This window comes from Onychomys torridus, chromosome 5 (assembly GCF_903995425.1).
Source record: "Onychomys torridus chromosome 5, mOncTor1.1, whole genome shotgun sequence".
Classification (NCBI taxonomy): Eukaryota; Metazoa; Chordata; class Mammalia; order Rodentia; family Cricetidae; genus Onychomys; species Onychomys torridus.
This window is the reverse complement of record NC_050447.1, coordinates 59029329-59317686: the sequence shown is the minus strand read 5'-3', so window position 1 is coordinate 59317686 and position 288358 is coordinate 59029329. Positions and strand designations below refer to the sequence as shown.

Here is a 288358-nt window from a genome sequence, read left to right as displayed (position 1 = left end):
CTTCTAGACATGGAGCCTTGATGATGAAAGTAGGTCACTAGTGGTAGGTCTTTGAAGGTTTGCCCCTGGTTATGATCTGCTTCCTCTACTTCCTGGCCTATGCCATAAGAACAACCATTGCTACATAACTCAGGCTGCTGTGAGCCTCTCTTGCTCTCCTGCTTCTCCACTAGGATGTACAGAAATTTCTCTGAAATAAGATCCAAAATAAGCCTGTGATGCATTTAGTTGATTCTATCAAATATTTTGCTAACAGCAACACAGGCATTAACTCCTAAAGATTTATATGAGTATTTTATTTCATGGTACATCCAATATTAAATTTCTTATTAAAGTAAGGTTTGAAATTCTGTGGTAGGCAAAAATCTTTAAGTATTATTCCCAAATATTCTGGTGTAATTGACCTTCCAGGGACATAAAGATGCTTCACCTGCTGTATCATCTGCTACAGCCTCATCACTCAATCTCCATATTCCTGGAGCTTCCCATAGAGCAGACACATTCCTGTAGAGTTTTTATTCTTCCATCCAATCCTTCTCAGTTCTCTGGAATATACTTCATTTCATATGGTCTTCTTTCTTTAGATCTCCTAAGCTCTACCATTTAAAAAGGTAATCATTGGTTACACATATTCAAACATGTACATTTTATTCAAAGCCTGTAACATCTGCATATATCCAGCCTACTCAGGATTGATGTTCACATTTTACAGTTCTTTATGTATTCTATATATTTACACCACCACCCCCATCTAATATGTAGTTGCAAATAATTTTCTCTTAGCTATGTCTTCACTCAGGTGATTGCTTCTTTTACCACACAGGAACCATTTAATATCATGTAATCCAATCTGTCAGTTCTTAAGGATATTCCCTGTGCTATTCAAGAGTCCTCTTGAAAATTTTCTCCAAACCCATGTCTTGAAGCATTTCCCCTGAATTTTCTCTAGCAATTTCAGTGTTACATGACTTAAAGTTTTTCATCTATTTTGAGTTGACTTTTATTCTGAGTGAAAGACATGGATCTAATTTCATTTTTCTAAATATGGATATCCATTGCTCTAGCATTATTGGTTGAAGGGTTGTCTTTTTTTCCAATGTCAGTCTCAACAACTTGGTCACAAATTAGGATGCTAGTTATGTGGATTTATTTCTGGTCCTCTCCTCTAGTCTGTTCTTTGATGTGTGCACTTCGGTGTGAGTACCATGCTGTTCTTGTCACTATAGTCTATAGTATAATTTGAGATCAGGTATTGATATACCCCCATCTTTAATTTTTCTGCTTATATGCTTTGACTCATCGCAGATTTTTGTGTTTCCACATGAATTTTAGAATTAGCTTTTGTAGTTTTATGATGAATGTCATTGGAATTTTAGTGGGACTCTGCTAAATCTATAACTCTTTATAGTAATATAGCCATGTTCATGATATTAATTTTGCCAATCCATGAGCTTGGGAGATTTTTCCATTTTCTAGTCTGCAATTTCTTTCTTTTAAGACTTAAATTTTTTGTTGCCTACATCTTTCGTCTCAGGTTTGTATCTAACTGTTTTGTTGCTTTCTAAGCTATTGCAAATGAAATATTTTTCTTATTTCTTAGCAAGTTTATTATTAGTATACAGAAACGCTAATGAGTTTTGTATATTGACTTCATATCCTACTGCTTGCTCAAAGAATCAGATGTAAGAGTTATCTGGTAAAGTGTTTAGTCCCTTACATAGAAAATCATATCATCTGCAAATGGATGTAATTTGTCTTCTTTTCCTGTTCATTTCCAGCATTATATTTAATAAGAATTAAGAGAGCAGGTACCATGTTTCATTTCAGATTTTAGAAGAGATGCTTTGTAGTTTCTCCTCACTTGGTATAATGTTAGCTATAGATTTCTCATATGTAGCTTTGACTATGTTGAAGTACATTCCTCATAGTCATAGCTCCGTTAGGAGAGATGAAGCCAGATTATCACATTTTTGTTTTTGTTTTTTTCTACTTTGAGTCTCTCTTAAATATCATAGAGTCTATTAAAATCCATATAGTTTTCATTTTAAATGTATGACTTCTACCCACCTGGACATACAATTTCATTTTGCCATATTGATAATTATGATAAAGTCCAATTTCATTTTTGCCATATTGATAATTATTCTTCCAGAATTTACTTAACAGTTGATATTTTCCCTCAATATTATAATGCATTTTCATCCATTTACTTTATATTACCAATCTGTTTACCTGTTCATTCTTTTTCTAGCATTTTTCTCTTTTAATGTAGAAACAAATTTTAAATTCAGATTACACAACATGATATTAGAATCACCCATAACCTTAGCTCCTGCGTGTTTCTACCTGTTTTCCACAAATCCATTTCACAACCTGCCATGTTTATGCCATCTTCTAAGCTTTTGCCCCAGTGTATCACCTTCTATTTCACTTGTCTCTCCTGGGTGTTTCCTAAGGAAAGTTTTCACAAACCAGCTGTGTATCAGTAGGGAACATGGACAAGCAGTTCTCACATAGCCTCTTAGATTAATGTAATATCTTCACTCCCTGCCTATTGAAGATACAAGTCTTGACTATGCAAGGCAGGTGCGCAATATGTAGTCCATTAGCTTATGGAAACATCATGCCTGACTTGGGCATAGAAAGGGAATCATGTTGGTCTATTCTTCATTCCCTTAAGTCATTTCCTGATTCATATGAAATTCAGCTAGATGGCTAAATTTTGTCAAGTTGTAGATACTCACAGCACTTTCTGTGCAGATATGAAACATATTTTTGGTTGTGAGCCTAGCCTTTAACGGCTGAGCCATCTCTCCAGCCCCAGATATGAAACAGAAATTTCAGTATCTTCCATGTGTTTTTGTTCCTACTGCTTTCAGAGAAACTAGAAGCTTCATAACTAGGAGACTGGAGAGTCTTTCTTTTTTCCAATTACTTAACAAAGCACTCTCCTCTGAACTCCAAAACTCTGGGAAATCAAAACTTCCATGCCTTATGTTACAGTTGCCTTCACTTTATGAAAGTGGAAAGATCACATAAGTCTGATCTTCCATGAATCTCCTTATAGACATTTTCATACAAGCTTCTGAACACAGTTTACATGTGTGTTTCCTACATCTATGGAGAATATGACTGCTATTCTACCTTGACACTTTAAAAAAAAAAAACCACACACGCATCAAGTTTAGCTTATATATTTGCAATGCTCTTCGTTTCCTCAAATCACAATTAAATTAAGAATGAAACAGAATATTTGAAAATTGAGTAGATTGAAACCTGAGACAATCAAGACCTGGAATTGTTTTTTTCTGTTTTCTGGGAAATAAGAATCCAATTGTTGTTTTTCCATAGGCTTAGCAACTGTACCTGAATCTACGATATTTTAAATATCATCTGCATCACTGCTACCAAATGTAGTTTTTAATTAAGTCTCTATTGTTCTATTTACCAGTGAAGACTCAGAAGTCAGATGTTGGAGTGAAAACCTGTTAGCTCAGAGAGGCTGAGAAGCAACCAACTGACCTTCCTTTTTTTGCCAGAGAACCAGCAAGAGAGCATCCCTCCAGCTGTCCCAAACCAAAAAGACCAAGAAACTCCAAGTGCCTTCCTGCTCCTTCCTGTGTGTCTCTCTATCCATCTTCCTGGCTTCTCTGTCCTCTCTATGGCTAATTCCTGTCCACTGGTTGCTGACTCCACCCCTGATCCAAGGTTGATTTTATTAACACCATCTCAGGTTTCACAATGTGATCAAATATCCCACAACATCCAATTTCATTTTTCCATATTGATAATTGGTTTTTCTCATAATTTAATTTACAATCAATATTCCCCTCAAAATTATAATGTACTACCTTGCTAAGTATGAGCCAGCACTTTCAAGCATATGAATGAATACAAAAAGTATTGGACAAGTACATAAGAAAACAAGTTATCAGACCCACCATGAATCAAGAACTGTAGTAAATGATCTCACATATAATTCTGAACCCACCCTTAGAAATTAAGTGACTATGTAGCTGGACCTCCATATTCTTGTTTGATTTTTGTTTATCCCTATTAGAATTATAATGAAAGCCATTTTCCCTCTCATACCTGAGGGCCAAGTTCATTTGATTATTTGGTTATTAAAATCCCATTTTAGAGATCAAAAATACCTAAAACCCAAAGAAGCTAAATTATTTTCCCAAAATAATCTCAAATATTTGCAGAGCCATGAGCACTCTATTTTTGAACTATTGTAAAGCAATTCCTTCAATACTGTCTAATTTATTTCATGCCTTGCCCAAAGTAGTATCTTACTGACTTGCTTATCCAAAAGTCCATAATTTAATCCCTCACTGAAAGACTTTGGGTAAATCTGGCATATAAAATTATAATTAAACTCTTAGCCACTGACTGTAATTAACTAAGAAGGTTCATTCATGTTTTACAATTAAGTGATTAAACAATGAATTTTCAAATATTTCCCTAATGAAGTCAAGAACTTCAATAAACCAAGTTCTGTAATTAAATTAAGAAAAATGAAACAGAACATTTGAAAATCACATAGGTTGAAACCTTCTAAGAGGGTCATTTCTCTCTGGCTATAAGTCAAGAACTTTCAAAGGTGGAAAAAGAAGAACCTTGGGATAAATACATAGAAAAACAACGTTTTTCAAAATCCATAATGAATGAAACATTATGGTAAATAAGTTCACACATACTAAAATTTTCATTCCCACAAAAACATTGTAGATTACAGTCACTTTTTTTCACACACATACACAAAAGTATGAACACAGACATAGGGAGTTCCAATAAATTTTCCTAAAAAGCATGGCTCTTAGTTGAGAGAAGATGGCATATGAATCCAGGCAGCCCAATGCTACTGTCGCCGTAACATCACTTGCCTCTCATTAATGGCTATATAACCATATAAAAATCCCCTTTTGCTCACTTGTAAAACAGAACAAACAGTAATATCACACATTTATAAAAATTAAACTACAGACAAGAGAAATGGCTCATCTTAAGAGCATGTAGTGCTCTTGGAGAGGACCTGAGTTACATTTCCAGTACCCATGCCAAAAAGCTCACAACAGCCTATAATTCCAGCTCCAGAACATACTATGCAATCTTCTGGACTCTACAATTGCCTACACTCACATGTTTGTGTGTCTACTTATAGATACACACATATATGCATAATTTTTAAAAATAAAAATAAGTCTTTAAAAAAAGATCTAAACCAATTTTTGTTATCTAGGATCCTTAGAAAAGCAGCTGCTGCATTGTAAGTGCCCAATAAAGATGGACCTTTATTTTTTTACAATTGTCATTATATTTGGGTACTAGATAGTTGACAACCTTTTGCCTGTCCTCATTATGATCATCTGAGGTAGTAGTAATAATAATAACAATATTTCCATTTCAGAAATGGTCACTAAGACTCAAAGGAACTTTCCAAAGTAATTATACCCTAAAAGTGGAACATTAGAGACACAGAGACTCATGGTTTTAAACTTTCTGTCCTGTTCTATGAAAACACACACATTACTTTAGTGATCTTTACCTTGCTATCATCAGCCATTCAAGTCACTCTTCTACTGTATTGAATTCCAATTATCAATATGTGGTCAGATTTTGACAAGTCTTGGAGAAAACAGTGGATAAACCTGTTACAAGACAGAACCTTACTAGACAGAGAATAAGCTTTATAAGAAGAGCAAGATTCCATTTTGGACTACAATGCTCCCCCCTCAGACAAAAAAAGGGCCAACAATTTTTTTTCTCATTTTGTCTTTCATTTAAAATACTGAATGACCCATTCTAGAGCTTTGTCAATTATACCTCTTAATTCCCCTTTCTATAAAGCAAACCTTTTATCTCACTCTTAGTAAACTTTCTTTCAGCAAACTAATCAGATTATTGGTGCATAAACCTTTCGCCTGAATCAGACAGATACTGTTCATCCTTCCTTTTCTCAGAACCCTACAGTCTGCATAACTACCACTGAATGTTCTCTTCTACTATTGGTAACTTTTAATTTCCTCAACCAAAGAATAAGATATTTAATAGAATGAACCTATTTTATACTCCTTTTTTTCCTTTTTTAAAATTTATTATATTTGTGTTTTAATTTTACATATCAGCCATGGGTTCCCCTGTCCTCCTCCTCCCGCCCCCCCCCCCACTTTCCCCTCCCCTCCATTCTCATCTCCTCCAGGGCCAAGACTCCCCTGGGGACTCAGTTCAACCAGGTGGATTCAGTACAGGCAGGTCCAGTCCCCTCCTTCCAGACTTGTATTATGTGATGTATTCATGAGTACATACATGTAATGAGTGGATGAATAGCTAGGTAATAGTACTTATATCATCCTGTCCATCATGGTATATTTCTCTATGCCTCCATATTTACTAAAGAAATATTTCATTTCCTGTTTTATATGTAAGTCTCCAGGAATACATAGTTCACGCCTGTCATCCATATTAGTTGGTTGCCTAACTTTTTGGATTGACCTATCACATTTTCTTTAGTTTTGGTTTGTTGTTGTTTTGTTTTGGGCCACTTGGTTGACACAGCTACACCCTTTGCCCATTTCATGCTCTTTCTATTCTTTCCTAGGTCAGAATTCCCTCTGTAGTCCTTCCAATTTTTGCAAGAAACAAAAAAAATGCATTTAAATTTTTCTCTGTTCTGTAATATTAGTATATGAAATATATTATCTGACAGACTTCTTATTAATGTCTAATTTCATAAGTAGTGTGTGCCTTGCTTTGAAGTGGATAGCTATTGGTCTTCGTTATAAAATGTTTGTTGCCAACGGACTGTGAGAGAGCTTGGAGCAGCCACCATTATTTAAACCAACAGAGAAGCTGTCATATAAACACATTTGATTTCCTGGTTTCTGTTTATTGGTTCTATGTGAGGAACTGCATAGTTCCCTCACCCAGGACTGTAGTGTAGCTTTAATATCTAAAATAGGACACATTAATGCATACGAACACAGAGAAAATTTGAAGTTTAGAATAACTGACACCAACAAGTGAGTCCCCAGAGTGATGTTTAGGAGTGGGTCATAGACAAGATGTAACTTGAATGGAATTTGACAAGATGCCAGGAAATGATACTTACCCAGGAGACAAACATTAACACTGCTGTGATCTCTCTGAGAAAACTGAGAGAGGTGGGGGGAAATCAGAGTAACAATAAGCTGTCTATGAGACATTTAACTTTATAGCTTCAACCTAAAAATTATTTGAATATTTTTTTCAATATTGATTAATATTAGTATGTTCAACATTTATTCCATTTGCTTATGAATACTTATTACAAAGTTGATAGATTGACACAAAATAAAAAACAATAAAATAATATATTATGAAAATAAGCAAAAATGATCCTTTCCTGAGTGATCTTGTATGAATAAGAAGTAATATCCACTATGTGGGACAGGTTAAATATAGGGTTCATTTATATAATGTGTGTAAAGGAGTTAGGATAATGATGCCAGCTATCATGATGTTTTTAATTTTAAAAGTCCTCCAAAAATAAGAACCATATGAAAACATTGAATTTATGCATTAACTTTTCTCTGAAAAGTTGCCTCTTCATTGTGAAAGATTGGCCACACAAATACTTCTTTCATTTTGATGTTAGAAAGAATATGTCAAAAGCAATGCAAGTGAAGGAAAAATTGAAAAAGCAGACACAAATATTGCCTTCCCAGAAACAATTTTTTTCAGACAACTTAGCTTATTGGGGAAAAGCAATTTGCTGGAATTTTTCTTTTTCTCTTCTGTCTCCCTTGAAAACAATGTATCATATGCTTTTTAAATTGGATAATAAAATGAAACTAGGGACAGGAATCACTAATCTCCCAGTAACAAATGAAACTAAGTATCTACTACACAGGTGCAAAAGCTGACATCTGGTTTACCTGACAGCTGTACTTAGGAAAGTGATTCAGCTGACACCACCAAGTGAGCTGAAAGCTGGCTTGCCATTGAACCTGTAAAGAAAGTGTAATCACAAGACTCCTGCAGTTTGAAGGCTTTTCCCCCTCTAGGCCTGGCAAACCCTGGTGTGAGATGTGTGCATCGGTTTTATCAGGTCTTTCAATGTCTCATTTGAAGCATGAGAAATATTGAAAAATTAACTTCAATCCTTGTAGTTCATAGGTCCCCAAGGACCTAATCTCTCCATTTTAAACAGCCTGATTTTCTTGTCTCCAACTAATTTCTATCCAACAACAAAAAAAATCATAGAGAAATATTTACAGCTAAAATGAATTCCTATCTACCTTAAATACTGTAATAAACCAACAAAGAACCACATCTATTTTTTTTTTTTTTTTGAGCTGAGGACCGAACCCAGGGCCTTGCGCTTGCTAGGCAAGCGCTCTACCACTAAGCTAAATCCCCAACCCTAAGAACCACGTCTAAAATGGGCTTCAAATAGTTTAGACTGTGAGAAACCAGGAACTCAGATTGAAAATAAAATAGACCCAGGTAGTGGTGGCACATGTCTCTAATCCTATTACTCAGAAGGCAGAGGCAGGCAAATCTGGTCTACAGAGCAAGTTCCAGGACAGACTCCAAAGCTACATGGAGAAACCCTGTCTCAAAAAAAAAAAAAAAAAAAAAAAAAAAGAAAAGAAAAGAAAATAGATAGCGGGTATCATTCATCATCATGGCACTGAAACTGATCCACAAATTGGTAAAGTCTTTGTGAGTTGTGGCTTTAGCAAGCAATCTGCAGCCAGGGTTTATACATTTTAAATATGGTACTCCCCTCCCCAAAGAAAAAAACTAAACCCCATATGAAAATAGTAATGAATATCAAGCAAACACTGGAGAAAAAAAATATGATATAGAATATTAGCTGTGATTAATACTATGAGGTTTACAACAATGAATAACTAACCAGGGTCATTTCACTAATACATGTCCAAGTTCAGTTTGAATTTCAGTCTGTCTCTGTAAACCTGGTTGTGCCCAGTTCATAAACAGTATAAGTTAAATTCGTGGGTAAGCATGCCACGTGGCTAGAGGACCTAAATCCTGATGGATTGCCTCATCCCACTGAAAATACACTGATGTTATATACCAATAGTCCAGAACTTTTATTCTACTGGGACTCTGGTTGGCCACACTGACACCATACCACTCTGCCCCAAAGAGGAAGAAGAGGTGAGGGAGCGACAAGAAGAGAAAGGAGAACCTGTGGAAATCTCAGTTGTCATGAGTCAGGAGGAGAGCATGAATGACATAGAATTATAAATGGCTAAGATATTACATCTCAGATAAAAAATATACATAAGACAGAAAATTTATTTGTAACTAAATAGGATGATTTCAGCTTATTAATTAAAATTACAATAAACATCTTATCTTTGACACACTTTAACCTTTTGTTTGTTTGATTGATTGATTACTAATTCCTACATGTTACATGTCAAATTTTACCCAAAAGTCTTTACTATTTTTAATCTTCCATTTTAAAATTCTGATTTTTCACTGGAAACCCACAATCCCTGTATAAATACTGTTCCTTCCCTCAAAACTTCTCAAAGGGCTTCTTCACTGTGAGGCTTTTCCTAATGCTCAGATACACTTGAACCCCTCCCGTCTGCACACAGCTCTTGCTATTAGTCATTTTCCAATCAGCTTGGATAATTCATCTCTCTCAGCTCAACTTTCTTAAAGGCACAAAACATTTATCTGTGTCTTTTAGGTCAGCTGGTTTACAATTTTTCAGATAAAATTCTCTAATATGTTATTTATAAACCATTGGCTGTGTATCTGTACATTAACACTCTGACAGGAATAGCTTCCAAAGTAGTTTTATACATGTGTGAGCTACAACTGCAATTCTATGAATACATATTATAAATATAGGTAAATTTTATAGATATATATTATTATAAGTATACAAGAACTATAATTGAATATGTAAATTGAAACTATATATAAACTAAAGCTACACTTTGCTATGTGTTATATTGCTATTTCTTTTGAGCTGAAACATTTCCTCCTAAAAGGAAAAAGGAAGATCATAAGACTCAGGAAGGTCCTGAAACTTAGTAAGTTCAGGAAATTTAGAAATCTTCCAGACTCCTGAGGGCCCCCCTCGGAATTATAAAAGTAATAATCAAATGTCTGTGGGGACACAGTTCTATGATGTGGCTTCAAGCTGTGCAGGAGGCTCTAAGAATGTAGTTTTCATGTGTCCATCCCTCATGTTGCTGTGAACTTTTCTCTGAAGCAGCTAGATGCCTTTGAGTTAGCCATGCTCCTGTAAGGAACCCCTCCTCCCTGCTCTCAACAGTAATCCAAATGAACTCACTGATTCAGCAATGTAGACTTGGGTGAAATCATTTCTTTGATCTGTCATTGACACCCTTGCTCAGTAAACAGATATTTGTTCATGTAGCCCCAGTAAAAATCACACAACAGTGTGTCTGTGTATGTGTGTGTGTGAGTGTGTATGTGTGTGTACACATATATACATATCCTCAAGTGTATATACATGTAAAAATTTAGTTATATGTATATGTGCCTGTATGAATGAACATAAGCTATTTCTTGGAACAAATATAAATGAAATATTTTTCTACATACTTTACTAAGACAATAAATACATATTTTAGAGGCAAATGAAAAATAACTGTTACAATATCCTTCATTTTGCCTATTAAAGGTGCTTCTTAAGCTTCAAAGCATCCATTAACACAGCCAATGGCAAACAGTAGACAGGCTCATTCAGGTGAGCAGAATACATCGATTCTTACAATTGTATTTATCTAAATATGTAACCACTACAATTTTCTAATTTTTTATCCAAATAGCATGAGCACAGATATGGTTAGATTAATAGAAAATGCCAAAGAGTAAGAAATATAAGGATTCCTGCATGTCTTTGAGAAAAATATCCTCCTTGAAAGAGATACAGTCAATAATAAATCAAGATGCTTCAGGGTTACACGAAGCAGCTGAATTTTCATCATAGAAAATAAGATCTTTTTATTTAAATGAAATCACTGGTTTAGAGCAAAAATGTAAAATCTGAAATGGCAGTTAGTCACTTCTCCCCAAGGGAAATTTAGATCTATCTGTGTGCATTAACATATTTTAATGTTCTGTTTCCTAAAAGCTTTGCAAGGTAGAAATTTTTATAAAACAAGAATTACATGTTCATGACGCTTTTATTAGTTTTTTAAATGGTGTTTGCAATATCCATGCTACTATAGGGATAGTATTATAGGAAAAGTAAAGGATTCCAGCCCCAGTACTGTCACGCATTATTGTTGTGTTATGGTTTACAAGTAGCTCCCAATGGGAAGCTAGACATAATTACCTTTTAAATGACAGGCTTTACTGGTTTTGATGCATGAGAAATAAACATGATCACTAAAAATCAGTAAAGTGCTTCTTTAAAATGATTTTTTTAAAGGTAAGGAGCTGCTTGGGAGCGAGCAGTTGAAGCTGCAAGGGAAGCCCAGAGATAAAGGACCAAAAAGAGACCAAGCTGGAATGCACAGGTTACAGCCTGCCTCTCCAAAACCAAAAACCCACAACCTAAGGTGCCGGTATCAAGGTTCACATTCTCCCTTTCACACAGCTCCATGTGAACTTGCTAGAGAGGGAAGGATCTGACAACGCTCCCTTTTAACTCAGCACAGCTGTGTCAGCAACTCATTCCAGAAATCTGTGCTGCTTTCAGCCTTGATCAGAGAAGCTTCTTTATGCAGATATTATAGAGACTTGTTATGACTTGTCTAAATGCTAAGAATAAGGGACTATGAGATCTCAGTCCTAATAGGACATCTATAACAACCCTCCACCCACATCCACAGCCCAAGGTTCAGAGAATATAATGGAAGAGGGGGTGGACTAAATGTCAGATCTAGAGAGCTGGGGAAACATCGTGAAGTGCTGTCTCTAGATGTGACACAGTACCACAATCTGGACTTAGGTCCTGTGCACTGGTCTACTTGAACTTCACTCACAGAGGCTCTCATCATTACCACCTCAAGAACAGTCAGCCCAGCATCCTGTTCATTAAGAGGTGGCAGGGAAAGCCCCTTCCAAAGTTTGGAAGGAGGCAAATGACATATATGGGGCTTTCTCGGAAAAATATAGCCTCCCAAACCTCCTTGTCCTCAAAGAAAGAAAACATGGTAAAGCAATCGGACCTTTCTAATTCCACCTTACTTTGGCTCAGTTCTTGTTGGATACTCCCCTGGCCTTGAGTCACTGTTGGTAAAGTGTCCTACTTTGTATTCTTGGGGTCTCCCAGATAGATCCACTGTGTTTTCAATTTCCTGTGAATCTGGATGCCTCATCCACGAAGCTAGGGTATTCCTCATTTGAGAATGGCCCATCAGAAGAAGCTATAACCAATGCAGGGGGTGGTGGGCTTGGAGGAAAGAGCAGTTCTCTCTAATTTATACTAATTACAAAGAGAGAGGGGATAAGTAAAACTTTTTCAAGTCATACTTGATGTGGAATGTTTTAATCACACGTCAGCATGCATGTGGCAGTCAGAGGCCAGCATCAAGTATCAGTCTCCTTCTGCCTTGTCTGAGAAGGGATCTCTTGTTTATTCCTGCATATACCAGGCTGGCTGGCTCATGAACTTCTAACTTCCCCATCTCAGCCTCCCATCACACTATTTGAGCACTAGGATTGTAGTAAATCCACACTACCCTGTCTGGCTGTGCAGGTTCTTGAGATCCGAAACAAGGTCCTCATGTTTGTACATAGCCATCTCCCCAGGCTTGAGGTGGCCTCTAACACTAGCCTCTACCTCCATAACATCTTTGCCATTTTAAAATTTCTCTCATTATCAGATTACTCTGAATCAAATGGGTTAATTCAATACTCAAAATTCCTCTAACATTCATTTTAAGATACTTTTGTTTTCTTCCTGATTACAAACAAAATTTAGTTCACAGTATTATTGAACACTTACACTGACCTGTAGCGTCTGCCCAATATGCACCAAGTTGCCAAGTAATTAAATATTTGCACTTTTGAGGATGTTAATAATTAAGAGTATAATGGTGAAGTTCTGAGATCAAATAGACCATGGCTTGTTCTAGTGGGAAATTTGATTTACTTCCAAATTTACTTTGAATCATTATTGACAGAATTTTAAGTTCTGAAGGAGTAATTTCAATGGAGGGAATGCTATTTCATAAACAAAGCACACCATTGCTGGCCCTTTACATTATCTCTGAATAGTCCAAACTATCATTGTTTTTCCTGCCAGAGATCTCCCCTTTGGTATGATGGGCAGTTCTTTTTGCTTTTAAGAAATTTTTTTATTTATTTTACATGTCAACCACAGATCCCCCCTCTCTTCCCTCCTCCTGCTTGCCAGCCTTCTCCCCCCACACACACACAATACACACACACACCCTGCCCGCCAACACAACCCTTTTCCCTCCTTTGACAAGGTAAGGCCTTCCAAGGAAAGTCAGCAGAGCCTCGTCCATTCAGTAGAGGCAAGTCCAAGCCCCTCCCCCTGCATCAAGGCTATACAAAGTGTCCCACCATAGGTAGTGGGCTCCAAAAAGCCAGCTCATGCACCAGGGATGGATCCTGATCCTACTGCCAGAAGGCTCCTTAAGCAGGTCAAACTACACAGCTGTCTCCATTATGCAGAGGGCCTAGTCCAGTCCCATGGAGGCTCCAAGGCTGTATGTCTAAAGTTCATAAGTTCCCACTAGTTTGATTTGGTTGTCTCTGTATGTTTCCCCATCATGATTTTAATGCCCCTTGTTGGTAGAATCCCTCTTCTGTCTCTTCGATTACACTGCTGGAGCTCAGCCTGGTGCTCGGCTGTGGATCTCTGCATCTGCTTCCACCAGTTACTGGATGAAGGTTCTATGATGACAGTTAGGGTATTCACCGACCTGGCTACTGTTCAGGCACCCTCTCCGCTATTGCTAGTGGTCTAAGCTGGGGTCATCCTTGTGGATTCCTGGGAACTTCTTGTTGCTAGGATAAAATACATAAAGAAGTAACTTAAAAGAAAAAAGACTTTTTTTCTGAAACCTTTTAAGAAGGATACAACCCTTAGTGGCAGGAAGGCACAGTGGAGGAGTGTGAGGTAGAGGTCACATGGCATCCTGAGACACAAACCAATGAAAAATGAGTGGGGGCACTCATAACACCCTTCTTTTCCCCTATTTATTCCATCTAAGATCCCAGCCTATTAGCTGATATTATCCACATTCAGGGTAGACCCTTCCTTGTCACTCAAACCTCTCTGGAAAAAACACCTTCACAGATACACTCAAAGAAATGTCTCCTAGGAGATTCCAATCCAGGCAAGTTGATGGTGAAGTTAAAACAACAAAAGCACTAATTAATATCTGGTTGCCATTGTTAGATGATATGCTTTTGAAAAAAGAATAAAGATTTAGGATTGGACAGACTTGGGATATAACCATGGACTCTTACAGTTATTTCTGAAGGTGATCTTAGTCAAATGGCTTAATCACTCTGCCTTGACTTACAATGTCTGAAAAAAGAACAAGAAACCTTTCTCAAATGGGTTTCTCTCAGCTAAAGATATTGTTCATTTAACTACTATTAATGAAATTACTATGAGGAATCAGACTTTATGCTGATAATGCACAATGAATTCTTGTCAGTACATTATTTAATCATGCCAGTGTACTATTATGAATTGTAATAAACTTCATGAAGGGCAGGAAACAGGTTTCAAAAAGGAAAACCAACCTCACTGAGGTGGGGGTATATCCCAAGTATCTTTTTTTTTTTTTTTTTTTTTAGGAAAATTTTTAGTTACAGGTTTATTTTCTTAGATAATTATGGGACTATTCTGGTTGTTGTTTTTCTGTCCTGAATGAGCTTTTCTAGTTTCTAATTCTCTAGAGATATTTCTTCTGTGTTAGTTTTATGAATGGAAAGCTGTTCAGTTTTCCTTGACCATTGAATGACAGCAGATTCTGTGATGATGACCTGTTTCTGATGTTCATGACTTTTATTTTATTCATTTTATCTTTCTCAATCTTTCCAAGATGCTCTTAATTCTTTCAGGTTTTCTTTGAAGACTAAGTTTTCTTCTGTTGATTTCCTATTTTTATGTTATTAATTTCATCAATTTCTTCTTGAATCTTTATTCCTTCACTTCTGCCTCATTTGGGGTTTTCTTTTCTCTTCCTTGTGATTGGTTGGTTTGATGGTTGGCCTTTTAGTTGGCTGGTTTATTAGTAAGTTAAGTTGGTAGGTTTGTTGGTTGTTTGACTGGTTAGTTGGTTGTTTGACCAGTAAGTTGGTTGGCTGGTTGATTGGTTGAGCAGTTCATTGGTTGATTGGTTGGCTGATTGACAAATTAGTTAGCTGATTTGACAGTTAGTTCAGAAGTTGGCTGGTCAGTTGGTAGGTTAGTTAGTTTTTTTGGCAGATTGGTTTGTTGGTTGGCCAGCTAATTGGTTTGTTTGTTGGCCAGTTGGTTGGTTGATTGATCGGCTGTTGGTTGGTTGGTTGGTTGGTTGGCTAGTTAGTTGATTGGTTGATTGTTTTTGAAGTGCTAAGGCTCACATCCAGAGCTTTACACTTACTAGTGACATAGACAGAGCCATATTCCCAATCCCGCCTTTTCTAGGTTCTAAGAAAAAGAACTTTATTATTGAGTTGATGCTTTCTTTATTTCTAATGTAGAAATTTTAGAGCTCCAAATACATGTAAATACTAAATGTTCTATAAATTTCCCTGTCAGCAGTGCCTTAGCTACATTGCATATATCTCAAAATGCTATGTTTCCATTTCATTCTTTATGTTTTCTTTTAGACCTTTCTTTGATGCATGCACTACAAGCGTGTTCTTTAATTTCTGAATGCTAGGAAACTGTCTTGTCACTTTTCTATTGTTGATTTCTATTTCAAGACCATTGTGGTCAGTTAACACATTCTGTATAATTTCAATTATTTTAAATTTCCTGCAATTTGATGAATAGCCTGGAATATGTTCCACATTAGTGAATGTTCCAAAGAACTTGAAAAATACATGTGTCTGTGAAACTTTTTACATGTCAATTAGCCCCTACTGGTTGATAGTATTTAATTATTCTATTATCGCTAATGAATTTCAATCTAGAAATTGTATAAATCAGTGAGAGTGAAGTGGTTAAGGCCCGAGTGGTAAATGCAGACTTGTTTGTTTTTCATTTTGTGTATGTCAAGTTTTGCTTCATATTTTTTTTATTTCTATTGGTTGATGCATAAATATTCAGGACAGTTATAAGTTTTCAGTGGACTTACTCTTTTATTATTATATAAGCTTCCTCTTTGTTTCAAGGGATTTGCTTTGCTTTGAAACCTATTTTATTTAAAATTGACAGAAGTATTCTTGATTTATTGCTTTTACATGGTATTTCTTTTCACAGAAAGGTGAGTGATGCTACAAAACACTAAGCTAACAAAAGCTGTCTTCACACATGTGCCCAATATCTTTTATCTGTATTCACACAGCATTCTATGTGAGGTAGGCCCAAGTTTATGGACAAATACACAAATAGGTTCTGTTTACAGGGTCATATTTTTCTTTCCGTTCTTTCTTTTTTATTTTTTGGATGGGTTGTTTGTTTATTTGTTTGTGAGTCAGAATTTCCATCTGCATAGCAAACAGTTCAAACCTGAAGTTTCAGTCTATCTTATTTGAAAGCCACTGATGTGCTTTTGGGTAATGAGTCCTTTGTCCTACAGCAGGTTAATGAGAATTCATCAACTACATCACCAGGAGCACCACTGCAGTTTGCAGTCATGATTTAGTGCACCATTTTAATTATGAAATTTATGCAAACATAAACTCTACATAACCCTGTAAGCAGTTAACTAAATTTCTTAATTAAACTTATAAGATAATTATAGATTTACATTGTAAAAAAGTGTCATAGAACTATTACATGTATTCCTGACTCAATTACCCCACCCATGATAACATCCTATGGTACAATATGACCATTAGGACATAGACACTGATACAAGGCACCCATCTTACTTAGATTTTCCTAGCTTTTAAAATTTGAATGTAGGGGTGTGTGTATGTGTGTGTGTGTGTACAGATATTTTGTGGAATTTTGCCACAGGTATAGACTTGTGTAACTATTATCAATGTCAAGAGGTAAAACATTCTATAACCACAAGCATTCTTTATATTGTCTCCAAACAAATAGACCTACTTACTTCCTCTACCGTACCACTCCCAACAATCACTAATCTATTCTCCATTTCTAGTCAATTTTTAAAGATGTATAAAAGAATCATAAATCATGTAAGCTTTTTGGACTGGCTTTTAATCATTAAGCCTCCCTGGAGACTTTCTCTACTATATCACTGTCCACACAAATAGATCATTGCTATTTTCTTGTTGAGTGGTATTCCATGGTGGATATGTAACCGTTTGTTTAACCATTCATTCATTGAAAAACATCTTAGCTAATTTGTTTAGAGCTATTATGAATAAAGATGCTAAGAACATCCATGCACAGGTTTTCACAGACATAAATTTCATTTCCTCAAGGATTTATATACAAGGATATAGTTTCTGGATTGTATGCTAGTTACATGTTTAGTTTCCTAAGGAAGTATTAAGCTGGTTTCCAGAGTGGCTGTACCATTTTACATGCCTACCAACAAAGTAGAAATGACAGGCTCAGGCTCCCTTTGTCTTGCCACCCTTGTATGGTCACTTCTTTTCACTTTAGCCATTCTCCTAGGCGTCTGGTAATACCTCACTGCAGTTTGAATGTCCTCAACAGTTCATGATGCTGGACATCTTTTCCTTATTTACATGTGCTTTGTTATGAGAGAGAGAGAGAGAGAGAGTACATGTATGCAGTTGTCCATGGAAGCCAGATGAGAGTGTCAGAGTCCCTGCAGCTGGAGGTACTGGAAGTTGTGAACTACCTAACATGGGTGCTGGAAAGCAGGGTTCTCTGAGTAAGCAGTAAGTGATCTTAACTCCTGTGTCATCTCACCAGCCCTTGATGCTAATTTGTCATCTATATATCCTCTTCAGTAAAATAACTTGTCTTTTCTATTTTTTTATTAATTTTTATTGATTCTTTATGGTTTTCGCCCCATGCATCCCAGTCCTGCTCATCTCCCTCTCCATGTATCCTCAGCCCTTGCAACCTCCCTCCCAAAGCAAAGCAAAATTTAAAAGAAAAACCAAAAACCAAAACAAACAAAGAGAACAAGAAAGAAGAAAGGGAAAAAAAAAGGAATCTTGTTGTATTGGTTGTGAAAGCTGTGGTGTGGCCCGGTGAGTCACACTCACACATTTCACTTTTCTGTCCTTTCATCTTCATTTGCAAGTGTTCATTGCCATGAATCATCCCTCTGGTTGGAGGCCTCTGTCCTCTGTCACACCATCCACAATGGGCCCTCACTGGGGCTCCCCTAGGGACTTCTCACTATTGCCCTGCGTCATGGAGTTCCTGCAGTTTTAGATCTGTAGGTTTGTCCCCTTCACGTGCTCTAACAGTTCATAGATGAGGTGGATCTGCTGCAGCACCCAGGAAAACAGGCCCTGCATCAGTCAAGCCTGGGCAGTACACTAGAGCTGGCCCTGTTGGCGGTGTCACAGGAGAGCCAATACTGAGGGCATCTGAGTAGGAGAGCTGAGTCTCCCGCCTGTCTCCTTTGCCCTGTGGTGGTATGGAGGAGGGAAAGATGCCTCCCCCAACCCACTACTTGCTACCTGTGGCAGATGAGAGAGCTGATCCAGGGATCACAATCCTGGGAGAACTAGCTCTGCTCTTCACCAGTTGCAGTACACAGGAAGCAGACCCTGCAACCTGCCAGGGCACCGCACTAGAGCTAACCTAGTTGTCAGGGGCACAAATGAGCAGGACCTGGGGGTATGAGAGCAGGAGAGTTGACCACCCACCCCTGTCTGCTCCCTATAGCAGTTCAGAGAGAGGACCTGGCACTTGGCTGAGGCAAGGCAGTGGAGCTGGCCCTGGTGGTGTGAGGGTAGGTGAGCCAGACTGAGGGCCTGAGAGCAGAACAAGCTGCATTGGATGGGCTAGCCAAAGCAGTGCTGGAGCATGGGGAGCAATGAAGTGGGTGGGGGATGGCGGATGAGAGGGAGATGTGGCAACGGAAGAAAACTGGCAGGTTGACCAGTCCAGGACAAGGACCAGGACTGTGACTTGGACCACCCCAACATCCACCTCATCTTTTCCAATTTCTACTTGGACTGCCCCTAACAGCCAAGTTTTGAAAAACTCTTTATACATTTTAGATTTAAGTCCTTTGTCAGAGAGATGGTTTGCAAATATTTTCCCTAGTTTTTACTTTGTTTTACACTCTTGAAATATTTTGCAGTATAAACTTTTTTTGATTTTTATAAGAACTAATTTATGATTCTATGAATTGTGCTCTTGGTGCTATCACTAAGATCCCCAGCACTGTTTTTTGAAAAAACTAACCCTTATTCATCTTTATCAAAAATCAGCTATTATGTGGGTCTATTTATGGGTTATCTGAACTTTAGGTCTCAATCTTAGAGATAAATAATTTAAGATAGCAGCTACTACCTCCTGCTCTAGTTCTGCTCCTCTCCATGTCCCCGCTGTGAACACACTCAAGTTGAACCTGTAATAATATAGTGTTTATTTCCCTCAAGGCAAAACACATGTCTTATTCACCATTGCAGCCCATGGCCTAAGCAAACAGAAATTTCGAAGCAGATGGATGAAGGGCATACATCCAGGGAGCGCTACCTACATTGTGTTCTTCATTCAACACAGTAAGCTCTGGGCCTCACCCATGGGATGCAGAACTGAACATGCACTCCTTTCTTTTTAGACTATGAGGATGACAGCATTGTACAATTTCAAAGAACAGAGCATCCCAGCTTAATGATACAACCACGTTAGAGACACATTGTCCTGTGGTGGTGATGTGGTCACTGTGACACTCTGCTTCCTGGTGCTAGCCAGAAAGCCTAAAATAGCTTTTTTTTTAAAGGCAGAGTCCCTTTTCCAGGTCAGCCCTTAGGTCCATTCTCTATACTGGTTTGTTTTCTCATGTCAGATCAAATATAAAACATAACCACAACCTCTGACAATCCCACACCTGTTCTAAATGACCCGAAGAGAGGAGAAAACTAGAGCATGTCCCAGTGTTTTTGAAGAATGCTTCTCTGTGGAGTTAACCCCCACCAATGAGTCCCACATTGAGTCATTCTCTCTCCCTCCACATTTCCACATTCTCTAACATCTGAGTTATAGTTGGAAGGCAATAGCTTTTGGCAAGGCTTACTATTCGCTAATCTATTCCAGCGTGTGTGTTACATACCCATAATGTCTTCAGAGAGATCAAAACGAATCCAGTTTAGTAAATTCAGGCTACAAATTAACATCCTGACAAGGAGGGGAAATTAGGGGAAGCCTGGAAGCAAAGTTAGTTGGGTTTTTTTGTTGTTTTGTTTTTGTTTTTGTTTTTGGTGTGTGTGTGTGTGTGTGTGTGTGTGTGTGTGTGTGTGTGTGTGTGTGTGTGTATGTGTGTGTGTGTGTGTGTGTTTGAGTTTGGTTTGGCAGTTTGTTTGGTGTGTTGGGGGGTGTTTTGTTTGTTTGTTTGTTTGTTTGTTTGTTTGTTTTTCCAAGACAGGGTTTCTCTGTATAGCCTTGGCTGTCCCGGAATTCTCTCTGTAGACCAGGACATCCTCAAACTCACAGAGATCCACCTTCTTCGGCCTCTTGAGTGCAGGGATTAAATGCATGTGCCACCCCCGCCTGGCGCAAAGTTAGCTTATATTGGCAGACAACATCTAACGGATCAAAAGGATTCTAGCAAAGGGTTACATTTTGTAGAGATCCTGATCTTTCTCTGAGTGATCTAAGAAAGCTGAACACAGAGCTCTCTACACTCTGGATGCCTCACAGAGACCAGCCATATGAGGAACAGATAAAATATGCATAGGAATCTTTGAAATATCAGCTGGCAGCACATTCAGTCTCAGGAATTAGATGTGTCACATATTGTTCAAAAAGTATAGCTATAAACTCAATATAAATAGCCCTTGTTTGGCATTTATAATTGTGTTCTAGGACAAAGACTTGTATCTCCATTCTATGGGAAGATTAAAATCTATTCAAGGATACAAAAACCTAAATAAATGGATTCCATCAAACATAATGTGTTCTCAGAAACAGGTGGTGTATAAAGTTGAAGAGCCATGACTAGAGCAGTCCATCAGGAAATCAAATGAAGCAGACAATGAAATCTCAATTCTTCTTCCTGGAAACCAAGATGTGATGTTCCCTTAGAAAGACTTAAAATATGGAAGAGCAAGGAAGATTCTGTGGTTTCCCTCCATTAATAAAGTGTGTGTGTGTGTGTGTGTGTGTGTGTGTGTGTGTGTGTATGTACATGAACACACACACACACACACACACACACACACACACACACACACACACACATACACACACACACCAGGGCATTAGAAGGAATGAATTTACTGCCCTATTACTGTGATTAGCATTTTCCATGCAGCTGCCAATTTTTTTGAGAGCTTATGGTAACATTTCAGCTAAAAAAAAAAAAAATTACAGTTGATACTTCTTCGAACAGCTGGTGATTTCCTCCACTCATTCCCAGGTGGCCACAGTTCCAATTTGTGGCTAGTCTTGTCTTCAAACATCTCGGGGCAGCCAAAATACGACAGGATGACAGATCGTCCTCTCAATGGATACTGACAAACAAATTAGTGCAAAGATGCTTTTCGTAGCAGACCAGATGTGTTGAGTTCTATCATATGGAACAAGCAATGAGAAACTGTCCATGCCCCATCTGTGCCTTTTATTTTTTATTTATCTCTCTGTGTCTGTCTTTTTCCCCAGTCTTCTAATGCACTATCATGACAAAACACCAAATCTACACATGCATTTAATGAGCACATTGAAAGACTGACTGGCCTCATTGCCACCTCTACAACTTTCCTAGGATGGAATCCAGAAAATGACACCATGAAGCAATAGAACTCTCCAGTAGGATATGAACATAACCTGTAAACACTCCACTAAAAGGCAAATCTTTTTTTTTTTTTCAGAGTTCTTGGTCAGCTATTATAGTCTAATTTCTACTCATACAGTGGAATACAACCGTCTTAGTTACTTTTGTTGCTACTGTGACAAAATACACCAACAAAAGCAACTCAAGGAAGGAAGAATTTATTTTGATTCAGAGTTCAAAATGCAGTCCATTATACTGAAGAAGTCATGGCCATGGTGACAAGAATTAAACTAACTGGTCACATTGCATCTGCAGTAAGAAAGGACGAAGCAATGAATTTTTGTGCTCAGGTAGTGTAGTGGATAGCCATCCCATACCAACCCCCATTTAGTCTTCGGTAATGGTCACGACCACAAGGCAGGGCAGAGAAGGAAGCAGAAGACCGAGGATCAAGAGGAGGTCTCTCTCTTGGTTCCGGGACCCTGGACGATGGAGGTAGACCAAGCAGAGTTCTCCAGAGAACACCGCTGGACTGTGCTATACCTTTGCCAGACCCTGCAACCTACCCCTTCATTTAAGTTACCCCACAAAATAAACCTCCCTTTTAACTACGTGGAGTGGCCTTAATAATTTTACCAATAAGGTAGTTTTCTCCTATCAGTCCAGGACTCTATCTCATAGAATGATGTCCCCCACAGTTAAGGTGGGTCTTCTACTTCAGTTGAGTGAATCTAAATAACCTTTTACAGGCATACCAAGAACATGTCTCCTAGGTGACTCTAGATGCTATTAAATTGGCCATATTAACAATAGGCTGGTAAGTTATGAACGATAGCATTAATTAATTCTCTGTTCTGGAATCTGGGAAGTCAAATATCCAGGGGCTACATATGATAAAAAGCCTTCTTGCTAGGTAATTATCCTAGTTAACATTAGCTGTCAACTTGACACAGTCTAGAATCACTTGAGAAGGGAAGCTCAATTAGATGATTGGCTAAATCAGATTTGCCTTTGTGCATGTCTGTGCAGTTTTGTCTTGATTAATGCAAGAAACACAGCCCAGTATTTCTGTGGGCAGGTGATCCTAGGCTGTGTAAGAAAGCTAGCTAAGCATGAGGCTGTGAATGAGCCAGCCAGTAACATTCCTCCATAATTTCTTCTTACAGCTTCCACTTAGGTTTTTTTCCTTGACTTCTCTCCATGATGGACTGTGATCTGAAAGTGAAGAAATCCTTTGCTCCCCTAAGTTGCTTCTGATCAAAGTGTTTTGTCACAGCAACAGATAGAAAACTAGGCCAATCATAAGAGAACAGAAAGGCAAGCAAATATGCAAGAGACAAGAAACCAGTTCAAGTTCATTCTTGTTGATAGGAATACACTATCTTCGTAATGAACCCAGTCCCTTTTGAATCTATTCATAAAAAGGCCATCTCCTTTTTAAAGGTCCTACCTTTTAATACTTTTACAAAGTCAAATTTGAACATGATTTTTGAAGGGGACATTTAAACTATACCATCAGCATTCACCAAATAGCTGATGGGTGTTATAAGCTAATGACTCCTAGGTGATAGAGGTAGGGCTCATGGAGACTGGAAGATAGTGTCAGGAAATAGCCTGGCTACCACCAGTGGTAAGCTCAGTATCCTGCTGAGGACTCAACTTAGTGAAAAAAACACTGTCCTCACCAATATGTAGCATGATGCTGCCCCACTAAAATGCCCAGATGAGCCCAGATCTTGAGAGCCTCAGGCTGATGCTACTGTCTCCAGAACCATTTGTTGCCATCTGGCTTGAAAGAATGAACATTAGAATCTCTTATCATTCCTGGGCACCCACTCAACTCTAGGACAGCTGTCTGTATCAATAAACTTACAGGATCAGAGCATGAAAAACCTTATGTATGTTTTTAGGATATCTCAGGAAAGGACAACACTGTCAAACAGGTTCTGGACTTGACCTCAGTCCACATATTTTTGATAATTCTTTTCACATGGTCTGTATCCTTATTCTACTACTTCTGGAAACTTTGGATTGTAATTCATAGAAGTCAAGGGCTGAGTCTTTACTTCCAAGGATTTCTTTCATAGAAGTCAATGACCCATAATTGAGCTTTTTGAGTTTGGGTTCCATTGCCAGAGAACGGCTTTCAGATTCAGGGTTTTAAGCCTAAAGCTCCACTATTATAGTACAATATAACAGGGTGCATTTCATACCTTTTCCATTTTTGTTTTTTTTTTTTTGAAAAAAAAAATCTCAAGAAAGTACAATTTGATTTGGGGGGAAAAGGTATTTTATTTCTCTAATTTCAAGTTAGGGACTCTCCAAGCATTTCATCTCAATCTACAGATAGGCAATGGCTTCCATCACATCCCTCAACTAACTTCACAGCAATACATCCCTTCCCAGCAACATGTCTGAAGGGAAGGATTTGCTTTAGACAATGGAGTGAGTCTTATAGTGAAAAAAACAAAGGAAGCAGTCAACATTGCTGGCTTAATGCTAAGATTCCCTAATATTCCACCACCTCATATTAGTATCATGCATCTTAACTCATGATGTGTTTCACATCCTAGCATCTAAATGCATAAAAGCAAGACTTTTGCCATATTTTGTTCAATGCTACCACCCCAGAGCTTAGAGTGACCTGTAATAGATACCAATAGTTACTTTGGGGATTTTCCTTGTAACATTTTGTAATCAGAGAAATTCTAGAGAATTCTTCTATGATTCCCAAACCCCACAGTTTTAAGGAAAAAAAAAATAATTATTATCCAGAAGACTTAACAACTGCTGTGGTGGCACATACCAACAGAACTGGAACTGTACTCAGTAATATGTGAGATCCTCTGTTTTACTTATGTTGCATGTGACCAGTTAATATCCAAAAATGTTACAAGACGTCTAATATGGAGTCAGTACCTTCTACCAATCTGCCCAATTCTACACATCTGCAGAATATAGGTGGGCAAATGTGTACAGTGTTTTACTAGAAGACTTTGCCTGCTCCATTTTAGACCACTCCTTTCTTTAGATTATATCAAGGTAGGTCCAAGGAACTCAACCAAAGCCCATCCCTTCTTCATCCAGTATTCTACCCTTGGGGATTGTCTAGGCTACAATCCTTGACCTCTTACAGTGAGAAGGTTGAGCTACCCCTAGTGGTGAATAGTTTTCCCTAATATGAACAAATGGAGAATGGCAGATGTGCAGTACTGCGAAATCTGATAAAGGAGCTCTAAGAAAAGCAGAACTCACAAAGATTCTTCATTTTCAGCTGGAGTGGTTGCTTTCTCCTCTGCTTGGGGATTTTCTCAGGGTATATCCATAAAGCCAGCTCCTCTGCTTGGGGATTCTCTCAGGATATATTCATAAAACAAGCTCCTTACAGGTCTACATAGATTTTCATGTTGTGCATTCTTCATCCCCATTCCCCTTTTTTACCCCCTTTACTCTTCTGCTAAAACCCTCTATCTCTTCAACAAGTCCCCTCCTACTTCCATGCTACGTGTGGGCACACAGCTGTGTGTGTGTGTTCCACTGAGTTTGGTAAGGGTTGATAGGATGAACATAGAAGAGTGTTTGTTTACTAGAGGTGTTTTTCAGTAGCTACACCACCGAAGAAAATAACACCCTCTCCCCCAGCAACCATTAATTGCCAATAATCCCTCAGCAAGGTATGGAACTTCAAGAGTCCTTCCTCTACCCTGGAATGGAATGGGGGATAGATTCAATTTTGTGCAGTTAGGCACAGCTGCCCTGAGTTCATGAGTCCATGAGTCCATGTCATGTCCATAAGCCTTTTTTTTAACATACTTTCTCATCCTTGCAATTTTTTGGCTTTCTCAATGTTCCTTGAGCCTTGGAGGGGGTGATATCTATGTCCCATTTAGACTCAAACCCCTCATCACCATTATTTTTGGCATTCTGGCTAGTTATGAGATTCTGTGTTAACTGCCACCTGCAGCCCTAAGAAGCCTCTCTTCTGACGAGACAGTGCAGCACGAATCTGTGAATCTAAGCATAACTATTTAAAAGACAGTTTAATAATATAGCCATTTAGCAAAACAGTAGGAGTTGGTGACTCCCACTCATACTGTGTCTTTTAAGATATGTCATAATTTGTTGTTGGTTCTAGGCAGGTGTTAATTGACAGTGTCCTCCAGAGTTACATTTCATGCCTCCTTCTTTATATTTCCAGAGTCTGGATCTTAAGCAGAGCATATGTTTCAGCTGCAAGCTGTTGCTCACACTCTGAGAATGCTGTACTCTGACTATCTATTTTTCAGTCAAGCTATCTCATTTGCTATGCCTTTAATTTTGATTCCTCTTTTCTGAAAGATGAGAACCTGCCATTTGCCATCAGAGATTGTATTCCTCATTGTGAAAAGCTGTAGCCCAGAGGCCATCTTCTATTGGATATAAAGATAAGGAGATCAACTCCCACAGCCAATTTTATAAACCTCTCATAATAAAATCCTCTCAGATGTAAATACAATAACTCAGTAGTTAATTATTCCTAACCACTGGTTACCTGCCCAGGAAAGGCTCTAATTATATTATTTTCAGTGACTTGCTATCCTGACAATCACCCCATCAAGTATCTGTCTGGGCTACTTTTTGTCAACCATATACATAACTGCTGATGTAGAAATTCTTATGAAAGTAACTGCTCAAACATGAAAATCACAAGGCAGGAGCTCATTAAACAAAGAAATGGTATGAGCTCTGCTCTGTACCAGATTAGAACTTTAAATGATCTTTCATGCTAGCAGGTAAGGTATGGGGCCTTTAAATATTATTATTCACATTTAATCATGTGCTGAATACAGCTGCCTAATTGCTAAATGTTTTCTCTTGTGCTTAAGTTTTATGCCACAGATTATTAAAAATTGACTTTACAATATTTATTTTACTTATCTTCTCAAGCCAGACTGGGCTTAGCCCATAGATTTGGTGAATTATTAATTTTTAAAGGCAATTTGTGCTACATTTTACACTTGGATGAGGTCCAGAGAGACCCTGGTCTCTAGTGCAAACCTTACAGAACTGAATCACTTTGATTCATCTTTAATCTAAAGATTCTCAAAGCACATAGCCAGAGATGTAAGAGCTAATGAGCCCTCCGATGTAACGTGAAGAGCTAACACACATTTAGTTAACACTTAGATTCATATGATGAAAGAGGAAAACCACCAATTCCAGCAGGTAATCTGAGCAATAACCTTGGACAATATAACTCATTCAGTTATGTAATAAGAACTGCTTAGAGACATAATGAACCATTAATAAAACCACAGAGCCAACAAACACCTCTACACTACTCATAATTTAGTGCAGATCCTCAAGACAGGCCTTCTGAGATTGCTACACCACTGTTCACCCACTCTATCAGGTAAGACTGTGTCCTCCAAAAGCCTCATCCTTGCTTTGGTTTTCCTACAAATCAGTATACTTGTGTGAGGCCAGAGATAAACTGATAAATACAACCAGCCACCTCTCCCTCCAGGGCCCTATGTATTCCAGGATAACCTCAACATGCTATTTATCTAAGGATAATCTTGAACTTTTGAGCCTCTTTCCTCTACCTTGACAGTGCTGGGATTATAGGCATGCACCACCATGCTTAGTTTAGGAAGTGCTAAAGACTGAACCCAGGACTTTGTACATGCTAGACAAAACTCAACTACTGATTATCTTAAAATAAACATGAACTGGCAAGATCCTCAGAGAGTTCAGAAAGACTTGATGAAAAAGAAGCTTATCCAACATGGTGTAGAGACAAGCTGTTGGTACCAAGGACTGCCTCCCTCCACATGTCTACCAAGACATTCCTCAGTCTGTAGGGCTTAGAATAGGCACAAGATGATGGAAGAAGACTAATAGGTTGTTATCTGTGCAGTTTCATGTCTAGAGACAACTAAGGAAAAGAGACTTAGCTTTCAAACCACAAGGGCTATGATCTCTGTATTTCCAGGTTCTCAGCAATTTTGCCATACTGTCATCTAGACCCAGATCATTCTACTTCCTCTTAAGCACTATAGAGTGTCAATAGCATCCCTGCTTCCTCCCATGTAATGATAGTAGCATCCCACACTCCATAGTCATGACAGTCAAAACTACCTACAGACATCAACAAATGTGCCCAAGGACAAAAACATGCCTTCTTCCTTTCTCATTTCCATTGGCTCAGCATATAGTGAGTATCTAAGTTTGTATGACTCACTGTTACTGGACTAGAATTTCTTTATCCTATTTAACTGAACTTATTTCCAACATTTACTGAATATCACTAAGCATTTCTATCTATTTTGGCAGAGTTGACTGCATAATTGGAAAATCAGCTTTTATTGAAGTTCATATGGATTTTGACAAAAAAAAACAAAAAAAAGATTAATTTGTTCAGTGCTCAGCCTGCAAGCAGCTCAAGGACAAAGTTGAGATGCCAAACAGCAAATGGACACACTCTAGACCACTGGATGGGTGGCAGCCTTGGGAAACTGGGCTTCTCTATGTAGGACCAAGGTTTCTATGCCCCAGGTCCCTGCTCTGCAAGGCAGGACTGATAAGAGGATCCTTCTGATGAGACAGTAGGAAATGAGGAGGGGGCACATAACCATGTAACAACTACTCTAGTGATTTCAGCTATTTTAATTGAAGAAGAAAAACTACCACTGACTGAGTGCATTTTAAGTCCTATAACATCCAAGTGTGAATTTAGGGCCACACATAAGAATGAAAAAATAGAAATACACCTTTTATAAATATATCAACTCTTTGATCATTTCAGGCAATATAGTTTTCATCCATATCCACCCCAACTCATTCCTTTACTCCTCCTAGACCTACCATCACCTCCTTATCATCCAACTTCCTGACCTCTGTTGTTGGTTGTTTTTACTCTTTGCTTTTTACTTTTTGCTCTTTTTGGAGAGTCTGCCACCCAGCTTCCAGATAAATACACATGGAGACTTATTATTGCTTATAAATGTCCAGTCTTAGCTTGGCTTATTTCTAGCCAGCTTTCCTTAACTTAAGTTATCCCTTTTACCTTTTGCTTCTGGGCTTTTTCCTTTTGTTACTTCTGTATATTGTTGGGCCATCCAGTGGAGTGTGATCAACTTACTAGAAGCCTCATCCTTAAAGAAAACTGACCTTCCCTCCTCCAGAAGTTAATTGCCCATTCTTTAGTCAAAGTTATGGGCTCATGAACATCTTCTGACTCTGTGCTAGAATGCTGGTTGGCTTTATCTTGTACAGGTCTACTGCAGGCAGACGAAACTGTTGTGAGTTCCTGAGTGCAGCAGTCCTGTCAAGTCCAGAAGACACAATTTCACTCTGGTTCTCCCCAGCCACTGGCTCCTACAAGCTTGGCATTCCTTTGCCCATGATGGTCTCTGAACCATAGAAAGGGAATGTGACCTGGATGTCACATTTGTGGCTGAGCACTCCACAGTCACTTATGCTTTGCACGTTGACCAGTTGTGAGTTATAAGTGTTGAAGCTACTAGTCTTGTCACTATGACCAAATAACAAGAAGGACCTGACAAAAGAAGTCTATTTGACTGGTTGTTTGAGAGCCATCAATCCATTATAACAGGGAAGGTCTGGTGGGGAACAGCTCTGTAGCAGTGGGGGCAGAGAGTAACTACTTGCTCACATTTCAGCATCCCAGAAAGGAGAAAGAGCATAGGAATATAGATGTCAAGGCCTGCCCATTAGTGACCCACTTCCTCCAAATAGATTATACCTCTAAAAGATCCCACAACATCCCAAAACAATATCACCAACCAGGAACCAAGTGTTCAAAGACATGAGTCTATGAGGGACCCTTCATACTTCAATCAAAAGATTGTTCTAGAACTCATCTACTTAGTTCAAAGAATCCTGTTTCAATGAATAGAAAAGACTGTGTCCATGAAATGACCAATTTTCAGTGATACAGGCATTGGGCCTGGGCTATAAATTGGTGTGAATGCATTTGAATAAGGACTATTTGGAACTAGTAAATCAATGTTTTCACCAGAACATCAGAAGCTCTGGTTGGTCCTCAAATACTTACCAACAAGCCATTACTGTAGTCACCAAAGGTCATGCTCTGTCCAATCAGCTGCTTGAGTTGATTCTAACCCTTTGTGCCCTGCCTGTGACTAGTGTGTTCTAAATGGCTTCCTGATTATTCTACACTATTCATTGCCCAGGTATCCAGTAACCTTTCAAAGTCCCATCTCCTGAGAAGCAACCATATTGAAGTTTCCTCTGGATTCCCCTGTCCATTATGTGTCACCTCATACCAGCCCCACACAAAGCACCAGTCTTGTCCAGTGAAGTGAAGGCAGTAAAAGGAGAAAGAGAGAATCCTGTGGGAGAAAACAAAGATGTGTTTGTCACAGAAACAGGCCCCAGATATGTATAAATGGACTCTCTTACTTGGTATTCACAACAGCTCTATGAAGCAGCTAGTTGTTTTTTGTAGTAAAATTTTTGTAGAGAATTGACACTTTAGACAAGTGGCCTGGCTTACCGAGAACTACGTAACTCTAATGAGAAAGGAGAATACGGTTTGGAGTCATGTCCCCAATATCTGTGAAAACCACATCCACCCACAAAAGGCCTGCACAGAAATGGGTTCAGCTACTGTTAATCAGACTGATGATTTGGTCTACTACTCAGGAATAGCCTATCTACTGCTCTTCAGTTGATTGTATGGGACATTATCTAACTCAATTCTATCAGACATGGGCAGTCCTTTTGTGGTACTGGTTTTAATATAAAAGAAATATTTACTGCTAGTTTGAATTTTTTTTTCTGAGACAAGTTCTCAGTGTGGATAGTCCAAGCTGGCCTAAACCTCCCCTTGTAGCCCAGGATGGCCATGAAATATCGATCCTCCTGCCTCTGCTACCAAAATGCTGAATTACAAGCTTGTATCATTATACCTAGCTATATATTTTTCCTTTATAGGTACAGTAGCTTTCACATAAAACAGTGGTCTATTTTACAAAAATGGCAAAAGTTACAAATCCAGGTAACTGAAGCTCAAATTTAGCAAACATTTATAGGGTTTTTAATAAGTTAATTTATACAAAGAATTTCTTCCATTAAATTGTAGGCTTTTCTTTTCAAGTAATAATTCAGGTTGACACAGTAAACAGGCAAAAGAAGTCTACCTCTTTAAAATAAATCTGAGAATTATTTTAAAGACCTAAGAGTTTTCTTAGAATGAAACTACCCTTGTATCTGCCCCTGAGATCCTAAAAATATGGGCTGAGCCTCTTGTAGGACATGCTGAACTGGTTTGGCATGGCATCTGAGCTGAGGTTCAAGTTGACAAAAGGACCTTGAGATGGTATCAACATCTCAATTGCTTCCTTCCTGCACAGTATATGCCCTAGAGTGATGACAAATTTGTCAGAAAATGATTATCCTCCTCAAAATCCCCAGGAAGTTGACCAAAGAGGAAGGAAAAAGGGAGGGAGGGAAGAAAGGAAAGAAGGAAGGAAGGAAAGAGAAGGAGAGGGAGGGAGAGAAGGAAAAAGGGAGAGTAGGTATTAGGCCAAGTGTATTGGATTGTCAGCATCTGATAGGCCATTACTAAAGGTAATTGCTAAATCAATTATCGTTAAAAGTTGCTTTAAATTGTGATTTATATACAAAAGGAAGTATGCTGGCAGCTATGAGCAGTTTGGCTGCTACCAAATTTCAGTTGAAAATGCAAATAAACAAAGAATAGCTTTTGCTGCAGAATCATCTGTTTTTTCAAGATGGAGTGGTGTTTGTTGTACACCTTAGTGACATCTTGCTAAATTCTCTCAGCAGCCTTGGTAATAGGAGTTCATCTGAGTCTTATAACCAGGCTTGTCTCCTACATTTGGCACTTCTTCATAAAGTTACATTTGCACTGTGGTCAGTCACATAATATTGTAGCCTGAACTTGATGGGTTTACATCTCAGTGAATGCAAAGCCAAAAAAAGAGGTATGGGCAAGAAATAAGAAAGAAGAGAACGATTTATTACCTGCATCAGGTAAGAAGTGCATAAGATTTATTTCCAAAGCAATGTCCTCTCTGCACAAAAGGATGTGGGATTTTTTTAGGGAAGCCATATAGGCTTATAAAGGAAAGCACTCTGGTGGTGGGTACATTCTTCAGCATGCTCAATTTAAGAGACACATCACTGGCTGAGCATGCTCAGCTTAAGGTCAAGAAGAAAGATGGAAGATACATCCCCGGGAATGCTTAGCATGTTCAAAGGGTTTTAAAGGTAGACATGAATACTTCTGGTCATGCTTAGTTTCTTTTTACCAAAAAAGCTTTTAACAACAGTGAAAAGAAAGAACACTTTGAAGATAGGTCAATACAAGAGTTTGCCCCAAAGTCTACCAACTCCACTTAACTCCTAGCAGTATCAATCATCCACCCCCAATTTCCATCTAATGCCACTCCTCATTCAAAAGTCAGCCAAACCTAAGGATATGTCAGAAAGTTACTGGTGAAAGAGAAAAGACAAATTCTTGGCTCTGGATCCACAGTATCTTGGAGGCAGCTGTGATTTAAAAATTAGGAGAATAGTATTTTAGAAAGTCCTAATTTTGCTGATCCACTCTCCCTCACTAGCTTGGGTTCCAACACATGGAGCAGGCCTTAAATCCAATCAGATATTGCTTGGACAAGCTTTGTGCCACTATTTATCAGTGTATTTTGCATTCAGACCACCAATGTAGGTCAAAGCATTAACAGTTGGGTTGGTATTTACCTTTCTCCTTTGATAGCATACAGAATACCTTCCGGTACCATGAACACCAGTCTGTAGGGATGAAGGCTCTAGGCAAGTACCAACTCTACTTCTCGGTGTTCAATGGGTCCTCTAAGTGTTGTCTTCAACAATAGGGCCTTACTGTCAGTTTTTGGAGAGCAACCAATAATAGGGTTTTTAAGGGATTCCTGCGTGTGTGCAAACATATGGTCACTGCATCTATAGGTGTTTCTTTGAGGAGGGGTTTCCTGCCTGTTAGTTTTGTTTGGTTTTGTTTTATCTTATTATATTTTATGTTATTATTGTTTCTTAGATGGCTGGGTTTTTTTCTAAAGAGTGACAGAAAGAGTGTGGATCCAGATGGGAGGGGATGTAGGAAAGAACTGAGAGGACTATAGAAAGTAGCAGTAATCAGAATATAGTGTGTGAAAAAAATCTATTTTCAATAAAAATAGTAACAAAGGAAATAAATTATTTACATTGTGCTTCTTAGACGATTGGTTTGTACACAATATACTTCCTATTTTTAAAATGTTACATGCTTTTTACAATAGTTAGACATTCATTTAGAAGGTGGAATTAGGTTTTGAGACTTTATGCAAATGGCATTGTCTTTCTTATCTCTCACTTAACTGGGAAGGCTATGTCTTTCTGACCATGAGTGCAACCCAAGAACCATCACAAAGAGCAGAACCTGCCAAAGCTGAGGCAGAGACCTCTGAGTAGGAAGAATTCAGGAGAATGTCTGCAGAACCAGGGTAGGGAAGTCGGGTATAGGCACCACCTTCAGGACCATGTTGAACCCTCCCAGAATTTCTATCCCATGTCTGAAACCAGCATTTTAGACTATTGAAACCCTATGAAAACCTTTTCTGATGTTGCTGGTCTAGCACAATACCATAGCAGGAGTAATGGCAACAAGGGTACTTACTTAGGATATAACTAAACAGATATCTCAGGTTGTAGTCTTGGGAAGTGTTGACACATTATCATTAGGTGACTCTCCTGCCCACAAAACTAAGCCTCTGACCTAAATTGAAATAACAAATTCAAAATTTTTCTCAGTAAAGCCCAGCTCTACATAGGGAAGAGCCAGTAAATAAATGAATTGTGAACTCTTCAGAGTCAAAGGGTTAAACCTTGTGTGTATTTGTATGATGGGGGGTAGAGCACACATGCCATGCTGCACATGTGTAGGTCAAAGGACAACTTTCAGGATGTCCTCTCATCTGGCCTGCGTGACAAGCAATTTTACCCATTGGTTCATCTTTTTTAAGGTTCATTTATTTGTTTGTTTGTTTGTTTATTATGTACACAGTGTTTTGCCAGAAGAGAGCATCAGATCTCACTACAGATGGTTGTGGGCCACTATGTGGTTGCTGGGAATTGAACTCAGGACCTCTGGAAGAGCAGCCAGTGCTCTTAACTTCTGAGCCATCTCTCCAGCCCCCTTCCCTCTCCACTGCTACAAGTTCTCATAAGTAGCTGCTGCTCTGCTAGGGAATCCCCCCACTAGAAGTGCCAGGAGACACCATACCTGAGATGCTTGTAGGAGACAGACGACTCTATGTGTGCCATGCTACTACAACCCATCCTCCCATGTTTCCAGGAAGAGAAGAGTAGGAGAGACAATTAAAAGTCAATGATGCTTCCCAGCTAAGCCCAACATCCCTGTTAGAGAAACAGAAAATCAATGTGGAGATCTGCTGGGCTCTGAGCTGGTCTTGTTACCACATCAGGGAGTAAGGGAGCTGTTAACAGGTATTTAGTGGACTCTGTAAGTGCTTGTATAAAATAACACATTTAATTTAATGCATGGTTATAAAAATAAGTGGGTTTTATGGCTGCTACCTTTGTGTAGCAGCAATGCTGAGAAGAAAAGACACTTCCACACAGGGCACAGGGCACTCATGTCTGCTGGCTATGCTGAGGAGAGCTGCCGCTAATTCTGCTATTTTGAGAGATGTCTCCACTTCCTTCTCTCTCCTCTCCCTATCTATCACTTACTAAGTGAGAAAGCCCAGAATCCATCTTTCGGTCCTGGAATGGGGCAGGAGCCAGGGCTGTGGTTCATAGAGACGGGAGTGTTGAGAGATGACAGGACAGCAGTACCCCATACTGCAAACACTTGGCATCCTACTTTAAGCACGTGTCCTCCATGAAAGTCAGGGAGGATGTCAGCATTCTCCTGGCCTGCAACCTTCTTTATATTCCAAGACAAAACATTTTCTCTGCATTTTTCTCCTAAATCCACCAATACTCCACTTTGCTTGTGTCATATGGAGTTGCCCTAAATGTTCACTTTTCAAAAGTTTAAAGGATACAGCAATCCATGGGAGGAACGACCAAGAAACCAACAGTATCCATATAGGGAAGCTGTGGCAAGTAAGAAGGAAGCAAATTCTTGAAGGAGATGACCATCCATAAATTGTCATGACCCAGCCACATCTGTCACTGAGCCAACTTCCATGACTACCTTTCTCAAATATTCAGGACTAAATGGGAACCCATACAATGGTAGGGTATCACTCTGCGCCCTTGACAGGGGATTACCAACATATGTGTCCTGAAAATAAATTGTGGCTTACCACTCTGTGCCTGGACACCTGGGAATAGACTGACATGTAAAAGGAACCAGGACATGTTGCTTAATTAATCTTGCAGTGAGGGCAGCTGGACTATGAGATTCACAGTGTCCTAATGATGGCTGATCACTCAGCATGCTCATTAAGATAAAACAGAGTCTTCCACCACAGAGGCTGCTATGGTTTGAATAAGAAATGTCCCCCAGCATAGGCTCATGTGTTTGAATATTTGGTCACCAGCCAATGGCACTGTTGGGAGGTTGCTGGACCTTTTGGACATGAGAATTCACTGGCAGGTGTAAATGTGAGGGAGAGAGGCTGTAAGTTTACAGTCAGCCCCACTTTCTGTCAAGCTCTTTCTTGATCCACCATGATGGACTACTGTATAGTCTCAAACCACACCCCCAAATAAATCCTTTCTCCTTTAAATTGTTCTGGCAGCTAAAATCCTGTCACAAAGAAATCAAAGTAACTAACACAAATTGAAAGCAACAATTTGTAGCTTAATCTGTAGGCGAAAGGTATAAATGCCACTATTCTCAGAGGTGTCAATATTCATTGGGAATGGATGAGTGTATTATGGTTGAGTCAAAGAACTCTTATATGTAAAGATCTCTTACTATGTGAAAACTCCAGAGTTGGGCAGAATTTGAGATTACTTAATCCCCGCCTGCCTTGACTTCCTCTTGGATAAAAAGGAGAATAATAACTGCTGCTCAGAAGGTTTGCATAAGCATTGATTAATTATATGTAAATGAATGCTTTTTATTTTTCTTGAAACATACTCAACATGCAATAAAACTTACTCATTAGCACCATGCCTGTTAGTACTATCTACACAATAAGGCATGAGGAAAATCATGACTCGAGACATGGGGCTTGCACTTGCCTCTGTCATTAGGTATTGAGCATTTCCCACATAAATTCATAATCTCTGAAAAGTCCTAGAGGTATGGTGGAGGACTTGGGGAATGGTCCCAGCTCCAGCTTGTACACCAGGAATTGTGTATAAGAATCTTCTGAGACTTCATTTAAACAAAGCAGATCATAGTGTTCTGTTGATTAAACACATTACACATTCTTAAATGATCTAAACAATAAAAATTAAAAGAATGGCTGTCAAGGGAGTTCATCCATTATTTTTTCAGGGCATTGAGGAAGGTAGACTTAAGGTATTTTTTCCAGTACTCCTTTTTTTTTAATTTTTATTTTTTAAATCTTTTTCATCATGCTGCATTTGGAGATCTAGTTGGGGTCCTTTAGGGCCATGAATTTCATTGCTAACAAAACTAGAAGAATAAACTCACAAAACTGTGGCCTGAAGCAGTCTGGCTCTTTACCTTCCTTGGAGTTTAAAGTAGTTCAAGAGAGCAGGAGAGGATTGGAGTGTAATGGGTTTGGATCCAGCTCCAGCCCATGCCGTGCACAAGTGCTGTCTCTGCCATCTGCAGAACCCCACCTTGCTGTCATTTAAAATCTAGACTGCCAAGTTACACAGTGATAAAGGCACAGATAAAATAAAGTTGATGCCCTACAACATGTAACCTGTCCTAAATTACTCAAGGTGGTGCTATCCTTGGCTTACAATAAAAATTAAAAAATAATAATAACTTTTAAAAAAACAGCAATGACAGTCCAGCACTGGGCCATGTTGTCCCTGCAGAGTATTCGGCTGAAATGACACTTGGTCAGAAGCTACTCTGGGTGCACACCTCCCTTATGGCTATGGTAGCACATCCCATGAGATAAGCTTGGGAATCCATCCTCGTGAGTTAAACAGACCCAGAAGAGAGGCCATTTAGTGGAGCTCTTAATGTAAATATTTCTAATTTAACTGCCTAGACTCTATGGCCAAAGTTCAAAGGCAGTGACTGGTAAAAAATATTTTTCTCTTGAAGAAATGATCCTCCTTTGGGACCAACTAGCTTTTATTTATTTATTTATTTTGACTTATATGTACATACATGTATGTGTCTGTGTGAATGTCTGTTGTGTGTGCAAATGCTGTCAGTGACCAGAAGAGAGTGTCAGATCTCCTAGAGCTGAAATAATAGGCAGTTACATGTACCTGGAAGTTCTCTCTGGGTCCAGCTAAGGCTCTGCAGTCCTACGACCCACTTATATTAATTATAATTGCTTGGCCATTAGCTCAGGCTTATTACTGACTAGCTCTTACACTTAATTTAACACATAATTCTTATCTATGTTTAGCCATGTGACTTGGTAACTTTTCTCAGTTCTGCTTTGTTATCTTGCTCCCTCTGTGTCCTGCTGGTAACTACTGACTCAGCTCTTCCTCTTCCCAGAATTCTCCTCATCTGCTTATTCTGCCTATACTTCCTGCCTGGCTACTGGCCAATTAGCATTTTATTTATCAACCAATCAGAGCAACACATAGTCACAGCTTACAGAACATCCCACAGCAGTTATGTGCCATCTGATGTGGATGCTGGGAATTGAACTTGCGTCTTCTGGAAGAGCAGTAATGTTCTTAATGACTGAGGAATACCTCCAGCTCAAGCTTATGTTTTAATTAACTAATCCCTGTAGTGCTTGTCATTGAGAAAACAGTGGGTTCCCCTGGATGGAAGTTATTTCTCAACCTAGTCAACACAGAACTCCTAAGATGTGCCAGTGGCAGAGACTCTCCCACCCCCATTGTCTCCCACTGTGTGTGTGTGTGTGTGTGTGTGTGTGTGTGTGTGTGTGTCCTCACTTCTGAGTGTGCATGTAGACATAAAGGTGCATGTGTGTGCCCATGGAAGTAAATGCTAGAGAACAATCTCAGCTGTCATTCCTCAGGTGCTATCCATCTCATTTTTTGTCTTATTTTAGTTTTGAGACAGGGTCTCTCACTTTCCTGAAATTTACCAAATAGTCTAGACAGACTGGCCAGAAAGACCAAGTATGCACCTATCTCCACCCCTCAGCTCTGATATTATAAACATGCACTGCCATTCCTAGCTTTTTTCATATTCTTCTGGGAGTTCAAACAAAGGTCCCTTTGCTTACAAGGCAAGCACTTCACCAATGGAGTATCTCACCAGCTTATAATGAGCCCCCAATACTGGTTCACAATGAACCCAAAGAACAGCCAGTATCCTGGACCTGTGGACCCTTAGAGTTGTGAGACTTCCCCATAGATGTCACAGCTAGTCAGTCAGTATCTGTGGAACAGAAGCCCTGTGACTGGGTCACAGTAATACAAGTGTGATCCTGTGATCCTAATAGTGAGTCGGGAAGCTGAATTCGCTGAAATAGCAGAGAACAATGTGATCATCACATTGATAAAGGTGCTTATATGATAGTCCAAAAGCCTGATGGAGGGATGCCATCTGAAATACTGCATTAAATGAAAGAGTATGGAAAGATTAAAGAGGCAACAGACCTTATAGCACACTGAGTGGATCTCAGGCTGTAACCAGGGAAATGCCAAATCACTAATCTCCAAATGAGCTAAGTTCCTAGGAAGCCATTTTTTCTCTTAGAATATTAAGCCATTGCAGTCCCCCTGTGTTTTTCTAAAGACTCTGCACTTTTCAAACTGACTGCTCATTTTAGCTTGGCCCAAGCAGCAGCCTCAGTCTGTTCATTCTGGCATGAATCAGGTGAGAATGAATGATAATGGCCCCTTACTGACTACAGTAGTAAAAGAGTTCTTTAGAAAATATATTACAATTTGAAGGGTTCCAGCCTACATCTTGCCAATACCAAGCATAGCAATTATTTCTGTATCTCAGTGTGGGGTTCCAACTCTCATCCCAGATAAAGCGAATGCTCAGTTCCATGAAATGTAAGGGGAGGAGAATGATAATGGAGTTGAGGTCCTTTCGATAACCTGAGGAGATATTAGGATTCTCACTTTATCCTCCAAGGACTTGAAGCCAGTGAAAAAGCATTGAAGTTTTGCAATTAGCATTACATAAGTCAGAATAAATTTGGTTGCAAGTTTAGATAACCAGTCTTGGCTCATGAACTGGAGAGTTGAGAGACAGGGCTGGCTCAGATCCCACTGGAATCAGAGTGTAATGATGGATGTAAATCATAGCTCAGGAGCAGGCTGAGCCCAGCCTTCCTCCACCTCCAACACTTCTCTTTTCTGGGTTAAAGACACGTGGTAACTAGGAAGTCTAGTATCCTGGAGTTACATGCTCCAGACTCATCTGGTCACTCCATCCAGTAGGAATGCTTATTAGTCAATCAAGAGCCATTGGTCTGACTCTCATTGGCCTGAGTTCTGTGCCCAGCCAGGAAAGAATCACCAAGTAAGGTATGTAGTTTCTCAGGCATGGGACAAGAGTCACATCCTGCTCAGTAGCACCCCACCCTTAAATTAATGCTTCAGCATCACCATCTTGAAATATCTAATAATTTTTTAACAGGGGCTCCATAGTTTCATTTTGCTACAGACTGAAAATGTTGGAGTCTCTTATGGTCAAGAAGTCAGAGTAGGTTTGATTATCATAGCTCCCTTTAGAGGTGTGAGCCTCGCTCAGCTGGTAACCTACAACTCAGCAGTGGGTGCTCCCAGAGGAAAAGAAGTCTGCCCACTTGCAGGAAAATGAGTGCTAATGAACAAAGACTATCAATGTCCACAAACATGGGGGAATCACACATCAGACTCTTTGCTGCTGTCTTGGTCTTGGAATGACTGACATATTTTGTGATTCCAGTTTGGTGTGGATGGTGAAACTGTACTAGAATAACTTGAGTCATATACACATAAATAAATGTTTTATTTTGCCTGCATTGTTTCTCAGTGGAACGCCCTCTATTTGTTTGCTACCAAATCCCCCACATTGTAGAAAATCACTGTCTCTTAGTGGCTTAACAAAAATAAGAAAGAAAGAAAGAAAGAAAGAAAGAAAGAAAGACAGAAAGATAGAAAGAAACAAGTAAATAAATAAATAAAGCCTACACTGACTCTCGGGAACACTGTTCATAAATAACATTTTAGAATATACCCCCTCTCTGTCTAGACCACCTCTCTACACATGGTGATGACTTCTGTCCATAAAAAGTGAGACTGCGTCCCATTTCTTGCCCCTCAGTCTGGAGCTCAGCAATTCAAAGCCAAATGCAAACTTTCCATTGCATTACTAGGAAATATCTGCAGGGTAGTTTAAATGACACCAGGCTGGGCCTTTTGATGGTCCATGGGTCAGCATTTCTCAAGCTCCTCCTGTGGAACAGAGGTTCCTTGAGATGCTCATGAAAGGCATTCCAAGAAATATTGCATGCTCAGTCCATCTCAGATATTTCAAATGATGTCAGCAAATTGCATATCACTCCAACCCTAAAAAAGCCTTGCCTTAAAGGAGGTGGGAAAGGAGGATAGGTTAGAGGGGGGAAGGCTGCAGGGTGGGAGAAGGGAGGACAGGGGAATCTGAGGTTGATATGTAAAATGAATAGAAAATCTCTTAATAAAAAAAAGCATTCCCAGTAAAGAAGTCTATTTACTTTTATAGACCCCAGCATTCCAAGAGTGCATGTAAAGCACAAGGTGGAAAATAGTCCCCTAGATCTCCCCACAACTTTCTAATAAAAAACAAATCAACTTCTTTGGGTGACATGTATATCTCAGTGAGATGGTAGAGCATGCCAAAAAGATATTGAACTATGGTGTGGTCAGCCCAGGCCAGCCTAGAAATCATTATGAAGTTTCTACATGTAATTGAAAGAGGCAACCTCTGTGGGTTGTCTTCTGACCTCCAGAGGTACACATCTGCACCCCGTCCCTCCCTTCTTCCCCCCCCCCCCCCCCCCCCCTCTCTCTCTCTCTCTCTCTCTCTCACACACACACACACACACACACACACACACACACACACACAATTATTTAATTGGAGACAATAATGCATAGTTTACTACCTAGAATGGTAAGTAGGGTTTTGCTGCACCCCAGTTCCCACAGATCAGTGCTGTCTGTGGTACAGATCTCTGTGTTATGGTTTCAGAGCCTGTGCCTGACCTTTGTGGAGGAGCTGTGATGACTAGAGTAGACCACTAACCAACATCTATCCCACCATCAACAATGCTTGAACTGATGATACCCCCACATAATAACTTTGCAACCCCCAAACCTGGGCCTTCTCTAAGGTGAGAGGAACACATTGGCACTTTAGTGTAACTGAAAATCAGGACTGATGCATAAGCTCCCATTGTTTAATTAGTGGTGTCTGCTAGAAAATGTAGGTGCAATTAAATCCCTGCCTCATTGTTAACTGCGTAACATCACTTCACCTTGACCCCACAGATAGCTCTCCTATAATCTCATCTGCTAGAGATGTGCCCCCATTCAACCCCAGGTACTCACAGGTCATACCACTTTCCTGTTTGTTCTATCTTGTTAGAAAGTTGAAAACAGGACTACAAATACCTAGACCCAGGTTCAGCATCCCTACCAACTCCACTGTGAGCTTCTCTTCTAGTGGGGTTTCTTTATCATCTGTAGTGAGGACCCTGATGTTAGTTCTCACCATGCTTAGAGCTGTGTACACCCCAGATGGTGAAATGGAAAGGCCTCAGGCAGGTGTGTGGTAGCAGGATATAGCAGGATTCTTCCAGATGGCTAAGAGCCCACACCAGGTGTTCTCAGAAGCCTTTGTTCTTTCTCTTTCCAACTTTTTGGTTATTACCAGAACCTCCAAAGGGAGCAACTTCCTGGAGAAGTGATGATATTATGTCCTTCTTTGCCTCTGTTTTCACTGTTGTTTCCAGACCTTTGCTAACTTGGCCCAGCATGGCTACTCTAGCCACACCCTCCAAATACCTTGGTCCCCAAAATAACTACTTTATAGAGTGAGTGAATGATTCCAAAACGAAGAAGGAGAAGGAGAAGAAGAAGAAGAAGAAGAAGAAGAAGAAGAAGAAGAAGAAGAAGAAGAAGAAGAAGAAGAAGAAGAAGAAGAAATACTCAGAAAAATATTTTTAGGATTCTATTTTCCACACTTTAATACCAAACCCTGCAGAATGCAAAGCAAAAGGATGAGAAATGAGGCTCTTCATACCAGGAAGGTGGCAGAGTCGTAGTTTTTGTGGAAGACATTTTATCCCAGCCAGCACACCTTCAGAAAACATGTCATGTTGTTCAATTCTCACCCTGCAGAGGCGCCCGGGAGCTGGTAATAACTCAGGGTATTTTATCACTCTGTGTCCTCAAGCAAGGCATTGCATGAGAAAAACACTCTGGAAACAAAATTAAATAGTTTTAGATCTAATTTTACCAGGCTGAACGAGGCTGCAGATTGATTTTCATGGAATCTAATAGAGAGCAGCACTACGCCGCCCATCTTGTAGAAAATCCATCTCCCGCATTGTGCTCTTTACTTACTTGGCTGTTCACAAGAAGTAATAAGAAACTAATATTTTACAATGCAGTGTGTTTCACTCAGTAAACGGTCTTTCACTTGAAAGCTGCTGTGGATACTTAAGTTCAGCTTCGGGTTTGTCTCTGAAAATGCCTGCTTGGGTTTGATGGGAAAACTGCAGCCAGAGCTTTCCTCTTCTCCTTATGTACATGTGCACACACATTTAGGTGTGTTGCAGGTGTGTGAACAGGTATGTGCACACACATGGATGCCAGAGAATAACCCCTGGCCTCAGCTTCAGGAAGACTACCCACCTCCTTTGACCACAGATTCTCTCAATGACCTAGAGTTCACCAGTAGGCTAGACTAGGTGGCCAGTGAACCTCAGGGGTCCACATGTCTCTCTTTCTCTGTTCCTGGGATTGCAAGAGTGCCATGACAAATTGCATTTTTATGTGGGTTGGAGGATGGAATTCAAGTCCTCATACTGGTAAGGTAAGTATTTTACCAAGTGATCCATCCTTCCAACCAGCAACTCACATTTTCCTCCTTAGCACATAAACAATGTTTTAGATCTTGCCTAGAGGCAAAGTCAAAGGCTTGTGAGTAAAGGAACCTGTACCTATGTGTCCTTTCATACCACCGTCACTATTCTGTTAAAGCTCCACTAAGCCTGGGTCATTCTCCTTTCTCTGTCTCTGTGGTTTTGTTGATTTGAGTGCTGGTAGTGGAACCCAGGGACTGTACACACTAAACCAGAACTCTGCCACGGAGTTCCAGCATTAGTCTTTTTTGTGTTGTTTTTACTTTCTATTTTCAGTTTCCCAGGCTTTCCTTTACTCTCTGTAGCCTCAGCAGCCCTTGAACCCATGATCGGCCTGTATCAACCTCCATGGTAGCTAAGATTGCAGGCCTGCAACACCATGCCTGGCTGTCTGCCTTTCCTCATCCTCAAAGACAGACACAAAGGGTGCAAGCAACACAATCTACGCGTGCTCCAGTGCCCCTTGAAGCACTGGGTGCTTTAAAGTGTGCACAGAATTTGTTGCCTTGTCCTGAGAGCATCCTCCAGCCAAACACCTCCTCTTGGTCACGTCAGCTGAACACCACAGTGCCCTCCTTCCCTGAGTGGGTACCCGGAGGACAGCCAGTTATTGGTTTTTGTTTCTTCCTCTTTTTCATTGCAACCTACAGTCCTAATCACACAACACAGGTAAATCTAATACACATGAGAAAGAGGGGGGAGGAAGGGAGAGAGACCAATTCACCTAGCACACCTTCCAAATACAGTAACTTTGGATAAAGGAAAATGCATATTGACTTCAGTGTTAGGATATGATTATGCACATAGCATAAGGATCGCCTGCAGAATCTTTGTGATCTTCCTTATTCTATCTGAACATTTGTTAGCAAATTCACAGGAAGCTGAGAGGCAGAGAGACCCCAAGCAACAGGGTTGCATGACCTTGAAAATTGACTGGAATTCAAACACAAAGCAGGAAAATGCTGAACTGTAATGAAAACCAGTAGCTAAAAGAAATAATGTTGTTGATTAACATTCTGTTTAAAACCCGTTTTTCCGATACCTGCTGATTCCATAAAAATGGTCCCTGAAGGGCATACTATTACTCTTCTTCATTCATCTAGTTACAAAGAAGTTCCTGAGAGAACAAGATCTTGTGAGGCAGTTTTCCCTTCTATGCCTGACCCATAATCAGTATGCTGTAACTTTACAGCAGGATGGGTGTCACTTTAAACACAGTGATATGGCATCAGTTCACTCACAGACCATGTATAAGAAGAATAATTTTCCTTTATGTATATGATGTTTAGCCTTCATGTATGTCTGTACACCAAATGCACGCAATACCTTCAGAAACCAGAAGGAGGCACTGGATCCCCTGAGAGTGGAGTTACAAATGGTTGTGAGTAGTAGGAATAGAACCCAGATCCTCTGGAAGAGCAGCCAATGCTCTTAATTGCTGAGCCATCGCTCCAGCCCCAGAAATAATGTTCTAGTATTTAGAGGGAGGTTCCCACCTCAGCAACCAATGACTAAGAATCCTCTTAGATGATCTTTAATGTACACTTTCCTTGACTCTCAGTATTTGTCCTGGCATTTAGTGAACATTTCTTGTGGCCTTGATGAAGAGTAAAATCCATACTCTGTTCTAAGCAAGGATTTTGCAAGAAAAACCAAGTGTGTTTGATGAACAAGGTTGCATCCTTGGATTCTCTCTGGAAAATTCCTCTGTGTTTCCCTGATATGCCACAGTCCTTATCAAGTCCCAAGAGACAGAATGGCCAATCTCCCTTTAGCTACAGTCTGTATACTACACTGCCAATGCAAGAAGAGAAAGGTGGTTCTTCCCATATGTAAGCTTGGGCTTTCATAGAAACTGAGGTACTCTAAACAACACAGGGTCAACTGTGTTATCTGAGAATCATAGGAAAGCATTAATACAAAGATTCTACCACATCTATCACAATGTCTGAAATTCCACTACTAAAACTGTGTAACTGTTAATGAATTGTTCCTCAGTCTATTGTAAGTATCTCAAGAGAAAAACAGATTAATATGGTTTGTGCATGCACTGCTCTTGTTCTAGAACTGTGTTCTGAAGATGTTAAGGAATCATGGAAGGTTCATCTGGATGGTGAGCTTGGGAGTATCTAGAAAGGAATCCTGAGCTCTGTAGGGAAAGAGTGCTGAGAACTTCATCCTAGAGAGAAAAGTCAACCCAAAACAGGAGAGGCCAGGAAGGACCAAACAACAGATTTGCTTCATTTATAACCTTGCTTGGATTGACATTTTAACTATCTTGGGCAACACACATATAGTCTGTACTGTTGTGCACAAAGAAACAAGTTTTAACACTAAGCCACAGTAACATAGCAAGACAGATAGGACTCCCTGCCCTTTGAAGACTATACCCTGACTGGGAGAGATTGGCATTCAGTGAACAAATACAACACATAGTGCTAGAGCAGATGGTGAAAACTGTAGACAAAATAAAGCAAAAGCAGGAGTTATGGGCTCCATTATTGGATCCTAGGTATGACGTGTGCCCACCAAGTCTGAGTGGAATAAATGTAAGGTGGAATGAACGAATGCCAGGCTCTTTACACCTTCAGTTCAAATAGCTCAAACTTACCACAGACAGACTTGGCAGGAATACCAAGTGACACAGAGGAGGACTGAGGGAAGGAACGAGGGGCCATTTCCTCTCTGGAGGGCTGTGTTTGTGAATGCCTGTGTTGTATCACGTGTGGCTATTACAGGTCATCATACACACAAGGACAGAGAAAGGCTGCTTTGATCTTATGATTTTGCTCTAGTCAACCCCAGAGAGGAAAATTAGAAGCATAAAAAAAAAACAGTCTATTAAGGAGGTTAAAAATGGTAAATACCATTTTCATACATTAGCTAGAAGTTCAATCAGAGAGAAGTAATTCAATTTAGACCTGCAAATTCGGGTACTAACACTGTGACCTGCTCTCTAAACAATTACTCATGTGATCATTGCTCCACTTACAGTTATTAGAATGTCTAATGCCTGTAAGAGATGAGAAAGTGGCCAAATTTCTAATAGCATTGAAGAAGAGCAGTGTTGACGCCATGGCTAACTGAAGTTAAAGGAAAGCTAGGTGACTTATTAGAATGTTTTGTACTTTAGTTCTAATATTCAGTGAGCTCAATTCAGGACCTTAATAAAATGGAAAGTGAAATAAAAAGAAACACTAGATCCAATTGGCTTCATAAATGCACGTGCTAAAAGTATCTACAGAAAACAAGATAAGAGAGTTTATTTTATTTGTGAAATGCAGTGAGAGGTAACTAGACTTAATAACCATATAAAGCTAATGGCTAGGAACATGTTTTGAGTTTGTGTCATATGCCAGATACCATTTTTCACTGTAGATCCACATCTCAGTTAAGTTGCACAATAGGCTTATTCTGATGCCTGTGGTGATATGGTAAAGGTGGTGGTGGTGGTGGTGGTGGTGGTGGTGGTGGTGGTGGTGGTGGTGATACCAGTGCTGATGGCAATGATGGTGATGGTGATAATGATGTGTTTGACCCTAAATGAGACATAGACATCACCCCCTCTGATGCTGATGGTAGTGGTGATAATTTGTACTGAAATTTAAGGAGGTCAGAATAATTGGGCAAGGTCTCGCAACTTATATGTGTATTGAAACTCAAACTGCCTAAGCAATTCAAAAGCAACCAAGACTTGCCTTAGCCTTTAGGAAGAGACAATCCCACTGGGAGATAGCAAATAGAGGAAGTTGCTTTCTACTGTAGGAACATACAGTAATAATCAAAAGTAAGGTGGGAGGTGTGTTAAAAAAAATCAGAAGGATAAGGTTAAAATCCAGAAAATACCTCAGTGCCTCCCAACCTACATTTGGGGCCATCTTGGACCTCAGATGCAAAACATGTGGGAGAGAGAGTCACTCATTTCTTCACTTGCTAACCACAGTGGAATCTAACATCTAGCTTTTGCATTAGGCTTCATTTCAAAGCAGCATCTTCAACTGTGAGGTTTCTGTATGGTGAGTTTAGAAAATATGGCTTAGGTTTGAAGAATAAAGGGATCTATGTGTAGTATCCCCTCATCCAATTGCAGACTCTCCTCTTAAAAGAGGGGTCCCTTCCATTTGTGTGTGTCCTTACCCATCATAAGAGGCAATTTCTTCATTGACATTGTTCCTTCTCTCTTCAAATTTCATAGACTGATCTTTGTAGGATTCAAACTTCATTGCTACCAGTCTTGTTTCTACCCTGCAATGTTCTATGAACATTTCACTGTCAGTCTCAATATCATTATATGGCAAATAGAACACTGGAGGACATATCTCTGCTCTGCTCATTTCCTCTGCTGCTGCTCACCTTGAACTCCTTTACCCAGCCACATTAACTGACAATACAACTCCAGGGACACCACACTGTCTCCTGTCTTCTGGATGTCTGTGTTGCCTTCACTAGATAAAAATGACTTGGGATACACATTAAATCACAGATATGCATGATATGTAGGAAATCACTGCAAAAAAAAAATGTAGCCATTAAGGTGATGATAGCCTAGTAAACAATTAAGAAATGACTAGAAGATACGCCCATTTATCATATGGAATGATGAAAATAGACAAATAGAAATGAGCCAAAGATTTCTAATTTGAACCTTGAGTAGATAGTATTAAATGTGTCAGAATATGCAAAACATATTCAGTTTGAACAATGGAATCAAGTGCCTATAAAACTACAGATTAAAGTGTCTAGTAGGAAGTAAAGAATTTAGCTTTAAAATCCTAAGAGTCTCAGGGGTTAAATAATACATATAGCACCTCTAGCCACTATCATCAAATGAGAGTCTTCTTCACAAGTAGGGTTTTCCAAACTGGGACAGCTATGAGTTAAGTGATGCTATTAAAGAACAGACTGGAGTGACAGGACAAACTGGGACAGATCAAGACATGCTGGGGCAGGTTTATCCTGTCCCTAGAGTGTGTACTAAGTGAAGTAGGGCAAAGGTGATGTCACTGTGAAGTCATCATCCACAGCCCTGTGAGGCAGTGTGCCTTTTATACAGCAGAGAGGTTGAGCACATTAGCAAAAACTAAAGGTAATACTAGCTACCATGAAAGACAAGGAGTAGTGGGCTCCCACAAGTTCTGGATCTTAAGAAATATGCTCTATTGTGGTACAAGGGATGAGGAATTGGAAAGTCTGTGAAGGGGCCGGCAACAGATGTGTCTTATAATTCTAGTTCCATTTCAGGGATAGCAATACATGGTATACTTCTCAAAAACTCAAATGATGGAGCTGAAGCGATAACTCGGCTGGTAAAGTGCCTGCCTTGCAAGCAAAAGGACCTGAGTTTGATCTTCAGAATTTGTTTTAAAAAGAAAAAAAAAGGAAATATTGGTAGCATATACTTGTTATCTTAGGGCTGGGAAGACAGAGACAGGCAGATCCCTGGGTCTTGCTGGCCAGCCAGCCTAACCTTCTTGGTGAGATCTAGGCCAAAAAAAGAAAAGGAAAAGGAAAAAAGAAAGGTAGATGGCACCTGAGTAATAGCAGCCATGGTTGTCCCCTGGCCTCCACACACACATGTAACTGTACACATAAGAACATGAAAACATCATTCTCTGCCTTTTGGATAAGATCAGGTGTAGTAACATGTACACAAAAGGAAAAAAAAATTTAATGAGCCTCCAACACAAAGACTAGTTGTCTACGAAGCTTCTTCCCCAGGAGCAAATAGTCCCTCAAAAAAATAAATAAATAAAAATAAAAAATAAAAAAATAAAAAAACACTTATGATGGTAGAAATGGACACAAAAAAACTGTAAAGCTATGACACTTAAACTTGGAGAAGGCCTGGGCCCTGTAGAGCATATAGATACTTTACCCCAAGTCTAGCCGAGAAGAAACAAATACATATCACAAAGGAAAAGAACAGCTAGGAAATTGTCTAGAGCAACATAAAATTAGAAGACGGAAAATACATACAGATGTGTATGAATGCCATGAAGGACGCTGGATGCTCATGCCTGTGTGTGTTTTAGTACTTGAATATAAGAGTTAAATAAATAAGCAATACATATTGCTTCCTAATTTAAAAAAAATATACTGTAGTTTGGGGAAAAACTTTCCAAATGGCTAATAATATCAGGATGTGTTTGCTACTATAAACAGATGAGCTGCCCAGACTAATCCTTGGCAAGCTTATGGGTTCAGGAGGCACTTGCTGAAGGAATAGCTTTGCAGAGCCTCCATTCCATTGACTTTACTGGGAGAATAATTTATCATTTGTGCCACTTGCTCTCGAGTCCGGTGTGAGGGTTGGAAATGTTGTGACAACTGAGCTCTGGGTGGCCTTTGTTCCTCATCATACCATTCTGTCGCTGAGGAGGTCCTTTCAGTGTGTGCCCATAGAGGCTAGAATATGACCTGCAGGAGTCAGCTCTCTCCAACTCAGGTCTTTAGGCTTGTGGTAAACACCCTTACCTCTTAAGCCATCTTACCTGGTGTGGTCATTTCAAATATCCCAAGCAGAGAGGGCAGTATGCAACAATGTCAGGCTTGATGCCAGTAGATTAGGCCCTGTAATCCACTTATCTTACATTCATGACCTTCATGTCTGTGGGGCATTTATCCACCAACCCCACAGCTCCCCAGAGTTTTCTTGAGTGTGACCAGCAGGAAATATTAGATAGAAGGATTTAGATTGTGGAGATAAACAGGTAGAAAATACAGGATAGCCTCGGAGAGGGCCTGGAACCGACTGTCTCTGCCCCAGGGTATTTATAGAGATGCCAAGAGGTGGAGCAAAAGACCTCCTCCCCCAGCACAGCCAAGTGCAGACCATCTCAGACACCCGCACTCAGGCCTGTGGCCCTAATCATCCTCTATACGAACCTGCTGGGAAAAGCCACAAGCAACCTGAAAACTGGCTCCCATACAAGTCAGCAGTGGAGCCAAGGAGCCTACAGTGGTACCCAAATGGAAAAGCTGCCTGAGGATGCCAAACTCAAATGTAGAGAATGATGTCATCCTATGTATACATATCTAAAAACATCCATTCCCAGACTGTAAAATGAGGAAATTATTTAGAATATTGCAAAGCCACAGAATGCCTTGGCATATCATTTAGAAAATTTTAAGCCTCCAAGTGAAGTGTGAATATATACCTTGAGAATATTTTCCTAACTTAAATATATTTTCCTGCAGAGATTCACCTTTCCCTGTCAATCATTTGTCAGACCATCTGTATCTTTGCCCATCTTTCACATCTGCTTGTTTGTGTGTAGGCTTTTCCCCCCATTTCTAAAAATAAGCCAAAGTTCATTGGAATGTGCTGTATATATCAAGCCAAGTATATCTGTATAGTTTTGGAAGCTTTTCACAGTATGGCAGTAATTGGTTCAAAACATGGACACATGATTCCATATATACACAAGAAGATGCTGTGAGGGGCAACTGCATAGAGGAGAACAAAATACCTTAGAAATAAAGTAAAATTTTTATACAAAGGCTATATATTTTACCATATAAGAAACCAATAGCTGGGCAGTGGTGGCACATGCCTTTAATCTCAACACTGGGAAGGCAGAGGCAGGCAAATACCTGAGTTTGAGGCCAGCCTGGTCTATGGAGGGAGTTCCAATATGGTCAGGGCTACACAGAGAAATCCAGTTTCAAAGAACCAAAGGAAAAAAAGAAAGGAAAGAAGGAAGAGAGGGAGGGAGGGAGGGAGCGGGGAGGGAGGGAGAGAGGGAGGGAGGGAAAGAGGGAGGGAGGGAAGAAGAAAAGAAACCAATAGCCGTGAATCTAATGTCTATGGATAAGAAGTTGTTTTTATGGGGGCTAGTAATGTAGATAGGCCAATAGGCTACTTGCTTAGTATGCACAAAATAAAGCATCACATAAAACCAGACATGGTGACACATACTTGTAATGTTAGCATTTGAGAGGTAGAGGCCAGAAGACCAGAAATTCCAAGTCACCTCAGCTACATAATAAGAGCAAAACCAGCTTGGGATACATGGGACTCTCTGAAGAACAGAAGTCCAGTTTGTGCATGCATGGCTCCTAAAAGCCCCAGCATGGTCAGCAGCTTACTGCAACTTCCATATAGGATGGGTCCCCACAAGCATTATGCTTTGACTCTTAAATGCACCCTCCTTGACCCAGGCTCACTACCCTTCTTTCTCCCTATCTCCTGGCTCTTACATTCTTCCTACACAATCTCCATCAATGTTCCATTAGCAGTGGGAAGAGTGTTTGAACTGGCAATGGATACACTGTGTCTAGCTGAAGGGAACTAACAGATCACCTATATCTCTTTAATTATGTGTTGTTATCCTTCCTTCTGGACGAGCACAGAGGCAAGTCTGAGGGGCATGAGTCTGAGTAAGAGTCTCTTCTGAGAGGAAAGACTCACAAGACACCCTGTGAGAGTCTGCATTCAAATCCTCTACTACAATGGTTCTCAACCTTCCTAATGTTGTGACCTTTAATACAGTTCTTCATGTTGTGGTGACCCCCAACCATAAAGTTATCTCATTGTTACCTCACAACTGTAATTTTGCTACTATTATGAATTGTAATATAAATATCTAATATGCAGACCATCTGGTATTTGACCCCTGTGGGGGCCATGACCCACATGTTGAAAACTGATGCTCTTAAACTCCAGACATGAGGGCTCAGCTCATCCATTACTTACTAAAAGCTGCCTCCCTGAGTGCATAGGATGCTGTATCATCCTGTCATGTATTTAACTCAGCAATTATTTGCAGGAAATCAATACTTAGTTGAAAAGGTACTGGTAAGCTAAAGCTGTTGTAACAATGCACCACAGTTGGCTTCAACTGGAGAAATTTGTTGCCCCACAATTCTAAAGGCAGAGTCTTGCTTGGATCAAGGTGTTGCCAAGGGACTGGATTCCTCTGAGTATCTCATTGGCTCACAGATATCTACTTCTACTCTGGTGACCTTACATTGCCCCAGTTACCAACTATAGGATCTTAGCTCCAAAGAGTCACATTATGAGGGACTAAGTTTTAGTGAGAACACAGCTGAACCCCCACAGGACTCAGTGTGCTCCAGCACTCCAGGCACTCCAGATTGATCTCCTGTTGAACTGGATGCTCTCAGAGACCAAACACCTGAGTTCTATGCATCTCTGAAGTTGTCAAAAGATATTTCCTCCCTGCAATCACCAAAAAGAACTCAAATCTTCTTGTGTTTTATAAAACTTCGTGTTGATCTAGAGTCTCCTTATAAACTAGAGGACTAGCTGTGTGTGGTTCATGGGACTGGAACTTAAAATCCAGCCCTTGAAAGTATGTAAGATCCGATCCTTCACCCTTTTCCCAAAATGCCACTCCAGTCTCCCACCTGCGTGCAGGTTGATTAGTTTCCTGACTCTGAGGGTAGCCCACGTGTTCATGCTTACTTGAGGTTGTGTTTAGATAGGAGCAGCATGTACTTAAAGACATACCTGCATTCCCTTAGAATATACAGTTATGGAAGAAAATGGGTCAAGCTTGAGGGAGGCCATCTGTCAGAGTGTGTTTTGGCAAAAGAAAACATAAGAACGGAACTTATAAAAGAGGCTAAGGATTGTAGCCCAAGGGTTCCAGCGGAGTTCTGTGGACTCCAACTGTCACCCTTCTTTTCCAGTTACATAATTGTTCAGGATAGCTGTACCGGATGGAAATGTATGTGGCCTACAAGAGGACAAAAACCTCACTTTCAGTTTTTGAAATGAGGACAGAAGTAATGCATTCGCTTGATGTGGTTTGGAAATAGCCCATCCTGTAAAAATGCCTGCCACCTTTTAGAGGCAAATGATAACATCAAGTTCTCAGATATTTTAGCAATTATCACTTTTCATTAAAATTTCTAGTGTTTATGTTATTTCACACAAATGAGTTTTCTAGGTACTTGGCATGTCCATACCGTAAGAGGTTGTGTTTAGTTCATCCTACTTGCTTAAAAAAAAAAGTGTTTTATCAGGGAGTATAGCTCGGTGGGTGGAGTGCTTGCCTACCATCTTGCAGCCTAGGGTACATGAGATCCTGTTTAAAAAACAAAAACAACAGGATTTTCATGCACAAATAGGTTCTAGAAAATAAAATCTTTTGCAGTTCCTGAAATCATCTCTGTGAATAAGCAGAGTCCTCGGTGCTGCAGAGGTGTGAGCAGTCATCATGATGCTGACCTCAGCTTCCAACTTTCTGGCCATCTCTCTTCAGCTCTCTCCAGTGACTTTCCACTTGGTGGTACTTTCATGTTCACACCTTCGCATAACTCTAAGGATGCTTCCAAGACTTTATCTTTGAGGATATATGTTATTGTTCCTTTTCTTACTGTAATGGCAGAGCTTTTTAATATATCTAAGAATTCACAACTGTAAAATAAACAGGTAATAAATTCTAATTTCTGATTAGTGGAGCCATAAGCAGATATATAAATTTAGTCGTCCTAGTTGATAACTTCACTTAACATCTGCCATCCTGACTCTTGTTTATAGGTGAAATAACATGCATCCCAGCCTCTGTTTCCCTTTTCTGGTAAATTGATACTTTGAGGCTTTGGAGCATTTGTTTTCTTGCCCAGTTATGATTTTGTGTTTTAGCATTTTTAACATAGTATGGAAGGTTATAGTTAGTGACACCTGCATACATACACAAAGCCCATAGCTTTAGTATCTCTACCATAACATGTGCATACACACAAAGCCCACAGCCTTAAAATGTGTTTTCATCATACCAGAAATACTCTTCATGACCTCTTTCCAGCCACCCTGCAACCCACCTTAGGGGCTGCCTGATTGCTCTCAGCAAAAGCAGTTAGCAGAAACAGTTACATCACAGGCGATGGATTTTCTTTCACCAAGAAGGTGTTTTCGCCTGCTCTGAAATTTCTAAATGCAATCAAGTGGTACATTCTGTTTTGTGGCTTTTTTTCCCTTTCCATCTAATGCTTCTGAGATGCATCCATATCATAATGTATTTTGACAGTTCGATCCTTTTATTTCATTTTGTTTTGTTTGGTTCTGTGCTACTCCATCATATAAGTGTATTACAATTCATTTGTCTATTTTTCTGTTGATGGGCATTTGAGATAGTTTGAATTTGGAGTCGTAATGGATAAAGTTTCTACAAAAAAACCTTTATACATCCCTTGTAAAGATACCTATTTCATTCATATTATCTTGAGAAAAATCTACAAATAGGGTGGTAGGTCATAGATCAGGTGTATATTAAACAGCTACAGCATGATCCAACAGTCCCTAAAATTCATTTACTAATCCATGCTTTGTGACTATCTCTGCATCTCTTACCACAGTTAGTATTACCAGTCTTTTTGAACATAATTTTCTAAAAGCAGTGCATAATTATCTCACTGTGGTTTTAATTTGCATTTCCCCAAGCTGTAATGTTGTTCAATACAAGTTGGTGAATTCATTGGTGATGCGTTTATTTTCTATTGTGAAGTTTCTGTTCAAGTATCTTGACCATTTCATAAGTGGATTTTAGTGCCTCTGTTAATGAGTTACAAGAATTCTTACACTCTGGGAATAGATATACTCTGTGAATTATAAGCACATAATCCCAGCCTGTGGGTTTCTCTTTGTTTTTAACAGTATGATTAATATTTATTAAATTTTTTGTTTAGTTGAATTTTTATTTATAAACATTTAATTTAATCATATAATCAAAAATAGACCCTTGTGATTTCAGTTCCTTAAAATTTATGAAAACCTGTTTTATTTTTAAACAAATTATGTATCTCAGTGAGTGTACCTTGAGAGAGTGAAATGAAAGCACATACTTCTGTTGGTTGGAATATTATGTGCATGTCACTAAAATCAGGCTAGCTAAGGGTTCTGTTTCAACTTCTTGTTCTGCACACCATCTTTCCTCCCTACTTTCCCTTTAAGTTACTGAGGGAAGAATGTTTAAATCTTGATGATGGTGTGTGGTCTATCCGTCAGCTTAAGTTTGCTAGTTTTTTATTCATGCTGCTTGAAACTCTAAGTTATAATGAACTCTCAGAGTTACCCTTTTAGTGATTTATTGTGATAACATGTTTTTTTAATTCATGGCAATTTTTAGCATGTCAAGATTTACAATATCTGTTGTTAATTTAGCCATCTACCTTTCTTGTTATTAGTACTTCCATGATATAGCTTTTCATACACACTGATTTTCAATGCATTTATGATCTTTACATTTGAAGTTGATTTCTTTCAGACATCAGCCAGGTTGACGTTTTCAATACAATCTAAATCCCTGCATTTTAATTAGAGTACATGGTCCATTTACATTTAATGGAATTATAGTATATTTAGATTTAGGCCTATCAAACTGCTAATTTATTTTCTATGTATCCCAATGTCATTTTCCCTTCCTTGCTTTTTTTTCATAAATCACCCATAGTTTGTTTTACTGTTTATTTTGGAGCTATAATTTGTTTTGTATTATAGAGTTGTTAGTTTTTATTTGTCTGTTGGTTGATTTGAAGGTTTGTTTGGTTTGGGATTTTGATTTGTTTTTTGTTTGTTGTTTATTTGTTTGTTTGTTTTTGGTAGGGCCTCACTCTGTAACCCAAGTAGGCCTAGAATTCACTATGTAGTACAGGATGTCATGGACTGCAACAATCTTGCTGCTTTGGCCTCCCTACTGTGGATCACCAGCATGAGCCATTTAAGCCAGCATCAATCAGTAACACCCAATGCTTTATTTTACCACTTCTTTTGACTTTTTAGCAATGTGTCTATTTTTTTAAGTGACAGGGTTAGTACTTTTAAGTATGTTTGTTTAGCTAATCACTAATCTAACCTATGTTTTGTTTCACATACTACACTTTTTAGCCTCAAGTGTGTCATTTTTATGGTTTTATTTGAAAATTTTATTTCTCTACCAAGATTCCATCTCTTCACTCATTATGTCCACATTTTCTTTAAAATTATTTTTTGTTGTTTTGTTTTGTTGTTTGTTTGATGGCTTGTTGGTTTTTGAGGCAGAATCTCAATATGTATTCCTTGTTGGACCAGAATTTGCTATGTATATCAGGCTTGCCTCAAACTCACAGAGATCTGCCTGCCTCTGCCTCCCAAACTCTGGGATTAAAGGTATATAATACCATGCCTGGAGTCATTAAAATTCTTAAAGGTCTTTATAACTTCCATATAGTGGCATTATGTTACTTTCACCATCATCTTACCTTAGCACTACACCTGAGCTTTTCTTGACTGTGGTCCTGTTTTCTGGCTTCTCATTCATCCACAATATCATTATCACTGCTTCTATCTTCTAGACATCAAAGACACTGTGTTGTTGAGAATCTGGGTATTGTAGTGTCTCTTGACTTTTCTTCTGGGAAGCACTTTGTTACCATCCAATCAGCTTGCTCATTTCAGCTAGGGTATAACCAGTCCTGAGACACAACCTTTCTAAGACCCCTACTAAAGAAACTTTCTCCTCTGCCTGACCAGAGCACCTGCTTCTATTGCTCGGCAACCTCCTGACTCTTCTTTCAGCACTAAGATCCCCTGAGGCTGTTCTCTGCCAGGCTCACAGTCTCCCTTGCTCAGGTAAAGCTATAACAGCGCAGAACTCCAGCCATGTCTAGAGCCTTGTCTCTCTGTCTGGTGCTTCCTTCTGCCCTCAAATTCCACTTTTTTTAATGGCACAAACTTTGTTCTTTGCTTGAATCAACTTGTGGTTATCACTGTGGACATTGTAGGGACTGTCTTTCGACTAGAAAATGATTCCCTTGTCTCAAAGACAGTCTTTGTTCACTACCTGCTATCAAAACTCTGTACACAGTCACTTCATATATTTTGTCTTACTTTTATGTTGATTACAGTGAGACAAGCCATTAAATTCACCATGGCCAGTAACATTTCCCACCCTTGTTAATGACCCTTCCTTCTTGTTCTCTCTAGAACATAGGCATTGGCTTGGAATCCTATAACATGCTCGCAGGTTCTCTGTTCACAAGGAAGGAGATGACAGTTCCTCTACAACTCCCCCTCTTCATCTAAAGTAAAGCAACAAGACTAACTGAGAAATTATTGCACTCTGTTCTTCTCAGTGGTATAACCTATGGCTTCTTTGGGCAGTAAAGGAGGGAATGTCATTCTTTTCTCATATGGGAATATTCCTCGGCATGGTCTGTCACTGAGTTTTAACTAACCATGTTCAATTCTGTTTATGAATACAGTGCAAGTGATTCCTTCTAAAGAAAGCACATATAATTTTTCCTCCTAGATATTAACCTTTAAGTCTTTTAATGATAATATCATTCATCACATGACTCTTTTTCTTTACATGCCTTAAAATCAAGGATAACACTTTTCTCTTGATTTTAAATATATGACAGATGATAAAACACAGTAAAGATAAACTTTGATAAAGAAAATACAAGATCAATTAATCCAAAATTTTGGCAGCAAAGACATTTTCATTCTGGGTGGATGGGATGGAATAAAGAATTCCTTAAACAGACATAACATCTAGATAGGAATGTGGGCAAGTTCACAGCACTGTGGCTTCACCAAGGTGTGTCATTTAGCTATAGAGCCAATGTCTCTGTTTCTTTACCTGGAATAAGTACACCAGAGAAGAAAATCAGGCCATTGCTTATTATATATGATAACTCTTATCCTAACAAAGTGCCTTCAATACATATAGATATTTTGGTTTGGCAAAGAACTATGTTAGTATACATATTTCAATCATGCTTTTTAATGTTCAGTATTTTATAGCTAGTGTTCTTCTGGGAAGGAGTGTTAGAGGAATCAAAAATCCCTGCTACCAAATGAAAATTTGCAGGTCTGTTCACCTGTTATTTTTTTCATGAAAGATAAGCTACAGTTACATGCAAAGATAATGCTCGCCCCAAAATACTGGCAAAATAGAGAGACACTCCAGTACACATGAATTAAATTTTCAAAGATTAATGTTGACAAGAAACAATACATAATCTATTAATCTATTGAGATGTTTTAAGATCTAAACAAGATGAGAAAGATTAAAAAATAGCAACAAGTTAGTTATTCTAATTAGTATATCTTCCAGCCCTATGTCAGCACGGCGGTTTTCCAAATTAGTATAATGTTCATGACATCTTTAGTCCTTTGTCTTGCAAATTCCAGCTCTCTCATGTCATGAAGTTCCAGAATAGTCCTTCCATAAACTGAAAATGTTTCCTCACATGTTCCCAAAAAAATTGGTTCAATAACGGCAAAGCTATTTGTTCTACAAGTAATATGGTTTATAATGCAAATGGTCTAAAACATTTCAAGCAATGCATTTAGAGTATATGTTGGCTAATTCCGAGCTAACCTTTGGTGAAATCCAGTCTTCTCTTCCCCACTAGGGCCATGCCAGGCCTGCTGCAGGCTCTCTGGGTCAGTTTCCAATGGGCTCACATCAAACAGTGTGCCCTTACAAGTCATTCCTTGGAGAGGCACTTGGCCTATCACCAACCATTCAGAGTTTAAAAGGGCAACTAGAAATGAAAGAATTCTTCATAGATCCAAAATGCTTAGAATTGGGTTGAATGAAATATGGCCTCCGTCTTTCATTAGCAATCTGCATGAAATCTGCTTTTTGAAAGATGTCTGTGAAACTTATGAAATGAGCATCAGTTGAGTACTAAAGTCCCATTCACACTGAACCCATTGAATATGATGTCAAATAGACAAGAAGCAGTCAGGAGGAGATAAGGAAAGGCACTGACATCAAATAACTTTGCTCTAGTTTTTCTGTATATTGAAAATGTAATTGTTCACCCTTTTCTGAGAATACTAAAATGATGTGTTAAGTTCTGTCTTAAAAACCATTATTTCTGGAATGAAGATATTTCTCTTGTGTAAAGCAATGCTGGTAGCAGATAATAATTGGCTCTTTAGTTGTGCATGTCTGAGTTCCCTGATTTATTTGGTTGCCTTCATTTGGTTTATATAAGCTGGCCCTTGAGATATAAAATCTACCAGAAAAAATAAAACTTGGTAAGACATTAAGACTACTAGATAAAAATATAGGCTATTTGAGGGATGAAGCAATGACTCAGTGGTTGAGAGCATTTACTGCTCTTGCAGAGGACCCAGGTTCAATTCCCAGTATCCACATGGTGTGGCACTATCATCCATAATTCAAGTTCCAGGGGATTCAGTACTCTCTTTTGAGCTCCAAGGACACTTGGCAGGCATGTGATGCACATACATACAAGGAAAGCTCTCATACACATACATAAATATTATTTTTAGAAATAAATATAAGACACTTAGCTAAGTTTTACTGTCTTTGATGTGGCAATGATTTATTTTAATTTAAAAATATTTAATTGACTCATGAAATCATATATATTTAAAGTATATCATGTTATAATTTAGTAGATGTATACATTGTATAATTATCATAATTAGATTAATATACCCATCACCACTCATAGTTACCATTACATGTGTGTAAGTGTGTATGTGTGTATGTGTGACTATGTGTGTGTATGTGTACTAAGGACATAAAATCTGTTCTCATCGAACTGCAAGTGTTCAGTGCATTGCTGTTACCTATAGCCATGATGCTGTTCACTGGGGAATCAGAACTTTGTCCTCTCATAGGTGAAAGCTTTATGTTCTTTGACTGGCATGGCCCTAGTGGGGAAGAGAAGACTGGATTTCACCAAAGGTTAGCTCGGAATTAGCCAACATATACTCTAAATGCATTGCTTGAAATGTTTTAGACCATTTGCATTATAAACCATATTACTTGTAGAACAAATAGCTTTGCCGTTATTGAACCAATTTTTTGGGAACATGTGAGGAAACATTTTTAGTTTATGGAAGGACTATTCTGGAACCTCATGACATGAGAGAGCTGGAATTTGCAAGACAGGGTACCAAAGATGTCATGAGCATTATACTAATTTGGAAAACCGCTGTGCTGACATAGGGCTGGAAGATATACTTACTAGAATGCCAGTCAAAGAACATAAAGCTTTCACCTATGAGAGGACAAAGTTCTGATTCCCCAATGAACAGCATCATGGCTATAGGTAACAGCAATGCATTGAACACTTGCAGTTCGATGAGAACAGATTTTATGTCCTTAGTACACATACACTCCAATGCCTTAGACTTTTCAGATTGTGCATATAAATGAGATCATATAACATTTGTCTCTTACTATAGAACCCATAATTTCAACCATATAGAGGTAAATTTCATGGTTTGTTTCTTTTGCATGATGAATAAATTCCATGATGAGGGTTTACCACATTTTGTTTATTCATTCATCTGACAGTGGACACTTAACCTTTGTCTCTAGGCTACCATGAAGTGAAACGATGGGAAGGATCGCTGTATCCACAGCAGCACACTGCTTCCCATCATCATCAATGGAGCTCAGGGTTTGCACTTTCCCTATACCTTACCATCCCTCTGTTTCCTGTCTGGTTTACAATAGCTATCCTGTGGGTGTGGTGTGGTGTTTCATTGTGGTTTTTCTTGCACTTGCACTTCCTTAATAACTGCTGACATTCATCATTATGTGCTCATTGGCCAGCAGAAAGTCTTCCTTACAGAAATGTCTATCCATGCCCTTTGCCTTAAACATGAACTTCAGATAAACAATAAGGACTTATCTGAGTTTACACTTGCCTCACACAATATGGAGAATATAGGTACACCAAAATCATTGTTCGTCTCAAATTCGGTTTTAACTGGATGCACTGTTTTAGTTTGATAGACATGGGGGAAAAAACAGCAATGACAAGTGAAGCCTTGGATGGATCTAAAATAGTCTTTATATATTTCACAGTTTTGCTGTGAAATAGTTTGGTATATTTTGTGGGGGTTTTGCTAGTGTTCCTGCTTTATTAAAAAATTATAATTTCATTTCAAGATCCCCCAGACAAAATCATTTGAGCTTCACAGTCTTTGTGCAATGTTATTGGACTCACTTAATGAAATTATAACTCAAGCAAGGTATTTCATTCTGTTGGAATAAATGAGCTTGGGTGATGAGAGCTGAGAGGGAGCAAAGCCTTCGCTACGTTGATCCTTCATGTTTGGTAGAATGAAGGAGGAGCAGGCACTTCATATTAGAGTTATTTATTGTTCTCTTTGTGTGAACACTATATTGGTGCCTGTCTCTACTGGAAACAACAGCTGTTAACAGGCTCTGAGATGAATTTCAATGTGATCTCCCCTGGCCTCTAGAAAGCTTGTCTGAAAAGAAAATAGCATTGGAAGAAAAGAGCAAGTTCCAGCCTAGGTCTGGTTGCCTGAAGGCTAAGGGCAGTTAAAACCACCAGTGAGCATTTTGTGGGTATCTGCACTTAGACCAAGGTATAAGTGCAAATGGGAATAGTGGTGTAAGCAGGACTCCTTTGTAATAACAGGAAGAGATAAGAGGCAGTGTTGAACATGGTGACCCCACTAAATCATCCTGCCCTCAAGTGGGAAAGGCTGTAGAGGAGAAGGAAAGGGCCCTGCACAGCACAGCAACAAAGCCCTTCATGGCCAGCAGCTTAAGAGGAGATCAGAAATGCCTCTAATGCTGTACCACCTCAGACAAGTAATGGTAGCACTTTCATCTGTGGTCCTTTAATAACTATGGTACAGATCCATAGCAAAACAGAGAGGGTTTTGCAGACACAAGCAGAGTGGATTCCGAGAGTCCCTTGCACTGAGTCTCTGGTAGTAGAGAGTACCTGCTGTGTGAACAGGTACTGGCAGCTTCTGCACTATATTCTGTTTGGTGGAAACTTCTAAATAAGGAACTTTGACTCTTTTAATTACCCATTTTAAAATGTGTTTCCCAATAGCACTTCCCACTTAGCATTTCTTCACTTCTCTATTTAATAAAGAAATTGCCAGCTGGGCATGTCATGTAGATGTACACCAGTAATCCTAGTCTCTGGGAGGCTGAGGTAGGAAGATATCAAGTTCAAGGCCAACCTGGGTTACAGAGTAAAATACACGTCAACCACGACAGGAGGGATGCAGAAAGCCAGCTGTTCCTGGGTCCCTGGAATTTCATTAATGTCAATGACATTTGACCATCCCTAAGATGGTTCAGGCCCTCGACCGACTCTTCCCTAACTCTCACCTCTAGTACTCCTACTAATACACCCACTAAGTGAAATGACTATGGATTCAATGAGCCTGTGTGTGTGTGTGTGTGTGTGTGTGTGTGTGTGTGTGTGTGTGTGTGTGTTTCTAGGCTTCTAATTTTTACTTCATGTATATAGTTCAAGAGCTCAGAGCAAATGTTCCACAAGTGCGGGAGTTGAGAGAATCCTTGTCTTTTGGGGGACAAGTCTCTCTTAATTCTGAAGTTGTTTCATTCAACTTTCACTCTAAAAATGTCTTTGATAGGAGTTAGCCTACCTACCTGTAAGCAGATGAAAGGCTATTATCCTGAAGACAAAGTTTTCAAGGATGTGGAACAAGAGCAAAGCAGATGCCAAAATTAAATAAATAAGGGAAGAAAGCTGGAACTCATAATGAATGAATGGAGAGAGGGATTTGATATAATGGTGTCAGAAATTCAGAATGAAGTATCTGCAGCCATGATGATCTTTCCACCTCCCTTGTCCAACCTTTTGGTAATAAGAACATACAAAAGCACTGGGTTTTTCTGAAACTTGATGTCAAAAGTGCATTTCCTCTTCTTTATCTTTCCAGACAAAGTAAGCATATTGTCAACCTTCCTCACTCCCTTCAAGTACCTAAGTCCTGGCACCACAAACACGGAGGATGAAGACAATCTAAGTAAGCAACCCCACTTCTCTTGCAGAGAGGTCCTCACTCATTGTGGGGGGGGGGTTGTCTTTTTGTTTACTTGTAGCCATGGAGAAGGGACTAGCTGATCTTGCCCATTATAGGAGATCCTGTTCGCATCTTCAGTAGACCTGTCTTCTTCTACAGTTACATCCTTACCCATAGTTCCATCCTCACCTGGAGCGCCACACTCTCCATATACCCACTAGGAAACTATCATCAACTGAAGTTTGGAGTCCTTGCCCATAGTATAGTCCTCATCTGAAGTACATCTTCATCTTTGGGACCAAACTCACACAGGTATTTATCCTCACCCATAGTATTCATGGTAGTGTCACCTATACCTTGGATCTTCCCTAATCTTCATTCATCTTCACCTTTAGGACCAAACTGCAGAGTTCTATCCTACCCTGAGTCTCATGTTCCTATGGAATACCATCTTCCCTTGCAGTCCCTCATCCCTGTGGTTGAATCCTCACCAGAAGTTTTGTCCTCACTTGGAATCCCACTCTCACTTGCAGGTCTACCCTTAGCTAGAATCCTGTCTCCCATTGCTGCCCCATCTTTACCAAATACCCGATTCTCATCCACACTTGGTGTATGTGCAGCCTCTTTCCTTTCCAAATCTTCACAACTCACTTACATAGCTGCCATCACCAGGAAATCCATTCTCCTCTGAAGTCCCAGTCTCATCAACATCCTGTCCTCATATGGAATTCTGTCCTTACCTGGAGTCCCATCATCATCTTCAGGATAAGAAAATATCTGTAATGTGTGGCCAAGAGCCCCAGGGAGTGTAGGAAATACACTAGTTTTCTTAGAATATTCACTTTTCTCTTTCCTTCATTCTCCTATTCTAACTACAGGAAAAAAAATTAAATGATTGCAATATCATGGTACCCCAGAGAATAGATTTTACAGTATTTTAACAAGAAAAAAAAGTAACTAAGGGGTTTTATTGAAATAGCTCTAGTGCATGAAGCTAGAGAAGAATTGGGGCAACATCATTAGGTGTCTGATGCTGAAGCTGGGTTAGGCAAGGGGGTCATACCCATCTCTTCTGCTTAGATCAATGAGGAGAGTTCAGAATAGGAAGTAAGGAAGAGAGGAAAGAGAAAGAGGAGGGGAGAGGAGAGGAAACAGTGGAAGAGAGGAGAAGGGAGGGAAGGAGAAGGGAGGAGAATGGAGGAGAGGAAGGGAGGGGAGAGGACAAGAGAGGAGGAGAAGGGAGAGGAGAAGAGAGGGGAGGGAAAGGGAAGGGGAGGGAAAAGGAGGGAAAGGGAAGAGAGGAGAAGATTCTGGAAGTATTTGGCTTGTCCTGTGCTCTCCTCTTACCTGTACCATATTGTCAAGCATTTAAAAGAGAAGGCCAAACATCCCACAAGAACACCTCTGGATCTTAATGTCACCTAACAGATGGGCTTCATTTTCAACTAAAATGAGCTAAGAATGTGCTTGTTGTGGAATGGAAAGGAAGCAAGGTGCTATTGGTAGTTGCTAAGATAATTGGCTGAATCAGGCAAAAACACTGGCAGAGATTTCCGTAAAAATGTTGTCTATGTTGTCATCAGCCTCTAAGAAGGACAACATATCGGTGTGGGCACCCCCTCTCTAGACAATTGTTAATGCTATTAGAAATGGGTATTTCTTCCTGTAATTAGTCACTTTCTCCTTTGCTGTGACAAATGCCAGCAAAAGCAACTTAAGGGAGGGAAGGTTTATTTTGGCTCATGGTTCAAGGGTATCATAGTAGGGAAGTCATGGCCACAGAGCATGATCTGGCTGGTCTCATTGCATCCTCCATAGGGAAGCAGAAAGGGAAGGATGCGAGTGTTCAACTTACTTTTTTCTTTTTACTTCAAGATTTCAACCCATGGGAAGATGCCACCAAATCTAAGGAGGATATTCCCACCCTAAGTTAAGGCAATCTAGGAACCTCCCCACAAATACGCCCAGAGATTTTTCTCTGGGGGATCATGTCTAGATCCTGTCAAGTCAACAATGAATAGTAGGCATCATCTCTGCCTAAAAGTAAAGTTGAGGAGTGCTCAAAGGTCAGAACCGTGCCAGGTAGTCACAATTTTCTACTTGGATTTTTTCATTTCTAGAGAAAGGGAGAGATGGGGAGTGATAGGGGAATTAACTAACTGGGCTAAGACAGGGGTTCTTGATGCTAATCTCTGGGCTCCCCTCTTAGCAAGGCTTTGGTTTGCAGCAAAACCTTGACATATTGTGTATATCCTCTTGTCGTGGTCTGAACTGAAAAGTTTCTGAGTTAGTCAAGTTATGGGTGACTACCTCAGAAACCTTGGAAAGAGACGAGTTAAAAAGCACATTGTATTGCTAAATTTAGTGTGACATGAGAGGAATTTGAATTCTGTTTCCTGCTCTCTCCACCTGGAGCTGCTGGAAGGCTGACAGAATCAGGAGGAGAAAGAAGCAGGGAGTTACCTAGGGAACTTCTGGAGACAGAGAAGCAAATGGACTCTAACTTACAGAGATTCAGGGGTCACTTTTCTGTAGTAATGAAAGGCCTAACTAAGATCTCAAAAAATTCAGGACCTTTGTAAAGTCACTGCTTTGTCCAGAGGACACTGAAAAAGTCACATGTGTGCACACACACACCACACCACCATCACCACCACCACCACCACCACCACCACCACCACCACCACCACCACCACCATTTGACTCCCTTTTGAGGCTGACCAGTTAAGAAAATAGGAGCCTAGTTTGGAGCATGCATTTTTACTCTTGGACTTGTGAGCTTGCAAATGGGGATGGGGAGGTTACCAGCACAGAAAGTCACAGAGTTGAGGAGAGGCAGGGACATTGAACACAAGGAATGTTCAATCAAGGATGGATGATACTTGCAATTATTTTCCTCTGATTTGGTTTACTGGCTAATAGAAAGAAATGTACTGATAAAAATACCTTTTAATTGTTTATTATACATTAAGATGCTTTTGAAGTGCTTGGGGAGCCTCATTTTTTGATTAGTGGATTCATTTGCTTTGTATGTGTATGTGTGTGGTTAGGTATGTGTGGGGTGTATGCATGTGTTTGTAAGTGTCTGTGACTGTGCATACATATGTATGTGGAAGCCAGGTGTGGGTATTGGCTGTCTTCCTCCATCTTTCTCCCTCCATTTTGTTTTGCTTTGTTTTGTGGATTTTGAGGTAGTGTCTTTTCACTGAACCTGATGCTCATGTTTCTATCTGTCCAGTAGCCTCTGGGATCTGCGTTTGTCTACACCCCAGTGTTGGGGTTACAGGCACTCGTGACAGGTCCTGACTTTAATGTGGGAGGTGGGGACCCAAATGCAGGTCCTCTTGTTTATATTATAGCAAGCATTTCACCTACTAAATCATCTCTCAGACCTCACTTCCTCTCCAAATGCTGTAATTCATATAGAAACTATTTTTATACATTTGTATTTGGTATGTATATGTCCAAGATGTGAGTGGTATTCATGTTTATGTACATATGTGTGGCATGGCTGTGCTTTTCATGTATATGTCTGTAGTGTGTGAGAGTGGTATGTGTGGTAAATGTATATGTCTGTGTGCATATGTAGTGTGTGTGTGAACATGTGTGTGGAAGGGTGGGTGGGAAGAAGAAGCACATTTGAACCTACTCTAGTCCCATGCTTCATGCATTTGCATCCTCTGAATCTGTTGTTTCTATACTGCTCTACTGTAAAGACAGTTCATGTCTAACCATTCACGCACTTTCAACTGTTCAAGAATGCTTCTCAGCAGGGATCTAGATCCTGGCAACTTGGAATATAGAAAAGGTATTGCTTAGAGCTGTGAATCTCTCCATTTAAAGGAGTTGTGCAAAGAGACAGAAAAAACATAGTCAGGACACATCCCCTACACACAATGTTCTATAGGCCGAGCCTATAGAACATTGGTAACTAGGAACCAATCAGCAGCAAACTGGATCTGAGCTGGGAGACTAATACAATACCATATTTTGAAGACTTGTCTGCCTTCAGCATTCAGCTCTGAGAAAGCTTCACCTTGCAACAAGGAAAAGCAATGTGTCCCTGTCTACCCTGGCCCCACCCTCTGCTCAGAAGTTGGGATTTGGCCCAGAATCAGTGACAAACAACAGAGACCAAGAGTTTCATCTTGCCTTTGGACTCTGATGGAGGACATCTCCTTACCAACTGTATCTGCTTTTCTCTGAATCCCATGCACACACATCACAGCATCATGGGTTACTCATTACAACCCTTTGAAGAAGGCATCTTCTACCAGCTGTTCAATCTGACAAACTGTTGTACGCACGTATACCAGCAAATACCAAGCTCATTCTGCCTTTGGCACACCTCAGCCTGAACATATCTGTCATGTACCCTACGGTTCAGGTTATCTCCTGTCCCTCTCCACACCAAGCCCTCCCCACTGTCTGGAGGAAGAATTAGGCTGCCTGCCATTCTGTTGTTGTTAAGCCCTGTCATCTGGGAGGAGCTGTTCTGTTTTTAAAACCAGGGCTGCTTGGCAGACGAATAACCTTCACTAGGAACAATATTATCTCTTCAAATGTAGCGTGGCGCACTGGATGGCTGGCTCTCCAGAGCCCTCCTGACCTGCAGACATGACAGTGTCATTACCACTGATGCATACAATCCCAATGATGCCAAGCCATGAGAGGAAGCCGGGTGTACATAATAACTGGGTAGAAGATTCTGGCCTGCAAGGGAGCCAGCAGAGAAGGAGGAGGCACATAAAGAAATCTACAAGCAAGTGTGGCTTCTTAGGGATAATAGGAATATGATCCCATTTAAGACTTGACCACCACCTTGTCTAACAATTCCTGAATGTCATCAGCCCAGGTCATCAAACTTAATAAATTGCAAATAACAGATTTATTTGAAAAATAAATATGTAGCCACAGCTATGACAATATACAATGATTTTTCTTCCTGTTCAAAATGCAATTTCTTCATGCCTTAGACCTTTAAGCTTAGCATTATAATTGTCGACACATTTTGTCAAATGAGATAATGTACTTATAAGGCTCTGGAGAAGAATCCAGGTGTGAGGGAAGCAGAATGGAAATAATTTCATTTTTCATTTTCCTATACAGATGCCTTCCTGACTTAGATATTTTCTTTCAGTGCCTGGCGGTCTCCAAATTGCTCATGATTGTTCTATTACTGTTGCTTATGGTATTTATCTAATGTCGTCTAAAGTTATTTGCTTGCTTTTTCCTCTCTAATTCCCATGGTAGAAAGACACATGTGACTACCTGAAAAGACCTTATGGGAGTCACAGTTCAGAGATGTCTTCTTTTACAGTGTCTTGAAGAATGAGGCAATTTGCCACTGTACCAAGGCAGAAGGACCATGGGCACTGAGGCCATGCATGTGGGAGTGAGTTTCATAGGGAAAGGTGTTTGGAACCCAAATCAGGAGTATTCTAAGGGGGAAAATGTAAGCTGAGACTCTATATGTCAGGTGGAGTTTTGGAAAGCTATTCTGTCACCACAGTTACTGCATCATTCTGCTTCCCTGTCTGCCTCCTCAGCATCCTGAGGTAGGTCTGATACACTCATGAATATGCACTTGTATATATACACACACGTATGTGTCTGTGATAAGATCACCCAAGGTCTAGTCTACTCTCAGCCAATGAGCACATGCTGATTCCACCCCAGGTGGCTCCAGGGCTACTCAGAGGAAGGTCTAATACTCAAAGAAAGTTCCCATTGGGTAGGAAGAACAAGAGCAGGTAAAAAGTCCTCTGGAAGCACATGAATTATGAACAAACGGCTATGGAGCCCCCAGCTGGATCAGGCCCTCTGGATAAGTGAGACAAATGAATAGCTTGAACTGTTTGGGAGGCATCCAGGCTATGGGACCAGGACCTGTCTTTGGTGCATGAGCTGGCTGTTTGGAACCTTGGGCTTGCACAGGGACACTTTGCTCAGCCTGGAAGGAGGGGACTGGACCTGCCTGTACTAAATCCACCAGGTTTGGATGAATCCCCAGGGGAGTCTTGGCCCTGGAGGAGATGGGAATGGAGGGGAGGGGATGGGGAGAGGTGGGGGTGGGGGAGGGTGAGGACAGAGGAACCCATGGCTGATGTGTAAAATTAAAACACAAATATTATAATTATAATAATAATAATAATAATAATAATAATAATAATAATAAATTTTTAAAAAGAAGTCCTCATGTCCCCTCACAACCCAGGTATATACACATACTGCCAGAGCAAGAATCCCAGGGCACAGCTAGAAATTGACAGCACAAGAGCCACAGTGTTTACACAACCCTCCATATTTATTTGTAGGATACAAGGATCTCCCCACTACTCTCCAAGCACATGCCTTCACAAGCAGCTCTTCCAGACTGTGTTTAAAAGTCAGAGGGTTTTTTTTTTTTTTGATCTCCTGACTTTTTAATCTGTCGATTATTATATGTGACAATTTGGGTGTATAAAACCTATTAACTAAATGGAGAAAAAAATGAATATAATTTCCTGGGTCAGAGGAGGGAAGTGGAACGTATTTAATGCCTTCTCTGTGGAGAGGAAAATACGAATGTGTATTTCAGAGTTAGAGATATGAAGAGCCCACAGAAAAGGTGGTAGGAAAATGCCCACATACACCTGGCACCTAGGTATGAGCTTGGCTGCAATGGGGATTTGAGTAGCTGTAGGCAGTATTAGAGTAATGAAGGGTCCTTCTGTCTCCAGCCTTGTCACAAGAGGAGTGTTACCCATGTCTGTGTTGCTCCCATTGACATAAAGGAGCCCAAGAAGAAAAGATAGGGCTTTCATCCACATGAGTGGAGGAACAGGCAGTAAGCTACAGTCTCATAGGAGTGAATGTTTGCCTTATCGAGCAAAGAAAGAGAGACCAGGGATGTGTTTTCTTCTGCTGCTAGGGAGCCATGCTGTTCTTTTGCCACATTTCTGGGTGGTAAGATCAATATCTACCATCCAGTACACCAGAGAAATCAGAGAACCACTCACCCTTCTCTCAGGAACATCCTGGAATTTCTAGGTAAATTGATGGAAAACACCAGCTAATAAAATAGTCATGAAGAGAAGCTGGATATGGATAGAAGTAGGGGTCCTGCCCTGCTTCCCTGCTGCACTTCCCACCTGCCCCTGTGGTTGTCTTTTTGCTCAGCCTGATAGGTAGATGATAGATGGATAGATAGATAGATAGATAGATAGATAGATACATAGATACATACATACATACATACATACATACATACATACATAGATTTACTTGTACTCAACCGATAAAGCAAATATAAGTAAGGTCTTCATTTTCTGCCATTTAGAGAAATGGAGCTAACACAGAATGATCTAAGATTCCAGTAAGCATAAACAACAAAAGCATCTCATGTGCTTGACTCTAGACTCTGAGAAGTGAGGACTGACCTGCCTCAAGTTCTAAGGGTCCCAGGACAGAGACCCCAGCCTGAGTCTAGAGAGGCTCTGAAGCACTTGCTAAACTCTGAGAATCAGTTAACCAACACATTCTGCATTGATAATATTACCACAGGTAATGTCATTCCAGAGAGTCTAACTTGTATCTAAAATAGGGACCAACTTCTGTAGTGTTTAATCAACTGCTGCTGATTATTGATTATGAATAAAGGAGCTCATAGAAGCTGACAGACAGTTCATATGGTTATGCTTACTTCACAAGCACAAACACCAGCACCCATGTGAAAAGTGGTGTACTGGGAACACCTGTAGTCCCAATGCTGGGGAGGCAGAAACAGGAAGATCTAGGGCTTTTCGGCCAGCCTAGCCTATTTGGCAAGCTCCATGTTCAGTTGCAGACCCTGTCTCAAGCTGAGAGGACACCCAACATGAACCTTTTGTCTCTACACGTGCGCACGCACACACACACACACACACACACACACACACACACACACACACACACATGAAAACAAAGGAACTCACACCATGGTCTAATAATCAAAGTTTATATGAAGAGTTCCAATTACAACAGTAGTAAGATATTGAGAATTACAGAATGGAAGCAAATAAAAGGAATTTTACCATGTGTAGAACAAAAACATTATTTTCTGAGTTTGATCCTCTAAGATACAGCAGAGGTCATCTGATATGCTGGCCACCATAATCACACTGGCACGATTACTAAATCCCCACATTGTAAGAAATCAATAAGAAATTAGAAGGCTCCAAGCAGGTTTCTAGGCAATCTGATGTGGGGATTTGGGAATTGTTTTGTTTGCTCTTTATTTTCCATTTTGAGTTCAGTTTGGGAAAATCGCATGGTTTAATCTAACATGCACTCTCCCTTGGCTAAAAATACCATAAATGGCAGGGTCCATTGAAGTGTGCACACCCAGAGCACACAATGATTAACACAAATGCCTAAGATTTAGCACTTGCTATCTAAAAGGTAATTATTTTTGCTGAGATCCATAACAAATAAGTGTTGCAAGGTTATAACTTAGAAAGCACTCAGATTCACACTTTTGAACAAACTAACCTCCCCAAGCCTAATAGCTTTTTAGTAGCAAATTGATAAAGATGGTAGTAAGCCCATTTCACAATTTATAAAATTAAACTGAAAAGCTGAGCTGGCTTTCAATGCAGAGCCCAGTGCCCCCCACTGGAGCATCCTAGCAAGGGCTGTTTTGGCTTCTTTATAAAGACATGATGATAGCTATGACTGATGGGTTAGCTCTGAGCTAAGAGGAGGTAGAGTACATGCTGAAAGGAACATTCTCACATGTTGGGATACCTCTGAAAGGCACCTGATTTTCAAAGGCATCCTTTGTGGCTGTGAAATTGTACTTTCTTCTTCATTATTCTCCAACAATAATGCCATAAACTGAGGGGTTAGGAGCACAGCAGCCATTCTGGCCGGTCTCAACCTGCGTAGCTCTCAGGATGCACAAGAGAAGCAGGTCCATGTGTCAACAGCCAGGCGGGCACTCAGTGTCTGTTTTGAAGTTATGGATTCACTGGAAAATTCACCTGCAGTTTCCACTTGCTTAATGAGAAAAAAATTCACACCTGCCACAGAGCTGAGAGCCCCCAGCCCCTAAGAAGATGTGCAAGGTGCGCAGAGCAACCTGGGCATGGTTCTGCCCAGCCAGATCGCCCCAGGACTCATCAAACATGGGGTAGACTTGGCTTCATTATATCCAGATGGCCTGGGGGGGGGGTGTTAATCTACAAAGGCCAAGAAAATGTCATAATCATTCTGTGTCCATAAAATCAACTTATAGCCACTACACAGATGAGAGGAGTGTGAGAGCCCTAGGATTGAGTCCCATCATGAACACAATATAGCATGCAATCTCTGCAAATAAATTATTTCAACTCCTTGAGCTTCCGTTTTCCCCTGCCTGCTTATAAAATGTTGACCATACTAGCCACTAGCCAAGGACTAGGGAAAAAGAAATATAGCAAAGTTAGGTTCTCAATAGAATACATAGAGGCTGGCAGGGATCAGCAGAAGATGGCAGACTGTTCACAGGCATAATCCTTGGGTTTTTATAATAAACTTCAGAGTTTGGCATTCTAGAAGCACACACCCTAGCAAAGTGCAGCAGGGATCATGTGGTCATGTGGCAGTTCACAACTAGGATTTCCTAAACAGGACAGCTTCATTGGAGAATAGTTATCCAAGGTGGCTAATCTTAAATCATCTTTAAATTCATCTTCACTCAGTTATAAGTTATAGTTATATATAAGTCGCTTTCAGGCTGCACAAGAGAAGCAGGTTCATGTGTCAACAGCCAGCCAGGTATTCAGTGTCTGTTTTGAGGTTGTGAGTTCACAGGAAAATTCACTTGGAGTTTCCACTTGCTTAATGAGAGAAAAAAGCACATTTGCACCTGTCACAGAGCTGAGAGTTCCCAGCCCCTGAGAAGATGTATGAGGCGCACAGAAAAACCTGGGCATAGTTCTGCCCAGCCAGATCAGCCCCGGGACCTGCGTGAGTGAGTGTTTGTAAGTGTGTGTGTGTCAAATATATGTGGGTGTGTACAGGTGTGTGTGTCAACTATATATCTAGCTTTATATATGTTATAGCAAGTGATGGTTTTGCTGAACTTACTTTATGTCAGTTTTTTGCAAAGATAGAAAATGTTGGATCAATAAAATGGTTCAGGTGGTAAATAAAGGCGGTTGCCACCAAGCCTGATGACCCACATTCAACCCTTGGGATCCACGTGGTGGAAATAGAGAACTGACTCCTGCAAGCTGTTCTCTGACCTCCATACATGTGCCATGGTGTGTACACACACACATACACACACACACACACACACACACACACACACACACACACACACACAGTATAATTTTTTTAAAAGAAAGAAAATGTTAGAAGTACAAATGAAGTCATTCTTTGTCCCCTTACTTCTTTTCCTCCCTTCCCTCCACTCCCTCTGGGAGATGGGAATATGTCTTTGTGATATAACTGTCTTCTGCTCTTTCATGTCTGTCTACATAAATAATATGTCATGTGAGTATGCTAATGATGTCTATCCTACTCAGTGGATTATTTTGCAAGATCATCATTTTGTCATCTAACATTATGTTGATGAGATTTATTTATGTTGAAGCATATAGAGTCCATTAAGATATAAGTGTTGAGGCTGGGCGGTGGTGGCGCACGCCTTTAATCCCAGCACTTGGGAGGCAGAGGCAGGTGGATCTCTGTGAGTTCAAGGCCAGCCTGGGCTACCAAGTGAGTTCCAGGAAAGGCACAAAGCTACACAGAGAAACCCTGTCTCGGAAAAAAAAACAAACAAACAAAAAAAAAAGATATAAGTATTGTATGTCATTTTGCTGTTTGATTCTATTACAACTTAACCATTCCTCTAGATGTGGGAAGTTAGGTATCTCCTACACTTTCAACTTTAAAAAAATTATGCTACAGTGAACATCTTTATTCATCTCAGTTCTATGATGTGTCCCTAATGACATATTACTGAGTAGGTAGTGTTTCTTGGTTGTCGGTGGGTGTCCCTAAATTTTTTTGCAGTGGAATTGTGCCAGTGTTCATTCCCACTGATCTGTTGGTGTATGTCCTTAGAAACACATTAGCATTTTGGTCTGTTTTACACATTTGCCTGGCTAAGGTGGGAAGGATACCAGAAGAGTAATCCAAGGATTCCTGCTATTCTGTAGGGGAAGTAGAATCCCAGATTTGCAGCTGAACCATATGGTTCATTTAGAACCATTGCCTACCTTGATATGTCAATGTGTGGTATTTTTATTTATAAGGACAAAGGACTTCTAGTAGGTGCTCTTTGTTAAGAAGTCCCAGGAGACTGTGACAGAGAAGTCCAAGAACCACATTCAGATGCAGAATCAAAGCCACATCTCAGCACCTGTGGCTTTTGATGGCTCCCTGGGGGTTGTCTAATCTAGCATGGGACTGGATGCTCAGGACCCTGTGGGGCCCTCAGACTCTCAGCTCTATAAACAATCAGCATGACAGAGGCCCAGCAACTGTATTGACATACACAGGTGGCATGCAGGCATTTAGGAAAGGCAGCTGCACCTACATTTGATTGGTTCCTGGCTATCTCCTCTATGGAGGTCTCAGATGATACACTTCTCACTTCCAGATGTGAATTGGGAGGCAGAGTTTTGAGAAACTCTATTGAGCTTGAAATAAAAGAGTACAGCCTCAACAAAGCCCTACCCCCTGCTCTTCAGTGCTAAGAGCATGACAAGCATCCATCACCACTCCTTATGGCCCCAGCAGCACATAAAGAAGGAAGGCACTCATCAATGCAAGAAAAGCCTTTGTAACCTCTGCTGTTGCCCCAAACCATACATAGGCAGAGCTACTCATCTGATTTTGAGAGATAATGTGGGTGCTGAGGAGGTAGGCACTTATGGGTGACAACAGCATAGCTCACACAGACAACAGAGTGTGAGACCACACATAGGACACATCCATTGCCTGTCTCTTCCTCACATCTTTTCAAGCCTGACTTTTTGAGAACTGACCAATGATGGAGGCCTTTCCCTTATAGGCAACTAGTCCTCACTGCTACTGCTCCCCTGTGTCTTGCAGAAGTCATTACAGCACCTTCTCCAGACCCAGCTGAAGGTGCTGATGGCCAGAGAGCCATAACCCTGGGATTCTCAGCCTTACAGAGCCATCATTAGCAACAGTTTTTATTAGTGGTGACCTGCCAGTGCCCTGGGTCATGACTAATTTGTTCTCACCTCCAGGTACCAGCAGTGCTGAAGTGAAGGAAAACCGAAACGTGAGCAACCTGGGGACCAGGCCCCTGCCTCCTGGAGACTGGGCCAGAGGCAGCACGCCCAGCATTAAAAGGAAAAGGCCACTGGAGGAAGGAAATGCAGGGCATTTCTGCAAACTCCAGCTGATCTGGAAGAAGCTCTCCTGGTCTATGACACCCAAGAATGCGCTGGTCCAGCTGCATGAGCTGAAGCCAGGTCTGCAGTACCGGATGGTGTCACAAACTGGCCCAGTACACGCCCCAGTCTTCGCGGTGGCTGTAGAAGTAAATGGGCTCACATTTGAAGGCACAGGGCCCACTAAGAAGAAAGCCAAGATGCGGGCAGCAGAGATGGCCCTGAAGTCTTTCGTGCAGTTCCCCAATGCATTCCAGGCCCACCTGGCCATGGGCAGTAGTACCAGTTCATGCACTGACTTCACCTCTGACCAGGCCGACTTCCCAGACACGTTGTTCAAGGAGTTTGAACCATCCTCAAGAAATGAGGACTTCCCGGGCTGTGGTCCCGTCGACACTGAATTTCTGTCCTCTGCCTACCGGCGAGGACGGCTACTCTACCACACACTGGACCTCATGGGCCAGGCTCTGCCTGACAGGTCCAGGCTGGCTCCTGGGGCCCTGAGTGAGAGGAACCCTGTAGTGGTGCTGAATGAGTTACGCTCAGGTCTGCGATATGTGTGCCTCTCGGAAACAGCCGAGAAGCCCCGAGTCAAGAGTTTTGTCATGGCTGTGTGCGTGGACGGGAGGACGTTCGAAGGCTCTGGACGCAGCAAGAAGCTGGCCAAGGGCCAGGCAGCACAAGCTGCCTTACAGGCCCTCTTCGACATCCGGCTGCCTGGCCACACACCCAGCAGAAGTAAAAGCAACCTCTTGCCACAGGTGAGACTTCTCGGGTAGCTACCTGTCAGGTGGAAAGATGGATGTGAGTTGGGATATTCTCGCTGTGGTGGGGGAATGAGTCTGTCCCTCTCCTCTAGTGTCTGTGAGCAGAGTGTGGTAATGCACTAGCCTTCCTGAAAAGGTCCCTTTCCTAAGCACACAAAGAGAAATTGCCAGGTTTTATGAATAGAGAATCATGAGACTATTGAGAAAGCAAATTCAACACATCAACACAGCAACTGAGCAGAAGTCATGAGAGAATTTATGAAGCTAGGCAACTTTCACAATGATGGAATCAACACTAGGGAGGAAAGACAGCTAGAGTCACAGGAAACAAGTTGAGTCAGCAGAGGACAGGGTCTTCTGTCCCCATCAAGGAGCCCAGGCTGCAGGAAAAGCAGAATTCATTTGCCAGACCCTCCAGTAGCTTAGAAAGTAGAGAACCAAGAAAAAAATGTCTTGGTTAATGGTCTGGGCTGAGTTTCTAGTCAGTTTCTCTGGGGAAACCAAGATGGGAATTGTCTCATTGGGAGTGGCCAGAACCTCTGTAACTGGTTTCCAACCTGGTGGGAATTTTCCCAGTAAGACACCAGCACAGACCAAGAGTTGTGGGAAGAAAAAACTTGCTGGAAGGCAGAGAAGTTAGAAATGAGAATTAGGGGACTGTGGATATTGCTCAGTTGGTCTAATGTTTGCCCAGCATACATGAAGCCACGGGTTCAATCCCCAGAACTGCATGAACCAGGCTTGTTGTTGCATATCCATAATCCCTGCACTAGGGAGGTAGAGGAAAGAGGACAAAGAGTTCAAGGCTATCTTCAGCTATATAGCAAGTTCAAGATCAGCCTGGCATGTATGAGAGAGAAAGAATAAAGGAAGAAAGAAAGGATCTTTCCCAGTTTTACCAACACAATAGTGGGTCTGCTTTCATTTTTTTTCTTTCTTGATGATCCTGGGGTTCAAACCCAGAGCCACTTGCACATTAGACAAGGGGTCCCCCTGAGCTAAACCTCTAGCCCTGTGAGCCTGCTTTCTTACAGGAGTTTACCTTCACTTATTTAAGATGCCTTTGTAGCACTGCCTGTGTGTCAAGAATTACTCTCACTCCACTTAAGACAAACTTATCCTGCCAAGTTCTATAATTGCTTATTTATGCAAATTATCTTTTCTCTTATCACTTTGAGACTTATTTGTAGATCTCTCTAATGTGGCCGATACAGAAAATTATTTTTATTCATTCTGGGCATCAATCAAGGGAAGAAACACTTTACATAGTTAAAAAGCACTTAGCCCCGTGTGGGATTCATTGTAAGTACTTAATAACATGAGTTATTGCTGTGATCACCACCATCATGACATCACAGCACCTGGAACAGAATCCCTTATTTTGCTTTGGGAGATAAAGAATCCATAAAAGAATTCAGGATGTCATCAAAACCCCAGATACTGCTCAGGGATATGTGTGAAGCTACAAAGAGCATAAAGGAATCTTTCACCTTGAATAACAAATGGATAGGGCATTCATTCACTCATTCATTAACTCACTCCATATTTATTTGACTCTAAGCAGGCATGGGATAGATGCCACAGCAGATATTCTTTGTGTCTGTGCATATATGTGTGTTTGCAGCATATGCATGTATGTGTGTTTAGATGTGTGTGTGTGTGTGTGTGTGTGTGTGCGCACGCGCGCGGGTGCGCGCGCGCGCGCGCATGTATAGAGGCATGTCAGAGATCAATGTGGTGTGTTTCCTCTATCACTCTCCACCTTTATTTATGTTTATTTTTAATTATGTGTACATGTAGAGGTATGCACATGGCTGCAGTGATTTCATTACCTGGTCCTATACCTGAAGTTACAGGTAATTGGGAGCCATCTGATGTGGGTTCTGGGAACTAAGAGGTCTCTGCAATAGCAGCATACACTCTTAACTGCTGAGCCATCTCTCAGCCCTCCACCTTATTTTTTGATACAGAGTCTCTCACTGACCCTGAAGCTCAGCAGTTTGGTGAGACTAGCTGGCCAATGTGCCCCAATGTTCTGTTGCTAGCCCACTAAAGCTTGGATTACGGGCACGTGCTACCATTCCCTGTTTTTTTATGTGGATGCTGATGATCTAGCCTTGGGTCCTCATGCATGCAGAACAAGCACTTTATTGACTGAGCCATGGTCCTGGCCATAAGATGTACTGCTTACCGGGTGGTGGTGGCACACGCCTGTAATCCCAGCACTTGGGAGGCAGAGCTAGGCGGATCTCTGTGAGTTCGAGGCCAGCCTGGGCTACCAAGTGAGTTCCAGGAAAGGCTACACAGAGAAACTCTGTCTCAAAAAACCAAAAAAAAAAAAAAAAAAAAAAAGAAGAAGAAGAAGAAGAAGAAGTTGAGGGACAGTGGTTTTTCCTGCTCTATCTAAACCCCTCCCCATTCGTTTACTTTACCTCAAGCATTTATTGCACACACAATAATCACTTTAAGGAGCATGTGGGAGGGGGTAGACCATAAACTTCATCAGTCTTGCCTTTCAGCCTATGCTCAAATAAATGCATAACCCCAGTGAAAACAGTGAAAGAAGCAAGAACACTTTCTATATCCACCCCTGTGCACTTACTAGCAAGAAACTTTATGGTCTTTCTTCCTCTCTTTTCTATGCCTTTGTCTTTTTATTTTCCTGATGTCTTCCCATTCTACCCTTCTGCTACCAAGAATCAAACTTGCAGAACAGCCATGGAATCACTCTCCTCCCTATTGCCTGGACTCAGGCTGGGCAGAAGAATGAGCCCCTTCTGAAACTGCCCATGACTTTGGCATGAGCTTGATCAGCTCCTCTCTCTTGCCTCCTTATTTGAGCAGGCCCCATGGTGATTGTGGGCATGCCCTTATTGCTGTTTCACTCTGCGGCAGCTTGATGCCACTTTGCAAAAAGGCTGGAGCTACCCCCAAGGCTCCCAGACAAGCCTGGGGTTATCTATTTACTAGGACACCCACCCCATCTCTCTCTTCTGCTTCCTTCTGTGTGAAATTGAAGGACGTCAGTGAGTTCTGGGTGTGATGCCTCCTTCTTTCATGTTGTCAACTCTGAGCTCTCACGATGGAGAAGCCAGGCAGCGCTACTACTTTGTAATAGTCATTTGACCCCAGAATGCAGCACATCCGTTAAAGCCATGGCTGCTAAATTATTTTTCTCTGACAGACTGCTAACCACTCCGACTGGATGATGAAGGGCATGGAGCAGCTCGAGGGTTGCGGGCCATTCATCACACCACAGCAGTACAGCCATGCCAGGGGCTCATTATCCTCTCGCCTCAGCCCCCTTGAAAAGTACACCCCATAGCTGGGTGGGGGCCAAACATAACAATGGGAATCAGGACTGATGAAATGTAAAGCCTGTCTTAGATAGAGTCTGAGTTCAAGGGAGAATACAAGAAAATAAGCAATTTTAAGGTCTACAGTAATTGCTGGTCTGACTTCCTAGTCAGCTTAAACCCCTTCCTTCTAGGAATTGTGTTATCTCACAACCACTGTCAATACATCATGGGGCCTCTGTCTATTGATCACAGAAATCCTAGCCATGCTCTGTGGAACCCTTGTCTACATGTCATGCAAACCTGTTTCTAGATCCTGAGTGCCTAATTCATAAATCATAGATACTCCATCTATATAGATCATAGAAACTCTATGTACAAATTATAGACCCCTGTCTACACATCATGGGATCCTCACCTATATAGTGAAGCCTTTCATCTATAGATCATGAAACTTTGGGAAGAATCTATATTTGTGAATTGCAGATTTTCCTGCCTATAAACCATAAGCCCCCATCTGTAGATCAGTGAACATTCCGTATACACATTACAATAACCAATCAAGACATCATGAAACCTTTCCCTATATTTTGTGGACTACAACCTATTCATCATTGACCACCCATCTGATCATCATGGAAACTTCCCATATTCTGTGCCCCTCATCTAAGAAGCATAGAATCATTCACTTACACTTCATGAATTTCCCTCCTTGACTATATATACATTGTGCACACCACATCCTCATCCTTCTAGGATGTTCAAGTACACACTTGGTCTCAAAGGCACGTAACTCTAAGAGTTTCAGGTCTCTAGAGATGTGTCCTTTTGTGATCTTTGTCTGATTGTTCTGCTAGCAGTGCCCTGGGTGCAGCAAACCAAATATCTTCACAAAACCATTGCGTGGGCTCTCTGAACAGGGCACTTTCCACCTCCCCTAAGCAAGGACAATGCTTCCAGAGTTTGCTTTGAGAACCTTGTAGCAGTACAATTTCTGGAACTTGGACACTGACACCAGTATTTAATGTTGTCTGCCCAAATTCCCCATATAAGACAAATTTGCAGGATAGCAAAGACACACGTGTTATTCCATAAAAGATAACTAACTGTAGTTTATTCAAGTTTATTCAATGCTTTAACCAAAAACTAGCATAACAAACAAGGTTTCAAGCTATCCTAGTGGGAATTCTCTTAGTTGTATGATAGGCTTTGAAACAAATACTTAATGTGTACCTGTGCTTAGGAATATCAGGAAAGTGTATTTAAGACATAGCTAGTGGGATAGCTCATTTAGTAAAGTGATTGTTATGCAAGCAAGAAGACCTGGGTCTATCTCCAGCACCCATTTAACAAGAACGGCATGTTGGTGTGCCCTTGTAATCCCAGAGTTCAAGAGTTAGAGACAAATGTATCCCTAGATTTGCTGGCCAGCCAGCCTAATTGAATCTGTGAGCTCCTGGCCAAATAGAGACCCTGTCTTCAGAAACAAGGAGGAAGATGTCCTGAGAAATATCAGCTGAGGTTGACCTTCACTTTCTATATGCATGCTACACACATGCATCTGCACAGACACATACACACACACACACACACACACACACACACACACACACACACACACGACACAGCTGAGAGTCTTAGTGGGTTCTGGAATGAAGACAAAGTGTATACAGGATGTATAGGAGAATCCTAAAGAAGTAGAACCTTCTAAACTTTCCCCTGAAAGCTTCAGAGTGTGTCCAAATACATGATGGTAGCTGCTGTGTTCAGAATCCAAACCATCAGCTTTGCTAAACTACCTACAGTAGAGACACAGCAGGAACAGAGCAAGAGTCCATGTTGTGCCTGCAGTCAGGGTTTTGAAATGGTGAGTTCAATTACATGATGCTCACTGCAGAGGTTCAAATTGCAGGAGTGAGTTCATCAGGGTCCAGTTTTCACTATGTCATGTACCTAGTAGCTGAGTCTTAGCCAGAGTAACAAAGTTAAACATTTATTAATGTCTTTAAAGCATGGATCAGACATAAATAGGTAGGGTTTACCATGCTGATAAGAAAGTGTGCAGTCCCGGGACTCCATAAAGAACTGTTGAAAATGATGGTGCCCACTGAGAGATAGCCAGGAGGCTTTGTCCAAATCCCTCCTGTTTTGTTTATCTACAGTTGGTACAAGACCCCTCTAGGCTAACATTGCTAATTGTAGGAACTAGAACAGGAGCATGAGAGTGCATAAATACTCATTACCTGGAAGTATCATCATGAGAAATGAAAACAGTCTCTCACCTCTGGCATGAAAAGATTTGAGTTCAGAAAGCATGGATTTAGAAAGAATGCCTTATTTTTTTAGCAGTTCTGTTGCTCAAAAACTGATTAGAAAAAAAATAAAGTACATGCCAGCACAAGGAGCTAAAGAAAAGTTTGATTCTCCCTATGCACACAGTAAATCTGAAAAGAGAATCAATTAGATTGTTTACAGTTTTCTCATTAACCCTTTATTTCCTCGTGTTTTAAATTTTCTGTATCAAATGGATAGTTGTTTATGGTGTTTTACACGGGTTTAGTCAAAGCAACTAAAACATGTTTCCTCAAAGTAAAAGAGGAAACACCTTCTAAAGTGACTCCTACAGGTTGGTTGATTTGAACGATCAAGCCTCTAAGAGGACCCACTGGAGAAGACTGTGCCTGTGGCTTCAGGTGTGTAAAATTGACAAAAGTTTGAAATAAGTATGCCCCAGAAGGAGCCCCTGACAATAAAGCCTAGGAATCAAATGTTAAAAATGCATGCCACATTTCTCCTCCTGCAATGACCTCCGTGGGCAATGTACATAAACTGTGGAATAAATTAGTCATGTAGGAAACCAGCCCTTCTTACCCAATAACTTCTGGTAATTCTATAACATATGTAATGAAAGAAAGAGGATGGCTTTGCTTTGCTAAATCATGATTCTTCCTCATCGAAAGTTAATTCCTGTTCTTGAAAGCTCTGATGTGAGTGGTGGCACACACCTTTAATCCCAGCACTTGGGAAGCAGAGGCAGGTGGATCTCTGTGAGTTTGAGGCCAGCCTGGGCTATAGAGTAAGTTCCAGGAAAGGCACAAAGCTACACAGAGAAACCCTGTCTCGAGGAAAAAAAAAAAAAAAAAAGCTCTGATGGTACTTTAAGAACAGTGGAGGAAGGCAAGACAGAGAAGACATGCATGGCATTTTGGGCCAGGATCAATCATGATACTATCTTAAAAATGGGCTTTTTGTGGGCAGGTGAGACGGCTCAATGGGTAAAGGCACTTTAAACTTCTGTAAAGGTGACTTCACAAAGTTGTCCTCCATGGCATGTGAACACATACCCCATACACATAACATCTGTACAATAATAAGCAATTCCCTTTTTAAAAAATAATAGGATTTTTCTCTTAATTTGGGTCACATTTATAAGATCTTCTGAAAATAAACACCCAAACTCTGACACCTTTTGGTTCCTCTTGGGAAATTTGTCCAAAGGTGTACTTCCTAGATTGTGGTTTATATGAAGGTATATCATTTCCCACCCAACCTCCCTGTGATGGTTCTGTTCTCTGAGCAAGGTGAAACCAAGCTGGGCCTAACCACATAGTAACCAGGTCCTCTACCCTTTACACACCATCCCAGAAAGGTCGCTTGTTTCTCTGCACCCATACTCCCCTAACCTATTAGCAACATAAAGTAGGAACTAATCATGTGACTCTCTTCCTTCCAACACCTCTGCCTTCCAGATTCTATGGCTACACACATCCACTTGTTGTTTACGCAAGAGGGTAAGATGGTCATTTACCAAGAGAAAATGCCCTCTCACACACCTGGCTGTCCCCCAATTTGCCCCTCCTGAATGTTCTGTTTCCTCAGAAGAAGCAGCTACAATGAGCGAAAGGTCATTTCATAGCTATTACATGTGAGAAGTAGCTTTGGAAAACACCTGTTGGGCCTGTGAGAGGACTCATAGGGTAAAGGCATCTGTTGTCAAGCCTGAAAACCTGAGTTCAATCCTCAAGAGCCTTGTGGTGGAATGAGAGAACTGTCTTCTTCAACTTATCCTCTGACCTTCACACAAACCATGTGGCAAGTATGCATGGGTGCTTGTACACACACACAACACATGCACACACCACAAACACACACACACACACACACACACACACACACACACACACACACACCACACCACACCAAAATAAATAAATAACATGCATACAACTTTTTAATAGAGCATGTCCTTAATTAGGCATGGAAGACTTTGTAGATGCTTAACACGTTTGTAAGTCTATACAATGTATGTATCACATTTACTATCCATGTGTACAATATATATTATCAATGTATATGTAGCATCCCTATATATTTTTAGACTGTATATCTGTATAATGTACTGTACTGTGCACACACAACATACAATACACTGTGCATATAATACACTGTGCATTGACACGATAGCGATAGCTTCTACCTTATTTTCTACTGAAACATGAATGATGGCATGAGTACAAAGATTTCACAAATAGGCATTGCAGCTTGATGCTTTGGCATTTTAACATTGTGGATATAAATATTCGGCAGTTAAGCAGTGTCTACAAGCCAAGTTCTGTCAATTGACTCACTTGATGGCCATAATTAATGATGATCATGGTGATGGTGACACAGCAGCTAATATTTATTAGGCACTTGATCTATAATGACTCTAATTCTGTGTTTACATATAATGGCACAGCATATGGAATCTTTGCTCTAGACGTTAATTATGTTCCCATCTGACAGATGACTGTGCTGAGGCCCTTCTGAGGCAGGTAAGCCCTGGCCTAAAAATTGAAAGGAGGACAATTACAAAAAGGTCCGGCACTTGGCTTCTGTAAGGCTGTAGTAGTGACCTTGTCCTTAAGATACCTGTCACTTTCCCATCTCCCAGTGGCTTTCTGGCTTGTGAAGGAAATTGAACACTCTTGGTTTAAAAGGAAGTTTTTATCTTAGAAAAAGCAAGCTTAAAGGGACTTGCTGCTATTAGTTCTTTGAAAGAAGGAAAAGTTATTGTGGTCTGACAAAGGAAAGGGCTGGGTTGAGTTTGGAAGACTGCAGAGCTTAACTATGTACAAGGAGAGATTCACAGCTGGAGTGGGGCAAACACATGGGTGTCATGTTCCAGCAGGTTGTTGATTTTGGAGTATGTAGAAACTCCTACTTGGGCAGGAGGAAACACTCTAAGCTGCCCTCATGGATGAATTCCCATTAAAAAGCTGTCCTCCTAGCTCTCCCGGCTTCTGCTGATGCCTCTGTGGAGCAGCAGGGTGCTGGAAGCTTGCCAAGGGCTCCCTCCCATTTGAGAAGGCAGCTGCTTTTGTCAGCTTAAAGCCTGCAGCCGCACTTGTGTAGATGGACTTTCTGGGGAGGGGGAGGGGGTGCCCCCTTCCTTTGGGATTCATTGTTATACTGAAAAGGAGACAGCAGAAAGAGATGGCAAGTGGTAGAATGCTAACTTGTAAATCAGTCAGAGAAAGAAAAGATGACTACTCAGGAGAAAAGAAAGAAAGCACCCCCACCAAGCTAGACAAAGAATACACCCAGGGAGGTGCCAACGTTGGCTTTGTCTTTCCATACCAAAGGGCACCTGGGGGAGATCTCACTCCTTTAGGGTCTCTCTCCCTTTCCAAATTTGTCCTGTCTTCTCTCTGGCACCTGGGTGACTTAGTTTCAGTAGTGGGCTTCTGTGAACCCCTAAGAGAGGCTAGGGAGATGGCCGGAAGAGAGGCTTTAGGATGGAGCAGAAACTCTGCACAATGCTGCTTGGCCTAATAAGGTAACATGTTGACGGCAAAGCTCAGGGAGAGCCTTGACAGATGTGGAACCTGGATGCTCACTCTTGAGCTTCACTGTCCTTAACTTCTGCTCTTCCTCATCCTAGCTCTAGTTCCCTGGACAACCAATGGCAGATAGGAGTTAGAATATAAGCTTAGTTGTTGAGTTAGAGCAGAGAAGTTGGAGAAAAAAGTAGAATTCATCATGAAAACCCATAAGCCAGTGGGAGGGAAAGGGAAGAGAGACATAATTGGGTAGAATACCTCAGACTGTGTAATGCACAAGACAGCAAGCCCAATGTCAGCCTGCCCACCAGGAGCTTCCCCTACAAACTCTGATGACTCCAGTAAGTGCCGCAGGTGTCCCAGAACCTGACCATCACCTTGAACGGTCCAGGAAAGACAGCAGTAGCTTGACTACTCAAAGGTGCTGCAGAGAGGATGGTCCACTGACCATTCATATGCAGGAAATAGGATCCAGACCAGTCTAGACAGCATGGCTGTCTAGAAAACCTACCACCCATCTTGGACTAACTTTTGACTGAATCTTGCAAAAATTATGTCAAAGATGGTTCAAGTGAGTTTATACATAGTGAGGAAAGGGGATGTTCTCACCTCTACAAAAGCATTTCACTAGCTACTCTCACTCCATCCCACCCCCAGTGAACTGTGTACCCCATACTCTGTAAACCCCTGTCAGGGAAGTGGTGCAACTATCCTGAGAGGTCATAAGGTCAGATGTTCTCAAGCCCCCTAACTCTTCAGTTACCCCAAACCCATTCTATTGCATGCTCTGTGTCCCTGATAGATACACTAGGGATTTCCTAAGTGCTTTACATACAAATGATCTCAGGAGAGTGATTTTGTACAAGTTACAGGTCAGCAATTGTTTGTGCAGTTCTTGCTGTATTCTAGGCCTGAATGAAGTATCCAAAGAGTTGCCAACGATCACACAGACAATGGGCACAAGGAGCTTAGAAATGAAATCCTGAGCCCTTGTCCTATGTGCTACTCAGCTCCCTCTGGGGAGATGATGCATGTCAGAGATGCTTGTTCATGAAGGGGGTGTGGGGGATATGTCACGGAGAGGAAAGAGTTAGTCTTTTTTAGCCAGACGGCATGCATACACTCACTAACTATGGAACCTAAGGCTTCTTGGTTCCCAGAACCTCTGTTTCCTGACCTGTGTGATGGGATGTTCATGAGAGTTCCCACACCACAATGGTCAGGAGACTCACGTGGCTTTGTACTGGGATTAAAATGGCATTTGACACAGAGATTAGACATTGTAGAGATGTCTCTCATTTTTCATTCAGGGACAGCCACAGATATGCCCCAGCAGTGGGGAGAGGAAAGGGGGCAAGTATTACAAGAGAATTTAGATGAGCCATTCTAACCCATTTTTAGGATGGGAAAAAGAAGTGGGACTGTATGGGGGTGGGGAGCAGGATTTGATGACATTTGACCACTCCTGAGCCTCAGTTTCCTTGCCTGTAAAATAAAGGGCTGTTTGGCTATGGTTACCTGCATAAAATGGAGCTTGTTGACATTCCAGCAGGGATGGAGGGAAGGTTCCTGAGGACCCACACCATGCCGAGGAACTGCTAGCACTATGGTTTGTGAGGAAGGGTACTCACTGTCCTTCAGTGATACAGCCAGAAGTAAGCTGCCGATGCTCCAGAAAATACCCACACATTCATGCTCATGTAAGCACTCCTAACTAAAATCAGTGGCTCTCAAAACAAACAAAACTACGTGAAAGTGGAAAAAGGAGACTTTCTCTGAAGAAGAGATGATCCAGAGAAAGTAGGAGAGAAAGGAGAAGGTAAAATGAGAGGAGGAAGGAGATCAAAACACATTGCATACCTGTGTAAAATTGTCAACTAATAAATTAAAATATCATTAAATAATCAGAAAGTAAAGACTGTGATTGAATGCTTACAGCTCTCACATTAAAAAAAAAAAAATCCAGTACAAGATGCCCATATGTCAACATGATATATACAGTATGGGTACAATATGCCGGCAGCCGCTATTTGATAACATTTAAAGAGCGACACAGAGGCATCCTCAGGCTGACAGGCAATCTGCAACATCTTGCCCCAAATCAGAGTTTGTATTTCTCACTCCAGTGGTGATTTTTATTAAGATACAGGTTCTAAACCAAGGAGAAAACAGAAGACACTGGACAGCAGGGAATGATGGAGATGCAGTGGTTATCCTCACCAGACAGGGGTGGACCAAAGCCAGTGAACTTTGGAGGACCTGCTGCCCCCCATGTAGTGTTCAAAGGGAGAGGTAAGGACACACTGGAGGATCTTTTATCTCCAACAATCCCATCCTCACTTCAGCAGAAAGACTATACGTCAGAAACTTAGCTCAATGTCAGGTCTGTTTAAATATGCTGCATCCCAAAGCTTTGTGTGCCTCACTCGGCCACTCCTCGGAGCTCCCTCAGAACACAACGAAGCATGGAGACACAGCCATATTAAGTCCTAGGATACAAATCTTATAATCAACTCCTGTCAGCATCTGTGATGCATTTTAAGTAATATACAGCGACAATTTCTGTTCCCACAGGCTGAGGGTGGCGGGTATCTATATGCACAGTTCCATGAAATCATAAGAACTAGAGTGCTATGAAACCCACTTGGGGAGGAAGATAAGAGCTCATTATTCCCAGATCCTAGTCCCACACTCCCTCACCATCACAAACTTGTCATGTGTCTGTACATCTTGGGGCCTAGTGATGCCTAGATGGCGATAAACTGGAACGTGAGTTCTACCAACAGTGCCACAATTAGACATTTCTAAAATGTATTTTCCTAAATTAATGCGTTCAAGGAAATTGTGGATTCATCAAGTACTCAAACTTAAAGGCATATAGACAAAAGTTCCTCTGTAAACAGCAACTACAAGAGAGATGGCTTTGTAACACACACACACACACACACACACACACACACACACACACACACACACACACACACACGGTTAATGTCATTTGTGTTTCAATATTACATGAGATACATCCAGAAAAAAGGCAAGAGTTCATGAAAAGATTACACAACCACTTTATTGACCTTAACTACTTGTCTTGAAAGCAAGCAAGTAGTCAAGAGGAAAGAAGAGTGGATGGTGCTCCCACAAGGACAGCCCCAGGACTTGGGTATTACTTGCTACTCACACTTTCCCACTACCAGATGCAACTTGATTCTGGTTCAGTTCAGGCCAGAATTGAATGGGGCACCCAGGAAAGAAGAGACATGAAAAACAGAAAAGGCCAATGGAGACTGGAACAGAAGACACTTCAAATCCAGGATATGGGACCCTGTGGGGACTACTCTGCTGGCAAATTACATGTGGAGAGGAGTCAAGAGATCAACCCCTAAGGTCCCAAACTACTATTAACAAAATGGACAGTAGGGCGAGCCAGCTGGTAGGCACCCCAGCCTTCAATCTGTGTAAAGGAGAAGACAGCCCATCTATCACTGTTTTGAGCACCCAGGATCTGATTGGCTGAAAAGGGGGAAGATAAACTTACTCTCTTTCAACCTTGAAGTCCCTCCTCCAGTGCATCTGCCTGTCCTTGCTACAGCTCCAGAAGGCTCTCTTTGGGTGAGAGAGCCTCTGGAGCTGTAGATTTGTTTGAAAAACAGATAGAACTGGCATTGCCAAATTAAGAATTCATTGGCCCATGTTTGGGGCCCTTCTCATGTTCTTTTCCTTTTCTGCTTTTCTCTTCAGTACTAGAAGTAAACCTAGAGCCTCCTCATATATGCTAGGAAAGCACACTTCCACTGAATTATATCCCCAGCCTTCATATTTTTAGGCAGAATCTTACATACACAATGTTGGCTTCAGATTCCCTATTTAGGAGAGAATGATTGTCTTGCCTCTACTTCCCAAGTGACGGGATTATAATCATGCCCACCACACCCATTGTAGACAGTACACAGACTCGTACCCATGGCTTCATGCATGCTAGGCAAGCACTCTACCAACTGATCTGTATCCTCGGCCTTCTTCTGATGTTTTGTTTTTTGGGAAGTTGCCAGGGTAAACATCAAACATGTGGTCCTCATGCTGCAGCCTCCTGAGGAGCTGGAGGTACTGGCAGGCTTCTTTGGGCCCAATGAGGGTCATCTTAAATATAGAATTCACCACCTCAAGAAGCCTGTGTCATTCTAAACCATTCCTCCTATAACCAAAAGTGCCTGATTTTCTTATTTCCATATTTTGCCATAAGTAGGGATTTTTTAATCAAATGGCTAAAGCTGAACATTTTATATGACAGAGATCCAACAGACAGAAATTAGAAATGGGGGAAATGATAAAAAAAATTAAGTTTATCTGTAATGTAGTTATTAGAGACCAGAATGTTGGACAGTCATTTGAAACTCTGGCACACAAGATAGCTAAACTTTTGGCTGAATAAATTTCAATATGTTGGGCTGAACTTCTAAAGTACTGGACAATGGAGCACTGATCAGCAACCATGAGGGAAAGCAGAAATGACAGTCATGTCTTTCATGTGTCTTGTTTTTAATGAACTGGCCACACTTTGGGGAGTGTTTTCTTTCTCAATGGTTATTTTTTTCCATATGAATTTTCTCTTTGTGACAATTTTGCACAGATATTTTTGTTTTGGTAAATAATAACATTCACCAATGCTTCTAAATTATAAGCAAATGTTAGACTCAGCAAATCTCACAACATGAGCATGGCGCTCAGGGTAAATGTTACCTGATGTTAAGACCCTGTAGGATTACCACCTGGAAGGAGAAGTCTAAGGTCACTTTGAAAATACAGGACACTCCAACTTTGTACTCCAACCAACTACCTTCAGAGATCCTATGACTTACTCTTAATTTATCCTGGTATTTAATGGATATTAAATAAAACTGAATTCAATATTGTGAATAACTGAAATAAGTCAAGTAAAAGAATGGGCCTTAGCAAATTCAACTTCATTCCAAAATAATGTGAAGTAGGTTATGGAGATGGATGAGGAGGTAGGGAGGAACTGATAAGCCCTAGGTACATAAATATTCAGTGACATCACCTGTATGATACAACACAATAGACTACACTACTCAGCTCTTTGCAAGTCAGTTCACACCAGTTGTCAAAGTTATCACATCCTATAAAGCAGATGTGTGCATGCCTTCCCTGAAGTTGATACTTTAGCATTCATAGTTAGAGTCTAAATACTATGTGAAATAAGCCTGGTTATTTTGTCTATCTCTAATTTTGTTATACCTCTCAAAGTTTTAATTTGGAGACAAACATGCATATACCCCTATACCATGTGCTTTTTTGAGTAGGTTACCTCTTAGTGATTAATTCACTTTGTAAAAAGTCAATTCTTGGTTTTATTGAAAATATACACAGAGCCTGGTATACATAGAGTGGTTTATGCCCATAATCCCAGCACTAAAGGAGCTGAGTGGATACTATGAGTTTAAGGTCACTTTGAGCTACATAGTGAGTTGAGGTCAGCCTGACATAGCAAGACTCAAACTCAAAAATACCACATGAAATTTAAAAATAGACAAAAGGTAAATTACACACAAAACTGCTAAATAAAAGAATAAGAGAAATATCAGGTTTTTTGCTCTAAAATAACTTAGTTCAATATGTACATGGCTTTTTTTGATATCTTGAGTCATTGTCCTCTATATTGTCTCCCAGTGTGGGAGATGGCACACACACCATAAAGGTTATTACCACTGAGAATTGCTGATGAAGACCACAAGTAATGGGCTAAAATATTCCTTCTAGTGCCATGGACAATAATAAAACTTCCTCTGACATGGGTAGTCCTCCATGGACTAAGGAAGTGCAATTTTTTTCTACAGAGAAGTCACATGGTCTTCTGAGGGTAAGTCGACTGTAGGAAATGCCTTTCCATAAGGAACTCCTCATAATTCATCAGCAGCTAAACCTAAGGAGTTGCAAAGGTCATTCTTATTTTATAACAAGAAGAAATATCTAAGGAACCTTTAAACCTTTCATTTTCCTTGCACAGCTACACAGTACTCATACATCATAATATAGAATGATCCACCTCTCATAGTAAGGACATTCATTTAATAAATATTGTGGATGGGTGTTCCCATGATGTATTAGTAATCTTGAAAGATACAAAGATATGCAAGAAATACAATAATATCCCTTAGATCCACAAAGTATTAATGAAGCACCAAGTATTTAAGACACTAAGAAAACAAACATGATAAATTTGTTAAAATCACACAGAAGAGGAGAGAGAGCATGAGATAGCCACACAACACACAATAATGAGATCATTGCTGCGATAGAGGAGTTACCACATCTTTTAAAGGGTTATAACTAACTATCCCAAAGTGAGTAAAGGTCTAAATGCATTAGAAGATCTCATTGTTTAAAAATCTCCTGCTGGGAAACCCTTGGTAAATTGAAGAATAATTCTGAGATGAATTGGTGCTGGATTTGAGCATTCTACAAATTTCAATGTTTGCTTGCTGGAATTTCCTAAAGTAGGGGACATGTTTAGGAAATCACTGGGTTTTACAACCAAATTATTTCTGAATAAGAGCTAATTGTGTTTATATTTGTTGTGAAGATATATAGAAACAGTCTGTGAATGTTCCTATTAACCACCACCGCCAAATGAGAAGGCATATTTAGTACTATTCAAAGCCAGATTCAATGTGGAGGCACTCAGAAGGCTGTCTGTCTGGAATGCAAACATATCTCTGACTTGCATATTCTAAACAGAGTAAAACAAGCAATGAGCTAGCTGTAAAACAATAAGATGATCAGGATGTGCAAATCTAGCTTTATGGCTTTTGAAATCTGAGAAAAGCTGCAGAATATTTTCTACTTAGGCAGGAACTTATTTATTCTGTTTGAGATATATCAAAAGGGTCCTCAGGTTTAAAAAAAAAACATAGATGACTAACTTTGTTTATTGTTCAGCCTATAGATTGTGATCAAGCCTACCTGAAAAGAGATTGGCTTCTACAATGTAATCATCTGCCCCTCCCTTTACTCATCAACCATTTATTTGTATTTCCAGGAAATCATCCATCCCTCCCATCACCCAACTTTCTCTCCATGTATCTATCACCTCTCTGTCTGTCTATTCATATTCATTCTGTGGACATTTATAGTGAGACCTCTTTCCTAGGTCATATGCCAAGTGTTTGGACTAACCAGAGAAGTGCTTAGGAGAAAGTATTGTCCTTGACAGGTCCTCACAGTTTAATCAAGAGGTTTCCCATATACATCCCAGTAATGTTCATCATAAAAATTTTCCTTCTGCTATCCTTCTGTCACTGTGGGAAATGCCTGAGATGATCAACTTATACCAAATAAAAAGCTGTTGGGTCACAGTTTCAGAGGTTTTCATTTTTCTGTTGCTATACATTCCATCATTCGGGCCTCTGACACATTAGAGCATCGTGACAGGGAACATGTATTGGAGTAAAATGGTTTACCTTATTTCAGCCACGAAGCAGGAAGAAAAAGGAGACCCTGAAATCCTAGTATCTCCTTTAAGGAAATGTCCCAATACCTTCTACTAGACCTATTCTCAAAAGAGCTGTCAACTGTGGACTGACATATACCATTGGCCTTTGGGGACCATTTAAGGCCCAAACCACAACTTGGAAACATGTTTAAAAATACAGATAGTGGGCCCTTATTGTAGACTAAACAAATCAGAGTTTCTTGGGATATATTTTAACAAATTCCCCCAAATAATTCTTACTTGTGATGAAATTTCAGAATTCAACTTATGCACAGGTTTGAAATTAGAACAAGTCATCACAACACATCTGACTATGCGATGGTTGACATAGGTTAAGACTGCTATCACAGCACTGGGGAAAGAAGACCAACTCCGAAACCATGAAAAAAAAAAAAAAAAAAGACCCTTTGTCCACCACAGTGCCGTAGCCATGTCCCTGATGCAAGCACTTCCCCGGGAAATCATACACACTTCTAAAAACTCAAACAGGTCAGGGAGATGGCTCAACAAATAAGGCACCTGCTGGCAAGACAATAGACCCGAGTTTGATCTCTGGGACCTACATGGTGGATGAAGGGAACTGACTTCTGTAAGTTGTCCTAAGGCCTCCACATTGGTAGGCGCGCGCGCGCGCGCGCGCGCACGCACGCACACACACACACACACACACACACACACACACACACACCCACTAAAGATAGATAGATAGATAGATAGATAGATAGATAGATAGATAGATAGATAGATGCAATTTTAATACTCAATCCATTAAAATATCAAGTTAATTTGTGGTCTGGAGATGAAGCTCCTCTGGTAAAGTACTTGCTTAGCATGCACAAATGTCCTGATTTCAATCACCAGTACTATATGAAGTTAACATGTTATCTCACATCAGTTATCCCAGCATTTAGGAAGTAGAGCAGAGGGATCAGTGGTTCAAAATTATCCTTAGCTACATAGTTAGTTCAAGACCAGCCTTCAATACAAAAGGCCCACACTGTCTCCAAAACAGAAGTGGGGGAGATAATTTAATTTTAACTCTATGCTAATATATTTGACTTGTGCAAAATAATTCCTTATAAAAAGAAATCTTCACATAACAGAAAATGATTGGCCATAAAACCTTAAGGAATAATCTAGTAAAGTTATGAGTTTTAACAGAAGTGTGTGTGTGTTTGTGTGTATAATATTTTCAGCTATAAATAAGATTAAAATAATGTGTGTAGGAGTGTGTGCATGTATCTGTACAGACATATGTACATATGAACAGATTTTTGTCTACACACAATTGTACACATGAATGGGAAATATTCCTACTGTCCTGAAGCATGTGACCCATACAGTGATGAATCTGTGAAGCTCATATCTGACATCTGAACTATCGATACCCATGACACCAACATCAATCACAACCATCAAGGCATTTAATAAAACATTTTCAAATGTATTTGACCAAAAAGCCGATCTCTTTCATAGTACATGTCATGAATTAATCCATTTGCTACATGTAACTAAATACTCCCTCCAAATCAACTTCTTTTCTGTTTGCCAGTCCCCATCAAGAAAAGCAAAGGCCACCCAGCAAACACCCAACATCACTCAGAAAGTTCCAGGCATGTTTACTCACATTACACTTCTGGTCTACTCATGCAAGCTTATTTTTTTTATTTATTATATTTGTGTTTTAATTTTATACATCAGCCATGGGTTCCCCTGTCCTCCCCCCTCTCGCCCCCACCCCCATTCCCACCTTCCCCCCAGCCCCTCCCCTCCATTCCCATCTCCTCCAAGGCCAAGACTCCACTGGAGATTCAATTCAACCTGGTAGATTCAGTACAGGCAGGTCCAGTCCCCTCCTTCCAGGCTTAACAAAGTGGCCCTGTGTAAGCCCAAGGTTCCAAACAGCCAGCTCGTGCACTAAGGACAGGTCCAGGTGCCACTGCCTGGATGTCTCCCAAACAGTTCAAGCCATTCAATTGTCCCACTTATCCGGAATAACTTTATATCCGAGCACTTTCATTATGTAGTTTATTTACATGTATTTATAAAAATAAGGGAGCACTCTGTGTCCATTTGCTTTGAAAGATTTTGTTTTTAATTTTGGCCATCACGTCTAGACTGACTGTCAGCTCTTAGGCACTAGCAATCACTGTCACATTACAAGTAGTGTGATGGAGTAGAAGCAGACAGCGCGAGATGAGTTGACAGCATGCTTCTTTTTACCTGGTTCTGCAAAGCACACAGAAGCTTGAAGGCAGCAAGTAGCTACCTGTTGCAGCACAGCCAGTTTCTCCCTTTCCCTTTGTTTGGCTTTGAGAGCTACTGTATCAACTCCACTGTCTCTTTTCTCAGCCATCACCTTCCCAGCCCAACCCTCAGCTCCCTTCCCCAGACATATTTTTCTTGGTGAAATTTTCCATGTTACACACACACACACACACACACACAAACTACATACATACATCCTACACACACATACATGTGCAGATCAAGCATACACTATAGTCCATATAGTCACATACACCCACACCATGAACACCTTTCAAAATTGTGTTTTATTATAAAGATGAAAAAAGATATGCAGAATGTGTAAGAAAATTATGTTTGGGGAAAAAAAAAAAAAAAAAAAAAAAAAAAAAAAAAAAAAAACAACTCAAATTAGTCTTGGCTTGCCAACAAAGCAAATTAGTTAAGACATGGACTTGGAATTCCAGTTGTCTGAGCCTAGATCTTGGCTCTACCCTGTAATATGATCTACATGATTTGGAATATTTTATCTAAAAACTTTGTCCTGTAAACTTGGGACTACAGAGCACTTACTTCTTAGGGTGTGGTGAGAAGAAATAGACAGTGCCTAGCACCCATTCAGATGCCAGATCTTCCTAAACAAAGCTCCATTTGGTGCCCCAAAAATTGTGTAACATGTGACAATTTCAAACCAAGCAATTACATCATCAAAGTGAATTAAAACCAAGAGAAAGGAGAGTAAAAATTGAGTAAACTCAGCTAAGTCTGGAGTCTGGGGCACTTCTAATGATCTTGGCAATTGAATGAGAAACAGAGCAAGCACTTTTCCTTAATGAGCTTGGGGACTTGTGTGCAAACATGGCCACTTGCAATTGGAGCTGCAAATCAATAACAGGAGGCAGGCAAGAGACCAAGGATGTGGCTGTTTCCAGACAGGGCTTCTTGCCCATCTACTGTGCTGTGGTTGACAAAAGTATCTGCTCTGATGGATTATGTTTTCTCTCTCTCTCTCTCTCTCTCTCTCTCTCTCTCTCTCTCTCTCTCTCTCTCTCTCTCTCTCTCTCTCTCTCTCCTTCACTTCCAATGCAATCAGATACATTTATTTGACTTGATAAATTCATCTTTTGTGTTAATCAAGTCATATAGAGCTTTGGGAATTTTGTCTCAAATAAATAGATGTGCCCTGTCCAAATAAACCAAACTGATCCACTAACTAGTATGGCTATATCAAACAGATACAGTCATGACACCAAAATTAAAGAGCCAGCAAACAGGATAAGAATGATGGGAGGCTCCAGCATAGGGGATTTTATCTGATGCTCCTTCCTCTACACCCCATTACTCTCAGGGGATGAATGCCTGCCCTGAGCTGTCTTGAAGTCCTTTGGATTCTTATGTCAAAACATCAAGATTATGCCAGTTCCTGTTGGGATATTTTTATTAATAAATATAGGCATTCGATACCTCTCAGAAGCTGTCCAAACAGTGCTGTTTACTAGTATATCCATTCTATCCTGCCATGTAGATTTAAGACTTGTGTGTGTACATGTTCTGTGTGTGTGTGTGTGTGTGTGTGTGTGTGTGTGTGTGTGTGTGTATTCATGTAGAGGCCAGAGGTCAACTTCAGGTGTCATTAGTTAGACACCCTCTACCTTTTAACTTTTGTGAGACAGTCTCTCCAGCCTGGAATTGACCTAGTAAGCTATACCATCTGGCCATTAAGCCCTACAGATCTATCTACCTGTCTCCACCTTCCTGGGGTTAGAAGCATGTGCCACCATGCCCAGCTCATTTTAACCTGGGTACTTAGGATTGAACTCAAGTCATTGTGCTTGTGAGGAAAGCACTTTACTAGCTAAGACATCTGGTCAGTCCCCAGGTTTACAATTCTTCACATGTTTAAATACTTCTGAACCAAATTAAAACAAATCCAAGCTTTGTGCCTACCCAACAGTGGCAAAGCATTTTCCCCCCAAATTTCCCATACTTTCAAATCCCAAGGGAAGAAGGGTTCTGAAAATTCCCCAAAAGAAATGATTCCAAGTGGATAGACCCATACTTGATTAAAATAAGGCGGAAGTCTCCTTTAAGTGTAGAGTGTATAGATGACTCATTGTGTAAAAAATTAGGAGGTGGCACAATGGTTAAGATCACTTGAAGAAGACCCAGTTTTGGTTTCCAGAACCCATAAGGCAGCTCACAACAGCAGAAATGTATGCATACATACCTACATAAATAAATAAATAAATATTTTGAAAAATGTAAATTTCTTTGGGCATTTTAATCTAATTTTTGTTAATGACTTTATTGATATTTAAATCAATAACCACAAAATTTAACCTTTTAAAGTGTTCAATTTAATGGTTTTTTTGGAATATCCATAAAGCTGTTCAGCCATCACCATTACCTAACTTTAGAACATTTTAATTACCCCAGAAATAAACTATCATCATTTTTTCCTCTCCTGGACCACAACTAATCCTCATCTGCTTTTTGTCTTTATGGATTTGCCTGTTCTGGGCATTTTGTGTGTTAAAAAGAAAGAATGAAAGAAAGGAAGGAAGGAAGGAAGAAGAAGAAAGAAAGAAAGGAAGGAAGGAAGAAAGAAAGAAAGAAGGGAGGGAGGGAGGGAGGGAGGGAGGGAGGGAGGGAGGGAGGGAGGGAGGGAGAGAAGGAAGGAAGGAAGAAGGAAAGAAAGAAAATCCCAGATAACATGTAACTTTTGTGTCTGATTTTTTCACATAGTGTGACGTTTCCAAAGCTCCTCCAGGTTCTGACATGAATTATGACTTGGTTTCTTCTCAGTGTTGAGCACTATTCCATTTTATGAACATATTGGATTCTGTTTATCTGTTCATCAGTCGATACTCCCAATAGCCAGGTTGTTTCCATTTGGGCCTATTATGAATAAAAATGCTAATATAAACATTTCCATATGTCATTTAAAGTGACTTTATGTCCTAATTTCTCTTTGGTATGTTACCTACCAATGGGATTATGCAGTCCTAATGTATGTAGCATTTTGAAAATATTGTTTTTCTTCAAACTGGTTGTATCCTTTTTTGGTGATTGATATTACTTATTCATTCATTCATTCATTCATTCATTCATTTTACATACCAATTACAGATCCTCCTCTCATCCCTCCTCCCATGCCCCTCTGCCTCCCTGCCCATCCCTCCTCCCCTCCTCCAACAGAGTAAATTCTCCCATGGGAGGGATAGGTACATTAAGTTGAGCAGGACCAACCCCTCTCTGCCTTATCGGGGTGAGCAAGGTATCCAACCATAGGTAATGGGATCCAGAAAGCCAGCTCATGCACCAGGGATAGATCCTGATCACACTGCCAGGGGCCCCTCAAACAGACTCAGCTACACAACTGTCTCCCATATGCAGAGGGTCTAGTCTGGTCCCATGCAGGTTCCACAGCAAAACCTGCATGAAATGTATGAGGACTGCAATTTCTCCACATTCTTGCCAGCATGTATCATCTGTCCACCCTGTCATGTGAAATGGCATCTCGTCATAGTTTTAACTTTCACTTCCTTATGCTTAATGACATTGAACATCTTGTAATGCATCGTTTGGTATCTGTATATCTTCTTTGGAGAAATATCTACTCAAATCTTTACACTGTTTTTATCTGAGTCTCTTTAAAATTGGACTATAAAATTTCATTTTATATTCTGGTATTGAATTTTAAAACAAAATTATGACTCCCAAATATATTCTCCCACCCTTCAGATGCTCTGCTCATTTTCTTTCATAGTGTCTTTTGAAACATAAAAGCTTTTTCTTTTAAATTTAGTGTGTGTGTGTGTGTGTGTGTGTGCCTGTGTCTGTGTGTCTGTGTGTGTCACAGTGTGTATGTGTCTATGTGTGTCTGTGTGTGCATATGTGTGTCATGGTGTATATGTATGTGTCTATGTCTGTGTGTGTCATGGTGTGTGTCTGTGTCTGTGTGTCTGTGTGTCATGGGTGTGTGTGTGTCTATGTGTGTGTGTGTGTGTATGTGTGTGTAAGTCAGAGGATAACCTGCATTAGTAGGTTCTCTCCTTCTACCATGTGAACTCCGGGGACTGAACTCAGGTCATTGGGCTTGTCAGCAGATGCTTCAACACAATTGAGCCATCTCACCATGCTGAAGCTTTTAAATCTGTTCTTTGTTTCTGAGTTGGATTCACCCACTCTGGTACCTTCTTAAAATGCAAAAACAAGTCAGAATATTTGACCTTTTTGAGTCTCTGCTCCACCAAACTTAGAAACACTTCTATTGAACTCTATTTATGAGTGAATAATCAAGGGTTAAGTGTCCAGTCTAGTAAGTGACATGGTGCTTGGAGGGACTGTCCCCAAGTCACCAAGTACAGACCAGAAATGAAACTGTAACAAAGGCAAGATTTGGAGAGCAATTAATAAAATATTGAGACCAGCCTTCCAAAAGAGCCCTCATCCTCCAAAGCAAGTAGACAGAGTGACAAAGTTCACATGGAAACTAATAGGGCGAAAACCACAACCAGGGAAAAATTAAAGTTTAAGATAGAACATGGCTAATAGAAACAGCAACGGGAACTTTTATGTAAAATATCAATGCCTTAGAGACAGTTACAGTGCCAGCCAAGGCCAGCCAACTACCTCACTGAGGAGACAATTGCTCTACAATTTTTAAACATCGGGATATTCTATTTCCAGTCTGCAAGATGTTGAGCAAGTGATACATTTTAATAGATTTAATTATTTAACCTCTTATGGATCACTGAAACAAATTTAGCAGCAGAGGTTTCTCTTATTACTTTATTCATACTTTCATTATTGTTACCACCAAGATTTCCATTTAGAAATAAATAGTCTGACAATTTTTACATCTCAACTGGCAGCAGGCACAAAATAAGAGACAGCTGCCAAGAAGCTCTCTGCCATGCTGGAATGTATCGCCGCATTTTGTTAAATCCTTTATCTACATAGCTGCCACAGGCTGCACGTGTTAGAGTGTGAACTTTGTATTGAATCAAAGCAATGTGTCTGAACGAGATGTATCATAAATTAGCAAGTGACAAACTTCTGGAGCCCCCTTCCTCTTGCTCTGCTTCTTGATAAGCAAAGTGAAATAAGAGTTTGATGTGCCAAAGTGCTGGAGGGTGATTTGACACAGGCATAATCCTGTGGAAAGCAACAAGACATTTTTCTTTGCTTAATCAACAGTCCAGGGAGAGCTATGCCCTGTGCTGAAAACAGCAACAAAATAGATGATGGTTATAATGATGATGATGATGATGATATGATGATTTATGATGATGATAATGATGAAGGAAATGTTAAAAATGTTTGTACTCTTCAACAGAAAATATTTTATAGGGTTTTAATTAGTCTGGGTTCTCCAGAAAATCAGAGCCAATACAAAATGTATACATAGCAAGTAAATAGAGATAGATAGATAGATAGATAGATAGATAGATAGATAGATAGCAAATAAATAAATGATGAATAATAAATTATAGACTTAAATATAGTAACTGATAGGTTAATGATAAACATAAATAGGTGGATGGTGGATGATGTGTTTTTAGATATATGATAAAAGATAGGTAGGTTATGGATTTACAGATAAGTACAAATAAATAAAGACAGGCAGACAAAAACAAGAGATGATGGATAAGCTTCTCATCTCAGAGAATGAAAGCTCCATGTTAGATTTCAAGCTGAAGAGCCAGAGAAGATGGCAAAAATGCTTAGTCCAAGAAGCTGACTCTCATTAGTCTGTCAGTGTGTCCTCCAGACCAGAACCAAAGGCTTGAGAGCTTCTGAAGGCCTCGGGGGCAAGACCAATGGGCCTGCAGTGTGAAACTTAAGGTTGACAGTAGGAGGAAATTTATTTGCTCCTTCATCCACTTCCCTGATCTGCCCAGTCCTCTAGCTGAAGGATAGTATTACCAATGTTGAGGATGTCTTCCCATATCCCTTTCCTGACCTGCAGGCCAGTCTTTGCTGGAAAGGCCCTCAAAAATGGTACTTTACCAGTCCCCTGTGAATCCCCCCATGCAGTTAATTTGACATTTGAAACCAGACATCACAGAGTTGAACTGAATAACTGAAGCCTTCCATAGTACAGACTATTCATTTCCTTGCAATGGATTGGGTGTGTGATTCCCTAATATATAACTTGTTTTTCACACATCTTCTAACTTGCAATATTCTTACCTCTGTCTCCTAAATGCTGAGGTTTCAGGCTTGATGCCATGCCCAGATGTTAACACACTTCAAATTCTACTTTCCACCGTTGTTTAAGAGCTTTTCTTTGAGTCCCGTGCCACTTTTTGGTAATGCTCTTTTTCATTCTAGGTTGCTGTTATCCAGCAATTTCCTTCCTATTGGCCTTCATTAACTCAAGATAGGGGTCCTTAGGATCCCTCTTCAAACTCTCTGTGGTGGCCATGGGCTGCCACAATGATTTATATCAATATCCACATGTCTGGTCCTCCTAACACATATGGAGACCACTTCAGCTTTTCAAGATCCTATGGTGTCTTACTATATCCAAAGATGTCACCTCCATGTAGGTACATACCCTTCCTGGGCAAACTATTACAAGACTTCCTCATTGTCTCATTTCTACCATCTCTAAAACTTTTACTTTGTAACGCTGCTAGAAAAATCTTCCAACATTTTGTATCTCACCCACTCCATAGTCCTTCAGTGTTTCCATATCATTTTTATTATACACTTAATACCCTTTTCCTAAATACAAAGCCCCTCATGATCAAAGTGTCTGAATTCAACACACCATGCTACTGCACAGTAACAGTTAGTATACCTTCCTTGGTTGTAACATAATATCTGAGTTAATTTATTTATTTTGAAGTTCCCAGTCCATGAAATAATGTTCTCTTAGCTCATCATGGCATCATGTAGAAGAACCAAATTGCTCATCTCCATGAACATAAGCAAAAATGAGAAAGGAAGGGGTTCATATCTCACAGTCCACTTCAAGAGTATGTACCCAATGACCTAAGGATTTCTCATTAGGCTGTTCTTCCTAAATGTCCCACAATCTATCAGTAGTACCATGCTGGGTACCAAACCTTTAACAGATGGACCTTGGGATACACTTATCCAAATCAAGCCAATAATGATCCTCTTCCACTTGCTGTTGCTTGGATCCATCACAAAAACAATTTCTTCTGCCTGGAGCAATCTCCTCTACTTCTGTGACCCAGATGCCTCATCTGTGTATCAATGCTCAAGTATTTTCTTCTCCACCATGACTCCATGGCAACCTTTTATTGTCCCATCTCCAGGCTGGTCCACTATCCTTCTGTGCTGCTACAGTACTGGTACACAATTGTAGCTATCAGATGTATGTTACTAGCATACCATGCCCCACAGTGTCATCATTACCTTCCTCTTATTTATCTCCTCCTGCTGGAAGAAGAGAGACTATGGCTGACTTTTCTCCATTTCCACTTCTTCCAAGGTTCTTAGCACAAACGAAGGTCCAACAAATGTTCTGTGGGCATGCTCAGTATTCTCATTCCCTTGCTTGATTTTTATGCTCATCATTCCCCTCCTCTTCTGCCTTGGTAAGGACAATAAAGTGTATATGTGAAATGAATGGTAAGGTTATTTCCTCAAGTTCATAGGAAAATAGTAACTGAGATGAAATTAATTCATGCGCGATCTTATTCAGGGGCAATGCCTTTTCTGCAATGAAAGTCATATATTGCCAATGTCAAGAGATGGTTTGAAATACTGAAAGAATTCAGTTTTACTCTTTAAATGGTTCTCATTTGGAACCATTGAGTAACTGTGATGTTTACTGAATAAAAGGTCTGAGCCACTTTTCAAACATTCATTCTTTCCATCATAATAATTTATGACTTATGAGCTGATATATGTTTAGTCTCTTTATATCACAAATCTCCTAAATGTGTGTGATTAAACTCATGAAAGTGAGCTTCCTGTATGTTCAATATACAAAACATCAAGAGAGCTGAGTTTACCAAGTGAAAACGTTGAAAATCAATTTTATGATATTAGATTGTCTCAATATTTGCCTGTTTTTTAAACTTTCTATTGTCTTCTCTTTCCTAATGATTTCACAGGAGAGGTGCACACTGCATGTGGACTACTGCTGGCTGGTCCTATTGCAGAATCACCAAGAGAACTTATTAAGCAAACATTTTGAGTTCTCTGCACAACTATTCATATTTGTAGTTTGGAGATGAGCCTTGGGGCTTTACGTATGTGATGAACATGCTTGTGAGTATTTAAATCTTTATTTTCATGATAACAAATGAGCATAGTATCTTATGAAATGACTAAGATTCCATGTAACCATATCCAGTATCCCTCAATAATCACATCCAGAAAAACTATAGTACATTTTAGCAAATACTTTGCAATAGATATTTTTCTGCTATGGGTATTACTGTTGAGTCTAAGTCTTCTTGCTCTAGATACCAAAGACCTGCTTTCTCTTAAAAGTCTCCTAGATAATCTGATCTGCTTTATTGCTATGATGAAAACACCTAAGAGAAATGCTGAAAGAGAGGAGTGCTTAGCTGGGTTCACTGTTTCAGAGGGTCAGTTCATGGTCACTTGCCCCCATGTTCTCAAGTAGTAGTTCTCAAACTTTCTATGCTGTGACCCTTTAATACAGCTCTTCATGTTGGGGTGACACCCAACCATAAAATTAGTTCATTTTCACTTCATAAGAGTAACTTTGCTACTGTTATGAACTGTAATGTAAATATCTGATATGCAACCCCCAAAGGGGTCATGACCCACAAGTTGAGAACCAATCAATGTTCTAGACAGACCATCAAAGAAACAGGGGCATGTTGTGCAGGAAAGCACTTCCTGGCAGACAGAAAGTGCAATGGGACCATAACAGGAGGGAGCAAGGAAAAAATACATCCCCAATAACCTATTTTTCCAACCAGACCCACCTTTCATATTTTTACCATATTGTCAACAAAAAAATTAAAAATACAGTGGATCAAAGGACTCATTAAGCCAGAGTCCTCACCCTCATGATCTAACTATCTCTTAAACACCTTCACAAACACCTCAAGTGTGCTTCACCAGTTTCCTGAGGATTCCTAACCCAGTGAAGTTGACTCAAGGCCATCCATCTTCCTCTTGATTTTCACAGATGTCTCAGGATTTACCTCCTCTTCTCTTTGCCTGTGGGAGCCTAGCTATTTATTGGTTGAAAGACTGCCTCTCCTCCATGGAATTGCATTTGTGCCTCTTAAAAACTTAGCTCAGTATTTCTATTTTTGCTTCTCTATTCTGCTCCACGCATGTGTCCATCAATTTCCCAATTCATGTAATCAATTATGGTAGCTACACAGTGAATACTGATGTTGAATAGTACAATTCCTTCTACTTTATTCTTCTTCCTCATAAATAGGTTGTTTTGGTTTTTCCAAGACCTGTGCCTTGGCATACAAACTGTAGAATGAGCTTATCAATGTCCACAAAATGCTTGCCAGTGTTTAATAAGAATTATACTCAACTCTGGTACATTTAGAGAGGTGACATGTTTACTATTTGAGTCCTCCAGCCCATCAGTACAATATACAACTCCTTTAATCTTTCTTGTTTGCTTTAATATGTATTTTGTAATTTTCAACACACAGGTCCTAAGAGAGTATTTTTATTATTTTGAACAAAATGTGTTTTAATGACTGTCCCTTCTTCCTTTAAGTTTCTTCTTATCAGGTATTTGATCACAGCAATGAGAAAAAATAACTAATCTTATTTCTAGTATGTAATTATATATTATATGGCATGCCATTGTATATTACATAGAATATAGTATATGTATTTTAGAAAGATTGGCTCAAATATGTAGATTTATGGAAAAGTCTCATATAGAGAGACAGACAGACAGACAGAGAAATGGAGAGACAGACAGGAGACAGAAAGAAAAGGGGGAAAAACACAGAGAGAGGGGGAAGAAAGAGGGAGAGAGAGAACTTGGATTCAACCTAAAGTCCATCTGGCTCTGAGCCTAGCTTTTTGTTCTACATGATACGGGCAAAAGACAAAGAAAGATAAGACAGTTTGTGATATAGACAGCAAGAGGGCTGAGTCTCTTTTTGCCAGCAGAAAGTGGGATTTTGAGCCAACCACAAGAAATCAACTTTATGGCCAATCCTTAATTATTGCCCTCTTTCTCATCACCTCTTACCAAGCTTCAAAGACTTTCATTACAAAGACAGCAAGGAATGTTGAGGCTTGCACTTTTCTCTACTACTGAGTTATTTAGAAATATCACCAGGGACTAATTTATGCCTCCTGAGCCCAATGCTTGGGTTGCTCTGAGGAGACAGGAGAAGACGGCAAGGAAATCGAAGCAGATGATGTCTTTTGGCTCTACTGCAGGCCTTGGCCTCAGTTCTAGGAGTCTGAAAGTACATTCCATAGCATCTGCCCTGTCATTATATCTCTCGTTCATTCTTTCCAACTCTCTCATTTCTCAAGTAGCAGTTGGATGCAGATGCCCATGGGCAGAAACTCTGTCCATAAATCTATACCTATTTTGTTCCAAGTTAGAATGTGGAGTAGCCAGTTCTATGCCATTTTCATCATGGATAGTGGTCCTTATAGCTGAGAAGTTTTTTTTCTGGGTCAGAATGAGACATTGTACTAAGGAAAAGGCAGTATCAAAAATAGTAACATTATCCTATATCTAAGAATATTAGATAGTATAATAGTCTTTAGTTACAATGGTATTTTTCTAAATAGTGCAGGTTCAGGGACTGTATAGACCGGGGATTGCTGGAGCTCGCTGTCTTCCCAACTTATGGAGAAAGCACAAGTCTCAGGTTCAAGAAGAGACCTTGCCTCAAAAGGGTAAGCACAGGGTGTAAGGACACTTGGATCCTTCTGGCCTCCTTACCCATGCACTGGCACACACATGTGCAAATTCACTCAGACACATACACCAACAAAATAAACAAATGCCCTCTTTTTCCAAGTGAAGATTCAGATGGATGTATTCTTTGAAATAAAGAAGATCCCACTGGGCTCATTCACTGTCAATCAGACTCGAACTATAAGGAAGGAATGAAGGTTTGGGTAGAGGAAGGTTTGGCAAGCAAGCAGGGGGTGAGATCTATATGAACGCCATCATACGGGAAGATAAAGAGCCAACAGGATCGACTGCTGTTCCAAATTATGTCTATGGGTTTTTAACTACACTGTCATATGGCACGTCAGTCTGACAGATGGAAGCAGAAATGAAACCTGTTGTTGTGGGGATGGGAACTTTACATGTTTTAGTGTAATCAGAGCATTTTAGGGTAAAATATTTGCCTAATGAGGAACCAATCCCAGTGATCCTAAATGAGCCACAGGGCTCTAATTCTGGATCAGTTCAGTTCAGTTTATGGTTACAACATGGTATTCCACATCTTTGTGGTCTATCCTCCAAAATGCTTTATCACAGTATTTAAGAAACAGAAAGTGGTATTTTATCATTTGCCTGCTGGGCCATCTCTGCTGTTAGTTTCTTCTTCTGTAATGCTTTTATCATCTGACCTTTGCTCTGTAGTTCACCATACCAGTTTCTCCTACTAAGAAAAATAGAGGCCCTAACAAACAGGCTGCAAATCTCCTAGTGACTGTGCCTAGTGGCACAGTGGCACTTAACAAGTCAACTCCAAAATGACCAAATAACTCTGTGAAAACTCCTTCTTCACAGATCACTGTTCGGTAGTTTATACATGACTAAGAACTGTCTGGTACACCACTGTCTGGCAGTTCTTTGTAGCCTGAGAGAGAGCATTTACCCTTCACCAAGGAAACACATGAAAAGATGAAACTGTGTTTTCACCTGAGCTCAGAAACTGACTCACCTAAAAGTAAGTAGTATCTACATGATGTAATTGGAGGAACGTTGGGTACCACACCCTGGCTAAGGATGGTGTTTTAATTCACACAAATTGGTGAATTTTAAGATTCAAATACTTGCTAAAGCTCTACTATGCTGAGTTAAAAGACGTGTTTCTAGGTGTGGTACCTGTAGTTTCAGCATTTCAGAGCCTAATGGGAGAAGGCTGCATTGAGTTTGAGGCCAGCTTGAACTATGTAGCAAGCACTGGGCCACCAAAACAACGGAGCAAGAGCATTTTTTAAAAGGCTGAGGTCACACCTTATTCTCAATAGCAAGTCACTTAGCCCCTGGAGCGGCAGGAAGCATGGGTGGATCCTAGGGCAAGCAGTTCCTCTTCGATATACAGGCTCTGTGTTGATAGGAGTGACTGGGCAACTGGAAACCAGTTGGGTCAGAGGAGTATTGAGAACTACATGAAGATTCTGTGAAGGAGGGAGGGAACTGTGATGGAAAGAGGTGACTGAGCATTATTATACATCATACATTGAGCATAAACCCATGGTGTGTGATATGCATAGTGCCACTTCCAAACACACCAGATGGGCTGTTTCTCATACCAAACAACTTAGTGGGGCTGAGGGGATGGATCATCGGTAAAGTCCTTTGACATTCAAGCATAAGGACCTGAGTTCAATCCCACACATGCACAAAAACAAAAAGCCCAGTCCAGTGTAAGCCTGGTGCTGGACAGGCAGAGACGGGAGCTCCTTTGAGCTCTTTAGACAAACCATCTAGCAGAATTGGTGAGCTCTGGGTTTAGTGAGAGACTGTCTCAAAAACTATGGTGGAGAGTGATTGATGAAGAGATCCAAAGTTTATCCCCAATCTATAAACACATGACCATATGCATGCATGTACAGATGCATGCATGCATGCACAGAAATTTATGAATACATATAACACATACAAAGGAAGTATCTTATCTTGCTAAGGAAAAGTGTAAGACAAGATACTACCTAGCCAGCCAGGAATCCAACTGCACACCTTCATTGCATACATTATGTTTAATTCCCAGAAGGAAAATGATGTCCCAAGAAGAAAGTACAAGGTAAAGATCGGTGCTAAGATCAAGCACAGGATAGCCTGGTGTCCAAGGCAACATGCATTGCACAGTCTCCAGTGCTTTGTTAAAGGGAAAGTATCAAGTATCATTGATCAAAATAGTAGGCTCTTTTTTGTGTTCCTATGTGAAAGGAGAGTGTATAATGATTTCTAAATAGATATATTGTGATGATAATCTTTTTTTGAGAGCATACTAATTCATCATCATAGCCTATGTCTTCATTTTTTTGTTTTTGTCATACTAAAGATTGAGCTTAGGTCCTCACATACCCTAAACAAGAGTTCTGTCACTGAGCTATACCCTTACCCTAGCTATTCATTCATTCATCCGTATTTATTTTGTAACAGAATCAAACTTATGATCACCCTACCTCAGCCTCCCAAGTTAGTATATATCTTTGTATTGTGTGTTTTGCTTTCATTGTAATGGAGGGTTTTCATTGTTTGTGTTTTGCTTTTGCAGTTCTTAGGATCAAACCTATGGCCTTGTGCATACTCAGCAAGTGTTCTACCACTGAGTTACACCCCTATCCTTAAAGGAGAGCTTTTGAGCTGAGAAAAATTCAATGTCTATGTTATTTCTCTGTGTAACATCCAATTGATTCTATTGTAGTTATGCTTTGGAGAACCTTCTCCACCTGCCCCTTCCTGCCCTGAAACATGTTCATATTTTTGCTTTCTTTTGTCTTGACCTCCCGAGTGCTGGGATTACAGGTGTGCACCATCACACTCAGTTTACACGGTTCTGGGCTTTGCACTCTACCATCTGAGTTACAGCCTGGGCCCCTTGAGCTGTTGTTACATATTGTTCTACCACCTATGATAGGGAATGATCTAAAGACAAGTCTCTACTTGCTTACAGTCATCCTAAAACCCTTCACCAAGCCCTACTTTCCTCTGTATTGCTTTGTGACACCCTTCTGTCATGTCACACAAGTCCTATTTAGAAGTAATAGGGTTTGTTTTCAGGCACCAGCCCTGCCTCCCAGGCCCAGCCTTATTCTGGTACTAGTTTCACGCTTTTTTATAATCTTCACATAGGATTTTGAAAGGATTCGCATGACAGAAAACAGAAAACAAGGCCATTAGCCATATTTATAAGCTGCTGGAACTTGTCCATTCTGAACAATTTTCTACTAGAAAACATGTCTGGAGACTGGTAATCTCTCTCCACCCTGCCGGAATTTGTGGGCTGTGTTCTAAGACTCTTTTTCTGGTGATGGGGTGGGAATTAGATTGTTTTCTGTCTGTCGCTGACATGGTAACAAGAGAATCCCACACTCTTTGGTATTCTTTCTGACAAGGACAAATTACATTTGACAACACTCTTGAGTTCACAGAAAGGCCTTTCCAACATCAACTCACTCAGTCTCTGTCTCAATCCTGAGTTGAATGAACAAGCATTGTCATCCCCACTTATGAATGAGGAGACTAACTCTGAGGGGACAACAGAACTTGAACTCCACCAAGGCAGCTTGCTTTCTGGATTCATTGTCACATGCCCAGCGTAATGGGGAGGAGGCGTGTTATACACAGAGCTGGTAAATTCACAAATGAATGAATAAATAATATTCAATGAATCTAAACCACTCCCCAACCAGAGAATGCATCTGATATTTTTTGCTACTTTTGAATTTGACTTTCTAACATTCCTGAAAGCTTAAGCCCAATAAAAATTTTTTCTTTATTCTCAAGAATTTCATACATATTTACAATAAAACATAATCCCCATCGAACTTCCTTCTATGCACCCCAACACATCTCCCTCCCAATTTCGTGTCTCTTGCCTTTTTACATAACCCTCTACATCTAGTTAGTGTTGCCCCATAAGAGCATGGGTGTGGGACCATTCACTAAATCGTGAATTTTACCAGGATATATACTCAGAAAAGAACAATCCCCTCACCTAGCCACTATCAGCCTCCAAAGGATCCTTAGTATGGGGCAGGGCTACAGGAATTCTGGCTGGTTTGATCTTTCACAGGTCTTTTGTGGGTAACCACAGCTACTATGAGTTCCTAAGTGAGATATCTATGTCATGTCCAGAACACAGCATTTCAAAGCATTCCTCCCAATTCTCCAGCTCTTACATTCTTTCCTCCTGTTCTTCTGATGTGTTTCCTGAGCCCTGGGAGCAGAGGGAGTGCACAGAGGAACCGGTAGCCAGGTGTAAAGGAAATTTGTATTCTATCACAGCTGCAAGAAAAGGCAGAAGTAGATGAGAGGGACTAAAGTGTACCTCTGGGACCCTAGATGCCATCATATTCTCTGCTGGCCGAATTTATGACCTGTCCCTGCTCATCTCTGTGGGAGGCTTTTATCTTCATTTGATTGTTTTTGCTTCTATGAAATTCATTGTATTACTTTTCTTATTGCTAATTAACCAAATGCCCAGCAAGAAGCAACTTAATGGAGGAAAGTTTATTTTTGGCTTATGGTTTCATGGTATGCAGTCTATTGTGGCAAGAGGGGTGGGGGATGGAGAAATAGGCAAGAGCTGGAAGTAACTGGTCACATTACATCCATAGTCAGAAAACAGTGGAACCAGGCTAACAAACCTCAAAGCCCACTTTCAGTAACCATTTTCCTCCAATGAAGCTTCACCTCCTACAGGCTTCATAACCTCCTAAGCAGCACCACCAACTGGGGCCCAAGAGTTCCAATACATGAGCCTGTAGAGAGCATTTCACATTCAAGCCACAGTATTTGTACACACCAGAAAATAGCTTGTATTTCATTTTATGAAACAGAATTACACCTTATTTTCCATCATCTTAAATTGCCCAGCTGAGCAGCAGATATATAATAACAAACATCTCAAATCCAATCACAGAGGATAGTCTTATAAAAGTACTACATTATGGATCAGGACCCTGCAGGAACCCAGCATGCTCACCTGGATATTGAAGGAATATAGAACTGAAGGACTACTCACCTAGAACAAGCAGACTAGGAAGCCTGACCAGATGCTACAAACATGTAGCTTCTGAGAGAGAATTCAGAGGGGGTAGTTGAAGATCTGGTCACCTGTCCCAGCTGGACCTTTGATGACAGATGTTGTCCCCAAGGTCTGGTCACCTGTCCCAGCTGGACCTTTGATGACAGATGCTGCCCCCAAGGCGAGAACAGGTGATGCAAACCAAATCATTTTCTCCAGCCCCCATCTCTGCCATGTCTCCACTAATGGACTTGACCTGACTCCAAAGGCACAAAGCCCTGGGCACTGCCCTTTGGGTATGAAGGGCAGATAGATGGAAATACCCAGCAACACAGAAAAATAAAATATGTCTAAAGGCACCATGAACTCCTGTTACTTAAGCTACATGGGCTGAGACAGTTAATCATTTTTCCTTCAGCAAAATTAATAAACTTGTAAGATCCACACTGTCCTGGAAAAATTCAGGCCACACAATCTCTTACAAAGCCAATTGCCTATGCATATCAGGTTCTTGGTGATTATGTAATTATGTTTAGGATTATGCTTGATTGTGTAACTGATATTTAGTGATTAACTCTCAGCAATGTTATCTGACTCAAGGTATAGAGGATGTGATATAATAATTATCTTTAAATTATATCTGCCTGCCTCCATTGTCATTTTCCCTAATAGAGTAGAAAAATAAGATGTTAAGCACAAGAAAGAAAAATCAGAAGCATAAAAATTGGCTAAAATAAAAAATAAAACAGAAATAAGTAGTCAGCAAAAAAAAAATAATGCTGGGGATGGGGGAAGGAGCCTATTCAAAAGCCTTTACAAAAATGGAATTATTTTATTGTGCCACGGCAATGCTCATAAAAATGACTTTTCCCTTCAGGCTGCAGCAGCAGCAGCTCAAGAGGAAATGGACCAGATCTTGGACTGGGGGGTTAACTGGGAGAAAAATGGCGAGGCTGCATTTTGCACACAAGTGTGCACATGCATACACAGGCACACACACGAAACTGCAAACTTGTGCTTCAGAACAAGCACATTATTAATCTGTAGCAGAATGATGGGGAAAAAAAATCTATCATTTCAGTATTTCATTTTCAGGACCTAAATTCAATGACAATCTAGTTTGAGTTTTAGCCAAATGGCATTTTCATTAATGCAAAATGGGCGCTTTTGAAGCAAGCCCTGTTAACTGGATAAACTGAATATGTACACTAGACAGGGGATCGAGAAGAAAAGGATTACAATGTCATGTGCCTGTGAGACATACAAGGGTTTGTACCGTTTCAAGATTCAGTAAGAACGGCTTCACATAACCTGAATACAAAGGTACAGGTACTGCCATGTTTGAAACAATCCTTTCAGCGTAGGAGGAAAATCAACAGCTGTCCCACTGAGTGGGATTACTTTAGCTCACACTGCCATAGAAGTTTCATACAGCTCACAAGGTGAGGGCCAGAAATATATCAGAACCAAAAACTGGCCAGCATCTCCCACATGTCCACTCATCACATCTCACATCAATCAGACAGGACATGGATTGCTATGACTCTATTTTATGCCTAAAGAAACTGAGGTCTAATGTAACTGGGTCAAGGTCGCAGACAGGACTCAGACTCTAGCCACCCAGTGTTTGAGCCACTCCCTTGGACACTATGCTTATGTTTCTTTCTTTTTTTTTTTTTTTTTTAATTATAAAGACTTAGCCTTAGTTTAGGCTTGTTTCCACCTAACTTTTTTTTTCCGTTTTTAAAATTTATTATATTTGTGTTTTAATTTTACACTTCAGCCATGGGTTCCCCTGTCCTCGCAACTCCCGCCCCCACTCTCACCTTCCCCCAGCCCCTCCCCTCCATTCCCATCTCCTCCAGGGCCAAGACTCCCCTGGGAATTCATTTAAACCTGGTGGATTCAGTACAGGCAGGTCCAGTCCCCTCCTTCCAGGCTGAGCAAAGTGTCCCTGTGTAAGCCCAAGGTTCCAAACAACCAGCTCATGCACTAAGGACAGGTCCTGGTCCCACAGCCTGGATGCCTCCCAAACAGTTCAAGCTATTCAATTGTCTCACTTATCTAGAGGGCCTGATCCAGCTGGGGGCTCCACAGCTTTTGGTTCATAATTCATGTGCTTCCATTTGTTTGACTGTTTGTCCCTGTGCCTCTCCAATCTTGGTCTCAACAATTCACGCTCTTACAGTCCCTCCTCTTTCTAGACAATTGGAATCCTGGAGCTCCACCTGGGGCCTGGCTGAGGATCTCTGCATCCACTTCAATCAGTTATTGGATGAGAGTTCCAACACGACTGTTAGGGTGTTTGGCCATCTGATCACCAGACTAGGAAAGATCAGGTTTTCTATCGACCATTGCCAGCAGTCTACAAAGGATGTAACAATGAGGATTGCTGGGGACCTCTCCAGCCCTCTGCCTATTCCTGTTCTCATGTGGTCTTCATTTATCATGGTCTGTTATTCCTTGTTCTCCCTTTCTGTTCTTGATACAGCTGGGATCTCTTGTTCCCCTTAGCTTTCTTTCCCTCAAACCTTGCCCTTCATTACTCCAACTGTCATCCAGGTTGTTCATGTAGATCTCATCCATTTCTCTGTCATTGGGCAATCCCTGTGTCTTTCCTAGGGTCCCATTTTCTAGGTAGCCTCTCTGGAGTTGTGTAGCAGTCTAGTCATCTTTGTTTAACATCTAGTATCCTCCTATGAGTGAGTACACACCATGTTTGTCCTTCTGAGTCTGGGTTACCTCACTCAGGATGATTTTTTTCTAGATCCATCCATTTGCCTTCAAACCTCATGATGTCATTGTTTTTCTCTACTGAGTAGTACTCCATTGTGTATATGTACCATATTTTCTTTATCCATTCTTCAGTTGAAGGGCATCTAGGTTGTTTCCAGGTTCTGGCTATTAAAACAATGCTGATATGAACATAGCTGAGCAAATGCCCTTGTGGTATGATTGAGCATTCCTTGGGTATATGCCCAAGAGTGCTACAGCTGGGTCTTGGGGGAGATGGATTCCCAATTTTCTAAGGAAGCACCATATTGATTTCCAAAGTGGCTGTACAAGCTTGCATTCCCACCAGCAGTGGAGGAGAGTTCCCCTTGCTCCACATCCTCTCCAGCATAAGCTGTCTTCTGTGTTTTTGATCTTAGCCATTCTGACAGGTGTAAGGTGGTATCTCAGAGTCATTTTGATTTGCATTTCCCAGATAATTAGGGATGTTGAGCAATTCCTTAAGTGTCTTTCAGCCATTTGAACTTCCTCTGTTGAGAATTCTCTCTTTAGTTCTATAGCCCATTTCTTAATTGGACTGTTGGGCATTTTGAAGTCTAATTTCTTGAGTTCTTTATATATTCTGGATATCAGCCCTCTGTCAGATGTGGGGTTGGTGAAGACCTATTCCCATTCTGTAGGCTGTTGCTTTGTCTTGTTCACAGTGTCCTTTGCTCTACAAAAGCTTCTCAGTTTCAATAGGTCCCATTGATTGATTGTTTCTCTCAGTGTCTATGTTACTGGTGTTATATTTAGAAAGTGATCTCCGGTGCCAGTGTGTTCAAGACTACTTCCTACTTTGTCTTCTATCAGGTTCAGAGTAACTGGATTTATGTTGAGGTCTTTGATCCACTTGGACTTAAGTTTTATGCACGGTGACAGATATGGATCTATTTGGAGCCTTCTACACATTGACATCCAGTTATGCCAGCACCATTTGGTGAAGATGCTTTCTTTTTTCCTTGTACGTTTTTGGCTTCTTTGTCAAAATTTATATGTTCATAGGTGTGCAGGTTAATATCAAGGTCTTCAATTCGATTCCATTAGTCCACATGTCAGTTTTTATGCCAGTACCAAGCTGTTTTTATTATGGTAGCTCTATAGTAGAGCTTGAGGTCGGGGATCGTGATGCCTCCACAGGTTTTTATTGTACAGGATTCTTTTGGCTATCCTGGGTTTTTTGTTTTTTCACGTGAAGTTGAGTATTATTCTTTCCAGATCTGTGAAGAATTGTGTTGGTAATTTGATGGGGATTGTGTTGAATCTGTAGATTGCTTTTGGTAAGATCGCCATTTTTACTATGTTAATCCTGCCTATCCATGAGCATGGGAGGTCTTTCCATTTTCTGACATCTTCAATTTCTTTTTTCAGGGACTTAAAGTTCTTGTCATATAGGTCCTTCACATGCTTAGTTAGAGTAACCCCAAGGTATTTTATATCATTTGTGGCTATTGTAAAGGGTGATATATCTCTGATTTCCTTCTCAGCCTGTTTGTCTATTGTATATAGGAGGGCTACTGATATTTTTGAGTTGATCTTGTATCCTGCTATATTGCTGAAGGTTTTTATAAGCTGTGTCAGTTGCTTGGTTGAATTTTTGGGGTCATTCATGTATACTATCATGTCATCTACAAATAGGGAAATGTTGACTTCTTTCTTTCCAATTTGTATCCCCTTAATCTACTTATGTTGTCTTATAGCTCTGGCTAGAACTTCAAGTACTATTTTGAATAAGTAGGGGGAGAGGAGACAGCCTTGCCTTGTTCCTGATTCTAGTGGAATTGCTTTGAGTTTCTCTCCATTTAAATTGATATTGGCTGTTGGCTTGCTGTAAATTGCCTTTATTATGTTTAGGTATGTTCCCTGTATTCCTGATCGCTCCAAGACCTTTATCATGAAGGGGTGTTGGATTTTGTCAAATGCCTTTTCTGCATCTAGTGAGATGATCATGTGTTTTTTTTCTTTGAGTTTGTTTATATGGTGTATTACATTGATGCACTTTCATATGTTGAACCACCCTTGCATCCCTGGGATGAAGCCTACTTGATCATGGTGGATAGTTGTTTTGATGTGTTCTTGGAGTCTGTTTGCCAGGATTTTATTGAGTATTTTTGCATCAATGTTCATGAGGGAGATCTGTCTGTAGTTCTCTTTCTTTGTTGCATCTTTGTTTGGTTTAGGAATCAGGGTAATTGTAGCTTCATAGAAGGAGTTTGGTAATATTCCTTCTGCTTCTATTGTGTGGAACAATTTAAAGAGTATTGGTATTAAGTCTTCTTTGAAGATCTGGTAGAATTCTGCAGTGAAACCATCTGATCCAGGGCTTTTTCTGGTTGGGAGACTTTTAATGACTGATTCTATTTCCTTAGGGGTTATTGGACTATTTAAATGGTTTATCTGGTCTTGATTTAACTTAGGTATGTGGTACCTATCCAGAAAATTATCCATTTCTTTTAGATTGTCGAGTTTTGTGGAATAGAGGTTTTTGAAGTATGACCTGATGATTCTCTGGATTTCCTCATTGTCTGTTGTTATGTCCCCATTTTCATTTCTGACTTTGTTAATTTGGATGCTGTCTCTCTATCTTTTGGTTAGTTTGGATAAGGGCTTGTCTATCTTGTTGATCTTCTCAAAGAACCAACTCTTTGTTTCATTAATCCTTTGTATTGTTCTCTTTATTTCTATTTTATTGTTTTCAGCTCTCAATTTGATAATTTCCTGGCGTCTGTTCCTCCTGGGAAACTTTGCTTCTTCCTGTTCAAGGGCTTTCAGGTGTGCTGTCAAGTCACTAGCGTGAGATTTCTCCAGCTTCTTTATGTGGGCATTTAGTGCTATGAATTTCTCTCTTAGCACTGCTTTCATAGTGTCCCATAAGTTTGGGTATGTGGTGTATTCATTTTCATTGATCTCTAAGAAGTCTTTAATTTCTTTATTTCTTCCTTAATCCATTGGTGATTCAGTTGAGCATTATTCAGTTTCCATGAGATTTTGGGTTTTTTTTGTTGTTGAAATCTAACTTTAAACCATGGTGGTCTGATAGAACACAGGAGGTTATTCCAATTGTTTTGTATCTGTTGAGATTTGCTTTGTGGCAAAGTATGTGGTTGATTTTAGAGAAGGTTCCATGGGTGCTGAGAAGAAGGTATATTCTTTTTTGTTTGGGTGGAATGTTCTGTAGATGTTGATTAAGTCCATTTGAGTAATAACATCAGTTAAGTCTTTTATTTCTCTGTTAAGTTTCAATTTGGCCGATCTGTCCAGAGGTGAAAGTGGGGTGTTGAAGTCTCCCACTATTAATGTGTGGGGTTTTATAGGTGATTTAAGCTTTAGTAATGTTTCTTTTACATATGTGGATGCCCTTGTGTTTGGGGCATAAATGTTCAGAATTGAGACTTCAACTTGGTAGATCTTTCCTGCGATGAGTATGTAATGTCCTTCATCATCTCTTTTGATTGATTTTAGTTTGAAGTCTACTTTGCTGGATATTAGGATGGCTACACCAGCTTGCTTCTTAAGACCATTTGATTGGAAAGTCTTTTCCCAGCCTTTTATTCTTAGGAGGTGTCTGTCTTTGAATTTGAGGTGTGTTTCTTGTATGCAGAAGAAAGATGGGTCCTGTTTTCGTATCCATTCTGTTAGTCTGTGTCTTTTTATAGGTGAATTAAGTCCATTGATATTAAGGGATATTAATGACCAGTGATTGTTCGTTCCTGTTGTTATTTTTATTTTTTGGTGGCAGTGTGTGTGTACTTCTCTTCTTTGGGGTTTACTACTGTGATGTTATCTATTGCCTGTGTTTTCGAGGGTGTATCTGACTTCCTTAGGTTGGAATTTTCCTTCTAGTAATTTCTGTAGGGCTGGGTTTGTGGATAAACATTGTTTAAATCTGGTTTTGTCTTGGAAGGTCTTGTTTACTCCATCTATGATGACTGAACGTTTTGCTCAGTATATTAGTCTAGGCTGGCATCCATGGTCTCTTGGTCTGCATTATATCTGTCCAGGTCCTTCTGGCTTTCAAAGTCTCCATTGAGAAATTGGGTGTTATTCTGATGGGTTTGCCTTTATAAGTCAGTGTGCCTTTTTCCTTTGCTGCCCTTAATATTCTTTCTTTATTCTGTACGTTTAGTTGTTTAATTATTATGTGGCGAGGGGACTTTTCAGGGGGGTCTAGTCTGTTTGGTGTTCTATAGGCTTCTTGTATCTTCATAGGCATTTCCTTCTTTAAATTGGGAAAGTTTTCTTCTATGATCTTGTTAAATATATTTTCTGTGCCTTTGAGTTGGTATTCTTCTCCTTCCTCTATCCCTATTATTTGTAGGTGTGGTCTTTAAATGGTGTCCCAAATTTCTTGGACATTTTGGGTCATGACTTTGTTGGTTTTTGTGTTTTCTTTGACTGATGAATCTATTTCTTCTAAGGTATCTTCAACACCAGAGATCCTGTCTTCCATCTCTTGCATTCTGTTGGTTATACTTGCATCTGAAGTTCCTGTTCATTTACTCAGATTTTCTATTTCCAGCATTCCTTCTGCTAGTGTCGTCTTCATTTTTTCTATTTCCCTCTTCAGGTCTCGGACTGTTTCCCTCATCTGTTTTGTTGCCTTTTCATGATTTTCTTTCAGGGACTTATTGTTTTCTTCTGCTTTATTTGTCCTTTCCTCTAGTTTTTTATAGCGTTCTTCCCATTTTTTGTTTGTCTGTTCCTCCACTTTATTTTTGATTTCTTCTATATAAGGCTTTAGCCTCTTCATGATGTTACTTATAAGGTTGTTTTCTTCTGCTTCTTCCATTCCGTGATGTTCAGGTCTAGCTGTTGGAGAAGGGCTAGGTTCTGGTGATGCTGTATTGCTCTTTATTTTGTCATATGTACTTCTGCCTTGACATCTGCCCATCTCCTTGTGGATTCGTTCTTGGTCTTATCAGTGTACTTGGTCCAGACAGAGCTGACAGATTTAGGGAGCCTCTCTCTGGTCCAGATGGAAGCTCTGGGCCGGATGGGAGCTCTGGTCCAGATAAGAGTGCTGGCCGGATAGGAGCTGTGGGCTGGACTCTGAGTCGCAGGAAGTCCCTGGGGTCTCCTTATCTTGTCCAGATGGGAGCTCCTCTTGTCCAGATGGAAGTTCTGGGGCAGCATGGAAGCTCTTGTCCAGATGGGAGTTCCAGGGCAGGATGGAAGCTGGGGGCTGGTTAATAAGTCTCCAGAAGTGGCTGGGGTCTCCGGCAGATGGGTGTGGGGGCAGGGCATGGAGTTTGTAGGGTTCACCAGAGGGTCTTGGAGAGGGGGAACCTTCCTGGTGGGGATGGGGGGGGTCCTGCCCTATGGTTAGAATCTGGGGCCCAGTTGGGCAGGTCTTCCCTGGAGTGGCTGGTGCCCACGTCTGGGACCCAGGTGCGGGCCTCTCTGGTTGTGACCCCAGGCACTCACCTCTGGTCCAGGTGGGAGTTCCAGGGCAGGATGGAAGCTGGGGGCTGGTCTCTGAGTCTCAGGAAGTGGCTGGGGTCTCGGGCAAATAGGTTTGGGGGCAGGGTTGGATTGCAGGGTCTGCCTGCAGTCTTGGAAAAGAGGAGCCTTCCCACAGGGCCTACTGAACGGCCGGAAACTGGGGCCAAGTTGGGCAGGTCCTCCCGGGATGTCTGGTGCCCAGGGGTAGGACGCAGGGGCAATTGCCTCTCTGACTATAACCCCAGGCACTCACCTCTGGTCCAGATGGGAGTTCTGGAGCAGGATGGGAGTCTCAGGAAGTGGCTGGGGTCTCGGGCCTGTTTCTTATTTGTTTATTTTATGTGGATGGATGGTGTATGTGCATATATGGGAATGTGGTCATATAGCCATGCACCTATCCATGCAGGAAGCCAGAAGAAAATATTGAATGTCTTCTATCTCTCTTGGCCTTATTCTGTAGACATAAGATCTCTTCCTGAACCTGGAGTCAGTCTGTCAATCATCAGGTCCCAGCAATTCTCTTATTTTCCCACCCGTCCCCCAGCACGGGTTTTTTTTTTTTTTTAATTAATTATTTATTTTTACATTTCAGCTTTTACAGTTTAAGCATTTTATGGAGTATGGATTTCTTGATATAACAATAGTTATTAAAGACAGTACAGGAGCTGGGTACAGAGAGAGGTCAGTGCCTAAGACCACAGTTTGGTTCTCAGCATCTGCGGCAGGTGGCTCACAATTGCCTGTGACTCCAGCTCCAGGGACCTGACGCTCTCTTCTGTTGTCCATGAGTGATGGCACACATTTACACACACACACACACACACACACAGACACACACACACACACATGCACGCACGCACTTCTGTGGTGGTTGATATTGGCTGTCAACTTGACAGGGCCTAGAATTATCTAGGAGACAAATTCCCAGATGCAGCAGTTTCTAGATTAGGTTGAGGCAAAAAGACCTGCCCTAAATGTGAGTGGCATCATTCCACAAGCTCGAGGTTCAAACTGAAAAGGAGAAGTCAGGCTCAGCACCATAACTTTCTGCTTCCTTTTTTTTTTTTTTTTTTTGTCTTTTTTTTAATTAATTTTTTATAATTTATTTTACATACCAACCACAGTTTCCCTCCCTACTCTCCTCCTGTTCACTCCCCCCACCTCCTATCTACTCCCCCATCCACTCCTCAGAAAGGGTAAGGCCTCCCATAGGAGTCAACAACTCATGGTGTGTGGGAGCCAAAATTACTCAGGGTCAGAGAATCTGAGCTTGCTTTACCCAGCAGGGTCGCATAAGGATATGATTTGGTCACAGGCGCCCAGCACCAGTTTTTAACAAGGGTTTCTGTGACTGGTCTAACAGCTGCACCAGGCTTTTATGTGAATTCTTGGGATTTGAAACTAGGTCTTTATTTTTGTACCGCAAGCACTCTTACCCATTGTGAACTCTGCCAGTCCCACACCGGATTTCTTAAATACATGAACAAACTCAAAAATGGAAACGAATCCAGCTTGGAAATCAAATAACAAATAGACGCATCCTTATCTTTCCAGCTGAGGAGGAAATGAAGAATTGCCAAGTTCATACCCGGTGTAAAAAAACATTAAACTTTTAACATTAATTGCTCCTGAACATTTGTGAGTGCCCAAAATCCTGACATAAAAGCTTTAATTTCTATGCAAAACAGATAGGATGATTGAGTTATAATTAAAATGGTAATTATACCCTTAATGCTCCATATTTGACTTTTCAAAAAAAATGTTATGCTCCAAGAAAAGCTATTTAAAGATCAGAGGGAAAATGTTTGAAAATGAATGTATTCAAGACATTTTAAATCTTTTAAAATCCAGTTATTGATTTTTACATGCTTTCAAATGTAGTCTAAAACATTTTCTTCATTTATTTTGGTCGATGGAAATAATAAAAAATCATTGGAATGTGAAAAGCTTAAACGAAGGCAATATTCTAGAGGTTGATATTTAATGTGACAAATATTTGAAATGTTGGGCTGTAGAGGGAGGGTTGTCTCCACCTACCTACAGCGGCGCTGAGTCCCTGGAAGCCCCACCCATGGCGGGCCAGGGAAGAAGGGGTTGGCACCAAATTACCTAGGGTGGCTCCCTCTCTGGCTTCAGAGCGCCCACTATGAGCTTGAATACTACAAATATGACATTTCCTTTGATCCTTCATTGACTGTTTAGAATTAAAAAAGAACACCTAAAGCTATAAATCAAATGTCAGGTGCAGCAGTCTAGTGGAACCGTATCAATATTTCATGATGTATAGCTTGCTGGGAGACTTGAGAAACGCCAGCCTTGCGGGGGCAGGGGAGGGAGGAAAAGAACTGCATGCGGGATGCTTTGCACCCGATCAGCTGTGTGGGTTGCCCCAGGCTGAGGTGAGCTGCACTCAGTGAGAGCAGAAGCCAACCTTGGTAGGAGAGCCCCCTGCAGACCTCCTCCTTACCACTGGAATGTGTTCTGCCCCAGGCTAGACTACATTCACTGACCTGCCCCTGGCCTCTCCCTTGGAGCCCTGCACTCCTTGGAGGAGTGACCCATTCAAACCGCTCCTGGCTTCCTCGCCCCTTGTCCAAGACCCTAGAAAGTTAGAAAGAAAGGGTGCTTTGGGGTTCAAAATAGAGATCCCAACCAAAGACTTTCTTTTCGTTTGTCTTTTGAAAAAAACTTTTATGGGAAATTTTCTTTCATAATTTCATAAATGTATATGGATTAACTTTTATGGGAAATTTTCTTTCATAATTTCATAAATGTATATGGATATAGTGCATTTTACATTTGAGGGACAGGGTCTTATGGGGTATTCAAGGCCAGCCTGAGCTACCATAAAACCCAGGCTGGCTTTGAATTCACCATCCTTGTGCCTCAGTCTCTCAAGTGCTGGGATTCTAGGTATGTACCACCATGCCTGTCCACTATACCCTGTGTCCTCAGGAGACTCTGAGGGCAATGAGGACATACAAGAATGATGACAATATAATAACAAGAACCAAAAGTGGACCTTCCTACAAAATCAGTCTCTCCCTCTTTTGCCTTTCTTTGGTGGATCTCTCTCTCTCTCTCTCTCTCTCTCTCTCTCTCTCTCTCTCTCTCTCTCTCGTTTTGTTTTTAAAGTTTTAAGAAGTCACATGTAGCTTAGGCTTCCCTTAAACTCACTGTGCAGTTGAGGATGGTCTTGAACCCCCAACCCCTCCTGTCTCTACCTCTCAAGTGCTGGAATGACAGATGTTCATAACCTCACCCAGGCTTCTGTCTACCTAATGGATCCTAGAATATTTTTATGCCGTTGGTAAATTATTGAAGAGCAAAAGAGGTCCTAAAATTGACCCTGCCCACCAAATTCAGGGCAGACCAGGCAGAGAGCTCTCTCTGGAGGTGCTGGCTCCTGGAGACATGCTGAACCCTCCTCCCATCCTGGAGTGTATCTCTGCTTCATGTTCACGGCTTGACAGAGATGTCCTCAGAGGGATTTTCTTGCCTAGGTGTGGTAGACGAACTTTACCCCTGGAGAAGAGTTTCCTAAAGTCTACACCATCCACAGCCGTGGTTTCAGACACCACTGTGAGACCTTGAGTGAACAACTCAAAGAGGTGGGTAGCCAGTCACATCAGGACAGAGGCAAGGGCAATCAGGAAGCCCCATCACAACAAGAACAAGGAACAAGGCAGTGCAGAGATAGGAGCCATGTGTGGCTATGGAGGAAGGGCTCTGTTTAGAAAGTTGGTTCAAGGAGGGCAGGCACGTTCAGCATGGAAAAGCACAAGCCTGACAACCTGAGTTTGATGCTCATGTCAAACATGATGGAAAAAGACAATAGGTGCCACAGATTGTCCTCTGATCTCCACACATATGCCATGCCACACACGTATGCACAGGCAATAAATAAATAAATTATAATCAAATATTTTAAAGAAAACTGGGTTCTGGAGGAGGAAAACCTAGATGCCACATTAGATGATGAGCAGGAGCATCTGCTCAATCAAGGGCCCCAGTCTGTTACCTGAATTTTCTCACCACGCAGTACTTCATCTGGGGCCTCTTACATCAACAGCTGGGACTACCATGCTTTCTTTGCAAAGATGGAGCAAAAAGACAACCAAGGATGGTAGACATGGGATGAGGAGATGGGAAGAAATTTCCTCACTTCTTGGTTTCTCAGAGCATCTTATTTGTGGTGCTGGCTCAAAAGTATAGCACTAGCAAGGGTTGCTGGATATGCCACACACAGGTAAGGTGTGATCTCCATGAAGGCCATAATGGTTCCTAGACCAAAGAAAGAGGAGACCTAAATTTGAGAATTTAAAATGACAGGTGGGTCAGGAATGCAAAACCCCAAGTGAGCCAGCACATAAGCATGACAGGCTCCTGGCACTCAGGGAATACAGAACCCAAAGTCAGCCAGTGCCTAAGTATGAAAGGCTCCTGAGCCTGAGCGCTCTCATCAACATATAATTTGATTTCCACACACCACACCACCTTTCCTTCCTTCATCAAGAGCTGAGACTAGAAATTGCCCTGCAGAATGTTCCAGATGACTGCTTTTCAGACATAGTAAATTTCAAAAATATTACCAGTGAGCAAAAGACACATTATGGATCTTTAGCACTGCCAGTTGGCAGGAGAGATGTGTTAGGAGGCGCATGATAGCCATGAGCATTTTAGGGATATCTACAATCTCAGATAGAAAGTTAAATGGCAAGCACATTTTTGTGAAAGCTTTGCATAATAGAAGTGTGGCCTGGCTCTGAAGGCTCCTCTGATTGACTGGCTGGTACCAGTCTGTGCGTGTGGCTGAAGTTCCCCCACCTCCCTTCCTGCCAGGCAAAGCAAGCAACAAACCCTCTGATCAGGCTTAGCTGCTTATGCTACTGTCATGACAGGAGTCAGTGGGTCACGGTGATGACAGTGCTGGCAAGGACAGTTCTGTAAGGATCCACTCACCCTTGAGAGGGAGGATAATTCATGAGTTTGCTCACACAATCTGATAGGGTGATGGTGGCGGCGGCGGCGGTGGTAGTGGTGGCGGTGGTGATGTTGAGACAGGGTCTCTCTCACTTGGAAGTCCTAGGTTTCCTCAAATTTGTGACAATCCTCCTGGCTCAGCTTCCCAAGTGCTGGGATGACAGGCATGAGTCATCACACCTGGATAGAGTAACACAATTCGTGGCTGGCAATTATACTTCTATCTTGATGCCTACTGTTGAGACCCCAACAAGATCCTGGAAATGTTCTGCATGTCTATATTAGGGCCTATCCATGACAGTAGGGTGTGCTGTGAGGGACAAGAAGAAAGGAGTTGGGAAATAAGGATAAAAGCAGTTATCCCTCAGAGGCTCAGACTCCTGTCCTATGCTGGCACTGAAGCACTGAAGGTTGGTCCCCCTTGTCCTTCTCCCAAAAGCTGTCCCCACCTGGGGTGGGAGGAGCTACCCTGCATAAGTAGGCAACTGAAAGTCACCTATACATGTCCATTTCCCTTTACATTGCCCAATGCTTGGCACTCAAATGGTCATGCAAGAATTATAAGAATGGGGGCCAATGAGATTGTTCAGTGGGTAAATGGGTTTGCTGCCATGACTGACTAACCTGAGTTCAGTCCCTAGTACCCATGTGGTTGAAGGAGAGAACTGACTCCTTGTAAGTTGTCCTCTGACCACCAAGCATGTGCTGTTGTTCACATGCCCATACACACACATCACACACACACACACACACACAGAGAGACACAGAATAAATAGAGAGATAAAGAGACAGAAAGATAAAGAGATAGCTAGATGGATGGATGGATGGATGGACGGACGGATGGATGGACAGATGACACAGACAGACAGACAGACAGATAGGTGGATAGATAGACAAGCAAACATAAATAAATATATAAATAAACAAATAAATAAGTAGAACATTTCAACTTTAAACATGTAGAAGAATCATCCTCATCTTTACCAGTTGGAGAATTCTACATGGAATTCCATCCTTTGTTCAAATAAAATGACTATAAAGTCTCAAGATCCTGTCTTTCTATACTCTCTTTCCTGCCACCCTGCTGTTTTCATTCTCCCCTCCATCATCTAGAAGAAGACAGCTGAACAGGTACAGTAACGATGCTACAGGGCACACAAACAGCAGTGGTCCAAGGAGGAGGAATTCAGCCTGGGGATGACACACAGAGCTGGCTTGCCTGTGATGTTGTTGAGCAGCATGTTTGATGGGAGAGTTTTGGTGGGAGCTACCTCTTATATCAGCTCCACTCTGTAGAGAAAATAAAGGGGAAAGAGGAAGAGTTGTCTGCATGGGTTTTAAATACTCACTGCCACCGTTTTCCTCAGATGTCTTGGCAAGTGACTCGCCTCTCCCCGTCTTCCCTGTTCTGTACGTAGGAAAAGCCGAGTGTCTGCTTTAAAGGGTTATCATGACAATTAACTTGGAGGATGAATACCATGTTGGATGGTGCCGGCAAGTGGCTGTGGTTCCCCACTTCCTACCAACCAGGCAGGGTAGGCACCATACTGTACTGCTCGGGCAAGGTTAGCTTCCTGTGCTCAACTTTGTATTTTGTTTCTCCTGACATCATAGGGAGCTACGATGCATAGTGGCATTGGTGCTTATGGTAATAATAAACAACTGATAAACTTAGCTGTTTTCATGTCTCCTAGAGAAGTAAGTAGTCAAAAGAGAGACGGTGAGACTTAGGTGAGCTCTGAAACATGTTTAGGAGAAACAAGAATTGTAGTCATAGAAGCTTAATGGGACCTGCTGTGGTCAAGTGGCCAACCTCAAAGCTAGCCAATGCTCTCCCTGACTCAGAGCATGGGTGGGCATTTGGATTCTACTGGTGTTGTTGTTTTCCCATGAAGTATAGAGTTGAACACACAGCCCACCACATCCCCACAGAAGCTGCATTCAACCCTACATCTCCAATGAGTGCATACAGAGCCAGATAGCCTGTATGCCACCCCAGGTGTAGACACTGCTGCGATACTAGGAATCACAAGCCAGCCACCACTGCAGAGACAAAAGCTAGCTGCCTGGGAATTGAGGACCAGGCAAACTGGAAAGTTATTTTTCTGTTCCATCTCACCTCAAAGTCAAATTATTGATTTTAATACTTTATTTTCACATGAGTTTACTTGAGCGACAGACACTACTCAGGTAGTGCCCATGAAGGGGAAATTAGATTCTGGTAATTAAGAATCCCATCCAGAGGTCGCAGGTACCATGGAGGATTAAGGCTGCTCACTCGAGTGAGTACAGAAACTCTCAGGGGATTAGGACAGAGACTCAATCATTTCTTCCAGTTTCTTAAATTACACTTAAATTCTCAGGAAGGCTTAAGATCCAGCCCATTGGTTTCAAAAAGAGCTTCATTTAACTGCACTTCCATCATCTCAGGGTGCAGACCCAACCTGGAGCACCACACTGCGAAAGAAAAAGTCCCTGACTGTGGTGACAAGGACCAAAGAGCTGTCAGAAGGGAAAGGCCAGCTCCATGGAGGAAGGCAGATGGACCGGCAAGGGTTCTTTTCCTCCCTCCACATCTTTAGCCGTCTTGTGGGCAATCTCCATGGTGAGGTGACCCAAGTCATTTCACATCCTCACTGAAGTCCATGTGTGTGAACTCTGGAGGAGCTCGGATAGCTGAAAATCTACTGCTGAGAAGCAAAATCTCCACAAGTTCTTTTTGTAGTTGTTCATTGCCTAGAATTTTCTTGGGTCTTAACAGATCCTTCCAGGGAGTATCTGAAGCAATAGCATTCCGACTGGTGCATTTCCAAGGCACCTCTGCTTGCCTTGAAGGATGTTTACCCCACCCCAGTCCAGATGATGCCCCCTGAACTCCAAAGCACCAGAAAGAAAAGTCTTACCATCAGCCACAGAACAAATGCCTAGTGTAGGCATCCAGCATTTGTACTGAGTTTGTCTAGTAGGAACTCACTGCACTGCCCTGTTGCCAGACACCACTCTCTGCTGCAAAAGGCTCTCGTGTATCTCTTTGCCTTAGTTCTCTGCCCTCAAGAGAGTACAACTATCTTCTGGGGAAAGCTCCTATGTTTCTCTTTGACTGGGTGACATTAGAATGCCCATGTCACTTGCTTGAGATCACATGGCTGTATAAAAGCCATGCTTGGACTCTTATCCAGATACCCAAGTCAACACCGCTGCTGCTCACTCTGGGAGATTATGGTTATTTTACTTTTCATCTGCTTGTAGCCAAATCTGGACTGTTGGTAAACCCTTGCCAATACCTTTTGAATAACTAAGCCCTAATAGACCCAAAAACACTCATCAGTTTTATTATTTGTTTGAAGCATATGAAATTTCCAATCTTCTGGATAGAATTATGATCAATATTATATAATTAATACTAAATAATTTCCAACACTAGCCTCAATTTATTTTATTCAAGGAATGTTCTTTACCTAAATAGTTTTACATAAAAACAATTCATTTTGCTTGTAACCCCCTGTCTCTTTTCCTTATGTACTTCTTCCACAAAAAGACAATAGAGGAGAAAAAAGGGAGATAGAGTTGGAATCAAACACTTAACCTGTAGCAAGGAGGAGCCAGCCTGCCCTTCACTCCCATTTCTCATCCTACCCTTTCCAGTTCTATCTATCCTGAACAGACTTATCCATGCATAAATACCAAGAGGACAAGTCCCAGATGTGGCAGGGTAACATCCCCTGTGCCTGGAATAGTGCCCGGAATGGAGTAGGTTCTGCAGAAGTTACTTCCTGATCAAGTTAATAGCAGATTGTTTTATTCCTCCAGCCTGTAGAGTTTGCAGTCTGGGTTTCATTAGTTCTTTTCTCAGTCAAGGAGAGTTATTAAGAGTCATTCCATATGTGCACACAGATGGAATAGGAAAGAAGGTTCTTTTCTCATTGACCCTAATCATTCTGTGGTTTATCAGGAGTGTTTAACCTCTAATGCAGATGGTGTGCTGTTTGAGGCTGCTTATCTGGAGCTGGTAAATGTCAGCATCTGGGAGTTTCTCATCACAAAGCATTGAACATATCAAAAACCATTTTGTTGTGTAAATGTGAACATCTTCGAGTTTCCTACCCAGCATGATAACTAAACACCATATCTGATTTTTTTTTTTTTTTACCTTGCATACTGCTTTGTCCAAGATAAATTCCCATTAAGTGGATGGATGGATGGATGGATGGATGGATGGATGGATGGATGGATGGATGGATGGGTGGATGGATGGATGGGTGGATGGATGGATGGATGGGGAACTGCAAAGACTTCAGTGAAATCAAGTACTAAGAACCATATTAAAGTGGGGCCTGAAAGACAAGAGTAAGTCAAGAGAACATAGTAAACAGTGGGGAAAGCAGAAGCAAGAGGATGACACAAACTAGATACTAGAGAACAGAAGGGGCTGGCATCACAGATGCCAGCAGAAAGAGGCCAGACAAGCATTGGAATTCACATATCTGCAGATGAGAGGAAGAGTGTGCACCCCAGCAGGAAGGCCCTGTAAAGGGTATCTCTGACAGGAAAACAGACCCAGACAGACAAAGGTCCCTTCCTGTACAGGCAAACTCCAGGCTGCCTTCCAAGTGCAACCAGCTCAAGACTGGGCTCTGCATACAACAGCCTCAAGCCGTTCGAAAAGGGAGGAGATGTCTACATGTAATTTTATCTAAGATGCCTGTTGTTGGATGACGGACATTGCTTCTTGTGTCACAGACTTTTTTCAAATTTCTGTATCTCAATCCGAAATGTTGCTACTAATGAAAGGTGCTTTTGCCACTTCATTCCCCACAACCATCCACACATTGTGGAATTCTGGGGTGGGGTAGCCTTAGGCCTTGTTAATATACCAGGAACATTTTAGGAAGCAGAGATGGTATAGGTCCAGCTAAGGAAAACCATTCCTAGTGACTAAGACTGTGGTTTGTACATAGTACAAGAGCTGTGCACACTGAGCCAAAACAACACTGAACACTTGAAACCACATTGGTTACAACTGGCACAATTTTCCTTATCACTTACAGAATTTGAAACCTCCAAAGTGACAGCAAACATTTAATGACCACCCACAGACTACAGAGCTCTGAGCTCCCTAGACCCAACCTCAGAAACATCCCAAGACATTATTCCTCAAGTGCAAATACTTGCAACCCAGCACACTAAACTATGTATACTGTTTGCAATAAGAACAATGGACTTGGTATAGTTTAAATATCAGCTGAAGAACCTGGTTCTGTGGCTGGGGATGTGGCTAGGCTGGGAGGATGCAGGAAGCTCTGGGCTCAATCCCTAGCACCACAGAAACTGGGTGTAGTGGCACACACCTGTCACCCCAACACTAGAGTGGCAAGTATCAGAGTAACAGAAGCAAGGGCACCCTCAGCTACATATGACCACATCTCAAGAGGAAAAGAAAAAGAACCTAATTTTATAGAAAAACAATGACCACAGCTTGTTTTCCCCTAAAAGGAAACCTGTCACATCTCTGATAGAATTTGATTCTTGTTATTATCAACTCATCTGTGCATCCTGAGAAACATCCGGAAGCTTCTTGACAGCTGAAGGAAAAGAATGTTAGAGAAGAATATGCATCTTGTGCTGTCTATCCAGCTCTCTCAAGAGAAAATAAAAGACTCCTTTGCAGTTCAGAAGTTTCATACCCTGAGCAGCACCCACAGATCTATATCATACGATTGGAAATTAGTTACTCAGAAAGCAAATTCAGACAACAATGAGGAGATGGCTCAGTGGGTAAATAATTGCTGAAAGACCTGAGTTCCATCCCCAGAACTCACAAAAAAAAAAAAAAAAAAAAAAGCCAGGCATGGTAGCCTTCATTTAGAGCCCCTGAAGAAGCAGAGACAGGCAGAACCCTGGGGCTTGCTGGTCAGCCAGCTTAGTCTACTTGACAGCTCAGTGAATGTTTTAGGGCTTCTATTGCTGTGAAGACACACAATGATCATGACAACTCTTACAAAGGAAAACATTTAATGGGGTGGCTGGCTTACAGTTCAGAGGTTCAGTCCAATACCATCATGGTGGGACCTGATAGCATGCAGATAGACATGGTCCTGGAGAAGGAGCTGAGAATTCTATATCTTGATCTGCAGGTAGCAGGAAGGAATCTGACACACTGGGCATATCTTGAGCATGTAAGAGACCTCAAAGCCCACCCCACAGTGACATACTTCCTCCAACAAGGCCACACCTCCTCATAGTGCCACTCCCTTTGGGGACTATTTTCTTTCAAACCACTACAGCAAGAGATCTTGCCTCTCCCCAAAGAAAAGATAGACAGTGTTTGAGGAACTACAGCTGAAGTTGACCTCTGCCTTCTGCATACACTTGTGCACATGTGTGCATGCACCTGCACACCCAAATGCATATGGATAATACCTGCATGCATGTGTGTGAGCACACACACACACAGACACACAGACACACACACACACACACACACACACACACACACACACACACACACACACACACACTGAGATACCACCACACATCCATTAGAGTGCTAAATTCTAGAACACTGGCGAACACCAAATGCTAAGGGAGATGTGAAGAAAAGAGGCTTCACCTGTTACTGGTAGAAACTAAAAAATGTTGGATCAGCCACTATGGAAGACAGTATGGCAAATTCCTACAAAACTATACATATTCTTACCATAGGACTCAGCAACCTTGCTGCTTACCCAAAGGAGTTAAAAAGTTATGCCCACATAAATTCCTGCACACAAATGCTTATACTAGCTTTATTTATAATCACCAAATCTGGATATAAGATTTTTTCTTTAATGGGAAAAGGGAAAAATAAACTGTAGTACATGCAGACAATGAAATATGACTCACCGCTAAAAGTACATCAGCTATCAAGCCCTAAAAAAAGACATGGAAGGAACTCAAATGCATATTACTAAGTGGTAAGAAGCCAACGTGAAAAGGTTCCACCTACACTAGTGTTTACAAAAGACAGACTATGGAGATGGTGAAAGGCAGCTGGTTGGCAGAGGTTGTTAGGTTGAGGGAGGGAGTGAACAGGCAAAGCACAGAGAGTTTTTAGGAATCAGACAACTCTGTGTGTGTGTGATGCTGTAAAGCTCAACACTTGTCCAGACATTGTGTAGCATGCACAGTGCAGAGAGGGAACCCTAACATAAACAATGCTCTTTGGGAGGTGACTGGAGCACAGCCTTATTCATCCTGGTGCAGGACACTGAGAGTGAGGAATGTGTGGAGGAACAGAGGGTACAGGGCAGTTTCTGTGTGTTCCACTCAATCTGACTGTGGACCTAGAATTTCTCTAAAATGGAGTCTGTTTCAAAAATTGGATACCTGGCAAGATTATACCAGAGCTGTCAGCATAAAATTCAGTGACGGGAAATAAACCTCAAGGAGTGCTGTAATGATTTGCCTGATACTCACTCTAGACTCTAATTAGTCACCCAAGTATTTAATCAGCAAGTCTAATGAACCCTGAGGATGAAAGAAAGGAGGGAAAAAGAAGGGAAGAAGGGGTGGAAGGGGAGGGGATCAAAGATTGTCCATTAACAAAAGGTTAATTTTCTTAAAGATTTTGTGCTGGACATTGACATTCTGTGTTCTGTATTGTTATTCTACTTTGCACTTCATAGCACACCTAAGTTATTCTACTTGCTGTCAGTTATGAGTCTTCACTCCATCTATTTGGGTCCAGTGCATCCTGTGTGAAAGACAGCTGTCACCCTCTGTTGGCAGCAGGCAGAGTTTATAACTCTTACTTGACTACTTCATCTTTTTTCATGTCTATGGATATTAAAAAGTTAAGTCATTTCTGTATTTCTATATTTTAATTTGAAAGCAACAAAACTACTCAGCTTCTTCGTCTTTACCTTTTAAATATGTACATATGGTTACCAAAACTTTTCTGGATTGTGCAGCCTTTGTGCAGCAAGGTCATACATAATACAGATACCAAAGCGACAAAGAGGACCTCCATAATCTCTTGCTGTTTTACCGAGAGGAGTAGGCTTTCTAACAAGCCCTAGGTATCTCTTGGTATTCAGGCCCTGTGGCTCAAGTCTAGTAGTTTTTAAATTTTTTTATTTTTATTTATGTGTATGTTTATGTGTATTTGTGCATTTGGGTAAACATCAAAGCCCAAAAGAAGGCATCAAATCTGTGATTGATATATTGTGCACCCCAATAAACTTATCTGGGGGTCAGAGAACAGAACAGCCATAATATTAAACATAGAGGTTAGGCAGTGGTAGCACATGCCTTTAATCCTAGCATTCCAGAGACAGAGATCCATCTGGAACTCTGTGAGTTCAAAGCTACACTGGAAACAGCCAGGAATGGTGACTCACACCTTTAATCCCAGGAAGTGATGTCAGGAAGCAGAAAAGAACTAGAGCCTGGTTAAGTTTTCAGGATTTTGAGAAGCAGTTCAGCTGAGATCTATTTGGTTAAGGACTCAGAGGCTTCTAGTCTGAGGAAACACAATCAGTTGAGGAATTGACAAGGTGAGGTGGCTGTGGCTTGTTCTGCTTCACTGATCTTCCAGTGTTGACCCCAATACCTGACTTTGGGTTTGTTTTTATTAATAAGAACTGTTAAGAATCATGCTTCACAGATCCCCTGGAGGTGGAGTTACAGGTGGCTGTGAGCTGCCTAATGTAGGTGCTGGAAACTGAACTTGGGTCCTCTTCAAAAGCAGTGCATGCTCCTAACTGCTGAGCCATCTCCCCAGCCCTAGATCTAGTGTTTTTAAATAGGAGATGACACACTGGCCTGGAAATGAGGTAGAAAAAGGACCTTGCAGAGCAATCATCTCCATGAGCACTGATCAAGAAGCCCCTATCCATACTCACATTTACAGTGCATCCCTGCTTCCCTGACTGCTAAGTACCTCGTTTATACTTTGCCTCCTTTAATACAGTGACTGCATCAATGTGGAAATGCTGGAGTTGCATGAGTGTGCATGTGTGCATGTATGTGTGTGTGTGTGTGTGTGTGTGTGTGTGTGTGTGTGTGTGTGTGTAGAGGTACACATATGTACATATACATGTGGAGGATAGAAAGCTATGTTGGATGCCATTCATCAGGCACAGTCCACTGTTATGTTTTGTTTTATTTTGTCTTGAAGCAGGGGTTATCACTGGTCCAGAATTCACCAAGTAAGCTAGACTGACTGGCTAGTAAGCTCCCCAGGTCCACTGTCTCCATATCCCCAGACCTGAGATTACAGCATGCAGTACCATGCCTGACATTCTCCATAGGTTCTGGGGATCAAACTCAGGTCCTCATGCTTATTCAGCAATCATTTTACTGACTGAGCCATCTCCCCAGCCTCATTATATACTTTCATGTATGATAAAAAAAAAACCTCAAAAATGAAAATGATTGCCTAAATCCAGACATACAACACATGACAAAGTCGACTCATACCAGTGTGTTATGACTTCAATTCCAAGTTCTTTCAGTAAATATTTACAGAGTGCCTCTTAAAGCACTGAGAATCTATAAATGAAGGAAACACACTTTTTGTCCTCAGGGAAGCACCTAAAAATATTTTTATTATGTATTCAGTAAATATTGAATGAATGAATGAACAAGTTATAGTGAGTGATGGATAATGTAAGAAAGCTATTGTTGATTATAGGAGTGCACATCAAGAATTAATAAACAGAAGAGATTCATCTTCCCATGGCAGAACCTCAGGGACTCAGCAGAGCTGAGCTAATGTCAGGGAAGGAATCCCAGCACTAGGAGGGGACAGGGCTCAGGGCTTAGAGTTTCACAGTGTCAGTCCAGTGAGTAGCAGGAACAGTTATGACCACAGAATGAGACATAAGGAGGGACAACAGTGGCCACTACTATAGGGAAAATGAGGGGTGTAAAAGAACCTTCTCCTGGCATGTGAGCCACCTTCAACAGGTTTGATCATTCCTCCTACAGGGACTCCTGAGGGAAGTGCAGTGCAGTCAGAAGATTTTCCGTGTCCCACCTGGTCCTCAGCCACTCAGACCCAAGTAAACACACAGAGGCTAATATTAATTAAAACTGCTTAGCCATTAGCTCAGGCTTACTACTGACTAGCTCTTACACCTAAACTCATCCCATTTCTGTTAATCTATATGTCACCACATGTTCTGTGGCTTTACCTGTGTGCCATTACATGCTGTTCCCTGGACAGCAGGCTGAAGTCTCTTCACTCAGCCTTCCTCTTCCCAGAATTCTCTTTGTCTGCTTTTCCCACCTATCCTTGGTGCCTGGCTATTGGCCAATCAGCATTTTATTCATCACCCAATCAGAGCAACACATTGTCACAGCATACAAAAAGACATCCCCCCATCAGTGCAGAGAATAGCAGAGGGGGAAGGGAAAGTGAGAGCTCCACAGGCCCTGGCTCTAAGGGATCAGCTTGCCCTAAGCCCTCAGTTGTGGGTGTGGAGGGGGCAATTCAAATGTGACACCCACCCTCACAGGGTGACCTGGGACAGTGAGTCAGAGTAGAACTAAGCCTCTACTCATTTGGTGACAGTGTCAGGGAAAAGGTACCTCTGGCTCCTTGGTATTGCATTTACCTCCTCAGGGAATGGCACCCAGTAAAGGCAGGTGACAAGTGACAGATCCTCTCATCGCAGAGGAGCCACAAACAAAACCAATAACAGTCTAATGTATTAAACTGAAACTATTAGAAATAATTAATACATTGCAAATAATTTTCATAATACATATAACTATCCTATTTTATTACAAATTATTGTTATCAATCCATAAACATTATTACAAATTATGTAAAACTATATAACATTATAGGGATAGGGAGATAGGTCAGTTGGTAAAGTACTTGGGGTACAAACATGGCCTGAGGTCCATGCCCAGAACCTACATCAAAAGCTAGATATGGTAATATGTAACTGTAATCTGGGTTCTGGGGAAGCAGAGACCCCAAGGGTTCTTGGAAATTCTGACCAAGCAGCCACTGAGAGTTTGGACTGTATCCCCTGGAGGGAGATTTTTTCTGTCACCTGGCTTGTGCCTGCATCCCTCTGCCCTTGTTGTCATGTGGTCTCCTCTTGGGTGCAACAGCACCTAGGGTTTAGTAATTGCAGGGTAAGGGAAGAAAAGGAGAGACCCAGCAGGTGGCAGTAACACACACAGGTTGCACTTGAAAACATCCAGACAGGTTTGCACCCAGTAAAGTCCCTAGTAGAATGAGACTCTGCTAAGAGTCTGCGATGGCTAATACTGACAGTCACCTTGACAGAATCACCAAGCAGCAAACCTCTGGGCATGTCTATTAGGGTGTTTTCTAGGAAGACTCACCCCAATGCAAGTGGCACCATTCCCTGAGCTGACATCCCAAACTGCATAAGCAAACTGAGCACCAGCAATTCTCTCTCTTCTTCCTGAGAGGAGACACAGTGTGATGAGCTGCTGCATGCTTCTGCTGTCATCCCTTCCCTGCTGTACCCTTAAACTATGAACTAAACAAACCCTTTATTCCTTGAGTTGCTTTTGTTGGATATTTTATCAGAGCAAAAGGAAAGGAAACTGCTGCAGAGGCTTACAACAGCAGCCAAGGGAACTCCTTCGGAGAAGGGTCACTGTCTACACAGTGTCTAGTAAGCAGTCTAGTAAGTAGTTATGGGTTAGAGAACTCACAGCTTAGGATTTATGCATTGCTCAGAAATCAACCCAGGGCTTCGGGCATGCCAGGCAAGCACTCCAGTAGCTGTGTTGTGTCCTCAGTCCCTCTAAGTGTTTTCTTTTTTTTTCTAAGTGTTTTCTTAATCCAATAAAATGGAAATCAAAATTTGCTATTACAGAAAGGAAATAATAATATCAATACACAAACAAAATCACAGAGAAATATGACATATTAGAAAAGATAACAGACCAGAGAGGTGGCTTGGCAGTTAAGAGTGCTCACTGCTCTTGCAGAGGACCAGAGTTCAGCTCTTAGCTCCTACCTTGGGGTGGTTCATACCTATCCGTAACTCCACTTCTAGAGGATATGACTGTGGTGGTATTGTGTTCCCTGAAATATTGTGTGTTACCCAAAATAAATTTATCTGGGGTCAGCAAACAGACAGCCACTAGAACAGAGCCAGATATGGTGGCTAGAAAATGGGTCAGAGCAAGCCATAGCAGAAGTTGGGCGGTGGTGGTGCACGCCTTTAATCCCAGCACTTGGGAGGCAGAACTATCTGATCTCTGAGTTCAAGGCCACTTTAGAAACAGCTAAGCATGGTGACCCACACCTTTAATTCCAGAAACCCAACCTTTAATCCCAGGAAGTGGGGGCAGAAAAAGAAAGATATATAAGGCGTGAAAACCAGGCACCAGAGTTAGTTAAGTATTTGGCTGGTTTAGCATTCAGGCTTTGGAGCAGCACAGTTCAGCTGAGAGCCATTGGGATGAGGACTCAGAAGCTTCCAGCCTGAGGAAACAAGATCACCTGAGGAACTAGCAAGGTGAGATAGCTGTGGCTTGTTCTGCTTCTCTGATCTTCCAGCACTCACCCCGATAACTGGCCTCAGGTTTGATTTTCTTAACAAGTACCTTTAAGATTCCTACTACATATGACAACCTCTTCTGGCCTCCATGGGCACAACACACACACACACACACACACACACACACACACACACACACACACATTTTTAAACAAGAAAAATAGACAGTTGTACACACACAACATCCTAAAGGAGGTAATGAAAACAGAATCAAGACTCATGGAAGCAGAGGGGCTAACCAGGGAAAGGAGGTGGTTCTGGTAGTAAGTGGGGGTAGGGAGATAAGGAAACGTGTAGTTCTGATGCAAGAAAACAGCAGTTTTAAAAAGCACTCAGCAGAAGAGTATGCTAGTCTATGAAGGAAGAGATGAGATTGTTCTCTGAGAGTGAACAGGACAGCCACTGGGCTGAGATTCTTTTTTTTTTGTTTAATTCTTCTCTCATATATTACATCCCAGCTACAGTTTTTCCTCCTTCTTTCCCCTACTCTCCTCCCCCACCTCTCCTCTCCCCCAGATTCATGCCCCCTCCATCTCCTCTCAGAAAAGAGCAGGCCTTTTAGTGACATCAACCAAACACGGCATAATAAGCTACAATAAGACCAGGCGCATACTATCACATCAAGGCTGGATGAAGCAACTCAGTAGGAGGAAAAGGGTCCCACAAACAGGCAAAAGAGTCAGTGACTGCCCCTACTCCCACTGTTAGGAATCCCACAAGAACACCAAGCTACTCAGCCATAATATATATATATATATCCAGAGGACCTCGGTCAGACCTGTACAGGCTCCCTGATCTCTGCGAGCCCCCGAGTCCTGGTCAATTGATTCTGTGGTCCATTTTCTTGTGGTATCCCTGACTACTCTGGTTTCTCCTATTCTTCCCCTCCTCTGCAGGACTCAGGCTGGGGAGATTCCAATGAGATGAGATGGTTGGAATCAGTGTCCTGAAGAATCTTCCATTACATCAGAATTTAGTCAGAATCAGGAGCCCATCTAAGGAGGTCCAAACTAAGTATGGGCCGTTAAGTGACTTGTCACAAACCAAGGACAGCCTAAACGATTGCCTGTCAACACCAAGGAGCCCCTCAAGGTTAGAAGTCCTAAATTTGAAACACCATCAATCATTTCAAATTCTTATGTCATGACTTTTCTCTCATTTTGCTTTTTAGCTTAGAATACAAATAACAAGGGGCCTTCCTTCCCACCACTGGATTGTGTCCAAGAGTTTTACAGTTAAGTTGTAGATGGAAAGATGGTTCACAATCCCAAGAAACCTTAAAAAAAAAAAAAAAAAAAAAAAAAAAAAAAAAAAACTTCTCTGATGACCTTTCTACTTGTCTCCCGAACACTTATGATTATTTGACCTTCTCTACTCAAAACACTCTCAGAAGCCCTTCAGGCACCAGACTTTCCCCTCATTATTCCCAATAACTAGGTATATTGTTTTGGTAGATACTGAGAAAGGCATCACATATATTGTAAGTGCATCAATAATCAATGACTTTTTAAATAACTTCCCCTGGTGGTATTATCATAAGCCATCTCTCTTACAATATATGGACAACCCACAAGAAAGAAAACACTTTTTGGTTCTTCAGTAGGTTTTACACAGTATTCCACAGTCTAACTAAATAAATTGCTGGTGTTGATTAGACTGTAGGTCAGTGAACTATCCTTTGTCTCCCTCTACTATGGAATGAATGTGATTTCCTACCTCAAAGTTGCTGGTCTTATGCATGTACCTTCCCTAGGTCACAGGGGTGTGAAATTCACTTTTGCAGATGCACTTGTATTCTTGAACATTGCTGTGAAAAGAACATTGTTTAGGTAGCTGCCAATCCAAGGAATATAAGGTACAAGTACTGTAAAATTAACCCCAAACCACAGTTGGAAGCCAAGTTCAATGAATCCTAGTCTACCTCAGTTCTACTCTTAAGTAATAATAAATTCTGGCTAAAGAAGTAATTGACTTGGGGGATGGTTTGTTACATAAGTGCTTATTGATACACCACATATAAAATACTTACTAAAGGCTGTCATCACGGAATTTTAAGGAAGTTAACACTGCAGACTATTCTGCAAAAGAATAATTTGTAATACTAAACAAAATAATTTATTTTTCATATTTTAGACTTACATAGCTCAAAAAACTTAGAAACTGTTTAGTAATCCCTTCATATATTGTTATTGCTGATCTCAAATTAAAGCGGGGTTCTAGAGCCAGGTTAAGTTCTTAGGTGTTATGTGCTTGTGGAGAGACCAAGGCCTGAATGCAGCTGTTCAGTAGCCCAGACACTTGCTGACAATGAAGCCAGGTAATGACTTTAAAAGCCCGAAGCTCACATTCTGTTTGGGATGTGAATGAGTGCATGGCAACATTTCTTCCTGGATCAAGTTGTCTCACTTTCTTTATAGCACCTTGAATGCCATGCTGTGGCCTTCACTACTGTGGGTTTTTAGACTTCAATGCTACACAATGTTACAATGCTCTCCATCCCCCATCCAACACCAGGCAGCAATTACAACTGTCAGTGTGTCGATCTCTGTGATAAACATTACAGCAAAAATCCCAAACAGGAAGATATTACTGCCTGGTATGGAGACACTTGTCTGGAATCCCAGCACTTAGGACACTAAAGCTGAAGAAATGAAGTGAGGGAGGCCTAGACTGAACAGTGAGTTTGAAGTGAACATGGGCTACACAGGAAGAAAGCTATTGCCCTGACTTTCCAGGGACACTGGAGTTTAAACAGTTGCAACAAATGAGCTCTCAGGCATGGTGATGCACACTTTTGATCCCAACTCAAGAGGCAGAGGCAAGTGGATCTCTGTGAATTTGAGTCCAGCTTGGTCTACATAGCAAGTACATAACTATGGCCAGCTCAGAGCTACATAGCAAAACCTTGTCTCAGATAAATAAGCAAACAAGCAGGCAAACACACATAATAAAGTCATTCAAATGTTTTCTCCATGAAAAAATATGTCATTCCAGCAATAGCTGGCTATTTACCTCCTTAACAGAGACTCCCCACTCTAGCTATACATGGAAATCTGAGTTTAAAGACAGATGCTCTCATCTCATTCCCAGGCTTCCTATTATCATTGTTCTAGGCTGAGGCCTTGACTCTGGGGTATTTTCAATCTCCTCCAGAGAATGATATGAAGCCGGGAACCATGGCTGATGCTGTGGGCAGATCCAGCTGTCAGAACTGAAGAGAGACAACTAGAGAGAGTTCTTACAGGAGACGCAAATCTTGACTCAGTGAAAGACGTGCTTGGGCTGAAATTTCATTAATAAACATAATGATGAGTACGACAAAGCCTGGAGGTTGGGAGGAAAAGAAGAGAGCAGCGAACACTCTGACAATCACCCCAATGAGGGGGAGGAAGCTGGGCAAGGTGTGCATGGGCACAAAACAATTCCACAAATCATCTCTCCCTGGTCATTCATGAGTAACTACTTGAAGAATAGCCGTGCCTGAGACTTGATTTCTCCCACTGAAGAACAAACTATACTACACACTTACCTCTCTGGCTAAGCCAAAAGGTCTGCTAGCCTCATTTACAATGATTTCATCTATCTGCAATGTCCAGCAGAAACTAAAGGGCCCCTCCTCTGATGAAAGTAAAGAAGTGACTCACGATGTCACTCCTGCCAGGTCCTATTGCCATCTCAATTTTGTCTGGAACTTCTGTCCTTACCTACTCTGTGCTGGTGATAGATTTCAGCAGTCCAGCATCTCAAATCAGAAATGGAATCTGGCAGAAAAGAAACATGAGAAGAACATTTGACTGAAAAAGACCACAAAGATGCCTAATTTATCACAATGGTCAGAGTTCATCTCCAATGCTAAAAAAGTTAAAATTTACCTCCATCTTCAACAATCTGTTTCTCCCAATGCAGCTGCTTCTTAGCCATTTCCTACCTGATGCACTGTCCACCTGATGCACTGTCCTCCTGATGACCTCTCCACCTGATACAGTCCCTGATGCACTGTCCACCTGATCACCTCTCCACCTGATGCACTGTCCACCTGATGTACTGTCCACCTGATGACCTCTCCACCTGATGCACTGTCCACCTGATGACCTCTCCACCTGATACACTGTCCCTGATGCACTGTCCACCTGATGCACTGTCCTCCTGATGACCTCTCCACCTGATACACTGTCCCTGATGACCTCTCCACCTGATCACCTCTCCACCTGATGCACTGTCCACCTGATGACCTCTCCACCTGATACACTGTCCACCTGATGCACTGTCCTCCTGATGACCTCTCCACCTGATACACTGTCCACCTGATGCACTGTCCACCTGATGCACTGTCCAAATGATACACTGTCCACCTGATGCACTGTTCCACCTGATGCACTGTCTACCTGATGACCTCTCCACCTGATGCACTGTCCCACCTGCTGACCTCTCCACCTGATGCACTGTCCACCTGATGCACTGTCACATCTGGTGCACTGTCCACCTGATGATGTCTCCACCTGATGCACTGTCCCACCTAACACACTATCCACCTGATACACTGTCCACCTGGTGCACTGTCCACCTGGTGCACTGTCCCTGATGCACTGTCCACCCAATGCACTGTCCACCTGATGACCTCTCCACCTGATACACTGTCCCTGATGCACTGTCCACCTAATGCACTGTCCACCTGATGACCTCTCCACCTGATGCACTGTCCACCTGATGCACTGTCCACCTGATACACTGTCCACCTGATGCACTGTCCACCTGATACACTGTCCACCTGATGAGCTCTCCACATGATACACTGTCCACCTGATGCACTGTCCACCTGATACACTGTCCCTGATGCACTGTTCCACCTGATGCACTGTCCACCTGATGACCTCTCCACCTGATGCACTGTCCCACCTGATGACCTCTCCACCTGATGCACTGTCCATCTGATGCACTGTCCCACCTGATACACTGTCCACCTGATGCACTGTCCAACTGATACGCTGTCCCTGATGCACTGTCCCACCTGATGCACTGTCCACCTGATGACCTCTCCACCTGATGCACTGTCCACCTGATACACTGTCACACCTGGTGCACTGTCCACCTGATGACCTCTCACCTGATGCACTATCCACCTGACACACTGTCCACCTGATGGACTGTCCACCTAAAGCACTGTCCCACCTGATGGAATCTTCAATTAAGAAAGGCTTTCTTCCCCAGCTCTGAGTTTTCCTTTGTTAGCACTCTTTCCCTGATAACACATGCATCAACCCCTCTGTGCCCTACCGCCTCCATACATCACAGATGCTATCTTTTGTTTTGCATTTATGCCGTGAGAAAGACATTGCCCTATTGACACCATAAGAAGCATCAGTGAGTGAAGTCTGTTATCCAGGCTGCAAAGCCATCTGGACTTTCTGCTGAAAAGGTTGGACATGGTTTTAGGCAAGATTTTTATCACAACTGACAGGGGGAAAAAGTCTTGAATGCATTACCATCTTCCAAGGTTGGTGTCAGCCTTTTTTCCCCTTGTCAGTTGCAAAACAAAACAAAAAACAAGATGACAGACAAAAAGAGTGGAGGATGAAGATACGCATCTCCAGAGAAGTATGTTGTCAAAGGTACCGGAGTATAAACAACAACAACAAAAATATTAAATTAGTTCTGGTTTTATCAGAAACTGGACAGACTTCTTCTGGTATAATAATTTACCTGGAATTTCTGAATCTTTCCAAGGAGTGCTCATAAAAAGGGAAGAAAAAAAAAAAAAAAACACTGAGATGCAAACAACAAAGGCCAAGATTTGCTTCGTAAAGCCTATTAACAATTTTTATAACACACACAAGCAAGAAAAGAAAGAGTAAAACAGACCACATGGAAGTGAAACTGCTTAATTGCTTTGAAGTCTCTCCATATCTCTCTCTCTCTCTCTCTCTCTCTCTCTCTCTCTCTCTCTCTCTCTCTCCCCTCTCTCCCTCTCTCCCTCCCTCTGCCTCCCTCTCTCCCTTCCTTTCTCTCTCCCTCTCTCTTTCCTCTTCTCTCCCTCTTTCCCTCCCTCTCTCTCTCCCCTGCTCTCTCTCCTCCTGTCTTTGTTTCTCTCTCTCCCTCTCCATTTTCCTGTCTAGCAAACCCTTTTCTAAAAGGGTTTTACTTTTCAGTAGAAGAATTCTAGGTGTCTTAGCAGTGGGAGTTTGGGTCAGTTTTTTCCTTCTCTCCTTGGTGGGCTGGAGCCCAGCTGTTAGAAGTATTCTCTTAATAAGAGTCTTGTTGGGTGCACAGCCAGTGCCTAGTTGCTTGCACTTTAACCTCTCCAACACTTACAATGGTGCACTTGAGTTACAGAACATACTGGAAAGTGGGGATCCTGGGATTAACATATTAACTGTCTTCTGAAAATCGGTGTTGTCAGCTATGACTATTGCCTGCACTTTGAACTGTGGGATAAACACAGGATCCATGGGGATTTCATTGTGGTAGACAGGTACCACGTGCTTTTGACTTCTGGTACATACTGATGAGACTAGCTGTTCATGCGACATCTGCAATCAAAGCAAAGAGGTGAGCTAGAGATCTAGCTCAGTGGTTAAAAACACTTACTGCTCTTACACAGGACCTGAGGTCAATCCCCAATACTAACATCAGACATCTCACAACTGTAACTCCAGCTCCAGGGGAATCTGATGCCTCTGACTTACACATGCACACATACACATAGACACACACACAATGGCATAATTAAAAATAAAATAAAATATTTTTTAAAAAGAAGCAGAGAGAGATGAACACTGGTGCTCAGTTCACTTTCTCCTTTTTATCCAGTGCTGACTCCAGCCCAGGGAATGGTGGCCCTGCATTTAGAGATAGTTTTCCTACCTCAATTTACCCAGCCTAGAAAATCCCTCACAGACATGTCTACCATGTCTTCTTAGGTAAGTCTAGAGGCTGCCCAGTTGACAACATTAACCTTCACTGTGTCTCTGCATGTTAGAGTTTAGGAAGATGACTCTCTATCGAAAAGGATCTCATCTAATCACACTGATATGAGCCAAGAGGACAGAAGGGATTCACAGTAAGGTCACAATTATAATTACCAATCCTGCAAAAGGGATTCCTATCATTTTTCCTGAACCTTGCCCTCACAAAGAGTTTATTTGTGTCTACTAATATTTTCTGTGATTGTAGGAATGGAAAAGCAAAGCACCCTTTTCCCAAAAGTGTATTTAATTCACTTGGACTTATCTTTTGAAGCAACTGTAGAGCAGAATCATGAATACTCACATGAAAGTTGGTTATGACTGCATAGACAAGAAGAAAGTACCATAGTACTGTCTGAGATTACAGAGGTGTGTGTAAAAGTTTTTCTAGCACAAGAGCATCTTGGCAGTCAGGAGCCAAAAAAGTAACAGCACATAACAAACCTCACACAAGAGATTTATTTATGAAAACAGAACAGAGGCTGCAACAGAGGGTTGGGAGGAGGGGAGGGCTTTTATAGGGTTTTGGGGAGCATGCTGAGTAAGCTAGTAGAAAAGTGCTGTGTGGCAGGAAGTAGTGTTTGGCCATTAATGCTGAGTCATGGGTGCTGGGATTTCCAAGTCTCAGGTTAGAATCAAACCAGGGGCAGGGCACTCTTTCCTTGGCCCCTTTTGCCTACAGCATGTGAGACTTTCCCTAAAGAAGTGAAAATAGGTGTCTACTTGTCCCACATAGGAGCCAGAACCAACTACAGACCAAAGAAACAATGTCATCAAAGTCCAAGATGTCAAACCAATGTTATTGGAGTTGCTTACATGTGTAACTCAAAAGAAGCTGGATCACAGAATATCTCACCCTAATATGATCATGAATCTTGAAAACTGCATCCTTGGAAATTTCTGGGTGACTTATAGTCACTGCCAGGTTGGAGAGTCACTGTCAGGCAGCAGTGCTGATCAGAGAAACTCCTCCTCTAGCAGTTGTTCTCTGCTCCCTTAACCTTGGGAGGGGCCTTGTAAACCTTGTAAATTTCAAGAACTTCTTGAGACTGGTGAGTTGTTTGTTTCCTATATTTCTTGAGTCTCCCCTTTTCTTTTTGAGGTGATTGTTTAAATTTGGAGGAAATATCTACACACACACACACACACACACACACACACACACACACACAAACATATACACATGTGTGAGCATGAAATGAGACAGACAGAGACAGTTTCTGATCCTGCCATTGTGAAAGAGGCATAGGTGCAAGGCCTAAGGAAGTCTGAGTAAGTGAAGTCACTGGGTCCCAAATGTCAGGTCACTGCAGTCTGGCCTGGTGGGAAGAGATACGAGTCACAGAAATGACTCCCTGGTGGCGGCTGATGGTGAAAGGAAGAAAAAGGCTGGAGGCAGAAGAGAAGCTGATACAACCCAGACATTGTGTTGTTCACTTCCCATTGCAGATCTATTTCTGTGAGAAGATGGGACCCAGGCATCACCCAGTTTCCAGAGTAACCCACCTTGGTTTTCTGCTCCTTTGTGAGGCTCTTCAGGGGCAGTCCCAGAGTCTCACAGCTGAGTCAGTGACTCCTCCATTGCTGTCATTGAGCCTGTGTGAAATTCCTTCACTTGTGATTGGAACAATTATCCCTAAGCTAGTATCCAGGCTTGAGCACTCCTGGGTCTTCCAGTTGGAACACAATTTATTTGAAAGAGTTTAGAAGTAAACTGAAAAGAAGGGAAGCATAGAAAAGTTTCATGCATGTAAGGACAGTTCCTACTCTTGAGGTGCTCCATGGGTTGATGCTTTGTGACCACTTGCAATGATGTGAAGACTACCTGCAAAGATAAGATGTGTGTAGGCCATTGTGCTCCATGACTCCTCCAAAGTAGAGAAGACCATAGTGTTCACAGGCAAGCACCATTTTTTTTACCAGCCTGTACCCACATCCTGGTGTCCTGGTAGCAGAAATAAACAGGAAGGGGCCCAGACACCAGCAGAGAGCAAATACTGACCACCCTCCCACCTCGTTCAGCCAGGTAAATACATGATATGGAAGTCCTGAGAGTTCAACTTCATGAGGCATTCCCTGAACACATGAGTTACCCCCCTCTGCAGACACTGGGAAGCTGGAAGGGCCCTGGAGCTTGAGTTTTTCCTGTTTGTACCCTTTGGTAGTTTCCCAGAGTGGCACAAAGCCAGCCCCTGCCTGAGAGCACCTGAAAACTCAGCACCCTAAGCAGAAACAAGGGTACTCTATTCTTCCTCCTGAGTCCAAAGGACACTCACTAATGCATATGACAGAGTCATGAAAACAAAAGACATGCCTTGTAGGAAACAAAACAACCCCTCTTTCACTGCGGAGTGGAAGTCCTTAATGTGTATTTTCAGGACAGCTCTATCTGGGGTCTGAGTGTCTTTGGTGAAAGCTGGTGATTCCAGGAGACTGCTGCTACACATAGTAATTTGTCCTGAGTGACTCCTCCATGAGACAAAGCCATGCCTGGCAGATGACAAGAAGGAGACTTGTGAAAGTGCTGATGCATTAATCGCCTTAAAACAGTTGTCAGAGGTCACCAGGGCATTAAGGTGACCTCCTCACCTCTAGACAAGCTAGAAAATAGGCAACAAAGCATGCTGTTAAATAGATATTTAAGCACTACAGTGGCAGAACACTCCTTCCAGAGTGTTATTAAAGAGACTGGAGCCTCAAGGGAAGTTGGTGGTGGATGCAGGGAAGACACCTCTGCTGAAAACCACATCCTTCATGTGTAACAGGAGAGCCATGCAGTACCATGTAATGCCTAAGAAGTTCTGTGGGTGCAGCAGAATTGAACACACCTCTCCAGGAAACATGGACTTTTTTTCACCAGCCCTTGGTCCTTGACCATCTCAGTTGCTCTCCCCAGGCCTTCCCAAGTCTAGACACCCATCAGATAGAAGCCTGTGCACCATACACAGCTCCAAAGAACTTAGCTCATACTCCACCCAAATACACCTGAAGAAGTCAGCTTCATTTCATATGTGTTCTAAACAAATTTAAAGTATCACTCATCTGAGATAGACTGTATGCTTTTTTCCCCAAATTTTATTGAATTCTGTGACCCTTACTAAGTATGGATGCCTTCACTCCAATAATTGCATCAGATGGATAAACAGATAGTCAAAATCAAGATAAAATATCAGGAAGATGACATATATTTTGGCTTTGCAGTTCTGGGGATAGGGAGGGCTGAAGACCATGGGGGAGGGCTTGGGAGCATGGGGAGGACTGGGGAGCATGAGGTAGAGCTAGGGAGCATGGGGAAGAAATGAGAAGCATGAGGAGAGTTGGGGAGCATGGGGAGCGCTGGGGAGCATAAACCAATGGAAAAAGAACAAACGTCTGCAGGTAGGGATTGCTATGACATGTCTCTGCTTTGTTCTTGCCACAACTCCTAGAAATGCTTGATAATGACCCTGTCCTAGCTTGGGTAGCAACCCAAATACACTATCTAGAATTGTTGTGCCATTTTAATCTACTTTCCTTCTCTCTGAAGTCTAGTTTCACAATAAAGAAAGCAGATTGGGAGTCATGGGGGTGGAGGAACCAAGTCTTTAGTAAAGATGTCCAAGGGCCTCTCCTTTATGGCATCTAGAAGTCAGTATGACATTGGCTTTGACTGTAGTTTTGCAAAGTAGATACTGACATCTCTAATAATTTGGCCAGTAGCTAAAAATGTGAACCAAGTCTGAGAACACAAATACTAACTTTCTTTAGGGAACAACTACTTCTCCCACAGGAAGCTTGTATTCAGAAATTCTTCCTATTGTTTACATCTTTCTCAATCCAGCTGAATGCAAACAACTGTGAATCAAACCCAAACCAAGAGCCTCATCTGTTATCCCCATTGTATGAGCACACTAATGTGAGTTTAAAGATTCTAATTAAACCCGCACTCAAAATCTTCCCATGCAGATCAAAAAGCACCAGTTTAACAAAGCTAGAAATATTACAGCTTTCCAACGTGGTTTCTATGTGCTGTGTCTTTGTAGCATTCAGTTCAAAGTTGATTACTAAAGTAATAGCAACTGCTAATGTGTGTGAAAAGATTAACAGATATCCAAATTCATGAACAACTGCAAATGTACTCTGTCAACAGGTTGACAGGCATGTATTGAAGCATATAATCCACACTCTCGATTACTCAAGGCACTGTGCATTGGAGCTCTTGTCTTAAGCTCATCTGAATCTCCAATTAGTGAAAAAGATAAGAAACTGAAAGGTACTTCTGACATTATAGGCTAGGAGCCCAGAGGCTGGAGCTCAAATTCAAGCATCAGGATTCTAATTCTAATGCTACTCAGCCTTGGTGAGTTACCTTGCTTCTGTGTTGGTCTTCTCACTGGAACAAAGTGGAAGGACAAATACCACACACACACCCCAGTCCTGTGCCTGGTTTCTTGGGAGTCCGGCATCCTCAGATACCATCAGAATTGACATATTTCCCCTTAGCAGAAGGAGTGACCTTCCCTATGCTGCTGATTAGAAACTGTGCATGAACTTGAACTTCCTTTGGCCTTCTACTCTGCTGCAGATGCCACTGGACTTGACAAGGAACAGGTTAATTCACAAAATAGTTAGAAAAGGCAGAGGGCAGAAACTGTCAGAGATGGTGGGAGAGGAAGGCCAGTTCATAACACCATGAAACCTCTGTCATCCATACAGGGATATCCATCCCTCTGCCTGTGGACTGACTGTAGTCCAGAAAAGCTATGAATGAAGCACAACACACAACTGTAAACATTCTTAAAGCAATCTGAGGTTCTTGTTGTTGTTGTTGTTGTTGTTGTTGTTGTTGTTGTTTCCAGAGTACATTGATGTATTCATGCTCTCCTGGGGGATGGGGTGCCTACACACATGTATGCATGTGGTGTCCAGAGGTTGATGCCATGTGTTTTCTTTTTTCATTGTCCACCTTACATATTGATTCAAAGTCCCTCACTTGAACCCAGAACTTCAGCTAATCTCACTAGCCAGCATGTTCTGGGCACCCCTGTGACTACCTCCCAAGCACTGGGAATACGTGCTAGCCACTATCCCAAGCGGCATTCAGGTGGATGCTGGGGATCTGAGCGCCCGTCCTCATAATTGCCATAATTTCCTGGTAAGTCATCTCCCCAGCCCTGTGAAATACTTTGCTATTTGTAACTTGCTTATACTGTTGCAGATAAACATTGTAGATGGCAACATTGTGTCATAATGAAATCAAGACAAGGAAATGTCTGCTCTTACAACCCTCAGCCACATGGAGGACAGCCCTAACTCTCAGCATTGACTACTCATCCAGCTATGTTCCTTCTTTTACTTTATGCAGTATTTTTTTTTTATTTTCAAATCATTATTTGCTTCATTTTTCTTTAGAGTCTTTATTTGAGATAGTTGTATAGAATTAGAAAATGCTAACAACCCCAAATTAAGATGTCTCAATGTCATAAAACTGAATTTAAAAATGTTCACAACTGCCAGTCTATTCTATGCCAATTATAATCCATCCCATCATACATATCAAAGACCTTTCTGGTCCATGGGTTGAGAGTCAGCTAACAACCCCTGAAACAGGGAGACTAGAGTTTGGGGAACCTTGGGCTTTTGCTTCTGACTTGATATGGTTTGTTGGGGCGCAGTGACAGGAATGGGTGGTGACCAGTCTCCTCCCAAAAGGCTAAATTCACTGAGTGTCCTGCTGCCATGCTGTCTGGTAGGACTGTGGCGGGTGAAGCCTGCATGAGCCAGAGAAAAGGAAGCAAGCATTGCTATGGGCTCCAGTGAGAGGAGGTGGGTCTTTGAGGGCAGGGAATATGCTCATGAGTAAAATGTTTTTGAATAAAACACACTAATATTTCACCACACATGGGTATCTGTATTACTTTCTTTTCTAGTTGCTATGACAAAGTACCTCAAAAGCAACTCTAAAAGGGAAGGGTTTATTTTGGCTCACAGTTTGAGGGCTCAGTCCGCCAGAATGAGGAAGGTGTAGTTAAAGCAGCTCTGGCTGTGGCAGGAGCTTTGAAGCAGCTGACCACATTGGATCCACAGTCAGGAAACAGGGAGAGGTGAACGCTGGAGCTCAGCTCACTTTCCCTTTTCATTTTCATTCAGTACTGCAAGTACAGTACAGTACCACTCCCGTTCTGCATCCACATCCCCCTTTGCATCTTCAGTTAAACCTCTCTGGAGATGCCCTTAGCAGACATACCCAGAGGTGTGTCTCCTGAGCAGTTCCAAATCCAGTGACATTGACCATAAAGATTAGTTTTCACACTGCCCCTCAGCAGAATCTGCCTACAGGTTGTGAATTCCTGGTCTGTTCTGCACAGCAGCTGCTACGGTTTGACAGTGAAATGTCCCCATCAGCTCATGTTTTAAAACAGTTAGTCCTGGTTGGTCGTACTGCTTTGAGAAGTGAGATCTCTTGGACATGAGACCTAGCTGGAGTCTGCAGGGTTGGAGGGACAAGATTTCTGGGTTATGTCCTGGTCCCAGCTCCATTCTGAGCTTTCTGAGAAGTGAGCATGCCATCATGAACAGGTGGGTTCCCTCATAAACACTACCATGGCCTCCCCCATAAACACTAGGAGGACATCCCCCACTTGAAGCTGTGTGCTTCTTTTCCTAAATTGCTCTGTTGATATTTGGTCATGGTAATGAAAAGTGACTTGCAGAGCAGCTGACCTTGGCTTCCTGAAGTCCTGCTTTTGTGTGCAGAGGACTGTTTCCCTACCTACACACCATTCCCTCTCAGAATCCTCCAGGATTGGGGGGAACTGCTTCCCTAGGGAAACTTCCCCTGGGATTAGAGTCTCCTGAGATCCATGGTCAGAAGCCCTGATTCAATTTCAGGCCTGGGAATAGGCGTATGGATCCAGATGCCCTCAGGTGACTCTGATGCAGGTGGTTGCCTTCCTATTTGAGGAAGTTGGGTATCATTTGTTCCCTTAAACTGATAAAGTGAAAGTAGTCATAGACCTGAAACTTGTCGGCAGAATTTAAATGTCTTGGTGGTGTCAGCAAACAGTTGCATTTATAGGTCATGTGAGTTCCTTTTCCTGAGAATATAAGCGCTCGCTCTCCTCTCTCTCTCTCTCTCTCTCTCTCTCTCTCTCTCTCTCTCTCTCTCTCTGTTGCTCTCACTCTTGCTGTGAGGCACTACTCCAGGGAATCTGAATGAATTTGTATGAATCCTGAATCCACAACTTAGGGTCTATGTACTCTTAACAAGGAATCTTATTTTTTCTCAGCCTCCACTTGTTCTTCTGCAAAGCAGGGTAATGACTGCAATGGCCTCTGAGGATCGTAACAAAGATTGTGTGTGCTGGCTACTCAGCATAGCACCTGTTACACAGTGAGCCTTGGAGATATGCTGTATCACATAATGTTTCCTATTTCCTCTTTGTATTGTAGGCATCTCTCTCTCTCTCTCTCTCTCTCTCTCTCTCTCTCTCTCTCTCTCTGTCTGTGTGTGTGTGTGTGTGTGTGTGTGTGTGTGTGTGTGTGTGTGAGAAACCTTGTTTTATTTGTTTCTGTATTTCATTAGTACTTTGCTCAATAAATTTTGATTGATTCTTTCCCTTAGGGGACAAGTAAGGAGATGAAATAAAAGCAAAGATGCTTGGGAAGTAATATCTTCACTATGGTTTCTTCCCAGGCCACTCTAAAGACAGCACAGCTTGTCGATGAGAACAACTCTGATGAATACCTTTCAGTTCCTCCCTACTCCCCTTTTTATGAAGGTTTTTGAGGCAAGGTGTGCATGTGTAAACCTCCCAATGTCAAGTGAAGAGTTTGATTAGGACAAACCATGTGCATCTACCAGATACTGTGAAAGCAAAGATGACTTAAAATGCTTTTCCTGGAAGCACAAGTCTAATAAGGATGATGTACATGTCACCAGTCACAAAATAATGACATGAGTTATGGAACCAGAGAAAGGAGCACTTAAGTCAGAACATAAGGCATGGAGAGAGCAAGTAGCTAACAACATGGGACAGTATAATTCCAAGTAACATTTACCAGTGTTTGAATGCTTTGTGTTTGAGGATACTGGCTCCCAATTTTTATAAAATGATTAAACATAATAAAAGACTGTAAGATGAATTTAATCAATGAACATTTCCTTGCCAAAAAAATTACAATGTTTTTACTAAAAATGACTAAATGAGGTGGTTGATAGCCATGTGATTTCTCCTTAGTTTGGCTTCAGATCCAAAATACACCCACACCTGTGTCTGTGGGTATAGAGTGAAGGTCAAATACACAGCTTTGGATTCCTCATGATTCAGCCCATTATTCAAGTTCTTTTAAAGTAAATGACACCATGAGTTAGGAAAATGAATCACAGGGGTAACTGTGTGGTCAGACAGCGTTAACCCAGCCAGGAGGGAGGGAGGACTCAAGTAAGCAGTTTGACATAGAAGACATATTTCATAAAAGGTTAGTTTAACAAACACTTTCCCAAAGTCACCTACACCTGCTTAATACGTCATTTAAACGGCCTACAATGGAGAAATCTTTAATCTTACAACACAAGTAAGTGTTCAGTGTTTCTACACTTTTTTTCTTAAGAAAACTTATGTTTGCGTAAGGGTGGATGATAATAACACAGTTGATCATTTCTGGGTGGGGAGGGTATTAGTACGCACTTGTGACTGCAGGGGCAACTGCACATGTGTGTGCATGGAGGGCAGAAGTCTACCGTGGGTGTCTTTCTTGGGTGCCATCATCTGGGTTTGGTTTATTTTCTGCGACTCGGTGCCTCATTTGTCCTGGAGTTCACAGATAGGCTAATTTAACTATAAATGAACCCCCAGGATTCACCTGTCTTTGCTTCCTCCAGGCTTGCATGCCACCATGCTGGCTTTTTCACATGGATTCTGAGGCTGGAACTCAGGTCCTCACGTGCAGATGGGAAATGCTTACCGACTAAGCTATCTTCCTGGGCCCCTACCATTCTTATGTGAGTACTAGATGCTAAAAAACTATGCTAGGTCCTGATATAAGCCTCTTTGATGCACAAAGTCATTTAACTCATCACACCCCCATCTAATGTAGGCACAGTTCATATTTGAGATGTAGGGGAAGTCAAACCCTGTTTATGATATTTCAACCTCAGCTAAGCAACAAAGTCAGGCTATTAATCCAGATTCCTGTATCTTCAGAACGACTATTTTGAAGTCCTATTCTGTATAATCTCCCAGAATATAATAATACCTAAATGAAATTTGTGTTGGTCACCATTACTATATGATGAAGTGCCAATACTTAGTTATCTAAAAGAATAGCATGATTAATATTGATCACAAGCCCATCATTAAACAAGTTCTCAGCATGGATAGCTCATTTGTGCTCCATGTGGAATTAGAATCTTCAATGGGGTCCAAACCCTGTCGGCCTAAAAACTCCACAGCAAGGTCAGGTTGAGTTCACTATTGTTAGATTTCTCCATGGGCCTCGGTTTCTTTCCATTGGTTCTCTCCAGGCATTTCCAGAGAGGAAAAAAAGACAGGTGCCAGCCATGTTGATTGGATCAGTTGCTGATAAAAGAGCTGGTAGATGGTAGAAGTAAAGTGTCATTGTGGGATGACCAGTGGGGTAGAAGTTGCTGATGAGCTATGACTGAAGAGTGAAACCTGCCAAAAATGTGGTGATTCTGAACCTCAGAACTCATGATACATCTAATCAGAATATTCCAAACTGGGCAGAGAAAGAACCCCTGAGATGCCACCTGCAATCTTGTGCTGTTGCCAGCCAACAGTGGCACTGAAGATGCTCCTTAAAATGCATGTGTGTTTGTGTTTGGTGAGGTTACATAAAGTCTTCTCATATTTAAAAATACACCATCCAGAAAGGGTCCACAGTAGTGCTTGTAGGCATAGATCAATGCTGTGATTCAGAACCTGAGTTTTCAGGGGTTGTCATTATGATACCTCATCCACATGAGGAACTGGTGTTCAGAGATGCTAACTGCCTCTTAGCAGTAGCACAGTTAGATGAAGACATGGACAGAAGTCAACCACAGTTCTGACTCCAAGTGTCACGGTCTTTCCCACACTGCCATGGTTACAACAAAGAACTTTCATTTTTCATGCTTTCATTCAGAATTGTTGTCAGTCTGTAGGTAATTCGAGGCACAAAAGAATTAAATAGTCAGACAATTTGAATTGCTTAGTTGGACAGTGGTTTTTCAGCAGTCCTTGATTTTGAAATTAATGAGGCTTTGTTATAATTGTCAGCAAACAGGACTCATGACTGCTTTTTACAGAGGTATAAACAAATATTGAAACAGAAGTTGGAGGAGATCAGCCAGCATTTTCTCTTCGTAACTCCAACCCTTGATTTGCTGTCTCACTGAGTAGTTTTTCCCAGCAGCCTTCTCGATTCTGGAAGGCTAGAATGTTCACCGGGAACACAAATCTGAGCATTGCATGGAGGGTGGACACCATTACCATGTGAACACTTGCCGTACCCCCAAAGCTCCTCTCATCACAGTCCTTACACCCCACCACTCCATGCTGCAAAACAAAATTCCAAAGGGGAAAAGAGCAACAAGAACGTTGTGGTCTAGATTCCCAGATTTGGTCTTGCCCAACCCACATGCAAATCTAACCTTTTTGATATTTCAGCATTATAAACACAAAGATGGGATTTCAGCAGGAAAATATTTACTAAAGGCTTTTTCCCTTATAATCTATTGATTTTAATATCCTTTCCACTTTGGCTGAATGTCAGTTTTACCCTGAGGACTACTATTGCAAATTTGAACACAATTTATTTATTTATTTATGCCACTCAAAATATTAGCACTGGAAATGAATAAAGTTTGAGTCTTGCAATGTTCCCATTTAAAGTTTATTTTTCTAATTTGAATAATGCTGGTAATTTGCTATGGTAATCGGGGCCAAGAAGCAAAATTCAGGTGACCAAAGGCAGAAGCACACATGGCATTTTGTCTTCTGTTTCTGTGAAGTACAGTAACACGCAGCTCATTAAATGTGGGTCAACTTCCCTACTTAACCTTTGGAATGGGAAGCACCTGATCACTATCATTTAACAAGAAGCCAAATCCTCTCTCCTGTGACTGCGTCTGCTCCAAATGGCCAGTTTGTGCCAATTTGGACATTAAAAGCTTCCACTCTGGTTTAGATCTGTGGGAATCTGTGTCCTAAAGAAAGCTGACAGAGTCCCTCAGAAATCTATCTCAAGAGCCCCAGCTCTACCATCAACCTCAGCTGCCAACATCCATCCCCTGTGATTGAAGCCAGGGCTGTATTATGAGGTTTCATAGGGGTGGTGCCTCTTTCTTCCTCTTACTGTATAAGTGGTGTCCTGGGAGGCCATGAATGACTGTAGAAGACACATTAACCATCCCATGCTACCAAGGGACCCTTTAGTAGGCATTTTCTAAATTGCTAAATCACCAACAATAATGAGTACATCTGGGTGGCTCTCTTCTTCATATTTAATGAAACATTGATGTGGCAAACTGCTGGTTAGTCCTGGCTTTTTGGAGCAGGTTTAGAGTCTCCCTGTAGAGTGGTCTCTGTATCTCAGAGAAGCCTCTCACATGCCTCTGTCCCAACTCTCAGGCCCTCACCTGTCCTCTGGGGAAGTGGGGTTTCTAGGGACACTGTGTCTGCCCACACAGTAACCAAGGATAGACCATAAAGGAATCTGTAACCCTCACTCCCTACTCAGTTATTCAAAGCAGAACCCAGACTACTTAGGTAGACTTGCTGTGTGTGTGTGTGTGAGACAATTGCATATGTATAGATGTGTGTGCATATGGAGGTGCAAATGTGAGTGTATGCATACGGAGACCAGAGATAAACCTCAGGTAATATTCTTCAGGGGCTGTTCACTTTGGTTTTTGAGACATAGTCTCTCACTGAGACCTGAAGTTGACTGATCAAATTGGGCTGGCTGGCTGGCCAGAAAGCCCTAAGAACCCAGCTGTCTCTGTTACCCCAGCACCGGTTTTATGAACATTCATCACCACACCTTATCTTTTTCGATTGGTCCTGAAGAGCAAACTCAAGTCCACATGCTTGAACAGGAAGAGTTTTATTGACCAAGCCATTCTAGTTTTGAAGGATTTGTACTGTATGAGATTTCTGTCCTCATACGATTCATGTAATAACCTCAGAGGAGCATCAGATGGTGTGCTGAGACAGGCAGAGCTCAGAATTTAGAAAAAGATTCTGCATTCTAGCCTCAACTACCCACTTGTTTAAAAAAAAAAAAAAAAAGCTTTGGCCACATCTCTTGAAACGTCTACATCCATATCACAGGACTAGCAATCCCCAGTCAAGGGTAGTGAGGTGAAATGACATTGAAGTGGTCCCAGCAGAGTTTTCATTGAAGATCAAGAGGCTAGAAAGAGTGATGCACTGTCACTGCTGGAGGGACAGTGGCAGGTGGCAAGAGCCACAGTGCACTCACAGTGAGAGGCATTAAGTTCCCCCAGGCCAGTAACAGTCTTGACAATTCATCTAAGGAGGCTGAAAATAAAGCAAATGTGTGAACTGCATATCACACAATGACTCCAGAGAAATCTCGGTGCACCAGTGTGGTTAATTCACATAATCTACAAGACACACATAATGGGCTATATATCCTATAGTTAATTCACAAACAAAAATAGAGGTGATGGTATAACTGTAACCATGAAACAGTTTGTGAGAATCAAGAGCAAAAAATGCAGGTAAAGAATTTAGAAAGTGTTTGGTACCTAGTAAATTGCAGTGTTATTTGCTATAATTACTGTTAAGCAATACAGACTCAAAATAGTAACTACCTGTCTGTGAGAGTTATGAAACATTGTGAATATATGATACAAAAAGGAGGCAGAATAATACCAATATGCGCAGTATCAAGAGTGAGAGTTCAGCTTCTCAATACTATAGGAGTCAGGAGTTCCACATCCAGGTAGCCTTGATAGAGAAGCTGGCAACTCAACTATGCTGAGAAACAAGCTTAGGTTTACTTGTGTTTTCTTCCAGTTTCTGTAGAAAATGCCCCCCAAAGGCACATGTGTTTGAACACCCAGTCACTAACTGGTGACACTGTTTGGGAGGTTATGAAGCTCTGAGGGGTCTTGCCTGGCTGACTGAGATAGGTCAATGGGGGAAGCCTTTGGAGGTATAACCCAGCCCTGGTACCTATCCAACTCTCTACTACCTAGCCTACCATGTCTTACCTCCTGCCAGCCCAGACAGAGCCAGCCTAGTTGTCATGCCTTCTCAGCCATAATGAATTATATCCCTGAACTATGAGCCAAAATAAACCTCTCCTCCCGTAAACTGCTTCCTGTCAGGTGTTTGGTCAAGTGATGGGAAAAGGATAGTCAGCATATCTATCTCCTGTGATTCAAGTTCAAAGCTCGAATAGACAGAAACTATAGATGTGTTATAATCATCACAGTTGTTACTGCACAGACTTGTACACAGTCAAAGGCTATGAAACAGAGGTGAATGTTGCTCATAATATGCAGTGTGGTGTCTTTATCCTCCAAGTAGGATAAGGTGTCTTATACTAACCTTCAAAGTAATAATACGATGTAACTTGGCTCACAAGCTCACTTACTCTTTAAGTTGTTTTGTGCTAAATTTACACACATTTATCAACTGCAGGAGCTTTAACAAACTCCAGGCAAAACTGTAAGCATGCCTTGGGATTCAAATTTATAAAACTAATCAGGGACTATAGAAATTGCTCAATGGGTAAGGCATTTGCCAAGCACTGTGAACTAGAGTTTAGAACCCTGGCTGGGTGGGTATGATGGCCTGCCTGTAATCCCAGCACACAGGAGGCAGAGACAAGGGATCCTTGGTGCCAGCTGACTAGATAGACTAAGGGAATCAGTGATTTGTAGGTTAAAGAGAGACTCTGACTCAGCATATGAGATAGAGAGCAATCATGAGGGTTTCTGATATCTTCATTTAGCACCCACATGTACACCCACACCCATACAAACACAAAAAATACATATACACACATGCTGTGTATACATGCACACATGCAGAAAAATGACTAATCAAATGCAAGTTAAAATCTGAGCACTTTAGCTACTTCTAGTGTAAACCAGTTGTCAGGTTGGAAAGCAAATGAAATCACTGCAAGACCTGTTGAGTGAGGTTTGCAGTAAACAAAGTTGACTGCATTAGCATCATGCAATTAAAATGATGAAACTCCAGTGTCCAATTAGACGACTATGTTTTCCTGTAAGAATCCCAAATTCTTGCCTTGCTTCTAAGCCCCATATAATCAAGAATAATGGCATTTACATACACAAATTCAACTACAAAAAACTACATACAGATGCATCACTTAAAATAGCCCCACTGTGGACACAGCAGACAAGTAAAGGGTTTTCTTGGAGAAATGGAAAATGGAAAGATAAAGGGCAGAAAAGCTTAGGCTGAAGAGATGGCTAAGAGGTTAAGGCTGCTCTTCCAGAGAATCTTGAGTTCAATTCTCAGCAACCACAAGGTGACTTACAACCATCTAAAATTAGATCTGGTGCCTCTTCTGGCATGCAAGCATATATGCTGTCAGAACACTGTATACATAATAAATAAATTAATCTTTTTTTAATTGACTTAAAAAAAAAGAGCAGAAAAGGTCAAAGCCATGATTACTCTAGACTTTCCTAAATCCAACATCTTTTTCTTTTTCCCCAATGATTCTTGAAAGTCTGAAAATAAAATAATAATTAATAATAATAATAACTTGTTCAAAACCCAGGAAAACCACATGAACTACAAAAACACATAAACATTCTGTGAAGTTATCCTTTGCAAAACCCATTTGTAAAGCACTCTAAGGGTTGGAGGGAGCAGGTAGCTTAGTTATTAAAGTTCCTGCCATACAAGTATGAGTTCAGCCCTCTATATTCATCTACACAGATGGTGACACAATGCTAGGGATGCAGAGAGGGGCAGATCCCTGGGGTTTGCTGGCTGGTCTGTCCTCAGATACCAGAGAAGTTCCCTGTCTCTCTTCCTCATAAATAGTGGTAAATGTAGAAACTCAAGTCTGCACAAGGTGTAAGAATACATGGCAAATGAGAGTCCAGCCCTAAATAAGCCATATTTATACAACCCATGTAAATATCCCATCCCCTCCAAGGCTCAGAGAACATTAAGGAAGAGAGAGAGAAAAAAATTAAGAGCTAAAAATAGGAAGAAAAGTAGAGGAATGTCATCTTCTGGGTAGGACACAGTCATTGCAATCATGAATTCATAGCATCTAGGGAGATCTGCACTGAATCTACACAAGAATGAACCCCAAATAGTCAGATATGGAAAAAGAGAGTCCAAGAGGCCCTACACCTCACCACTGAACTACTTGTTAATGGTAGATTCAGGGAGCATCAATGCCTTTAGATTTGTACCCACTGATGACTCCATTAGGATCCAGTGGAGAATTCCAACCTAGTTGTCACATAGTCAGCCCTGGAAACTAAATAAGTCACAAATCAAAAACAAAACCAAGTTGAGTCTGAGGAAAGGACTAATAGGGGTGAGTGAGAGTTGACGGTGATGGGAGGGAGATAAGGAGGATACTGGAGAGTAATCAGAATACATTCATATATATTATAAATACATATCATTGTCAAAAACAAAATTAATCAATAAAAACTGGGTACAGCTCCTGGGGAATGACACCTGAAGTTGTTCTCCCATTTCCATGTGTGTGCACATGCATACACACATCCTCATCACACATGTGAACATATAAATAGAGAGTAAATAAATAAAAGTAACTGGAGACAATAATTGAAATGCACATGTTTAAGCCTTGTATGGTAATACATGCCTGAAATCCCTGCACCAGGGAGGCTGAGGCATGAGTTTAAGGCTAGCCTGACTACATAGAAGGATATTGTCTAGAAAAAAAAGATAGATCAATACATAAATTCATAAAAGAAGACAAAGAGAATGAATAGATGATAGGCAGACAGACATACAGATGATTAACAAACACAAAGGTAGTATATGTCTCTGAATATTCAAAATCCTAAGTGAACTGGACCCCATGACATACATTCAGTCTCAGGAGCCTGAGACAAGAGGATTTGACCCCAAGAGTTCAAGACTAGCCTAATTCAGTATAGTGAGCCTCCATATCAAAACAAAAACAAAATAAACACCAAATTTGTCCTGATATATTGAGGAGGATAAGAATCCATAATGAACCTCACTCCAGAACAATGTGTTCTGGTGTTCTTTCTTAGATGCAGAGACAAGGACTTGTGGGAGGTGGGGCATTAAGGGAGGTGGGGTATTAGGGAAAGTGGGGGTTATGAGTAGAAGTCAGCTGCTTACACTTGTTAAGATCTTCAAAGGGAAGAGAAGAGTATCTTGTTGGAGCCATGAGCAAGACTTGTTAAAGTGATCACAGAAAGTAACTCTGGTTAAACATCAAAGAAATAAATCTTAATACACAACTGAAAAGCTGTCTTTATTTTAATGAGTTTACCACCCAAAGTAAGAAAAGTTAGAGAAATCCTTGATTTGTTTTTCTCTTTCTTCTTCTTCCAGTCACCTTTGTGAAACATTAGTTAAGAAATGTGCTTAGTATAAAGTGTGCAGATTCTTCAAAGGTCTTTTCCAAAATAACAAAGAGAGAAAGGTTACAGCAAAGGAGATTCTAAGTGGGGAATGCCCTCACAGAGCCTACTTGGGCCAGACACAGCAGCTGTCATGTCTGTTTGGAGTCTGCCCAGGCATGAGGGATTAAGGCAACTAAAGTCTGTGCATCTGCCATAGCTGAGGCCCATCTGATGAGATATGGAGCAACATTCAATAGGTGTTTTATCAAGGATAGCTTTGCACCCAAGTTAGGGGAAATCTCAAAACAAATTCCAGAGAACTCAAATTCTCTTTCTACTGGTCCAAGGTCATCTGAAACAAAGATAAACAACCCATGCTTTGTGTCTCTTCATCCATGTGAATCCACAAGGCAAAAATTAAAATTCCATACAAGTAAAGCTTCCATAATAGCTACTTTCATATTGAAAATGCTTACAGCTGGCCATCCAGAAAGCAGAGAACCTGATCCTTTAAACTGGGGACACCCCACCCCAGACCACCCACAAAAGACTGTCTCCAGTACTGAAGACATCCTAATTTGATACAAGGTTGAAGTGGGTAAATTGTCATCTGGACCCTCCACAGTTATCATGTCAGCTATGGATTAGCTAGCTTAATATGGAGTCACCACACAGGTCACCAAAAGATCCACTGGATGTGCCAGTTATTTTCTACCCACAGTGTTGCGAGTCTCTGTGGTGTGGGAGAGCAGATGAAGTCCTGAGTGAATGTGTATTATTGACGTGAATGACTATGTCAAGAATCCCAATGCCTCAGACCTACAGGCATGGCAAGATCTTCCCTAGTGAAGCTCAGGGGAATAGCAAACCCTTCCCTTGGTCTGGGTACTGACGGATGTTGACACTGTGTGCAGGAAGAGTCAACCACAGCTTCCTCTTCTGGATGACTGCAGCTCCCTACAGAGACCCCTAGAGAGATTAATTAACCCTCCTCTTCATCTAGTGTATGTAATAAACACACTGAGATTCTGGACTGCTGGTGTGTCTCCATTAGAGCACATAGCCCACCTATTCCTGGATTTTCTGTACCTGTGTCTATCATTTCTTCATTCTCCATTGCCCTGGTCAGGTCAGTCCCAAAGCTGTACAGATCTCAGTACTAAAGACTATTCAGTTTTCTTGATCTTGTTATTAAGGTTTTATTTGTCTTGTTTATAGTTCATTCCTTTCCTCTCTAATGTTCTTGCTGTAACCTACAACCTCCCACATCAGTGGCTTAGTATGAATTAAACTACATAACTCACAACATGTGAGTAGCATTGTCTCTTGCCTCTTGTAGCAGTATCATGAGAACATCACCTCCCCCAGAAGAAGGAAGAAAGAGAGAAACAGGACAGGGTGCAGGAGGGGGAAAGACATTATAGAGAAAGAGCTGTAGAAGACAAGGAGCATCTCTTAAGCATTTGAGGGCCTTGCCTACCTAAAAATGGTAAATACCATTTCCTCCAACACTCCAAGACAGTCCTGGCCTCCATGGCTCCACAGTGCTAGGGAGCAAGGAATAGTAATGTATTAAAGATTGATAAAACATTCCTATTGGCAAACACCATCCCTGCCAACCCTATTGATCCACATGTTTCAGGTTCTAATTTATGAAGCACAAGGGTGATTGGTGTAGTACCATCTCTAACTGTCAGACTAAGGTATAATAAATTATGTTGTTTGAGTGAGAGGTAGAGGCAGATCAGAAGTCCAAGGTCATGATCAACTACAAAGTAAGTTTGAGATGAGTCTAGGTTATGAGACCCTGCCTCAAAAATATTGTATGTGGTGAGACACACCACCAAAAGATCTCTCTCTCTCTCTCTCTCTCTCTCTCTCTCTCTCTCTCTCTCTCTCTCCCTGTTCCAGGGGAGAAGTAGCAATGTCACCCTGGTGGGTGAGCCTGAAGCATCAAGTGGTGGCTTCAGATAGAATGGATTTTACCCTGCTAGGGTCTGAACTTGCTTGGGACCAAATACCTCTTTGTCCTTTGGACATAAGAATATCTACTCTAGGGCTGGAGAGATGGCTCAGAGGTTAAGAGCACCAACTGCTCTTCCAGAGGTCCTGAGTTCAATTCCCAGCAACCACATGGTGGCTCACAACCATCTGTAATGAGCTCTGGCACCCTCTTACGTGTACATAATAAATAAATTTTTTTTAAAAAAAGAGTTTTTTAAAAAGAAAAAGAATATCTACTCTATGTCTAATCACCATTGTATTATGGGAGCACATCACTTGTTTGGTTTCAAGTTCATGGCTAGGGGAGGAATTTTACCATATGTTGAACTATACTTGGCATCCCATCCATATATTGTTTAGTTGTTATTTAAAATAGACTCTAGGCTTGAGACTTTAACACTGATGCTGGACTGAGTTAAGGCTATGGGGCTGTTGGGATGAATGTATGTGTTTCACCATGCAAAAGAGCATGACTAGGAGGTGGGCAGAACACTATTGACTGAGTGGGTGCCCCTAATACATGTGTTGAAGCCCTAAGTGCCTAAGTGACTATATTTGAAAGTGGGGCCTTAGAGGAAGTAGCCAAAGTCAAACAAATCAGGGCCCTAATTCCATGGGTTAGTGTCCTTAAAGGAGAGACAGTAGAATGCTTGTTCTTGCTTTCTCGATTTATCCATACAAGAAGAAGAGGCTATGGGAGCACACAGTAGGGTGGTAGTGCACACAAGCCAAGAGAAGAGGCTCAGCATTAAATGGATTTGATTGCTCATACCTTAATCTAGGATGGCCCTCCAGCCTTAGGAACGGAGAGAAAAGGCGTGTCTGTTGTTTAAGCCAGGAAGTCTATAGGGATCTGCTGTGGCAGGGCCTGCAGACAAAGACTGTATGTTACAGCTGAAAGGAATGTCAAGGGTCACTAACAAAGGCAAATTTATCATATTTTTCCTGAAAATTTTAGCCTTTAGACAGCCACTCATATGTCCATTTAGTTCACTCCTGAAGATTTTATGAATTCATATTCTCAGTCATCCATTCAAGATGCGCACCATTGTCCATGACATCCATGACCACACACTATGCTACAGTACAGCAAAGAAAGTGCACAATAAACACAAGCAATGATCCCCAGTCACAAAGGTAGCACTAGGTAGATTATGTCATTAAAAATATGAAACTGATTTTAAAAAATCACGCAAGACAAAATCTTGCTTTAATTTCACATGGATATTATAGTCAGACTTTTTCATCAGGACCACCAGCTCACAAATAATGATACAGAGACTTATTATTAATTATGAAAGCTTGGCTGATAGTTTAGGCTTGTTTCTAATTAGTTCTTATAACTTAAATTAACCCGTTTCTATTAATCTACATCCTATTATATGGCTCATGGCTTGTTACCTCTTCTCCTACATGTCTTGCTTGTTCTCCATCTCTTGTCTCTCAGCATCTTCTCACAACTCCATTTTCTTCTTCCCAGCATTCTCTCTGCCCCAAAATCCTGTCTAGCTATTGGCTGGTTAGCTTTGTATTAAACCAATCACATTTCTTCACACAGTGTAAAGAAATATTCCACAACAGGATATTACTGGCATTCTAAGCATTGGTGGGCTGTAGACATTAGGAAAAAAACATCTAAAATACTGCAAACAATGAATAATTTTGGATTTTTACATTTTTATTACATTTTACTTGTATATATGTGTCTATGTGGGAAAGGGTGTACATGCATGGCACACACATGGAATCCAGAAGACAACTTGTGGCCATTGGTTCTCTCCTTCCATCATGTGTGTTCTGGGAATAGAACCCAGGTCAACAAACTTGGAGGTAAGTAAGGCCTTCACCCACTGAGCCATCTCACCAGTCTGTCTGACTTAAAGGACCAAGACAGAGTAGCATACAACAGATTAATAAACAGATATGGCAGCTGGGATATTTATGTGTGTTGAGAGGATGAAGCCTCTACCTACCCACCCTGTCAGGGAACAGTTACTGACAATTTTGACCTGGCCTTCCCAAGACTGAGTGTGGAATGCCAGGGTCTGTAGCCTAATAATTGGGAGCTGTATCTCAGGCCTCCTGGAGGTGACCAGATAAGGGAAACCCTGCCCCCATAAACAGTCCCACTATGCTGTTTTTCTCAATCCAAAGCCATCTTTGCTGGCTAGAGGTCTCTGTCACTCTGCGAACAGCACCTGAAGTCCCATGGGCCCATGTGCTTTGCCAAACCAAGTGAGTCGAGGAACCCATCATCTGTGGAAATGCTGAGATCCGAACCAAATGTGATTTGTTCTGCTTCAGCATTTCCTCAAATGACTCCATTAGGGGATCGCTGCAGCTCAGGGCTAATTAACTCATAATGGGCGCAAAGCATCCTGGGATATCAGCCCAGAGGGTGTCAAGGGATCTTGGGCCTTCTGTGTACACCCTGACCCTCCTCAGGATGACAGTACACATTCAGTTATGTCCAGTTACAAACAAGGCGTGCAGGTGGAACTAAGCCTGTGGAAAGTCTTAAGACATCAATCTTCCTTCTTGCTGGAGTAATTAGGTTACCAATTCAGCAAAGAAGGCCTAAGTCATATTGGGAGTGAGGGTTAAATTCTGTGTATGTTGCATCCTAGCCAGGTGACTTTGGTGGCACCACTTCAGTAACTAAAGAGGATAAAGTAGTACCCTCTTTGGGAGGATTAAATGAGATAATACATACAAAGGCCCCAAGTCTTTGTTGTCATTTGTGTTTCCTTCCATTCCTAAGAGAGACAGAGTGATATTTAGATTTCCAAAATGAAGTTGGTCTTTCTGTAATCTATGTAATTACTCCGTGTTTGGAGGAAGTCTTGTTCTGGGGACTTCAGCAGAAGCCCTGTCAAGCACATACAGAAGAGTTAAAAAATGTCTCCTGTTAGGCCTTGTCATCTTTTTTTTTTTTTTTTTTTTTTTTTTAGTTTTGGGATATGACCTTTATTGAGCTTATCCACCAGAGTGGAAATAAAGTCTGTACAAAACCAAATGTTTGTTACTATAACTTCTGCATCACAATTAAAATCCAAACAGTTTTTTAAAAACAGTCAACTCAGTCAAAACCCACTACTTCAGAATCAATAGCTTCTTTGAAGCCACAGTAACACTTAAATATGGTTAAGACCCGAATGCAGAAATTTGGTTGGTTGGAAGGCTAATTAAACCTCCAACTTGCTCAAATAGAATTACAAAAAGGCAAAATTGTGTTTTTCACAGAGATACAGTCCACTGTAATCACCAACACTGGAGAGCTGTTAAGAATATTTAGAGTCCTGAGATAATAAAGAATCCAGGCATCCTTAGACAGTCTTCTGTTGTCTTTTCTTCCCAATCAGAGACTTGTGGATGTGTGGGATGACACCACCACCAGCAATTGTAGCCTTGATCAAAGAGTCCAATTCTTCATCTCCACAGATAGCAAGTTGCAAGTGACGAGGGGTAATACGCTTTACCTTCAAGTCTTTTGACACATTTCCTGCCAACTCTAGTACCTCTGAGGTGAGGTACTCCAGGATGGCTGCACTGTACACAGCGGCGGTCGTGCCCACACGTCCGTGGCTGGTTGTCCTAGATTTCAGGTGTTGATGAACACGGCCCACAGGGAACTGCAAGCCGGCTCGCTGCGAGCAGGAAACCGCCTTTGTCTCGGCCTTTCCAAAGTCCTTTCCAGCCCTACTGCCAGCCATCTTGGACAGTGCTGCAGATCGGACAAGAGAGGAAGAGACGAGGCCAGGCGGACACACAGCGAGATCCCGGCACCCACTCCTCCGTCATACCACGATTCAAACTGCCAGGCCTTGTCATCTTGAAACAGTGGAATATTTCATGATCAAAAGAAAGGACAATTAAATATGATGTTTAGAATAACTCTAAGGAAGACACAATGTCCAGTGCCAAGAAAGAGATTTTAGAAGACACACACATGCTCTGTTCTTTAAAACACTTGGGAAAGAGATTAATATGCATGAAAAATTAGAAACTGATCCCCAAGATAAAAATAAAATTATAGGTCATGTGGAGATGACAGGATGCCATTGAGGTCTCCAGGGTAGGACAGTCACTCCCAAATGATGGAAGTTCAGGGAGACAAGTAGCATATCTGCTGGTGTGTTCCAGAGTTGAGCAGGGGAAGAGAACAAATTCATTCTGCCACCAGAGAAATGGAAATTTGAGGAAGAAAACATGAGAAACCCCACTCTCTTCCCTCAAGGTTTAGTCTACATCAAGCTTCAGCTTCAGACCAAGCCTTTCTCAATGCTCTGACCAAATGGGAACCAGCAGGGGATTGTGTGTATAGATGCTACAGGCTCAGGATCCAGCATGGACAGCTTCATTCAACTTCCCAAACCTGCACAAGACCTCAGCCATCAAATCTGGGTTCTAGGAGAACATCCCCCTTTGAAGACGCCTAGTAGCTCTGGAAAGATAAAGCAGATGGCCCCATGTCCACCACACAGTCCTGGTGATGGGGGCTTCTCTATTTACTGAGAAGCTGTTTGGATCTTTTTCTCTCATTCTAGCACTTGACAGCATCTGTACCCCTAGGAGGAGAAACTGTGCATGTCAACCAAATGCTGAATCCCTTCCTATCTCCAGCTCAAAACTAGATTTCCAAGTTCTTGAGATAGCACAGGTATCGAGATTTGACATCAGACCTTCTCTTTAGATGGGGATGGTGCCACCTTCCTTGATCATAATGAGGATCGGAGCCTGCTGTGAAGGCTGCTTCCTAGTGTGCCACTGAGGACATTCACATGTGACCCATGATGCTGTCATTTGAACATCCCCTTCATTTTTTTCAAATTAGTAATTGAGCTGCTCAAAAAAAAAAAAAAATGGAAATTAAGGAGACCCATGTATTGTGGCTTTAATGTGAAAGGCGCCGCATAAACTCACACGTACAAATACTTGATCCTCAAGAGGTGGAGCCTTCCTGGAGGAAGTAGAACTCCTAGAGCAGGATTTGAATTTATTTTCCAGCCTGGCCCCATTTCCTATCCATTCTATTCTTTCTGATTGTGAACACAACACTTCTTCTGTCATGGCGTCCCCCACCATGATGGACTGTGGCTCCTGCAACTGTAAACTGAAATAAACCCCTCTTCCCTTAAGTTATTTCTTGTCGGGTGGTTAGTCACAGCAATAAGAAAAGCAGTTAATGGATTGTGCCTCTGTGGGAAAAAATAGCTACCCTCTCTTTTACAGCCTGAAGTGGAAGAACAGTGGCAGAGCACAGCAGAGGGACAGTGTCCCCAAATCACAGGCAATAACTGTGACTGCAACCATATGGAGGGAAAAGGCCTTTGTGGATGCAATCAGGTTAAGGGGGTTGAGATGAGCTCCTCCTGGATAATTTATGTGACATGAACTCAGTACAAAGTGAGATACAGGAGACAGAAGAGGAAAAGACAAAGGCATGGAGAGACAGAGGCTGAGATGGAGACTCATGCCAGCATCTCAGAGATTTAAATCTAAATTTAAAGGAGAAAGGGTTTGTTTTGCCTTACAGTTCCTGGAGCTGCCATCCATCTCAGCAGGGAAGGCACGGAAGGAGTGCGGATCAATCACCACACTGGGTCCACAGTCAAGAACACCAGAGATAGGATCATGCTATCAAACCTCAAGGCCTCCCCTAGTGACAAACTGGAGCACCAGGCACTGGAGGAGGCAGGAAGGATCTTCTATTGACACCCTTCAAGGAAGGGCAGCCCTGTGACACATGCACCTTGGAATTCAGCCTCCAGAACTGTGATACAATAAGATTCTGCTGTTCTAAGCCCCCTAGTTCCAGTCATTCCCAGCACCATGTCTTAGCACATGGTGTTTACAAATGTAGGCTTTAGAACTCAGGCTCTAAGACATAAAAGGACAGGGCAATCTCAAGACAATCCAGGATTTATTGTTAAAATTCTGTCACTGGCAAACCCCTGGAGGTCAGGGTCTCTCACAAAGCAGTTTGAGTGGAAGAGCTGCGGAGAAGCCACTTAAACAAAAGTCCCAGAAAACTCAGGGCTTGCCTTTTTCCTACCCACCCACCCACATAGGGGAAGCCCAATTTGTGGAGTATCTGTCCTTTACAGGGTTTCAATAGTGATTGATCAAGCATTTCAAAACACAAGCACCTGCCATGAAGGGACAGTAGCAAAGAAAAAGACCTTCAAATCCCAGAGGCTGTGCTGAAAAGACACAGCCCTGGGCCCTCCCTACTGCCCACCCTTCATCAGTGAAAAATCAGGAGGAGATATGTCAGGTTATTTTTGTGGACAGCATTGTTTCTTGAGGCAGCCCTGTTTGCACATGAACACATTTTATTGCATATAAATGAAATCTGTAACCTGCCAGTTTATCTCTTAGTTTTATATAGCAGATGTCTAAACATCAGTTGCCTGCACAATATCAATGTGCACATGACAGAAGCATTAATATCCAACTCACTAAAACAAAAAAAGCTGGTTTGATTTTTGATATTTTTATTTGGTTGCATAAGGATTTGGTCAATACCTGCATGGACCAGGGACAATAATAAGAATAACAGTTGCTGCATCATTATTGAGCACTTACCAAGTGTGGTGTACTGTGCTAAGCATCTAAGAAGTGATAATCCATTTAATCATTCCCAAAACATGATCAGATGAAAATTAAAAAGATGACCTTGTAAATTGGTTAAACGGGGCTCAGAGGTTTTGGATGAATTATCCCAGCTCATAGGCTGCAGAATTGGGATTCCAACCAAGTTTCTATGCTGCTTGTGAGAGTCACACCATGCAAGCTTCCCTAGTGAAAAGGCATTCCATAATTAGAACACAGAGTTGCAGCTGCAGGACCTGGAGGAGAGGTGGCCACAGATTCACACCTTCTAGGCCTTGATACTTACCATACACTTGCTGCTTTAATAGAAATGTGGGCTGGCCTTAGGATAAATTAGCATTAGGATAAGTTGGTGTGCATTCACTTGTGTGTGTATGTATGTATGTATGTATGTATGTATGTATAAATGTATATACTTATGTGTATGGATATAGATAAATATGTGTGTATACATGTGTGCCTGCATGCATGTGTACAGTACTCATTGTGTATTGTGAGTGCATATATATTTGTGTGTACATGTGTATGCATGTGTATGCTATGTGTACTACATGCTGTATGTGTTCATGTGTACATACTTGTGTTTGTGGGTTCATCTGTCTGAAGGTGAGAGGAGAGGTTATGGCACAAGCTGTAGTGAACAGTTCTCCAGAGGTGTTCTGGCAACTTAAACACTGGTCTCTGACTCTAAAACAGTAGTTCTCAATCTGAGGTTAACGACTCTTTTGTGGTCATATATTAGATCTCCTGCATATCAGATAGTTACATTACAATTCTTAACAGTAGCAAAATTACAGTTATAAAGTATAACAAAATAACTTTTTAGTTGGGGGGGGGTCACCACAACATGAGGAACTGTATTAAAGGGCTGCAGCATTAGGAAGATTGAGAATCACTGTCTAAAAAGAACATAGACCAAAAATGAATGTAAATCCCCCTGCAAGTCTTTCAAGGATGTCTCCCATCAAGTTTCACCTGACTGTCCCCTCTGAGATTGCTGCTATGCAGGACAAAAATAAGAAGGAACTGTATGTTTTCACGTAAAGGTTGCCTGCTCAGTCAAGAGCACAAGGCAGGCACCTGCTCAGACTCAGGGAAGTGCCCTGCTCAGACACAGGGAAGTGCCCTGCTCAGACACAAGGAAGTGATCTCCTCAGACACAGGGAAGTGCCCTGATCAGACACAGGAAGTGATCTCCTCAGACACAGGGAAGTGATCTCCTCAGACACAAGGAAGTGCCCTGCTCAGACACAGGACAGGCACCTGCTCAGACACAGGGAAGTGCCCTGCTCAGACACAGGGAAGTGATCTCCTCAGACACAGGGAAGTGCCCTGCTCAGACTCAGGGAAGTGATCTCCTCAGACACAGGGAAGTGCCCTGCTCAGACACAGGGCAGGGACCTGGCTGAGACTCAGGGCAGAGACCTGCTCAGATACAGGGAAGTGGCCTTCTCAGACATGGGGCAGAGACCTGTTTAAACATGTAGTATGAACCTGCTTGCACACAGGGCAAGCACCAGCTTAGACACAAGATGAGACAAGCTCAGACACAAGACAATGGCCTACTTGGATGCAGAGTGGGAACGGTCTCAGACAGGAGGTAGGAACCTGCCCAGAAACAGAGCAAGGATCAAATCAGGTACAAGCTGGACTTTCAGCAAAGGTAATGCTGGGGGTTACTTCCTCAGACCTAACCAACTCCTTGCTAAAGTCCTGGACCAGGGAGAAGCAGACAGCAGACAAGTGCAGGCTCCTCTGGAAGACTGTGAGGCAGAGCTGAGGAAAGAGGTGTGCAATAGCCAGCTGTCACAAGTTGATTCTGTCCATCGCATCAAAGAGCACTGATACTTGTGTCTTACAGGATTTTGCAGACTCTGTGTCCCAGATGGTCACTCAGAAGTTCCGTGAACTAACAGTCGGCCTGACATCTGTGTATGCCCGCCACAAAACACTAGCAGGAATCGTCATGACAAAAGGTAACTACCTTTCTTTTCCTATGGGAATTTGTGTCTCTATAGAAAGAAATGTTAATATTAACTTGGTCCTAGGAGCCTAAGGATGCTTCCTACCCCATGGAGATGGACAAAGATAGAATACAAAGATACTAGTGGCTGCCTGTTACTACCAGAACAACTACACTGGCAATATTGTGAAAACTTTTGATACTTCTCTTGATTCCCATGAATTCCATAAGATGTTTATGCATACCCTTACTTTCAAGAATGATGCCGGTATTTGTAAAAGCTGGAATCAGACACCAGGGTACTACATAAGTCACTTGAAGCTGTTAGATAAGGAGGTGTCCTGCTTCTCTGTCCCTTCTAAAGTGCCTAAGACTGCTGACTTACAATATCACTTACACAGAAGGAGCGCACTACATGAGTCTGTACACAGAGCAGAAGGATGGAGCCAGTGTGTACAAGAGAAGTCAGGTGTGGACGTGGACCATCCAAGTACCTTCTTCTCTCACCAAAGAATATCAGTGGGCCCTTTCCGTGTACACTCTGCACATTCATTCCCACCAGTAGAAGGCTGTGAGAAAAGAGTGGAGGGGACACCAAAGGGACATAAGAGGACACAAAGAAACAAAGAAGTGACACAGTGGTGACAAAAAGGAATATGAGAGACAGCAAGGCCATATGGGAATCCAGTCGGGACACTGCACAGCAGACACAGAGAAACATGGCAGGCATGGAAAGACACAAAAAGACATGGAGAACAGGGGAAGGAAGACACAGAGGGATACAAGACACTGGGGTACATTATAAAGTATCTGTCTCCTGAGTGTTTTGAGATCCTCTTGCTGGTATAAACTGCTGGGTAAAGGTCCTCCTTCTTATGCAGGCTTGTCACTCCAATCTGCTCTCAGAAATGGAATCCATTCTAGAAAAATAATTTCAAGGCCTGATAGGAGGTCACTGATATGATATACCAGGTAGGGAGAAAATGATGATTGAATTGGAATAATCAGATTTCTGAAATTTTCTAGTTACTAAGCAAATGTAACTAATCCTTAGGTTGTATAAATCCAAACATTTTTTGTTTCCAAAGTAAAGAACGATTATCATACAATAAAAATTATTTGGGAGCAATAAAAGGTTCACACTCACATGTGACTGTGTAATTTAGGCAACTTGTAGGACTGAAAACTATCTGGTGTCCAAATTATTTACACTTAAAAATGAAAAAAATAAATCAAATGACTGTCAGAGTTTCCTTGTCACTCCAGACACCTGGGAATCACTCCAATATTCAAGAGAAATGGAACAGGAAAACAAGCTCTCAGGCCCCCTCATATGCCTGGTACAGTGTCCATGATCCAGCCTTTCCAATTCCTGCATCTTAGCAAAGTGGAAATCACAATGCTTCCTCACAGTGTAATCTTTAAGATAAAGTGCATCAGATGCTTTGCAAGGTGCAAATCACTCTATAGACACAATATTCTGTTCCAGGGTGAAGCAATTTGCTTTTTTCAGTGATTTCATTGTATGGGGTGTCATGCATAAGCCTGGGCCACTGTGAGGGCTGCCTCCCCTCCCTTCACACATTGAATGGCATCTGTCCCTGCAAAGCAGGAAATGTTCTAAATCCATGGCTGAGACAATCTCTGCCAAGATTATCACTGTTGGGTACAGTCTCGTCTCTATCCAGCCACCCATCCTCTTCACACTCACCACCATTCTACATGAGAAGACTCAACCTCTCATTTGAAATCTAATGGCCTATTGAGAGAGCCACAATGAATCCAGCTCCATCTACAGCTAGTGTGACTCAAGCCTGGTTATTTGGCCTTTCTAAGACTTAGTTGTTTTACTCATAAAAATGAGACTAACGTAAGGAATACCTCCCTAGTAGGGTTTCAGTGAAGGTTAAATGTGTATTTGTGTAATACACTTGGAAAAGGCTTGCTGGTTAAGTTTTACTGTCAATTTGACACAACATAGACTCACCTGGAAAGTTTTATGCTTTTGTTGATTCATTGAGAAGTTAATACAATATATTTTAATCATATTCTTTTCTCTCCACCAGTTCTTCCCAGATCCATCTGTCTTTATGCTTCTTTGTACTTTTTCTCTCTTTAAAAAAAAAAAGTATACACACACACACACACACACACACACACACACACACACACACACACACAAAGAAACATGGAGAGTGAATTGTGTTGGCCAAGGGTCTTAATAGAAGATTATCTAGATCAGGTCATCCTGTGGGCTTGTCTGTATGATTTTTTTTTTCCTCAGACAGGGTTTCTCTGTATAGCTTTGTGCCTTTCCTGGAACTCACTTTAGAGACCAGGCTGGCCTTGAACTCACAGAGATGCACCTGGCTCTGCCTCCCAAGTGCTGGAATTAGAGGCGTGCACCACCACCGCCCAGCCTTGTGGTTTTTGTTTTGTTTGTTTGTTTTTTTGTTTGTTTGGTTGGTTGGGGGTTTTTTTGTTTTGTTTTTCTTTCAGAGCTGAGGACTGAACCCAGGGCCTTGCGCTTGCTAGGCAAGTGCTCTATCACTGAGCTAAATCCCCAACCCTTGTTTTGTTTGTTTGTTTGTATGTTTGTTTTTAATTGATATAGGAAGACCCAGCCTATTGTTAAGTGGTACTTTCCCTAAACAGGGGTTTCTGAACAGTATAAGAGGCAAGAAATTTAGATAACATCTAGCAGGTAAAGAAATAGGCCTTCACACATGTATGTGTCTCTGCTCTTCACTGTGGATATGGTGTGACTAGTTGCTGGAGTTCTTGCCTTGACTTCCTGTTAATGATAGACTGTTGTAACCGGAATTGTAAGCTGAACAAACCCTTTCTCCTCCAGGCTGCTTTTTTGCCAAGATATTTATCATAGCAGCAGAATGAAACTAGAAAAGAGTTCTAACTCATAGTAAGAAACACATAATGTGCATTGTAGTCATGCTATCTTTAATGAACATGTTACTAGCTGAGTTCCAACAATACTAAGGTTCTGGGGGAACAGTAAAAAATAAAACTGACCAAGTGCCTATTCTTGTGAATCTGATATTCAACTGGGGAATGTGTCAGTTACAAAAAACAATACAAGGGGTTGGGGATTTAGCTCAGTGGTAGAGTGCTTGCCTAGCAAGCTCAAGGCCCTGGGTTCAGTCCTCAGCTCCAGAAAAATAAAAAATCCTAAGAGAGTATCATACACAGAGTCAGAACACACAACGAAACATTGGAAGTTTTTAAAAAATGTGGATTTCTGGGGACCTCTCGAGCACCCAGAAATCCACAATGATACATCCTCTGTAGACTGCTGGCAATGGTCGAGAGAAAGCCTGATGTGACCTAGTCTGGTGATCAGATGACTAAACACCCTAATAGTCGTCTTGGAACTCTCATCCAATAACTGATGGAAGTGGATGCAGAGATCCTCAGCCAGGCCCCAGGTGGAGCTCCAGGTGTCCAACTGTCGAGAAAGAGGATGGTCTGCAAGAGCGTGAATTGTTGAATCCAAGATTGCAAAAAGCACAGGGACAAATAGCCAAACGAATGGAAGTACATGAATTATGAACCAAAGGCTGTGGAGCCCCCAGCTGGATCAGGCCCTCTGGATAAGTGAGACAATTGAATAGCTTGAACTGTTTGGGAGGCACCCAGTCTGTGGGACCAGGATCTGTCCTTAGTGCATGAGCTGGCTGTTTGAAACCTTGGGCTTACACAGAGACACTTTGCTCAGTCTGGAAGGAGGGGACTGGACCTGCCTGTACTGAATCCACTAGGTTTAAATGAATCCCCAGGGGTGCCTTGATCCTGGAGGACATGGGAATGGAGGGGAGGGGTTGGGGGCGGGAGGGGGGAGGACAGGGAAACCCATGGCTGATGTATAAAATTTAAAACACATAATAATAAAGGAAAAACCAATGTACCTCATTGGTTTCTGCCAGGACAATTCAGGAAGAAAAGTAAGACAGAGAGGGAGGAGGGAGGGAGAGAGAGAGAGAGCTCTTTTCCCTTGTGCAACACATGTCCACGTTCCAACGTCTACATGAATGTGACCCTGTGAGTTGGTTTTCTACAGTTTCCAGCTCTGAGTATCTTTCCACTTTCATAGGAAACTGAAAATAGCAATTTTTGGAAGTTATCTTGAGATTTCACATGGAAAACAGTTACGTTTTACAAGGGCTTATGAAAAGATAATGCTTCAGTTGCCAGCAAGCGCACTATTTTCTACACAGGTGATTGATTTATTTATGTGATCTAAATTCAGTATGTGAAAAAGAGTCTTTACAAGGGAAGGCTTTGTAACTAGTCATCTGTGAACCCTGGAGTATCAAGTGCTGGAATTTGCTTTCCTGTTATAAAAGGAATAGTTAAAACTAAACTTTGATTTAGAAAAGATTATAAAGAAATACGCAATGTAATGAATAGAAATATTTGTATATATTCACCTACTCAAATTTGTGTGCCATGTAAACTTAATTCAAGTTCAGTTATTCAAGCAAATGCCCAAGGAATTCTAAGAGATAGTGATGTGCATGCTATACCAATTATAAAGCAATAAATTAAACTGATTCTGAAATAAATTTCATTCAACTTTCACTATTTGTAGAAGGAATATTATATTTTTAGCCATTATCCATTATGAGGAATATACTATTGGGAAAATATATACTTATGAACAGGCTGTTTTTTTAATCTTCATCTAATTAGCCCAATCATGTGGTAAAAAATCAAATAGCAAAGAACTTATGAATAAAAACTAATAGTCCCCAATTTCATTGTTCTCCATTTCTATTCAATAGAATTTGTTTTATTAATCCTTTGAGAATTTTTGCATATACAAAATGTATTTTGATCATATTCATCCATAACTCCTTCAAGATCTTACCCCATTCCCTACTTCATTTCCATAACTTTTTAAACCACAAAGTCCAATTTGTGCTAAACCTATGTGCATGGGTGTTGGGCCATCCACTGAAGTGTGATCAACCTACCAGCAGCCACAGCCTTAAAGAAAACTGACTATCTCTCTCCCAGAAGTCATCCATTGTCAATAGCTTCTTAGCAGAAGTGGGGACTTATGAGCATCTTCTTACTCAATGCTGGAATATTAGCTGGCTTGTTCTTGTACAGGTCTTGTGCAAGACACCACAGCTGCTATGGGTTCATGAGTGCAGCATTCCTGTCCTTTCAGAAGACACTGTACCATCCTGGTCCTCCCTTACTTCTGGCATTTTCAATCTTTCCACCTCAGTCTTGCACAATATTCCCTGACCATTAGGAGGCAGGGCTATGATATAGATGTGTCTTTATGGCTGAGCACTCCTTAAACTCTTATTCTTTGTGCTTTGACCAGTTGTGAGTTTCTATGTTGTGGGATGTTCTGTATGTCAAATGTGTTGCTCTGATTGGTTAATAAATAAAACATTGATTGGCCAATAGCCAAGGCAGGAAGTATAGGCAGGACAAGCAGAGAAGAGAATTCTGGGAAATGGAAGGCTGAGGCAGAGAGACACTGCCAGCTGCTGCCATGACAAGTGAGATGTAAGGTACCGGTAAGCCACGAGCCACATGGCAAAGTATAGATTAATAGAAATGGGTTAATTTAAGATAGAAGAAGTAGATAACAAGAAGCCTGCCATGGCCATACAGTTTGTAAGCAATATAAGTCTCTTTGTGTTCACTTGGTTGGGTCTGAGCAGCTGTGGGACTGGCAGATGAAAGAAATTTGTCCTGACTATGAGCCAGGCAGGACCAGAAAAACTCTAGCTACATTTCCACATGAACCACCATCCACTAAAAAGAAGCTTCTCTTGTAAGGACTGAGGACTGCATCTATATTCTACCCAACTTGTTAATTTGTTCCCAGAACTCCAAATACACCATTGGTTCTACATACCTATATTTTCAATTCTAGCTAGTATCTATTAAGCAATGTTGTTGCAATCTAATACTCCTTCATTTGTGATTTTTGTAGTTTTAATTTATTCTATTACTAAGCATGTGTTATTGTATCCAATTTGGATTGTACAGCTTCCTATTCTGGTAGTTCAGCCTGATAGCCACTCAGCCTTTTACTTACTAGCCAAATTCTCGCAACTATAATTTTTAAAATAATAGGATCATAACTGATGATGCTTATATTTTAATTAACTCTTCTATATTTTTAGTACCACTAAGAGTTGAAAAACAATAGCCCAACATCTGCATAAGTAGGCAATTGTGCATAACTAGGCACAGAACCAGGCTGTGACCCTGAATCATATTTCATTCTCTACCAACACAATTCTTCAAAAAGAAAGCAACTCTCTTATCCAGCCTCTTCTGTCACTAACTCAAAATCATGTCACTTGTTTCATTCATATTCCTGGCTAGATATTCTCATGTAAATCTTCAAGTGTGTATCTTTTTCCTGAGATCTTAATTTTCTTTTTTTTTACTTAAAAAGGGAAGCAAAAAATGACCCTTTAACACATTTACTAAGTCATGTAGCTTATTAATCAGAATGTCCACAGAATCAACCCACTTCTTCCACTGACAATACCTGTCCCCAAGGACCCTGTTTCACCACTTCTTTTTTTTTTAATATTTTGATTTTATAATTAATTTAATTTCACATATCAGCCACATATTCCCCTGTCCTCCCTCTTCCCACCCCCCAGCCTTCCCTCCCCAATTCACCCCCCATTCCCACCTCCTCCAAGGCAAGGTCTCCCCTGGGGAGTCAGCCCAGCCTGATAGATTCAGTTGAGGCAGATCCAGTCCCTTCCTCCCTACACCAAGACTGAGCAAAGTGTCTCAGCATAGGCCTTAGGTTCCAAAAAACTTAGCTCATGCACCAAGGACAGGTCCCAGTCCCACTGCCTGGGTGCCTCCTAAACAGTTCAAGCTAATCAACTGTCTCACTTATCCAGAGGGCCTGGTCCAGTTCCATGGGGACTCCTCAGCTATTGGTTCACAGTTCATGTGTTTCTGCTAGTTTGGCTATTTGTCCCTGTGTTTTTTCCAATCATGGTCTCAATATCTCTTGCTTGTAGAATCCCACCTCTCTGTCACCAATTGGACTCCTGGAGCTCCACCTGGGGCTTGACCGTAGTTCTCTGCATCTACTTCCATCAGTCACTGGTTCTATCATGACAGTTAGGGTGTTTGGCCATCCGATCACCAGAGTAGGTCATCTCAGGCACTCTCTCGACCATTGCCAGTAGTCTATAGTGGAGGTATCTTTGTGGATTTCTGGGGACCTCTCTAGCACTCTGCTTCTTCCTAGTCCCATGGGGTCTTCATTTATCATGGTCTCTTTTTCCTTGTTCTCCCACTCTGTTCCTGATCCAGCTGGGACCTCCCACTTCCTTAAGCTCTCTCCCCCCTCCCCTTATCCTCCATTACCCCACCCCACCCCCAGTTTGCTCATGTAGATCTAATCTATTTCTCTGTCATTGGGGGATCCCTGTGTCTTTCTTAGGCTCCTCTTTACTAGGTAGCCTCCCTGGATTTGTGAGTTGCAGTCTGGTTATCCTTTGCTTTACATCTAGAATCCGTTTATGAGTGAGTACATGCCATGTTTGTCTTTCTGAGTCTTTACCTCATTCAGGATGATATTTTCTAGTCCCATCCATTTGCCTACAAACCTCATGATGTCATTGTTTTTCTCTGCTGAGTAGTATTCCACTGTGTATATGTACCACATTTTATTTATCCATTCTTAAGTTGAAGGGCATCTAGGTTGTTTCCAGGTTCTGGCTATTACAAATAATGCTGCTATGAACATAGTTAAGCATGTGTCCTTGTGGTATGATTGAGCATTCCTTGGGTATATGCCCAAGAGTGGTATAGCTGGGTCTTAAGGGAGGTTGATTCCCAATTTTCTAAGAAAGTGCCCATATTGATTTCCAAAGTGGCTGTATAAGTTTGAGTTCCCACCAACAGTGGAGGAGTGTTCCCCTTGCTCCACATCCTCTCCAACATAAACTGTCTTCAGTTTTATTTGTTTGTCTGTTTGTTTTAACCTTAGCTCTGGCTCCAAAATCAATGCCTTTCATCTCTGCCACTTTTCTTTTTTTCCATTCTTTCTTTACTAAAAAAAAATTTATTCATTTTGCATACCATCAACAGATCTCCCTCTTGTCCCTCCTCCCACTTTCCCCCAGCCTCCTTCCCCAATCCACCCTTCATCCCCTCCTCCAAAAAAGATTCCCCTCTTCCCTTCCCCTGCTCCCCTCACAGACTTTCCCGACCTCTTCCATGCCCCCAAAGGAAAAGGCAAGGCCTCCTATGGGGAGTCAGCAAAACCTGGTACATTCAGTTGAGGTAGGACCAAGTCCCTTCCCCTGCATCAAGGCTGTGCAAGGTGTCCCACCACAGGTAATAGGCTCCAAAAAGCCAGCTCATGCATCAGGGATAGATCCTGATCCCACTGCCAGGGGATCCTCAAATAGACCAAGCTATACAACTCTCTCAATTATTCAGAGGGCCTAGCCCAATCCCATGGAAGCTCCACAGTTGTTGATCTAAAGTTCATGAGTTCCCACTAGTTTGGTTTGGTTGTCTCTGTAGGTTTTTCCATCATGATCTTGATGTCCCTTGCTCATAGAATCCCTCTTCTCTCTCTTCCACTGGACTCCTGGAGCTCAGCCTGGTGCTTGACTGTGGATATCTGCACCTGTTTTCATAAGTTACTGAATGAAACGTGTATAATAATGACAGTTAGGATATTCACCAATCTGATTACTGGGGTAGGCCAGCTCAGGCACCCTCTCCACTATTACTAGTAGTCTAAGCTAGGATCATCCTTGTGGATTCCTGAGGACTTCTCTAGCTCCAAGTTTCTCCCTATCCCCATGATGTCTCCCCCTATCAAGATATCTCTTTCATTGCTCTCCCACCCTGTCCCTGTTCCAGCTTGACCATCCTGTTCTCTTATGTTCTCATCCCCAATCCCCTACCCTCCATTGCCCCCCCATCCCCAGTTTACTCAAGAGATCTAATCTATTGCCCCTTCCCAGGGTGATCCATGCATCCCTCTTAGGGTCCTCCATGTTAGCTAGCTTCTCTGGAGTCTGGTTATCCTTTGCTTTACATCTAGTATCCACTTATGAGTGAGTACATACCATGTTTGTCCTTCTGAGTCTGGGTTACCTCACTCAGGATGAGTCCCATCCATTTGCCTGCAAATTTCATTATGTCATTGTTTTTTACTTCTGAGTAGTACTCCATTGCCATCATCAAGAAAAGAAACTCAGAGTGAAGAAATGGCTCAGTATTTTAGAGTACTTGTTCTTAGAAGATCCAGGTTTGGTTTCCAGCACTGACATGATAGCTCATAATCATAATTCCAATTCCAGGGGATCTGGCAACCTCTTCTGAAATCCTCAAGCATGAGGCACCATGGTACACATATAGACATACACACAGGCAAAACATACACATAAAATAAGTAAATTTTAAATTATTTTAAAGAAAAGACATTCCATTTTTAAAATATGCACAAGAAAGCCCAAGTATGATGGCATGCCTTTAACCTGAACACTTAGGAGGCTGAGGCCAGTGGGATATTATAAGTTTGAGGACAGTCTGGACAACATAGTGAGTTTTGTACCAGCCAGGACTATAGGGAAAGATCTGTCTCAAGATGAAAAAAAAAAAAATGAGCATAGGAGAAGAACTTTGTGACTAATGTCTGGAGTTGGTTCTCACACTGCCTTAATAGCTATTCTGAGCAAGGTGACTTACATCTTGACAGCATCAGTCAGCCAAGCAGTCAAGGGTGGGGCTTTACAAAGTAAGTCTAGTATTTCCATAATAAAGTGGTTGTTGAAGAAGCAATCAATTATGTCCATTTTAAGTCCTTCCTGAAAAGCAGCCAGGTCTGGTTTAGAGGGAAAATACAAAACTGCCACTTCATTGACCAGTGAAAAATACTTGATTTGTTTCAAGTTCTAAAATGCAGAGTGTGTTTTGCCTGCATGCATTGGCCCCGAACCTAAAATGAGCATGTGAGGTAGAGAAATCTGCCTGCAGGGTCCTCGGTGTATTTCCGAACCTAAAATGAGCATGTGAGGTAGAGAAATCTGCCTGCAGGGTCCTCGGTGTATTTCCAGGTCAAATAGAAATTGCACTATTGTATCCAACCAGATAAAGCTGATATGTAAATGCCACTTTCCCGTTTGCACTTGAAAAATCATGACAGTTCAGATACCTCTGAAACATCTTCCATCACAGAGCATATGTGTACGCTCACCTAGCAGAATCATGACATAGGAAGTTTATTCCCCAAATGTCTGAAAGCTTCTTCCTTTCCGTTTTCTCCCATGGATGACTTGAAATCACCTCGATTTTGAAATTAGACAGAGTCTTTTCATTTACATCCAGTCAAGCAGGAGGAAAATAAGCTGAAGCAAAGGAACTGGACCCAAAACAGTCACACTAGCAGAAGCCTGATACTGGGATGAAAGATAGTAAATTGTCATTTTGATTTCTAGAAATTGATCTTAACCACTACTAACCACATACAACAAAACACAGACTTGCTGCTCATCTTTGTGATCTGTTCGGGCACATTAAGATTCATAGATGCCAACATCCCAGAATAATAAGGACTGCTGATGGGCAATTGATTTTTAAATCTTTGGTTGAAACTGTTTAGACTACAAAATGCAGGATAGATTTTACTACCCCTGTGGCTGACCCTTGTGTAGCTTGAATGCCAACCCATCATACTAAACATCTCTCTTTAAAATAAAATCAGAGAAAAGAAGTCCCTGACTGGATATTTATCCCAGCCCACCCATACTCAGGGCTCATTTAGAGATAAATGGTTTAATTTAAAATAATTCACAAGGTGCTGATGAAACCCTCAAAGCTAAAGGGGAGAGCCATACGTCTAACCACGAGCCACATCCTTCTGAAATGCTTGAATTTATTCCTTCTCAGTAAGGAAGCGTTTAGGGGGAAAACACGTTTGTAAAAAGGAAGAAGAGGTCTGGAGAGATGGCTCAGGTGGTAAAGTGCTTGCCTGGTAAGCAGGGGGACTTAAATTCAATCCCCAGAACCCACATTAAAAAGCTGGGTGTGGTAGTGCATCCCTTGTAATCCAGCACCAGGAAGGTAGAGACAGGAGGACCTCCGGGACTTGCTGGCCAGCTAGCCTAGTCTACTTTGCAAGCTCCAAGCCAGTGAAAGATCTGTCTCAAAACACAAGCTGGAGTGGACAGCACCTAAGGAACTACAGCGGAGGATGTCCTCTGGTCTGCACATTTGCATGTACACTTGTGCACACAAAGAAACACTTCTGCACTCTTGAAATCAGGACTTCATTCAAGGCTGTTCAAACGTTTCTACATTTTTCCAATCATTGGCTCACAACTGAACTTCAATTCTAACTCTCTTCAAATTGCCCAAAAACTTCCCCTTAGTAAAAAAAGCCAACACTGTGGCTCAAGACAATAAAACTAGCATCTCTAAAACTATGATCCTTCTTTTGGATGGAAACATAACACAGTTTGTTGATGAAAGAAAAAGAAAAGAAAAGACAGTGACATCTATTTGTTGCCTAAGTGCCAGGCACTGTTTTCAAGTGTTTAAAGTGTTGTCTTAGCCAGTAAGCTAAAATTTTAAAAATATTCATTCATCTCAATTCTCTGTCTCTTCTCCCTTCTCTGTGTGAGTGTGTGAGCTTGTGTATGTGTGTGTGTGTGTGTGTGTGTGTGTCTGTGTCTGTGTCTGTGTCTGTGTCTGTGTCTGTGTCTGTGTGTGTCTGTGTGTTAGAGCTAATTAAGAAACAAATGTGGGGCTGGAGAGATGGCTCAGAGGTTAAGAGCACCAACTGCTCTTCCAGAGGTCCCGAGTTCAATTCCCAGCACCCACATGGTGGCCCATAACCATCTGTAATGAGATCTGGCACCCTCTTCTGTGTACATAATAAATAAATCTTTAAAAAGAAAAAGAAAAGAAAAGAAAAGAAACAAATGTGAAATAGGACAAAGCTGCAGCTCTTTGAATACCCCTGTAGACTTTCAAATATACATACTTGATGTCAAGTTTCAAATTTCTTTTTATCTAGTTGACCCTAAATTTTGAGATTGTTCTATTTACATTAAGTGATATGAAAAAGGGTTGATATCTTGTAAACATTGGAGAAGGAAGTGGTGACATTCTGAACAGCTCTGTATAGGGGCCAGGGAAGTGTTCACATTACAGTGTGCCAAACATCTTTGTGTCACTATGGTAAAAATCCAAGATCATCAAATTATAAACAGAAAGGCTGCTTTGGGCTCACAGTTTTAGAGGTTCTAGTCTATAACCCCTTGATCCAGGTGCCTTTGGAACTGTAACAAGGTAGCCCATCAAAGCAATAGCACATACTAGAACAAAACCAGAAGGCAAAAAGACAGAGGGAGAAAGTGGTCCCCAAGTCCTCTTTGTAAACATAACTTCAGTGACCTAATCATTGACCTACACCTCACTTCTAAACATTTTCACCACCTCCCTATAGAACCAAGCCATCAGCACATGAGTCTTTAGAGATACTGAGTATTTAACCTGTAACACACAGCAGAACAGCAAATGTCCTGCTCATTTCTTGCCCAGCATCTTAACAATCCAGACTACAATGTGATGGTATTGTGTTCCTCAAAATATTGTGCACCCTAATAAATTTATCTGGGGTCAGAGAACAGCCAGCCACTAGACAGACATAGAGGCCAGAAAATGGTGGCACTCACACCTTTAATCCTAGCATTCCAAAGGCAGAAATCCCTCTGGATTTCTGAGTTCAAGGCCACATTGAAAACAGTCAGGCATGGTGACACAAGAAGTGAGCCTTTAATCCCAGGGAGTGATGGCAGAAAGTAGAAAGATATATAAGGCGTGAAGATCAGAAACTAGCAGCATTTGGCTGGTTAAGCTTTTAGGCTTTGAGCAACACAGTTCAGCTGAGATTCATTCTGGATGAGAACTCAGAGGCTTCCAGTCTGAAGAAACAGGACCAGCTGAGGAACTGGTGAGATAAGGTAGCTGTGGCTTATTCTGTCTCTCTGATCTTCCAGCATTCACCCCCAATACCTGGCTCAGGTTTGATTTTATTAATAAGAACCTTAAAGATTCATGCTAGACTACAACAGCAACTTCATTTTGGAGTTATCCTGGTGATGGTCAGCTACAGAAGTGAGCCAAGAAGACAAGGTTAGGAGAGAAAGAGAGGACAGGAGAAAGCGAAGTCTTGCTGGGAAGCTGCTGAAGAGCAAGACTGTCTCAGATCAATGCACACCTGTATTATTCAGCCAGAAATCACTGAAAGATGTTTTAACTCACCAACCAGATTTGAATCAAAAGCAAGTCACATAGCTCTGTCCAGGAAAAAAGAAGTGGTATTAGGAAGGAGAGGAAGTCTTCTGAAGAACCGAGAGCCTGAGTAAAAGTTTCCCTTTGAACTGTTTTGAATACAATCCCATCTTCATCTTCTGAAAAACAGACAGCAAGAATGGAGCACACACACACAAAAATGCAAATATCAAGTGGTTGCTTATGGACACAGAAAGCACTGCCACTTAAAATGTTTCCTCCGTGAATTATGTATGAGCTGTGGCTTTGTGCTCTCATTATTTCTGGTTTAGCACCAATGAGGAGACCTTGTCAGTTATCTCTGATGCAGGGAAGAAAAGACTTCTCATCGATCAGACCAGGTGTCACATAGCTGCTCCTTTGATACAAAAGAATGAGTTACTAATGGGGCGAAGAGCATGCTCAGCCCAATCCAAACAGGGAGATAAATAGATTCTTCAATCTATTAATTGCAAAGGGTTCGTTGTCATTCTGCATCTTTCTTAGAGGTAGGAAGAGGGCATTGAATACATTCACTGAATAAAAAAATTACCATATTTATATCCAGGGAAACTCTTCATAATGTTGATGTTTAGAGATATAACTAATGACATCCTCATAAGCTTCTCTGTCTCTGTCTCTGTCTCTGTCTCTGTCTCTCTCTCTGTCTCTGTCTCTCTGTCTCTCTCTCTCTCTCTCTCTCTCTCTCTCTCTCTCTCTCTCTCTGTGTGTGTGTGTGTGTGCATGTGCATGTGCACACATGTGCATGTGTATGTATGTGTGTGTGTTCATGTGGATGTGTGCAAGCACACATGTGGGAACACATGCATGTACACATGCATATATGTGCCTGTACACATTTTTCTGGAGGCCAAAGGTTGATGTCAAGTGTCTTCTTCAGTTGTGCTCTAGCTTGCTTTTTAAGACAACACTGAACCTGAAGTTTACCAAATTATCAAGGCTGGCTATCCAGTGAGCTCCAGGATTCCTCCTATGTCTATCTTCTCTGTATTGGATTATAGACACAAGCTACAATGATGAGGTTTTTACGTGGATTCTAGGGATTGAATTCTGCTCATCATGCTTGTAGAGCAAGCACTTTACTGACTAAGCCATCTCCCCAGTCCTCATCTCAAATTTTTAACATATGCCATGTACTGCTTTGAATGCTATGCATTTTTAAGTTCATGTTTGACTGCAAGAACTGAGAAAGCTGATCAGCAATGTCTTGAACAAATTCTTTTTTATTAGTGTCTTACAACTGACAAACTGAACAGGCTTCATTCAAGCCTTTGATAGTTCCAGGGTCTTCCTAAAGCTCCCTCAGCCCATCTCAAAACTACTTACTGTAGATATCCCTGCAAGGACAGAACAGAAAAATGAATTCTTCCTATGTAATCTTGCTGGCTACAAGTTTATCACTTGCTGACTGTGGTGGTTTGAAAGAAAATGGCCCCCAAAGGAAGTGACACTCTTAGGAAGTGTGGCTTTGTTGGAGTGGGTATGGCCTTGTTAGAAGAAGTGTGTACTGTGGAGGTAGACTTTGAGGTCTCATATATGCTCAAGGCACACCCAGTCTCTCAGTTCACTTTCTGTTGCCTGCAAGATATAGAACCCTCAGCTCCTTATTCAGCACCATGTCTGCCTGCATGCCACCATCAAGAACTTGAAATATGCAAGGGTGGTGGTTCCCACCACATCTCCCTTAGACTCTCCTATCTGGGCAGTGCAGAAGACAGAAGTTGGTATCAGGGAATGGGATATTGTTGTGATAGGCCTGACCATGTTGTTGCTTGAAATAATATGGACTTTGGGAGTTTGGGTTGCGAAATAAGTGGAATATTTTAAGTGAGGCTTAATGGGCCGTTCTAGTAGGAGCATGGAAGACAGTGGTGCTAAGAATTATTTGAACCTGGGGCCTGGCTAAAGAGGTTCCAGAGGAGAAGAATATTACTATGTGGCCTAGAGATCATTCTTTGATATTTTGGTGAAGAATGTGGCTGCCTTTTGCCCTTGTCCAAATAGTCTGCCTGAGGCTAAAATGAAGAGGGTTTTTTTTGTTTGTTTGTTTTGGTTTTTGGTTGTTTTGTTTTGTTTTGTTTTGTTGTTTTGTTTTGTTTTGGTTTTGGTTTTTCGAGACAAGATTTCTCTGTGTAGCTTTGTGCCTTTCCTGGAACTCACTTGGTAGCCCAGGCTGGCCTCGAACTCAGATCCACCTGGCTCTGCCTCCCAAGTGCTGGGATTAAAGGCATATGCCACCACCACCTGGATGGATTAATTCTTTGGCAGAGAAAATCTCAAAACAGCCTACTATAGACTCTGTCCTAGGGTTATTAATGGTAACTCTAAATAAGATTTATAATGAAAAAGAGCAAGCTGAGCAGGGTAAATTATAAAATGTACAATTTGAGGAGAAGGGAGTACCAGGAAGTGGAATGGAGATAAATCCTACAGTCAAGGAGATAAAAAAGATTAAGAAACAAAATAAAAGCGGTGGTAACCTCAGGGCAAGATCCTACCCAGCTAAATTTCCAACTTATGAAGGGGAGAATGTGAAGGCAATACAGGCTCCATCTTAGGGTAGGGCTACCATCTTAGACCATCTGTTGTACTCAGTTCCAGAAAGGACCTCAGGAATGTGTCATGACAACTCGAACAGATACAGAGCAGCATCCTCCTGCAGACATCTTGTCTGTGGTTTGTGGCCCTTGAAGATATCTAGATAATCCTGCTGAGCAATCCAGATAATCCTGTTCAGCGGGTTGTGGTTTCCCACCAAAAGTCTAACCCAATAGTTTCAAATGTGGTCTTTCACCCAAAGTCTAGACCAATAGTTTATAAAAAAAAAAATCACCTTGCCCCATATCCCTTCTACCCAATCCCAAGCATGCAATTCCAAGCTTGCGATTTTCCCTTATAAAAACTCTCTACACCTCGGCTCAGGGCTGCTACCACATTTCCTTCCATCTGCCATGTGCTGACCCAGGTTGAACCTTATGTGCTTGCATGGGGGAGGGAGGGAGAAAAATGGAACTAAAGAAAAGTTTAGAGCTGGGCGTGGTGGTACACACCTTTAATCCTAGTCCTTGGAAGTCAGAGGCTGTCAGATCTCTGAGTTTGATTCAGCCTGGTCTACAGAGCAAGTTCCAGGACTGACTTAGGCAGTGGAGGAACCCATGGAAAACAGGAAGCTGGTGAAGATACAATTAAACAAGGTGCCAATGTTCCAGCTCCAGTAACCAGCAGAACTTGGCAGCTTCGGCCACGTGGTTCTGGACTTAAGGATAGGAAAATGAGTTATGGAATATTCCTTCACAACTAAGGAAAGCTATTGAGGCCAGGCACATGTCAGGGGTGTCCCTGAATGGAGGCCTAGTAGAGAGGTCATTGTGTGAAGCTGTGAAGTTAAAGCCTGGATTGCCTTGGAGACCCCAAGATGTTGCAGATGCCAGAGCTATAGGATACCTGCCAAAGAAAACCGCCAACAGGGAATGGAACCAGCCCAAGAGGAAAAAGTGTTTTGTAGTCAAGAACACTAAAAGGAGTTGAAGATCTGAAGAGTGTTTTGACATCAGACAAGGAGATGTAGAGTTTGGAATTTGCTCAGCTAGTTTTCAGTTTTGCTTTGGTCCAGTATTTCCTATTTATGCTCCCTCCCCTATGTTTTGGAATAGTAACAAATATCCTGTACATTATATGTTGGAAATATGTAATCTGTTTTATGATTTGATTTTATAGGGGATTGCAGTTAAGAGATTACATAAACCTCAGAAGAGACTTTGAACTTTAGAGTTTTAAACATTGTTCAGATAATGATAGACTTTGGGGACTTTTGAAGTTGGACTGAATGCATTTTTACATTATGATATGGCTATCAGCCTTTAAGCCCAGGGAGTAGAATGTGGTGCTTTGAAAGAAAATGGCCCCAAAGAGAGAGGCAGTATTAGGAGATGTGCAGATTTGGAGTGGGTGTGGCCTTGTTGGAGAAAATGTATCACTCTGAAGGCAGGCTTTGAGGTTTCATGCATGCTCAAGCCACACCCAATGCTTCAATTTACTTCCTGTTGCATGTAAGATATAGAACTCTCAACTTCAGCATCAAGTCTACCTGCATGCTGCCATGTCCCACCATGATGATAATGGACTAAACCTCTGGAACTGTAAGCCACTTAATTAAATATTGTCTTTTATAAGAGTTGCTGTGGTCATGGTGTCTCTTCATGGCAATAGAAACCCTAACCTACACTGACTCAGTCAGAAAAAAAGAATCATATTTTCAGTCCTTACAGCAAAACCAAGAGGGAACCAGTTTGTTCTAGTTTCATTTCTATTACAATGATAAATATCCTTGGCACAGGGAAGGAAGAGTTTATTTGGCTTATGATTCCAAGTTATGGTCCATCATTCAGAGACAGTTAAGGCAGGAACTCAAGCAGCTAGTCACATCATCTTCACAGTTAAAAGCAAAGAATAAGCATAGCCTGGATGGCTTTTGGCTAGCTTTCTAATGCCATTTAAAACTCCAGCCTTGGGAACAGAACTGCCTACAATGGGCTGGGTCTTCCTACATTGATTATCAGTCAAGACAATCCCCCACAGACATGCCCCCAGGTCAACTTGATCTGCATAGTTCCTTAGTCTGACTCTCTTCCTATGTAATTCTAGTCTGTATCAAGCCAGCAGTTTAAACTAATCAGCAAATAAATGCTTGATAAACCAACAGGTAGCATATCAACATTCATATCTCGTTGAACCTTAAATGTTTTAGTTTTCATAGGTACAATATTGAGAAATAACTCAGCCACTAACTGTGATGGGAAGAGTTGCAGAAAGGCCTATGGCAGTGGGAAGGACTGTTGTAACTTCTCTTTTCTCAGTCCTCTTGGGTGTTAAAATGAGAAGTGGGTGTCAGCCACACTGTTTTCATGCAGACAATGTCAAGTCTAATAGTTGGAATATGATTGTATTTATCTGCCTACATACTTCCTAAATCAGATTCCATCTCAAACTTCCTTCTGAGGTGGTATTAGCATGTATACTGATTCTTTTTTGTTTTGTTTTTTTTTTTGATTCAAACACGATTTATTTGTCAAACCTTGGAATTAAATATGAGGCCTTACAACATGCAAGGCAAGCCTACCCGAACAATACCCCAGCCCCTCACTTTTTAAGGGCTTCTACCTCTGATTACTCTTTTTTTTTTTGTCCTGTGAGTTCTATATATATGTGTGTATATGTATATGTGTATATATACACATATATATGTGTGTGTGTAGTTAGAGTTTCCCTGCCTGGCCCAGTCAGGACAAATCTCTCTCACCCGCCAGGCCCATAGATGCTCAGACCCAACCAAGTAAACACACAGAAACTTATATTGTTTAGAAACTGTATGGCCGTGGCAGGCTTCTTGTTATCTACTTCTTCTACCTTAAATTAACCCATTTCTATTTATCTATACTTTGCCACATGGCTCGTGGCTTACCAGTACCTTACATCTTGTCATGGTGGCGGCTTGCGGTATCTCTCTCCAGTCTTCTACTTCCCAGAATTCTCTTCTCTCTTGTCCCGCCTATACTTCCTGCCTGGCCACTGGCCAATCAGAACTTTATTTACACAGAGCGATATCCACAGCACTTCCCGTTTTCTTTTTTATTAAAGGAAGGTTTTAACTTTTACATAGCACAATTACATATAAAAAAAAATAGTTGGAATATGATTGTATTTATCTGCCTACATACTTCCTAAATCAGATTCCATCTCAAACTTCCTTCTGAGGTGATATTAGCTTGTATACTGATTCTTTTTTTTTTTTTTTTTTGATTCAAACACGATTCATTTGTCAAACCTTGGAATTAAATATGAGGCCTTACAACATGCAAGGCAAGCCTACCTGAACAATACCCCAGCCCCTCACTTTTTAAGGACTTCTACCTGTGTGTGTGTGTGTGTGTGTGTGTGTGTGTGTGTGTGTTTTAATTTTACACATCAGCCATGGGTTCCCCTGTCCTCCCCAAACCCTCACCTCCACCTCTCCCCAAACCCTCACCTCCATTTCTCATCTCCTCCAGGAACAAGACATCCCTGGGGATTCTATTAAACCTGGTGGATTCAGTACAGGCAGCTCCAGTCACCTCATTCCAGGCTGAGCGAAGTGTCCCTGCATAAGCCCAAGGTTCCAAACAGCAAACTCCATGCAATAAGGACAGGTCCTGGTCCCACAGCCTGGAAGCCTCCCAAACAGTTCAAGCTAATCAATTGTCTCACTTATCCAGAGGGCCTGATCCAGCTGGGGGCTCCACAGCCTTTGGTTCATAATTCATGTGCTTCCATTCGTTTGGCTATTTGTCCCTGTGCTATTTCCAATCTTGGGCTCAACAACTCATGCTCTTACACTCCCTCCTCTTTCTCGACAATTGGACACCTGGAGCTCCACCTGGGGCCTGGCTGAGGATCTCTGCATCCACTTCCATCAGTTATTGGATGAGAGTTCCAGCTCCACTGGTAGGGTATTTAGTCATCTGATCACCAGACTAGGTCAGATCAGGCTTTCTCTCAACCATTGCCAGCAGTCTACAGAGGATGTAACATTGAGGATTTAAGGGAACCTCTCCAGCACTCTGCCTATTCCTGTTCTCATGTGGTCTTCATTTATCATGGTCTGTTATTCCTTGTTCTCCCTTTCTGTTCTTGATCCAGCTGGGATCTCCTGCTCCCCTAAGCTTTCTTTCTCTCAAACCTTGCCCTTCGTTACTCCCACTGTCATCTAGGTTGTTCATGTAGATCTCATCCATTTCTGTCATTGGGTGATCCCTGGGTCTTTTCTAGGGTCCCGATTTCTAGGTAGCCTCCCTGGAGTTGTGTAGCAGTCTAGTCATCTTTGTTTAACATCTAGTATCCTCCTATGAGTGAGTACATACCATGTTTGTCCTTCTGAATCTGGGTTACCTCACTCAGGAGGATTTTTTCTAGATCCATCCATTTGCCTGCAAACCTCATGATGTCATTGTTTTTCTCTGCTGAGTAGTACTCCATTGTGTATATGTACCATATTTTCCTTATCCATTCTTCAGTTGAAGGGCATCTAGGTTGTTTCTAGGTTCTGGCTATTAAAACAATGCTGATATGAACAGAGCTGAGCAAATGCCCTTGTGGTATGATTGAGAATTCCTTGGGTATATGCCCAAGAGTGCTACAGCTGGGTCTTGAGGAAGATGGATTCCCAATGTTCTAAGGAAGTGCCATATTGATTTCCAAAGTGGCTGTACAAGCTTGCATTCCCACCAGCAGTGGAGGAGAGTTACCCTTACTCCACATCCTCTCCAGCATAAGCTGTCTTCTGTGTTTTTGATCTTAGCCACTCTGACAGGTGTAAGGTGGTATCTCAGAGTCATTTTGATTTGCATTTCCCAGATAATTAGGGATGTTGAGCAATTCCTTAAATGTCTTTCAGCAATTTGAGCTTTCTCTGTGGAGAATTCTCTGTTTAGTTCTATAGCCCATTTCTTAATTGGACTGTTGGGCATTTTGATGTCTAATTTCTTGAGTTCTTTATATATTCTGGATATCAGCCCTCTGTCAGATGTGGGGTTGGTGAAGACCTTTTCCCATTCTGTAGTCTGTCACTTTGTCTTGTTGACCGTGTCCTTTGCTCTACAAAAGCTTCTCAGTTTCAATAGGTCCCATTGATTGATTGTTTCTCTCAGTGTCTGTGTTACTGGTATTATATTTAGAAACTGATTTCTGGTGCCAATGCATTCAAGAGTACTTCCTACTTTCTCTTCTATCAGGTTCAGAGTAACTGGATTTATGTTGAGGTCTTTGATCCACTTGGACTTAAGTTTTATGCATGGTGACAGATATGGATCTATTTGGAGCCTTCTACACATTGACATCCAGTTATGCCAGCACCATTTGGTGAAGATGCTTTCTTTTCTCCTTGTACGTTTTTGGCTTCTTTGTCAAAAATTATATGTTCATAGGTGTACAGGTTAATATCAGGGTCTTCAGTTTGATTCATTGGTACAAATGTCGGTTTTTATGCCAGTACCAAGCTATTTTTACTACTGTACCTCTATAGTAGAGCTTGAGGTCAGGGATCGTGATGCCTCTAGAGGTTTTTATTGTACAGGATTCTTTTGGATATCCTGGAATTTTTGTTTTTCCATATTAAGTTGAGTACTATTCTTTCCAGATCTGTGAAGAATTGTGTTGGTAATTTGATGGGGATTGTGTTGAATCTGTAGATTGCTTTTGGTAAGATAGGCATTTTTATTATGTTAATCCTGCCTATCCATGAGCATGGGAGATCTTTCCATTTTCTGACATCTTCTTCAATTTCTTTTTTCAGGGACTTAAAGTTCTTGTCATAAAGGTCTTTCACATGTTTAGTTAGAGTAACCCCAAGGTATTTTATATCATTTGTGGCTATTGTAAAGGGTGATGTATCTCTGATTTCCTTCTCAGCCAGTTTGTCTATTGTATATAGGAGGGCTACTGATATTTTTGAGTTGATCTTGTATCCTGCTATGTTGCTGAAGGTTTTTATAAGCTGTATCAGTTCCTTGGTTGAATTCTTGGAGTCACTCATGTATATTATCATGTCATCTGCAAATAGGGCAAGCTTGACTTCTTCCTTTCCAATTTGTATCCCATTAATCTACTTATGTTGTCTTATAGCTCTGGCTAGAACGTCAAGTACTATATTGAATAAGTATGAGGAGAGGGGACAGCCTTGCCTTGTTCCTGATTTTAGTGGAATTGCTTTGAGTTTCTCTTCATTTAATTTGATGTTGGCTGGTGGCTTGCTGTAGATTGCCTTTATTATGTTTAGGTATGTTCCCTGTATTCCTGATCGCTCCAAGACCTTTATCATGAAGGGGTGCTGGATTTTGTCAAATGCCTTTTCTGCATCTAGTGAGATGATCATGTAGTTTTTTTCTTTGAGTTTGTTTATATGATGTATTACATTGACGCACTTTCATATGTTGAACCACCCTTGCATCCCTGGGATGAAGCCTACTTGATCATGGTGGATAGTTGTTTTGATGTGTTCTTGGAGTCTGTTTGCCAGGATTTTATTGAGTATTTTTGCATCAATGTTCATGAGGGAGATCTGTCTGTAGTTCTCTTTCTTTGTTGCATCTTTGTTTGGTTTAGGAATCAGGGTAATTGTAGCCTCATAGAAGGAGTTTGGTAATATTCCTTCTGCTTCTATTGTGTGGAAAAATTTAAAGAGTATTGGTATTAAGTCTTCTTTGAAGATCTGGTAGAATTCTGCAGTGAAACCATCTGATCCAGGGCTTTTTCTGGTTGGGAGACTTTTAATGACTGATTCTATTTCCTTAGGGGTTATTGGACTATTTAAATGGTTTATCTGGTCTTGATTTAACTTAGGTATGTGGTACCTATCCAGAAAATTATCAATTTCTTTTAGATTGTCGAGTTTTGTGGAGTAGAGGTTTTTGAAGTATGACCTGATGATTCTCTGGATTTCCTCATTGTTGTTATGTCCCCATTTTCATTTCTGACTTTGTTAATTTGGATGCTGTCTCTCTATCTTTTGGTTAGTTTGGATAAGGGCTTGTCTATCTTGTTGATCTTCTCAAAAACCAATTCTTTGTCTCATTAATCCTTTGCATTGTTCTCTTTATTTCTATTTTATTGATTTCAGCTCTCAATTTGATAATTTCCTGGCGTCTGTTCCTCCTGGGAGACTTTGCTTCTTCCTGTTCAAGGGCTTTCAGGTGTGCTGTCAAGTCACTAGTGTGAGATTTCTCCAGTTTCTTTATGTGGGCATTTAGTGCTATGAATTTCCCTCTTAGCACTGCTTTCATAGTGTCCCATAAGTTTGAGTATGTTGTGTGTTCATTTTCATTGATCTCTAGGAAGTCTTTAATTTCTTTCTTCATTTCTTCCTTAACCCATTGGTGATTCAGTTGAGCATTATTCAGTTTCCATGAGATTATAGGATTTCTGTAGGTTTTTTTTTTTCTGTTGTTGAAATCTAACTTTAAACCACAGTGGTCCGATAGAACACAGGAAGTTATTCCAATTGTTTTGTATCTGTTGAGATTTGCTTTGTGGCCAAGTATGTGGCCGATTTTAGAGAAGGTTCCATGGGGTGCTGAGAAGAAGGTATATTCTTTTTTGTTCAAGTGGAATGTTCTGTATTTATCTATTAAGTCCATTTGAGCCATAACATCAGTTAAGACCATTATGTCTTTGTTAAGTTTCAATTTGGCTGATTTGTCCAGAGGTGAAAGTGGGGTGTTGAAATCTACCACTATTAATGTGTGGGGTTTTATATGTGATTTAAGCTTTAGTAATGTTTCTTTTACATATGTGGGTACCCTTGTGTTTGGGGCATAAATGTTCAGAATTGAGACTTCATCTTGGTGGATCTTTCCTGCAATGAGTATGTAATGTCCTTCATCATCTCTTTTGATTGATTTTAGCTTGAAGTCTACTTTGCTGGATACTAAGATGGCTACACCAGCTTGCTTCTTAAGACCATTTCATTTGAAAGTCTTTTCCAAGCCTTTTATTCTTAGGAGGTGTCTGTCTTTGAATTTGAGGTGTGTTTCTTGTATGCAGAAGAAAGATGGGTCCTGTTTTCGTATCCATTCTGCTTGTCTGTGTCTTTTTATAGGTGAATTAAATCCATTGATATTAAGGGATATTAATGACCAGTGATTGTTTGTTCCTCTTATTATTTTTATTTTTTGGTGGCAGCGTGTGTGTACTTCTCTTCTTTGGGTTTTACTGCTGTGATGTTATCTATTGCCTGTGTTTTGACTTTCCTAGGTTGGAATTTTCCTTCTAGTGCTTTCTGTAGGGCTGGGTTTGTGGATAAGCATTGTTTAAATCTGGTTTTGTCTTGGAAGGTCTTGTTCACTCCATCTATGATGGAAAGTTTTGCTGGGTATATTAGTCTAGGCTGGCATCCATGGTCTCTTAGTGTCTGCATTATATCTGTCCAGGACCTTCTGGCTTTCAAAGTCTCCATTGAGAAATTGGGTGTTATTCTGATGGGTTTGCCTTTATAAGTCAGTGTGCCTTTTTCCTTTGCTGCCCTTAATATTCTTTCTTTATTCTGTACGTTTAGTTGTTTAATTATTATGTGGCGAGGGGACTTTTTAGGGGGGTCTGGTCTGTTTGGTGTTCTATAGGCTTCTTGTATCTTCATAGGCATTTCCTTCTTTAAATTGGGAAAGTTTTCTTCTATGATCTTGATAAATATATTTTCTGTGCCTTTGAGTTGGTATTCTTCTCCTTCCTTTATCCCTATTATTTGTAGATATGGTCTTTTCATGGTGTCCCAAATTTCTTGGACATTTTGGGTCATGACTTTGTTGGTTTTAGTGTTTTCTTTGACTGATGAATCTACTTCTTCTACTGTATCTTCAACACCAGAGATCCTGTCTTCCATCTCTTGCATTCTGTTGGTTATACTTGCATCTGAAGTTCCTGTTCATTTACTCATATTTTCTATTTCCAGCATTCCTTCTGCTAGTGTCTTCTTCATTTTTTCTATTTCCCTCTTCATGCCTTGGACTGTTTCCCTTGCTTTTTCATGATTTTCTTTCAGGGACTTATTGTTTTCTTTTGCTTTATTTGTCCTTTCCTCTGGTTTTTTATAGCATTCTTCCCATTTTTTGTTTGTCTGTTCCTCCACTTTATTTTTGATTTCTTCTCTATAAGTCTCTAGCCTCTTCATGATGTTACTTATAAGGTTGTTTTCTTCTTCTTCTTCCATTCCGTGATGTTCAGGTCTAGCTGTTGGAGAAGGGCTAGGTTCTGATGATGTTGTATTGCTCTTTATTTTGTTGTATGTACTTCTGCCTTGGCGTCTGCTCATCTCCTTGTGGATTCATTCTTGGTCTTATCAGTGTACTTGGTCCAGACAGAGCTGACAGATTTAGGGAGCCTCTCTCTGGTCCAGATGGAAGCTCTGGGCCAGATGGGAGCTCTGGTCCAGATGAGAGTGCTGGCCAGATAGGAGCTGGGGGGCTGGACTCTAAGTCTCAGGAAGTCCCTGGGGTCTCCTTATCTTGTCCAGATGGGAGTTCTGGGACAGGATGGAAGCTCTGGTCCAGATGTGAGTTCTGGGGCAGATGGGAGCTGGGGGCTCTCTGGTCCAGATGGGAGTTCCAGGGCAGGATGGAATGCAGGACACTAGTCTCTAAGTCTCTGGAAGTGGCTGGGGTCTCCACCTCTGGTCCAGATGGGAGTTCCGAGGCAAATGTACTGATTCATTTTTATTGTCACTTGGACACAACCTAGAGTCACTGGAAAGAGGAAACTTCAGTTGAAGAATTGTTTATCAGATTGGCCTATGTCCATGCCTGTGAGGAATTGTTTTGACTGATGATTGATACAGGAGGCAACAATCAACTATGATAGTACCATCCCTAGGCAGGTGGTCTCGGACTATATAAGAAAAAGAGCTGAGAGTCAGAGAGTAAGCCAGTTAGCAGCATTTCTCCACTTGTTCTTGACTCCACTCCTATCTCAAGTTCCTGCCCAACCTCCCTCAACATTGTATTGTGACCTGGAAGTATAAGCTGAAAAAAAACTTTTCTTCCCCAAGTTGCTTTTGGCCAATTTGTTTTTAGCACAGCAACAGAAAGCAAAATAGAATAGCATATATGACTCACTGTAAATCACAGACACATGCATGAAGTTTTGTCTTGTGGACCAGCACATCTCTAACCAGGGTTATGATACTCAACAAACCATGCAGCCTCCTACTACAAAACACAAAGAAAGGTGGCTAGCTCTGGAGGCCCCCAGGTTCACCTCCAACCCTACTTCCAGAACATCAAGTTTGGGACAGTTCAGTTTTCTCAAAAGGTAGCATTGCTCACTACCCAGCTGATATCCTGATCTCATCTATGACAATGCACTTGCCTCTTTGGAGTTGTAGTGAGGATGGCCAGGGCCTGAGTTGATCCTACATGGTCATCAAGTCAAAATAGCCTCAACATTGTGTCTATGATCTTCCAGGTACCTTTCTCCAAGCTGGGCTTTACCTGGACAGATCAGCGTGTGTAATTAGTGTGCATGCGTAGTCTTCATAACGCTCAATGCATGCAGCTCAATGGCTGTCAACCATACAGCAGAAAGAAAACCTCATATTCCCTATTGAGGTTACATGTTCATCCTAAGCCCCAGGCATTTTAGAATGAAAATGTATGCGTGTCATCAGAATAGAAGAAGCATTCATTATTAGCATCCTCAGATCCAAATACTGGTTCAAATTTGGCTCTATTAAAACCTCAGATTAGGTCTGGGTAGTGGTGGCACATGCCTTTAATTCCAGCACTTGGGAGGCAGAGCCAGGCAGATCTCTGTGAGTTCGAGGCCAGCCTGGTCTACAGAGCGAGATCCAGAACAGGCTCCAAAACTACACAGAGAAACCCTGTCTTGGGGGGGAAAAAAGATCTCAGATCAACTGAACCCATTCTCTTTACTTACCAGATTCTTGCCAAACAAGCTAGTATTCTTCCCAATGACAGCCTCACCAATCAAAAGGAAAAGACAGGCATATTCTCCGGAAACATCTTCTCTTAGTTTTACTTTATTTTTGAGATAGGGTCTTATGTATCCAAGGATGACCTTAGACATCTGATGCCCCTGCCTCCACCTCTTGAGTTCTGGGATAGCCACAGTGCCCAGTCTGTGTCATGCTAGGGTTTGAACCAGGCCAGCATTCTACTAACTGAGCTTCATCTCCAACCCATATTTTTCTCTCTTTGAAGAATGGTAATGAGTCTGTGATTACAGAATTTTTCTAACAAGTAGCATGCTAAAGGATGTTATCAGGTATGTAATTACTGTAGTTACTCTAACAAGTATTATGCTGATGTTTAGAAAGCTGGGCTCTTGTGGCTTAGTCAGCATCAGCATTTAAGATTCATTGATGGAGTGCTTTGAAATGTGAGCACTGAGGCCAATGGTCACCATAGCATCTGGAGTCTCAGCAGAGTCAGGGGTTCTTTGTAGGTAACCCTGAATCCTTTGTGCTCTTTATGTGTGCAAATCTCAATGTGAGATAATATGCCTCTCAGAGTTAGTTTCTCTCCTCAAATTGTTTACCCAATCCAACAAAAAGAATCTTTTTCTTTTCTCTCTTTCTTCCTTCCTTCCTTTCTTTCTTCCTTTCTTTCTTTTATTTTTGTGTATGTATATGTGTGTTTGTTTTCTGTATGTTTGTTTTGCTTTTTTGATACAGGATCTCACTATTATATAATTTTAACTATCCTAGAACTTTGTGCATGCTGACCTCAAACTCCCAGAGATCTGCCTGCCTCTGCCTCAGGAGTGCTGGAATTAAAGATGTATACCACCACCCCCAGCTGAAAAAATAATAAACATTAATTAATTAATAATCTTTTCAAAACTGGACCTTGACAGCTTATAGACAATATAAGAGATGAAAATTCTGCCTGGGTTTTGTCTGTGTATTTGTGATCTTCAAATACACCTGGTCACAAGCATGACCCAGAAGCATTGCTAAAAGACAGACTTCCAGGGACCTGACAAAGGCGTGTTCTTTCCACAGTTAAAAGGACAGGAAGCTTGAAGCTGGTGTCAGCATTTATGTGTTTAATAGTGACTCAGAGATTCACCTGATTAAATCAGCTCAGGGATGTGGGGAGGGGTAATAGCCTGCCTGGTGTGTTTCACAAGAGGACTCTTAGTTACTCCAGAACTGGTGGGGGCAGCTTGGCAGGCAGGGAACCCTGGGAAGAAGGCAGTCATGGTGCTGGAACTTCCACAGGCTGCAGCCCCTCCTTACCATAGTTCCACACTCCATCTGACTCAACTGACCTCTCCAGAGTCTTTTGGCTTCGAACAAGCCACTTCCCCTATGCAGCTCTGTTATCTAATTCATCTGGCAGATAAGCCTTCAGCATAGGCAAAGGTTCCTTGTCTTCCCATCTCTAACACTGACCCGACTCCTTCAATCACCCCTTCCCACCCTCTCAGATGCCCACAGCTCTGTTATGTCCATAATCATAATTCCTTCTCTCTTACCATGCCAGCCTCCTTCCCTGACCTGTGAGTGTGTGCAGATGACATAGAGTTCAGGACCTGAAAACAAGGGACAAGTTGTACATCTTCACTTTCTGGAGAAATTCAATACTCATCATATGGATAGATGAATGAAAATAGATAAAAATGTGCCCTTGATACTATCAATACTTCTCACTGAATTTTCACTTAACCTATACCCCAGTGCCAACTCATATTTACTTTTAAGATTCTCTTGAACTGTCTGCCTTTCAGCTGCTCAAAACACTCTTGTTCCCGTACGAAGAACACACAGTTTGTTGTGACTATAAGCAACTACAGAACACATGATTTTTAGTGTTGTTCTAACTATGGAAGTCAGAAGAAAAGATGGGTAGATAAATATAATTATATGGGAACTGAAATGTATCTCGCAGCAATAGCTAAAAATTGCAGTGTTCAAATTTTTAAAGTTTGCATTATTTTCTTTAAATTAACTTTTTCCCCACAAGGCAATGGAGTTAATTGAATTTAATGTAGTTAAATTTACTTGGCCAGTGTTTCAAGTAAGTAAGAAATGAAGTTACCTCTGCTCTGAGGCTCACAGATGCCTCATATTTGTGCTGTTCTGTCTGGTGTCCAGTTTAGGTGCACAAGACACTGATATGTAACTTCCTGGGCACACTAGCAATGTTTGGAGAATACGAACATAGAGGACACTGGCCTCTTCTCGTTTCCAGAGATGACCATCAGTTAACATGCTGGTGAAAAAAAATCTCCCCACTAGAAGCCAGACTTTTCTAATTCTAGCCCAGTCATGCCTCCAGATCAGAAATGCCCACGGCGTGTGTTTTCATTCACCTGATTCTGAACTAATTAGAGAATAATTCAGTGTGGAAACTGAAACTTAAGAAGAGACAAAAATTTATTGCAGCAAAAGCTTGAAAATAAAACCTGTTAGTCAACTAGTGACCAGAAGTAGGATTACAGGCAGGCTAATAGTCTCTGCAAAAACTTAGACTACAAAGCACAAAGAGGCTGGGAGCTCTTACACACCAAACACTAGCAATAAAATGGAATTGTGAGCATGATCACTGGGGTTGATCGCTGGTGAAGGTTTCCCAATGCTAGGAGCCAATACATTGTGAAAGAGCCTTCCTCGGGGGTGTATGCAAACCTTATTATGGAGTCATTAAACTCCATGAACATGATATTTGAAAACTGAATCAGAATATATTATATACCAAACCTTTGGACAGTCTATGGACATGATAAAAATATTTTCTTTTTATCTCTGGTTTCTATAGTTCAGAGATTTATTTCTTTGACACATATTGGTATTATTTTACTTTTAGTTTTATACTTTAGAACACTGGTGGTGCTTTCTTCCAGAATCAGATATGCTGTTACAAAACTTCTATTTAAAAACTTGAAATGAGAATTATTTAGTTCAAGTTAAAATGAATGAAAGTGCACTCACAGAGACTGCCTAGAGCTGGGTAGGTAATAGTGTACCAAAGAAATGCCCACTTGTGCTACTGCAACCAAGTATGTCTTTCTGAGAAGTCTATAAACAACAGAATTTCTTTCTGGCAATACTAGAGGCAGGGAAGTTCAAAAGCAAGGACACTGTGGTTGCTTCCACGTTTAGTAAATTATAAATAAAGCAACTGTAAAGATTCAGGTGCCCTTATTTGGTATTTCACATCTAGATCTTAATCCATTTGCCACCTGCCCTGGTGCCTGGTGGAAGATGAAGATGCAACTTTAATTTCAATAGACTCTTGAGTTGTGAGATGCTGTTACTTCGATGCTTTTGATCCTCGTGGACAGAAGGGTTCTCTTTAGCCTGTACTGAGTTCTCTTGCACTCTTGGGTTGATCTCTGCACTTTCTCCTTTGCTCCACTCTTCTCACAGAATGGATCCTTTCCACCGTAACAAGCTTGTGCCACCAGCATGCTACCTGCTAGGGTTTGTCTCCCAGCATCAGTCCATGCTGGTGTTCTCTGGGTTTCCCTGAAGAATTGGTCTTTCTGGTTTAAATAAAGAATAATTATACTGCATTTTAACTGGGTGTTGTCTAGAACAAAGCACTCCTGCTGTTTCTGTTAGTATCATAACCTTATAACCAATTGAGAGAAAATTCATGTGACTAATCTTCCTAATTTAAGATGGCAAGGTCTCTTTCTGTGTGTTCTAATATTGCTGATGTCCTTAAGTAAAGGTGTTTTATTTTTACATTTGGGGAGTTCCCTAGCACACCTGTAGAGCTCAGAGGACATCTCACAGGAGTCAGTTCTCTCTTTCCACCATGTGGGTTCAGATGATCAAATTCAGGTGGCCAGGCTTGGTGGCAAACACCCTTACCTGCTTGATCTATGTCTCCAGGCCCGTTAGAGGGTTTTAAAGCTTTAGTCCTCACGGTCCATTCTCCTTTCCCTATCACCTTGTTTGTGGCTATTATAAACAGAGTTGTTTCCACTTTATTGTTTCTCTCTAGTGGTTATGTGTATATATGAAAACTATTGATTTGGGTGTATGAGTTCTGCTCCCTCTCACCCCATTGAACTCTCTTTCTGCTTCTAGTAGTATTTCAACTGGACTCTCCTGAGGGTACCACGTATGCAGCCATAGTCTAGTCAGACAGCGCTGGTATCACCTGCTCCTTCCAATTATTACACCTCTAATTTATTTCTCTTGTGCTGACTGGTAGCTTTAACAGATACCAACTAATGGAACTACCCTGGGCATTCTTCTAAAGGCAGCAGAAATGCCTCCAAGTTTCCCCATTAAGCTATGTGTTTTGTCAGACACTGGCTCCACTCTGCAGCCATGATCATCTTTCTCTATTGTATTCTAAATACAACCTATTTTTGTATTTTATCTAAAGTCATGGTTTTGTCAGAGCTGGCTCTGTGTCCATGTTCACAGTTATCGTTTTGTATTGTAGCTTTACATACAATATAATTTCACATTTCTAGAAGAAATGGGCTATACTGTAAATTTAGTAATGAGCTATACTGCATGTTTAGTAAATAGTAATTTATTTAGAAATATTTAAATATATCTAATTGTGATTTTCTCAATCAAGTGTGTATGTTCAACATAGTGTTTTTGTTTTCTGTAGTTCTTCCTCATGATATTCTATAGGGTCTTATTTTTAATCCAATTTAGATTGTATTTTAGGGGGGTGTTTTTGTTTGTTTTGTTTGTTTGTTTGTTTTGAGATAGGATTTCTCTGTATAGCCCTGGCTGTCCTGGAACTCATTTTATACACAGGGCTGGCCTTGAGCTCATAGAGAGCTGCCTGCCTCTGCGTCCCTGGGTGCTGGGACTAAAGGCATGCACCACCACCACCTGGCTTAATTGTGCCATTTTTTAGATTGATTTATTTCATTTTATGTACATGAATGTTTTGGTTACGTGTATGTCTCTGTACCTCATGTGTGCCTGATGCCTAGAACTGGAGTCATAGTCCAGGAGCTGTGGGTACTAAACCCGGGTCCTCTGGAAGAGCAACAGTGCTCTTAACAACTGAGCCACCTCTCCAGCCCTCAATTTGGGCCATTTTAAGAGAAAATAGGTCGACCAAAAGTCATGTGTCAAGTGATGGTTTCACACAAGTTTTCATTTGAGAGACTAGGGCAACATTGTTTGACGCAGTAGATGTTGCTGCTGGCACCACACCTAAGCCCCTCCAGGGTTCTTCCCCTTGCATTGCTGCTCCATGCACTGGCTGGGAACTGCTCATAGCTATGTCTTCTGACAAATGCCTTGGCCAAAGGAAGCCAGCGCTCTTGGAATACCTGTAGCTGACATCTCACACAGAGTCTCACAGAACCCCCCAGCCTTGCCTCAAGCTATGACAACCATGTCCTATCCTTCGTATTTCAGAGTTTTCTGTCAGGTCAACCTCAGACTACAGCAAAATCTCCTCTTCACCTGCTTCTGCCCTGTCCTGACTTACTTTGAATTACCTCCTAGAATCTCCCACTCAGCCTCTAATTTGGGGGTATCCTGACCTAAGACACATTACTTATACCAAGCATCATTATGGGGATTCCAAACACATGGGGGTATGCTCAGCTTGGAGACCCTTTTGCATTGGACATTAACTACACATCCTAGGTATCAAGGACTAACAAACTGGGAACCAGCCAGTTGGTGGTGGCACACACTTTTAATCCCAGCACTCAGGAGGCAGAAGCAGGCAGATCTCTGAGTTTGAGGCCAGCCTAGTCTACAAAGCTAGTTCCAGGACAGCCAAGGCTACACCAAGAAACCCTGCCTTGAAAAACAAAACAAAACAAAAACTTGGAACCGAAGTATCACAAAGAGAGTGTATCTCATTTCCAGGCAACAATAAATAGGTGACTTCTGCCCACTTATACCACCTCATACACCTTTAACTCATCTGCAGGAACCAAAATTCACAGGACTTGAAGACTAATTTTTTTTTTGGTTTTAACACAAGCAGGATCTTCATCTGATGAAGGGTGAAGAGTACCATATCTTACAGAACTGAAGACCCCTCTTGGGTTATTCTGAACCTCTATACTAGAACCATAGGATGAGAGACTTATGAAAAACTTGTTTTCTTAGAGGCTACAATACAGCTTATGTTTCTAGTAATTTTTGCTTATATTTTTGGTATCAAACTCTGTTTTCCAACTCATAATAGAATAATGCAATCAAGTTACCCCTCTGCACCATTTGAGGGGAGAAACAATAAGATGTCTATCTTCTGTTCTCCCAAAACTGCCAGCCTTGAACTCAGCTGACCCTAATAGAATTTCTATAGTTTTCTTTTTTCTATGTAATTCTTGAGCATTTAATTTTCACTTCTTCCTGTTTTAATTTTCCAATCTTTTTGTTTCACTCCTTGTGTCTTCCTGCTTCTTCTCCCTGGGTCCTCCCTTCTACCCATTTCTCTGATTTACCACTCCCCGATGTCGAGATTCTATATTGCTGCAGCAGCCTCCTGCCTATGACCTCATCCTTCTCCCTCTACTCATCCATGGTGCTGCACTGACCCACCCAGGGAAAACAATGTCACTGTCCTGATCCAAAGGTTCATTAACAGTCCCATTGTCTAGTATCTAAGATCTAATATCTATCTTAAGGGTGGCATTCAAGACCCTCTGTCATCAATTTCTACTTGCCTTTTAAGCCTAATAGCTAGCACTTTTGTATACAAATCTCCCGCTGATAACAAAATGAACTTTTCAGTGGCTCGAGACACACACACACAAATTAGGCATGTTCTCGATACTGTCCATGTTTTGTACCACTGTTTTCATTCTACCTAAGATATGCCATCTCTCAGGACCTGCTCAAACACTGAAGTACACACACACACACACACACACACACACACACACACACACACACGATTTTATTTTACAGATTTTCTGCTTTTATACTGTCTCCCTAAACACATGCTAAAGGGTAGGACCAGGTTTTAAGTATCTTTTGTCTCCAGTGTTACTTAGCTTGGTGCTGGCATGTTGTAGATGAGATTAATGAAAAGTGAATCAGCAAATAATGCATTTCTTGAGCCAAGTAATTGTACTAAATACAGCAGAGCCTGGAGTCGAGCAGCATTGAGAATTAATGAGGGGCAAAGGGGAAGCAGCTTCTTTTTTCTACAGCTCTAATTTCCATGGAATCAAAAGAAGCCAGGGCCTCAGGAGCCACAGTGCCTACTCCCGAAGAGCAGCCTGAGCTACAGTGTATGTGTGCCAGCCATCTGAACGCTGAGACACTCCAAGGAAGATTTAGAAATGTTAGTTTGCAGCACTCAAAATACCTGCCTTAATGAAGCTGGAATCTGAAACCGCTTTCTCCATCAAGAGAGTGTCCTCATTAAGTTCCTCAACAGTCCATGGATCCTGTTAACTCTTTCAATTAGAAAATGGCTCCCAGGCATCCTGGGAGAGGTGACTAGCAGGCTCCTGCTGCTCCTATAGCTTTAGCTCTTGCTGACAAATGATGGTCAGCTCCACCTCCAGGACCCCCAGCCAGGAGTTAGCCCTCCTAGGGAACAACTAAGTGAGAGGATTCCTGGACCCAAGGAAAGCTTGCCAGGCATGGTATGTAGCTGTTTTCAGCTTTCCCTGGGAAGAAAGTACAGGTCTTTGCTTGTATTCTCTCTTTGCTTTTCTCAAAGCAGGGTAGCTATGGCTTGAGAACTAAACATGTCCTCAAAGGATGACTGAGAAACTAAATTCCACCACAGTGGGAGGAGACAGTAGGAAGACAGCATGTCCTGGACTCCTGAGTCCTTTTAAGAAATGGAAGTCACTGGAGCCAGGAGAGCAATGAGAGTGGCCAGGAGGCAGTAAGTGTGTGTGTGGAGGGGTTTGCTAAGGAAGAAAGGGACAAACCCAGCTGGGGAGTGTTTCAAACGGGGGACCAGTGGCTGAGGTGCCTGTTTAACAATTCAGAGTGGACTCTTCCCACCACATTTTCCCAGTGTCCCTCAGTCCCTACCTTCTACAGGGCCCTCCTGGCTCCCTACCCTGAACTCCCCAACGCAGGGCCGCTCTTCCCTATATAATCCAGTTATTTGGGTTACATGCTCTCTTGTACCTTTGGGCCTCCTGGCTGCTGCACCTGGTTTCCCTCTCTCCCCTCTTCCCTCTCCTCACCCTCTCCTCACATGACTTAGTCTGGTCTTGCCCACTCTGGACTCTCCCGGAAGTCCCTGCCTCTGGTTATACTCTCCCACATATTTACAATAACCCTTCTCCTCCACCAGACCTAGGAGCAGTCACGTTCCTTGCCTTTTTAGTTCTTTTTTCATTCCGGGAGCTGTCCAGGAGAGAAGCAAGGAGAGTGGATTAACCTTTGCAGCCAATGCATGCACACATTCGCCTCCCTCCCCGCCCTCCCCAGGCTTCCATCTGATCCAAGCTGAGGGTGGGAATAAAGACAGAGGTCACTCAGGCTTCAGGATTTAGTTCTCAACGGAGCAATTCTCAACTTAGAACAAGTCTGTATCAAGTACTTCACAAGGCTCTCAGCACTGTTTGCACTTGGTAAAGTAAATCCTATTAAAAATGGAAGCTCTGCTCCACTGGGGGGCCCAATTTGCATATCATCTCTTTAAAGAAATGGTTCATACATAAATTTATCAAAGGATTTAACAGAGTCCGGTAAAAATCTGAGGCTAAGCCAGCACTCTGCACTGACGACCACACACCACACAGAATCCAAAACTCAGCAAACAGTAGTGTGCTCACATACAGAGCAGAGCTGTTGGACATCCCAACCCCACCCCCTGACTTTCAGCTGCAGGACCTTGAAAGTTTCCAACGGGGACTGAAGCAACCTCTAATTACACAGACTCCTAGGGAGCCCCTCTGAGGGTTTCAGGGAAATTCTGGTTTCTGCTCTCAAGAAGTTCACCATCCAAGTGAGACCATGTGTATTCACACTTGTACCCATCCAAGTGAGACTATGTGTATTCACACTTGTACCCGCGAGGGCAGGAGAAAAAACAATCTTTGATTCAGTCTTCTGGAGTCTGACCAAACTGTTTCTGTTCAACAAGTTCCTTTGGCTATGAATAAGTGGGCATTGTCTTGTGAAAAATAAGTCATGAAGTGCCCAGTGCTTTTTTCTTTTGTTTTTTTTTTCACATTAGTATGGACTGTTTGTCAACTCTTAACAGTTGATCTAATTAGGGAAAAAGGTAAAAATTTGGAGATGGCAAAGTGGGGTAAGGAAAGGAGTAGCCCCCATTTTATAGGTTGGAACTGGTTATTCAGGGATCTCTCTCTCTCTCTCTCTCTCTCTCTCTCTCTCTCTCTCTCTCTCTGTGTGTGTGTGTGTGTGTGTGTGTGTGTGTGTGTGTGTGTGTGTGTGTCTTCATGCCATGGTAGACTTGTGGAGGTCAGCAATCAACCTGAGGTGACAGTCCAACCTTCCATCTTGTTTGAAACAGGGTCTCTCTGCCCTGCAGCTTCCCCACAAGCTCCCAGGGCCTCTTTGGTCCTCACTTCCCATTTCCCTGTAGGAGTACTGGGGTGACTGATGCAAGCGACAGCACCTGACTTTACATCAGTTCAGGGGATTCAAACTCAGGTCCTCACAGTTGCACAGCTTGCAGTTTACCCACTGAGCCATCTCTCTGACACCTCAGAGAAAAAATTTAAGAGGCTGTTCAGTCAGTGCGGCCTCAAAACTCTCTGCTTTCACCGTGTATTGAGAGTGTTTAAACAACATGATGATAACTGGAGGTATTTTACAAATGGCCTCTGGCAATCTTGACGGAACTGTTATAATTCTTTCCGTTGGTCACTAGCAGAAGCTAACTTTCATAGTTCTATAAATCACTCCATAAAAAAATATATGCTTCTCAGGTTTTATAAGCCCCAAAGATCAGCAGTTGTATGACCCCTAGATAGACCAGAAAGGAAGGAAACAATTTGGGGCTGCTCCTTTGGTGTCTCTATGAAACCTCAGAGTTTGGAGGAGATTTGCCTCTCAGACACAGAAAATGCTGGATGTGTGCAGAAGGAAGTCATGCCGCCTGCTTCCTTCCATCTCTCCTGTAGCTCCAGGAGGAGGGAGAAAGCTTTGTGATTTCCTATATGAATCTCCCCTCACTTCCTTTGTTTTTATGAATTTGTGACATTATTCTTAGGTATAAGATTCAGGAAGTATAGATTTTATATAGGTACCTAAAATCATGTATATATGAAATGTGTACATATTTATGTATACATTTCATATATATGTATACATATATGTATATATTTCATATATAATAAAAATAGAAGCAGACATGTCTAGGAAGACAAAGGGCACTAATGGGTGAGGGAGTGGTGAGAACAGTGAGGATAGAGGATATAGTGAAAATGTATCAAATGTACAATATATGTTTATATTAAGATGTTCTTTGTGTGAGCCAGACGATAGAGAGCAGAACCATAAAATGCTGTCTTCTGGGCATGAGTTGGCCATTGCATGTGTGAAGTCATAGCAAGTGCAGCTGCCTGCACAGGGCCTGCACAAGAGCAGGCCCAAATAGTCTATTAATGATATGGGAGGGACTCAGGTGGGCTGGCCTCTCCCTGGAAAATATTGGCAGTATGTGGCTACTTGGGACTGAGAAGTCATTGTCTTCAGTGAGTACCCACTGGTGAGTGCCCATGCATCCATGGATGCCCATCCAGCCCTGATGAAACTCAGAGGGTCACAAAATAAGCCAAAAACAAAACAAAAAGACATAAAAGTGGAATAATGGAGCCTTGTCAGAAAAAGTGAGGTTGGTGGGGGTCAAATGGAGATAAGAAAGAGTGAAGAAGTTAATGTGATTGGAATGTATTATATACATATATATATATATATATATATATATATATATGTATATGTATATGTATATATATATGTATGTATTCTACTTATATTTTATATATGCTATATTTATATCTGAAACTATCAAAGAAACATTTTTAAATTTTTTTATGTAGTACAGTATCATGTACAATGAACATATACAAAGAGAAAAGACATTTAAAGATTCAGGACATACATATAGACGTGTGCCCAGTCCCCTGAATGAGATCAGAGCCAAGCACAGATCCCAAGCAATTGCCATGGACACAGCTCAAAGCTCCTTCTCAAGGATGCAGACAATTATGGTAGCCCCAGAGTGGGACTGGTCATTCTGTTTACACTGACCACTCACTGATGATAAGGTGTCCAACCTTTAACAGGATAACCTAGAGAAGGAATACACCCCTCAGACACCACTTCATCAGCCCCAGCCCCAGCCCCAGCCCCAGCCTGTGAAATGTGATAATGGAGGGGACTGTTCTGAACTTGACCCTGTCCCATATCAGAAGCCTTCATACCTCTGTGCCTGGAGAGGCCTAAACATTAGCCCCATGGCCATGCCCTACTTTTCACCTTGCTCCTCCTGAGGCACAAGTTGTGTACAAACCACACATTCTTGAGTGTTCCAAACCTCTAGACTTTGTTCCAGCTTCAGGGTTGACCTCTACCGAGGTATAAGACTGTGAAAGGCAAGTGTCCCCACAGTGTTCAAGAGTGTGCTAAGTAAAACAGAGGGCTGAGTTCAGCAGGACTCAGAGAGAGAAGTACATTTTGGGTAGAAGGAAGTAAAGGAATGGAGTCATCTGAATTTCACTACTCAGAAGGATCCTGAAAGCTGAAGGAAATAAAGGCCAGTGTCTGTAGACCTCACATAGGCACAGGTGTCTCCCCAACATCCTGTCTACTACTAACTTCTCCCATTGCTGTGGCCAAAACATGACAAGAAGCAACGTAAGAAAAAAAAGGATCTATTGTGGCTTATAGTTCCAGAGGCTGACACGCATCACAGAGGAAGGCATATGTGGCAAAAAATGGCTGATCACACACTTATGGTCAGAAAGCAGACAGCAGAATAGGAGGCGGGGCCACCTATGAAATCTCAAGGCCTGTCCCTGGTGACCCACTTCCTCCAGGGAGGCTCCACCTCCTAAATGTTCTACAACCTTCCCAAATAGCACTACTACCCACACATGAGTCTGTGAGGGACATATATTCAAATCCCACTTTGGGCCACCTCTTCACTGAAAATACAGATGTGTCTACAAGGCAAAGCCCAGGCTAAGAGTCCTTCTTATGTCCTCACCGTCTTTATGCACCTGCTTTCTGTACACTTCCTTCTCAAGGAATCTCTCAATGAGTATACAGCTGTCATTCTGGAGGGCGAGGGCCTGTGGCAGAATTTCTGGGGGTAGAATTTGGATTGTTATCGCACATGTGATTAAGCCCAACCTCTTCCCTTTTAAAATCTCAACAAGAACCCCTACAGTGCCTTAGTTTCTCCCCCAGAGACAGGTTCGGCTCTAACTATCACTCCTTTATTTCTAATATAAATTGAATTTGTAGCTTCTGCTACAAATAAAGAAAATCCTTCTTCCCACCAGGCCAGCAGCCACTGGAACAAAACTCAAGGGTGACCATGCTGTTCCCAGTCTCAAGATCTCAGAATGATGTCTGTCAGCTCAGGACCTGACTTTTGCATGGTTGTGATGACACAGCTGAGAACAATTTAAAGGGATGTGTTATTTATTTTGTTCATGGTTTCAGAGATTTCAGTCCATCGTGTCTAGGAGGGCATAATAGGATAGAGGAACTTTTGTCCCAGTGGGCTGGGAAGCAGAGCAAAGAAACTATCCATATTCCCCTTTCTCTGGCACAGCCTTTTGTTCCACAAAGGTTCCCAGCCCAAGGGATGGTGCCATCACATCCAGAATGAAACTTCCCTGTCAGCTGGTCATCTTTGGAAACAGATTCATAAATATACCCTGAGGCATGTCTCACAAGTCTCCTAGGTGATTTTAAATATAGTCAAGTTGATAATAAAGATTAATCATCATCGCTATCATGAATGACAGTCAGATAAACACCACGGCTGGTGCTACAGAAAGGTTGAAAAGTTCCCTGCAGTGGGGTCCTTGAAGCCTAAGCTGTTCTGACCACCCTCTGTGTCCCCTAGGCTTGGACACCAGACAAGCGCAGGTCATCGTCCTCTCCTCTGGGACCAAGTGTATCAGTGGCGAGCACATCAGTGACCAGGGGCTCGTTGTCAACGATTGCCATGCTGAAATTGTGGCCAGGCGGGCATTTCTTCACTTCCTCTACACTCAGCTGGAGCTGCACTTGAGGTAAAGGGGCCCCTGGCATGGGCAGGACCAACACGCCTTAGCTAGTGAGAAGCCAGGCAACTAGGTCATGGAAAAGAATCCCACAGCCAGCTTAAAATGTGCCATTCACTTATCTTGGCAGATCCCATACATTGTAAGTGACTATGCACAACACAGCATCTATTTTTATTCAGACTTGGAGCGCCCTTTGAATACCACACAGACGCTGAAGTGTTAAATTACCAGATGTCAGCATTACACTCAACATCTCACTTCAGGAAACAGGCTGTTTGCCTACAGGTTACACACACAAGTTACCACACATGTGCCCACAGGCATAGACACACAGGAATACATCTTGTCATGGCTTCTTCCATTTGGTTATTTTTCAATTAAAACATTTGGGCAGCCACTACAGCATTCCTCAAATGACAGTTTCCTTTGTGAAACCCAGACATCAACAAGAGCACAGGGCACAGCCATCTCTGAATCTTACAGACCTTCAATAAGCTATTTACCCAACCAGCTACTCCAATATAAATGTCAATGAGACGAGACAACAGAGCAATTCTAGGAGCTACCTACAGATCACAGAAGTTTTCTTGCAAAAAGTGCAACCACCAAAAAGGGAGAAGACAAGACAGGGAAAGACATAGAGAAAAGAAGTTTGAGGACAGAGAGAGGGAGGGAAGAAGAGAGAGGGAGGAAGGGAGGGAAGGGGGAAGAAAAGAAGGAAACAATGACTTCACTCACTCTCGGGAAATAGGAGTCATTGCTCTCTGGAACCGTAATTCGATGCAATTGAAAGAGTGTTTGGTACAATGTGAGATGGCTTGAATCAATGTGCTTGCTCCCTGGCAAAAACTTTCATTTCAGCCATGGAAAGGTGCCAGGTTGACATTGACACCTCTGCTCAATTCTGACAAAATTGTGTCCATTTTAAGCAGGGCTCACAGTTCAGTTATTTCTACAAAGGGAAGAGGGTCCCCTCTGCTCCCTGGTCAGTTTAGGTTTGAGAATTTCTCAGCCAACATAGTTTCTTCACCAGTTCAGAGTTCTTCATGTTTAGTAAGGGCCATCTCTCAGGGGCCAAGCTCGTAAACGAGCTGTCCTTTATTTCCTGTCACCAGTTCTAATCTCGGGGCCAGGCTGCTTTCATTGTACAAACCAAAGGTAAACGGCTCTCACAAAAATACACAGTGGCCCTCTTGAGGTAGGTATTCAATACTTTGTAGCCCTTATCCTACACAGCCAAGTCACCCTGTCCTGGTGACCTCAGTTCTCCTCATACCCCCGCAGAACCAACTATGTTCCACTCTCTAGATTTCAAATCAGGAAATGTGACCAAAATCGTGTACACTTGTGTGTGTATATGTGTGCTTGTATGTGTGTATGTGTGCACATGGAGGTCAGAGAACAACCTCAGATGTCATTCTCAGACGCCATCTACCTTGTTTGTCTTGAGACAGGACCTCTCACTGCCCTGAAACTCCCCAGATAGGGTAATCTGATTGGCCAGTGAAGAATGGCAATCAGCTCAGTCTCTCTGTTTCCCTGGCAGTGGGATCAGAAGTGCATGCCAGCAAGTCTGGATTTTTTTTAAACATAAGTTCTAGGAACAAACTTGGATCTTCATGTGTGCCAACCAAGCCATCTCCTAAGCCTGCCGCATACACTTTAACAAGGATTTTCTAGAGTGAAGAGGTGCTAAGAAATGTGCTACAATGCTGGAATTTCTGATGTCCTCATGGCAGCCATCAGGAAAAAGCAGGCTGTCACATGAGCTGGAATCTCTCTGGAAGACATAATAAACTCCAACAGAAACCTAGGTAGATTTGATCATGTGGCATTTCATACACATTCCTGAAGCAAGCTGGTCCCAGTAGTTGAATTGCTGTGGGTCTCTTTGACAAAACATTCTTTCCTTACATCTTTCAGCTGCCCTTTTCTTACCGTTTGAAACAGGGTTCCTTGAATCCACTAACAACGGCATCTCAGAGGGCTTTCAGTGAGTGGCTCATTCACATGAACCTGTTAGCATGTACAGAAGTCATACAAAAAGGGAAAATGCCTAATACATGCCAAACAGACTCGAATAAAGGCAATACCTTAATACACTCACTTAATTTTTATCTGAGCCTCTGCACAGCACATAGCAGCATGATATATTGCCATATCAGTTTCAGTAGACCTGGTGAGGGGTCAACTGGAAGAGACAAGAGCTGGAAAGCTCTCAAAATGTAGAGAAGGATCTCTACTGAAGACCCAACTTCTCAGTTGGAAATGTCCTCCAGTCCCCCTACCTCCTGTATATGTGTCACTGAAGACAATCCACCCAACTTTGCCCAGACTTGGACGCATTTGAGGCACTGCACAACTATCTGGAAAAGTCAAAGACAGCCACACCCCATTCCTTTCCTGCAGGAGGGTACCAAAAATGGCTGCAAAGGGCCTCAAGAAAAAGTAAAGTTTCCCTTAATGGGTCTGGTTTTGCAGTGGGGGACCAAGACTGCATGTAGTTGCTCCCAGGGCTGTGGAAGAAGAGCCACACATGATGGAGGAGTCCACTTGGGCACAAGGGAAGAGGTAGTTGCACATGAGCTTGTAGTAGCCTCAAAGGTTTCCTATGTCCATTCTGCTGCCTATGAGATCACAAGGCTCTGCAATGCAAAATCCATCACCAAGGGGGCAGAACTTGTACAAACAGCAAGAATGATGGAAAGCATACTGCCAAGGGTGTGCTGAGGGGTCTGGGAAAAAAAACACAGCTCAGTTGTTCAGTGCTCATGTGATATTGTCCCTCCTTGGGGAGGCAGGGCTGCTCAGATGCAGGGTTAAGGGCTATGAAGAAGGTTTTCCTAAAGCAAGAGGATGTAAAGCTCCAAGATTAGGAAGCATGCATTTGTTCTAGATCTACCCTGAATGATAAGAAAAGCCAATTCTGCATTGTTTGGCATTTCTACCTAGTTTGTTAGTACCCAAGCTCAGACACTGTTTAAAATCCCTTTTCTCTCTACTGCACCACTAGTACCCACTGAGACTACTCCAGTCAATTGTGTCCCAGGACACTCCATGAATGGGGCCTTGCAGGCACAGAGGATTATGGTTTATAATAATAGGTACTGGCTTGTAAAAGATAAACTTAAAATATATGGTTGGAGAGAAAGTTTAGTTTGTAAAGTGATTCTCAAACAGAACAAGGACCAAAGTATGAGACTCATAATTCATGCCTAAAAAGAAAATGAGAGGAAAAAAAGCCAGGTTTATAATCCCAGAGTTGAAGAGGCAGAGACAGGAAGACCCTGAGGCTCACCGGCCAGCCTAGATGGTGAGTTCCAGACCAACAAGAGACTCTGTCAAAAGAAAAGATAGATGGTACCTGAGGAGTAGCCCCTGAGCTGTCCTCTGACGTACACACACACACACACACACACACACACACACACACACACACACACACACACGGAAAAGAGGGAGAGAGAGAGAGAGAGAGAGAGAGAGAGAGAGAGAGAGAGAGAGAGAGCTCAAGTGTGAATGTTCAGGGAGGGTACAGATAGAAACGTTTCTGCTGATTGTGTTTGTTCCCAGATAGTTTTAATGTGGCCTGTCCCCAAAGTGTCCCAGCAAGGGGCAACAACCCACGAGCGTACAAGGGGTAGAAGCTGGGGAACTGCTAACTCCATGGAACAAGACAAAAGAACCTATTGGGACATCTTCAGTCGTTTTGTCATAAGTGACCTACATCCTCTTTGTGTCCATAGCAAGCACCGAGAGGACTCTGAGAGATCAATATTCATCCGTTTAAAGGAAGGAGGCTACAGGCTTCGAGAAAACATCCTCTTCCATCTCTATGTGAGCACGTCCCCCTGCGGAGATGCCAGACTCAACTCTCCCTACGAAATCACAACAGATTGTAAGAAACCACATATTTATTTGCCTTTTGTCAATAAATAATGCCAGACCAGGCTCCCTCTGGCTAAGCTCTGTCCCAGGCCAGCTGGGCCAAGGCATCTTGTGTGTAGTGTGAATGGATAGCTAGATGGATGTGAATCATAGCTACAATTAGCTAGCTACCTCCAAAACCTCAGTCTGAAATGTTCAGGTCATTGGCAGAAAAGTAGTTTGGGGTCTAAAATTAGCTATTTAATTATCATGGCACTCTGCTTTGTTTTACTAGGTCAGACATTCCCTATATCCCAGGCTGGAAAATGGAACCACAGAGAAAGCAAATGAGAATTACATGGGGTGAAAGCAAACTCAGACTAGCTCTTTTTGCCTTCGTTTGCAACTTGGATGAGAAAGAAACTCAACTTTTGCAATATAGCCAGGGGCCAAAGTGTAGTGTCCATTAACTTAAAAATTCCATTGCTAAACCCTTCTCAAGGACACAGTGCCAATCCTCTCCATCACCACTGTGCGTTTCCAGGATGGAGGACAAAGGTGGGTGTCTACACCTCTTTAGAGTTACTGGTGAGACTGTCTTGACCACAAAAGAGAAAAATCAAAGACTCTCACCTTCTCACTTAAAATATGCCATATTCTGTTATTGTAACACGCATACATCTTGCCCTTATTTGCGTGTATAACTCTCTCTCTCTCCCTCTCTCTCCCTCTCTCTCTCTCTCTTCCAAACTTTTTCTATTTTCATTCTTTCCTTATTTATTTACTTTGCATGTATGTGGGGTGTGTGTGTGTGTGTGTGTGTGTGTGTGTGTGTGTGTGTGTGTACAGACACATGTGTGACACAGTGCACCTGTGGAGGTCAGACGACAACCTCAGCATCCATCCTCACCCTCTACTTGGTTTAAGACAGGTTCTCTTCTTTTTTGTCTGTGGCTTTGTACACCAGGATCACTGGCCCCTGAGCTCGAGGGATTCTCCTGTCTCAGCTTCCCATCTCACTCTAGGAGTGCTGAGATTGCAGGTGTACCACAGTGCACACAGCTTTACATGGTTCTAAGGGCATAAACTCAGGTCTTCAAGCTTGCACAAAGTGCCCATCACACACACACACACACACACACACACACACACACACACACACACACACACTTTCTCTTTCTAAAAGCTTGAGAGAGGAAAGTGCTGGTCTGTGTGATCTCATGTTCTATTCCCTTTTCTCTTGACTCAAGGCTATGTCTACTATCATGTTGGCCAGGATACGACCACCCCCCTCAGCCTCCTATGGGCACTTCCTGTAGTTTCTCTGATAGTGTGTTCCCTTTTCTGATTCTCACTCCAGCTTGGTTCTGCCATTTGCTTTCTTTTTTTTATTTATTTTTTTATTATGCGTTTTAAATTTTATACATCAGCCATGGGTTCCCCTGTCCTCCCCGCTCCCGCCCCCACCCCCACCTTCCCCCCAGCCCCTCCCCTCCATTCCCATGTCCTCCAGGATCAAGGCACCCCTGGGGATTCATTTAAACCTGGTGGATTCAGTACAGGCAGGTCCTGTCACCTCCTTCCAGACTGAGCAAAGTGTCCCTGTGTAAGCCCAAGGTTTCAAACAGCCAGCTCATGCACTAAGGACAGATCCTGGTCCCACAGACTGGGTGCCTGGACTCTGAGTCTCCGGAAGTCCCTGATGTCTCCTTATTTTGTCCAGATGGGAACTCCTCTTGTCCAGATGGGAGTTCCAGGGCAGGAGGGAAGCTGGGGGCTGGTCTCTGAGTCTCAGGAAGTGGCTGGGGTCTCAGGCAAATGGGTGTGGGGGCAGGGTGTGGAGACTGCAGTGTCTGCCTGCAGTCTTGGAATAGGGGAGCCTTCCTGCAGGGCCTGGTGATTGGCAGGAAACTGGGGCCAAGTTGGTCAGGTCCTCCCGGGGTGGCCTGTGTCCAGTGGTGGGACCCAGGGGCAGTTGCCTCTCTGACTATAACCCAGGCACTCACCTCTGGTCCAGATGGGAGTTCTAGGGTGGAGGGAAGCTGGGGGCTGCTCTCTGAGTCTCAGGAAGTGGCTGGGGTCTCAGGCAAATGGGTGTGGGGGCAGGGTGTGGAGACTGCAGTGTCTGCCTGCAGTCTTAGAATAGGGGAGCCTTCCTGCAGGGCCTGGTGATTGGCAGGAAACTGGGGCCAAGTTGGACAGGTCCTCCCAGGGTGGCCTATGTCCAGTGGTGGGACCCAGGGGCAGTTGCCTCTCTGACTATAACCCAGGCACTCACCTCTGGTCCAGATGGGCGTTCTGGGGGTGGACAGAAGCTGGGGGCTGGTCTGCCATTTGCTTTCTAAAGCATGTGAAATGTAGGGAATACCTGCCAATCCCTCTCTTAAAGGGAAAGCAACAGAGTTGACAAGAATGAAAAAGAACTTTTTTGAACAAACACTTGAACTGAGAGTTAGACAAATAAGCTAAATATATATGGGTTTAAAGACTCATATATAAATATTTTTTTTCTCTACTTCTTCTCAGTGGCTTCTTTGTCTTGGCGAACAACCACTACACAGCCTGGAACACAGCAGGCATTTGATAAATGTTCTTTTTTTTCCTGACTTTGATGATTAGACCATAAATGTAACCTCACCTACAAGGGGAAAAGAGGGTTAGGACCAACCCTTAGTAATCACAGAGTGTGATGTGTCTCCACTGGAGAATTTCTCTGAGCACAGTACACATTTGATGGTTTGATAACTTTATCAGATCCCTTTCGTATACATACATTATTTTTATTTTTGCATAAAGAATTTTATGTTTTATTTAGCTCAAATGAACCCCAGAAAATGTTAACTCTATTTATATAGAAACACATAGACACATATTTAGTTTTACTGTCTGTGCTTGGAAGAGTTTTCTAGGCTTGTGTGTTGGTTGTTTGCATGTCTCTGTAATAAAAACACTTGGCAAAAGCAACCTAAATGAGGAAGGGTTTGTTTGGGGTCATGTTTTCAGAACAGTCAGACCATCATGTCAAGGAAGGCATGGTAGCTGTTCACATCATGACTACCAGGAAGCAGAGGTAAAACAGAAGGCAAGCTATAAACCCGAGACCACATCTCCAGTGACTCTCTTCCTCCAAAGGCTATACCTCTAATTTTTCACCAATGATACCATGGTGTTTCAGATCTATTAACAATTACTCCAGTAGTCAGGTTGGACCCCTCACAAGCTAATGGTCCCTGTAGATGTGCTTATAGATATATCCAGAGTATGTTCCACTAATCCAGATGTTCCTTAATCTAGTCAAATTGACTATCAAAATTTGGGTGGGTAGGGAAGTGGGGAGACTTGGGAGGAGCTAGGAGAAGGAAGTTGAATATGATCAAGACCTATTGCCCAAAATTCTCAAAGAACTAGTAAAAAATGAGAAAAAAATTAACTATCATATCATACTTCTTAGGCCAGTCATAGTGATGAATGTCTATCAGATACGTTGAATAGGCAGAAGCAGGAAGGTCACAAGTTTGAGGCCAGGCTGGGCCACACTTTGTGCTGGAGAGATGATTCACTGGGTAAAGTACAAGCATGAGGGTCTCAGTTTTAATCCCTGGAACACATGTGAAAAGGGAAGACAGGTACATTTGTAAGCCCAGGGTTTGTGATGGTGAGGCATCCACACACCTGAGCTCATGTACACAAACACAGAGAAGAGGAGGGAAGAGGAGAAGAGAAGTGGAGAGAAGAAGAAGAAGAAGAAGAAGAAGAAGAAGAAGAAGAAGAAGAAGAAGAAGAAGAAGAAGAAGAAGGGAGAGAGAGAGACCGAGAGAGAGAGAGAGAGAGAGAGAGAGAGAGAGAGAGAGAGAGAGAGAGATTAAAAAGGTAGAAGAAGCTGATTCATTTCAAGGTATATCTACACAATACTAACTTGCCCTAGAAATGTATGAAATTTGGTCTGTTTCCCAATAGCTTTTTGAAACATTTGGAGTTAGCTCTAATTTATTCAGCTTCCTCCTTGGCCTGCATAGCCCCAGCAGGCGTTAGGAGAGGGCTAAGTGAGGACCACAAAAATGTCGACCCTGCCTGAGGCCTTGGTCCCCTGTGGGGACAATTCTGGCTCATTGGGTTTCCCGTGTCTCTGTACATCAAGCACCAAGTGTGCCTTCTCAGCCCTCAGTTCTAACTTGCAATGTCAGTGGTTTAGAAAAGCAAACAAATGCATTCTCAAAGGCCCCCTGAGGTTCACTTGCACACACAGATGTCTTTTATTTCATGGTGCTTTTAAGAAGTGGCAGGTGCTGGTAGGAGGAGAGAAATGAAGCCTTTCCTTCGCAGCGTTGCTACGATATGGCAAGCAAAGGGAAGATGCTCTTGTCTGCATGCCTCTAATGTAAGCTGGTGTCTCCCGACCCACTGGGGAGTGCAGAGGAGGTAGGCACTTGCAGTCTTGCAAAGTGGACTCATCAGCTAAAAGCCATGCATCATTTTCCCCTCGTCACTCCATAAGGGCAAGGAAAGCCAACTACCTGCTGTCCTCTGAAGGAGCCTTCAGAGAGACTGCTCAGCATCCCTCACACCTCCTGAGGAAGGCACATGCTCTCAGGAGCAGCTTCCTCAATTTCCTCCTTAAAGAGATTGCTACAACTCTTCCCTGCTGTCCCCTCATACACTGATTTTTTTTTTTTTTTATTGTTCCCCTTTAAGGAGGGCTGGACTGCTGGATAATGGAATTCAAGTGATCAGGATTTTGCTTCTAGGGGCTCCTTCCAAGGCCAGCAAAGGACCAAAGGCAATAGTGACAATCCCCTGCAGGAAGACTTGTAGGGATACTGTGATAACTCCAGTTAGCGCTAGTTCTTAGAGGTCCACAAGCTGGCACCATCTACTCACTACAAGTTAATTTGCAGAAACTCCAGCCTCACTGCACCAGCAGCTCAGAGTCTGTGTCCCTAAATGAAACACTTTCCCAACCCCAACTGTCAGTGTGGTATAATTATGCACAGAAGCCAAAGAGCACAAACACACTCAGCCAGCTCTAGTGAGATCTTCATCTGGGATCTAAGAGACATTCCAGAGTAAAGGAAGCTCCCGGACAGGGCTCTGGCTTCTTGAGCTTCTGTCGCTGCCAGCCACCATGTGCCAATGGGACTGATGACTGAAGCTTTTTGTCATTTTAGTCCCACTCTGTTATTAGGTCTAACATAGCTATTGCATGTGTATATAACATATAACACATACTTGCATAAACCCATGTGGTCACGTGTTGTGATTTGTCAGAGTCTACAAGCACAACAACAACAGGACTATAAGTCTGAGAGACTTAACTATGTGGCATAGATTGTCCTTCCTTTTAATTAGTGTAGGAACACAGAGCAGAGCAGCCTAAGGAAAAAACTACAGTTTTGGGGTTTCAAAGTGTGTTGTGTTTGTTTGTTTATTAGAGTTTTTGTTGTGGTTTTGTTTGGCTTGGTTTGGTTTGTTTCCTTGAGACAGGATCTCAGAAACCCCACGCTACCCTCTAATTTGTTTATGTAGCCAAAGATGACCTCAAACTCCTGATCCTCTGTCTGTTTTATCCTGATCTGCTGGTACATGAGTGTACCTCACATCCAGTTAATGTGGTGCTGGGATCTAGCTCAAAGATTCATTCATGCAGGGCAAGAACTCTACAAACAGAGCAATATTCCCAACACTTTCCAGAGTTTTAAGCAATTACTTTTTTAAATGTTTTAAATTAAAACATAATTACATCATTCCCCCTCTTCCCTTTTATTACTCCAGGCCCTCCCATGTCCCTCCCTTCTAACCCCTTCCATGCCCACCCTTCCATTTCCAAATTGATAGCCTCTTTTTCTTGATTGTTATAGATAGATAGATAGATAGATAGATAGATAGATAGATAGATAATAGATAGACAGATAGATGATAGATAGATAGATAGATAGATAGATAGATAGATAATAGATAGACAGATAGATGATAGATAGATAGATAGATAGATAGATAGATAGATAGATAGATAGATGATAGACAAATATATAAATATTATCTGCTGAGTTGGTTTGTTCACAAATCTATAAATAAAACCTGAGTCCATTTTTGTTGTTTATGTACATATGGTTTTTGTGTTTATGTGTATATGCCACTTTGTATTGGATAACCAACTGTGCAGGGGGGCTAATCCCTGGGAGAACTAATTCTTTCCACAGTCATTAGTTGCCTATAATTTTTTTGTCTAGAGGTGAAACCCCCTTCCATGTTAGCATGTCTATTGATATTGTCATTGTTTGGGTCTTGTTTATGCAGCCATTTCTCAGAAAGGCAGTCTTACAGCAGACTTCCTGATATTGTAGCTCTTACAATCTTTCTGCCTTCCTCTTCTGTTATGTCTCGTGAGCCACAGGTATAGAAGCTGTGCTGGCTGCAAATGTATTCATTAAGTCTAGGTACACATGACCCATTCTCTGCATTGTGTCTGGTTGTGGTTTTCTCTAACAGTCTCCATTTGCTGTATAGAGAATCTTCTTTGGTGAGGAGTATTAACCACACCTATCTGTGTGTTGGCAATTATGCTAGTCTAGCAAAGTGGCAGTGGTAGATTTCTCTTCTAAGATACATGATCTCATTATTCCCAGATAGTTGGCTAGGTTTCTAGTAATAGGCATGATTTCCCTCCTGCTGGGCCTTAAATCTACTTAGTCATTGGTTACCACCAACACATGAATGCCACTATTTCACCTCTCCAGCTGTCTTGCCATGCCTATCATTGTTCATTGTGTCACAGCTATGTAGGGCTATGAATTGCTTCCCTCCCTGGGCAGCTGTTATAGTGCTGTGGGAGCTAGAACATAAGATGACGACTTTCAGGTTGGATGTAGCTCAAGTCATCCAAGTCCTGCATCCTATGTGTAATGTCTTCAGCAACAGGTGCTTACCTTCAACCTGTGAGGTATAACAAAGGGCAACAGCAATAGCCTAAATTGCCTCAGAGGTCCACTCTCACATAACTAGAAGGCCTATGAGAGAATACAGTCTGACTTAGAATTTTTAGGAGGACATATCCAGCTCTCCAACAGCACAGAGTAACTTCCTTCTACCAGAGACCTTAGCTCACAGCTCAGGAGGTTTCCTGAGTCCCTAGAGCCCTGTGGGTCAAACTCTAAGATGATCATCCCAACTCCCTGAGACCACATGCAGGGTTCCCAAGTCCAAAGGACAAGACAAGGATCCTGGTGATATCAGTAAGCCCTAATTTCTTGGGACGTCTGTAAATTTTCTGTTTCCATGTTTTACTTATGCCCCAGCATCTATATAGATCAAAAGTCTTCAAGTACAGAACCGATGACAGAAGGCTCATAATATTTAGGGAGATAACGTATCTGCAAGCTTGGGAATGTATTTGGTTCAGTTGTTTCCAATCATGGTTTACCTATAGGGTCACCTGAGAAGTTTTTCAAATTTTGGTTCCTGTCACTTTTCCTTTGGCCAAGATTCTTTTTCAGCAGAGGTGAATCATATCATCAGTCATGTTTCAGGTCACTGGCTTAGAACTACCTTAAATCATACCCTGACCAATCCTGTCATTTGTTTCTTGCTTAGTAGAGAGCCCTGCAAGGAAAAGACAGTGACAGAGTGTCTGCCAAGGCCACACAGTGCTCTGTGCAAGACATGTGACTCCCAACATGGTATGCTACATGCAGCAGAAGGGAAAATTTGCCTAAGCAATGGCCTCTGCATGACAGAGCCACATGTTCCTCTCAGAAAATTCAAAACTACTCAATCCTGTGACTTTCTCTGCTTCTAGGCCAAGATCCATCAAAGTGGAGACAAATGCCTAAAAGTCACTTCTGGATATGATACCTTTGTCAGATGCATAGCTACAAAGATTTTCTCCCATTAGATGAGTTGTTCCTTCATTGTATAGAAGTTTTTAATTTCATGACATCCCATTTATTGACTCTTGGCCTTATTTCCTGAGCAACGAGGATTCTATTTGGAACGCTGTTGGCTATTCCTGTATCTTCATGTATTTTTACCTACTTTTTTCTCTGACAGTTTCAGAGATTGGGTCTTATCTGACAGTCTTTGACCCATTTGGTTTGATGTTCATGCATGGTGAGAGATACTTTCATTCTTCTATGTGTCCTCTCTTACTTGTGGTTCCTGAAGCTAACATGGCCACATAAAACCATGCATGCATTTATTAAATGAAAGTGGAAGTGGAATTGTCTAGAGGAATAAAGGGGACTAATGAATATTGGTGACATTATTAAGGCCACTCCACATAGTTAAAAGGGAGTTTTATTTTGTGGGGTAACATACAAATGAAGAGATAGGTTGCAGGGTCTGGGAAAGGTATGGCACAGTCTGGTGGTGTTCTCTGGAGAACTCTGCTTGGTCTACCTCCAGCGTCCAGGGTCCCAGAACCAAGAGAAGCCTCTCCTCTCGATCTTCAGCTCCTCCCTCAGCCCCGCCTTATGGGTGTCACCATTACCAAAGCCTCAATAGGGATTGGAACTTCCAGGCCAAGGCTGGGATGGCTACCCACTACATCTCCCCCTTTTGTCTAAATAAGAAGGTTCTAACCTAATACAAGACTATATACAAAGAAATGGTTATCAAATATTGTCCAGGAGTAATGAGGGATAATGACCTAGATAAGTTGGAATTACAATAAATGCAAACAATATCAAGCAAAAAACACATACTAAAATCCAGGGAAGTCTAGAGCGTGGGTAGGTGGCATGTTACAAAGATCATTCCAAAGGTGTCCTATCCTAAAGAACCTGAGTCTAATACTTTATATATATATTAGATAGAATATATTAAGTTGTAACTATAACTGCTAGTCTTCAACCTCATCAAAGACCTGAGAAGGAATATAATAATACCTGAAAAATGGGAGAAGGATGCAAGCAACTTTTGGGAGTCTTGCAAGAGTAAATAGAGACAGCTAGCTAGCAGCCTGGACAGTCACCTAATGTTTCTCAGCATCATTGGTGCATTCAAATTGGCTACAGGTCTAGAGTATCTAACAGACCATTTCCAGAAGCAGGAATTCTGAAAGACCATCTTACCTTGTCTTGGCAAAGTACAGTGGTCACTTTCCTTGTGTCCCGCTTGTCCAGAAAGGACAGCATTCGTACTGTCAGCAGTTGAGGCAAGGGCAGCTCTTTGCCCAGTAGGCCATTTTGTGCCAAGAAGACAAACTTCCAAATGGAAATGTCTTAGAAGCCCAACATTCTCTCGGGATCAAATTGGTGCTACCAGGAGCAATTGTCTCTCACGTCAACAGAATTCTAAGTTATTTAAATGCCATATTCTCTAGGTCTATGAAGTGTTTGAAGATTACCTGTCTACCCGATCTATGTATTTATAAATCTGGATAACCTAACTAACATAAGTATAGAGATGTCAAGCATAGGTGACAATAAATCTATAAGTCTTATCTACCTAAACTAAAAAAAAAAAAAAAAATAGTTTCATGTAAACAAGGCAAACAGTTTGTAAGTAAATGTACAGTAAAAGGACAATGACTTTAAAATTGTGACAATACACAAAATATCTTTAACAGAGGTAGGAATGTATAGTACAATATGCAACATGATAATAATCCTAAATATATATCAGTATATATAATATCTTAAACAAAAGTAGAACATACATACAGTATGACAGATATAAATTTTCATTTGTATCAATATACAAATATTTCAAATAAGAGTAAAAATATGTATACATTATAACAAACATAGTTCTGTATTTGTATCAATATACAAATTATCTTATATAAAAAGTTTATATTTGTATCAACATATAAGAATTCATAACAATGCAAATTATCTAAGGCTGCTATTTTACCAAATTTGTTTACTACTGTGTATGATAGTCTACCATAATATCTTATACCTATCCATTCCATTTCTTCTTTTCCCTTTTTTTTTGAGACATATTTTCTTTCATTAAGGAGAGTACTGAGTTTAACAGTTTCTTCCACCCCTAACCCTAGAACCATCATCCATAACCCTGAGAAATATGAAACCTTAAGGAGAAGGGGCGTCGTTTTCTTAGAACTGCTTCCTGCTGTTTAGGGGGCAATGGTATCTCTGTTGGGTATTGTGAGAAAGCTCAGATAGTTAAATCTCAGTTATACTAACTGTAGATTCTGCAGCAACTCTCAGAGTAATGGGTAAGATTGTCTGAAATTCTGGCAAGAAGTGTAGGATGATGATGATTACCATGGCATCATTCTGGACTGGGTAGAGTTGTTGTTGTTGGGGCCCCATCTTCCTTCTGGAAACTTCAGAGATTACTATTGGAAAAACTTATTTTTTATCAGATGGAAGGTTTGGATTTAAAGATGGCATGACATGTAAGAAAGGATTCCGAGAAATCAAGAGTAAGCATGGAGAGAATTAGAATCTTGAAGACAATGGTCCCTTATAATTGGTTTCCTTCTGTCTCACATCAGAGGGCTTTTCTGATATGGGATTGAAGAATCTCTCAACCTTTTCTTTTATCAATATGCTTGGGTTTAGAGAAGGAGTGAGCCAATTCCATCTCCAAAGCCAGCTTGGTTTATAATTGAATTGGAACCACAACTATTCTAGATTGATAGAGATATAGATGTTAGACAGAGATATTTTACTCTGTGTAGATTGATACCAATAGATTCTTTCTTTCTGCTGTAAATATCCAGATATCCAAGGCATTATGATTTCTGGAAGATGGGTATTTCCATTATCCTGGAAAGACAAAAACAGAACCCTACCCCAACCTTTGATTGTTAAATTTTTCTTACAACCTGAAAAGATGTTACATTGGTGGATGATCTTTTACTTCTCCTCATCAAGGGGTTTCTCCTGTTCGAATCAAATTTTTATTAATTTTGGTTGGGGTTGGGAGCCGCCTAGACCTTTGGAATTTGCCCCACATTGGGCACCAGATATTGGTGAAACTATTAAGGCCACTCCACGTAGTTAAAAGGGAGGTTTATTTTGTGGAGTAACTTACAAATGAAGGGATAGGTTGCAGGGTCTGGGAAAGGTATGGCACAGTCCAGCGGTGTTCTCTGGAGAACTCTGCTCGGTCTACCTCCAGCGTCCAGGGTCCCGGAACCAAGAGAAGCCTCTCCTCTAATCCTGGGCCTTCAGCTTCCTCCCTCAGCCCTGCCTTGTGGGCGTGACCATTACCGAAGCCTCAATGGGGGTTGGAACTTCCAGGCCAAGGCTGGAATGGCTACCCACTACAAGTGAGCATGAGGAGGCACAGGAAAGGGTGTGCAGGAGAGGAATAGGATGAGGGAATATACTCAACATATAATATATACCTTTAAGAAACTTTTTAAATAATAATAATAGGTTGTATAAAAGATCCTAAATGTAAGAGAAGAATATCAGGACCCACGCACCTTCCCATGGCTGAACAACTTCTGTCTTCCTCTCAAATCATCAGTAGCCTCTTTATTAATCTCCGTTCATTAGCTAACCTGGCAAACAATTATTTCCATCACTTTCCAATGATTTAGCATATTAAATTCTATAGTAAATCTTCTACAAGATGTCATAAAATAACAGGATTCTATAATATAGGTATCTACAGAGTTGTGCTAGGTGCCTAATGCAGTCATTCTAAGCCATTTATTGTGTAAAAGGGCAGGGTACAAAACTGAGACACAATCCTGTATACAGTCAGGGATCTAAAGCATGGGTCCCTAAATTCCTATCTTCAGATGTCCTACTGAGTCACAGAAACATGCTACATAGGATTATGTTCATGAACTATAGAGTAATACATTTTCTTTTTGTCTGTGTGTGTGTGGTTTTTCGAGACAGGGTTTCTCTGTAGCTTTTGGAGGCTGTCCTGGAACTTGCTTTGTAGACAAGGCTGGCCTCAAACTCACAGAGATCCACCTGCCTCTGCCTCCCAAGTGCTGGGGTTACAGGCATGCACCACCACCACCACCCAGCGAGTAATACATTTTCATAGTCTCATATTGCAAACAAAACAAAGATCACCTACATAACCACATGGTAACTATTAGAGGTTTTATTATAGTAAACGATGGGCTACTTCACAAATACACTTTCTAAACTAGTTAATTGATGACAACTTGAATTTTTTTAATGTAGTATTTAAAATACTTTCTTTTTTATACCTTTGTTGCAGGGGATTTTTGCTTGTTAAATTGTTTTGTTTCTAATTTTCAGTTCTGATCTACACACACACACACACACACACACACACAATTATACCATTGGAGCAGCCATAATATTTAATTAGTTGTCTCATCACCCCAATTTGAGCCTCTCCTAAAAATTCAATATTCACCTAAGAAGTTTCTAAAGCATACTACTATTCTAATTTCCTTACTATCAATCCAAAAAAAGTTAATAAACATAATAACAATGGGTCTAGTGGTCTCTGGATATAAGAATTGAGTAGAGTGTTCTAATGGACTTGGAACTATCTATGGATACATGACAGGCAGGATTTTAAAGTTCTACATCTTCATTGTCTCAAGGACAGATTCAGTCCCCTGCAGATTATTTAAGGTCAATCCCCTGCAGTTGCTGGTTAGATTGGCATTTTACTATACTTGAAGTGGCATCTTCAACTCCCTCCTGCCTCTTGCAATTAGCCAAGAAAAATCAGAGCAAAGGAAAATGGTTTGTAGGAGCTCACCAGCTCTTCAGCTCACCCTGGGACTCAGCGGACTCACCAGGGAACACACTAGAAAAGGCAAAGAAAACACATCTGGGAGCATCTCCCACACCTGGCTCTTAAGGCGAAATTAATGTAACCTAAAACTTAGAGTTGACTCCTAAAAAGTATTGTAACTCAATCCGGGATTTTTTATTGCTTGGCATTAACAGATGGTGAAAATTAGAAAACTTTTAAGCTATAATGGGTAACTTTCAAGGCCTGGAAAATGTTACATAGTATCCTTGGAGAATATAAGGACTGTATAATTGACAGAAGTATAGGGACAGCAAGTGCCATAGCCCCTGGAAATCTGCCTCCCAAGTGTGATAGTAAAGTCCCTTACCTTTGGACAGCACTGTAGAAGCTGTAAGTATTGCTAGCTGCCCCCTTCCCAATTTGCTATCTGCCCCATCTGAATTGTGTAATAGTTCAGGATTAAACCCAAGTCATGTCAAGTACTTTTTTGAGTCACATGAACTATTTTTATTTTGTTCAGTTTTATCACCAGTATTATTGTCATATTCATCTTCGCTGTCATCATCATCATCATCTCCACCATCATCATCACCATAGCCACCATTACCATCACCACTACCATATCCACATTACCAGTACAGCAGCACCACCATCACCATTACCATATCACCATTACTGTCGTCACTTATAGCTCCACAGTGTTACTATCATCTTCAGGACCACCAGCAGCATCTTCCAGCTTGTAGTGCCATTTAAGTTTGCTTATTGCAGCCATCCAGGCTCTGTTTCTCCTTGGTTTGTCTTCCCATGGATGACATAGGGACAAATCTAAGTTGGATCTCATCACTTATTCAACTGGCCACAGTGAAAAAGCTGTCTGGAGCCACTTAGAAGTTTATCTTTTCCAAGCTTTGAGACTCCTTTCAGCCCAAACGAGTCTATGAATGTGTGTGGAAAGAACTTCATATCTTAGGATCAGTATAAAGTACACTGGAAATTACTGTAATCTCTGCAGGAGAGATGTCCACAACACGCTAGTGTGTTCTATCCATTATGTCAGTGAAAAATAAATGATGGTGAAACTACATCTATGGAACCTTCAAATCTTCAAATATTTTAAAGGAAATATTTAATTGTCACTCATGCCACTATGTGTATAATTTGTAGACAAAGCAATTAGGCATTTCTCTAATACCATATTATCTAAACATCATGTATAGAATTTTTTAAAGAAAGACAGAAAATTAAATGTAAAGTTTCTCTTGTTCATGCTGGTTCACCAGATAACTGTGGACTGTACATTGTAATGTATGTGGGTATGTGTCAAATAGGGTCTGGGAAGAAGGGACAACTCAGGGCAGACTTGTGAGAGACATATGGGGACCAGCCTCAGGAAGTTTGTCATTTGCAAGCAAAGTACCTGTGTCATCTAGGCCCTTGGTAGTCAATACTTAAGAAGAACTACATGCTCCAAGTTATACTAGCAGTATATGGATATATATATATATCCATTACCACACAAAATAGTAAGTTTTGAAGTGATGTTTTACACATCTATATCATTGTAGTTTGCTCATACCCACTCTCATCCTCTCTTCCCATTCTCCCATCCTACTGGTCTCCTTCCCTCCAAATAATTCCCCTTCCTCTTTCTATCCTTTATATAAATCTGGATTTCCTCATAAGAGAGAAACATCCAATATTTGTCTCTCTTCCCACCAGCACCACCTTTGGTTCCCCCACATATCCCTCTTATACTTCCATGAGCTATATAATTTTTTTAGATCTGGATTCTGCATATAAGAAGAAACACACAATATTTGTTGTGAATCTGGCTTATTTTGCTTACTATGATTGTCCCAGTTTCACTTCCTACTGAGGTGACAAAATACGCCGACAAAAGCAACGTTAAGGGAGAACTTTAAGGTTCGTTCAACTTACAACTCCTGGCTTTAGTCCTTGATTGCAGGCAAGTCGGGGGCGGAGCTTGAAGCCGCTGGTCACATTCACAACCAGAACAGAGAGATGATGAATGTATGTGTCCTTACCTTCTAATTAATGCAAGATCCAGTCAATATTAATTATCATAATGATGACCTCCAGTTCCATCAACTTTCCTGAAAAGTAAAGATTTTGTTCTTCCTCATAGCTGCATAAACTTCCACTGTGTGTCTATACTGGGTTTTCTTTATTCGTTCTTCTGCCAGTGGGTATCTAGGCTACACCAGCCTTTTCAGACCTGCTGGCTTTGCTAACCCTTACAGCCTAGTAGCTAAGCACCACCCACGGCTGTTTGAAGAGGAGGTAACCATGTCCCGATGATTTTAAGTAGCTTTCCCACAGTCACACAGCTAGTCAGTAGTGACACCAGGTTTAGAATCTAGACCAGCTTGAGAGGCCAAACCCACCCAGCACCTGCTCCTAATGACCCGAAAACTAGGCACGGCTTTACAATGATTAGTGGCTGGGAAAAAAAGTGAAAAGACATTTCTGAACTAAACCTCCTTGACCATAAGCAATTGTCTCTTCTGTATAATTGCCTGCAATCTGTAAAATTTCTTTAGAATCTATGTATATGAGGCATATTAGTCTATGCCTTTCTTTCTCACAATTACCCCTCTGGCTTGTATCCATGTATACCTTGAGCTGGGAAGTATTCTTCCCTTTTGATTCTTTCTAGAAAAAAAATATGTAAAAACTGTTGGATAAAATTTATTCGAAACAAATCAGAAAAAATGACAAGAAAAATACAATATCTTTGGGTATTCCTGGCGATTGTTCAGGACTCCTCACAAATGATGCTCCAATCCCTCAGAAAATTGCTGGGGTATTTGCCTATACACATCCTCCCATAAGATCTAAATCACTGCTAGGTTACTTATAATATCTAAACAATGTAGATATGATTTTTTTTAATGGCTGCTGTACTATATTGCTTAGGGGATAATAAAAATTGCAATTTTTGAACCTAATGTTTTTGGTTGAATGTACAGCTACAGAACCTGTGGATATGGAGATCTGACTGTGATTCACAACTTAGAAAAATTACACATTTAAATTCTTATGTCCAAAAACTGAATGTTAGACTCATTCTGTGACAAATCAACACAACGATGGCTTTGTGCATTGAAAAAGGGTAAAGGAGACAATGTGGCCCCACAGAGTCTCTGAGACATTTGCTCTCTGTCCTTCACAGGATATCTGGCCAACCCCAGGCTAAAATCTGCAGCCCAGATCTTAACTATTTCACTGTTGAAACAAGTAAATTCCACCCTGCCTTCGCTTCTAAGACCGGCCTTTTGTGCCTAGGCTGCTTTGTCACATTTCCTTCCTCTGCCTCCACAAGCAAACTCTTGTGCCTCTGGACCAGTGTTCTGCCGTCTTTCACGGTCACTTCTTCTTTCCTAGTGAACAGCAGCAAACACATCGTCAGGAAGTTCCGAGGCCACCTGCGCACCAAGATTGAGTCTGGGGAAGGGACAGTCCCTGTCCGGGGTCCCAGTGCAGTCCAGACATGGGATGGCATCCTGCTGGGGGAGCAGCTAGTCACCATGTCCTGCACAGACAAGATTGCCAGGTAAGAGCCCACTTGGCTGTTCTGTATCCAAAATCAGCTCTACAGCTCAGTCTAGATACTAGGTCTTAGCAATGAACCCACTCTAAGAAACAGTGTTCATCATCAAGGACTCAGGTGCCTGACACTTTGACATACATGTTCACATGTGCAAACATGTTGTGTAAGTGCACACATATGGGGCATTTGAAGACCAGAAGTCAATGCTCAGTGCCTTCATTAGTCAGTCTCCACCATATCTTCTGAGATGGATTTCTGTCTGTAAGCCTGGAGTTCACCAATTGGGCTACACTGACTGACCAGTGAGCCCCAGGAATTTGCCTATCTCTGACTCCGCAGCACTGGGATTACAAGCACACACCACTACACAGAGCCTTTTATGTGGGTTCTGGGGTGTCAAACTCAGATCCTTATGTTTGAACAGCAAGAATTTTACCAATTAAGCCATCATCCCAGTCCCTGCCCATCCATATTTTTCATTCCATATGCTTGAAGAAAAAGTACCTTTCGAATGCACATACCCAGCAATTTCGAGTTGCCACAGAAAATATTCAAAACCTCTGACCTAAGGGTTAATTTTTCTTCTGTTTCAATGTAAATTGTAATAATTGCTTTTATGAGGAAAAAAAGGACTTAGATCTGCCATCTTTGGATGCTGTGACCACTATTACAGAACGAGACTGAGTGTGGAGCAGAGGGGTTTTCTCTGCCACATCCTTTACTTTGCACTAAAGGTGTTTCAAAAGCCTCCACAGGCTGTTCTCAAGGAGGAGTAGCCTCAGCATCAAGGTGAACAGAAGGAGAAAGAATCTTCAGGAAGGGCATCAGCATCCTTCACAGACTCCTGCTAATTGAGAAAGGCCTGAGCTGGGTTTGAGTCACCCACTCCCCTTAGCCTCATCATGATCCACTTCTTGCCCCCTGCCCACCTTAGCTCTGATGCCCAAAGATGCCACACACTGCAGAAACAGTTCCATAAATCATGTCTGGAAAATATTTACAAGGTGTGATTTGAGGTGAAGGGTCATAGCAGCTTGAATTTAGGAGAGAAGGCTTGATGGTTAATCACTCTTGCTGAAAAGTTATGAGTACTGGATTCTGATTCCAGTGCCAACAAAAAGTTAGGAGTCCTGCAAAGGCAGGTAACTCCAACTCCAAGGGATCTTATGTCTTCTTCAGCCACACATACACACATACAAACAAACATACACCCGCACATACACACACACACACACACACACACACACACACACACACACACACACTCACATAGACTCAAGCATGCACACATATACACATAGATAGATAGATAGATAGATAGATAGATAGATAGATAGATAGATACATACATACATACATACATACATACATACATACATACATACATACATACTTACATAGAATCTTTAAAACTGAATAAATCAGAAGCTCTTTTGGAAACCATAATAAATGTACTGATCTATAGTTTATAACCTAAGTGGAGGGGAAGGGGAACAGACCATCCTTGGCTAATGTAGTCTTTAAGCAAGCACACACCCCAAAATTCCAACAGTTTCGCTATCCCTAAAATTTCCTACATGGGTGTGTTTGCAGCTGCAACTAGTTCAGAAATGAGAATCTTTGTCTTAGAAGGAATGAATGGAGAAAGGCTGGAGAGGATAGAGGGAAAATAAAGACCAATGACCCAAGGAAAGTTGAGTATATCATCTAAAGCAGGAAGCGTCTTACACACACAGCCCTCAGCTTCCTGCCATTGATATAGGATCTAGAGTTGAAGACAAGCTGTCCCCTACAATCCCAAGAGATCCCCCAGTCCATCAAAGTGCCATAAGGCACAGGGTGTGTTCCTAGTACCTATATAAGACTTGAGATGTCTTGTATGCTCAACAAAATACATGAATCAACTGAGCTATGCTAAGGTATAGACCCTGAAGGACTACTCTACTGGGTATCCTTTACTCTACTAAAGAGAACCCAAAGCCAGGGGGTGATGAGGGTTAAGTTCTGCTCTCATTTTAAGATGGAGACATCAGACATTAAACAGTGTAGGGAAGTACAAAAGTGTTACCCCAAAGTCCAAAAGTCAGTATCCCAGGTCTCCTTCTCTACCCTACTCTGAGGATTCAGGGGCTACAGGGCAGGGAAAACATGAGCCTCTATCAACAGTGATTACAAATTCTCATAGGAAATTACCAAGTAGCTACAGAAAAAAGAATACCATTTAGGCCCTGGCTTTGATTGCCCCTGGCTTGACAGAACAAGGAAAGGGCTAAATGTCTGTAAATCAAAGCTCTGATTTCTCTATCATGGAGAACAGCCTATAGTCTTCAAACAGCTCATCTTTGAAAAGAAAATGTATTCCTCTTTATAATATTTTCATCTGTTCTTGGAGTGAAAGGGGAAAAAAAGCAGCAATTTTCACTTTAACAAAAATCCTCAGACAATGCTAGTTTTCTAAGTTAATTCTACGGCTCTCCAGAAAAATGAAGTAAATTAATGCTACAGAAATGAAATCTTGTCTCTGGGATCTTAAACATCAATAGACAGTAAATTAAACAGGGGCTACAAAGCCCACCTTATATTGGTTGCTGGCAAGTCTATCAATGGTAATGCTTATAAGACAGGGCTTTATCTTTTTAATGAAATCCTCTTGAAAAAAAGCAGAAGTCATGTTGCATCACCTCCAGGGATAATAAAATGATGTCCTGAATGGGAAAATATTCTAGACTGTTTTCTCTTGGTATTTTTTGTTGGAGCTGTTGCTGTCACTGTTGTTATTTGTGGTGGTATGGTATGGTATGGTATGGTATGGTATGGTATGGTATGGTGGTGGTAGTGGTGGTGGTGGTGGTGGTAGTGGTGGTGTTGGGTGGTGGTGTAGTGTGGTAGTAGTGGTGGTGGTATGGTAGTGGTATGTTGGTGTGGTGGTAGTGATGTAGTGTGATGGTGGTGTAGTGTGGTGGTAGTAGTGTAATGTGGTGGTAGTGGTGGTGTGGTGGAGGTGGGGGTGCAGTGGTAATGTGGTAATTGTGGTGGTGGTGTGGTTGTGGTGGTGGTGTGATGTGGTGGTGGTAGTAGTTTAGGGTTTTTTGTTTGTTTATATGGTTTGGTCTGGATTTTAGGTTTTTGTTTTGGTTTGGTTTGTTTTTTGTTTGTTTTTTGGTTTTGTTTTGTTTTTGTTTTTTGAGACAGAGCCTCTCTGTACAACCCTGGTTATCTCTGAAAACCTGGCTATGTAGACACCACACTGGTCTTGAATTCAGGAACTCACCTGTCTTGGCTTCCTGAATGCTGGGGTTAAAGATGTGCACCACCACAGCTTTCTCCTAGTGTTTTTGAAACAGAGCCACATGGAGTAGCACAAGCTGAGCCAGAACTCACTATGAAGCCCAAACTGCCATCACTTACAGTGACCCTTCTGTCTCTGCCTCCTGGGTGCACATGTCACCACATCTGGCTTCTAGCCTTTTATTTTTAAGAAGGCAAATACTGAAGAAAATGGTAATGTCTCTTCTCCAGCTGGCTACAGAGAGACCACTCCCTGAATTAGCCCAGGAATCAATCCCCTGGCACCAGGTGGGTTCACACTATCAGTTCACACCATCTACCCACTTAGCTTCTCTCTGCCAGATGTGGTGATGGTGAAGGGAGACAGGACAGAACAGAGGGATGTGATGGAGGCCCGGGCTTAGATACCCCCTCACACCCGTGCTGCGTCCCCTCAAGGCCACCTCCCCGCTTCCTTCTTCTGGGCTTTGCTTCCTCTTCTGCCTCCTCACTTTCTCTTGTTCTGTCAGTCTCTCCTTTCCTCTTCCTCTGTCTTGTTGTCTCTGTCCCTTGTCTGTGTCTCTCTGTATCTTTCTGTTTAACTGCCCCCCATTTATCCCTCTGTCTCTCTATTTCTGTCTGTCAATCTCCATGTCTCTCTGTATTTGTCTGTCTCTCTCCCTTTGTCTCAGTATCTTTCTGCCTCTCTCCTTTCCTTACCCACCATCCCTCCATCCTATTCTCCCTCACTTGCCTCTCTCCATCTCGTTACTGCTCCACAAACCTCTCAACCAATGAGTTCTGAGGCTCACACTAACTGCTTAGCTTCACCTCCTCTTATCACCTAGTGTGTTATCTTTTCCTTTCCCGGCCCTACAGGGAATGCCGGGAACGTTGCAGCCTTACCCTCCTCACATCCCATCCCATCACACATCCTGTCTCCCGCCCTGAAACAGCAGAGATGCAGTACCTAATGCTTTTTGCTTGTGTCTGGGCTTGACCTTCATGGGATCATTGATGGCACTTGATTTGCATGGTGTCTGTCACAGTGAGATGCACATGACGGCTCTTGATAAACAGTGCTTATTGGTAATGATGATGAGGACAGAGCAATGATGACCATAATAGAGACAGAAATAATACACCCGCTCTAAACAGTCCTGTCTAGTTCAGGCTAAAGCAATTGGCATAGAAACACTTCCTTTGGCATGGAAGTCCCTGTACCTCCTCCACAGCCAGACCCTGGGCATAAGATATGGATGTGAGTGCTCATACATGAGCTATTTTGGAACAGAGGCACATTTGCCACTTTGGAGCAGGAACATATGTTATGATAATGGTTCAAGACCATAAGCATCTGCAGTGTGCATTACTTGTACAAAGGCTTCACAAAGGGACAATCTGATAATGTATGTGTTCATCTGTTCTCTAGCCTGTACAAAAACAAATTTTCAACCCAGGGCTTAAATAATGTTCAAAATAGAGGGCCTTCACACACAAGTACAGATGAACCTTTCTAACTGAATGGATTACTGACACTCAGTGCTGGGGAGAGTGAGGCTCTAAGTACACAAAGGCACAGGAACTGTAGTCCACAAAACACTGTAAGGACACACTTGGTTATATAGCCTACAATACATGATACACTGCACCCAGTATCACACCATGTTGGAACTAGCTAGACCTGGGAACTTATTATTAAATTTTCAAACAGTCTTGAAAGTCAGATGTTAAATACAGTCATTATTAAAATTGAAAATATACAAACTCACAGCTAAATTATACTAAAAGTAATAAACACTCCAAATTTGCCACTTCTGAATTATCTGATGGATATGTGTGTTTTGGGAACCATTTACAGTTGCTTTCTCCACACAGGGGATTACTTTATAATGTCATGAGCTGCTGCCAAAACCAGTGTACCTCCTCCTAAGTCTGTGCTCAGTGACCTCAGACTGGCAGCTCAGAATTGGTCGAGTCATAGCATTTATACCATGGAGTGCCTTGCTAGGTTGAAAGGGAGTTTATAGTGAGTGAAAACACTAGCCCGTGATTGGCAGACACTGCCCTGTATTTGTCCTTGTTGCTGATGTGTTGTGACTTTTCTGGGGAGATGTAAAACTAACCACTCTCTCCAAAGGGAGAACTCACAGCTGAAAGTGATTTGTTCAAGCTTATTCTGAGGGGTAAAGTAGGCTTAATAGGGTTGCTATAGACTGTGGGCAGCTATGGACAGCTAAATCCCCACTCCAAGTCACCAAAGCCCCATCTACCAAATTCCTATTTTATATGGACCTAAATCTACTGCAGAATTGACAAAACCTGGATTCAGAGTGCTACTTCGTGTTTCAGTAATGGTAACTATAGACTCAAGCAACATAAGGCATAAACAAAGCCAGACTCTGGGAAAGGCATGTTTATAAGTGCTCCATCCTTGCCCTTATCAGCGACTCCGCTGCTGTCAGTAAATACCGCCTAGCCATGGGAAAGATGGTGTACCCAGACTGCTGCAAGATGGAGTTATTCTGGCCAAGATTCAGAGGGTTAGTCTTGCTATGTGATTCCTCTAGCTTCAAGAACCAACTCATTGGTTAATGGTATGAGTACTCCTGAGACTTATATTAAGAAAACATTTGAAACATCATGGGTAGATTCAAGAGGAAGAGAAAAGCCCAGGTTCTGACTCACCAACTGCACTGTGTTGAGTTATGATGACTTTCAAATAGTATAAAGGAGTGTACATGGGGTCAATGGTCAGTGAATACCTGCTAGCTAAATAAATGGCTGAAATCTCTTCCTTTGTCAGAACATTCAAGTTATAAAATATTAATATGTGCAATCCAATTAGGTATGGTGTAGAAACTAATATTGTGTTGTGTGCATGATGATAGTGTAGGTATGTGTGGTGTATTATATCTTCATGTGTATGTGCGAATGTGCATTCAATGGCATGTGCACGTGTGTGTGTGTGTGTGTGTGTGTGTGTGTGTGTGTGTGTGTGAGTGAGAGAGAGAGAGAGAGAGAGAGAGAGAGAGAGAGAGAGAATGTGAAGAGCAGAGGCTTCAAGACAGGGTCTCTCACTGAACCTAGAGCTCACCAATTCAGCTCAACTAGGTAGGCAGTGAGCCTAAGGAGCTGCCTGTCTCTGCCTCCGTGACACTAGACTTGCAGACATGTGCCCTGTAACCATGTGCCTTTGGACGTAACTGCCAGGGGTCTGAACTCGGGTCCTTTTGCTCACATTGCAAGCACTTTTGCCAGCTGAGCCATCTCCCCAGTACTTGGAAACTAATATTTTAAAAGATTGTAATCTTCCCACCAAAGCCAAGAAGTTATTTTCATTGCCCATGGATTTTAGGGAGGTGTTATATATCAGCTAAGCTTACTGATTTTTCTTTTCAAGAAAATCAGTCTTATCTCATGTGATTCCTGGATCCCAGTTTTATATATCTCTCTCTTAGTAAGTGCAGTTCTATCTGACACTATAAAAAAATGAGTCCAGATGACATTTTCTCACCTTTTATTTCTTTTGACATTTGCATGTTAAGATGAACAACAACAGCTGGGCGGTGGTGGTGCATGCCTGTAATCCCAGCACTTGGGAGGCAGAGGCAGGTGGATCTCTGTGAGTTTGAGGCCAGCCTGCTCTACAAAGCGAGTTCCAGGACAGCCTCCAAAGCTACAGAGAAACCCTTTCTTGGGTAAAAAAAAGGATAAACAAAAAAAATAAAATAAAATAAAATGATATTTCTAATTAAAGTAGGGGAAATGCATCCTCTAGACAAACTCTGATTCTCTTTGAAAAAAATCCCTGAAATATTAAAGAAAACATGACCTGGAGCCTGATGTATCTACAGAGCTAAACAATTAGCACAGCTGTATCACTTCCCACATGCAGATCAAAAATATTGCTTGGGCTTCCCTGTTTATGATCAATGGCACCTACACGACAGACAGTATTGCTAAGTATTAATAGCCATTCTTCTAGGTACTGAATTTTATGAGTAAAAATTGATTTCATTTTACAGTGTTAGTGGTATGATCACTTTACAGGAAAACAAGAAAATGATACAGAAAGCTTGAAATTTCTGCAGTGCCTTATCATGAACCAGAAAATAACACTGTACATACAAACAAAAAACCCTTTAGTTACCTATCCGCTAATGTTTGAAAGTATTCTTCCTTCTGTCCAGAGATTGGGACTTCACTAGAACTCCATCCTTCCTCTGGTCTATAAAAGGACAGTTAGTCCCCAAGGTAGACAGCAGTAGCTTTAATTGTGGCCCACCCTCATTGGAACATCAATCAATCTCCTTGAAGACCCATTTCATGATTCTTTTTCATGAGACCTTAATGCTCCTCTAGGAAACTTCCAATGAATGGATTTCTCTATTATAAAAGAGTCAGTTCATGGGGGTACTCCTACTCATTACCCTCTATTCATTGTTCTTTTCTTCGCATGTATGTACATGAAGCATCTGCACACATACACATTGACCCACATAGAAACACTCACATAGACACATACCCATAAAAAATAAAAAGAAATCAAAACAAAAAAAATTAGCTAAAACCCTGATACTATGCATCTTATATATAAAGGCTAACTCACAAATTCTAAGTAGGTAGAACTAACCCCTTATGAGTGAAAGACTTTCACAGAAAACAGAACTAAATCTCTGGCCTAAGTGTCCCTCTAATCCCGGCACTTGGAGGGCTGGGCCAAGAGGATCCCAAGATCAAAGCCAGCTTGAGTTATATAGGGAGACCCTATCCCATGGAATCAATGACTAGGATTATAGTTCATTGATAGAGCATTTACCTGATGTTCAGGCTTTGGGTTCCATCCCCAGCATTGTAATAAAAATTATTTTTTTTTAAAACCCCAGGTCAAGAGAATGACTCAATCAAGAAAGTGTCAAGGCATGTACATATGCTTTGTAACTTCAGCTTTCTAGAAGATGAGACAGGAGGAATACCTTAATTTTGGGAAAACCCTAGGCTAGCTAGGGAACTCAAGGCCAACCTGAACTACACAGTCAGGACAAATTTCTCTCACCCGCCAGGCCCATAGACGCTCAGACCCAACCAAGTAAGCACACAGAGACTTATATAACTTATAAACTGTATGGCCGTGGCAGGCTTCTTGTTATCTACTTCTTCTATCTTAAATTAACCCATTTCTATTAATCTATACTTTGCCACGTGGCTTGTGGCTTTCCGGTGTCTTTACATGTTGCTTGTCACGGCAGTGGCTGGCAGTGTCTCACCCAGCCTTCCACTTCCCATAATTCTCCTCCTCCTTGTCCTACCTACCTTATCCTTCCTGCCTGGCTACTGGCCAATCAGCACTTTATTTTACCCAATCAGAGCAACACATTTGACATACAGAACACCCCACAGCAATACAGTGAGATTCTGTGTCAAAAAAAGAGAAATACAAGAAAGAAAAAAATAGGAAAATATAGGAAATATCAGCTAATATCCTAACAGTCATACAGCACACTAGCCTACTCTACTACTATGTTCCTGTTAATCTTTCTCTTAACTTACATTTTCTCCTTCAGCTAGGATTTTGTAGTGTGTACCAGTTGGCTTACAAGCTGTTCCTCAAAACTTCAGCCATGGCTCTTTGTTAAAATAACAAGCACTTTAATGGGAGTGTATTACTGCTAGTATTTATGCCATCAGCTGCTCCACTCCCTGTTGCTGGGTGCCTGCTGTGTTTCCAGGTCATTACTACTATGAGGAGTGCTCCCCCAACCAAAAAAAAAAAAAAAAAAGCCTTTGTACAAACTCTTTGTTCTAGACCTCAGATTTCCTATATAAGATCTGTGGTGAAGGGCAAATAATGGCTTCTCAACAAAGGACAAAGGGCAAAACAGAATTACCTGGAATGTAGATGACCTCTAAAGATATGTATCATCCCAGAACCTGGGACTCCAACTCCAACTCCATTAGTAGGGAGACTAATGGAGGCATGCACCCTACCTCAGATGGCTTCTAAATGCCACTACATGTGTCCTTGTAAAAGAGAGGCAGAGAAAGTGTGGGGGACAGGCACAGGAAAACACACATGGCAGAAGGCAGAGTTTGGATTGGTCTAGACACTATGCAAGAGCATCGGCAATTGCCACCAGCAGGTGGAATAAGTGAGGATGGATCCTCACAGAGCCTTCAGGGGAAGTATGGCCAGGCAGGCTGACAACTTGATTTCAGACCTCTGATCCCCAGAATCATAAGAGATGTGCTTCTGCTGTTTGGGGCCAGGTGGATGCAGTTGTTTGCTATGGATGTCTTAGGAACACAACACAACATCATGAGAAAAGTCACTCATTTAGCTTAACTCTGGAAAATCATGAAGCCAGATAATAAACACAGTAAAGTATGTTCTGAAATTCCCAGCTCTAACAACACCCTTAAAGACTGGGTGGATCTACAGAAAATGGAGAGCTTCACCTCATCAGTGAAAATCAACCTTCAAAACCATAAAATTAAAGTTAAGTAGCATGTCACCAACCAACCAGCCTGAAGCAGATAGAGGAACAGGTGACAGTCGTATAACCATCACATCTGTGAGGGACCAGCCCCCACACTTACTTACCCCAGGAACTTTTGAAGAATGAGGGATAAGAGACTTGGGAGAATTAAGAAGCATAGAAAACATGAGATAGATCCAGGTGGGCCTGGATCCTTATCCAATCAGGCCCAGAGCTTTATGCCAAAGGGCTGTTTATAACAATGTCAAGGGTTAGAGCAAAAAACCTCCCCCTTACCAGTTAGACCCTTACAAACACCTGGTGCCCAAGTCCATGGTCCAATCAACCTTCCATGCAGTCCTGCTGTGTACAGCCATTAGGAAACCTACTGGGCTCCAACACACATCCATGTCCCTGTATACATGGCTTGTTTTCAAACTCTGAGCAGCCACTATCACAGGCAGAAGCCACAGCCTCCTTCAAGAATGGGAAAACCAGAGCAGTTTGTGTCTCTATGAAGCAGACATTGAACAGCATATGCAAATCTAAATCTTCTGGAACTAATATTCCTTTAGATATGGCTTCTAATTTTAAGTACCTGGACCTGATTATTGATCACAATGTCTCTTCAAGTAAAGGGATTTAAACTTTCTCCATTAAAAAAAAAAAAGTGAACTGTTTAAAAATATGATAGCTGCTTTCTGGAGAATCAGGCACCTGTCTGAAAGTCTGACTGTGAATAGGATGCTCACCTTCCAGGCAAAGACCTGTTGTTGCACATTCCCTCTGAGGGCTCCCTCTTCTCTGCACCTAGGCCCCTAGGGAACAGTTCCAACTTCCCTCCTTCTTGATTTATTGACAGGCTCCTCATCTGTAGCACATTATCAAGTGCACAGAACTCAAAAGAGAATGATGTGCCATTTTCTCATCTCATATTTTTTGGGTGAGCAGTACTGGAGATTCAGTCCAGGGTTTCATGCATACAAGTATTCACTGAGCTACACTCCCAGCCTTCCCCTAATCCCCTTTTTGAGACAGGGTCTCTTTTTTGTAGCCTAGGGTAACCTGGAACTTCCTATAGAGCCCAATAGACCTTGAACTCATGATCGCCCCTCATTAACCTCCCAAAAGACCAAGATTAACAATCTACCACTCTACTCATCTCAAAAACCTTTGTACACATTCTTTCACAAAGAGTTCGTGATGATTTTTATAAGAGCATTTAAGCAAGTTTTGTACAGTCTCTCATGATGAAAACAGAGTGATTAAGTGGATAGTATTTATCAAATACAAAAGCAATAACAACAAATCAAGGACAGTATGGCATTACCAATTCTATCACTATGGCAACCATTCACTACAGTGGCCAGAATGGCCAGGTTAATATCTCCAGAGACACAGGTGGCTGCTGGTCTCTGGGACTCTGCTGAAAGGTGTGGAAACTGCAGACAGCTGAGAAGCCCAGTTCTACAAAACAAAAGGAGCTATCTAGATCAATGAGTAAGAATACCATAGCTATGAAAAGAAAGCAAAAGAATGAGCAAGCATAATCTAAAACTGTCCTGGGTGTCCTCATAAATGACTGGGAAAAGGCATTATGCAGTCAGACAGTCGGATGTGGTGCATCCACATGGGAAAAGGTACAAAAAGAAAGTCAGGAGGGCAGGTAAGGCACTCAAGAGGAGCCCTTGACAGGGACATCGTGGTACCACAAGCAATAAAGCAAGCGGTGTGACTATCCTATCTTTTCTTTCTGTGAATTTATTAAATCAATTCTATAATAAAAGGAAACTTAATTATTTCCAGTCTTCTTTTGTCTTCTTCAGTTTGCTTTGCGTTTATGACAATCCTGTAAAGACTATACCCTGGTACTTTATTGGAGTATAGCCATGCAATGAGCTCCTAGTAGTCCTGTTATTGATTCAAAGGGTTATCATTCTTCTCCTTTGCCTATAAAAAGCAGTGGGAAGTGGTTAGTCAGCTGGGAATGGACTAGACAAGTGACTCTGGCTTCGGATTATTAGTTGTCTTCATAAAGGTAGAGGGAAAGTGGTGCAACACTAGGGAAATCTGTGGTGGAAACAAGTATTAATCCAAGGTGGATGGAAGATGACTTCCTGTAGTCTTTCAATGGCTTGGAAAGCAGACAGTACTAGTGGGTCACATTCTAATGGAGACAGGCAGATCTCAAACTCTAGCAGCATTGGAATCACCTGGAAGACCTGTTAAAAACACAGCTGCTGAAATCCACCCAGAAGGCTCTGGTTTGGCAGGTCTAGGATAGGGACTGAAAGTCTGTGATTTATTCAAGCACCCAGCCCTGAGTCACTCAGGTACCAATCCTAGAGGATCACTGAGTGGACTATTGCTCAAAGCAGCAGGAAGTGATTCAGGATGGCCCAAATGACCAGAGTCTGGGTTGTATTTCCTCTGACTTTTTTTACTTCAAATGTTTCATTAACTACTTAGATGCTAAAGTTTCAGCATTGAATAACATTGGAATAATGTGGCCAGAGTTTAAAAAAAAAACAAAAAACTGATGCCCAGGATTGTCCAGATTCATAACCAATCAAATAAGGGAACTCAGTTAAGGAATTACCATCAATCAGACTGGCCTAGAGGCATGTCTGTGGGACATTTTCTTGATTAATGATTGATATGAGAGTGCCCACCCTACTGTGGGCAGTACCTTTCCTGGATAGGTGCTCCTGGGTGCTATTCGAAAAGTAACTCATCCAGCCATGAGGAGCAAGCCAGTAAGCAGCATCCTCTAACTTCTCAGCTTCAGCTCCTGTCTCCAGACAGGAGTTTGGATTCCTGCCTGGAGTGCCTACCCTGGGTTCCCTCAGAGATGTAATATGAGTTGGAGTTGTAAGAGGAAGTCAAAGCTTTCTTCCCCAAGTTCCTTTTGGTCATGGTTTTTATCACAGCAATAGAAAGCCAACTAGAACAAGAACCAAGGCAGAAAATGTTCTTAAAGCTTCTAGCTGGTCCAGTATAGAGGCTAAGTTGAAGACCATGGTTCCACTGCAGTCCCTGCCACTCACTTGCAGGTTGTGACTACTTCATTCCCTCAGTGTGACCTTCACTGGCCTCAGACAGAACATGGGAAACTTTTGCAATTGATGTGGTGTTTTGTTCAGAAAACAGGCTGACAGAAGAAAGTGGAAATGTGTATCTATGGAACTATCTCATGCTGCACATTTACAAATGCAAAGAATTGTCTTTTTCCAGGACTACATCAAGACGCTATAAATAACAGGAAGAAAGAGAAAATGTCCAAAATATACATCACCAGTGGATGTTCTCTGTCTAAATTTCAAGACACACACCTGTGGGGAGAGCCTCATACACAATGAGACTTATTCTCTTCCAAGCTTGGAGGTCACAGTTCAAATTCAGCAAGGAGATGACATCCCTTGGCTGAAGGAAGGCAACCTTTTCTAAAATCTCTCCTCCACTTATCTGTGGTATTTCTGTGATTGACAAACAGACAAAAATATATTTATCTAGGGATTATCTATATTGAAAGCGAGGCATAGGATTTCTGTCTCTGTCAACATTACAGGCATATCAGCTATTTGAACAAAAGGAGAGGTATTTTTCCATTCAGTCCTGAATGCTGAGGATTCTCCAGTTCATATTCAGAGAGACATTTTGTTTTATTGATCATGATAGCTGAATTTGTTTAAACTCCTATAGCCAGCCAAAGAGGAGGTTGATTTTTCTTTTTATTGTAAAGGTTATTAGGGGGGATCAGATATAGAAGTTATTTGCCTTTAGACAATCCAGTGGAATCAGAACACTCAAATATGTTCCACAAATTTTGTTCAAAGCCAATACTTGGATAGTCTCAAGAATTATCATATCCCTTCGTGGAAATTCTCATTTTATTGTCTGAGGCTTAGCTTATTGAAGAAAATGCCTTGTTATCAAGGGAGATTTATGTATTATTCTGCTTTTAACTGATAAGAAATTTCTAAATTTTACCAACAATCTGAGGTTGTAAGGTCCACTTGTGCTGTCTAGAACCCAAAGCCCTTTGCTTTAGATTGTTACCTCTTGGCGGGCTTTCTGAGCATCCTTTGTCACAAACCTTCCCCTGGCATATTTGCCCACCATCTCCAAATCCAAAATATGTCTAAAATACTACATAGTAGTAGTTCTGTTTTATTCCTCCTCAGTGTTTGTTTGTTTGTTTGTTTGTTTGTTTGTTGTTTAGGTGCTGTTTTGTATCAAGCAGAGGCTTGCCTAGGCTGGCCTCCAACTCACAATTCTCCTGCCTCCATTTCTCAAGTACTGGAACTAAACTATAAGAGTGTACAACCGTTCTTGGCATTCACCTTTAAAGAAAGTATTTTACTACATATTTCTTATTTAATTGGTTTGGCAGGGGAAGGGGGGGGCGTCCAGCACATGCCATATTGATGTCAGAGGACAACTTTTCTTCCAAACATTGAGTTCCAGGGATTAAACTTGGGTCCCCAGGCTTGGCAGCATTCACCTTTACCCACTATTCCATCTTCTTATATTTCTTAGCTTCTCAATTCTTTATCTTATTTTTTGTTTGTTTGTTTTGATTTTAGCTTTTTTGTTTTTTCTGTCTTATATTTGAGAGAGAGAATATGAGGTTGAGTGGATATGGAAATGGAGAGGATCTGGGAGGAGTTAGGAGAGGAAAAAAAACATGATCAAAATATATTGTGTGAAAAAATAATAATGCAAATAAATAATAAAATGTTAAAAGAAAAGGGAATGAGCTTAATTCATCAAACACAAATCAAAACCACCAACACTCTTCCTTCCAGGAAGAGTCAGGTATCACAGGGCTCCTCCCCTGAGCTTTGTAGCCAATCTGTAACTCATCAGTGGAAAGTGAGGGCCTTAGAAGAGCCACGGTGGATGTGTCATATTGTAGTAAAATTCAGAATAAAGCAGAAACGTTACAGCCAAAAGACATCAGGAATGAGGACATGTGCTTCTTCCAGACATGCCCTTTGTCTCAACCCATTCTGATATTTACACTGGGATACAGTACACAAAGACAGCCCTTTCTTTGCTGAGAAGACCAGTGTGACTTCTAGAAAATGACCACAGTATTTTTAAATGAAGTTATGCAAATCTGATAGTCTAAAGTAAATGTTTCATAAAACCAATGACTGTTTAAATCGTAGAACTAAATTGTTTGTATATAAATATTACCTTTTATATTCCATTTGAGTTTTATGTAGATGAACACATTACTTTAATGACCTGCATTTACGGAGGGAGACTGGGAGAGTGGTTCCCTGAAATCCTTGCCAGCCAGATGGCTGCCTTTTCTTGCATGAGATTAAAAGATGTTTCTCAGTCACCATGATGCTTCTGAGGCAGATTAATATCGCCTGCTAAATTGCTTGTGTTTTCAGAATAAAATTTAAAGAGAACTTTTTAAAGCAATTGGTGTCACCAGTTCTTGGAGCAGATTGCTCTCCAGGTAGAGACACATTCGGTAATTAATGGAAAGAATTCTGTGTTAATTGACTGCTTCGGGAAGAGAGATATAATGACTCCTTATTAATCATCAAAAGAGATGTACAGCATGGAGGTCCCACAATAATTGCTCCAACAGTGGAAAAAATGTTAATTAAATGAAAAAGAACAATGATGTAAGAAATTAGCTACATGATGCCTGCCTCCAATAAGTGGTTGCATTTTAAACACATTAGAGTGGAAGCCACAAAGCATTGCTTTAAGTGGTAGATACACAGGACTTTCTACCCTGAATTTAGGTCGGGGGATGAAAAAAAAATGTTTTTCACAGTACTTCTGTCGCCTCTGCTTGAAGAAGTAAGAACATTCACGCAGAGCTATATTTATTTCAAAGAAAGGGTCATTGTCAATCATCTCTGATCTAGGCTTTTTAAAATAAAAAAAAAATGAAAGAAAAACAACTATCCCCAGACCAAAACAAGGTCACTTATTAATGCCCTTTAATTTCGGCACAGTAGGTCATTCTGACTGCTAAAGACAAAGGGAATGGAAGACAATGCTTCTCCCCAAACGGAAATCAGCAAATTCAGTTTCTGAACCTTTCCCAGATAGGATATAAGAAAAAAAAACTTCAGATTCACTTTGGGAACCAAGCATCTTCTTTTAAACAATCTAATGTTAAGTCTCTGAGAGAACAGCACTTCCTGTCTCTCTAACAGCTCATAGAAAAGGAGGTTGAGTTTAATGAACATGGTGCTTAGATCCAGCAGAATCTTCAGTGGCCACCCTGATGACTTGCCTCTGACAAGTTCCCAGGCCATCCTTCCTCAGGCTGGCCACAGAAAGGAGCAGGCAGCTGAAGGACAGAATGACACCAACATCACTCACAGGTCCAGCTCCCTAAATGGACCAGGAGCTGCCAGCGCTGCATCCCGAGCAGATGCAGCAATCCCACTGACTTCACCCTTGCTTTTCCTTCTAGCTGGAACGTGCTGGGACTACAAGGTGCTCTCCTCTGTCACTTCATCGAGCCTGTGTACCTCCACAGCATCATTGTGGGAAGCTTGCACCACACGGGCCACCTTGCACGGGTCATGAGCCACAGGATGGAGGGCATCGGCCAGCTGCCTGCCTCATACCGGCAAAACAGGCCTCTCCTTAGTGGTAAGAGAACAGTCTCAAGAGAGAGACCTGCAACCTCCTCCTTGTCTATACAGGCTGCTGAACACAGGTCCCATGGCTGCAACTCTTGTCTGATTGCATTCATTTTGGCAATGGTGATTTTAGACTTATTGAGTAAAATGAAAACAATGAAGAAACTTAATATGAACCTGTGTGTGTGTGTGTGTGTGTGTGTGTGTGTGTGTGTGTGTGTGTGTGTCACAGCATATCTGACTTCATGTGGGACCTAGCACAGCACTTGTCTGTGTCTTGTTTTCACTGTTTTGTTAAAGTAGCTCACAAAGACCCTACTAACATAATGAGGTCTAAGAGGCCCCAGCACGCACCTTAGGTGCCCCTGGTGTGTGGGAACCTGAGTTCGGATCCCCAGAACTCATGTAAAAACACTGAATGTGGTAATGTACATCTATAATTCCAGCACTCTTTTGGGATGATGGGAGCTGGAGACAACAGAATCCCCAGATGCTCACTGGTCAATTAGCCTGATGTATATATATGCAGTGGCAGACAAGAGACCTTGTCTCAAACAAGGGGAAAAGCAAGGACTGACACTCAAGGCTGTCCTCTGAAATGTCACTGGCCATACTTGTACTGTAACACACACACACACACACACACACACACACACACACACACACACACACCAAAAAATAAATATAAAATGAAAGGGCAGTCAGCCCCCAGGTCACCTGGAGTGTGTCTGCAGAACCTAGGACACCCTCTGTTGCAGGGCCTGGCAGGAAGTAATTCTGGGAGGCAAGCCCTAAGCAAACTACACTTGCTACTTCCCATAGAGCCTAAGTGCTGTTAGGGAGCCAGACGTGCCACCCCACCTAGCAACAACTGGCTACAGGTCACATAGCCATGGAAACACTGGAAGGTGTGAAATTTTATGTACCATAGGAAGGAGCCAGTGAGAAGTCTCCAAAGCTTTGGAAAGGTGATGTTTATCCATTGGGACCACTGGACTTCTGTATTAATTGTAAACTTCCAGGCTTGTGGGAGACAACCAGAGCAGAAGGAAGAAGCATGTGGGTTTTAATCCCGTCCTGTTAGCCTTGTGGTGAGAACCTAGTGGAAAACTCTAGGTCTTTAAGTGGGTTCCCCTTGTGCATCAGGAGAGCTCTCTTGAGGAACCACTTGTGGCAAAATCAGGAAGATATACTGCGGAACAGTGGAACTCCCTGTGCAAGAGCAGGCCTGGGCTCAGCTCCAGGAGCGGAGGCAAGCGTTCACCAGCTTGGCTGCTCTGCTTTTAGCTTGTGCTGTGGTGTGAATGGGAATGCCTTCCACAGGCTCACAGGCTTTAATACTTAGTCCCAGCTGGTGGCACTGTTTGGAAAGGCTGTGAAACTTTTAGGAGGTGGAGCCTTACTAGAGGAAGTAGGTCACTGGGTACAGGCCTCACTTCCTGTCTGCTCTGCCTCCTGACTTAGTTGTGCAATAGAATGAGCCTCCTTAGGCTCCTCCATGATGGACCGTATCTCCTCAAACCATAAGCCAATGTAAGCTCTTCTTTCCTTTAAATTGCTTCTGTCGAGTAATTTGGTCAAAGCAATGAGAGAAGTAATATAGCCCGAGTCTCAGAAAAGAAAAAAACAGTAAGACAAAGCAGTTGGTGTGTGTGTGTGTGTGTGTGTCTGTGTCTGTGTCCGTGTGTATGTATGTATGTATGTGTGTCTGTGTGTATGTATGTGTGTCTGTCTGTGTGTCTATCTGTGTCTGTGTATGTGTGTATATCTGTGTGCATACTCTGTGAATGTCTGCATGTCTATATGTTGCAGTTGAGCCTAAGATGTATTCCCAGAGTTTTTAAATTGTTCCACATTATAAGATCAGGTATGCAAAGGGGCCTCATGGGAGCTGTGGTGGGAATGAAATGAAATAATTCATGCAAAGCTGAGAAAATTCTTAAAAGAAGATGCTGCCATCACAGAAATGAATCCTTTTATTCATTTATTCTACAATGTTGATCACTTACAGGTTATGCAAAATAAGAGCACAGACATAAAAAGAGCACACCCACAGAGAAGGTGGAAAGGAGTTCCCCTCCATGTCTCACAACTCACATATTAAACCCCAGGCAATGTAGATGCTCTCGGAGCTCCTGGGGTCCCTAACTGAGATTTCTTTCTTTTAGCGGTGAGGAGAGTCCATGACACTAGGACAGTGGGCTCAACCCTAGCTCCTGAAGCTGAGTGTTGTGACACATGCCTGTAATTCGAGTATTCAAGAAGCTGAGGGAGGGTCATGGGTTCAAGGACAGCCTTGATACATAGTGAATTACAAACTAGCCGGAGATACACAGAGAGACTAGTGTCATTCTGTATTCAAAGACATGGAATTTATTAGATTACTGCTAGATCACAGAATTCCAAGTGTGCAACTAAAGAGAACTTGTATCCAAATGTTGGCCATTCTCAGCAAGGCTACCGCACAGAGGGAGGCACTCCTTTATCCAGGAATGTTAAACAACTGTTGTATTAAGACTTTGCCTTATTTCACTGTAAAGAGTGGTGAGCTATTGGGGAAGGAGTGATTACCTCATCTCCAGCTTAAGAGCTGAGCTCAAATCGGCTGGCTTCACACCCACAGGCAGTGGGGAACCAATCCCTTTGTACTTGCTCTTCTTCTGCTATTCCACTACCCCTGTATCCCTACCTTTGTTCCTAACCCATTGGCTGTCTCCTTCATTCTCAACACAGAATGTGTGATTGGGGTCTTAATCACTAGCTAGTCCTGATACACATAATGAGTGGGGTTTTAGTTCACCTGAAAAGTCCAAGCTATAAAGGCTGTCTTTGGGTGCAGTCTGGGCTGCAGTATCTATAACTCTAACCATAGCAGCTTTTAAGAAATGAACAACCTGAGAAATGAACAACCTATGGGTAGTATTCTTGGAGACAGGAAGGAGACAAGAAGCAGGGTATGATCTGAGTGGTACAACTATTATAAAGTTCCGAAGTATCCAGTGAGTAGCAAAATCATTAGAGAAAGGAGATAACACTTGTTGAACAGCACTTTCCCTCAATGTTGACTATTGACATGAATCATCTCATTTGATCTTCATACCATGCAACAACAAACACTAGTCTCTCCATTTTTTAAGTACCAAAGGAAAGCTAGGGAGCTGTCTCAGTCAGTAAAATGTTTGCCTTGCAGGCACGAAGACCTAGTTCAAGCTCTAGAACCCACATTAAAAGACCTGCTTGATGTCCAGGTTAGCCAACTTGGAGACTGAGTCCCCTGAGAAACCCTGTTCGGGAGGTGGATAATCCTAAAGAACAATGCTGGATGTTGATGTCTGCCCTCCACATGCATGTGCACACATGTGTAACCTTCATATCTATGAGCACAAATTAATCTTGAAAGAGACTCATGTAAATTCAATATATTCCTTAAGGTGCTCTATTTAACCAAAAGGAACGAGGATTTAAAAGTCAGATCTGGTTGGCTTAAATTTTAAATTCTTCTAATATGTCAGATTATATCCTGTGGCAATGCAGTCCAAGTTCTTAGATGTCTATTTTTTTAACCGCATAAAAACTAATAATGCGAAAAAAGACTAGCTAAAGAGGCAGCATCATCTAACTACCAGAGAAGTGGTGTGGGGGCAGTGAGCCAGTGCACTGGAGTGTGTCCAAAACTCTTAGCTGCCCGCTGCTCTCACAGTAGCTCAGACAGTAGAAGACTCATCTGTCGCCAAGCACAGAAGTGAAAGGTTCGCCTTGAGGTCTAGAAAATTATATTTATTTTTTAAATGGCCAATAATTTCAGCAATTCTAAGAAAACATTACTTTGGGACCAAACTCTTCCTCTTTCTTGCTTTCATTTTCCCTTGTTTTTCTTTATCCTGTCTTTCCTTAAAGTGACAAGGACTCACTGTAACTAAGTGACGAAACTAGCTCTCGGCAACATCGAAAAATGGCTAGTTTAGAAGCATAAGTGAATGCCTCCCTACAAATGTCCCCAAATTATGGCACAGTTCTTAGATTTATTGTAGGTTAAAGTTAGGAGACTTTTCATTTACCATGAAGAGTTTACATTCTATCTTTTTCTCTGCTCCTAACTCCTTGAATTGTCCTCATTCTTCTAAATTTAATCTAAGAGTTTAAATAAATAATTTAGGGATGGGACAGATGGCTCATCAGTTTTGAGGGCTTGCTGCTCTTGCATAGGACCTGAGTTTGGCTCCCAGCAGCTCCAGTTCTGGGGGATCCAATACCCTCTTCTGATCCCTGTGGGCTCCTGCACTCACATGCACATACCCACCACAGAAATGCACATATAAAATAAGTCTTTTTGTTTTTGTTTTTGTTTTTGTTTTTAGCAGGGTTTCTCTGTGTAGCTTTGGAGCCTTTCCTAGAATTCACTCTGTATCCCAGACTGGCCTCAAACTCACAGAGATCCGCCTGACTCTGCCTCCCGAGTGCTGGGATTAAAGGTGTGTGCCACCACCGCCCGACAACAGTGACTTAAAATTAACAAACATTAAGAAATGGAAACTACAGTACTACGTCCTTCTCAACCCACTGTCAAGGGAGTGGTCTTTGTCCATCCTCTGGGGACCAGTACATCCTTTCTTGGACATCCAGTCTCCAGTCTGCTCTTTATAAATGGCATGCCCATCTGGGAATGTGGCAACATAAATAAAATGAAAACTTTTCATTACTGTAGCTGTAAAGATGGCTCAGCAGGTAAAGTATTTGCTGCACAAGCAAAGGGACCTAAGTGCAAGTACCCAGCATCAACGTACAAGCCAAGCACAGCAGCATACCTGTAAAGCCAGCACTGGGAAGGGCAGAGACAGAAGGATCCCTGGAGCTCACTGGCCAGCCAGTCTTGCCAAAATGGTCAGCTTCTGGTACACTGAAGCCTCCCCATCTTAAAAGTTAATGTGGAAGGCCACAAGATGGCTCAATGGTTTAATGCATTTGTGACACAAGTCTGACAAGCAGAGTTTGATCCCCCAAACCCAAGTTGAATAAAACGTTACATAGACAGTGCAGCAGCCACAATAAGAGAAATTCAACGACACAGAAGGAGAGAACCAACTCCTGAAAAGTTGTCATCCTACCTCCACGTGCGTGGAGTGTGCATGCACACACATACAGTAATGGTGATAGAGTTGTAATAATAAATATGTAGCATGAGAGAGGAAGGCACCCAGAAGTCCGTCTCTGGCCTCCACACATGCATACACCTGTGAAGGCAACCAATCACTCATGCACACACAAAGAATTTTAATTGTTAAGTGTGAAATTCATGACTAGAAAAAAACAATTAGAGAAATCCAGGGCCACCTAAGGAGCTTGGGATAATGGCATTGCCCCTGAGACACTTTGTCCTCTCCCCCCAAGCCCATGTGGCATCCACCTCCCCTGCAAGCAGTGTGGTCTGACTGAACCCATCAGTCTGTATTTACTTAGAATGTGGTTTTCATTACTGTCAAGATGCAAATTAAACTAAATCTTGATATCTCACCTGCTCAAAACCCCTAAGCAGTAAATTCACTGTGTTTGATGGACATTTGAAAATGAATCATGCAAATTTTGAAAAGAAATCATCCTAATTTCTGGAATAAAAACACAAGAGTGGTGGAGGATGAGGTCTGGCATGAAGATGATACTAATAAAAAGCACACTCAAACAAGCCAATGAACTTCCCTCAAGGTCGGTTTGCAGAGTCACCTTAAGAGGGGAAGCTCATGCATTAGGAGAATGAAACCCTGCAATTTAGACACGGCTAAATCAGTTCTGGGTTAAAAAGAGCCAACCAAGCTGAAAAGGATACCCTTATTACCACAGGCATGGGGTGCACAGTAATGCCTCAAAGAGAGACTTGAAATAGTCTGCACAGTGCAAGCTAACCTGGAGCCAACTTCAGGACAAGAAACCTGTGAGTGTGCTAAGGCTAGCCCAAATCCTGAATCATTGGGGTGGGGAGAGTTGCATCATTTCCCGAAACAGTTACCCTAAAGAAGTTTGCCAATGAGACTTCTTGGAATTCAATAAGGTGGAAACAAAATAATGAGAATAATAACTAATAAAAAGCTATACTTTGAATATCCATGTTTTTAGAAAAAGGGTGCTGTAAAATAGAAAGTGACTTTGACAGCTTCTTCTACCAAGCTGAAGATATATACTTCTTGATCTTCCGTCATCACAACTATTTCTCCCATCAAGTAAAAATAATTACAATGGGACGAAGGGGTATAGATAACATAGCTGTGCTGGTTTGAATGAGAACCGACCCCCATAGTCTCTTTATTGAACAAGTGGTCCCATTTGGTGGCACTGTTTGGGAAAACTGTGGAACCTTTAAGATGCCTTGCTGTGGGAAGCATGTCACTGAGTGTGGGCTTTGTGGGTTTACAGCCTGGCTCCACTTCCAGTTCTCTCTTCCCTCCTCCCTCCTCCCTGCCCACTTCCTGCCCCCAGGGTATAATTGCAACAGCCAGCTTCCAGCTCCTGTCCCCATGCCTTCCCTTACCTTTGACATGTATTCCCTGCGGTGATGAACTCTATCCCTCTGGAACTGTAATCCAAAATAAATCCTTTCTCCTCTAAGTCACTTTTGCCAGTATATTTTATCACAACAAAAGAAAAATAACCAATTCAATAGTCAAACTCCCTTTTTATGATGATAGCCTACTTACCAGATGTGGGTTTTATACTTATTTATTCATGTATGTGGAAGCACACTTGTGGAAGTCAGAGGACAACCCGCAGGAGTCACTCTTCCCTTCCACTATGGGTCACTGGGATTGAACTCTGGTCATAGACTAGGCAGCAGGTATCTTTATCCGCTGAGCCATCTCACCAGCCCTAGATATGGATTTTTTTAATCTTGACCTTTCTAAACCCACACTGAAAATAAAAGTATGATTCTTTTTTATTGTACAAATCAAGGTTATAGCAATGATCAAGAAATCTGAGACCAGAGACAAGCCAGAGAATTGGAAGACCACTTTCCTAGTTTGATGTGATGAACACTGCTGCATTTCCAATAGAAACAGAGGGCATTGCTTCTCTTTCTTCCTAGTACTGGTTGTCCTGAAGCAGTAAAAAAAAAATTAATAGCAAACATATGTTTCCTGACAACTTAGTCAGAAGTTTGATACGCATTAAAACCTTCATCAACTATAGGCTAAGTTTTGACCAATTCTATATGCTTTTCATACTCTGGATACCTGTTCTGGAGGCATTCATGTTCCTACTTTGGTGTGAGTATACACTGTGTTTCATAATCCTATATGGAGTGCTGATCCTCTCTAATTCAAGGGAAGTTTATGAGATTAGTGATAATAAGTAGTATTTTGCAAAATAAATCAAATGTTGTGGGAGCAAATACTTTCTTTCATCTAGATATTCATTTGTAGCATCATTTTATATTACATGAAATTTGGGCATATGATGTGGTAATTGACAAACTTCCATAAATGTTTTGTGTAGATCTCTGTGCTGTTATTTTTAAGTATTGGAGGTATACAGGCCTCACACTTGACCTAGACCTACACCTGGAACTAGACAACATCAGAAGTTGGTTTGAGTCCTCCCATGCCTCAAGAGGGCTCCAGGTAATCCTTTTCTGATACCCCCCCATTGGGCATCATCTATACAATGAGCATAACAACTGCCAGCACTCCCCCTCATTTGGCAATGAGTGGATCTCAAACTTCAATTTTGAAGAAAGTCCTTGTCCAAGCTTTGTGTCCAATAGTCAGGGAGCAGAGAGCTCAGGTATAGATTCCCCACCTAGTTTATCTTTCTGTGCTTTGGAAGTCTACATATCAAGTTCTAGGCGAGCCAGGTCTTCATAATTTAACTCTGTCTCCAAAGAGGGGTGAGGGACATGGAAAATAAAAATCAAGGCACAGTGGCAGAGCAAGGAAAACTGCTATCCTAAAGTACTGAGTGGCCACAAGAGGAAGAGAATTTGGAATAGGATATAGAAACATCTTCCAGAAGCAAAGGGAACTTTCTCTGCTGGCAAGCTCTTTGCTCATTTTTATTTTCTTTTAGGTTAACTGAGTTTGTGGGGATAGGTATCCGTGTGGCTGTATCCTAGATTTTCTTTTGACATTTCTTTTTGGATCAGAGATCCTGTTAAACTAAACAGGTTTGGTTGTTTTGTCTATTTTTGGGGGGGAGTAATGGGGAATGGAGACATGGCCCCAAGGTTAAGAACACTTGTTTCCAGAGGGCCAGAGTTGGCTCCTGGCACCCAACTCCCAACCCTACCTTCAGGCATCCAACTCCAAGCGTCCTCCAGCACCCTCACACATGTGCATATAAGCCCACATAGACACCCACACACATAACTAAAGTACATTTAAAAAATAAAGCATAATGGCACACATCTGTGATTCTACCCTTCAGAGACTGAAGCTGAAGGACCACAAGTTTGAGAACAGCACGGACTGCAGAGTGAGACTCAGTCTCAAGAAAAAAAAAAATGGTCAGGATATTCTGTCTCATTGTCACTAGTCCAAGGAAAATATTTCCATTGCCAATACAATTCAACAAGTTTATTCACATCATTCAGGTGTTTATTTACTCACTCAATCTTACGTTGAAGTTGGGAGGTGCTGACCATATCATTCAACAAATAGGAACTACTTACTTATAAGTACCAGACACAATCCTATGGTGATGGCTGCATAGAGGTATGATCTAGAGGAATGAAGGATGGGAACAGGGAGGAGGAAGAGGAAAATGGGAGAAAGGTGTCTGAGGGAGTTGCAAGGAACAGGCTGGTTGCTGGGCACAGTCTAGGGAAAAGCAAATGGGAGACAAAGGCACTTTTTGAGAAACACTGTTGTTGGCTTGGTGTCATCGTCCAATGTTTGAGAAACTAACTCTGACTTGATTTTGTTTAAAATGACTGGTTCCAATTCTGAGACTAGGTCACAACAATCTTTTCTTCAGGGGCTTCAAAGTGTCTATAGGGTAAATAGGGGACAGGGCAGACCATAAGATACCTTAAGTCATCCCAGCCTTGGGAGACAGCCTTGTAAGTGCATGCCACACAAGCAAGAGGACCTGAGGTCTATCTCAAACTAATACAGAAGAAGCCAGGCCTCATAGCCATGCCAAGCTTCTACATAGGTTCTGTGGATCCTGCATAGGTTCAAACTCGGGTCCTCATGCTTGCCCAGCAAAATGCTTTATCTCCCCAGGCTCCTTGGTTTACTCTTTACATACACTGAGAACTTGTTAAGACAACCTCACCACACAACATACCAATTGCCCACCCTCAGTCCCACCATACTCTGCGGGCTCCACAGCACACGTCATATATTTCCCACTGAATATGCTCTATTAAGACAAGAGGGTAGCTATAAAATTACTGGCAATTATGATGGTGTTCATGTTAATGAGAATAAATAAAATGACATTAATATGATAACTCCACCAATTCTGTTTCCATTAGAAGTGTGTGTGTGTGTGTGTGTGTGTGTGTGTGTGAGAGAGAGAGAGAGAGAGAGAGAGAGAGAGAGAGAGAGAGAGAGAGAGGAGAGAGAGAAACGGAGAGAGAGAATGAGAGAGGAAGGGAGAGAGGAAGGGAGAGAGGAAGGGAGAGAGAGAGATTACACAGGGTACACAGGATATCTGGCAGTATATTAAATATTAAATTCAAGAGGCCCATTCTATCCCTGCAACTTTATGATTCCATGCATGCCTGGAAGCATGCTACTCCATTCATTTTGCAAAATTAAATGTAATGCTCCCCTGTATTATAGACTCGCCTCACTTCATATAAAAATTACATCCCTGAAAGGTCCTGTGTAAATTTAATTTGGGGAGACTGAATTACATTTTAAATATAGTAGGCTCACCAGCTATTTAAAGACATGCTGTAATGTCTCACTTATATAATGCCTTTTTTAAAAAAATAAATAAGGATTCCTTTGAAGTAAGGCATCTTTATATAGATTTGAGCCATCACAAAGCTAATTTTCACGCCTAGTCTGTCTTCACTCTTCGATGAAGAGAGAACTAAGAGCAGTGGTCGGAATCACCCTGTTGTAATAATCAAGTTCTCATGAGAGGAAAAGCAGTAGCAGGTTAATTAACTTATCAGAGTTCACACCACTAGGAAGTCATAGACGTGACATTTGACCTTGGCCTATTTCTGAGCCTACCTTGTTAACACAATTGTGTGAACTGAAAAGACAAGGCAGACAGCCGCATTGAGTGTGACCCTTACCCCCACAAACCTCCAGAATATCTGAGGCAAAGGTGGTAGAGACTGGCTGAGTTTCTATGCATCTCTGCTTTGGAATAAGATAGATCCGTTCAAAAACTTCACCAATTACAAATGTCAGCACATCTCTGCGTTGAGTAGCAGACAAACTTGCATTAGCATTTGTCTGCTAAAGATGACTTTGGCAGAACTATTTAGGTTGGGGAGGGACTTCCACCTATGACTGTTCATAAACAATTACTAAGGGGAAGGCTTTAGTTGATTCTGGTATTTTCATAAAATTGCATCACCTTTCAGGCACACTTTCTCCCGTCCCCTCACTCTACTTAGGCTTTTATTCAAGTTTCCAAATCAAAGAGCCTCCTATTATTGCATTAAGACAGACCCACTCTGACGTGTGTTTCCTCTGTTTATTCTGTAAACCTGAGAAATGACCAGCTACTGTTAAGGTATCTAGACACAGTCCATCACCAGGACTAGCACTGCTGAAGGCAAAAGGAAGGGCAGACAAATTGCCCCAGAGAGGAGGAAGCATACTCTCTCATCTGTAGATCTGGGCTTTTGCCAGCAGGTGGTGCCAGAGTGTGGGATAATCCTGGGAAATGATGCTGGAGGATGGTGTTTTCCAGAAGTGGCTCTGAGAAGGCCATGAAGAGACACCCAGGGTGTGGGATTACTCCAGGAAGTGGCACATAAGTGGAGTGTCTGTAAAAGGTCATATTTGGAAAGGGGGCCATTGCAGTTTTGACTAAAGTTCGTGAAATGAGGAGATGATGACATAAATTATTTCAGAAGCCTCCACATGCAAGTACATTTGATATTATAAGAAGAGATTGAAGTGATGCAACCATAAACCAAAGAATATTTGCAGATTCCAGAAGATAGACAGGTCGAGGAAGGCTCCTCCCACAAAGCTTCAGGAAAGCACTGCCCTGCTTTCCTTGACTGTAGATTCTGACCTCCAGAACGGCCAGAGAGTAAATCTGATTGTTTCAAAAAATTAACTTTATAGTAAACTAAATAAAATACTACATTATTAAAGTATAATTTTCACAATTTTAGAAATCACATTGAATTATGCACTATTGTTCCCTCATTAAAAAATAATTCATTAAAGGCAAATTTTTCTTAGGGTTTCTATTCAGTCAATTTTATTTTTATTTGTTTTGGTTTCTGGATGCTACAGAGAAAGTTCATAGAATCCTTGGTCAAGGTAGTCTGCAAAATAAGAAACATGACACAGTGTGTCTTAGTTAGAGTTTCTGTTGTTGTGGTAAAATACCATGACCAAAAGTAACTTGGAGAGGAAAAGATTTTATTTTATCTTACAAGCCTCAAGTCAGAATCTATCACTGAGGTAAGTGGGTTCAGGAACTTAAGGCGGGAACCTGGAGGAGGGAACTGAGGCAGGGCCATGGGAGAACACTGTTTACTGGCTTTCTCCCCTTGGCTTGCTCAACCTGCTTTTGTATACCATACTTGACCACCTGCCTAGGGATGGATGGTACCATCTCCAGTGAGCTGTGCCCTCCACATCAAACATTAATCAGGAAAATGTCCTACAGATTTGCCCACAGGCTGATCTGATGGAGGTATTTTCTCAGTGAAGATTCCCTCTTCCCAGACATGTCTAGGTTTGGGTTCAGTTGACAAAAACTAACCAGCATAGCACAGATTTCATCAACTTAATCCCAGTCATTTGCTCACAGTACTCGGTTTCTGAATACAGATTCTTCACCAGGGGTACTCTTTTTTTCTTGGACTATAATCAACATAATACTTATTTTTCAAAATACCAAATCCATTTCCAAAATCTTAACTAAAACTAGGGCCCCATGTCAACTAGAAGATTCTGATCTGTTGGTGTCTGCCATTGGAAGAATAATCCTGAGGAGGAACTTAATACTGGGGACAGTTGGCAATATTGTACATGTTTAGTATTCTGGAATATTAGGTATGTGCTAATGTATTACTTTGAGAACTTCATGGGAATGGATCTTGGCGAGATATAGTGTAGCCTTTTTTATTGTGTCCTTGGAGGTTGGTTTTTATTTGTTTCATTATTTTTCTAGACTGAGGCCCATGTAGCTCACACTGGCTACCACTCCCTATCTAGCTGAAGATGGCCTTAAATTTCTGGTCCTCCTGCCTCCACTCTTCCCATGCAGTGATTATATGCATGTACCACCACACTTACCTGTATGCAGATGCAGTGCTGAGAATATATGCTAGGCAAGTACTCTACAGCTATATCCCCAGAGCACCGAGTGACTATTTTAATGTTAAATCTTTTCATGTTGCCTCATGAAAAACAGTCTCTGTAATTTATGATATTCATAACTACACCCCTAACCATAGAGAAAATAAGCACAAATCAGTCTTTCCTTTCCATGCCTTAGAGGATGCACCATCATCTTATCCAGCAAAATCTAAAACTCTTATTATTGATATAGCTAAGCAGTAGGGTCCATGGTCTTTAAACACCTTTAAAACTAATCTTCCTTGTCCTGAAAGGGGCGTGATATCTACTGTAGAGTGAATGGATGAGCTATGGAAGAAAGCCCAGGTCTAGAAGATGGCTCGGTGAATAATAGGGCTTACTATGTAAGCAAGAGGACCTGAGTTCAAATCTCTAGCACCTACATAAAAACTAGGCATGGCCATACAATGCCTATAACCCCAGCATTGGGCCACAGAGACCATTGGCTCCTGGGAGCACACTGGCTGGCCAGCCTAGCCAAATTAGTAAGCTTTGGATTCAATGAGAGACCATGTCTCCAGGGAATAAGTCATAGACTGTAAAGGAGGACACTGACTCCTGTCCCTGGCCTATGTGTGTGCACACACACCATACACATTGCATACATAAACACGAACGCATACACCACTCACACACATCACATACACAGGAAGAAATGAAGGAAAGGCTGAAGGGAAGGAAGGAGAGAAACAAAAAAGAAAAGATACAAGTTGTATAGAAGATTCTGTTCGTGTCCATATCCAGGAATACCAAAAAGGTACCCAGAGTATTGGTCTAAATCCCCAAATCTGCTACTGCAGTAAGTGAGCTCTTGATTACATGTAAAAAGTTTTTCATAGAAACTAAATGTCGGCTGGGCAGTGGTGGCACATGCCTTTAATCCCAGCACTGCAGAGGCAGAGCCAGGTGGATGGATCTCTGTGAGTTTGAAGCCAGCCTGGTCTACAGAGCAAGATCCAAGACAGCAACCAAAACTACACAGAGAAACCCTGTCTTGAAAAACCAAAACCAAAACAAACAAACAAACAAAAAGTCTTTTTAAGAACCAAAACACAAGATTCTAGGTGTCACATAATTATCTTATTTACGTATCTTCAAAGCCCAGTTCACATCAGAGGGATTGTACATGTGAATGCGGCAGGGGGTGACACAGGGGCAAGGAGAGGGGAGGAGGAGGGAGAAGGTCAATGGAAAAATGAAAAGAATCACCCAAAACAGAAGAAAATGCAAAGCAAATGAGAGTGGAAGACACTGGAAAGCGGCCTTTTCCTGGTGACTCAGAAGGCCATGCTCAGAGCTCCTTCATCACCATGCCACCGTGGGCCTTCCTATGGAAAGAGGTAACCTGGTGCTGACCAGTGGCTAAGGCACTAGACTCTCCTTCACCCCAAGACAACACTCAAGCACTGTCCACTGACAACTGCGCATGCTGTCTATCCTTACAGTGTTTGCCCTACAGAAAAAGATTGTGGCGCCGATGGATGTGAGTGTTCTGGGCAGTAACCACATGTTTTATTGCACATTAGTGAATCTGCACATTACATTCAAGTGAGTCTGGCACACAGCTCCATCTCCTTTACTATAATCAGAACCCAATCATTAATTACAGCATTGTCAAAAATTGTTCTTCTGGTACTAACACTTAGTAAACATTCTAAGCAGTGTTTCTTTGTGGTAGAAAAAGAAAAAAAAAATTTAATGACATCAGAGGCTGGATTTCCATTCCCACAGTTTGCTTTGGAGAGGTTTTTTGCTCTTGCAGGCAAAGAATAGGATAAAAATAATCCTTAAACTAGAGGCTCAGAGTATAAGTAGACAATGATAACTCCAGCAGAGGTATTAAAGTTAATGTTGGACAAATGTGTAAATGTCTAAAAAATGTATGTTTAATATAAAAATAATGCTGACTTCTGCTTGTTGATTAGTTACTCCACTCCTGGAACAATTGGGTAACTAATCACTAAACCAGAAGTATTTTCTGTCCTATAACTGGGAATGTCTTGGTGTGTGGCTCGGAGGAGCCTGAGTAAACTAGAGGTGACCTTCAAATCTTCCTCCGAATAACAATTACCATAGCACTTGATGTTTAGAAAGTGCTCCTTTCTCTCTCATTTCATCTCCACTTAACCTTGTGAAATAAAGTTGCCATCATCAGAGAGCAGAAGAAGGGAATTAATGATGTGTGCCAAGGCCCCAGAACGAAGGCAGGCTGGAAACCAAGTCTCTCCGGTTCCTAAGTCCCAAGTTTTGTCTTCACATTGAACCCCACACGTTTGTCAGCCTGAGGCTTCTGTCCACTGTCCCGCTCACATTCCTTCCTTCCCCTGCATTCTCCACATGTAGACACAAGAATGCTCACGGCTGCCTGCCTGGACTGTCTGGGCCCTGGTGAGTCGGGCGTGTTGAGAGCAATACCCAGCCAGCCCACAGCTGAGCCATCTCCAAGGCAGGTGTCTGCTTGCTGAGAGCCAATGGCAAAGCTCAATGATATCTCCAGGAAAGCAGTAATAGGAAGAGGACAGGAGGAGTGGGGGGTGAATTGCAAGGTAGCAGGCAGGTCATGTATTGACATCAGACATTCAAAATCTTTCTTCTGAGTTCAGAGTTTAGGGTTTTGGAAAGGCCCCAAGTGCATGCTTCAGTGGTCAATCCCAGCACAAAAACCAGGCAGACGGGAGAAAGGAAGAGAGAGTGGGGAAGAGAAAAGCCTGCAGAGATGGAGGAGATGCCAGGCTGCTGAACCTGGCTGCCCGCAATTCCAAAGCAGTGATCACATCTCTTTGTACCCAGTCGTCCCTGACCTCAGCAGCTGTCTCTTCCTGCCAAGATGGTCCCTGCCCAGTAGGACAGTCCATGGCTGCCAATGGACCAGATTGTCTCCCCTGCCCAGCTCTCAGGGGTGGGTAGCCACAATAGTGAATCATTTCTAGGGAAAAGAGCTGACGTGGATGGAATGTGCCATCATTGCCCATCTATGACCAGAAGGTCAGAAGGTGACTTTCAGTCTGATATTTGGGTTGCTTAGGTGGCAACTGGCAAAGCTAAATGGCCATGTGCTGAGAGAGTGTGCCTCAGTTCTATCCAAGCAGATCAGAGGTGGAGTGGAGGACACAGGAGGATCCTGAAGTCCATGACTGTGTAACTCACAGTTGAGCAGATCTTCCACTGAGATGGGAACTACTCCCTTACATGAAGTTGAATATAGGCCCCCGAACTCCCAGTGTGCTCTTCCAGCTGTGATTTACACCTGTACTGCTTCCCAGTGAGTGGGCTTCTCTAGTAAGTGTAGTGCATCCTGGGGACTCCTGAGCAGCCATCCCACTGGACTAAATTCAATGCTCTTGCAAAAGCCTCTGGTGCCTCCCTGTAGGCTCCACACACGCATGTGATAAATGGGCAGATCTAAGAAAAGCTCCCAGGTATGTCCATCCTTTTGAAATTTTGACACAATGTTTTCATCTACAAAATTCATGTGGGAGAATCACATGTTACAATAAAACAAATAGGAAGTTTATGTTTTGAGTGTTGTGGTTTGAATGTGAAATGTCCCCCATAGACACATGTGTTTCAGTGTTTGGTTCCCACCTGCTGGGGCTGTTTAGGAAGGTTGTGGAACCTTTAAAAAGTACAGCCTGACTGAAGGAAGTGGGAAGTGGGGGTCAGGCCTTGAGATTGTATAGCCCAACCTCACCTCTTCCACTTTCTGTCTGTAGAGGCAATATGGCCAACTAGCTTCCCACTCCTACTGACTGCATCCCTTCCCCATCATGATGGAATGCTTTTCCTCCAACTGTAGGGGGGGGGGTCTCCCTTCCTTCAATTGCTTATTGTCAGGAATTTTGTCACAACAATGAAAAAAGTAATTAATACAGTAAGTTAATGATGTTTGTGGTGGGCTGCGTTCATAGTTGTCCTTGGCCCAGGGAGCTGGCTACAGTTTGGACAAGTCTGTTAGGGGGTCTATCTATCTGTCTAGTGTCCATGGCTAGGGAAAGAGAAGTGGACACGCAGAGCTGGATAGGTAACAGGTTTCACCTTTACATGGTAAAACTAGACAAGAGGAGAGAGAGGTCCATCTGGGCTGTCTTTGGACCAGGACTTATGCAGGCCCCGTTTTGCTGCAAGACGTATACATGAGGTTGCTGTGGAAACCATTGGGCTATATTATCCAGGCCACATGTCTCCAAACTGTGTTTTTATTTAGGTGATCCCTCCCCAGAGGTCATGGGTCAGCAAACATAACCTTCAAGAAAAGCAGCAGGGAGACAAATAATAAGAAATCAGCAGACTCTGCCTATGTTAGGTACTTGGTATGAGGGAGTACCTTGGAGGGAGGGCAGGCATTCATTCATAATGAGGAGCATTGCAAGATAGCCAGGCAGGAGGTGAGGCTGGAGCTCAGAGTGTAAGGTGGAAAGCATGAAACCCCAGGCTGAGCAATGAATATTGCCCAGAGTGGAAAGTCTTGACCTTCTCCCTCTACTCTGCTCTGTAAGGGTCACATCCTACCTGAACATCAGAGTACAGGGTCCAACAGGAGAGGAGAGGCGCACTGTAACATGAGGGTTTTCATGACACTTCTGGAAGCCAGATTCTTCAAGGGTCAAAAAACCCACCCAGGCACATGGGGACCTCAGCTTAGAAAAATCCCTTTGGTTTTAACGCTACACTGTCATCTCGAGAAATGATGTTGCTGTGCTGAGAATTGATACTGGCGTTTCGCACATGCTAGGCAAGTGCCCTACCCTCTCGGTGCTGTGTATCCCTAGGCCTCTTCTTGTTTCTTTTTTATTTTGCAACAAGATCTTACTAAGTTATTCCAGCTGTTCTTGAACTCAATTTACAGCCCAGGCAAGCCTTGAACATAATATGATCCTCCTGCCTCAGCCTGCACCACCAGGCTGGGTGGAAATTCTTAGTAACTTTGCAATAAAGGGATTCATATTCTCATTTTTGTACTGAATCTTATCAATGCTCTTCACAAACTGTATTGTTTGACTGCTTCTCCTACATACAAAGCTCCTTTATTAAATCCAAAGTCTCTTCCTTATAAACCAAACCATAAGCCTAAGGATCTTTCAGGAATTGTTTACTAATCTTGTGTTTTGGGTTTTCAGTAGGTGCCCAATAATCTCACATTCCTAGAATTTTCAAATGGCTCTGCTTGCTCATTAATTCATTCAACAGACATTCACAGAAGAGGAAAAAAATCTACCCATAAAGTCCTTCCAATTAAAAAGTTAACAGCAGGTCCCAGTAATAAACTCCAAAACAAGGCTCTCATCAGAGTTGAACTTGGTTTCCAACCTCCAGTCAGACAGGTAAAACCATGACTTCAACGTGACTAAGTTTTAAAAAAGAAAAGCAAGACAGTATTTATGTGAATGTCTCATCCCAGCTCAAACACAAGCTTTAGTTCCCATTATCTGCTCTTACGGGAGCCCCGTTTGAGCTGAAGAATATGAATGCTTGACTGCCTCCTATTTCTCTCTTGACAGGCGTGAGTAGCACAGAGGCACGGCAGCCGGGGAAGTCTCCCCATTTCAGTGCCAACTGGATCGTGGGCAGCGCTGACCTGGAGATCATTAACGCCACAACTGGGAAGAGGAGCTGTGGGGGCTCATCCCGGCTCTGCAAGCACGTGTTTTCTGCTCGGTGGGCACGGCTGCATGGTAGGGTAGGTCGCACCGGTCCTTTCTGGGAAGAAAACTAGCTGGGCCTGGGCTCTGGTTAAAACCCTGAGGAAAGCTCCAGGGAAATGCGACATCATTTGATCTGCAGTAACTGTGAGAAAGAACATGCAAACTGATCCCCTTTCTCTAACTGCCCAGGAATTTCCTCCATGCACTTAACAGCTTTGCTACCCAAATGTGGTCCTCAGAGCTTGGGGAGTGTGTCTCTGTGAAGTCAAGCAACAAAAGAGCTTATTGTTGGACCAGCAAAAGCCACCAGACCCTATGCCAATTGGTTTACGTAGCATGTCATAAGTAAGGTACATAAAGGGACTGGGGAGAAAACTCCATGGTTAAGTATACTTGCTCCTCTAGGAGAGACCAGGGCTCAGTTCCAGAAATCTCATGGCCACACACAACTGTCTGTAGCTCCAGTTTCAGGGGATCCAATGCCCTCTTTTGGCTTCTGCAGGCACTACACACATATGGTACAAGTATATGTACCCAGGCCCACACACATACACATAAAATAAAATAATATAATAAATCTCTTTTTAAAACATTAAAAAGAGAAAAAGAATGTATTCCAAGTTCAGATATAAACAAACTACTCCTCAGGAAGTATATAAGGGCTGGCAAGGTGGCTTAGTGGATAAGAGCACTTGCTACCAAGCTTGAGGATCAAAGTTCAGTCCTCAAGATCTACACGTTAAAAGAGAACTAACTCCTGCAAGTTGCCTTCTGACCTCCAAATGCACGTTGCGGCATGCACACACACACACACACACACACACACACACACACACACACACACACACGAGAGAGACAGAGACAGAGACAGAGACAGAGAGAGGAAGGAAGAAAGGAAGGGAAAGAAGTTAGGTAATTTCCTACTAATTTTCAAAGATGGTGACTGTCAAAATTAGCGTTTTTCTCCAATCCAGAAGACCACCCATTTCTACTACAGCAGTGTTTCAAAATCTGTTTTCTATTAATAAATAGATAATAACTGCATTTGAGGAGTTAAAACTGAAATGCAGAGTTCTGCGTACTTTGAAAGTATAGCAGACTATAATAAAATACAGATAAAAATAAACTAATAAAGAAAACGCATTTTGCTCATTTTTTTGTATTGGGACATAGCCACATCAATGAAGCTCTTGCTATGCAAGCACAGGACTTGAGTTAAAGTCCCAGAGACCATGTGAAAACACCCAGCATGGTAGCAAGCCTATTAGTCCTAGAACTGGGGAGGGAGAGACACATGGATTCCTGGGGCTAGCTGTCCAGCCAGCCAGCCTAGCCTAATCAGCAAGCTCTAGGCCAGTGAGAGACCTTGTCTTCGAGAAGGGGTGGGGGACAAAGTTGGCACCTTCTGAAGAACATTACTCCTGAGGTTGGCCTCTGGTCTCCATGTGCACCTGCACACATGTGTGCACCCATATGACGTGCACACCCAATAATAGAGTTGGGTAGTAGAATAGCAGATGTACAAACACTGAAGCATTTTTGCCTACTCAGAGAATGTTAAAAACTATAGTTATCTGAGAGTTGGGCACTCACCTTCTGCCTCTGCCACAAGCATGCAGATATGGGTATATGGCACCATATGTTCCAGTTCTGATTAGAACTCTTTGCCTCTCTCATGCCTACTCTGATCCCTTTTCCCACATCTCACTTCTTCCAAAGATGCTGTAAGGTGAGGAGAAGCACAGGCTCTTCTTGTCTTGCTGAACAAGTAGGTCCTTTCCTTGTTCACATGATCATGGTGGCATTGGCCGCAGAGTGGACACATTGATCTACAGACCCTCCAGGAAGACCCTGTAGTGTTATCTGAAGCTACCTTTCCACAGGCCTGCCCTCTGCCTCTCTGGCTCTCTGTCCTCCTGGTGGGGGACTGAAGACATGGATGGATAGGTTCTCCCTGCCTTACACTGCTCCAACTTGTATCTCCTATGACTCAGAAGCCCGACAACATCCTACTTTTACTGCCTTTCTAGTTAACGAGCAACATAACTCAAAGCCCCTCTTCTCTCCTGCCTGCCATGGTGTTGTTAGTGCACAAACCTCCCCTGGTAATCCTTCTTCAGGAAGAATATAGAAAGCAGTGGTTCTATTATTGGTGCTGTTTTGTTTCTTTCTGGGCTTTGCTGAGTTTGGAGGGGCAGGGTTGTTTATTTTGAATTGGTGTCTTCCTATATATCCCAGGCTGGCCTTGAACACACAGCAGTCCTCCTGACTCAACCTCGAACGTGCTGAGGATCTTACAGGTGTGAGTCATCACTCTCAGCTAAGAAATCAGTGTTAAATTCTTAATAGGAGATGAGTCATCTGCTAGGTTATAAATTTTTTAATCATCTACACTTATGATGCAACAAAGTATCCTTAGCAATTGGGTTTTTCACAGAATTTTCCAAAAGAACACAGATAACCACTCTTCCAGTTTTGTTTTGTTTTGTTTTTTAAATGTGCAAGTGTGTGTATGAGTTCATACATACAGGAGAGAGGGTACATGTGCACATGAGCTTGGAGGCCAAAAGTCTATGTTAAGTGTCTTCCTTGATTGCTTCTCCTTATTTTCTGATACAGAGTCTCTCACTGAACTTGAAACTCACCAAATGTCTAGACAGGCAACTGCCTGTCTCCACCTCACCAGTGCTGGGATTATAGATGTGAACCAACACCTGCAGCTTTTTACATGGATTTTAGGGATCTGAACTCAGGTCCTCGTGCTTGAGAGCCAGTCATTTTCCCAAATGAGCCATCTCCTCTGGCCCCTGCCATTGTACTGTTAAATCAAAGGAGAAGGAGATGCCAAGGGTTGGAATCAAACTGGTATTTTGCTTGTGAAACTCATGTTACTGTGAATGGTTGAACTCATTTCCTCCTTCTTTCCACAGCTAAGCACACGGATCCCCGGCCATGGAGACACACCGTCCATGTACTGTGAGGCCAAGCTGGGGGCTCACACCTACCAGTCTGTTAAACAGCAGCTCTTCAAGGCTTTTCAGAGAGCTGGTCTTGGCACCTGGGTGAGAAAACCACCAGAGCAAGATCAGTTTCTACTAAGCCTCTAAGTCGCTAGACTCCTTTGCTATTGGAGCAGAGTGGAATGTCTGGAGAGAAGGCAGCTGTGTGATGGTGTAGTGTGCCCATCAGTTCTTGACATTTATCCTCCTTCGGTGTTCAGGAACACATGGGTCCATGTTCAGATGGGAGATGAGATTTGAGTTGTGGCCATGCTATTTCCCCCTGAGTTGTTAGTTCCAAGAACTCTGTCCACATAGCTAGAGGTAGAAGCACTATTGCATCAGCCCCATCCCTTACTGGAGGTCAAAAGGAAACAATCTGTTCAGGCAAGAGGAGCTTAGAGGCAAGATTGGTACTTAAGTGCAGCCTCATGAACCATCCTCTGTGCTCCACCCACCCCCCATGGGCCTCTCTCGTGGTGTGATTGAGTCTCACCAGCACAAGTTTATATGACTTCAAGATAAGCCACAGGTGAAAAGAAAAGCCATGGGTTCCCCAACTCCAAAGAACCCAACAGGAATGCTATATTGTCTTCATTATTCATTCAGGCCTTTCCACCTTCTTTCGAGAAGGACTTGAGATGGACACTGTTGAGGAGCAACTAAAGTAAATAAAAAACCATGTATCTGACACAAAGGGACAGCTACCTAAGACACAAAAGAGTCATGATCTGTGATGCAAAGAAACTGCTTTTAAACTGCCCAATGGTAGAATGTTTCAAACAAGCCTAAGCCGATTCACTTGATCACACTTTTCATTGCTTTTCATAGATAATGACAGCCATGGAAGTGAGAACTGCAGAATGCTTAACTACTACCCAATAATAGTAGATAAAGTAATGAAACTGAGTCTTAGATCAAATTCTGAATTTTTATTATAAAGAAAGCATACACATAAAACATTCAACAAAATCTTTAGGTTTGAGGAGCTACTCAATCTCTATCATTTTAGGTTCCTTAATCATCATCTTGCATGCATACAATAATAATAATTATAACAATAATAATGATGACTTACCATAGCTGCCAAATTTAAAGAAACAGAGTTATACCACTTATAGAATGGGTATCAAGGTTCATGGCTATACATAAATCTTTTTATTATTTAGCCTATATCATGATCCCTAAGAGGAGAGGACCCAGGCAAAGGGAGGCATGTCACTAACATATTTTTAGTCCTTTAATTAGTCCATGTTCCTTTAATTAATTTTTTCCACTTGGAACTCATTTCAACATTCATCAAGCTATTTAACATGTGCATAATCTTTTTTTGTTTAAAAACCCCCCATCTAATGGGCTGTAGAGATGGCTCAGCTAAGAGTACTTGGTGCTCCTAGAGAGGACTCTGGTTCATTTCCCAGCACCCACATGGCAGCTTACAAACATCGATAACTCCAGCTCCAGTGGTTACAACACCCTCTTCTTGCCTCTGAGGGCTCCATGCACCCATGCAGTACACTTATATACATGTGGGCAAACTATCATACACATAAAATAAAAATAAATAATCCCTTTTTAATTCCATCTGAAATACATTATTGGTTTTTTGTTTTGTTTTTAAAAGTATAGGAGGAGCCAGTTCTAGAATATCGGATTCCTGGTTAGAATTCCAGCTTATCAATCCTCAATACAAATTCAACCATTACATCATGATGTATATATTCTAATATATATTGCAGATATCACAAGAAGGAGGTAAATATGAAATACATTGAAATGTAGTTATCTGATGCAATAAAAAGAAAAGTGGAGATATTAAGTCCTTGGATTTAATATAAGACCACATTTATCACTAAAGTCCTTTGAGGAAAGAATATGAGCACCATTGTAAAAACATTTTCAAGATAAACTTTCAGAGATGTGCAAATATTTTTGCAAATAAATGGTTAATATTAATCTTTCATAAATCCTGAGGAAAAAGGAATCTTCATTCAGTGTAAAGGCTATGATCAAAGAGCTACTACAAAGATTACTTGTAGTAATCTCCAATAACTTGACGTATAACTAGGAGGAAGCTTAGAGACCCAAGAAACCTTGAGAGCTGAGTTGTGGCTTCTGTGTTGTCTTTCAACTGTTAGGTACAGTTACTTTCTGGCTGAAATCTAAGACCTCCCTCAAACCATTTGTATTTTGAGGGGTGGAATGGAGAAAGCACAGCACTTCACATCAGTGTGATCCAAACAGTGTTAGCAGTTATAAAAAGATTGGCATTAACTGCAGGGTCTTAAATGTTTCCATCATGTGATGGAAAGAGGAAGAATTGGCCACCTTTCAAGTATCCTCAGTAAATACCGCCACAATGGCCTATGCAAGAGACACAGAAAGCAGTTGCTTACCCAACAGTGAACACCATCATGTGCATAAATTGCAGGTCTAGGGTTAGGACTCATGGTGTCTAAGGTACTGTTTTTCCAGAAACAACCCAAACTTTCCTAAACATGACTATGTCTTGAGAAAAAAAAAAAGCCACTCATTGAATTCATTCTACCTGTTAGCACTAACATAGAGATTCTCTTATTTACTTTAATTATGTATGCGTGGAGGGTATGTGCATATGTACATGTGTGTGCAGGTGCCTGTGGGAGGCTGAGGAAGGTGTCAGAGCTGCTGCAGCTAGAGTTATAGGCAATTTTGAGACACCTATGTGGGTCCTCTGGAAGATGCTCCTGACCACTGAGCCAACTCTGCAGCCCTGAGAATCACTAATTAAGTCAACAGGCTATTCCCAGAGAGGACAATAGGAGAGCTAGAGGATCAACATATGCGAGCAGGAGAAGACATTTCTGTTCTGCAAATGTGATTTTAAGACACTGGGGCTTTTCCAAAGAGACATCATAGACAATTCTTTCTTTAATAGTTGAATGTCTTGCAAGATCCTTGTCAGAGTGAATGTGACATAAGAGAGAGATGAGAGGAAGGAAGCAGACGGTCCCTGACTCTGTTCAATGAAAAGAGAGTTGCTGAAATTATTTATCCAAAGTGAAACCTGCCTCATACTGAGAAGCAGAGATCATGGAATCTTCAAGAAACAGTAAAAAACAAAGAGGCATTAAGAGGGAAGAATGAAAGGCCTGTGACATTTCTCATCTGGAGTAGACAGGTAGCCACATCAGGATTTCACCCCTACACCATACAGGACATGTATGTGCTGCCCCTGACCCACAGAAAACGCATGCACTCCAGAAGTAGCCAGTCACAGAATCTGGTGAACATGGAATAGACCCTGAAAGAGTAAGTAGAAAAAGCCTGAGGGTTTTTCTCACCGTGGTATCCACAAAACATTCCAACACTACCTTAGGATTCCCTGCGTTTTAACTATTAAGTTAGTGACTTGGGAGTGGCTTAAAAACACCCCATCTGAAGTTTCTATAAAAATGAAACACAAATAGGTCATATTTATCTTTTAGTCACCCTGAAAACAAATACAGTCAAACAAATCAAAAAGAATATGGGTAGATTATAAAGAGGACAGGCAGGTATCTCAGCCACCTTGGCTGTTCCTTATCCACATAATTTATCTCAAAACTACCCTGTATCTCTTTGATCTTTACACCCTTTGTTTTCAAATCTTCTGTCTTCTGTATTCACACCCATTGAGTCTCACTTCTAAAGTCCAAATAGAAGGAAGTTGGCATCATATTTAGCTGCCTCCAAAACACATTGCTCCCCTATTGGGGAGATAAGCAATTTGAGGTTCCCTGCCTGGTTCTCAGTCTAAAAGCCAGTGTCTGTTCATTTGTGAACCTTTCCGCAGGACTGAGACCATGGTAAAGTCCACGAGAGCACAGAAGCACTGCTCATCCACCTCCAGCAGAAGATTTCACAACAATGTATAATATCAAGTTATTGAATTTAGGATTTCTTTGGGTTTTGATTTTGCCAAGGAAAAGATTTGCAAGTCCCTGACAATTGCTTCCTTTTGATTTCTGTGATCCTCTTTGAACCTGTATATATCTATCATGCCACTATTGATTTTGTGATGTCTAGTTGTCTCTCACAAATGTCAGGCTAAGTTACTTTTCCAAAAGATGCATAGCTCATATTTTTTCCATATAATTTCCTTTTCACATGATAGTTCTTACCAATAAATTTAAATGCTTTTTGTATAGTGTTTACCATATTTGATGAGCCATAAATAGTAAATACATAGTATATCAATGCCCAGAATAGAATAGTGGCAGTATTTTGATGAAATCCTATTTTTAGATTATAAATTTCAAGATGAGTCTATAGTATCTTGTTTAATAAATTTAAAAAGACAATTGAAATTTAAATATAATAGGCATTTTTTTATTTAGGGAAACTTCTATGATAATTTTTAAAAAGCCATTCTAATAAAATGACCTAATTGGCCCAAAAGATAGTAAATATCACTTTCTAATAGCAACCAAAGGAAATTTAGAAAATTTCTTTCTTTTTATGTACTACTAGTTGACTGCTGTGATCATCTTTTCCAGCCAAAGTATCAGCATTCAGCAAAACTTGTTTCTCCATCACTCTTATCTAAGACAGTTTTCAGAATCAACAGTCTTGTATAGGACTAAGAAATCTCCTATACTGAACATTTTGAAGAACTACCCCAGCTTTGGATGGTTGCAGTTCATGAAGGAGCAGAGAATTCAAAGTGCTGCCTCAGGAAAGGCTATAACACCAAGAATCAACTCTTACTTGGGGCGGGGGGGGGTGGAGGGGGCAGTGATATAATGTTGGGGATGACATGGAGGTTTCAGTGGGGACTGGGGTACTTCTATGGAGGGCTTGGAAAGGGTTGGGCCCTGGCTCTGTCCGTGGTTCTGACTTATAGTTAAACATGGAAACACAACTATTTCTGGGAACACTAGGGTATCATTAGCTCTTCTCAAACTTCTTTCACTAAGTTTGAATCAGATAAGTGATGATGGAGAAATAAGAGAATAGAAACAAAATGACGTAGATGGAGGCCACCAGAGAGATGTCATGGAGAGTAGAGCATTGCTCCACGTGGTTTTTTCAATCCCAAATCTAGGGAACCAGAACATGGAGTTGTTCATTCTCCCAGCAATTCTACTTCTTTAGATTCTTTTCTCATCCCCCTCACCACATTCCTCCTACTAACCTTCTGCTCTTTGTTCTGGTCCCCTGGTGTACTTTAGAGGAGTGAAGTAGTGGGCAGATTGGTGTTCACAGTCAGGAAGCTCCCTATGTGTTCATGTGATAGCATGACTACAGGGATTTACAACAATCATTCTGGGCTCCTAGAGCATGTCCATTTCAGCTGACCTCCACCCAAAAGAATCACAGATAACCACATCTCAAAAAATTTAAACCAAATGATAGCACCCCTGCAGGGAAATGTATAGTATCAAAACCTGGAAAAAATACCACCTTATTTCTGAACTCATCCTTTTTTAAAAGGTTTGGAAAGACGATGCACCCTTTTAAAAATAAATACAAAATTACCTGGATTCTAGTGCCTCTTTCACATGGGCACCTGATTTCTATCACCTGGAAGTCTGTGAAATCAATTTAATCAAATCTTTCCCAGCGGTGCCCAGCTAATTTTCAGCACTTTTTAAGTAAAATGGACTTAAAAAATAGTCATTCTTAGTTGAAGGTATGTACATTAAAAAGCATGATTGAATGGCAATATTGTATCAATGAATGTATATTTGTAATATTTGTAAAATAAAAATCCAAAACCTTATGATATGAATTTACATATGTTAATTTGCCTATTCTGAGTTCTGTAAATTGCACTTTGGTGATAACTGATAAGTGAATGTTTCTCTTAAGTGAATAAAAATATCAAGTAAAGTTGTTCTTCCCTGGGTTGTCTGGCCTTTATCATCAAGCTGTGTGTTAGGGAGTCTCTCAAACACTGTGATGTACAGGGCTTAAGTAAAGTCTGAGGAGGATGCACCTTCTTCAAAGAAATAGAATATTTGCTCTAAAAACTTTTTCTTCTAATAGTACTCATGTCAGTTATCAGAGTATGCCTGAGCAACAATTACTAGCCCAGATGTTGCCCTTGTAGAGCTGATGTAATCAAAGTAGTTAAAAAATCATGGAACTAGGAATGAAAACACTTGTCATCAAGCCTTGAGTCAGTGACTCATTCCACCTGTGTGAAATGGAATGAGTGACTTCATGCATGACTTTGAACCTCAGTTTTCTCACAGTCGAGTGCTGGAAACAAGACATATATACAATTTCACAGGATTTCCCAGGGAAATCAAAGAAGTCAAGGTTACAACACTATGAAAAGGTAACACACTGTGAAGATTCAATATGTTCTCAGTTCCCCACCCAAATTTTCCACAGCAGATGAAATACAGCAGTGGCTGACAATTCTACAGTCGAACACTGATCCTAGTGGATACCAGGGCATACGATGAACCTAAAACTTCCCTTGAGAATGTTTATGGCCTCAACTCTAACTCTACATGGACTGAACATTCTGAAGCTCAATCTATTCCAATAGCACATTTTGCTTCTTTCCAAAGACATAAGCTTAGACACAAATATATTCAGAAAGGGACATTTGCTAATGAAAGAGCCTTGATTTTTCTCCCATTACCCTAAGAATAGACAAAAATTTAAGATATGCTGAACAGGGGTCCTCTATACAGAAAGACTGAGTAATATCTTTTGTTTCAAAGTATTCTTATCTTAGAATATATCTGAAATTCTACTACACATGCCCTTTATTCGAGGATTTCTTCCATTTTTTTAGTCTAATTTTACATTATCAAGAGTAATGCTTAGGTGAGAGCACATGGTATAATAAGCAAAGGTGGTGGTGTGGACTGAAACAGATTATGAGAAGATTGACTTCCTCCATTCTCAATTTAGCGTCAGTGGTGTGTGTGTGTGTGTGTGTGTGTGTGTGTGTGTGTGTGTGTGTGTGAATGTATATGTATATGCACACACATATTCAAATAAATATGGGCACTCAGGTGCATGTGTAGGCTACAGGTTGATGTTGGATGTCTTCCTTGGGCAAGTAATCTAGAGATAACTAGTGTAAGTAGCCAGCTTGCCACAGAGACCCCTTGCTTCACTGCCCAAGGTCAGGAATTACAAGTGGGCCATCACATCCCCCTGGCTTTTATATGGGTGCTGGAGATCTAAACTCAAGTCCCCATAATTGCACAGCCAGCACTTTATCCATGGAGCCATCCCCCAACCTTGAGCATCTCATTTTTTTAAGTCTGATAGTTACCCCTAGTGGAGGGATAATAAGAGGGTAGGATTACTAGTAGGAAATAAAGAATACCACCTGAGAGCTAGGAATATAGTTCAGTGGTAGAGCTCTTGATTGGCAAGCATAAGATCTTGGATTTAATGCCCAATACAAAAAAAAAAAAATCTGCACTGGAGAAATACTCAGTGGCGAAGATCACTGACTGCTTTTTCAGAGGACCAAGACTCAATTCCCAGCACTCATATGGCAGCTCTTGACTATCTGTAGTTCTTTTTCCAAGGAATCTGATGCCCTCTTCTGGCCTCTGGAGCGACAGGGCATTCATGTGATGCATAGCCCTAGGTGTGGGTAAAACCCTGTTCTCATATAATAAATCAGATAATAAATTTAAAAACCCAATAAACACAGATATTTTTTAAAGGTAAACATGATGTTTCACACCTATAATCCAACACTAAAGAAGCTGAGGAAAGAGAATTGTCATACATTTTAGGGCAGCCTGGGCTACATAGTGGCAGCCCGTCTCAAATGAAAAAGAAAAGAAAGGATGTCTTATGTGGCTGAGAGGTGTTCAAGAGAGCTCTCAAGTACACCTGAAGTCACCCTGTTGGTATTACCAAGCTTCAGGAACCTGAGCATTCACTGGTGACAGGAAGCGTGTCTTATCTGCAGCAGAAACAGGTCTCTGAACTAGTTTATATTATCTCCCAGAAATGACTTTCAGCCCTGCTACCCATTGCTTAATATTGCTCACAGCAGAACCCTACTTACAGGGGGAGGAGGGATCTATCATATTTGGAAATGAGTGGTCAGGGCCTTGGTAACTTCTTTAACTGATTTTACATACATACCCAAAGCATTCTGCAAGCCAGTCAGGCCCCTGCCTGCCCTAGCCTGGAGCAGAGACATCTTTCTTGTGGCATTTTTCTTTCTTGTTGAGATTTTTTTTTTGAAGTATGGATCATGAAGTTTATGATATATTGTCTTAGTAAAGGGTTTCAGCTAAGTGTCTGTTCCCAAGGAAAGGAACTAGAGTCTACTCCTGCTCTTAAAATGTGATCAGTACACATGAAGGTTGAAGGACAAAATGGCCACAGCAGCGGATGTTAAGCTCTGTGATTGATCACACCCTTGTCTACTTCAGAGCTATTAAATCAAGTTCCCATAGTCAAGTTTAACATGATGGCAGAAATATACTCTTTCCAGTGAGGTTCAGGAAGCCACCCTTCTTAAAGGGCCAGTGGAAAAAACACACTAAAGATGAAGTTAAAAGGAGGTGGGGATGCAGCTTGGCTGGCAGCATCCTTGCCTAGCATGGACAAAGCTCTAGGTTAGACCCCAATACCACATAAACCAGTCTGCTGCTGCTGCTGCTGCTGCAAGCCTGTAATCTCCATGCTTAAGAGGTAGAGTCATGGGGCTGGAGAGATGGCTAAATGGTTACCAGCATTAGCTCCTCTTGCAGAGGACCCAGGTTCAGTTCCCAGCACCCATATGGTGGCTCACAACCACTTGTAATTCCAGTTCCAGAGGATCTGATACCCTCTTCTGGCTTCTGTGGCTCATGCATGCAATAGTGTACAGAAACTCTTGCAGATACACACATATATACACAAAAATAAAAAATATTGTTTTTTAAAAAAGAGGTAGAGTCATGTGAAGGATCCAAAGTACAATGTCACCCTTGGCTGTATATTGAATTTGAGACCAGCCTTGGCTGGAGACCTTGTCTCAACAAGAAAGAAGATGAAGTATGAATAGAGCCAAATATGAAAATGATAATGATGGCCAAGTACTGATATACCTCAAAGCAGTCATACTCAGTTCCCCAATCTTCCATTAAAAACTGCTTGACTAAACCTAAAACTGAATTCAGCAGGAGATTCAGTGGTATGCCTGTATGTGAACATGTTTGTATGTACACATGCATATGTGAGTGCATGCTTGTGGAAGTCAGAAATCAACCTTGGGTATCATTTTCTAGTAATTGTATACTCTCTTTTTGAGGCAGGAACTCTCTAACCTGGAACTCTCCAAGAAAACTAATCTGGTTGGCCAGTGAGCCCAGTGATCCATGTGTCTCTCTCCCCAGTGCTAGAACTACAAGCATAGATTGTCAATGCCTGGCTCTTTTGTTTGTTTTGTTTTTTGAGACAGGGTTTCTCTATGTAGTTTTGGTGCCTGTCTGGATCTCGTTCTGTAGACCAGGCTTGCCTCAAACTCATAGAGATCTTCCTGGCTCTGCCTCCCAAGTGCTGGGATTAAAGGCATGTGTCACTGCCGCCCAGCCTGGCTTTCGTTTTTATGTGGTGCTAGGAGTGGACTCCGGTGTTCATGCTTACAAAGCTACCCCAGAACCTAACATTGATGTTCGTAAACACAGCCCCCTTACTTGTTCAGAACTCAGGTTGGCTACAGAATTTTGACAAATGTCTGGCCCTCATTATTAGAAAACAAACTTCACGAACTCTTCAACAAGAGATGGGTTTGCTTCTGTGAGGAAGTGGGCTCAGGTGAAAGAATGGAAATGTGATGTCCTTCAGAACCAGATAAGTGGATTTCTGGTCCTGGCTGTGTCATCAATTGGTTCTGTGACTCCGTTAAGTTGCATTGCTCTTTCAGGGAATGCACCTGCACTTAGCAAGTAGCTCAGGTGAGTGCCTTTGTCAACAGCAACACTTGAAGATATCATGATATTTTAATGACAAGAGCCTATTAGTCCCCAAGAGGTGGGAAGTACTGGAGAACAGAGCAGGGAATTTAACTCACAGAAGCTAATGAGTTGTCCCATAGAATAATAAGGTGATAAATTTCCAAGTCTAAGAGAGAAAAAAAGGTATCATGAAAGTGATTGGTCAGGGATAGAGTTCACTGGCAGAAGAGCACTTGCCTAGCATGCATAAGAAAAATGGTCAATCATGTAAAATTAATTCAAAAATAAGAGTACAAAGACTTAGAACAATTATTTATAACCAAGAGAATTGTGTGAGTGTTAGTAAAGATGTCATTAGACATTCTGACATAATGAAGTAAGGTGAGAATAAAGACTATGGAGACAATAAATATGAGTGATTCGTTAAGAGACTTGATTAGAACAAAAGCAAGATGGAATAGTAGAACAGAGGAGGCTGGTCAAAAGGAGGAGTGTTCAGCAGATAGAGTGCGTTCAATATCAAGTGGGAAGTACTCATAATAAAGCAGAGAGAATCTTCCAGAGACCGTCAGGACCATCCAGAGACCAATACAGGCAGAAGAAACTTCCAGAGCTGGCCTCTGGTGGGACCTTGTTCTCACAGCTGCCCTGGACCCATCTTATCTTATCTTATGCACAACCCAGATGTCATTGGAAAGTCTTATAAAAGGGTCTTGGCCAGTACGGAAATGGAAATTCTACCAAGACCCTGATTTGAGGTTTATGACTTTGTTCCGATTCTTTACTGATGGATGTGCTTCACATGTAGCTTGTATTTAATAACTATGTGTAAATAGTGAATGAATATGTATTTCTACTGATGAAGAGGGGCACAAGGAGGTGGGCAGCATAGAAAAAAAGACTTGACCAAAACCAGGAGACTCTTTTCAGGCACTCAGCACAAACGCAAGCAGCATTACTACCTAGTCATTTTAGTTTTTCTAAGCTGGAAAGCACTCTAAGACTCAGCACTAAGCAAGCCTAAAAATGTTTCCACCATCTTTCCCTTTGAAACCATGACCTTAAACTGGAAATGCTCAGGAATGTACTCCTACTGAGCATACTCAATAATGTGCCTGATCCTAACACACACACACACACACACACACACACACATACACACTTTCAATGAAATCCCCATGCTTCCTTTGTTCAGGACAGTGTTTTTTGGAAATAACTCCCATGTTCTCCTTACCTGCTGCAGGTAATAAATCTTTCTCCTCTTTTATGCTTCCTGAATGAACTTATTTTGATTTTGCACCCACCACCATGTAGACCTACTGCATTTGGTTCCATCACCTCCCCCATCTTCAGGGGAGTCAACAACCCAAGACTGACACAGAAGACAAAAGGTTGCCCCTCTTGCCTTTGTGGGGGGTGTATAATTCTTGCTTACAATCTCCCCATGGGATCAAGCTGAAGCTCAGTTTATCCCTGACCCTCCTCTGCTGCCTTTGTTCTGAACACAAGTTCTCTACTGAGTAAGTGCATCCCTACACATCTAGCTTTCTCAGGCTCCGCTTCCAGCATAAGCCAGGTGGGGAATTCTCCCCATATAGAAATGTGTTCAGGAGCTTGGCACCCATGGTGAATGATGGCTCTTTATAAGAAATCTTTTGCTGACATTTGAAAAGGGAAATATTTCTTTCTTCCCAATCTTGAAATTCTGTCTTCATCTTGATTCTCAGTATAGCAAGAGTCATGAGTCGGTCACTTTTGTTGAGATTCAGGCCTATCTAAACATGTCTGGCCACTTATAGAGTTTCTGAGAATCTGTTTTCAAAAGAGATCAACGAGACTTCCTGACCAATACTTACGCTAAACTCTCACGTCTACAGAGTGAAGTGAGTGTACATCCAGCATGAAGTCAGACACTCAATGTCTGTCCTATGCCTTCATCACTGTGAAGACACAGGCCAGATGAAGGAAGCAGAGGGGAAAGAGCTGCAGTTGCTTTTCTCATTGAAAAAGAGTCTGCACAGCATTGGACTATACGGCAATGAGGCTTTATGCTCCTGTGACTGAATATAGAATGGAAGAAAGAGACATCTCCACTCCTACACCAACTTGGGAGGATCTACAGTACAGGGTGCCTGCAACCCTGAAGTCCAGCTCTAGGGAACCTCCAAATGACAGGAGTGCTTCACCCCCCAACCGAGCTAATATGGCTCCTAATTTTTCAAGCAGGAAACCTGGGCTATTTCTGCAAATATTTATCTGGCATGGTAAGAAGAATCATGTCACCCCACCTGGGAATATGAAGGTTTGGGAGTTGCACTTCCCAAATTAGCATGTGTGGTGAGAGTCTAGAAACAGTGCTCATCATTGCTAGAGGCCTGTTCTAAGGGACTGCGGGGGAAATGTACCCTCTACCTTTTCTAGGGCCTCTTGTTTCTTAACCTTCTTGTCCTCACAGGCCCTGAGCTCTGCATTCTTTCTGGCTGGAGTTTCCCTTTGAAGGAAATCAGTCTAGCTCCTTACTGCATAAATTTAACCCCGCTATTAAGCCTCTTTGCATAAATATCAAAGACTGATGTCTTGAAATTTTCTATTCCCTAGGAAGCACTATTTGCATTTCAAAAGAACAGTACTACCCTGAAAGATCACTTATGAAGACAGGGGCTACTTTACGGGTGGCATGGTCTGTTATCAAGTCCAGATCATGTCCATCCATCCAAAAGAGAAAAAAAAAGGTAAGAAACATCCATAGACTAAGATCCGGTTTGCAGCTTTACCCTTAAGTGTGTTTTATACAGAACTGGGCTGCAGTAACTCTCTTTGTTGTTTTTCTTGCCCCGTGCTAGATGTTTGTGTGAGTGAATGATTTTCTTACAGTGAGCACAAGTTGGTTTCATACAGACTAGCATCAGAGAGACCATTGTGTGTTCAGCAAGCTTCTTCACTCTCTGCACCCCCAAGTCTTCACCTAATAATACCTGCACAAAAGGACCATTATAAAGAGTGAATGGGATGAGTTTCTAAATACAAAGTAAACAATAAACAAATAACAGTAATAATGGAAATACAGTCAAGGCTTTCCCCCACTTCCTATTCTCCTCAATGATCCCCATTCCCCGACCACTACTGGAACATCACCTGGTCATTGGTAGGTGACTCCAGGTAATCACGATAGTAGCCCTTATCTCCCAAACTCTTTAATTTAATAAGTAAATATTTATTGAGCCTTGCTGTGAACAAATCACAAGACTAAGCCCTTGGGAATAATAAAAAGCATGGCTGCTCTCCTGGCTAGCTTCAACTATTAACATAATCTAGAAATATCTGGGGAAAGAATCTCAATTGCAGATTTGCCTAGATCATATTATCCTATGGGCATATTTGTAGTGGATTGTCTTGATTGCTACCTGATAGATGTAAGAGTTCCCAAACCATTTTTGGCCACACCATTCCCTAGGCAGGTAGTCCTGAAGTGTATAAAAAAGCAAATTGTAGACGCTGAAGAAATAGCTCAGCAGTTAAGAGCACTAACTGCTCTTCTAGAGAATCTGGGCTCAATTTCCCAGCACCTACATGGCAGCTCACAGCCACCTATAACTCAAACCCAGAGGATATGATGACCTCTTATGACCTCTATAGGCATCAGACACAAACAAGGTACACAAACATATATGAAGGCAAAACACTCATACACATAATTTTTTTTAGAGAATTTGGTAGTCTATTTGCCTGGCTGTTAGCAAAAATGCACTCTCCATGAATCCTGCCACACTTTTTTAGCTGTGAAATGGATTCCTTGGTCAGAAGTAATGCTGTGTGAAATAGTAAACAGGCCTATCTTCAAGTTCCTGCCTTGATTTCCCTTATTGTTAGACCTGAAATTGCAAGCCAAATAAACATTTTCCTCATTCATATTGCTTTTGGCTGGGATGTTTATCACAGCAACAAAAATAAACTAAAGCAGGTAGGTCTTGATATCGGGTATCAGGACATTGACAGATCTGTTGATTAAATAGAACTTGAAAGCATAAAGAAATTAAATAGTGAATATAGCATGGAAGTCATATGGAAAAGCATAATAGCTCAATGATTATGTGGAATGTGTAGCAAATGAGAATAGGAGATAATCATTAGAGCATTTCAAGCAAGAGCAGATTGGAGCAGTGAATGACAGGTGGTATTTGAGGAAAATGAGGAGATAAAGGTATAGGAAGGAGTGTGAAGTCAGGGGCACAGAAACTGATAGCAGGAGAGGATAAATGGAAAGAAGCAAGAGCAGTGATTTTTATTTTAATTAGCAAACCAAGTGATAGGTTTCATTCATTCTGGCAAGAAGAAAGAACTAAGAGGTGCAGGGCCCCAGCATGGCTACATAAAGCAGACGCAATCAAAACGCAAATTCTTTGCATGGTATGTTGTCATTGTGAATGAAAGTTCTTGGAACAAAGCTGTACCTTCCACCAAACCTTCCACAAGGCTTAGCTGACTAGAACTTCAGTGATTGTGGAGATGTTGAAACATTGCAGGTTCCAAGCTTAATGACAATTTACCTTGGTCTTGGTCCCTGGCTTTAAAACCCCAAGACTCATCATTAGCATCCCACTTCCTCCAAAATGGCTCCATATCCTCAAGGTTTTACCAGCTGGGGGATCAATTGGTCAAACACATGAGCCTCCAGGAGACACGGCACACCCAAACCACAGCACCCTCTGACTAAGAGACTATGGTAGATGTAAACCTGTGTATCAGTAGAGGTCAGTTCATATAGTCTGAGCACTTCCCTTTAAATCTTCTGGAAAATTCCATCTGTCAGGGTCATCCTACTCAGGCATCACACTGTGAGACCCCCAGGTTTATTATCAGAGTCACCACAGTCCCACTAAGCTCTGCAACTTCTGGCATCCTACACTGGTCAGTGAGGAAGGCAGCCTTGTAGAGAAGTTTGTCCTTTTCTTGTTAATTTACTAAAATATAAAACAGAAAAGGAAAATATTAAACATACTTTCAAAATGGACATAAAGAATACTAATACTTTGGAGCCAATTAATTTTTTAATTAAAATGTATATATGTAGTAGTACTCATCATTTATGATAGTACCTACCACACATTAGAAATAATTCTTGGGATGAATGTTCTGCTCACGACAGCAGTTCTGGAATCTGTGCACGTGCAAACTCCTCCATAGGAGATCTGAACCTTTGTGTTTTAGTTTACTCTTTGTTGCTATGATAAACATCACAACCAAAACCCACTTGGAGAGGAAAATGTTTATATCAGGTTACAGTTTATGGTCCATCATGAAGCCTGGGCAGGAACTCAAGGCAGGAAGTTGGAGGCAGAAACTAAAGCAGAAGCCATTAAGGAATGCTGCTTATTGGGTTACTCCCTGTGGCTTGCTCCGTTTGCTTTCTTTTATATAACCTAGGACCACCTGCCCTGAAGTGGCACCACCCAGAATGGGCTGGGCCCTCCCACATAAGTTATTAACCCAGAAAATGCCCACAGGCTTACCAGACCAATCTGATTGGCCTAGTTTCTCATTTAAGAGTCCCTCTTCCCAAATATGTCTAAGTTTGCATCAAGTTGACACTTGGAAAATAATCAGCCTGTGCTTTGATTCCTTCTTGATCAAATTAATCAGTTAACTTATAGATAGATGGCTGAAGTGCTCAGTTCTATACTTGGCCACAAGATAAGCAGTCAACATACATTAATAATGTCAGGTAAGTTGACCTCAGGAACTTCTTTTGGTGTGCTACATCCTAAACTGCATCTGGACATGCTCTTCTAAGCACTTTCTTATTGGTATGGTGGTCACTGTAGCACAGCCAGGACAGTTCTGCCAATACTGCCAAATTCTGCATGACATTCCCTGAACAAGGAAGAATTAATGGAGAGCTCATAAGAAGGACGTTTGTACTAAGAGCTACTGGAGAGAGAATTGTCTCCATCATGACCCCAGAACAACAGAACTGCTTTAGTCTTCCTGTCCCTGCACCAGGAACCATGGGTTCATGCCCTGTGGAATCTTGTCCCCTGCACCACCCACAGAACTAACTGCTCCTGTCCCTCCGGTGTGACATACAAAATCACCACGCACCACTCCACAGCTGACTCCACACTGAGTCATTTTTCAAAATAAAGCAAAGTGTCAGGCAGGGTTCCGAAATTCCCTCACAGGCCTGGCAAGCAACAGCCCCAGGGGGTCCCGAAGGTGTGGGGAGGAGGCCAGAGCAGGAGGTGTGGACAAGCAGAGCCAGGACATTCTGAAGGTTGAAATTAATCACCAGATGGCCCCAGAAGCTCATTTTCCGCACACCACCAACAGGAGTGGAATTTCTCATGCAATCTCAGTAAGCAAAAACAAATGAGCATTGGAAGTTGCTACAGGGTTTCACAGAACAGTATTAAGCACCTCTGATACCCGAGGTCCTGTGCTTGTTACTGGGAGGTAGAGATGGATGAACAAGGCTGCCTTTGGGTAGCACAGTGTTCTGCTGCTAAAATGGGCAGGCAGGTTTTACTGAAGATGGCAGTCCTGAAGAAGAGCATCTTCTGTCTGCTGATCTGTAGAATCCAGGTCCCTATTGTAGGTAAATGCTTCTTCATAAGTAACACAGGAAATACTTCACAGCCTGTCACTAGAACACTCCATATGCATCCCAGAAGGCTAGGTTGCTGAACTTAGTCATACATTTTTTTTTTTTAAAGTCACTAGTGCTTTTCACAACTCTGAGTTTTCTAGAATAATCCAGAACAAGAAAACCATCATAATCATTAATGCCGGGAATGTTGGCACAAGCTTGTAATCCCAGATCTGGGGAAACAGAAACAGGAGGATATTGGTGTAAACACAGATGACCAGAGATTGTTTGCACACAGGCTCCAGATCCTTCTTGTCTATCTCCTTCCATCATGGTACACCCACTGTAGCAGCCTTGTGAGGATGAAGCCTCTACCCACAAGGTTCGCTGTGGGATATGTCCATGCTACTCACATTTAAAAGAAAAGGAAGAAGAGGGTGGGGGATCTACAAGATGACACTCTCGCTGGGTCTCTGCATATGGCTTAGGAGTTGCTCACTTAGATGTGTGTACTGACAGATAACAGAAGGGGATTTTTTTTTTCTCCAGAAGGCATCCCATATGGATATTCAGAAAATGGCACTTTTCCCCTTGCAGTAAGAGAGTGCACATGCACACATGCTTTGTTAAACTTTTCCAAGCCAGCTTTAGAGAAAACATCTTTTCTCCATTTACCCTCGTTAGAACAGACATTTGGTACCCAGCACATCCTAAAAATAATCTTCTATTTATTAAGAAAAGTCATTGGATGCAGTAGCAGGAGTGCTTGTCAGAGCTCAGAAACAAAAACTACGCCACTGTTTTGATGAATTTGTTCTGTGCTTCTAAACACAATGTGAAGAAAGTTAATGAATGAGGCCCAGGTAAGCCTGGGGGGTTTCTCTAAATCAGTGCATCAAAAGTCACAGCACATTCCCAGCAGTTTTAAGAGAGGTTGTTGATGGGCATATTTCAAAGCAAACAACACTGCTGCTCTGACAAGCCAATTATATTACCTTACAGTGCCTACAGGCACATAAATTATACACTAACGTATTTTAGACTACTCCTAAGAAAGCAGTGATTCTCTGGCAGTCTTGACAGCGTGCCTGCCCCCTGGTGGGCTCTCAGGGAACTACTCTGTGTCCTAGCGGCACCATGCCCTGGGAGCATGGGAAACCCAAACACCTGAATTCAGAGCAGCACAGCACTGATTTGCACTCAGAGATGGTCTCGGGGTAAACCCAACCTCAGAGACTGTGTGTATGTGGTTGTAGGCACCTTTTAAAATTATTTTATTGTTTTATGTCTATAAGTGTTTTGTCTACCTGTATGTATATGCACCACAGACCAGCCTGGTTCTCTCAGAGGTCAGAAAAGGGTGTTGGGTTCTCTGGAACTGGAGTTATGGACGGTTGTGAGCTATCGTGTGGGTGCTAGGAACCAAACCTCGGTGCTCTGGGAGAGCAACAAGTGTTCTTAATTGCGAGCCAGCTCTCCAGCCCCAAACAACCAGAGTCTCAAGGCTTTTACTCCAACTGATGTTAGCCAGAAGTCAGGAAGAGATAGTGAACTCTCTCATGGCCCTCATTGTGGGTTCTGCCAGACCACCTCCAAAAGTGGTAGACAATTTCAAATCTTATAAAGTGGCCCAAACAAATCCATTGAGGGCTTTCCTCTTTCTATACCCAGCCCCTACTCGCTTGTCAGTTTTAGAAAAAAGCCCTCCAAACAGCCCAGCAACTTGGGCCATGAAAGGCAATGAAACATTTGAAACATTGTTAGAAGCTGAGAAGGCAGTTCAATTGGCAAAGTGCTGTCTATAGAAATAAAGGACTTCAGATCAGTGTCCAGAAGCCACATAAAAAAAGGCGAATGTTTGGGCTGGAGAGATGCCTCAGTGGCTAAGAACATTAGCTGCTCTTCCAGAGGTCTTGAGTTCAATTCCCAGCAACCACATGGTGGCTCGCAAGCATCTATAATGGGATCTCATGCTCTCTTCTGGCATAAAATCTATACATGCAGATAGAGCACTCATATACATAAAATAAATAAATATAACAAGCAGAACATCAAATGTTAACACAAATTACTTTGTTTTTCTTCTTTTTTGGGAGGAGGGTGGTCATAAGTGGGGGGGGGGGGTAACCAGGGAGGAGGAAGTAAGTGTGATCAGGGTGCATAATGTGAAATTCCCAAATAATCAGTAAAAATATTATATTGGGGGGAAAAGCCAAAGGTAATGGAACACCCTTAGAATCCTAGTGTTGGAGGGCAGACAGATCCCTAGGGCTCACTGGCTGGCCAGCCTACTTGTCAAGCTCTAGGTTAGTGAGAGAACTTGTCTCAAAAATGAGGTGGATGGGCCAGAAGGTGGCAACACACACCTTTAACCCCAGCACTCAAGAGGAAGAGCCAGGCGGATCGCTGTGAGTTCAAGGCCAGCCTGGTCTACAGAGAGAGATCCAGGACAGGCAACTAAACTACATGGAGAAACAATGTTTTAATAATAATAATAATAATAATAATAATAATAATAATAATAATAATAAGGTGGATGGCACCTGAAGAATGACACAGCACTGACCTTTAGCTTTTGGTACACACACACACACACACACACACACACGACTTTCTTTTAAAGATTGTGAGAACAAAGTGTAATCTGATTCCCACTTTCACTGAAAGTCTTCAAACAGGAAACAAAGCCAAGATTGTTCTGTGTACCTGACATGTATTCTGTACACCTGGCCTGTATGCATATTCACGAAATACAGCAATTTCCATTTCCCAAACAAGTGGGAAGAAAGTAAATAATCCACAGTGCTGTGTCTTCTGGGAGCATGTTTGGCTGGGTTTGACCTGCATTTTATGGAGGTTGTCTACGAATGCCAGGAAGACTTAGGAAAAACCCAAGGCTCTGTTCTTTCTCATTTGGTCGCTTTTTTTTCCAGATAATAGGAATTACTTTGGTGCAAGAATGAAGCTACCTATCACTTTACCTACAGCAATATCATATTAATTATTCACATGATTTAGGAAATATATCAAACCCACTTACTCTGATTCATTCTGTACTAAAAACTAGTATTAGGCTCACCATGACTGTTAGAAATGTAAAATTTGCTCACCATTACACTCTACCTTCCCAAGTAGCAAATGGAGCCCCTTTGTACCATTTCCCATCAGCATAAAACAATGTGTTCTGAGTTCAGATAAATTAGATTCAGGTGGTGGGGAACTCGTGATTCATCCATTACCAGAGCCAACTGTCTGAAGCTTCTAAATAAGGTGGACATTCAATTGCTTATGTGGACAGTTTCAGCTTTCCAATGAAGAATCTGGGAGGTTTTAAATCTCTCTGCCTGTACATGAAATGCATGCACAAAATGCTGACCATGGATATGGATATGGTGTGGCCTTGATGAGCTATCATTTTAGAAGTGAGTTTGTTAGGATAGGAAACATGTTTCTCTTCCTCACAGGACCTGAAGTTCTTGGAAGAGAGAATACTTCCTCCATGGTTCACCATGGCACAGCATGGAGTAGGTGC

The 288358-nt window shown here is 41.6% G+C and overlaps 2 protein-coding genes across 2 annotated transcripts; one reads left to right on the top strand and one right to left on the bottom strand.

The window, feature by feature from the left end:
• Positions 1–62533: 62533 nt before the first annotated feature.
• Adarb2 (adenosine deaminase RNA specific B2 (inactive)) lies at positions 62534–270973 on the top strand. The gene is made up of 10 exons (XM_036188873.1): positions 62534–62564; positions 62856–62942; positions 75167–76074; positions 170612–170726; positions 210565–210733; positions 214474–214625; positions 230672–230840; positions 247038–247219; positions 265205–265383; positions 268279–270973. The coding sequence occupies exons 1-10, from the start codon at positions 62534–62536 to the stop codon at positions 268453–268455; spliced, it is 2169 nt and encodes a 722-aa protein (XP_036044766.1). The 3' UTR covers positions 268456–270973.
• LOC118584439 (histone H2A.Z-like) lies at positions 165462–165863 on the bottom strand. The gene has a single exon (XM_036188678.1). The coding sequence runs from the start codon at positions 165846–165848 to the stop codon at positions 165462–165464; it is 387 nt and encodes a 128-aa protein (XP_036044571.1). The 5' UTR covers positions 165849–165863.
• Positions 270974–288358: the final 17385 nt, after the last annotated feature.

Excerpts from the sequence above, each read along its gene's own strand:
- Adarb2 (XM_036188873.1), top strand. The coding sequence starts at position 62,534 with ATGTCTTTGATAGGAGTTAGCCTACCTACCT. Across the intron at positions 170,727-210,564 it reads AGGAATCGTCATGACAAAAG|GCTTGGACACCAGACAAGCG; the intron begins GTAACTACCTTT and ends TGTGTCCCCTAG. Across the intron at positions 214,626-230,671 it reads CTACGAAATCACAACAGATT|TGAACAGCAGCAAACACATC; the intron begins GTAAGAAACCAC and ends CTTCTTTCCTAG.
- LOC118584439 (XM_036188678.1), bottom strand. The coding sequence starts at position 165,848 with ATGGCTGGCAGTAGGGCTGGAAAGGACTTTGGAAAGGCCGAGACAAAG.